Source organism: Calonectris borealis, chromosome 4 (assembly GCF_964195595.1).
Source record: "Calonectris borealis chromosome 4, bCalBor7.hap1.2, whole genome shotgun sequence".
Classification (NCBI taxonomy): Eukaryota; Metazoa; Chordata; class Aves; order Procellariiformes; family Procellariidae; genus Calonectris; species Calonectris borealis.
In genome coordinates this window covers 78,906,443-79,194,800 of record NC_134315.1, presented here as the reverse complement: position 1 = coordinate 79,194,800, position 288,358 = coordinate 78,906,443, and the positions used below count along the sequence as shown (strand labels likewise).

At 39.6% G+C, this 288,358-nt stretch overlaps 4 protein-coding genes across 7 annotated transcripts; all 4 read right to left on the bottom strand.

Annotated features, from left to right (window-relative positions):
* Positions 1-13,083: 13,083 nt before the first annotated feature.
* On the bottom strand, positions 13,084-100,151 carry PRDM5 (PR/SET domain 5). Its single transcript, XM_075150254.1, has 17 exons — positions 99,982-100,151; positions 94,784-94,867; positions 83,723-83,845; positions 75,282-75,465; positions 74,401-74,575; positions 73,112-73,204; positions 72,715-72,836; positions 70,295-70,374; positions 64,351-64,435; positions 62,922-63,079; positions 59,161-59,247; positions 57,596-57,689; positions 51,610-51,770; positions 48,232-48,325; positions 33,360-33,445; positions 19,273-19,377; positions 13,084-13,826 (listed from the first exon to the last, which is right to left on the bottom strand). Exons 1-17 carry the CDS (start codon positions 100,072-100,074, stop codon positions 13,662-13,664), a joined length of 1,989 nt encoding a protein of 662 aa, XP_075006355.1. The 5' UTR covers positions 100,075-100,151; the 3' UTR covers positions 13,084-13,661.
* Positions 100,152-126,592: 26,441 nt separating this feature from the next.
* NDNF (neuron derived neurotrophic factor) lies at positions 126,593-153,917 on the bottom strand. 2 transcript variants are annotated; one of them, XM_075150633.1, is made up of 5 exons: positions 153,615-153,917; positions 151,464-151,622; positions 130,721-130,909; positions 129,576-129,700; positions 126,593-128,647 (listed from the first exon to the last, which is right to left on the bottom strand). In XM_075150633.1, the coding sequence occupies exons 2-5, from the start codon at positions 151,481-151,483 to the stop codon at positions 127,254-127,256; spliced, it is 1,728 nt and encodes a 575-aa protein (XP_075006734.1). In that variant the 5' UTR covers positions 151,484-151,622; positions 153,615-153,917; the 3' UTR covers positions 126,593-127,253. The 2 variants fall into 2 exon arrangements, with proteins under 2 accessions (XP_075006734.1, XP_075006735.1); XM_075150634.1 differs by lacking the exon at positions 153,615-153,917 and having other exon boundaries at positions 151,464-151,709.
* A 17,790-nt stretch (positions 153,918-171,707) lies between these two features.
* On the bottom strand, positions 171,708-256,051 carry TNIP3 (TNFAIP3 interacting protein 3). 3 transcript variants are annotated; one of them, XM_075150252.1, is made up of 21 exons: positions 255,548-256,041; positions 251,850-251,882; positions 248,375-248,554; positions 247,736-247,859; positions 246,079-246,214; positions 245,024-245,164; positions 244,332-244,412; positions 243,542-243,683; positions 241,361-241,441; positions 225,577-225,662; positions 216,032-216,164; positions 203,586-203,672; positions 201,943-202,032; positions 200,736-200,801; positions 199,281-199,412; positions 195,299-195,427; positions 189,652-189,768; positions 186,532-186,657; positions 184,359-184,517; positions 180,912-180,972; positions 171,708-172,532 (listed from the first exon to the last, which is right to left on the bottom strand). In XM_075150252.1, the coding sequence occupies exons 10-21, from the start codon at positions 225,582-225,584 to the stop codon at positions 172,501-172,503; spliced, it is 1,140 nt and encodes a 379-aa protein (XP_075006353.1). In that variant the 5' UTR covers positions 225,585-225,662; positions 241,361-241,441; positions 243,542-243,683; positions 244,332-244,412; positions 245,024-245,164; positions 246,079-246,214; positions 247,736-247,859; positions 248,375-248,554; positions 251,850-251,882; positions 255,548-256,041; the 3' UTR covers positions 171,708-172,500. The 3 variants fall into 3 exon arrangements, with proteins under 3 accessions (XP_075006353.1, XP_075006354.1, XP_075006352.1); XM_075150253.1 differs by lacking the exons at positions 248,375-248,554; positions 251,850-251,882 and having other exon boundaries at positions 255,548-256,051; XM_075150251.1 differs by lacking the exons at positions 248,375-248,554; positions 251,850-251,882 and having other exon boundaries at positions 171,715-172,532; positions 216,032-216,167; positions 255,548-255,732.
* Positions 256,052-257,557: 1,506 nt separating this feature from the next.
* QRFPR (pyroglutamylated RFamide peptide receptor) lies at positions 257,558-277,080 on the bottom strand. Its single transcript, XM_075150632.1, has 6 exons — positions 276,741-277,080; positions 264,530-264,688; positions 263,829-263,890; positions 262,779-263,014; positions 261,115-261,212; positions 257,558-259,209 (listed from the first exon to the last, which is right to left on the bottom strand). Exons 1-6 carry the CDS (start codon positions 277,078-277,080, stop codon positions 258,806-258,808), a joined length of 1,299 nt encoding a protein of 432 aa, XP_075006733.1. The 3' UTR covers positions 257,558-258,805.
* Between the last annotated feature and the right edge of the window lie 11,278 nt (positions 277,081-288,358).

Below are 288,358 nucleotides of genomic sequence, written 5' to 3'. Positions count from 1 at the left end.
AATGCCCCCTGATGCTAGAACACCTCCTCCTTCTAGGAAGCCAGCAACCTATTTCAAATTTCTCTCCAAGAATTCACTTTTCACACATACTTTTTAATTCCTGACTTTGACCCCCTGCTATTTATTTCTCTTTTCTTGTCCTTTGACTGTTATATTTCACAAGATATATGCCAAGATGCTATCTAAATTATTTTGCATTGACCATTTTATTGCCACAACGATACTGTCTGATAGGTCATTTTACATTACCTGAGTTTTTCTGTTCCCAGCTGCACATTATGAACATAACACACATCTGTCTCCTAGTTCTGTAGCAAAATTCAAAACTGCATTGTCTTAAAAACCAGAAACGTAATGAAAATGACAGATAATTTGAGTGACTCAGAAAACCACAGAATGTACATGTAATTTTTTGGATATCTGGGCCTGGATTTCCATTTCTATGCATTATTTACTATATTGTACCTTGCAAGTTTACATACCCTAATCCTCCTGGACATATTCAGCACAGGGAGTGATCCCTCGTCTCCAGCTTTGAAGTAATTTACTACTTCTGCACACACAGCAATATTTTAGATAGAAATTATACGTAGTATTGGCAAAGTGTTATGCCATAGAAGGCTCTGATCTGTTCACCTTATGTCCTTAGAAAAAGTTCCCAAAGCTTTGAATAAATCAGTGGTATTTCATATGCCTTGTCATTATCCTTCAATTCATGGTTTCCTGAGACAGTCAAATTTGAAGAGCAATTGTGTGACAGTAGGGGGATGAGAAATGAGAACAAAATGTAAAAGATCTGGCAGCTATACCAGTCTGACAAACGCGGTTTAAAAACAGAACCTCCCAAAAGAACTTCCCAAACCAGAGGGTAGGTAGAACAATTCTTTTAGTCAAACAATGCACTCAGAAGAAATGCAGCAGATCCCAGAACATGCACTCCTGTTTTTTTTCTCGATAATGCAAATTAGTCCTAAGATCATTACAAAGACCTGTAGTCTTAAAACCTGGATAATATAAATTTACAGTATTTAATACATTCAAAATCCACAAGAGGGCAGAAGCATAGGTAAACTGATGAATGTAAAAAAGACACACACAGAGGCACCAGATAAAAACAAGCTCAAGACCCTGGTGTTCTGAAATATGTGAGAGTTTGGTTTTTGTTTTTTTTTTAATAGGAGAATTCGACCATTTACTAGGGGAAATTAGATTCATGTTTGCATTTAGATTCCTGATTGCATTTACTTAAACATATAACCTTGTCATATGGTGAAAACATGAATCCTATTAACCAGATTCAGACAATTCTTCATTTGTTCTGAAACTGGCCTGCTTTGGTTCCACAGATAATCAAAATGACCACAATTTAGTCATTCATATTTGTTCACTGATTTCAGCTGGAAATTCATTAATCGCTGCCAATGATATAATGACTTTTAAAAACACACAGAGGAAGCCTGCATCCTCAGCTTGTGGTGATATGATCAGTTTGTACAACAGCTAACCCAACTCAAATAGAGCTGCAACTGGAGAGTTTGGTTTCTCACATACAGTATCTCATGCTGTTTGCTGACAGGACAGGACAAAATTGTCCTAACTGACTTGGAAGCCTAAAACCAATCTTCAAAAGACATTGAAGTATTCGGGGCTACAGCCATAAATAGACTTACTCCCAGACATTCTATCATTCAGCAGAACCTACAGTCCCAAATTACATGACAAGATCCATCTGGTAAAACACATGGAAAGTATACCAAAACAAAATGCAAGAGGGAAGTTGGCTCGTGTAATCAGAATAAAGTCAGAATGATTAGGCACTTCGTTTCAAAGCAGGTAAGCACCTGCCTGATTAGGCATTCTCTACTCTAAATCCTGTTCTCTGTAGTGCCCAAGTAAGGACACAATTAGACACGAGAAAAACCTGCCCACTGAAGCCTCTCTACTAACATTATCATTATCTAGAGGATGAAAAATTTGTTTTCAGTTTCCAGTCTTGTCCATTAGAGTAAGGACTCCAATGTAGCTATTTCGGGAATCGAAGCCAGGGGGTCAATATAAATTAGATGCGTAACTCACACTTTGGAGAAGTCTATTCATACACAGGGATGCTTCTGTTGGTCTGTGGACATGGAAGCCATATCCTGTGTTTCATTAACAGGGTGTTCAATGAACCTCATCAATGAAAGGCCTTCTTACTACTGTCAGTTTTTCCTCACAGACGCGAGGCAGAGACAGACTATTCTCAGCCTACTACGCAGAGCAGGTTTTCATCCTTTCCAACATAAAGGTGGACCTGATTTGTCTTGTTTGGTCATTATGTAAAACTGAAGTCATATTTATAACATTCCTTTCCTACTGTGTATACATTTTGATCTGTGTATGTGCATGCATTCATACATATGTAAACTTTTTAACTTAAATATATTGCTTATGCCTATTGTAAACAGTGAACTCCATAACCATACACTTGCAAATGTGTTGACTACAGCAATTTATTTTTCTTACACCAGTATAAATCAACTTCCCAAAGCAAAATTAAGGAAGTATGAGATGAGAACAAGAAAACATTTTCAGTTTTCTCAGACTATATATTGCTAAAATCTACAGCAGCTGTGGATTCACCTAAGTTAAGTTTGAAATGGAATATAGACCGAAAGATTCATCTGTGATCTATTTTGCTTGGTTTCTAGAAAATGTTGTTCTTTCTGTCTGGGTCTTCTCAAAATATGTCATGACGGATACCGAGCGGAAAAAGAGATGGTAAAAACAGTCACTTTATCCAGCCGGATCTGCTTTTAGAAAAAGCAAAGGCAAATGCCACAGCCATTTTGAGCATACAGCAAATATGTAGCTCTAAATTCTTTTAGAGTAAGTGCCTTCATAAGTTGTTTTTATCTTTCTGAAAACACCTTTTGAAGCAAAACATTTAAGTATTTATCCTCTACTGATAGAGAGATGAACTATGGCTAAAATGAACAACATCATTGCGGTCATGACAGTACCCATATCCTGAGCAGACCTTGCTCAACTCTAATTTAGGAAACAGCACAATTAATCATAGGAAACTTGCAATTAAAGAATTGACTACTGACTGGGCTTTTATATTCACAAGGGAAGTTACCAGCAATTATGAAAAAAGTCTGCTAGGAAACATACATGTTAAGCTTTCTTAGGTTTAATAAATGTATTCACCTTACTAATAACTTGATACAATGATCAGCACTATGCTCAGGAGTAACAATTTACAGTCATGACTAAGGACTCCACAATCTGACTATTAATTTTCTGTTTCTGGTAAAATCTTGCCTTGTAACATTTAACTGGAAACTAGTTGTTTTACCGGCTAAGAGCTGTATTTCTGCTTACTGATGGCATTTTAATATTGACGAATGGGACATGGTTGAATGGGAAAATACTGTCTTCTACTGTTAGTCTTTTATAAAGAAATCAAATCATGAGCTAATCCTAAAAGATATACTAATACCTATAATAAAGTCCTTATACTAATATGACTCAGAAAATAGAACCCTGTTTACCGTACATAGCAAGCAATCACATGGCAGGTAGCTAGCAGACTGAAATTTAAGTAGGATGATTCTTTGTAATACTTGTCAATTAAAAAAAAAAATTAGACAACCTCAGCTGAAAGAGTAGATCACTGAAATATACAGAAGAAAGGTACCATTCTGGTACGAAGCAAATGCACTAATTTATACCAGGGAAAAACAACATTTTTTAATTCTCCTTCTGATGGGCCATTAATTCTCTAAGTTTAAAAAGAAACCATTAAACTTGCATACCAATCATAGTAGTTTTTCCATCTGACTGAGAACAGCTAACTCTTAACCAACAGGCAGTCCCTTTGCCATCTCTCCAGTGATTAGCTGAACGATGTTTAGTTTTGTGGTGGCACGGAAGGCCTGCTTTCTACAGACTGATTTTTAGAATCAGGAAAACAAAAACGAAGTCCAAATCATTAATTTCATAGCTTTTTTCCACTCCAATCCTCATTTGAATTCTGAGGCCGTATTCAGACCTTACTTATCTTACTGTAATTGCTAAGCTGATGAAAAGTATCAAAGCAAGGAGAAAAAATCACTGCTTCCAGCCATCCTTGCTGCACAGTAAAGGAGTAGGCAGAAGAATTTACAGAAGCTTTGGTTTGCAGGTCAGTATAGCTGGCCTCATTCATAGCTCTAACAGAGGGCTTGTCCATCTTATGGGCTTTTTCTATATTGAAGAGCTAAGCCTAGCCCTGTCATCCCACACAAATATTTTGGACCTGGGTGAGGAGGTAGTTTACAAAGGGATAACCTCACCTGCTTGGCTTACTGACAACCACCCGCAAGGCAGAAGAAACTTTCCATTGCACTCATTTGAGAAAGACTCTTAGGCCAGGTCACTAAAGCCAACTGCAGGATTTTCTCTCAGACACACCGAGTGAGTTTAGAAAACAAAAGTATATGAAGAGATTTAACAGAAGGTCTTCTTACATAACTCAAGGCTGCTCCAATCGCAAGAAAGGATATGAAAGCTCAGGTCTTGGCACCCTTTGCGCAGAATAACTAGGTAATTCAACAACCTTTTCTTTCTGTAAAAGCAAAACAGTAGAAAATGTCCTCTACATAAGCTGTCAGTATCATCTGACAAGATTTAGTTATCATAAACTAAACTCTGTGCTTAAAACCAGAAGGAAAGGCAGCAAGTAGCCCTGGTTAGAAACAGCAAGCTCCAATAAAAAAACCACAAAACCCATGCATCTTGGTTTTTCTTAAAGATTAGTATACTTTTCATTTAATTCATCCTCCTCTTGCATTTTCTAGATTGAATTTGATTAAATAGATATTTTCAACCTTAGTTTTATGATTCAAAGTTTTTAATAATTCGGGTCTAAGTGATAGAGATAAGAAAACAAAGCAAAAGTGAAATCTGTAATCACAATTTTTTTCTTCCGTGCCTGAAGGGAAGAAAAAATTTCATCTCAGCAGATTCAACCCCCAGTCTACCTACTATGAAACTGAACAAATTGCATACAGATGTAGAAGATAATGTAGAGAAGAATCGTTCTGAGTTTTATTACAGTATAAATGACCTATGTTAAAAAAGTCAGCTTATACCAGAGAAATGGAGTTCCATGTTTTAAAATATTTTGAAAAAAGATGACATTTTGTGAAATAACTTTGGTGCTTCTTGACTTGAGAAATAGATTTATGATTGTCCCGGTTTCGGCTGGAATAGGGTTAAATTTCTTCCTAGTGCTGTGTTTTGGATTTAGTATGAGAAGAATGTTGATAACACACTGATGTTTTCAGTTGTTGCTAAGTGCCCTCCTAGTCCAAGGACAGCTCCTATGCCTACTGACTGAGCTAGGTACACGAGATGGAAGGAAACATAATCAGGACAGGCAGCCCAGCTGGCCAATGGGGTATTCCATACCATGTGACGTCATGCTCAGTATATGAAGGGTAGGCGTGATCCAGGAAGTACCGATCGCTACTTGGTTATCGGTCAGCGCGGGTGGTGAGCAATTGCATTGTGCATCACTCATTTTGTATTTATTATTATTATTTTCCCTTTTCTGTTCTATTAAACTGTCTTTATCTCAACCCATGAGTTTTTCTCACTCTTACCCTTCCGATTCTCGCCCCGTCCCACTGGGGGGGTGGGGCGAGTGAGTGAGCGGCTGCATGGTATTTGGCTGCCTGCCAGATTAAACCACGACAATGATCTACCTTGAATTTGGCAGATAAAGTTTGGTAAAGAATATTTTTAAGTCTGAGGCATGAGACAGAAAATGACCACAATATTAGTACCCAAGAGTTAACCTGGATAATGCTGCAGTGGAGGTGTCTAATCCAGCAGCAACGTTACCTGTTGTAGCACTTTCTCCCAGTTTTGTTTGAAGAGCTGTTAAACTGGAAATGAACTTGTGGATTTAAGGGCTTATAGTCTTTTCCTTGTAGAAGGATAACAAAAAAAAAAAAAAACAATCAAACCCCACAAACCCAAAACAACTTTTATTAGTGGTTCCTTTTTGCTGAATGTCCTTCTCAAAGAAAAACGGAAATGAAAACAACCCCTCTTCAATTATTGTTCAGCAAACAACATGGTTGCTTTGCCATGCAACAAATAGAATGACAAAATTGTGAACCAGTTATTCACAGTTTACTACTTGCTAGATCTACCTGATGCTAGCTGCTGTACAAACACACTGAGAGACACTTTCATTACTTCAGGGATTATATAGCTAAAGGGTATGAACACATGATCCATGATATTTGAAGTATAGCTGTTTAAGTAAACTGTATTGCTCAAGAGCTGAAACACCATAGCTAACCATGCATTTGCTTGTGATGCAAGATGTGTGTGTCTCATGGGAAATTAATCTTACATAGAACAGACATGATGTATTAATAAAAGGCTACAGTTTTGTCTGATTGTTGTTCTAATTTTTTTTTTTAAACAAAAGAAATAAACTTTTGTTTATTTAAACTGGGACGTTTTCTGGTTATTTGTAGCCACATTAAATTCACAGTCCTCAAATACTGGTTTCCCCATCAGGTCCTACTACCCTGCCCAGTAATAACCCAGTAATTATCAAATAATGCTCCTATTATTACTACTACCTTCAGTACAGTAACTAAGCAAAGGCATGTGCAAGTGGCTATATAAGCAGAAGGGAGATATTTTGTCTTTCAGAGCTCAGAGGCTAATCAGGAAGAAAGCAGTGATGACAGAGAAAGAGGAAAACAGAGAGAGAGAGCAGTTTGTCCAACTGGCAGACAGTCAACAAGCAGATCCTGGAATATAACACCCGCATGCATCAGAGTTCCTCAGACACCTTCTACCTGGGCCTCATGCTTGTTCCAGAAAGTGAAAAGGTCTCGGAAGCCATGGGTCTATTAAAATGTCTTCTCAGCTAAGTGTAATTTGTTTTATTTTTAAAGATACAGATTTCTATGCTCTTTTCACTTGCACTCAAATGACTCTATTGACTCAAAGAGCAACTGTTTCCCATCTATGCTCGTATTTTTACAGAACAGAGTTTCTGCTTACCAGGGCATCCTGTCAAGAAAATCCTTAAGAATGTGATCAAATTCCAAAATTTACTTAAATTCCACTGATTTCCAGGAGGACACACAGAATTGGGCTTCAAAGCTCTACAAAACTTTGCTCTCACCTTTTCAGGCTAGACTGTCTTTTATATATCTGACCTATATAACAGTTTATGCATATGTCTGTGAGATGACACTGTTTTAAAAATCCAGGTGGCAACTCTTACTACTTTTCTCTTCATTAAATTGAAGAATAATGCCTAACTCCAGGTTTTCTTTAGGTTAGTTGTCGGCAGGACCTCATGGTCCTTCAGACCAACACCAGGAGGTTTCATTTTCCTCCTTCAGAAACATCCCATCCGAGATTTCAGTTGTATATAGTAGAAAGGTGGTAGGCACCTGAATTATTTACTTGAATTAAAGAGTTTCCAGTTTGTATCTACAATGCACCTCATGTACATTTCTAAGATATACTGCTTAAGTAACTTCTCAAAATCCTATTCCTCTCAGGTCACACAAAGACTGAGAGCAGTGAGAACACTCTCAGGACTCAGCTGAGTTATAACCAATCACTGCATAGTCAGTGCAGAATGACTGCGTTAAGCAAAATTCCAATAAAAGTGGGGAAAGTCCCACTTTAAAACGAACATACTTCTCAATAACACACTTCTTGCCCACTCCTGCAGCACGCTCAAATCAAAGGGATTTTGTTTTTGTTTAAGCTACAAAGCACTTATCCCCACTTTCAAAGCAGGCATCAAAACATATTACCGCATATATTTCTATCAATAAGTGAAACACTAAGTAGCTTTGGTTTTGTTCCTCCATCTTACTATCTAGATTTTTCTGATGTGCTCAGACCCAGTACACGTGCAGTGATGGAGATCCAAGAATATCTTCTTGCCTACCTCAGCTGGAGTCCACAGAGACAAATGGACCATCAAGTCTCTCCTCCACTTGTGACATGGGTGGTTGTTTCCCACTGGTTTCTTTCGTCACTGGAAGGTGATGACAGTTTATATGTCATGCACAGCCTCTGATCACATTCCTGTTGTAACACGAGACGTAGCTGAGGTTAGCAAACTCAAAAGAGGCATGCCACTTGAACATAACAAATAGGGCTCGGTGAAAGTGACACAGCATAGCAGCAAATGCTTTGCAAACGCTGAGTTTGCCAGTATACTGTCTGCCCTTGTTCACGGGATATTACAGATTCAGCACCAGCTTACAAGGGAACAGGGATGGGAGATAAAATAGACTAAAAAAAATAGACAATAACTATTAAATAAAATTAAGACTGGCAGTCCCAGGTTGAAACATTCAACAAATAATTTTCCAGGTGAAGGAAAATGTTAATCAGTGACAACTTTTCAGCTGTTACTGCGCATCCTTAAATTACTCCATCTTCTTGATGTGCCACAGTATATGCAAGAGACAAAAATAAGCTGTCAGAATTCAAACGTGTTCAAGAATACAGCTTTACAGCTGTAACTGCTATCATATTCTGAGCTAACACTAGCATAAAAAACCAAATAGGCAGATTTCAAATCTCACTGTGAAGGGAACCCCTATGCTTTCGTGCAACGAGTATGTAACTGAACTTAAAATGTTTTATTATAACCTGATCATACACTGACAACAGCACACTGAGCTCCTCCACCTCTAAAAATGATGCTTTAGAGGGACTATTATGCTATGTCTTTTAAACTGAAGAAGTAAAATAAACTATGGTCAGAGGTCTTTGAAGGATAACGGTACTGGGACATATTGACACAAATGCAGAGCATTAGAGGTTGCAATTTTAAGACCAGAAACATATTCTTATAACAACATCACAAATTAACTCACAGAACATACAAATTGCTTTGACTACACTATGTCTGTACATTCAAATATAACGACATAAAATGCCCAGCACACATGTTAACTTACACTATTTCCTCCTTTGTCTGATTTCTAATTAGAACTTGCTAGTGTAAATTAAATGATGCATCAAATCCTTCACAATCATGTAAGACAAAACAGAATTATAAATATCCCTTGCACTTGTTATCATATCAATGATTCGTATCAGCTTTTGGCGGTACATCTGATCAGGATGGAAAGCAAAAGGAACAAGAGAGTTTGCCGCTGTTCCTAACATCAGAGATGACGTTCCCTCCAAGAGGGGTTAACTGTAATGGAAAAATAAAAAGAACAAATTGAATGTTATGATCTGCAGAAAATTATACAATGTAGGGGGAAGAAAAAAAAATCACAGCCTTCTAAAATTTAGTGACTACACTTTATTTCAGGAATATCTCTAGCTTTTCATGTTATTCTGCGTGGCACAACTTACCATGGAAAAGTCAGTATTTTAACTAATGATGAATTTTGTCAGTTTGTCATAGTAGAGAGTAAAGCAAAACAAACATACAAACGCACACACTAAAAAATTAACAATTACCTTTAAATCAAGAGGTTTCAATTTCTCATTTCTCCAAATCAGGTGAAGAGAATGCTCTCTATCTTTTCCAAAGGCAATACCAAGTGGGAGACTATCAATGGAAATTTTTACTCAAAGGACAAGGGTTTGTGGGTTTGGTTTTTTCCTTTGCTTTTGTGTTTGTTGGGTTGTTGTTTTTTTTTTTTTAAGAAAGCTATGACCAAATAAAATATATTGCATAATGGTAAGTCTGCATTGCATATAAACTCAATTATACAGTTCACTACCATGAATACAGTAATCTGAATTACATTACCTCCGACTGCGAGAAATTCAAGCACCTCATGGAAAGAACAGGGCAGTTCTTGCCGTGGAAACACCTGCAGCTGCTGAGCCAGATGCGGGCTCTGTAGGAGCTCAGGCAGATCTACAGCCGTTTGAGCCCACAGGGAAAGTTCCTGGAGGACACCACCAAAGAGTCATCACCTGGAGCCAGGCTTCAACCTCCTGCACCTACTTCTTGTGTTTCCCATGAAGGCCTTCACTCGCACACTGATCCTGTCTATCCCTTGTTCTATTGAAGCCATTAACAAGATCAAAGCTTCAGTTAGTTAACTGCTGCTATTGATTACATACAGCATGATTAATCTTAATATGTATATTGCAATTTAGCCAGCAATAATTAAAACCAAGAAAAGTACATTCTCCTCTTCATGTACCGACTTAGCTATTTTTCTCAAATACAGTTATTAATCCTAAACATGTAACACAACTTTACAGCAAAGATCTCTGGCAAAAACCCTATACAAAATATGTAAATATATTAAATTATCCTTTTTTCCCCCCCAAAAAAGGATTTTCTTCTTTGTGTTTTAATAGCATTGTCCCTCAAAAACTACTTAGAAAATCTTCACTTTTGAACTTTTTGTTTGTTTGGTTTGGTTTTTTTGTTCTGCTGTTCTCTGTGCCTTAGTTTGCATTGACCAAATGGAAGAAGGAAAAATATAAAGGAAGAAAAAGATAAAAAATTGTAATCTCAATTTTTCTCTGACTAAAGTCTTGATTTTATTGATGTCAACAAGGCAATCAAACCAACAAACAAGCCACCTTTGCAATGTTGTCTCACCCCAGACATGTCAAAAAAAGTCACCAACCTAATTCTCCTTGCAGATAATTAAGTTGAAACACATCTCAGTATATGGTACTGATTGATTTTGATACCTGAACACTTAAATTATATTAATTTTTATAATAACCTTAGCAATAAGTTAAATTTCTCTGGACCTAGAAATATACTAGTCTGATAAACTCTCTAACAAAAGCTCTCCAAATAAGGAGAGGAAGTATTCTTTACTCAACTTTATAATGCCTGTTTCTACTATATTTTTCTTACACACATACAATATATTTGATTTATACTAACAAATTATTTGTATGGAACTGGCAAAGACTCCAAGTTTCACGTACCTCTCGGGAAACAAAAAGGGCATGAAGAAGACTTAGTATGCTTTTTCACATAGGTGGTTGTCACAAACAAGTGAAATATTCATAATTACACTTCTTCAAAATCTGCAGGAATCCTAAACAAGTTAGAAACAATTAAGTATATGCATTTCAACACGCAAACTGAATGCAATAAAATATTCAAGTGTTACTGAATAATTATAATTCATGAAACATCAACCATGCAGTTTGCCTTCAAAACTAATACTGAAAAAAACTACTAAAATTATAGGAAAATAAGTTCTATATTTAATTAAAATTAAAAAGAGCATAAAAATTATTACATACACCATAGAGGTTACAACATAGCACAAAATTACGTAACACATACATGTAGTGATACACTTTTCTGTCACACACCAGTGTAACACCTAAGTCACTTGTTCCATGCTGAACCGATACATTACAGAACAACATTATATGAAATGGGGTTCTCCATATGCAGGTCTTCTCCAGGATAGTCTTCATATGAATTTACATCAGTGTAACTGCTGTGGCCTATTTTATACATTTACATTGTGGTCCAGACCATATGTCTGTTGCTTTACTATGCTTTATTCTTTTTTCAATTCAGATCAGCCTAGGGGACACTGGATTCCAATTTCAAATCTGCAGATAGAGCTAAAGTTACCCCCTTGCCTGAAGAAACCTTGCAGGTGGCTCATTCAAGCCTAACTACGTAACTTGAGCCAAGGACCTTTGAAATAAATGGGAAGACATCACTTTGAAGTTTTCTATAACGCTGAAAACAGTGACAGTTCCTGCTTCTCCCTAATCAACTTTGTTAGAATTGCCAGCAGTAAGTGACCTGGTTTCGTTAAGAACAGGAACCTGTAAACTCGATTGTACAACTTCCTTGTAAATGGGAAGGACACCTGAAAACTTCTTAGTTCGTTGTCATGGAGCTTCCAAAAGAAAAGAAAGGAGGTTGAAGACAGTCTCATAACAAAACAGGAGGCTTCCTAGAAAAAACTAAGACCCTCTGATATAGACCCTGTAATTATAACTACCCCTATTAGTGGCATGCCTTCTTCAGCTTCTGAGAAAAAACCACAAAGTGCCTTCTGCTTATTTTCTGGAGAAAAGTAATGGCTTTGGAAGAAATTACTATTGGGATTCAGTCTCAAAACTGAACATGTAATGTACAGTTGTCCATGCAGAAGAATGAGATCCAAACTATTAATAGAGAAGGAAAGAAACGTTAATCACTAAATATATCAACATCTTCTATTGCTAGCTATTTCCATCGCTAGCAATACTACTATGGCGATTTTTTTTTTGCTTTTCTGAGTAGAAAATCTACCATGTGATAAACAGATTTGAGTAGAGAGTCTACTGTGAGATAAAGAATTATGCTGTTCATTTCAGCATAATTGTCCCCGTTGCAGTTCAGAAAGAAGCTGAATTCTTTTCCCATGAAAACTAGAAGCAAGATGTCCCAATGCAAATTCATTTTACAAAACACTGACAGGTCCAAAATGAATATGGACAGTTTACTAATGATAGAGCCTTAATATTAACTGCTGATAACTCAGGAATTTCACATGCAATCACCCTCTGAAGTTACAATTTTACTGTCCTTTAGATAAAAATTTCTTGGTCATCTAGCTGTGGTACAAGAGGGCCTGTCGGAACTTTTTTCAAGAGTTTTACTGCGGTAAACAACTCAATCTGATAACATGAAGAATTTGATTGTTAGTAGCAAAGCAGTATTTTTCCCAGTGCTCATTAACAGAATTAAGAACACAAAGGTAGTTGAGTGGGATAAAGAAATCCAGGGCATCTGATTCAGCAGGAGGAAACACTCTGGGACCCAGCTGTTCACCAGAAAATCAAATACATGTTAACTAGGCAACTGTAGCTGCTCAAGCCACTCTGTTAAGATGTCTTTCCACTTGCTTTGCCAGTCACAATGATGAGTATGAATATAGTACTTAAAATAAATTGCCCAAAGTTTTCACTTCAGGCTTGTTTAATGTAACCAGAAGAAATACATCCTCCTCAATGCTCATACAGAACTACTTAATGTGACAGATTTCCACAGTTTCTGTACCCATGCATTTTGGCATCTCAAGAACCAATTCAAGTTAATGAGTTTCATCTAGTAATGAGAAAGCTGTAAATAAAATGAGACAAAATCATGTTACAACAAAATGCAGAATTAAGATCTGAATAAAATACGCCTGGATGCAATCAGCAGTCAATTAGAAAGACAAATTCTGTGTGGTTTCAGATTAAAGAATTTTAATGGAGTCTTGAAGCTTAGATACAGAAATATAGTGCAGACAGCCAAGGATGCAGTTCTAAATGTCCAGGATTTCCAGGTAACGCTACCAATATCTAAGTTTCTAAGGCTGTAATTGAGAAGGTGAAGTTTGCTTAAAGCTTTTTTTTTCTTTTCTTTTTTTTTTTTTTTTTTTAAAATGAGGATAAAATTTTCCCAAAGCTCTTTGATCTTCAACTTTTTATTTTCAAGATATGTTTTACTTCCGGTGAATGTCTTTCTTTGGTTTTTATCCTATTAGTATATTAAAAAAAAATGGGAAAAATAACAAGTGAACACAATACAGTTGTTTCTCCTGACTATGCTTACTAGTCAGGTGAGAAGTCTGGAGTCTGTACATGTACAAATGGAGCACTTTGGAATGTGAGATCCATTCTTCTCACACACGCTGTAATTAGCTGTCAGTTTCACCATGGACATTTTCCATGTGCACTTTGAGGTAGTCATTTCTTGTAAACTTCTTGTGGCAAAGCTGGCATTCTGCCATCGGTCGGTTGGGGTTGTGAGTCAGCTTGTGTCGGATCAGCATTTTCTTCAGGCTGAAGGACAGATCACAAACCTAAGGCAGTGAAGACAAGACAAAGACAAAAGACGTCTTAAAAACTTCAAGCACGTATAATGCTCCTTATGTTACATCACTGAGGCCACAGACACACATACCTGCAATACTTAATAAATGAGCTGGTCTTTGGAAGAATAACTCCTTCAGAGAGCACCTTAAAGATTATTACTCTGTCTGGTATCTTTCAATGTCGTACGTTAACAGTGGTACCACAGGCACATGGGGCTGGGGCGGGGAGGAAAAAGGGAAAAAAGACCCAATCTTCAAAATATGAAAACACTGCGATGTCCCAGTAACATTGTGGGTTTTTTTAAAACCTATTATTCTACCTGGGATGCAGCAAAAATTATGACAAAACATCACAAGCCTCTGTCAATTCACTCTCAAATGAAATATTTCCGTCCTGACCTCCAGAATGACATCTGCAAGTTCCTAAAAAATCAGTTCAAATTGATCAGTTAAAAGGAGGGAGGCGTGAGGAAAAAAAGTGTATCTGAAGACTGCAAGAAAGGTTAATAATTATTATAGAGGAAACCTCATTGTTCCAGTCTTCCTCTGCCTGGCCAAGAAAACAGAAGACATCTGGCAAATGAAGGTGCAATCCTTTGCTATATTATCTGGTGTGCTGCTTCCCTTCCTCCACTGTACTCCAAGCAGTCCAGTTCGTTCTGCCATTTGAATAAATAGATAGAGGGATGAAGGACTCTGTCATGCTAAAACCATCACTTCTTATAAAAATCCCTGTACTGAAGTAAAAATGAAAGGTTAAGAACAAGTTCAGCCAAGAGAAGTTAGAATGAAAAGTTAAGAATCTGTAGGCAAGATATAAAGTCAATTGAAATCATGCAGTTATATTGTCACATTCACCTTCCATCCAGGTACATACTGTATGCATGAATTCCACAGGAAAAAAAAAAAAAAAATAGAAAGCATGTTCCTGATTTGACAAATGAAATAGGCAAGAATCATATAATTAAATAAGAATTAACATCCATAGGCTTGCAGCCTTAGAATCCCAGGGTTATTCCAGACAAAAATGCCTCCCATACAGAGGAAACTCAAGGAACCCAGCACATTCCCTCTTTAGGAAAATGAAGTTTTAAATTCATATTGGTATCAAACTAGTAATGAAAATGCTGAATGATTACTGGCTCCTTTCAAAACCAAGACAGACAAATAGAGCTGACTATCCAAGAAGATAATCTTGACCTGCAGTATACGTATTTTATGCCACTTAAGGCAAAACCATACAATGACCACAAAAAGGGCAACTGCCAGAGGCAAAAATAATTTTTCCCCAGACAAGAACACAGTATGTGCTGTTGCAATGGAACATTTTTGAATTTATGACATGACGTAATACCGAGGACTTTTATACAGCAACTGTAATTCTCCAACTTTTTTCCCTAAATGTATAATTACCTCTTTCAGACCCAAGCAACAGTCACCCTTTTGTTATGCGACAGTGAACGTCACTTACAGCATCCACTGGTCAGGTCTTAATATTGCTTTTGCCAAGTAACATTTTCTACTCCTTTTCCACAGAACACACAAAGTGAGCTCCTAACATTTATCTAATCATAACCATCATGCTTGCTCACAAGTCTCAACATGTTAAAAGTATCATATACTTGTAAACACAACATGTTTCTTGGAAGCCAGGAAGCCTATCAAGGATATACACACATACAAGATATATGTGCATCCTGTGTATCTTACACATGCTTCTTCATTTTTAAAGCAAACAGCTTATAACAGTCTTAAAGTACATTTTTTTCATTTATAATGCTCATGTAACAACCAGTATAACGTGTACTGCTGTTCCTACAAGGCTCTAGCATATTCCACTACCTAACTTCTTCAAAAAGAGCATGGAATGCACAGGATCATTACTTAAAGATATGATACATCTTGTGCTGTACTTATGCATAAAAGTTCTTGGGTTTTTTTAAGAGTTTGCTTCGTATTTCAATTTTATAAGCAAGACTGGCATTTTATAGATTTACAATCATGCTTGCTAATGTGCACTTGAACCCCAATCAATCTCTTCAAAATGATCAAAGTTTTGATCGAGTAGGGAGGATGGAAAAGACTGACATTTGAAAGTAAGTGTAGGGTCAACTAAAGGCAGAGTGGAGGGAAATACTGTACTGGAAAGAAACCAGGACAGGCAGCACCTGACCTTGCTGCCCCCAAAGAATAATCTGTTGTCTTTGAGGCAACTGAAGTTCAATTGGCCTTCCAGTAAAAAACGGGCTGGTCTTCAGAGGACAGAAATCTAATATACTAGGAAAAAAATACGGTTTGTATTTCCATATTTCAGTTATTTTCACTCTCCTATGTGATATATACTGGATTTTTCACCTTAAAATGGGAATATCGAATTTCCAGTACTAGCAGTGGGATGTCAGAGCTTTGAGTCATTAACAGTAAGTTCTGAAAATCTTTTGTTGACTGATAAGACACAGAAATAGCCACATAAACAAACTGTAGCACCTTCATCAAACCAGGTACAAGGATTACTTTTACATGTAGCACAATCCTGTACTGTAATGTCTGTTCCATATGCCTGAGAGAGAGGAGAGTGAGAGAGGAAGAGAAGACATGGCTTTTATCTCTGATACTGGAAGAAAATTCTATTTAAAGCAAAAATGCAGTCTAAAAAAATTGTTAAGTAATAGTTTATTATTGGGTGGGGAGAGGTGTGTTGTCAAGTGAAGCCTATTCTTGAGCCCATAAAATACACATTTTTTTTTCAATAGCTAAAAGTTTACTTTCTTCAGTTCTTTGGCACTGAAGGCAATTCCTGTTTGTAAATGCTAATGGTACTAAGAAACAAAGAAAATTCTGACAGCAAATGTTAATATGTTATTTAGAAGAAAGAGCTGAATAGTTTCTATGACTGCTTCTAGTGCCAGGTAGGAAACAAGACCAAAACCCTCAATCCTCTTAAGATTTTTGTCTTTCAGTGTGGCTTCATGTATGATTACATTTATGAATATGCTAATCATTGAAAAAATAGGCTGTTTTTCACCTTTAAAGGATTCTTAGTAGGTCTGGGCATTGGACTTACGGACTTTTCCGATTACTTCAATGAGTAAGGGCATGCCAATAGTATGCCTTCACCCCTTAAAACATGCAAAGGAAATGAGGAAAAAAAAAAAATCCAGAAAATAGTAGCAAAAACAATTATGAGCATGGGAAGTCATCATGCAAAGTGTTGGAAAGAGAAACAACTTCAGAGAAGTTGACTAAGAAGGAACATGGCATGTGTACAGAAAGCAATGAATGGAATAGCTATTAACCCTTTCTGTTAATGAAAGAGCTAAAAGATAGTTATTGAAATTCCAGTGCAGTAACCTGACACACTCTCCCTTCCCTAAAATCTCTTTCCACAGTTAAGAATTTGTGGAAGTTGTTGCCATAAATTTCCACTCAAGTCATTATAAGAAAAATAATGAGAAGATCTACAGCTATCTTTGGCAGGATAGAAAATTGTAGGTGAAAATATTTGAGTGTAAAAAGCAATCTTTAGTATTGGGGAGCCAACAATAAATATCTCCCATAGGTACATTTTTCTGTAACTGTCCACTAGCGGTTTTCCTGTAACTTCTGCTGAAACATCTGGTAACGTGCAATGTGCGAGACAGCTCTGGAGGAACGGTCTGCTCTGGGTGACATTTAGTATATCCCCAGCATCTGCAGAAGTGGAGTCTAGATGAAATAAGGAGTAACTATCAAAAACAAAACTTTCAACACTCTTTAAGTGTGCATTAAGCATCAGACCATGGTAGGCACCTGGGCAACTGAAGAGTGTATGAATGAATAGTAAAGACAACTGCTGTTTATGTCCAAACCCCGAAAAGTCAGCAATCTCTGTAATGTACAGCTGGCAAAAGACTAGTCCCGAAAAATAATTTTGGTGAAACATGGCAATACTATAAAGTATAAAAAAAATCTCCAGTAAATGAAGGTACATAAAAATTCTCAGAAAAGGACTAGGACTAGACACAGATTACAGCTATTTCTAGAAATACTATGATTTGGGAAAATACAGTTCTATCTAATTAATCAGAAAACTGAAGGAATAGTTGATGCAGGAAAGTGTGTTTTCATACAGCTCCTATTTTCAATTAAAGAAAGAAAAAAGAATAAAATATAACCACCACCCCAAATTGGTCTGAAAAAGCACACTACGAATCCAAGACCAGCGAACCTTGGACCCACAATGTGGGAAAAATTGCATTTACACTATAAGCTAGCCAACAGCCGATAAACAGTATAGCAATCTGAAAGCTGAAAAAGTTATTGACAATGATTTGGAATTAGAAAAATCCTGAAGGTACTATCTAGAGCCAGGCTGAGATTATCCCAAAAGAATACAGCGAATCTCCTGACTTGTAGACATCAGCAAAATATTGTAGCTGAAATTTTTCATTAAATTAATACACTTTATTCTCAATGAAATGTCAGTAGATTATTTATTAATAATAAAATAAAGCCAGCTCAATTAACAGACCCTTGCGACTTTCATGCCAAGTGGTTATTCTAATTTTGCATCTAATTTTAGAAATTTGTGAACAAATTTACAACTGTTCAGACTGAGCCATCTAGGATATAACTGAAAGCTGGTGGTTCCCTTGTGACTAGTTCAGTAAGAGCTAGTATCACAAAACAAAGCATCCACACTAATTCTATACCCTATTCCGATGCCCTTCTCTAAATCCTCAGGCAACAACTTAAATTCTGGCATTTGATAGTTCTAAGAGACATTCTTTTCCAACAGTTTCTGCACATTCAGCTTCCCCACCTACCTTCCAAAAGCTGTGAGATATGTTGTATACATACATGGGGTATGCTGAATAAAAGGTACCTGACAGTGATCTATGAACTGTAATACGATATGCTGCATTTCAGCGCTGCAAGCATACAGAGCATCCATGATTGCTTCATTGAGCAACAACAAAAAAAAAACAACTATGAGCAGATGTTGAAAATATCAAACCAGATTTCACTAAACAGACATTGGAAATTCTGAATTCATATTTGTGTCATTCAACAACATCAGAAGCATTCGGATTCCATGTAATGAATTAAATGCCTTTTCCTGTATAAGCTAATCTCCAACTATTAAACTGTCATACAATTTATAGGGGAATCCAACCAGCATGAATTTGTAACTTGCAACATCCAAATTGCATTAATAGTGGTGAAAATAACTCTTAAGGGATCCAAAACCGTAAAATAAAAAGGTGTGCAACACTCTTGGCAACTGAAGAGGGTACATAAAGTTCCCTGAATGGTCCTTCATTAGTTAGGCAATCAAAGACCATATGAAGCATAACTTTATGTCACAGCCAATAGGTGCAAGGCCATAGTCTCACTGCAATTAAGTCCTGCTGCTGCACTGAAGTCAGGAAGACAAAGGGATAGATCAACTCACATCACACTGAAACGGCTTCTCTCCGGTGTGGGTTCTCATGTGCTCATCTAGGCCTCGCTTTTGACTGAAAGCCTTGTTACACTCTGAACATTGGTACGGCTTTTCCTGTATGAAATGACAACAGTGAGTGAAAGTGAGTGAAAGTGAGTCAACACAGAGCCCAAGTCATTAAAGGAGTGGAATTCCATGCTGGATGGTGCAAGTTTTATACTCTCTCTAAGGGATTACAGTCAGTGAAAACAACAGAAAATGACTTTCAAATGATTAAGTGAAAGCTGGGAAAGCTGTGGCCTGACAGTTTCCACTTCAACACCCACTTATGAATTAATTACCTGTTCCAGTCTTTCAAACCCAGCCATTTTGGGAGTCTGTTTTTTGTAATGTGAAAGGTACAGAAACATAAAATTCCAATGTACTTTCCTTTATCCTCCACAAAAGCTTAAAACATAAAGACAAGTAAGATGTCTATAAAAACCTCAGGTCCGTTAGCACGTTTCCGAGCAAGGGAAGAGGTGAGGGGCAGAATGGGGTACAAGGAAAGCTTGTGGTAGAGAAAAAACTTATTCTGAAAAGTGGCGACAGAAGGTTAATCACGTATTCATTGCAGAATCTCAAAAGAAGTGCAGATGGCAACCAAGCCATCTGTATTTTTATTAGAACTATTGGTTAGCAGCTACTGTAACACATGATGTTATAAAAGTTGCAAGCTCACTGACGTCAAATAAATAATTAGAGATATGTATGGAAAACCACTTATATAAAGATTTTCTTCTTTGAAGTTCTTCCTTAATATAGAAACTTTTAAATAAGGTGTAATTCCTCCTTTATTCCACTAAAGTTACAAAAGAACTGTATGGTAAACAACATTTAAATAAATTAATTAAATGTAAAAGTTAGTATTATGGCACTGCACATTGCCTCACTAAAATTTTGATGCTCTAGAGGCAGCTTTATTTTGAATCAAACAATTACACTTATTTCACTGTCATCCTACTTTTTTCTGGGGTCCCTAATTCTGTATTGCTTAAGTTCTAAAGTTCTAAAAGTATTTTAGGCAACAAAGTAAACATTTTTTACAAATTAAATTGAAAACAAAGACTGAAAATCAATAGGCAATAAAAATGTTAAGTCCATGAATGAACAAATAATAGGCAGTAATCTTAACGGTCTTTTGGGAAATAATGTGGGATCCAAGGATAAGTGAGAAGGAAGAACACAGGTTAGGTGTTGAAGCTACAAAGTGAAGAAATTCTCTGGCTATTGACTTCCTATTCTGAGTATGTAGGGGACAATCAGGTCTCCGTATATTGCTGAATCCTGCCAGATACTCAACATAAACCGTACAAGTAATACAATGGACTATAAATCAGTGTTGTTTGGGGTAAGTCCCAAGCTCTCTCTTCAGGGCAGCTCTTCACAGGTACAGATCTCGGTGCAGGTGAAGATTGGGTTCTTATTTTGCTCTAGTTGCAATGGACTACCCTCTCATAAGATTTCCTAGAAAAGGCACCGTTATAGATAGAAACATTTCAACTTTTAGTGGCAGGAATCCTCTAGCTCACCAAAACCATAAGCTGTGTACATAGGGAAAAGCATTTCTTCAGCAATTTCAATTTCAGATATGAGTAAATCGTGAGATAAATAAAGTACATTTCAGTATGATGCAAGACAAATCTTTCTACTGACACAGGCTGAGTACACGGTGCCCAGCTGCATATAATCAAACTGGCCTAAAGGGAAGCCACTAATGAGCTTTTCTGTGCAAGATTCTCCTTACACATGTTTATCATCTTTGTGTTTTTTCATCATTATCTTAATTTTGTAATTTCCATGATTCTTCAGTATAGAGTAAAACATAACAAATAACCTAAAAAAGACCTGAGCTGATCTTAAAAAAAAACCCACCATCATCTAGACCAAAAACTTCATGTCACAGGGAATTTTGCTAGACTGACTAAAGACTTCATGGAGCAGGTCTGTAATTTTTAAGGAAATGTATGAATAAGCCATATGAAAAGCAGGTTTCTGCAACACTCCCTTAATTGGTTTTGCATTGTGGTTAACATAAACCACATTTTCTGTGAGTTCTCTGAAAACAGCCTTTCTCTATGTAGGTTGTTCCACAAAAAGTGCAAAGTAAAGTATATAAACACCTTTGAAAACATTCATTATTGCAAACAGTACCAGGGGTACTTGCTCCATTTTTATCATCTTGTTCTTCAGGTATCTGAAGAGTTAACTTGATTATGATTATCTTATTCATTTCAGAGTTAAATGGACTTCAGGATTCCATTTCGGGGAAGAGCCGTTATGAACTCTGGGAAGCTGAAGTCACAAACCTGGGCTGTAATATCTTCCCCAAGGTTATGTTTGGCTATTTGTATTACTCTCTATGGCAAAAAAGGGCATATCTAACCATCCCCTTGGCATTTGTATTCAAATTCACATATGTAGTGCATGAAACACATCCAACGCTGTCTTTGATCTAATTTTAGATTCCTTACATCTGTATATTCCAGTGACTTCAGCAGACACAATTCTGATTCACACCAGCCCCTCTCTCCTCTCTCCACTAAGCTAAGCTGCCCTTCATTCACTTTTGTGTCCATTTCAGTAAAATCCGTAGTGTTGTCCAGAGCAAAACTTGGCCCTAAGTTTATCTCCAGAGAAAGACTTTTTTTTCCGGTTTCGAAGAAGACATTATTCTCAGAGACTAATTTCTTCAAAACAAAACATTCTGTGCTTTTCCCTTTCTCTGTCCCCCTTCTTCCCCTCATATCAAATTTCCATTGCACAATACTTGGAGAAGGCAACATTTGTAACATGGAAAAGATGATGTTGGCTTGGCATAACCACCACTGCTCTAAACGTGAACAGAAAAAAAACAGATAAAAACCACAGCAATAAGTCTGAAAGAAAGTTAATGACACCACAAAAGCACAATAGGGACTGACAATGAGATTAGAAGAAAGTTGGACAAATTTAAAACATCAAGCAAAGGGGAAAACCTGCTAACTGTCAACAAAACAGGAGGTCATTGGGAAGATCATATAAGTCTGACTTCAGAGGAGTTAGCAACTGCTAGTACTATAAATCTACCCTCTGTTCAAAAAGCATCTGCCAGGCCATGACTATGGTGGCAGCAAAGCCAAAGGATTACATGTGTTTTCTTTTATTGATGATATAAATGAGGAAGGGAGCAGGGAGAGTGAGAGAAACAGGATGTAGCTGATAGTGCAGTGATTTAATATTACATTTTTAAGTATACCAGGTATAAATAGAAATACGTAGATCAAGATGTATAAACTTCCTGCCTCTAAACAAAAAAAGGCCAAGGAGAGCCCAAATAAAACTTGGTATTCTGTAAGGTGCTTCGCTGTAAGACCGGTATGCTAACTTAGAAGCTCTTGTCTCTGATGATTTTCATTTCGCTACGTTAAAACTGAGAGGAATTCAACATTTTAACCACTATGACAAATAAAACAGTGCCTTCATCTGTCTGTGGATAGCTGAATCATAAATGACTACCTTGGATGCCATGCAAATTGTGCTTTGCATTAGAAAGACATCAGAACATGACAAATTCTCAAGGCCATTTGACGCCACCTTTAACAGATTGATAGAACATGTGTACAGAGTATCCTGCAACCATGGCAGATGGAAATACTTAAATGCAGAATATTTGAACTGCTAACTGGTGCTGTAGTTGACTGTATCTCCCTTAAGAAATATAAATACATTATGTATATTAGCTTAGAACTAGCGCATGTGGTTGTTTCTGTAAACTGGTAAAATTGATTACACAGGTAAAACATGAATGAGTTTGGTAGGAGCATCTCCAAATAACTCTTTAAATCTAAATTTAGAACTATTACATGAGCTCAACAGCAAGAAAAACGTAAGCTAGACACTATTATATCCAAATAAATCATAGCTCAAGATTCAAATAAATGAGAGTTAAGAATAGTTCTAGTAACTCTTTCCAAGGTGGCAGGAGCAAGTTAAAACTGGGCTGAACCCACACTCAGGAGAACTTATTCTTTACTTTTTTTGGTTAAATTAAAATTTGGTTAAATTTACTACAGTGATTGCAGATTTATACTACTCAGAAGGTGAACTTGTTGACTACAGAAATGTTACCTAATAATCCTTTTTAACACTTAGATTTTAATTCACATACAGAGTATACTTAAAATCCCAGAGCTATCCATGATCTAATCTCTCTTATGCTCATTTCTTATATCCTACTGAATTCAGCTGATTTACTTCTGATTTACTTCAGAATTTCACAAATTGCACATTTCTTCTTGTAGATCATGTTCACACATCTAAGCACGCATTAGCATTACTGGCATCTTGGGGTAAGACATACTGACCATGTTAGGTTTCACAAGACTATCAACTTGCTGGATCTGCATTTTCTACATGCTGAAAACTGAACATTCAGAGAAGTTTAGAGAAACAAGGAAAAGTATATCAGATCTTATATTACTTGTAAACATTTAAGTGTAATCTTATATTACATGTAAACACTTACACTTGTGACATGAGTGTGAAAATTGCCAGACATGAATAATGGCGATGATACAGGACAAAAAAAAAAAAAAAAAAAAAAATCTTTTTTCTTCTCTGGAGACATATAAAATTGAGATCTGTATAACAGACAAATCTGGAGACAAACGTGATGTATTTTGGAAAAACGAATAGTAAAGGCCCAGTACATACATGAAGACTCTTGGCAAAACCTGAATAAGGCTGAAAAGGTCTCAACCTAAAGTCCTTCGAAAACAGTGGGTTTAGAACTTTTTTGGGTGAGATTTATTCTCACAACAGGAAATACAGAGCTAAAGAAAAATACCAGTTTGTATTTTTGATAGCAAAATATTTTAAAATACATAGATCATCCTTTAGTTCACCCATTTTTCTTTTTGTTTTTATTTGCTTTCATTATTCTAAACCAAAGAGCTTTCCTTTGCTCCCAAAGAGAAAGTCTTATAAGTCTATATGAGATATAGATACAGTAAACACTGTCTGCTTTCAAACCTTATGTGGAGAATTTGAAAATATCTGTATTACTCTTAATAAATACCATTTGCTGCTACATGTATTTGCATTATCACTTGAACACAGGGTTAGTAAAAAAATTGTTTTGAAAAAATCAGCGAGAATGGAAAAATGTGGCCTAGAATGAACAAACATGACCAGCCAGACAAAATTAAAATATACTTGTCAGGTTTGCAGCTACCAAGAGCTGACCTCTCAGACAGAATCCTGGAAATCCTATAGCTTTGCCAACCTGAAAATGCAGAAAAGACAGTGGTGTAATCTGCTTACAAACCAGGAGGACAGTGACAAATACAGACTTCAGGAAACATTAGCTAAAGGGTACCTTAGGCATTGAGGGAATGAGGTTAAATTTAAGGCACCTGCATATTTCACATAAACCCTTCGCTTTGTGTGTTTTAAACCTTTTCCTAATACCAGTAACACTTTGTTTCAATTATTACTAATTATTAATGTTGATGTGTCCCTCAAACTACACTCAAGAGCTCTTCAGCCAGTTGTACATGGCATGTATCAAAGATGGCGACCAGAACAGGTATCATCCTGTCAAAAACCCCACCTGAATGTGAACTGAAGGTTCAGGGCTACAACAGCCTGAAACGCACGATCTCAGGGGCTTGGAAAAGAGTCCAACCAGAGGCAGCCTAACACAGGGTTCATGATACGTATCCATAAGCAACCCGCAACCTACCTTGCAGCCTCGCTAACAGTGAACTTCTACCAAAAGTTAAGCAGAACAGAGATGAACGAGTAACAGAAGTCCTAGAAAATCGGACGGATCTTTCTGCTTGGTCTAGAAACCCCCCACAGATAGTGTCAGACCATGCTGAGGGCCAGGCCAAGCGAGTCATTCTTTACAAGAAAATCTGTTAGACAGCAGCTGTGGTAATAGACCTTTGAGCCTCAGCAAATTCCAGTGTCAATGCACAGGGTTTTTTTCTACATCTAAGAAGAGTGATGGGTAGTTTCACTATCAATGAAGTGGTGACATGCAATGTATTGCTCAATTCTTTTTAAAAGACCGCTTTCATCTTAATCAAGGGCTGGGACTTGAGGTATAGTGCAGTAAGAAAGACAGTAAGGTGCCTACTGAAACAAGGGTGGCTTATGTAGCTGATGTTTAATTACATTTCAGCCCTAAAAAAAAGACTAAGCTGATTAATGTCAGGAAAAAAACATCAGTGATACTTTCTGCTAGGTCATCACCACTAGCAACACATCCCCCGTTGAGAAGAGAGGCTAAGTCACTTAAGATCACAGATGGTGCGAGTTAATGGAGTCCAGTTCTGTATCTAAGTGTGAAAAATGTGCAAGAACTAACAAGATGCTCTCTTAGTAACTGGAAGGTTTTTGAAAGTTATAGCAAGTGGCTCACCCACAGACAGAGGCCTACTTAAACTATCAGACTTGCATTAAATTATTAAACTAAATTATTAAACTAACGTTGACACAGGAAGACAACGGCTGATGAGAATTTACAACTCTACAGAAGTAGTAGGGATTTGAATCTCATAATGATTAAAACTCAATAAACAATCACTTTACAAGTACACATTTCCTCACTTGAGAAGTAAAATCCTTTAAAAAAATATTTCCAATAACTAGAGCAGGCACAGAAACTTTCCTGTTGAAACAATTGTGAAAGGGTTTTGGCAAATTTAAACAAAAAAGTCACTTTCATTAGAAGTGACTGATGGTTTTGTTAGAAAAGTTCTCAATTAATTCAGTTTTGGTGGTTTTGGAAAAAAAAAAATCTGATATTCTTGCAAAAAAATTTGTAATGTAAATAAAAACATGCATCTTCACTGAGATGCCCGCCAGAAGAAAAAAGGTATATTTCTTCAAAAGCTCTAGTATATGCACTTAGTTGGATTTTACTATACCATTAACTTCCCATTTTCCACAGTAGTTCTGCCTATTTGCCTCCTACAACTGTAACGTTTTTATTTCTTTGTTTTTTTCTGCCCCTAAGATTTAGTGAAGGAGGCTTTATTTAATCAGCCATGATGAAAATTCAATAGATGTTGATCTGCTCTTGGAAAAAGAACAGTATCAATGTAAAAAAAAAATACATTTTCACTCTACGAGGAAAAGAAGATCATCAGTCAACATTACATAAAAAAAGAGTGTGAAAATACAGGTGCAGTGGGATTCAAACCTTCTATATTCTGTATACAAACACAGATTCCACAGGCAAGGAAACCACAGCACTGGCAAAGTCATCATACTCAGACAGATGTTTGGGAATTCACTCATGTCTCCCCAATAGGGAAATATAGAGAAAATCTAATATTGAAAAAAATTCAAAATTCAATCAACACCTCATATTATTTCATTACACACTGTCATGTGCATAGAAGACTATACTTAGTACCCAATGTAATTTTTTTTTTTTTTTTTTTTGTTGGCAATAGCATGGTATGCTGTTTCTAGAACACATGATCTTTTTTTAAACTTTCTCAAGCCCAAATACTTCCTGGGAAACACAGAACAAGTGAAATTATGTCACAATTGCCAAGATTGTTCTTGCTTTTTTTTGTTTTAATTATTATTTTATTTTAATATTCTTCTGGGTCGAAAAAAGAATAGAGGGGATTGTGTAAAGTTACAAATGAGTGCCTTGGAAAGAGTATTTAACTCAGGACCTGGATGAGGACAGTTTTCTTCTTGCACTGTCCCAGCAGCAAGCTGAAACACTGACTTGAAAAGAAAACCTTGACAGGAGACTGCCTAGCTTCCATACTTATCATGACTTATACCTATTCCCATGAGATTCATAAATAAAACTCAAAATTAACTCAAGGTTGGCCAACTCTCGCACATACTGTGTCAGGCCTTGAGTCCTTAGCTTCTAAAGATATCTTTACACTAAAGCCACTTACGTGACTGCAGCCCATGCAGACATATTCATAAAAGTTTCAGACTAATACTCTCAGCCACAAGTAACAAATTAACTGTGAGATTAAGGAATTCACAAGTTGACTTCAAAACCTATCCAATACTCAGGCCACTAGATCACACCAATCCTTGCAATTCTGAGGCTACACTGCTAACAGTATCCAAGCTGCCCAGCTCCAAATGAAGAAGAAAAAATAGGAGACAAAGCTTCCTGAACAGTACTGTGAGTACTTTAGTTTTGTCTCTGTTTAAATGGCCTAGGATCACAGAACAAGTTATAGTGAATTAGTATCATGCTGAGGAGTTTCAAGCTATTTCTGCACAGGTATAATCTTTCTTCACTGGAAATATTACCTCAGAATTGTACAACTTGAGCATTACAGCCAGCAGCCTTCCAACCACCAGAAACCAGACTTTTAAACAAGCTATAAAAATTACATGTATCTGTTATACCTTCAAAGTATTAATATGAAATATTAAAACGAAGTGATGAAAAAGCATTTGCAAATGGCTTCTACTCTTTCTGTTTTCCATCACTGCCATGTATTTAACTGAAACAAACTGTAATAAAATTACCATTTTCAGAAGTAATGAAAACATCAATTTGACATGACAATAACTCTGGGCACCTCTCAATGATCATATTTCCAAACACATATTTCCAGTAACTCTGGGCACCTCTCAATGATCATATTTCCAAACACTAACAATTATATTGCAGTAACATAAAATAATTTTGCTACATGTTTAAGCTCAAACTACGTAATATTATGTCAGGCACTGAATAAAGCCTTAGGAAAGAGATGAAGTTTACTGCACTGTGAAGGTTGGAAGTATGCATGTATTTCCCCAAAGCTGATATGGTCTGTAAATTCATTTCATCAAGAACTTCAATGAGTTCCTCACTTACGTTTTCTTAGGCTGTTATATTTCTTCTTCTCAAGGAAAAAAAAAAAACAAAACAGAAAAAACCACAACCAAAAAACCAAACTATAAACCAAACACATCTACTTTCATAGAAACAAATCAGTACTCCGGTGACATTTTAATATTAGGTGGTTGGTATTTTCTTCTCCTTACATTGTCAGTAGGGGTTTCGGCTTACCTTCAGAGTTTGAGCTGACACCTGTGGCCACCCAGGTTGGACTCAGTTTAGCAGCTGCCAGACCTTAATCAACTTTCTACAATGATTTTTCCAGCAGCCTTCTCTGATCCACAGGATCAGGTTTGGCATTTAATCCCACTGGTAAAATATATCTAGATTTAATTTCTACAATGACATTTTCCTTGTTGAATGTCATATTATTACTTTTAAGCTATTTCACAATTTTTCTGGCCAAAAGACCAGACTCTTTTCACGGTATTTACAAGAACAGCCCTTGAGGAAAGGGGCTATGATTATGTATATTTCCACATTGCTAGGCTTAGCTGATACAAAAATACCTTCTGGATTTATATGTCTTGTTATTTATTCTTTGAATAATTATTTTGCATGCAAGAATAAATTTCAAAATAAAATATGTGTGTAGGAAAGGATAAGAAAAGGAATAGCCAACATCCTTACAATCTTTTGAAAAGACAACACATCGGATGCCTGAAGAGAGAAATTTCAAGTGTGACTTCCTGGCTTTTCCTGTTCTTAGAACTCACAAAAATAAGCATTGGCAAACACACTACATTTTTTATTTCCTAATCTTTAGTTTTGTCTTTGTTTAAATGACATAGGATCACAGAACAAGTTATAGTGAATTAGTATCACGCTGAGGAGTTTCAAGCTATTTCTGCACAGGTATAATCTTTCTTCACTTGAAAAGTTCTTATATAGTACAGTTAGAATACATCTCCGTTAGTGTTTATGTTCAGATCAGGTGTGTGCTTTTGAAGCAAATGTCCCCTATTATTGTGCTTTGGTGCACACTTGCAAAATGTTTTGGACTGCATGACCTGGATTCCTTTTGGAAAAAATTAAACCAGGTGGTTTAATGCATTCCAGGGCGTGCTATTGTGCATTCAGTCCATAAGACCACACTACACATAATCTGCAGTAAAATCCTTGAAACACATACAAGATAAACATCAGGTCCTCAGCACCAACTGTTTCACTTTACATACCTACTACTGCATTGTGCTATTTGTTAACATACACATAGTCTCCGATTTCCAGAATGAAGAATTAGACCATGACTACTCTGAGCACCACAGAGGTGCTACAGTGTGACTGGGTCCATGCACTTCAAAAAAGACTTACACGTGTATAGCTCAGAATTTTAATTCAGCTTATATTGCTCTTGGTTAAAGATCTGAAATACTCAAGGCTGGAAATTCAACTATCGGTACTACATACAAATAAGTTAGGCTATCAACCTCGTAAAGTAAACCATCTTAATATCCATAACTCTTAATCACCTCTACAAAACAGAGTGAAAAGAGAATCTGACTAAATGAGCAAGAGTATTGGAGAATTCCCACCTTCTTCTCCAGCAAGTAGCATGTACCTGCTTGAGAATGAAATGATAGGAAAGAGGAAAAGAGAGAACATCTCAGGCAGTAACAACAGACCTGCTTGGTCTTAAAGTGCACGGCAGAAACTGTCAAGAGTTCTGCATCTCAGACAGTGCACAGATTTCAGCTTTGCTAGCATCCCTGTGTTCAGAGAAACCTCAAGGCAGGTGATCTTCATATTACAAAACTATTCTATAACCTACATACTAAACAGCTGTTTCTCTACTAAAAGGGTTTTTTTTGTTTGTTTCCTGGATAATATTTTTCTAAATTTTTTTTTTCTCAACACATTACTTAATTTAAAATCATGCATAAACAACACCAAACACACAAAGATCAATTATTTAAGTTTTTAATGTCTCTTAATGAGATGCTGAATGTCAACCACTACATTCCGGACAAGCATCAACCTACTACAAACATTAAATAAATCTTCATATTCCTGTCAAGCACACAAGTGCTCTTGTAAATAATGGCCTCTTTTCAATTCACCTCTCAGTATTTTCTCTCTCCCTCTTCCTTCTTATTCCTTCCAAATACCCAAACTCCCTTCACCACTCTGTTCTCTTTCACTTATGTCTGAGTCACACCACTTAAAATACATATTTATTCCCCTATATCTGTACTAATATTTACTCATCTGAACAATTAAATCACAGCTTATTATCCTACAGTACTGCACGGATAATGTTCTGCAGAAGAACAGACTCAGCATAACCACTCCTGACTTTAAAATCTGTGAAAGTTCATAATAAGCTTTGCTTTCTGTTTTATTGTTTTTATTAATACTACTAGTCAACTTTCTTTTCCTCCTAAGACTTTAAAATTTTTAGCTATCCAGTTCTATTTAGATATTGAATAAGGTGTTGAAGTATGAAGAAGACGGAAACTTGGGAGAAGCAAGGTTATAGTAATAGTCTTCAGTTTTCAAAATGAGCTAGTAATGTTAACGTTGTCAATATTGATTCTTATTACCTCAAAGTAAAAAATATTTATTTGGGGGTAAATGAATATATAATGCCATTGATAGACGAACGAGCCTCACTGTGAAGCTTCGGAATAGGAGTAGCATATAAACAGCATGACAGCAAAACAAATCAAAACCCCAAACCAAGGTCTAAGAAAAATCCTGTTGTGCCTGCAACTAGAGTTAATCCTCTACTGTAAAGATTTCCAGTAGTCTGCTTAGCACACTCACAAAAAAGAAAAACTGAAATATGACCTGTTCAGATCTAAATGATCATGACATCTCAAGTACATGGAAATGCTTGTGTCACATTTGGTTCTTTTTTTCTGTATGGATGCTATTTTGACTACATGATACAGCAGAACATTTTCTGAGACATTTTAAATCAAATTCTATTATATTCTTAGTGCAATACAAAGTCTGTCTAATTACAACGTCTACATACATTAAAAAGAAATCTCCACTCTGTAAAATCTGTTTTCCTAACTCTTCCTTTTCCTATTAGCTAAATAACAAGCATTGGTTGAATTGTTCTTCTGTAATTCATAAGCAGTGTTTAAATTATTTTCTTTTTCCTCCTGTTTCAATATTAATGTAAAGCCCTCAGTTTGTCTTTCAGTCCAATCTTATAGAAGCATTTTGGAGGCAACCTGCAAATTTCAAAAGATTTTTTTTTTTTTGCGTACATATAACTGAGGCAAAATATGATGATGTATGGCAATATATATAAGCAACAAGTTACATAGAAGAGGTAGCAGCAAGCAGCCAAACAACAATAAAATAGCAAATTCTCTATTAAGGTGCATAATTATGTTTCAAAGCATAGCTAAGAGCAAGAAACATCCCAAGAAAGTACACTCAGCTAAAGAGCAACTATAAGTTTTCCATTCAGTGCAATTAAAAATCTCTACTTTGAAATGACTTTTTTTTTTAATTGTTAACGTAATATATCTGAGTGCTTTATTATCTGCACTGTGTGGGTAATCACGACTGATGTATACAACTATCAAAAAAACATAGTTATCAAGAAAAAATGCACAGCTTTCCTCCACTGAAGTACTGCATTTTCTAAGACTGTAAGAAACGCAATCCAGTTGTAAATAACTGCTAACAGTTAATTTACAGCTTTTAAGCAATGAAGATAAAGTTCTCTAACCTCACTCACGAGCAACATTTTGAAAGAAATCATCACTTGGTGTAAACCACTATAGTCAACGGAGATACATCATTACAGGCTCTAAAGGCCTATTCGTATTCTTTTTTTTCCTCTATTTTTTTCCTTAAAGGCTGGGGGGTTTGTTGTTTTTACTCAAATTGTGTGACAAATCAGGAAAAAATTAAAATTGGCACTATTTCAGAGCTGGTCTTGTTTACTGCTCCTCCCACTCACAGCCATGTAGAACATATATGGTAACGAAATTTCTCCTGGTGCAAAAACAGTAATATGGGACAGTAACAACAGAAAAGATTTTATAGCACTTCTTAAAGTGATTTAACAGCTGGAAAGAAGGAGAAACAGCTAACAACATGGGACTAGCCTGCTCCCAGTGAACCACCAGGAAGCATTGCATAAACTACTGATAACTTCTAAAGTTTGGGTACATGAGCTAAAACTTTTTCTAGTACCTCCAGTTAATACCCGCAAGACGTAGGTAGAATGGTAGAAAATTAAGCAAACAGTTTTGATCTTATCTTTACTTATTTAGAAAGCTATTCTGTGCGCAGATTTGCATATAGAGACTAATTTAACTATCACCCTCCCTATTTCCTAATAGATAAAGAATTTTCTCGGTTTGGCCTCAAGGCTGCCTTGACTTCTGTAAGCAGTAACAGCTCTCAAGGGATTACTAGTAAAAGCTATAGTTTACTTCTAACTTTTTGTTTGTTTTCTTATGGTGGATGGGGAGGTCAGAGGCAGGTAGTATATGGAATGCTAGACCAGCTTAACTTCACCTGGAGATCTCTCTTTACTACGGGAGTTCACATCTGGCTGTTTGAAGACAGCTCTCCATCTCTTTGCTGGCTGAGTGGGGCCAAGATCTCGCCTTTGTCCCCCAGTAAATATACATACATGACAAGACTTTTCCCTAAAACAGGGAACCTTTGTGCTAAGTGAAACTCAAGGTTCAAAAATAATCTTGGAGACATCTGCAATTTGCCTTTTATTTTGCCTTCAGTTAACTAAAAGTTAAATAAAGTCATTTTGCAGCTTAATATTTGTCATCGGTTAGTAAAGTACAGTAGTCTCTACAAAAGCTCACAGTGACTGGATTTTAAGGAGACAGTAAGAATCAAAGAATCAACACTGGATATTGAAGTTTCAAGAATAGAGAAGCCTTTACAGAATTGTTTACTCCGTAAACAATCAGAAACATTAATTTATATCTATAAATAACCACAAGTTAAAGGAAGAAGTTAGTAGTGCTATTATTTCAACATAGAAGAAATCAAACACATTAAAAATAGAAGGTCAGTAAGGGAGTCATAATTAGAATTTAACAGTTAATGACTTAAATATTTGCCTCTTACTTTTGAGAAGTATAAACTATCTTGGTTAGTATAGCCTAATCTCTACAGAAACAGTAATTATTTACTTTTCACCACACATGATTCACAGACAATCCTCAAGTAACCATAAAAACTAAGCTACACTTACCCTCGTGTGGGTGCGAATATGCATCTTCAATCCATCATTCTTGCTGAAAGCTTTGTCACAGTAAGGACACTGGTAAGGACGCTCACCTGAAACCAAGAAAAGCATTAGAATCTATAAATATCGCCTCAGTATATGAAGGCCTTGCAGCACGGTTATTTGTCAAACATAAGTACTTTTTTTCTGGCCTTTTCTTCACACTTAGTTCAAATAAGAAGAGATCTAAGCATTAGGAAAATCACAAATAAAGGTCCACCTGAGCAGAATGCAGGGCTAGATCAAAATATTACTCTTTGCTACTTGGTTTGTTCTAGCAATATATCACATAGAGAGCCTTGGGGAAAAAAAAAAAAAAGAAAGAAAAAAAATAAAAAGAAAATACCTACTGCCCTTGCCCAAACCACATCCTACAGTGACTTACACATGGTCACTTTTATGGTTAGGCGTTAACTGCTCCCAAATATTTCTTCTGTTTCACATCTGGTCGTTTTTAGAGACCTCTGGGTGCCAGAATCCCAATGAAATATAAAATCTACTCTTTTTTAATGCTGTATCTGAACTAACTGTTAGAAGCTAGTTAATCAAAAGTTTATGCAATTTTTATGTCGCTATTTATGATTGAAATGGAAGCAGAAGGTTCCCTTGCAGCATCCCATATCTTAAAGGTATTTAGTTTAATGCTCCATTAAACTGGTGTCATTTAGCATCGATTTTCCCAAACTCACATTAGTGTAATGTGGATACTGAGCTATTTGGAATCAAAGAGTGAAGAGCTTCTAAGCTAGTTCCATAATTTGGAAGAAGTGATAAATCTTTATAATTCCCCAAGGGCATTTTAATTTTTAACTCTTCAGGCAATGCACTGGAATCTGAGTTGATTGCCTCCTCTTTCTGTACACAACGCTTTAAGAGCAAATACCAGGTTGTTTCTAGTGCAAAAACACAGTTCAACAAATTAAAATACAATAACTATTTTTCTATTAACAAAATGGAATTGTTTCTACACAATCATAATGCTGAAGGTGTAACAAAACTTTATTTGAAAATACAAGTTAAGCAATGCCTGTTCTAAGTCAATGCACAGCTTTCCGCTCACGAAAGAATCTTTGCATGTAGACATTTAACATAGTGCAAATGTCAAACACTTATTAACACCCATACTCAACCCTGGGAAATAAGTAAGATAAACTACATTTTACAGTTAAAAAAAAATCAGACATTTCACTGATATGCCGAAGAACAGAGTGTAAGAGAGTGGCAATAACAGAGATAAGCATTTAAAGCTCCACGGTCCCTAATAACAGGGATATTCATCTTGACTTGGAGAAAGGAAGCCTCATCCCTCTTCTCATCTTTTCTCTGCATGAGGTGTTCCTTCATGATTGCTCAGAGGGAAGATACTGGATGTTTTCCTTCTTGGAAACAAGATGCCAAAGAATGTAATGGAGACAGCTTACAGAAACAGCTCTTCAGAAGGACTGACCGTGAATACAGTACAGCTGATCAGCTGATAATCACTGTTGTGTACAAAATCTCCATACAGCCACAGGTTGTGTAGAGATTTGAGGGCAGCTGAGATTAGATGACTATTTAAGTAAGGGGATGAAAAAAAACCCTATTTAGTAGATAGACTATTCTGTTCTTTTCTGTCTTTTATTACTGTTTAGATAACTCTGTTAATGCCAGCAGCAAAAAACTGTGTAGGCAAAGTACTTGTGAAATACAAATATTTTTCTCTCTTTTATTCTGTCATGTCTCAAAAGCACAATTGTGTGAATTTGGCTTTTTTTTTTTTTTAGGATGACAACAATCACTGTGTTATAGCTGTGTTTTCATTGAACAGCTTGAAATATGATACTCTCTCGCATGACCCTCGATGTCTTTAATCCATGCCTCCGAAATTTAAACACTCCAATAGTTGTCAGTACTCAAATATTTAATTAATTCAGCCGACATTTTTATGTTTTAGGGCTTTTGAATGTAGAAGTTAATGCTTTCAGCAGTTTGTAAGCAGATGAGCGTTGACAGATAGGAGTTGTACCCCTCCTCCCTCTCTCCCCCCATCCCCAAGTCTCTTTAAAGAGAAAGACTTTTGGTTTCAAAGGATGGTTTTGAGTTTGTCTGAAATGGATTAACAGTGTCCTTCAGAAATTAACCATGGAGATCACGGTACTTGATGAGTAAGGCCTTAAGAGCTTTCAGCAGATGCCAGTAGAGGGCAACAGTATGACTTCATATCAACATGTTACACCTGAAAAAGACTGGCTTCGAGCAGCTGTTATGTATTGTAAATTTTCAAAAATCTCTGCTGTTCCAAAAATCAAGTTTACTATGTAACACAGACCGCGAGCTCTGACTTGACATTGATGCTTGGTGACATCCTATTTTTCTAAATTATATAAACAACTTCTCATGCACTTGTGTCATTAATAATTGTCAGTAAAACAACTTAAAAGATGACCCCAAGTAATTTTACTGTTGCTCTTATTTTTTATGTTATTTTCTTTTGCCTAATCTTTGTAGCTTGTATGCCCAATATATATATAAGTGCCCTTGTGCTTACATAAGCGACTGTTCCCCCTATGCATACACATCTTTTAAATGTGTAACTTATCTTCTACCTCAAAGAGTTTTAAGATTTTACAAAATTAACTGTGGGCCACTTAAAACAAATCTGTGCTTGCAACAGTCAAGTTTCTTAGAATAAATGTCTTAGTCTCTCTGTAACCAGTCTAAAGATGAGTTTGTGCCACTGTGTGATAAATATCTGGATATTTATAATTGTTTTTAATAAAAAATAATTTGTATTTCAAAATTATTTGATCTGGAACAAGAGTAAGATTCCCCTCATTTGACATCAGACATGTGAAAATATAATGTTTACTTTTAACTAGCTGTTCTGAATCCCAGTGAAATTAAGGATAAAAGAAAGTTAGGATTAATTGTTCTCTGGAAAGGGACTAATTTTGTTGCCTGTCTGAGAACTGAATGAACTGCCCTTGGTCAATGCATCTTTTTCTCTGTTTACTGTATCAGGAGCCTAGGCAACTAATTCAGATTAGATGTCTGAACTTATGGACAGCAGATTTTGGCAAGATTATTACAATCCTATTTATTAACTTCTCTATCTCCAGTAAAAATTAACTTCCCTCCTTGCTTCAGAACTAGACTAAGCAAACATTATTCACGCTATCAGTCAGTTGCTCATAAGAATGATCCCAGTAACAGACTTGTCAATGACACTTCTGGGGAAACAGGTGTTCCCCAAGAGAAGTCTTACACAGTCTATCCCACTTTACGTCGTCTAAGATAAACAGGAGCAGTGGTTCCTTTCTCTAATACTGCAAATGGCATAAGATGACAACAGAGAAAAAACAGATTTGAAATAACAAACGCTAAATATATTCCTCCCACACATGAAGGTTTGCTGAAGTGCAATGTTTCATACAGAACTATTGCATGTGTCTACAAATGAGAGGGTTTTGTGCTTTGACAAAGTTTAGAATTGTCACTAAGAAAATTTGGAGAGCAAGTGCGATGTGATAAAAGCTCCTGGGAAGGTGACATTATCCGTCAATGCTTTCACATTTGTCTGCAATCAAGCAAAGACCACCAAAAATCAATTATAAGCATTGGAATATTAAACCAAGTTTCAGATCAACTCACGCATAATAAATACTTGGAGATTTCCAGATGTAAAGCTTTTCTGATCAGAAAAGGAATGGATCTGTTACAAGGAGATTAAAAGTAAGAATGACTAAAACGAGCACATGAAATGGTGTTGCAAGTCATGTATCTCTATTTCTCTTGTCCTCACAAAAAGGAGTTACTAAGCATCAAAATGAAAAAAAGCTATTTCCCCTATGACAATCTACAATTTCTTCTTGGATTTACTGCTAGAAGTATGCTCATGAGATATGGTGTTGATGTGTGATAACATCATGCTAAGCGGGGGTGCACCTTAGGTAAAGTTGTTGATGCTGATTAACAATTATGCCATTTGCACTCCGTGTTTTTATATAAATATATTTTTATATATAAATATATATAAAATATAGAAATATCTTTATGTTTGGAGGCAATGATAAATCCTTACCGGGAGTATCATACTGAAGTAAATCAGTGCACCATTTTTTTACTATAGTGCCTTTTCATTGCAGGCAATAGTAGAGTAAGTTTTCAAAGTTATTATTTCACAAAGTGAGGGTGGTTGGTTGGGGTTTTTTTTATTTATACAAATTTGATTTATATAAAAAAATATGGATAATGTGGGGGGAAAAATCTTTTAACTTCCAAATACACTACCAAGCCTTAATCCTAACACTTCACATTTGAAAATATCTGAAAAAAGGCCTGACCTTCTACGTTATTGTTTGCAACTCTGCCATTAAACCACAACCGAGACTATGATTTGCACTTTTCACTAAAACATTTCACCAGGCTTTCAACTTCAGTACAGTATCAAAATCCAGTAGGCATATTAAATACATCTTAATTTGACAGCTTGTCCAGTCAACATGCCCAGAAGTAATGTTGAGAATGCAACAATAACTAAGAACAATTGCTATCATTAAAATAGCAAAACATTCAAGTAAGACAGACATAATAAATGCTATGTTTACCCTTGAGTTACAGCTGATTGTCATGTCCCTGCTGTTCAAGAACAAACTGCTCAACACATTAATGGCACTTCTGTACAAATAACCCCAAATAAATAATCCTTGGATAAATTGCAGTGGATTTAATATAATTCAGAGTCTAGACATTCTACTTCCAGATTTTGTATGAATAAAAACAAAGCTTTTAACGTAATAAAAATAAATTTAACCCTAATACAAGGATTATGAAAAACAATTCCATGATTGAAAACCATATGGGATTTTGATCTGAAAACATGTCATGATAGAATTGATATCTTTTTTTCTCAAGTGTGTACATCTCTAGCTTGAGATCACAATACCTACTGGACCTTAAAGTAGCATAAAAAGTGAAATACCAGACTCTCCCATTCCAGTTCAGCTCAGGCTGGACAGTTTCCTATGAGACATCTGCAATCAAAGGTGCCATAAGGCAGTATTTACGGTGAGTTTAGCACCCAGATTTCCCAAACTCAGATACCCGCTGGGAGCAAAACAATTAAGAAACAAAACCAAATACACATTAGTTCTTCAAGATTTCAGTGGCTACAGCTAGGCATTTAATAAAGACTTTGAGACACAATAATTCAAATTAGTCGCATGTGTTGCTATTTTCACACTGTATTTTGCATTCCCTGTAGTCAATTTAGCCACAAAAAAAGTTCATTACAAAATCAGGCAGAAACCTGATAGAAACACTAACTTTGAGACAATGATTACTTTGAGTGATTACTTTGAGTGAGTCTCAAAGTGATTACTTTGAGACAATGACCTCAAGTAAAATCAAACAAATACGTACTTTACAGGTGACAAATATATTCTCATCAAATGAGACAAATGAAACATGCAACAAAGAAATATTCCTAATCTGAAGGGACTGTAACAGAAGTGTCTGAAGAGATCAGCAAAACAAAAAAGAGAAACAGAGGCACAGAGAAAATGGCCAACAGCATGCAAAAGTATGCACTTGATGAACTATTACATTCAGTTTTGGAAGCAGCCTCATATGCTCTTTCAAAGCATATATGGGCATTACTTCTATTTAATCTTCTTAAATTTAGTCCTATTTACTGTCCCCATTCACATGCGGCTTGCTTGGTCACTTGTATGCAATTCTCAGGTGTGTATGTTAGCCTTCATGCATGAATTCCCTGGCTTTCTGTTTTAATGGGAGCTAAACTGCTGTATTAAGCAATGAAGAATTTGAACTATACAGTGAAATTATCAAGGGTTTTTTTCATACTTTTTAATATGTCTATGCTTGGTCAGTTGGGGTATTCAGCACCACTGGTCTAGATCAACACTCACTAACATCAGAAAAAGACTTACGACAAATTGCTCTGAACATCCAGATCATGTGCAGTGTATGTAACTTAAAAGGAATTGTTTTTGGTTTTCTTTAACAAATTAACAACTAATTATGGCAATGTGGTCCCTCAGAATCTTCCATAGACCATTTACCATCTTCTAAATATAGCTCCTTTTCAAATATTGAACTATGTATTATAAGGATTACAAGATTATTTCTTAAAAATATATATATATCTGAGTGTATTATTTCAAAATGTCAATTTTCAGAACAGTTACGGTAAAGTATAATCCTTTTTAAAGACCTAACTGAAGATTGGTGTAGGGGAGAGGGGAAGAACGGATACTCCACCACTGCCCAACTGTGGTGGAAAGAAGGCAGTTCACCTGGGGAGAAATTTGGAGGCAAGGGGGCCATCTGGATCACACATGCAACACTCCATACCAGGTGATCAACAGGGCAGTCCAGAATGGGAATTGCAAGAGGGCTTTTTTAGTCAGAGATAATCTGGGGTGATGACAGCATTCAACAGCAAGTAAGGATGAGCAAAAGGTTAACGGATGTAACAAAATTATAATCTGTGACATATGCTTTAGAACATTATCTGTTCATATAGAGCACTTGACAGCTTTACACATTTATCCTCAGCTGCTGTTGCTCTGTATATGGTGTTCCCATCAAATTAAAAAGGAAGTTTGTGTCCTTAACTGTACATAATTCAGTTAATGTATTATATAAATATGCACACACAGACAAAGAAACCTAAGATAAACAGAACTGAATTTCTCCCACATGAAAAGAACTTCATTAGGAATTAAAATTAAGTTAAATAGGAACTCAAGGAACCAAGTGATTTCAACAAAACTTAAATTAGAAAATGCCAGAAAACCAGTTATTGAATGAAGATAAAATTTTCAAACTTTAAGAAAATATTCAGTAAATTTCACCACCTTGGTGTTGTACAGCATGTCAAAGAGCCCTTGAGAAGACAAACACTTCTTCAAAATAATAAATTTCCTCTTGTGTAGAGGTGGCAGTTTTCTAGATACTGAGTAGCATTTTCAAAAGCATTTAATACCCTAGGTCTCTTAAGCATTTTTATAATTTTGACCAGAGATTCTAGGAAGGGAAAATAATGGGAGAATAATCAAGAAGCTTGGCCAACTGCACCAGCTAGCTGCTCTCTTTACGACACCTGGACTAGTATTAATCTGGACTCGACAATAAAAACAGTGATCTGGCCCATACAAAATTCTGGCGCGCCTGATTTTCAACCACTAAACACTCAAAATCTAGCACTTTAGAAAGTACAGAAGTACCCACACAGGAGTAGCTTTCTCATGCCAAGAACCAAACAACTTCAGGATTTGAAAGATAAAATACTTGTGGACATCAGCTGAGACAAGACCCAGAAACACCAAATATACATGTAATTCTACACTCATAGTCAGCCAGATAAAGAAAGGGATAGCTGTGACCACTCTGAGGAGAACAGTCCTGTTGCCTGAGAGAAATGGAAAAACAGTACTCAGGTATGGGTCAATTAAAGACATTTCTTACGCATTCTTCATTTTAACCAACATGCAAACTTGGCAGACTCTGAAAAGATTAAATATTTCTGCCTTTTTTTTTTTCTTCATCAATGATTAACAACACTAAGCCTGTGTATTTGTGAATACTTTCTAACCAAGCTCCAATACTTGTGTATTTTCCAGGCACAAAGGAGAACTAGAATTGTTTTTATGTAAGTCAACCAAATGCATTTCTCATTCAATAAAAATGGTCACATATTTAATAAGAAGAAAATTCAAATGCTATTCTTTTCAAAATAAGGGAAAACCAGATTATTTTAACAATTTTTTTTCTATTAATACTCTTTCTTGTAAGTACTTAGCCACGTCTTATTCTTTGAGGCACGGAAGCGGTATTTTCACAGCTGAGAAGGTTTGTTTTCTGCAAAGTTTGGGGTTTATTCAGAGAATTCGGATTACCTGTAGTTAAGCCAAAATGTTTGTCCTATCTGGGCCATAAAAGTTATTATGATATAATTGAGGTTTTAGCTATTTCTAACTAAATGAATTATAAAGACTAGTAAAGGACCCTACAAAATAAGAAGGCTATCTGAATCTCTAAAGTAAAGCATGAAACAACTACCATTATTACTTACTTACAGACTCTCATCAGTGGTATTAAGATTTTAGTCAGAAAAAAAACCCCGACACACTTACTTTAAAAAAAAAAACAGTTTCATTCTTTGCATATATCAGTGGAATTAAGCAATTTGGTTTCCCTATGAACGGCGCATTAACATCTATGACTTCAGTGAACCCAATGGTCAACCAAATCTTTTAAAGTATAGGCATTAATCAATCATTAATTCATTTGATCTAAAGATGTCACTAGCATTCAAATAATCTATCCCTTATAAGAACATTTCTTCATTCATGGAAGCAGACAACAAGAGGCTGACAGCTGCATGAAACTTTACAGGTACTTTTAAAGATTTAACTGTTGTCTGGAGATAAATAGGACAATGATGTATAAACTGAAAGGTTTAGAAATGCAGAATCCTTACCTTTGAGGCCTTCTGCAAGCTCCTTTTTAAATTCGGTAGATAAAAGAGAGATCATTTATAAGTTATTGAATAGAAATAATCTATCTGTAGACATTTGCAAGCTGTTCACTGACTAGATACAGATACATTTTTTCACATACTTCATTGTGATATGAGAGAAGTTCCTTCAAGCTTCCCTTTTATTTTTTTTTTTTTTTAATGTAAGAAAATATAAATTACTTATAAGATAATTTGCCAGAAGATTTGCTAGAATGAGGATCCTGGCTGTACATTATTTCTTATGTACATGAACAAACAGTTGCCTGTTTAGTTATTAAAACTTCGGAGACATATTTTACACAGTAATAAACAAGAGTTATACCGTATTTCAACTCATTACTTCCTTCAACTACTCTGAAGTCTTTTATGATCATAGATGATTGAACTACTGTTAATAACCAAAGATTTTTATTATAGCTCCACAGCTGATATTTTGTTTGGTTATTCAGGAATTTTTACATGAAAGTGCAAAATTTGGACCTAGATTTTTATACAGTTAAATATGATTTTAAATATGCTCAAATGCCTAGTTAATCAAATTGCAGAAATGTGATTACAATGGCAAAGTTAGGACCATAACATCAGGGTCTCAATGCAGAGGGTGAGAGACATCTCAAGAAGGCAATCAGCACCTAAAGTTACAGGGGACAAGTACGATTAAATGTTTTCATGATCTTATAAAAGTCTTTAATTATGGAAATGGAAATTGCAAAGGTAAGCTTAACTGTGTTGACACAAAGGATATGGAAGTCCACAGTCTGAATGCTTTTTGCTGTTTTAATGTAATCTCTTGGTATTATCTTTTATTCACATATATGGAAGCAAATTTACAAAGAACCTTCTCAACTCATGCTTACAAAATAAAGCCGCTTTTCCCACATACCAGAGAATATAACATGTAAGAATGCCACATTAAGTCATGGCTTTTAAATGGTATGGAATAGAAACATTAATATTTTCAGAAAACATTTAGGACAGATGTAGCATCATAGATATCTTACTGGCTTTTTATCAGGACTTTGACTAAATGTGACGGAAAAAGCAAAATAAGGTTACGTTTTAACCCACATTTGCATGTGTAAGCATTTTCTGGAAGACATGTATGGTCATCAGTTGTCCCCCACCAGTCTGTATGTAACGGAGTAGGTAAAAGAGAGCATAGAAAGGACAGATTTACAGTTAAAACACTTCATTCTCTTAACTCAAAAATAAATTAACCTGCAAATATAAACTACCTCACAACAATTTTCATTGTTCCACAACTTGATGTGCTACATCCCAAAGACAGAAGGGATTAAGGTATAAGTAATTAGGAAAGCAATAAATATCAGACAGATAAAAAGCATATGTGTGTGTATATATATATATTACATAGGCACACACAAATACATACACATACAAACAAGACAGCAATTAACATATTTAAATACCTATGTATTATAAGCAACTGCGAAGCTGCACAAACTGCAGCCAGTAACTGTTAACACTGAAAGTTGCTTGAAACTTTAGGGAAGTAATTAACCTCCTGGCCCCCAGTTTTCAAGCCCAAGGAGCGGACCACAGAATTTCTTTTACAATTTATGAACAAGCCAAGGAATTTATATCACAGTCAGAGGATTCTTTTGCTGAATTAACCCCAGCTCCCTCTGACCCTAAGAAGTCATAAACCATCAGGATACAGCAGAGGGAGAATGTGCTATAGTGTTTCAGCTGACCTACAGAGCGCTGTCTCTGTCATGCCAAGGCTGGAAACCCAGATGATGAATTACAGAGCAATATGCTAGGTTCAGATGCAAACATCAACCCCTTCCCTCTATACATGCACATGCAGACATGTTCGCTCACCCCAAACCAGCTCAGTTTCTGCAAAAGGCCAACTACTGTTAGGGCTCATTTACAGAGTCTTACTCTAAGATAAAAGACGGAAGAAAATTGCTTGTCGAGGAAGCATGCATACATCTGTGAGTAACAATATTTAAGAACACATGCTGCATATCAAATAAAAGCCAAAAACCCATTGAGCTTCTCTTTTTGTATATGGATTATTAAGCATATAAAAAATACAATTCCAAAGCAGAACCAGGAAGGTACCCAAGAACCTCAAGTTTTATAAAGAACAGCTTTATAAATTAAAAAAAGAATAAAAATTGATACACAACTCTCTTTTAAAGAACTCTGCCCTGCTTTATTTTGTAAATACAGAACAAAGCCTCTTATTCAAAGTAGCTAATGAAACAAAGTCTAGCTGACCACATGCACACAAAATGGGATAACACCGATGTCTGCACCAGGACCTCAAACATAATCAGCTGTAATCACTAAGACATGAAGGTCTTCGCAATATTTACACTTCTGGTGTACTGCTTAGTTGCAGCAAAAGCTTAGCCCCCCCGCTGAAGGCTTATTCACAAAGATGAATCATCTCTTGAAAACGGACAGTGGCTGGTTTTTTCATTTCTAGCTCACAATGAAAAGTGATACTTTGAAGTCTGACTGAAAAAAAAAAGGAGGGCACAGTTTTGAATTGATTAATTCAAAACCACAGAATTTAATAGATACCAAGAGCATGAAGTATTCAATACTGCAACATTTAGAAACCAAACATCCATCACTGAACAAAATAAGTTTGTGGCCCCACTGTTTGATGAACTGAAAACTTCTTACTGCTCAGAAAATCCCTGCATTTTCACAATGCAGTGAACTTTATTACTAAAAGCCATCAAATGAGTACTCAACTTTTTTTGTACTGTTTGCAGCTGACACCGATTCCCTTCACCAACTACCTTTACTTTCTTTGGAAATGATGCAAGCTATTCCTCAGAAAGCTATGCTTCCTCAGGCCCACTGAACACTGGACAACAATTTCCTCTTGTGATTAGTCTGCATATATTATGATCGTGAGCAACTTGGCTGAAGTCTTCAGGTACAGCACAAGTCAAAACCACCTTTCCAGAAGTACAACATGAATCTAACTATAGCATTTTCTCACCAAACCTCACATAAGGCATTTTGCCATATAACTTGTAGATTTTTTTTTTTTAAACCACAAGTCACAACTTAGCAGCAACTCCCCCTTTTTTTTTTATTCTTTTTCCCACGTTTCATCAGGATGTCAAGAAATGGTCAGGAATCATAATAGAATGACATCAAAAACAATCATGAAAATGTATTTCAGTTGATTCTCACACAATTTTGTGAATCACAAAATTCTCCACCAAAACTGTGATTGATATCACAATAGCAGCTAGACTGGAAGAGGAAAGGATCAGACTTTATTTATCACAGGTCATCATAAATGAATTTAGCAAGGCATTTTTCCTGCATTAGTAACTCTCTTTAAAATGAGTGCTTCTAGCTTTTTAGGTAAAGAAAGAGGCCTTGAAAGTTTCCCTCCTTCTGCAGAGTTATTCTTTCATAAGTTGTTTTCACACTGCGTATTCCCGTAACTCCAATCTGTGTCATATCCTGGCAAGGTGGTTTCTCCCACCGTATTTAATTTACAAACGTACTGGAAATCTTCAGTGTCTTTCTACTTCAAGTAAGTTCAAAATGTCACAGTTTACTGTTTCTCGTATAATAGTGACTACAAATTTTGCAAGGCTCTATAGTCAAGGTTAGAGGTCTCTGGTGTGTGGTTTCATGAAACTCACCTCAGCCTAACTCCTAAATTTAGGAAAGCCTGCTTGAGAGAGCTGAAACATTAAATGTAACTGGTAGCAGTACATGAGTGAAAAGCGTTTTCACTCAGACAGCTATAAAGCATTTTCCCCAAGAGCTTCCCATATCTGCACAATCAACTTGAAAAACTAGGGCCCTTCTACTGTGTGCAAACTGATGTATAACATCGACAGTATACAGAAAACATACCTAATGTTTAAGGAAAGGGCCTGTGAAATAAGAAAAAATAAAAGCACCACACTAGAGTAAAGGCAATAAAGCAGACCTGCCTCCAAAAAACATTGGAATGTGAATCCAGAGATTTTAATGAAGAATTAGGGTAACATTTTGATATTCCTTTAAGCATTTGGGGGGGGAGGAAAGGGGGAATCTATAAAAGTCCTAATTTTCATGAAAATCTAGTAAGCCAAAATATCAGAAAATTCAAGGGTAATGTAGTTCCTCCTCATGGGATGGCAAGGTGAAGGTAAAGAAATATCCATAATTAAAACAGCAAAATAACTTCATGAAAAAAGTTTACACAGATTAGAAATCAAGGCAGTCATATTCCTAGAAGCCTGGACTGATGTGCTGAGTGACTAACAAACAATACTATTGAATTGCTTCCTTTTACATCTGTCTACCTGATTCATTAAAGTACAGCCCAGGTGGATAAGTGGTTGGTCCTTCCAAAAAGGCACGGTCCTCAAGGGTTCTCTAAAACCTCATACCACAGGAGTGATGGAGGTTTTTTTCTTCCTCTCCTCTGCATCTTCAGGAAGTCAAAAAAAAAGAAGAGAAACCCACAGGTTACGGGACAGAAGACTGAAGAGAAAGACAGAACAGGTGAGATTGTGCAGGAAGGACTTTGAAAGGAGTTGATAAGGTGGAACTGTGGAAGAAAGAAAAAGAATAAAAAGGAGGAATGGACAGAACTGCTGCATTGTGATTCTGGGTCTTGCCAGCTTTGACTTTCAGTGTCTTTTGTGTCTATGACTATAAGTATACGTGAACCACCTGAGCAGAATGCATATACAGGCTTATACGTGTATGGTTTTATACAGCTGCTATGAGGGATAAATGTTCCAAACATGGAACTTAGTAAAGAGTAAGAGCTAAAGATAAAAGGCAATTTTAGCCTTTTTTCCTGACTGCAGGACCACGTTAAAAATTCGCTAATGTCTATAGCACTCAAATCCAAAAATCTAATATATCAAAAACTAGTTGTGCTGGTTTTGGCTGGGATAGAGCTAATTTTCTTCATAGTAGCTAGTATGGGGCTGTGTTTTGGATTTATGCCGAAAACAGTGTTGATAACACAGGGATGTTTTCGTTATTGCTGAGCAGCGCTTACACACAGTCAAGGCCTTTTCTGCTTCTCACCCCACCCGCGAGGAGGCTGGGGGTGCACAAGAAGTTGGGAGGGGACACAGCCAGGACAGCTGACCCCAACTGACCAAAGGGACATTCCATACCATACAAGGCTGGGGGAAGAAGAAGGAAGGGGGGGACGTTCGGAGTGATGGCGTTTGTCTCCACAAGTAACCGTTACACATGATGGAGCCCTGCTTTCCTGGCGATGGCTGAACACCTGCCTGCTGATGGGAAGCAGGGAATGAATTCCTTGTTTTGCTTTGCTTGCGTGCACAGCTTTTGCTCTACCTATCAAACTGTCTTTATCTCAACCCACGAGTTTCCTCACTTTTACCCTTCCGATTCTCTCCCCCATCTCACAGGGGGGGAGTGAGTGAGCGACTGTGTGGTGCTTAGCTGCCAGCTGGGGTTAAACCACAACACTAGTAAAACCTGTAATCTTAACAGGTGGTCTTGATAGACTGAAGCAATTAAGACTTTTCCAAACATAGTAGAAAACCAAATGATTAAAAACACCAATTCTGTCATGTCCCTGCAAACCAAATTTGCTTATGCGAAGTGAATGGAATGTCATAGGAAGGCTATTCGTTAACTGATGCTTTGACTGCCAAAGGCAAATCTATACCATTATATGTTGGAAACAAATTATCACAAAGAAACCCCTTTCAGTTGCCTGCCACTTATTTGGATGAAAGCGTAAGTTCACAAAATTAAACCTATCAACATGACAACATGACTAATTTATTTTCAGTGTGTTTACAGAAGCACGTATAGAACATGATAGGGAAACAGTAAGGCAATCTGGGTGGCAATATAAAATAAATTACATAACTCAGACCCAGGAATATTAGGAGATTAGCAGAATAAGTCAGATGTTGCAATGGAAAATAAATTTTGAGTTAAAGCATACTCAAGGTAGAACATTCTAATTTGGGTAACGTGCAGATTGTGATAAGGTCAGAAGTTATATTAATATGAAATCAGAGTTTCAAAACACCTTAGCAGCCACAGAGATGAATGAACTCATATTGTATATACATGTATATAACTATTCATATATATATCTCTCTCTCTCTCACACACACATTCATACATAATTACAGTTGAGAATAGAATCTGGTTTTACATATTAAGCAGGTAAAATGTCTGAAAAAGATGCTGTGTTATGCCTACCTGTAAATTTGCATTTCTGTTTGTAGCTAGACAAATTGTGGACATACTTACAGATACCTTGTTATATATTTAGAAAGTCTTCCCTGTTTATTACAATAAACAACACTGTACCTGTGTGGCTTCGAATATGAACTCTCAGTGTTCCATTGCTTGCAAACTTCTGTCCGCAATATGGGCAAATCTTCTCTTTTTCTCCTGTGTGAGTCTACACGGGATGGGGAAAGACAAGAATGAAAGCTGCAGCATAGCTTTAAAAGAATTGAAACATGGAATATTTTGACCACTATTGTATCCATTATATATTTTATACGATCACATCAGGCATAGATTCTAAGGAATTAGCTATAGGTGTTCTTTCAATTTTCTTCTAAAATTTCTAAACAAATCTCATTATTAATGGCAAAATAAACTGGCTTTTCAGCTCCTAAGTTTACTATTTCCTAAATAGTTACTATTAAAAATGCCCAATTCACCTTTGTGTATTTTCATGATTGCAAGAATAAGACACCTGTTTTTCAGTTTGATATCTGTGAAAGTGGTTTCTCAACCAGCAAACAATAATTTGGTTACCTAATAAAATTAATCTTCACAAATGGGTCTGTTTTTAAAAGCTTTTAATTTCACAGAATTTTATTACATTATGAAGTGTAGTGAAAATAGTTTACCTAACCTAGTATAACTTTTCCTGTGGCAAACTTGAACTGGAGCTTTAAAAGATCTCTATGGAGATTTGTGCATATGATTTCTGACTGCCACATATGAATGGAACTCAGCCATCAGTTCATCTGAAGTATGACATACAACAATCCTTCGAACTGCAAATTCTCAGTGATTTCAGTCAACACAAATTGCATACTGGATCCTATCTAGTTTGTAATAAATGCTGGAATCAGATTGCATTTAGAGAATTGATCACAAGAAGTATATTGTAATTGTCACTAACACGAAATCATGCACTGAGCTTGTCTTTTGAAATCAAGCTTTTAAGGCTAGAATGCCTTGCTGATAGAAGAATTATTTCAAAAATGGAGAAAAAAAATAATCACAAACTCTTCCATCCAACCTGTGTGGTGAACAGCAAGACCACCTTGAAGTAAGTTACATACACAGTTCTCATCATTTTTCACACTGTACTTTCAATGCCTAATTCTGAACTGAAGATTTATCAGCCTATTGAGTAACTTTTCCTTATAACTGTGACTGCTCTTTTAGTGGAGAATTTTGGATTACTTCATTTATAAGTGTTAACTTAATCTAAATGGGATAGGAAAGATAACAAATAAATTATACGTACAGCTGACAATTTGGGTTTCAAGCTTTGCATATGACTCTTCAGATAGGGAAATTAATTCTTATTTTTATGAAAGACATTGAAGTGATATAAAATTTTTCATTACAACATAAAAACCTTATCTCACATAGTACATATTATGCTGCAGCTCAAGGAAGAGTGAATGAGATATCAATTCAATACTGGACTTGCATAGTTTTCATTCCCTGACATTAGGAATACGAACATTAAATCCCTCTTGATTAGGATAGAGTTCTTCAGAAATCACTTATATCTCTAACAGCAACATTGGGAGATAGCAGACAGACAGCTATTAATTCATTCCAAACAACAACAGCAACAACAACAAAAAGGGATTTCCGGGAGCGATACAACTACAAGGCTCACAAACATACAGCTAGTCCTAGTCTGACAGCAGCACAAACCAGTAACAATTACAATTAAGAAGGAATAGGGATAAACGATAAACAGTAGCTGCTTTCCATTAAAATACAAATACATATATGTATATGGCCGTTTTTAACGTGAAATAGTTAAGTCATACTGAATTTTTCAGAAAGGAATCTGAGGAACAGAATTTTAAAAAATTATGCAGAGCTCATCAATGATTCCAGGTAATATTTTTGATTTTTGGATCTTATGATCTATCTTGGCAAGATCCTTCACAAAAAGTTAATCTCAGATCAACATATCAGTATTATAGGCTAGGTGTGTTACTCAAGTGATTAAAACAGTAGATAAGGATGAAACGTAAGGATTGTACGTCTGAAAAACAATCTGTTTTTTTCCAAACCAATCACTTTGTCTAATGAAAGATACTATGCCTTCCTAAAGTCTTGCTCCCCAAGAACATAATCAGAAACAAACTGCAAGTTTATTTTGTATACCCTTTATTTTTGAGTTCCTTAGACCAATATATTCGGGCTTGAAAAACAAATGTTCTTTCATACTCCTTATTCTAAAGTAATATAACAGAAGAGAGGAAGAGTATCCTATAATATAAAGTTCTCTCCCTATTTCAGCAAAACTCAACAGATTTCAGAGGCTGAACAACTGATGAACCAGGTTATTTGAATCTCAATCATCTCATAGTACATGTACTGAAAAGTACCAACAAGGCAACCCCATGTCATTCTAGTTCTTCTAAAGCACAGCTGAAAATCTTCCACTAAGTGTATCTGGGAGAAATACATTTTCATTATACAGTTATGTCACTCAATCACAAGAAACTTTATTTTCCAGCAACCATAATTAGTAAGTAACTTAATGCATATTAAATATGAGACAAGCAACATTTAAAACAGACTGAAGACAGAGACAGACAGCAAATGCATTTACATACATTTAACGGAAGACCAAGACCTTTAAAAGATCACAAAAGAAACCAAAGAGACTTTGTTCCTAGTTGGTTCCATTACTTTTTGCAATCTGTAAACATGTTAAAAATCAAACACTTTAAGGAGGCAGTGCTGTCCACTACATTAGAGAATTCAATAGTCTGCTATCTGCCAATAATTTGATTTAGGCTCCAAAGATGTGTGCTAGTTCCCACACCTGTAAGAGACAGTAGGGTTGGAGAGACATTGAAAGACTCCCTTACATTTTTTCCTCAATTTTAAATATAGATTTGTGTTGTAATGCACAGTACTCACCATAATTATGTGCTGCAAATATTGTACCAAGTAACTCAGTTACACTCACTTTTGTTATTACAATTTTACATGCACATATGAAGTGCATACTACATGGCAAATAATACATGCACTCTCACAATCTGCATTTCATGGCAACACCTGAGCTGATTCTCCTCAGCTGATTTGTTCTTGATTCAATTATTTTCTTCACATTTCTTCCCTGTAACGTAAATCTTACCTCAGGCCAAACTAGTGCGCAAGCTTTCTTCTAAAGTTTACCCCAATTCCATTGTAAAGATCGGTGGAAAGAGGTATGGTAAGAGCAGTGCAGCAAGTCCCATCGGGCTACACACCTGATGCTGGAGTACCTACACTGGATTTATAAGTATGCACCTGCTGCTGATTCTGCATGCCACCAATAATCCCACTATTGTAATAAGCATTTTAGAATGTTAAGCACTGTCACAGATTTCTACTGAAAAGCCAGAAATGCAGAAGCCTTAAGTTTAGTCACAACCTTAAGGGCACAGAAGGAATGAATATGATAGAACTGATTCTACTCACTTTTTTATGACTCTTCAGGACTGAGGGTGTCACAAAAGCTTTGTCACAGAGATCACACTTGTATTTCTTATGTCCATCGTGTACAACTTGAATATGAACATTTAATGTGTCCTTTCTTTTGAAAGTAGCATCACAATGATCACACTTGAAGGTTCTCTCACCTTATAAAGAGAAAAACAAGGTTTAAAGATACCAGATTTTTGTGGAAATACACTAATGTTTATTGTTTCAGAAAAATGAATAAAAGCAACAAGGACAAATGAAAAGCTGGGTCCTGAGAACAGAAAAAAAAGAAATATCACATCAGGTAAAAATGTCATTGGGAAATTAAGAAAGTAGAAAGCAGTCATCACAACAACATAGCCAGAATTGTGATATTACATTCTATAGCCAGAGGTGAAATAGCAACCAGTGGAAATGGCTTCCAGTGAAACAGAGCACAGGTTTTATCAGCACTTCCAGTAATAGACTCTTTTTATGGTATCAAGCAAAAAGATGAAATAGGCTTCATCTTTTGAAACTTAAATGGTAAGACATCTTCCTGAATTTAAAAGAATTCTCAAAACAAGAAATACTTGCTTTGAGTAATCTATCTCATCCACATCAATAGAGGCAAACTCATATGACAAAGATGAAGTGATTTTTAAGTGTTATAGCAGTATTACTGTTCAAACTCAGGTGATTTGGTTGAAGGTTATGGCAGAGGCCACGTTAATATTGCTAATAGTTTTAAAATTCAATGAATTACCTAAGAGAGGGGAAGAGACATTGTATTCTGAAAATCTGCATACATCTCTTGGGTGTGGGGGGGAAGTGATTCTTCAGAGAAATCATTACAATGAACCTTTTCTCTATCATTACTGTGAATGCAGAAAAGAATATTCTCTTCCATTTGTTAACTTCTTGATTAAAATTACAAGTTAAACATCCGCAACATGGCATTCATTCAGAAATCCACAGCCTAAACTGGGAATCAGGTGCCCATATCCCAAAAAGCTTTCCAAGCAGTTACATCACAAAGAAAGATCACCATAATCTAAGGACTATCCTCCATTTCTTATTTTTCAGGACACAGGTCTGATCTGCAGCCTCCTGATCCATATGAATAAGATACAGACTTGTATAAGCACAAGCTACTTTTTCCAGTAGCAATGATGCACATGTAGAGGTACACTTATTTCCTTATTAATGCACATGTAGAGGTACACTTATTTCACTTATTAATGAGCTATAGCTCATTAAAGGATAAAATCATCCCAACCTTGGTCCCAGTGCAAAGGCCAATATGAATGGAAATTGATTTCATTATGTTGCATATTAAAGCCGATTTGATGCTACATGTTGAAGCACCAAAAAACTTTTTCCTTTATTATATATTATACATGTAATACATGCAAGTGAAGCTTATCAATACAGTGGTGCCTGAAGTACTCACAGACATTCCAAAGCCTAGTTAACCTGCTTCTCTCCCTCATAACTCAACCATAACTACCCCCACCCCCCACCCCAAACCTCTCATTCTCTGTTGGTTTGGAAACAAAAGTGGTTTTGTCTTGGGTGACACAAGAAGGTGTTAGAGTGTAAGTTGTCTTATCCTAAAATACTTTCAGTGTAGCTATCCAGAAAAATTTTCAAAGTCAACAGGGATGTAATTTAATATGCTGTTATGTGGATTTTTAACACTGATACTGCTTCTAACTGTTCAGTGAATCACTTCAGTCCTCATCTTGGGAACATGAGACTACCCTGCTAACAAAGTGAAGTCATTACTATTTTTACTAAAGTAACATGCACTTTTCTACTGCTTCAACAAAGGAAAAATATTCAAGTAATTTCTTTTAAAAGTTACTTCTTATAAGAACTTCTAGACTTCACGGATTTTTTTTTTTTTTTAGGTAGTCATTTGTTTCTTTCCGTCTCTTAATAACTTAGCTCCAAGTCTGAAAATAAACTGAAAAAAAGGAAGCAATACCAGACATAATTTGAACAAATTGCCATGTCTTCTGAAGTAAGAAATATTTGTATGATTTCCATAAATTTACATGATATCATTATGGTTTAAGACACAATTCAACATTTGTTGAGTTTCAGAAGGATTTGTCCTTTTTGGTAAAGTTTTGTTTGCAACCTTTCCTATCATTTTCAGTACTGCACTTCTATTATGATTTGAGAAGATAAATGACTTTCAAACAACAACAAAAAATAATAAGGTAGTAAAAGATCAATCAATTTTCAAATAAAAAACCTCCAAAGTCAGGGAATTTCAGAACTAACATACTGTTCAACCATATCTCCTCTGTGTGTACACATTATAATACTCTTCAACTATATATAGTTGCAATGCCAACTATGTATTTAGCCAAGTCCTGGCTTCAGTTTAGCAAAATTTTTCAACATGCAAAGTAATGGGAAGCCTAGAATTGAGTATTTTTTCAAATGTTATCCTGGATGAAGGCAAATAATCAGTGTTTCTCCTCAGCTTCCTTATTTAGCAGAAACCCTATTCTCATTGTAGAAGAGCCATCAGAACACTATCTCCACTCACAGTTGTGTCACTGTGAGTGAACAGTCTGTATGTCTTGTCTTTTTATTTTAAACCATAGACAAAGATACATGAAAACTTAATTTAAAAAAAAAAACAAACACATTAATACACAACTATGGAAGGAGTTTCAGAAGGTTCCTCAACTTTAGGCATAAAGCAAAAGTCTAAATCACTTGCAACAAGATATGAGTACTAAAACTCCCTGAGCAGCTCTGGAAATCCTCTTGTAGAAGACTGCAGAAAAAACAGAGCTATGCAACCTATTTAATGATACCTCATTGTTGTGATAAAGAACAAACAGATTTCATATGGTAAATGTAAGAACATGCCTGTTGCTTAAGAACTATCACTGCCAAAAACCAACTCTTTCTACTGCCTTTGGCAGATAAGAGTAATACTAAAGTTACCAAATAAATTTCTAATATTAATTTATAAGAAGTAAAGAAAGAATTTTCCATGGAAAATACATCCATGTATTTTCAGTCAACAGGTTTGCACTGTGCTAGATCAAGAGGTTTGTTACAAAATAAAATAGCAAAAGATATACATAGATTCTCTTCAGGCCTAGGCACTCTAGATAATGGAAGAAAACAAGAAAGTGTATTATCATTGACTTCAGCTCTTGAAACCACTGAAGGAGGGAAACTTTTTCAGACTACTTGACATGAAACTACGATATCAAGATCTGTAAATGCCTCCAAAGATGGAAACACAGCACTGACACAATATATCCTACAGTGGTTTCCCCCACAGATACACAATATAATGTGAGTGTCTTTCCTGGGACTGGCTTTATCTACTCCACTGATGCACTCTGCTTATGGCAAAACAAGATAATGAAAATCAGGGCTACTTGTGCTTTACTTGAAATGAGCAATCTTTAGTACCCACTTCTGCTGACGCCTGTAGAAACAGCCAATTAGTATTTCTCTTACTAACAAGCATTCTGCATGTAGATTTTTACTCTGGAAAGCAAATATATATAAAGGATGATGTCCTTCTCAACAAATGCCATCCTGTTCACGCACGTCTCCACAATCCTAGACAACTGAATGACCCAAGTGAGAATGCTCAGGGTTACTCATTCTTGTTAGCCAGGTCTCTTAGGGCCTCATGAGCTAGTATTACCCAAGTATGAGCTACCATACACTTATCATGTATCATATATCCTTCCTAAACACTACAGCTGAGAATAAAGGGTTAGCCCCAGCGTTGCCAATGACATAATGAAAACACAGTTACTAAAAGTATTACCAGCAGCATGCCTAAGAGAAAAAGCTTATCTTACTCTCAGAAAACAAGTTATGTTTACACAGCTAGAACCTAGGAGAAAAAAAGAGAGTTTGGATTTTTTTTTTTTATTATTTGTTAGACATATTTGATCTTGAATTTTGAAAGCTATATCCATGATGCCTTTTCCAATTTCAAGACGGGAACACCTGAAAAATGAGTTTATGAAATATAATTTTCTTCCAGTAAATTACATTCGTAAAATAAAATTTAAGTCATTCTACATCATTCTGCAGAGTGCCTGCTTCTAACACAACAAGGGGATACTGAATTTTAAAAAAACATATGATGTAGGCTGAACTTCAATTTTTCCTAGAAGTTTCAAGCTTCACAAACAATTTTTTCTTTCCTATAGCACAGAACAGTAAAGCCAGCTAAATACATCTAGAGATTCTGGTTTGTTTCTCTCCTTTCTTTAGAGAACAGGTATATTTCAGTGCTATGAGAGCGACTATCATCCAGCTGTGGCAGGACAATGCCTATAATTCTGAGTTATTTCAAATATGAGAAACTCATTATCATGGCAGCATAACTTGTCAGTCTCAGAGGTAGGTCATAAAGGGAAGAGTTCTACATTTTTTCACTGGGAACACAAGCTCTTCTCAGACAACAGCAGAGCCCCTTGTTTTAATCACAGCCTTGAACTAAAAACAGTTTATTCTTCAGTTCATCCTAGTAACGACTTTCACTTTTCACTTTGCTATTGGTCTGTCAACACTTCTTTTATAGGAGTACAGACAAGAGAGATGCAGTATGACTATAAAAGCTTTGCTTATATTCTGCTGTATTAAGGCTTCCTTGTTAAGTTGAGCAGTTGTTGGTTTTTTTTCTCCCAAAGTAGGAAAAAAAGGTTTAAAAATCTTCCCTGTGATTAATAAAAATAGCAAATATTAACGGTTTAAGGCTTTGACGCATTTTGGAGACAGTTTTAGCAAAGATTGCAGAAGTTACCACCTTCAAACACCTACTCTGCCCCTCAGCAAGACATGTCTCCTTTTGCACCAAGGAGGACTCACTAGACAATGTCTGTGCTGCTGCAGTTCACTGTCTGATATTTTTAATATTTGCTTAAATAGTGGTGGTTCAGGAACAGCTAAACCTGCCACAAATCACAAGCCTAACTCAAAGACCTCAAATTTCCTGAGCTTCCATCCTCTGGAAAAAAAAAAAAGGTCAAAGTATATGTTTTTAGAGAGACCTTTACCAAGCCTACAATTCTGCATACTGTGAATTACTGCTTTTGGATATCTTGCAAATGCTTGGTTCTTTAGAATACACAAGTTTTTAACTTTTTCCCCCCATCATTTTTAATATTTAACATTGGAAGAAGATTTTACAAAATTCAATGCTTTGTGAAATTGCAGAAGCTTTGGAAGATAATTGTAAAAGAACAAACTAAACACACCAGTCTAATAATTCATCTAACAGAAACACTGTTATACTGGATTAAAAAAAGAAAGGTTTGTAGTTGTTTTAATTATACCAACGTAAATATTCTCCAAATCAAAGTTTCTTCTAAGCTACGAGGATTTTAGACCATGAATATTTTCTAAAATCTAAATTGCTGACATTCACATGGTTGAATGGTAGTTTAGGGCTCTGTAAATATCAAAGACGGAGAAAATTCCACCAAAAACAAATCTTTACACAGTCAGTTAAAAAACAGTACAGAATGCCAAGAACAAGTTACTCATGAGCGAAAATGGCCACAACATTCCTCTGAGCTGCTAGTTCTATGTCAGAGGCAGGAAACATTAGCCTGGACTGGCACAGGAGAGAATCTCAGTTTCAAGCTCTAAACCGGATTACCTACAAAAGCCGAGTAAACCACCAAGTTATCTCTGCTTCCACTTCTCCTTTCTTAAAATGGAGGTGACACTATCACACTTAATGCAGAAAGAAATCTCTTGTCATTAGACCTCAAACCATTGCTAGATTTTCTACAGCATATTTGGATTTGCATTTAAGTGCATTTTAAAGACAAGGTTTGAATTTGGTTCTGAATTTTCTAACTCCCTGGGGTTAGAGTTGAATGTTAAAACTAATTTAACATAGCAAGTTGCATATTGGAACAAGGTGCCATATGTCTGTTTTTCTCAGTCAAATGTGAGAACTGAGGAAGTTCTTCTTCCTCTCTGACTTAGCACTTACTGTTATGGATTAACAGATGTCTTTGTAGAGAGAATGGCGTTCGGAACAAAGCTTTGCATTCCTCACACTGGAATGGTCTCTCTTCAGAATGGGTCTGCAGATGAAAGACAACATGTCAGAGGAAAGGGTCAGGGAAATCAATTAGCTGCCATTACAGTAATTATAGCTAATTTTCTAGACTGGATTCAGGAGGGGATATCATAGCAGTTGGAAACATCAGGGGATGAAGAATTAAAACAATCATTCTGCCATTATCCAGAATCCTGAACGTCAGCATAGCAGCTACCTACTAAATATACCTTCCCAGTCCTCAGAAGTGTTACATGAGGTGTGCATGTAAACAGAATCAAAAACATAGAATAACCAGGAAAAAAACCTACAAGGCTCAGTTGTATTGCTTCATCAGTACTAACACTGGCCTTAAGTACCTACTCATATGAATAAATGCTTTGAAATCAAACACATGTACACAAACCCCTTTTTCTCAGTTAAGTTTGAAGGCAAAACTGATCTGATTATCTTTAGATAGTATCTAAAATTTGGCAAAGAAAATTTCTCAAATCATGAGACTAGTCTCACATATCCTTGTTTCAGCTTCTTGTATTAAAAGTAAAAAAAAAAAAAGAAAAAAACAAAACCAAAAAAACATAGAAGCATCAGTACTGAGATTTTTGTTTCCTGTAGAAAAATTCATTGTAGCTGAGAAACAGCCTCAAAGCCATAAGTAAAATAAAAGGCTAGGCTTGGATGAATCTCTCAAACTGCAGAGTTGCTGAAGCAGGTTTCTTTTCTGGAGCTTAGGAAACATCCAGCTTCATTCTACTTCTGTAAATTTCAAAGTACTTCCCCTGTTTCCTAGCGTTATTGAGTGCTGTCCCACTGTAAATAGTAAATTAATCTGTACAATTTATTATCTACCCAATTTCCTACTATTTTTGCGGAGGAAATGAAAATTTTTAAAGCATCAGTGTCGAAACATTGTATTAGCTCACAAGGACCTTAAGTAGAAGCTGCATGCCAAGAGGAAAAGGGGATGGACAGTAAGTGTTTTACAATATGCACGAAATTAGGTAAATGAGTTAATTTTGTAGACTAAAGGTAAATATTAGCATAGTACATACTTACATAATCTATTTCTCCTATTCATAATACCACATGACATTTACAGCTATCCCTTAAACTACAGAGGAAAAAAAGGGACTGTGGGGAGTCAGCATAATTATTTAGATGTAGACTGAGGGCCTTGAACCTAGATTGTTTTTAACACAAATGTCCTCTTACATACACAACGGTACCAAAACATTAGAGTACTTGCAATGGTATATAGAGGCTTTGGATTCAAAGTCAATTCCTTGACCTCAGCCTATGCCACTTAAAGCAAAAAGGCAACTGGAGCACCATCAAATGTGTGGAATATACCACACGTTGCATAAAATCCGCTGAATGTTTCAGTCCAGCTTCTACAGGTTTACATCACAGTTTGCATTAGTTGACACCCTGCTTTGCAGTTTCAGCAGTCAGGCCAAGGATTGACAGGACATGAAGAGACTGAACTACCTTCTCACCTCAACAGGTGGTTCCTCCAGAACAGGGTTGAGACATATTGACGAGACACTGTGGGGAAGCTCGCAGTGCTGCTGTCTGTGCTGTACCTGTTCTGTGGATAAATAGAAGGGTTCAGTCTCTAGGGCTGTCAATCTGGCACCTTTCACGAGCGCAAAATTCATGTTGTTTATTTAAAAAATGCCCTGTTTTAGAACACTCACCACTTGAGTGATAGTTCTGAAGAGCACAGTGATTTGTACAGAATTCCTTCTTAGCATCTGTTTGACAGTTCTCCTAGTCTTTTGGTCAAAATACAAGTATTCATCTCCGCATCTTAACTTCACTACAAATTAAAAATACCTAACTGGGCATACCCACATGCAACAGTACACAGATCATCTGCCTCTTTTGTGAATGGTCCAGAAACAAGCTAGGTCTATTACAAAAAGCCATGCAAATCTCAATGACCCCAATATCCCCCCAAACGAGTATATTAGTTCTAATAGTATCCTTTCTTGTCCTACTAATAGGTTCCAGATCAGAGATGGCTTCCATTCAGTCAGAGCAGGGGACAGCCATACGATCAAAGCAACTGAGGATGGGCTCTTATGGACTATTTCATGGCAGCCTTTCCCACCATAGCATTTGTGAAGGCTTAAACTCAGCCCAAGGCTACTTATTCCCAATAGAGAAACTGAGGGAATACAGTTGTTTCAATTCATTATGCTCCCCAGGACCAAATAACCCTGGATTAACCATAAACCCTTTAAAATCCTGTGTCTGCTGACCTATTTCTGATCACTGTCACATCCTCATGTTTTATTCTCTGAACTCATCCTCTATACATCGCAACAAAGGAGCAGATGGAACAAAAACTTCGCTTCCTCCTGTATGGAAGTAATCTGCCTTTTATGGCACAGAACATGCACCTTCATCCAATCTAACCTGGATGAAAGGTGACTACTTTTATCTGTAGCACAATCCAATACTACATTTTCCTCTTAATTTCAGATACTATTCTCTTCCCTTGTCACAAAAATGGAACTGTATTCTTCATATGATCACTTAGTCATATAGTCTGAGCTTTTTCAAAAGACATCTGAGCTAGTTCCACATCGCATAACACTTCCCAGTGCTGCCATCTCCAAGCATGTGACAAAGCAAGCTTGCACATGCACCTACACAGAGCAGTGTAGTACTTGTATACAGAAGCAGCACATCAGAGAGGTACCACAGAAAGACTTACAGTTCCTACCTCTCAGATCTGTAGCTATAAGGGTGTATGTAATGAGTGCTAAATCAGGGTTCACATCACAATGCTCCACTGAACAGAGCAGATACACTCTTAGCAACTCTACTGTCTATCTCCCAGTGAAATCCTGGGAAATGTGAGGAACTAATCTCCTTCTGCACCTTTGAAATGACCCAACGTTCACCCACACCTGAAATATGTTTAAAAGCACATGTTGTGGAAGCCATTTTTATTCTGATACTTCCAACACAAAATCAGATTAAATAACCCCCATGAAGGAATCACAGAAACAACAGCAACAACAAGTTTCCATCTAAAACACAAAACAAGAATTCAAAAGCACAAAATGTATATGTATCCTGTTTCTTATTATAAATAAAAAGTATGTAGCTCTACTGTAAAACCCAAAGAGTTTTTTAAAGCGTGTTGCTCTCAAACTTGAAAGCATGTTTTCTGTTAAGTGCTGTTGATTTAAGTGTTTTTAACTACTATACCCATCATTCCTACTGCAGGTTTCTAAGCTCCCTGCTACTAGCACAGTAACTGCAACCCGGAACTCAAAAAAGCACTCTGAAATTATTCTGAGTCCAACTTCTCTTCCTCCAAAAGAAAATGAAACCTAGGAGGACATCTTAAAGGAATACACATCTAACGAATCATTAAAAACCCAAGCTGAAGAAATACATAGAAGTATGATACACAATAAAGGTTTAAATTTCCACTGTTACTGGATCGACATTGCTGTGAACAAGCAAAAAAACTATCGTCCTCTTCCCCTAGTAGTAGTGCAGCCCTCTCAAAATCACGGCACTTAAAACTATTTTGGCATCCCAAACTACCACATGCTTGACTTACACCTTACAATTGGTTTTGTGTATACACATCCCCTCTGTTATCTACTACCTCTCCCTGTTTACATTGTTTACTCAATGGAGAGAGGCATGTCTAAAAAAGCAATTCAGGACATCTATGTCAGTCTCCTGTCTCTCATGCTCATCTCTTCATTTAGCAAGTGAAATTAGAGACCTAAATGTGGATGGATGAATATTCACAGCTGTTTGGGTAAACTTTATGTAAACACAGGAATAAGTTTGTTTCATTATAGGACAGGGTTGATTTACAGCCAGTACTATACGCAAACAGTTTTGGGAAATAAGTACTCCATCATGCTTTAAGGAATTCTGTCAAAATTAGGTACTCACTAAATCTGTCTAAATTTTAGGATTTTTCCCATTAAGTGGAGCGTCTAATCCTTGCTTATGCTAGTGGTGCTGCTGTTTTAAACACAAGATTGGGTCAAAGTGTTTACTCATTCATACTTAATCCTGAAGTCTGTTTTCAGCCCAAACTCCCTACCAGTCATCAACTGCAAATTAACATAAGGAAACATGTAAAAAGTATTCATTTAAGATATAGAAGTATCTTTCCAGATAGTATTTTATACATTTTCCTTAGAATATATCCAATTTGTGAGATTCTGCCCCATTTTCTTAATAAAGTCTGAAACATAAGATACAATCACAGCATATACGGGAGCTAATCTTGTCCTTCAGCAGGCTTCTGCATGCTTTCTGTTTTAGAAAGTCATCGCCATTTCATCCTACGAGAGGTATTATTATTACTCTTACATGATTTATGGCGGAAAGTGCAAGAGATGGTGCAAAGATCCTGTGCCAAATTCCCAGATGGCATATATCATGAGCCAAACTTCGAAAGACTTGTAAGTATGGGTATATCAGTTTCATCAAAAGGGGGAAAGGAAGGGGTAGTATTTAAAAAATGTAAAGGTAAAAAAAAAGAAAAAAAGAGCAAAGGGTTCCAAATACGGGGCACAAAACCAGACAAGTAATTTTTTTTTTTTTTCTTTTTTACAGTCTTGTAATTCTCAAACAGCAGTCATGGATACAGCCTTGCCATTAAAAATGTAACCCCAGGTTAAAAATAATGACAGGCAAAGTAGAAATTAGGCCAAGCAGATTTGAGCTTAAATCAACAGAAGCGGAGCATCCCTCCATGAGCCTATTTTGTAGGTAACATTTCTTCTGATGTTGTTTTAATGTGTGAACACTACCCAGTGCAAATCCAGCATTGTTTGAAAGCATCTGCTGCTAAGTCCAACAATGACTGCAACAGGACTACACTTAGTTTTATCCAAATATGGTATGTAAAAAAAAAAAAAAGGAAGACATTTTAGATCAGTTACATTTTTAACTTGATTACCTAATATTAAAAAAAAAAACAACCAAAAAAACCCCCAGAAAAGTCAAAATGGGGATTTATTTGATGCTTTTAACCAAGCCACTGTGATTTCCTTCTGCTTATTTCACTTTTTATTTTTTACTAGAATTCATTTAGTATTTTGAGATTTTGGATATAACAAAGAACACTAAAAAAATACATTCTCCAATACTTTAATCCCATGTTTATAAGCATGCCAGAGCTTAATGATGAACCACTTAAAAGAAAAAAAAAAAAATCTGCAAATCTGAGGCTGGCAGACCTGTAAACAACAACAGCAGAGTGCTTTACCTTCTTGTGATTCTTGTAAACATTTCTGTGGGCAAATCCCTTTCCACAAAGCTTGCATTTATAAGGTTTATCTTCACTGTGTATTATTTTGTGTGCAGTCACTTGATCAAGTCGTTTGAAGGACTTATTGCAAACCTCGCAGGTGTAGGGGCGTTTTTCTGCAGAAAATGAGTGGGGGACATTTAATCTCCTGTTTATACAGGGGGAGAAGATGAAAGGCAGAGACAGTCATCTCCTCAGAGAGATTTTTGCAATTAAGTCAACCCAATTAAGATTAAACCAATTAGAAAGACATCTAATGCCCTTTATGTTAGACAGTTAAGTCACTTCACAAAAGATGAGCCATGGTGTATCTCAAGAAATTGGCACATTCTTTGCAATAATCATTGCTAAAACTAAATTCTGATTAATTAGCTTAAATCAAAAGAGAATGACTTCAAAGAGGAAAACTCTGTTTCCAGATTACAAATGTGAAAGAGGGCATGACAGTTTAAATGTTTTAAAACTTAATTAACAATATACATATTAGCTTCCAAAACCAAAAGTTCCTATGCAAAAAGCCTTTATGCTTCAACTGGTGACTGCAACTTAACTACATTAATGCTCATCCAAAAGTGTCAAAAGAAAGCTAGGAGCCTCTGAGATATAGATTATGTTACAAGAAATGAGCTTTTGGTGCAGACTGATACCAAGAAAATAGTTCAATTATAAGCCTGTGCAGCTGTAAAAACCTGCATTTTTTAAATGCTAATGTATTTGACAGAACAATGTTTGTGTTTCCATTGTGTTGGGTGATGTTTCTAATCACCGGTGAAAGACATAGAAAAACTAGATTGCAGTGATCAGAAATCCTGGTAGAGCCAGTTTGTGTCATACTGCCAAACCTATGGACAGGCCAATCCCTGCTCACAGTGACCTGTTCTGGCAGACAACAGGCACGATGAAATATTTGTGTGTGGTCTATGAAATGGTGTGAAGTATGACCTGCTTTCCTCTGACTGAAAACTTTATGCACAAGTCCAAAGAACGTTTCCCTTTTTATCACAGATCTCTGTCTGACAACATACCCCAGCACCCATCCTCTTCTCTTCAACATGTAATTTCAACCACCGGTTCTTAACTTCCTCTATAAGCCAAGTAGCAATCTTTTGCCCCATCCCAGATAACTGACATCATCTACCCCAGCTAGCATGAAAAAATAGCTTGACAAAGCAGCAATAGGAAGAAGACTATAGCATTATACTCAGATTTTTGAAAGGCTTAGAAAGGATAGCTTAGATGGTTTCCTTGGAACCTGAGATTTGCTTGAACGGCTCAGGACAACCCAGAATTCATCAAGCCTTCTATAAGAAACTAATTCAGGTAAAATCCAATATACATTAAATACATGTACACATATATATAGGTTTGTGTTATTTTTGTACGTTACCTGAATGAGTTATCATATGGCGTTTCAGCTGGTTAGCCGAAATAAATTTCTTGTCACATTCCTGACACTCAAAGATCTCATGGACCTGCAAAATGAGTGTTTAATGATAAATAAATATGTGTCTCAAACAAGATCAAACATCTTACATACACAGAAATTCTCTAACAGACCGTAACTATTTCTGAGCTAGTAGCTATACTAATACTCATGAACATTCTGTGATTTCCCCCTTGCTAGTCCCTTGGTGAACAACAGTATCTCTCAAAAAATAAATATTCATAATTGCAAACAAAAAATTATCACTAAAACTATATTTAGAAACACAGGTTATGCAAATTTGCAATATTAGATCCATTTTAAAATACCATTATTATGAAAGCATTAGAAAAACATGATGCAGTAGATGCAGAATACCTTTTCAGAACATTTCCTTCTAGTCAGTAAGACATAAGTAAAAATAACTCAGTAACTACTTCATAACTGCTATAAGAATTTTAAAAAACAACTACTATCAAACTGTTTAAAGATTGTTTCTCTTAAAAGCTTTTCGAGGCAAGACAGTGGAGGGGCAGCAGTGTCTCTTAAACTGTAAATGCAGTAAGCATTAGCGGGATTTTCAACATCACAGCACATAATGTCATCAAGGACTAAATGTTGGAAAAACAGAAGAGGCAGTTGAGAGCTGCAACTTCTGATACTCAATTAAAAAAAAAATCCTGTGTTATTTATTGTTCCCCAAAATCTCAACATATACAAAGTTCTCCACCTGTCAAAGATTACCATTCACCTTCAGCTCTGTATTACATTTGCCATCGCCAGCCTCCCCTTAATCTAGTTCCAGTGCAACTGAACATACATTTCAGCTTTTTGGAACTGCAGCCTTAGACAGCAAAACTTCCAGGCAGAGATCACGTTTCGTAAAGCTTTTTTGGAGAACATTATAGACTTTCTGTAGGAGAATCTAGCAGCTAAAAATAACAAATATTAAAGGTTCAACGCAACACTCTAATGAAAAACATTTGTGGACAGCACAATAAAGAAACTCAACTAAGACTTCCACTTCAAACAAACAAACAAACAAACAGAGATTCTCCGTAAGTATTCTGCCTCACCATGTTTTCATGCTGCTACTCACAAACTAACTTTAGAGCAAATTAAATGTTTTAATAAACTAAAAAGTGGTTATGCCATTTCCTACAGTCTCTGCAGACTTGCACACTTTGGACAGTGACACTTAGCGAAATGCTCAGACAGATCAGGTAGTAAGCTCAAATGAAGACCATTCATTCTAAATATTCTGTTTACCCAGCTGCATTTCAGATAAATTTCTCTTATATGCACACACAATCTACTACTCTACCCTTTCCCAAAAGATCTAAATTTTTACTTAGATTGTCAACTCAAGTTTACATAATTCTGCAACCAAGTGCTATCAGAATTCCCCCCAACACAATTATTTGAAATAACTTGTAAGGTATTCTTAAACATAATATTTAATACATCAGAACCCAGACTGTGCTTTAACACTATACAAGTGTCTGATTTCAACTTATGAGCATTGTTTAATAAACAGTCTCATTGAATACATTTGCATCAAAACAGAGACTTCCATGCATGTGCATTAAAAAGCTACCGCTATCAAATATATATTCTATAGCTGATACTCTTTAACCAATGCTTTAGAAAAGAATCAGACACAGACTTGTATGCACATGCATTAAATTGCTGTTGCTATCAAGCATATATTCTATAGCTGGTACTCTTTAATTAGCTCTTTAGAAAAGTGCACAATTACATGGCAAAACAACAGCAATAAAATATAGCAAATATTTTTATGAATAATGATATTCAAAAGGATTTTCATTTTAAGAAAACTTGTCAAGCAACATGCACTATGAGTATACAGGTTGTAATACCACAGACAAGTGCTTGTGCAATGATTTATTCGTATAACAAAATTAGTCCCATTAGGGGACTGTTACAGCTATCAACATAAACCTCTGTTACATTAAAGTCAGAACATACTTACAATTGTTTCATAGGCATTTGAAGAGCTACACCTTCAGATAACAACTTGCTAAGTGCTATACAAAACAGCAAGCATCTGAACAAGATTAATATATACTCAGATAAATATACTCCCTCACTTACCGGACTGACGATCTTAAAATTTTCATTAGTCTGTTGAAAAGCAAAAGGTCATTCAAAGGAGTTTTGGGGGTGAAACTGAGCTAAAATTTTGAAGATATAAGTAATCCATGATCAGCTTTTCCAAAAACTAATTTGAATTTCAATCTACCACTCCAAGAACTGTATGAGACTCTGTCTGTTGGAAGGCAAAATTCAAAAAAGCTTTACTGCCTTACACTCACAGGTGTCCTTAATCTTCTTTCTTAACAGGAGAATTAGCTACTTTACCATTGAAAACACCTGCCTACAAGAGTCAGAAACTCACCCCACAGCTGAACAGCCAGAAAGAGATACACCCCCCCAGTCTACCTACAAGTCCTGAAAGTGTAGCACTATCAATTCCGACTGCATCATCCTGAGAAAAGAAACCAGCAATGCTGGGATTTGTTCGAATTTTTTTTCCCTTTCTACTTACAGAACAGCAGAGCTTCAGTGGAGAGGCCTGGCAGCCTGTGCTATTTACATGTATATGCTCACTTTTAAGTTTAAGCTCCTGTGAGCAATTCAAATCCAAAACATGCGACACCTATATTCAAAGGTACAAAAGGAACCCTTTACCAAGAATCTGCATCAATGAAGACAACACTCCCCTCGCTTGCTTGCTCACTATTATCATCATTGAATGATTGAAATTTGCATTTTACTTAAACTTCAGAACTTAGTATCAGAATATAATTCAGATGGTGTTTCATTTGCTCTGGCAGTAGACATCACAAACCGGCAGAAAGGAAATTTTACAACAAACTTTTCAGTTCTATTACCGAGTCTTCTGTAAGCTCCTATACAGCATTTCCTCAGTCGTGTTTGCCAGGAACTTTTTTTTTATACTACCATATCACTTAGCAGCCCAAATCATGGATTACTATAAATATCAGATAGAAGGATGTCACTTTACAATTGGAGGATAAGACAAAAGAGAACACATGCTATAGACAGAATGGAAAACAAAAACATATCGATCACCACAAAAAGCAGTAATATCAGTGGATCATCATCATAACTGTTGCTAAAGTTTTGTAGGCATCATGCAGGAGGAGGGTATTAAGATAAATAGTTTTGGAAATCAAATATAAAATAAAAAAAATGTAGATCAGACTATTCTGGGTAGGACTGTAATCACTAAGGAAGACAAGATCAGAATCCAAAATGATATCCACACTCTGAATGACGCTCCAAAACACTCAATATTTAGGAAGAAGAAATCAAATGCACAAATGCTACATGACGACCAACAGTTTACATAGCACCACTACAGAAAACATTAATGAATTCCAAATGAATTCAAAATCTGAATAACGAGATTGATGCTGCTGTTAGAAAGCACTGTCATTTTGAGATGTATTAATAGACATATTCTCTGTATTAATAAACTCAGGACAATCATTCCACTATACTTGGCACCACCAAGGGCTCAACTAAGCATCACTGCTCTTCTTGTTTGGGCAGCTGACTTTAAGAAGCATACAGTTGAAAAAGAGAATCTACAGGAAGAAAAAGCTTACAAAAAGAAAAAGTAGTCTGGAAAAACAGATGCATGAAGAAAGGTTGAGATAACTGTGTTTGTACATCCTAGGAATTGCAAATGGAGTTCATAACAACTTTGCAATGTGCTAATTGTTACAAAGAAGACAGTGGTGAGTTTTTCCTGGCATTCTCTCGGATAAGACAAAGAGCAATTAACTCAATTTGCAGTAAAGAAGATTTAAGTAGGACATCAGAAAAAACAAACACTGGACTAATGAACACATTTTTAAAAGTTGATGGCACTAAAGCTGAAAGTCAGAATACAAAGCAACATCTATGGAGGTGGTAGAATTTTCTTTAGTGGAACTTTTCAGGAGACGAGACAGTGCCTATCTAGGATGATTTAGGTAAATGCTTACCCCCCCACTGAAAAATAGAGTGGGCTAGAAAACCTCCTGAGGTCTCTTCCAGCCCTACATTTCCTTGAATTTATTGTGATAAACTAAAAAAAAAAAAACACCCAACAAACAACCCAAGAGGGTAAGACTAAGGGACAGAAGAGGATGACAGCAAAGTTTAATTCTGCATGGCTAAGAAAGGGCTTATCTTTAGACATTTAAGACACAAGCAATCCACAAGACACACAAAGCTAAAAATGGGTTTAAATCAAAGATGACATGAAAGCTGCAGATCTGAATGACCGTGTCTTCAGAGAGTAAACGGATCTTTTAATCTCCCCCATAGCCAACCTATTTAAATTCTTTCTCTGTGTTTGTCAGATTTCTCTCGTTCTGTTCTTTGGGCTTATTTTCTGTTATCTCCTACACTTTACCTTTCTATTCCCTACACTTCCTATTTCTTTACACTGACAGGAAATGGGTGAAAAAACCATCTCTTTTCCTCCCTGTTTCACTATTATTTTCGTACTGTTTTTACTGCCTGTCTAAGTATTTTTGGCAATGTAGGTGATGGATCCTGCCCCACTTCCTACACAAGCAAAGTAATTCAAACAAAGAGAAAGCATGAGCCCTACATGCAATCTCCTTCACTATCTGATGTAGGTATGTGAATCTGAGATATCTATTTTCTGGATGTCTTAAAAGAGGAGCCAATCAAGAAGAGGAAATAAAGAAGTTTTATGTACAAAATCTTCATGGTGATTCTTAAGTAAGCACTCAACTGACCTACTATCAATGCTACTTGAAAAACTTGTTAGTGTGTGTCATAGTGTCTGCACAGAATTACAACTACTGAAACAAACCAAACATTTTAATAAAATGGACACACTAACAATGATATTTTGCATTTTCAGGGCCACCGTAAGGTGCAGTGATGTGTAAAAATTGTAATTACAAGTGGCAAGGCATACCATGATTTGGTCTGAGGAGTAACAAAGTATAGCCCTGTTTGACAAGAAATGCAGGGCATAGTAATACAAGCAAGGAGAAAAACAAATGAAAAAGGAGGGGCCCCACCATTTCCTTTGCAACAGCATATTTTAATTGATATCATCTATATCCTCAATGGATTCAGGTTATAACCAGGGCATTATTAAAGACTTACAGTTAATCTGATAAACAGTACAATGTAGCTTTTTGTAAAAACAGAATCTCCTGGGTTTTAGTGATTTATCAAATTAATCTTGCAGGGACTTCCTTTGGGTATAATGGATTCAGAATCTCATATTCATAGTCCATCTGTATTTCTGTATGAACTCCTTTATTTCCAATAGATGCTTTTCAAACTGTTAACCCCTCCTACTCTGGTTATAAAAGATTACATGTGTAAACAAAAAGACATTAAAAATTTGTTTTTGAGGAAGAAATTTTTTTTACTACTGCATAACTAAATTACAAATAACACCCTTACTGATATGTCACAAAGTAATAAGAAAGACTGATTGTATTTTGTAAAAAAATGAAGGCTCATAAACCTATTTTATGGTCTGTATGTATCCTATCATTACATAACATACTTTTACATTTAGCTTAGTGTTTAAGAATGCTGAAGAACAGCAGGCAACTTTGACTTAATGTTGGAATGCGTAAATTATACAAGTACAAACATCTTTGTATTTGGTAAAAGATGCATTAAAACTTTACGAAGATTTTTGGTTTAATCAATTGTGATTACAAAAATAAATATCCACAATAAAATACATTGGTTTTGTAACCATGAAAGAGATTACCCAAAGGTTTGCATTACAGCAGCTTTCAAGTGACCTAAGCACCACAGTCTCACATCTTAGTGAAGTCAAAGCCTGCTGTGGGTTAGCCTTCATCTTACTGACCTTTCGATGCTCTTGGAGATTTGTTGCTGAGGAACATTTCTTATTGCACACTGAACACATCAGCTTCTTCCTAGAATTTCCTGAAACAGAAACAAAATACCACCAACATCTTTAAAAGGAAGTGCTAAGAAAGAACCTAAATATTTCCACTGAGTCTGTGACTTTTCACAGGTCATTTGACTGACATAAGATTTTTACATTTGTATCCCATCTTCAAAGTGTTCCCTATCAGGAGTTCTCTGTGGGTGTCCAACAAACCAGTTACTGATGGAATGTAAATCAAGAAAACAATAAAGAAAAAACCCTTCAAATAGATGTTATCACACATGACCAACCCAATATGAAGGGCACAATTCACAACTAAGAACAACTCATTTTATAACGGAACAGTTGATTTCTTCCAGAAGTCAATAAAAGAGCTAGTGCAGCAATGACAAAAAAGATCCCAAACTGAAGTCAAAACCACCATTTCCCACTTTTCTTTATTCAGAAAGCACTAAGCATTCTACTATATAAAATTATATATCATTAATTGTCTTTAACTGAACAAGACAGGGAAATTGTGTTAGCACCGGATCATGAATTCAAATCTCGTCTAAAATGTAAATTACAAAACAAGCTACAGATCAGATACCAGATGTATTTTCCTTCCCTTTTCACAGTTGCTTTAGAAAGTGACAGAGCATTTGATCGGGTTTATCTATTATTTACCTTTTGAAATTCATTTTAGTAACCCACAAAGCTATTTTATTACAAGACAAAGTCACCACAAACCTAATTCTTTGTTTATAATTACATGCCCATGCAAGATATTTCCTAGCTTATGTAAAAAATGTTCATATTACATTGAAGACTAAAAAGAATGGACACAAAACAAAAGAGGAGGTAAGTACTGCTTAGTCAAGCACAGAGAAAGTATGGATCATAAACAAATTCATCAGGTGGCTTCCAGCTCAATTTTTCAGACTCTCAGCATCCTACATCTTTCCTGCTCTTGCTGTCCTAAAGAATTCATATTACGTTGATTCTTCTTACTACAATGTACCCTGTCAATCAATTGGCTCAATACTTAAATCTGTAGTATAAAGAAAGTACTGAATTTCACATATGCATTTGCTGCTACAAAACTTACAGTAAGTATTTATATATACTGATATACACATAAATACAGGAATACACTTAGTACTTCAACTCACAAGAGCATTAATAAGACCTTTTCAGAGGAGAGAAGGGTGATGGTGAATATCTGCTCATAGCTTTGCATAACGGGCAACACATGTAACAATCCTTTCTACTTTCCCTTGCCCCCAGGTAACACAAGGCAGGAAGGAATTCTAGAAGTGTCCTTCAACAGTAGTGGTTTATTTTCCTTCCTGCATTGACACCAGTTCTGATTTCTATGACTCCCAAGTGGTAAAATAAAAGCTCTGCTCACTGTGCAGGCAGAGCAAAAATATCCTCCAGGTGTCTGCCCCCAGTCATGTCTGGAGCGATCATTCAAGAGAATTGCAGAATTTGTATACCACTACATAACTGACCATAGCTAAGCCTAAACATAACAATGCTCATGGATGAAAAAAATTCTTACTGATACTGAAAAAAGGAGATAATCTTTTATAAGAATGGTTATGGAAGGGTTTCTGTACGCTGTAAGAGTTTGGCAGAAGAAAGAGGTTTCATATAATGAAAATCTTACAAAGCATCTCAGTGCTGTCATCATCAACTAAAGACTGTTTTCTTTGCACTCTGGTATTCTGCTGTCCCCACACATACTGATCTTCCATTGACATTGAGAAGGGACATGCAGAGAGAGCAGAATGCCAGAACTGAGATCTGCATTGTGGACCTGAGAGCAGTATTTTGCCCTTTCATGAAAACAGAGTGAAGTTTGATTGAAAACTATTGATTCACAGTGCACAGATATAAAAACGCTAGGGCCTAACAGGACTAGTGGATTGTCTGGTCTAGCTTCCTGCACAACAGAGGCTATAGAATTTTATGCAATACCCTCATCAAGCCTAATCGTTTGTGAAGCATGTCTTCCAGAAAGACATCCCATTGTCTTTCCAAAATACCAAAAGATCAAGAACTCACCACTTCCTGTAGCAGTTTGTGCCAGTGGTTGATTTTCCTCACTACTGAAATGTTTTGCTTTATCTAATTATTTGCCTAGTTTAAACTTCCCCAGATTCCTATTACATTTTCTGCGGTAGACTAATGATTCATCTGGTATACAGTAATTTCTCCCTGGGGGAGGAGGAATAGTTACTCTTGCAATTAGTTACTTCTTAATTTTCTTTTTGATACAAATTAATCCATTAAAAAAGAAACCAAAGACAATGTTTACTCTGATTTGCAAATTTAAGGCTAGGAACATGTTAGGGGGTTTTCTTCCAAAGAAACATTAAACTCTTTCTTACCACTGTGAACGTTTTCTTTATGTTTTTTCAGGGCATCCTTACTCTTGAACCTCTTGCCACAGCTATCTGCCTTGCATATGAATCTGGCATCCCCCCTGCATGCCTCCTTGTGCTGTTCATAACTATATGGGATTAAAAAAAAAAAAGAAAAAAAACAACAAACCAACACATAAAGCAGTATCTACAGAAACCAGACACATAGCAAGTACTCTGAGCTTAACGCATGCTGCACTGCAGAGTTCCAAGATCACCTCATGCATTACTTACGGCAAATAGGAATGAAAGCATTTGACTTCTTTCACTGTTAGGATTCACATAAACTAACAAGCTTGAAAGCTAACATGCAAAGGGAGGCCAGCAATGATATGACAGCAGTCCAGTAACTCAGACACAAAACCTCGATTCTGAGCTGAAGGAAGTATTGCAAACAGAGCACTGAAAACTTCTTGAAGAGTCTCCTGGGCTGATATTCTCTGTGCACTGAAGTACACTAAAGAAAAATAAAAAATAAAAAAAAAGTAAGAGGGGAACTTTCTACAACTCACACAGGCTTGCAGTAGCTAAAAACATATATACAGCTCTACAAATCTTTAAGTAGGCGAGAAATCTATTTCATATGTGAAGTCTCCTGGAATTTAGGGGTACTAATCAAATGCATAAACAGCAAGAGTCAGGATCATACTACTGTATCCTCACACAGATTAATCTTATTTTGCATGATGTAAAAATTTACTTAACTAGCTACAGCACAAATCCAACTTCCACTATAGATTAGAAGGAACAAGTCTAAGTTCAAGAGAAAATATTTAGTTGCCTCCTCCAAATATTTCTGTGCTCTATAATTTTTATTTATTTCCATGAAAGAACACAGAGCTCATATAGAGCTGCCAGCTCTAGGAATGTTCACATTATTCAGATGTAAGAAAGACCAATTTATTACAAGAGCAGCCTTAAGTGCATTCTACGCAATATGAGTCTATTTCTTTCCAATACAAGAGAGTTAGATTAAATGTACTATCTATAATCACTTAAGCATCTAATGTACTATCTGTAATTAACTGTATAATAAAAAGTAATATATCTATTTAATTGCAAGCAAAAAATATATAAACAACAAAAGACAAAAAGTTATGTTTTTGTGCAGAAGTATAATTGTAAACTTTAGTGACAAAACTGCATATTTACACTATCAAGAACAGTAAAGATGTGCTCTTAAATCTCACATCTTTCATGTTCCTCTGTTTTTTTTCCATCACCCAAATATTTAATTAAGCAAACATGAAGTACTGTTTTTGCTTTTTTTTTTGTCCTTCTAGATCACCATTTACTTTCTTCTAAATCTTACTTTAATTCTGTAACAACATCCACAGCTTAAAAATAACATCTCCTAAATTACTAAATAGTCCACTGATGGAGACCAAAGGTTTTGCACCAAACAGCAGTTCTGATCTGGTCTACAGTGTATGATTTTAAAACATAAAAAATTAGTGACATTTTTGCGATTTAAATTGAAGTCTCCAACAAATACAAGAAATTAACATTTTAAAAGACTAATACAAAGGATAAGGGTACAAATACATAAGCATAAAAATTAAATCTTAAATTGTGATTAAGCCAAGAGAAATAAATGATTGAATGAAATTCATTTAAATGATCCCTGAAAAAAACACTCCTGTTTCTACTCACTGTCTTTGTAGAGCTTGTTTAACAGGGAATTTCTTCCCACAGTTTCGGCACTTAAATTCCTTTTCTTCACTGGGTTTTTGGTGCAAGGTCTGAAGATGTTCAGCTAGAATCTCCTGGCTGGCAAAACTGGATTCACAGTTTGGGCATGCATGGTCCTCTTTACAGGTGAGGGGATCTGCATGATTGGAGGCAAAAAGAGTACAGGAATAGTTTCCAGGGAATATTTTGGTTACATTAAGAGAGACTCTGCCAGAAACAGATTATGCAAAATGGCATCACAAAATTCACAAAAGACATTGTCTCTCAATGCATTATAGACAGCCTATCTTGAATGCATTACCATCAGCGTTATTGCAAATGGATGCAAAGTATTAAGTTGGGTGTGACTTAGGCTGTCAGCCTAAATTAGTCATCCAGGTTGTCTCTACTTTGATAAAGATGCTGAGAATTCACCAGACAGCTCAGGTCACCTACCTTTTCTTAGACATCTTGCCTTAGGATTGGCTGAACAGCTTCATGAAAAGGTTTATTTCTCTCCCATCTAAGAAAGAGGGAAACTACCCCTCTTAGAGTAAAAACTTAGCTTTCATAAGACTGGTGATGTCAGGTGAAACGAACTCCATCTTTAGTGCAAAAATTAATGATAACTTCTCATGAAATCTAGGCTCACTCATTCACTCAGGAATTCACAGAATAGCTTCTTATTAGGCAAAGAAAAGAACCTCACCTGAAACCCAAATAAAGAGATAAAAATCATACAAGAGCTCAGACTAAATCTGGGGAGCCTTCCAGTTCATCAGTCCTATACAGTTAGTGTTCTCTTTCTTCTTTGTTACTACTTTTCAGCTCTCAAGTTATCCTATTTTTTACATATTGCTCACCTGCTATTTTTTCACCAGCTGGTTGCACTTCTTTATTGTTGCCACTGTCTTCATCTTCCTGGATAACAGTTACTACTTCTTCTTCCTCCTCCTCTTCTTCCATGTCACTGTCCAAGTACCCAATCAGAAGTTCTGTGTCTGCTTCAATATCTTCCACAGCCAGATAGAAAATATTTTCCCCTTCCTGTTGCAAACAGTAAATAGAAGCAATGAATAATTATGTCAGAAAAAGTAAAATCTAGAGAGAAGTATGGGAGAGAATATTAGCCCTCAGCTATGGAAGGGCTGGCTCCATTCCTCAGGGAGCACAATGCTAAAACAGCCTTTCTGAGACTTCTTTCCTAGTGAGGCTGCATGGATAAAGTGCCTTTCTATTGTGATATTCCAGAAACATGCCCCTGCCTCGCCTGTGAGGCTTTTCCAATTTGCACTGTAACCTAGACCAAGGTGAAGGTGGTGCTAAAGTCCTCCTCTTCTGCCACAGTCTGCCTGACAAGAACTTGAAATGAAGAGAGTTCATTTTCAAGAGTTTGAAAATGAAACATTCCAGTATTAGAAAAATTACAAAATTTAAATAACCACCACAGCTTTAGCTCTGTCCCCTGTTGGCTGCATGAATTATATTCCAGCTTTCAGCAGCATGTTTACATACTGTTATTTTCTCTCTCTTTAAGATTCCCAGCCTTCTTCATGAACAGGCTTTCAAGCCTGGTCAGTTATCTTCACTATCAAGTTGGCAGGCACATCTCTAAAACACACTTTAAACCACTAGATCAAAACCTTCTGCTGGTTTAAATCAGTGTAGATACACAGATGCATAGACAGCCAAAGATCCAGCCCAGATTCTGCAGGAGAGGACAAACTACATAATAATAAGCTCCAAAACCTTCTCCACAATGAATAAATAAGCTTCCAAATAGATACATAAGCTAATAACTTTGGTCTTTAACAACATTTATCTAAAGCTACCAAGGTTGGCTGGGGGGCAGTGGGAGGGTGGTTGGAGCTATAGCAAAACCAGCTGTCTCCTAACCTGATATACAGAGCTGCTTTTTTTTGCCATATGTGAACCAACTGCTTTAGGTACTACCTGAAGCACCAAAGGACACTCATTTTTACGCAATGAAGACGTCCAAGTTCTATCATAAATCTTAAAGCTCATCTGATTAACATCCAGAAAAGTTAATTGAAGCTTCTTTACGCTACATGTAGCCATATATTTTGTAACAAGCTTCATAGCACAAGGACAAGATAATGATTTTTAATTTTTGTAATATACTAAGATTAATTTAAACTGTCAACAGGGATGTAGTATTCCTCGAGCTTTAGAACGTCTGTTATACATTACACAAGATATTGTCACACAAGAGTGAAACCTATTTAATTCAATAGACTTGATACAGCTGCTGCTTTCAAGGACGCACCACTTTCTGTCCTTATCTCAACAGCAGCATTTGAAAACAAAACAAATTACGCATCTTTTTCAAGATATATTCTGCAGTCCAGATATCTATCAGCATGCCACCCTAACTTTTGCATACATCTAGAAATTGCTGGTTTTCATATGCCTCTGTCAAGTTGCAGAGACCTTTAATTTACTATAGTCTAAACTCAAAACAAATCATGTACTGAAACTCTTGACATGAGGAAAAGTAAAAGGTCTTTCTACACTGAGTCTCCACTTAGAATAAAACCACTGGGGTAAACCTCCAATATATCACTGTTTAGGACAACCTTATTCTAAAATCAAGACAACCTTATAAATGGAAGCACATACCTATTACTGGCTTGCCGGGGGGGGGGCGGGGGGAAGGAAAAAGCCATGTATTCCAGGCAAAAATGAAGTCCCAAACCTATTCATTAAAGAACCAAATAGCACATCTTTCAATTAGATCATACGTGACACATCTTACACCACACAGTAAATGTGGGAGAACAGCAACTAGAACTAGTTATTCAGGTTAATCTAGACCAGGCACATGAATCCCAACAACCAAGTCCTGCCGCATCCTCATCATCTCTGCACTTCCCTCATGTGCATCTGGGGCTTATTTTGCAGCTTCCCAGACATTTAAGAAAAAATTGTGGTGCTCATAACAAATGCCATATTCCAAATTTTTACCTCATAATATGGCATCTCAGCAAGAAAAAGCACTTAGTGATAGCAAAACTCGGGAAGAGAGGCACTTAGTAATCCATGGAGAGATAAGAATGGTAGATCTTTTTGAACTTAATATCACCACTCTATGCACCAGCTTAGTATTAAGAAAACCTAAAGACAGAAATGAGTTACCTTTAAATTTAAAAAAAAAAGGATTCTGTAACCTTAGTGCTGAAAAGTGTCTAAATTATTTTCACACTCACAGTTGCTTGGTATTGCTGGGGTTCCTGTTGCAAAAATCAAAAATGTAATAGGTATAGTTCAAGGAATCTCATGGAGAAAAACACTTATTTCACTCTTCAGAAACTTCTCATTTTGAATTCTTCAGTAACCAACTACCTGAACAGCACTAGTATGTATTCAACAACAGATAAATGCATATGACCCTGGAATTTAAAAATTCTCCTTTTTTCTACAAAAAATTCAAGAATCGAGCAGATTTCTAGTTCTCCTCTCTGAGCATGCAGGAAGTCAACAACTATGTTCATGTTACTTCCTACATTGCATAACAAATTAATCTTTCCTTTGTAGCACTCAAGCCACTGGTGGGTTTCAGGCAGTCCTGAAAACTATCCCATAACACATAAATTTACAAAGCAGCCTAACACAGTTTGTGCTTGCTTTCCTTGTGTCTTCTCCTCTCACTCTTACCTTTTAGATAGTCCAGTTTTACTACACTTCTTATAGCACTGTCTCTCACATACTAATCTTCCTCTGAAGACATTTACTGTTGCTGCACAGGGGTTTTTTACCTCAAGACCAGCCAGGACATCATTGAATTATGCCACACTAACAAACACACATTTATGAAATATGACTTTAAACCACTCTACCACCTCACAGTAAATATTCTCCTTCACATTAGTTTTTGCTATTCATTATTCTAACTCACTCTTTTCTAAGCTACAGCAGACCGTCTCAGTGTCTGCTTGGTAATGAAAAAATATGTGAATTTAAAGCTCTAGCTGGCTGCAATTCTGTTTATAAAACAGTTCTGATGTTAACAACAGGATCTATTTTGCATAGTAATCTCCAGCAAAGAGTGTTGAATAAAATTACAACTGACAAACAGATAAATTATCCATTCTCGATAAACGAATATTGAAAATATAATACTCTACCAGTCTAAAAACTGAAAAAACAAAACTGTGGTATTTTTGATAGAGGCCATTTCCTTTTGATTATGATAATTACAGTGCATTTTTGCTACATATCAGAAGTCATATTTGTAAGTAAATAGCTAGGAATAGCCCAGGGCAAAAGAGATTACAATTCATACAGTTTCTGTTAATGTGAAAGTTGTAATTCTAAAGCTACTTTAAATATAGTAGAGGATTAACTCATTCAATTACTACTTGAAATAAGTTAGAGAAGCCTCCAGCAATTCAGCTGTGCAAAACACTCAGAAAAGCAACTGGTACACACACAGGTACCCTCCAACCTTTCCGTCCTTCTCTAGCAGCCACACAGTGGTATTACTCACCACACAGCTGTTAAAAATACTGCCTGTGCCTTCCCAGTCAAAGACAATCCGAACACCACAGCTGCCCACCCGGGAGCAGAAGAAAATCTCAGCGCCCAGAACGCTCCCCACACCACCACCAAGAGCTCCCACCAGAACCAGGGTTTTACAAAATACGTAGCATTACAGGGAGAAGGAAAAAAAAAAACCCACAGCACAACAACAAAACACAAACCCACACCCTTCCCCCACCCCACAAAAAAAAAAAACAACCTCCACCAAACTTACTTAAAAAAAAAATCCCATGCCCTCTAAGTTGCTGTTTCCCCACAGGAAGCACTTTGCACAGAGTTTAAACACGATCATTGGGTACAATTAAGCTATGATGAACTAATCACATTTTGCAGTCAACCCAGGATGTGGTTTACTTTATTTGTATACGGGGACATACGCATTCACTTCATCTTCTTTTAAACTGAATACTGACCACTAGGCAGTTAATAGTAAAGTGATTATCAATCACTTTATTTCGGATATGAGATTATAACATTTATCACTACTAGAGTGATGTCATCAGGATTAGAAATGTTCTCAGAGTAGACCAAAAAGCTCCTGTTGGAGTATTTGGAGACTGGAAAGAAAACTAGTGGGAAAGATAACTAGTGGAAATTAGCATTAGTGGGTATAAACAAGGAAATCATTATTTTCCATTCACATATTTGTTAGTTCATACAAAGTCTCCTAGACAATTGCAGAGGGGCAGCTGTGAAGCACACAACCAGTGTTAAGTTCTTAAGTGTTCATATTACAGACTTAGGACAAGCAAGAGAAGCCCTTATTCTACCACTGTGGTTTACTTTATTTTCACATTTTATAGGCTAGTATCATTAATCTTGGTCAAATATTCCCAATGAATCAATTTTAGCTTGTGAGAGTCACTGCTAATGATTCACTTTAAAGAATAAGTAGTAGAACTGAGAGAGAAAAATCAAACGCTTGTTTAAAAATTCAGCCAACCCCACAAAAATCTTCATAAAACACAAATGTCTGGAGAAAATTTACATTCACAAAGGTAATTATAGTGTGCTGGTTAGAACACAAAGTCTCTAACCATCTCTAAATATTCTATTTTCTCATCTTAGCAAATTAGCCCTTTCTATAACTATGCAGACATATTCTACTTTATTATAGAATATGTAATCATTCAGTTGGTTTAGGATAGGAAATTTTTTTGTTTGATTTCATAATCTGTATTATGAAATTAGATTATGTATTCATAATCTAATTCTTCTATTTTTTTTAATTATTTTAGGTACTTGTTCAGCAAGGCAACTTTTTTTTTCCTCAGCCATGTTAACTTGAGTAACAATAATGAAGCTAAAACAACTTTACTGATGTAATTCATAACTTCTTCCTCTTTGTAAAACATCATTTTATCATCTTGGTGGCAAGCAGGCAACTCTCAATTCAAATTAAAGGATATCGCTAGTGGAAACATTCCACCAATGTTTTGCCCACTGATTTCATAAAACCAAGTGCTACTGCACCAAGTGGCCTTAAATCTGCTTATTATTAAAGGCAAAGATTGTGGAATTAAAATACTGAAGGATTTGTGGGCTGTGTTGTTTGGGGTTTTTTTCCCTAAAGGAATAGCAGAGCTTTGGGATTTGCATCTCCATCCACTAAAGTAAGATCAAACCCTGCAAAGAAATATGTGCATATTCAGCTTCTTTCAACACAAGTAGTACCTATTCATGCAATTAAATACTTATACATATCTACACAGCTCCAAGGTCACTCACATAGAATACACAAGTTACTTTGGCAGCTGATTATTGATGGTACTAAAAAAAACTATGAGACAATTTAGTAAATTTTGGGGTTTTTTTGTAAGTTTGCCTTCCCTATACTTTTCATCATTTTGTACACACTGATCATGTTTATTCTATTTTTCCCTGTAATTCTTCCAAATGTTTTTCTGTGGAAGCTTTTATAGGACTAACATTCTTGCCACTCTTTTTTCTTTTTAAACCATCCTTTAACTCCAGTATGATCCTTTAAAAAGGCATGCAAAAAGCACTAAGCACATTCTAAGCAAGGTATAACATCATGCAATACAGCATAACAGTTTCTTTCCATTTCTTTATTTAAATAATCATTTTAATTATCAAAAAAACCACTCGTATGCACTGGATATTCCATTAAAACTTCTGTTCAGAAGTTCAGGTCATTTTACTGAGTGTTTTATTTAAAATATAATAATGAACATTAATTGTTCACACTGCTCCCTCTTGTGAACCTTACTTTGCATTTGCTAACATTGACTGTAAGTTGCTGTCACGCTGCCTAAGCACTGATAACATGCTAATCACTGACTAATGCCTAGGACTCCTCATGTCTGAGTACCTTTCATATTTGGTACTATAAGCAGGATAACAAATCTTTTGATAGATCTTGGTATAACTGAGAGACAAAGACAGAAGGAAAACATACAGAAATAATTGCACAGGCAGTGGTCATACTAAATTAACCACTGACTTGTCATAGATATCAGGAAAAGCATAATAAAGCATTCATTCAGTCAGTGCTGACGAGCTTTTGCTGAATGGATGAATAGTGAACGCACTTTCTTATCCATTACTCAAAATTCAATTGTAGCCTGGATATCAAGACCTCAAGAGGTCTGCACCAAAGACAACAACCTAGAGTACAGGTCCAGAGAAAAAGCAGATGATGAAGCTGTCCACAGTGACCTAAAACAGGAACGGCAACAAGGTCCAAGGAAACAATATCAACAGCAAAATTGCAGTCATGTTCAGCCAGCAATATGTGATGGAATGTCACAGACTGACATTCAGTAAAACCACAGCTTTGGAAAGTAGGAGGCGCAAATCAAGCGAAGGCTGGCAGATAACCAGTTAGGTTTCCTAACACAGTACGCTGCTAATAGTAGCGTTCAACTACTGTGATAATGGAAGAAAAGCCAGGCAGAAGAGGTATGGTAGGAGATACAACAGCAGAATGGAAATCACAGAAAAGCTCACAACTGGGACAGGAACAGGGAGGCCGATACCAGGTCTGCAAGGGAACTGGCAGTAGCAATCTCACTGGGCAGTGCTTGCTTAAGATCCAAATAAGCAAACAGTTCCTCTGGTGAGAAGGAGATTTAAGGAGTTGGCCAGGCCAGCAACACAGAAATTGAAATTACTAGTGTTGAGTGCCACTGGGTACGAATAGAGGTTAAGGGGCAAGGGGGAAAACAGCACTAACGCATCTTTCACAGAACTACATGCTAGGGCTTTACTAGTATTCTTTTCCTACTTAGTAGTTTTAAAATAATTTTTTTTCCTGTTTTATTTCATCAGAAACGAACTCTTATCTTCTTGGCAAGGAAAAATAAAAATTTAAACTATGTTTTAAAATTCTTTTATCAAGGATCTGCAGGCAAATCCTAGAAAAAACTCATCTCATGATGAAAAGCAGAACAATAATTTTAAGAAATGCTGATAAATAATTCTCCTTTTCCTATTTTTTTGCAAATTTGGATTACATCAGCAAATTGCTTGGGTTACCCTGAAACAACATTTTGGAAAGTATACATTTTGAGCAAAAAATTTAACACAGCTATGTAATTCTTACTTATGTGGGACTGGAAATTATTTTACTGTAAAACTGAGCTGTTGAAAAAAAAATATGCAGATAGTTCATTTCTTTCATAATCTCCAAAAGGACAATAGCTGTAACTACAAAAATATCGCTGTCTTTGTTGCATTCTGCAAAGTCACAGAATGCTTCCAAAAATAAGGGATTAAACAGACTAAGACTCTTCAGCTTGAGAAAAGAGCTGTCAAATAAGAGGAAAAAGATATAACAGGGTTCTATAAAATCAAGGATGGCATAGAAAAATGAACATAAAGTAACTATTCACTGTTATACAAGGACTAGGGAATCAAGTGAAATTAAGACGTTTCTAGAAGAAAAACAGAAGCGTGTTTCAACATAATGCGTAATTAAAACAGTGCTGCAAATGACAAACATAAAAATGTAAAAATAAGCTGGATAAATTCAGATCCACGGCCAAGACTAGAAAAAGAAAATTATCTTTTTTTATTAACTTATCCTCAAGCACTGCCTGATCATCCTATCAGATAATTAGATCCTTCAATTCTCTGTTTTCTACTAGAATATTTTAAGTACAATGCTTGCTTTCAAACCTGTCACACTTTAATATTAAATTTTAAACTATAAAACAAATGCATGATTCCGCTTTCCACACACCTAAGCCCATACCCGAGTTCGGCATGAAACGCAACTAAGCCTCTAAATCATTAGTCAGCCAGGTGTATAGTTACCTAGTTATCTTTTTGATTTCCACAATGACAAGAAAACAACTACATTCAGGCAAAAGCTTAACTTGACTGAATAAGGCTGTAGTTAGAAAATTAAACTGTTGTCACAGTAGTGAGTTAACGATTCTGAATTTTTTTTTTTTCTTTCATGTAAACCGTTCACTTTAAGCCAGGAGAAATAGTTCACGTAAGTGATTCAGTGCAATTCCATCACAGTGGATTAATATAAACCTTTCAAAGAATATCAGATTCTAACTAAGGACCTCTTTGGTTCTGCATCCTATCAATCTTATTTATGGTATTATATTTAAGCACAAGCGTTCACTTCTAACAAGAAAGGTAGGAAAGGGAGAGCAGTTTGCTACTTTTCTCAGATCTTGCAATTTTACTGCAAGAGATAAGACCAAAAAGGAGATGAAATTAGTAAATCAATAACAGGAAGCAAATGGTAGGAATCCACCAAATCTACCTGGATGGCTGCCAGGTTCTTCTGTTCCTGTGATGGAGCCTCATGGACAAAACGCAGCCAATTAGAATGGCGTGGATTGCTTGCATCCAGGATATAAAGGACCTCACCTTTACTCCCACGAACCTGAAACATTAAAAAAAAAAAAATCAAGCAAAATTAAAATTTTTTATAAAACACACAAAAACAGGTAAAACACTAAGGCATGCTTGTGCTCAGCACATGAATCTTGCATTCCACGGGTACTCACAGCTGTGGTGCACATTCACGTTTCTCTATAAGCATATTTATTCACCTCAGAATAGGGGGGCAACTCAAATCCAGCAACTGGTGTCAGCTTCCTTTATTGCGCTCCCCCTCTCTTTTCTTAGCCTTTCCTTTAGTAAACAAGTATTATGACTGACTCCTGGGTCTCCCTAATCTGACAGTACGGTCACTGGCACTCATGTTCTTTCCTCTCTCTTTGTTCCTTCAAGTCTCCTTTTTGTTTATGATCTTGCCAGAAACCGATACAACCTGAGAGGTCCTTTCCCATTCCAACCCTATCATTCCTTTTCCAGTTTTCCTTTCTGAGTTCTCTCCTTCATGTGTTCTGATGCCAGCATTTTACTCCTACAGTCTACCTAATTCTTCTTATACCTTCCTGTCTTTTGTCATTCAGTCTGTCTCTCATCACTTTCTCCAAATTAAGGTTGTAAGCTCTCGGGTCTCCAATTTCCTTTTCCCTTCCTCATAACTCACTATTATTGTCCTACCTTCCTTCTCCAACACACTGTCCAAGTGTGGACCATTTTCTTCTGTAACCTATACATGTCCTCTAACTCACTCCTCAATTCACTTTCCAGCATTTCTCTTCTGCTGATACTACAGACAAGGCCAACAGTAACTTTCTTCTGGACAAAAGGGACATTCTCTGATCTTGTGCTATTCCAACCACCATTTGGTTGCTCAACCAACTTCCAACCTGAATTATCAGTTCTGTCTCCATTCCCATCCCACTACTCCATCACTAAATCCTCTTTTTGCTTCTTTATCACCAAATATAACTTTTCTTCTTCATGCAAATTCCAAATTCAGTAGATATGCTTTCATTACTGTTAACTCTTACTACCCCACACAATCCTAAATATCCCAGAAACTTATAAAACACTTACTGAAAACCATATTCCTCATTTCCCTTTCAAGTCTTCTATGGGTTTAGTTTTCTGGTTTTGGGTTGTGTTTTTTTTTTTTCCTTTAGCAAGGGCAAAATCCATCTTGCCCTGGAGATCTATCTTCAGATCAAGGACCAATATAATTGCATTTATTCGTTCCATATATCCTATTTTTGCTCGAACATCTTTTATAGATACCTCTCTAAAGGAAATTTAAATATGTAGCCTCAATGAATAGCAGTCAGTCTTAAACTACGGTTGGCTGAAATTTTATGAGAATAGGAGATTATTTCAGTAAACAAATTAGTATACTATGTAGGTGAAGGGCTGTAAATTATTTAGTAGAGGAAACAAACATGTTCAGGTTTTGTCCACTAAGTGAAGAAGCCACTTTAAAAAAAGAATTGCGCTCACAAAATAAGTCATCTCCGTATCAGGAGCTTTTGGCTATCATTACAGATCCATAGAATTTCTATGACTGTGGCAAAATTCCAGCTTACATTGAAAAAATGAAAATAATAGAAATAGAAATTTAATATTAAGTCATTCTTCCCCCTTGGAACACAAAGACATACTGCTGAAAAAATAGAGCTGCCACTGCCATATAAAAACCGGCTTGTTTTGTTTTAAATAATAGATCACTTGAATCTCCACTGATACAGAAGATAGAGAGCCATGCAAAAAGGTCATACAGCCACACTATTATTCCATGTGATTTATTTATATAATGAACGTATTTTCTTTTTCATCTGTCAACAAGAAGTATCCAGAGCAGGTATTTCCTAAGAGCTAGAGATTTCAGCTATGTAAGATCAAAATTAGATTGTCTTCATGGCTTTGTATTTAAATTGCTCACATTCTTGCTCTATTTCTTTCTAACAGATGCAATATCATATTTCTTCAGTATGACTGCTTAAATTACCTAAACATTTAGGATATCATTAGAAAGAAAAAACTGTATTCCATTATAATAATAGCTGGTGACAGCACATTGTTCTCAGACTAAAACAATGAAACCTACTGTAGTTCTGCAAACAAATAGGTCTTCAAAATTTATTACTGTTCTTCTACAGGAAGACATCATATCTTAAGAAGGACCCATCATGAAAAAGTGCCAATATTTCAAACTTTAAAAGTTGTTTTACTTTCAAATACACAGATGAACCACAGTGAAAAGTGTCAAACCTACATATTTAAATGCACCTGGAAACAATATTATCTAACACTAAGCACTGCAATGGGTTTCCCAGAGAAGTTGTGTAGTCTCCATCCTCAAAGATGTAGATACTCAAAAGCTGTCCTGGGCAGCTGGCACCAGGTGGCCCTACTTGAGCAGGGGGGTTGGACCAGATGACCTCCAGAGGTCCCTTCCAGCCTCAGCCATTCTGTGATTCTGTGACTATCACCTTGGGAAGTAATGCCTGCTCGTAATTGGAACCGTTGTTTTCATTATGAACATGGGCAGAATAAGCACCATAAAAGCAAGCTCTGAATTTACACAAAAATACATGCTAACAGTGTATTCCTGGAAAGCCACCTGCCAAGCAGAAGCACTGCATCGATTATACTGTAACAATCATCCAGTTCTAAATAGGTAATCCACAGAGCAGAACGTCACTTTGAGTGAAAATGGTTAACATTGCACGTTAGCATCTTTGAGTAATTAAAATCAAGCTAATGGCTTTGTGATTTAGCTACCAAAGTATGGGTTACAGAAGGCCACCACGGGCAGTCTCCATCATATCTTTACTTGAGTTGGAAAGAGAAGCAATCAAGATTCTATCATAAAAACCATATGTTACACTATCTACCTTTTCATCCATTATTCTTCTTCATTTGCTTGATCCTTAAATTATATAAGAATAATTTATATTCACTTCAATGATACACGATCATCTCAGTTGTGCTTTCTCAGTCTCTGTCAATCCATAAAGAGATATCAAGCACAGAGCAAAGACTTAACACATAAGGAAACTATGATAAAAGAATACGATAAATCCCTTAAAGATGTGCTATATTTTCTACTGCTTTTTTCACCTCGTAAAGAAACAATGCTGCATCAAATACACACATGTGAGGAAGAAAAGTCAAGAAAAACAGTCAAAACATGTACTTAACACGGACTAGACTGGTGACATTTACAACTCCTTTTCCCACTGGTTGCATGGATAGGTGAGTTTCCTAAATGAACAACCGATCTTTGAGCACCATGGCGTTGAATCCCAAACTTAATCAATATTTCAAACAAACAAAAAGACCAGCTCTTGCTTTGCAAATATATTTCTCAAACTCAAAGCCAGTACAAGCTAATCATGGTAGTAAAATGAAATAAAGAGCTAGACTCTACATTTTCAGTTTAAAATAAGTGCACCTAAATATCATCCATATTGAATTATTAATGAATCGAAATGAAGTTTGGAATATGTCCCAAAGGGTGCTCCCTCCAATAACAGTCCACTAAAGTCCTCAGTCATTCTTCTGCTTTGTAGCATGATCACCAAACAAGAAAATCAGTTTAATTAGAAGATATATTAACAAGTACAAGCTAAAATGCTTACACCTGGGTCTACCTGTAAATCTGTTCTGATATCCAAGGACACAGGATCAGAGATGGCTGTCACTAAGACAGATGTTTCACTGTAGGCCCAACAATTCTGCTAGCCACAGCAACAAGGAATTTTCCCTCCTGCACTCCTCCATCAGTGACACTGGAAAGCATGAGAAATGTACTGTGTAGCTTCAGTATCTCTCCCCCAACCCTGACACTTGCACCAGCTATAACAGCAAGGGAAGAAAATGGGGTGATGGTGCCAAGCTGCTTATGTGCTCCTCAAGAAACTTAAGGATACTGCAATTTACCTCTCTACACCACAGAACTAGGACTCAGCATGTACATTTCTGGAGCACAACAAAAAAACCTCCCCATACTGACTAAGGTTTCTTGGCTTTCTTTATCTCCGAGAACCCTCTTTTACAAATATTCCCACCCATATCCTTACCACTTACTCCATGCGAGACCTGGAGAACTAAACAGGATTCATTCTGCAGCAAAGCTTCCAGCCCGCTCCCAGGGGACTCCTTTCCAATCACCCAACCACTCCAAGAATCTTCAGGACAACCTGCCTACCGCAACTATTGCTGGCAGGAGATTGTTGGAAAACTGAGGATGTCTTTCGGGGACAGGAAAGGAAAAATACTTCTGTGTATCACGAACTAAAGTAGAAAATGCTTTAAGGAAGATTTTCTTAATGTATCTACAAGCAAATTACTGCATTTCCCCCTCACATCTGAACTGTTACAATCTTTTATAGTTATAAGGTACTTAAAATAGAGGCAAAAGATTTTTACAGGACTGAGGTTCCCTGATAATTTTATGAAGTAGTGTCAATTTCACAGTGCTAGTGAACATATCTGTATTTAAAAATTGTGACATTTGAACCTGTTACCTGTCTACATGAATAATTCCATGTTTGAATGTTATTTTCCCAGTTTCTATACAGTTGGTATTATCTGAACTAAGCAAAATCATCCAGTTAGTTTGAGGTGTGATCCCTAAGATCCTCAAGCTACAGTGATTAAACCAGAAAGGATTTTAAAAAACTATTTTAACAGGATCTGAATTCAAGTACAAAAGTATTTCTAATTGATTTTCTAAGGCCACAAACTAAAAATGCTCTTAAGTCATGAGACCACTGCTAAATCATAAAGGATTCAGTCATCTTCATAGATCAACAGAGACCTAGAAAGATTTTATTATATGCCTATGGTTAACATGGAGAATCAGTGAAAGAGCTAGAAATGGACCTCAAAAGCCTAGCCGCCAGTAGATTATGTCATATGATAATGTTTTGTTTTGTTTAAAAACAAGAAACAGGACCTTATGTCTATTTCCTCTAAATAAAGGGGTAAATCCACAAAAGTTGAGGCCGCCTGCTGTAGTTCAATAGAACATCTTGGTCTAGGACCCATTTATTGCTGAGGCCCTTTCGACCACTGAGACCAAGATGTTACAGTTTCTGCAACCAATGGAGAGAACTAGAGAGTTTCTATTACCAGTGAGTGATGTGACCCGACATGCAGTCACCTTTGATTTCCCAGGCTAAATAATTAAGTAGCAATTGGTTTCATATTTAAGTATAGGCAGACTTTGGCATGAGCCTAGAACAAGGCTGATTCAAATTCATGCCTGATAAACCATGGCAAGTATCTTTCCATTTTACTACAACACCCTCAATATTTGGTCACTCACTACAATCAAACATCTAAAATGCATACGCATATCCAAAGCATGCACCAGACACAAGAGCACCTCAAACTGAGGTGTCTAAGAATTATCTTCTTGAGAATCAACACAAAAGGTGTCACTAGACTAATTTAGTCAAATGTCTTCACAGTAATATGAAATACCTGACATTCACTGTTACGACACAGGGGGTTTTACCTCAAGATCAATTAGGACATCATTGAATTATGCCACATTAACAAACACCATGGCTCTATAAAGTATTCAGAAAAAAATCTGCCCCTAATCATTGTATAAACTACCATATGAAACCCTACACAGGCCTAAGTAATGTCTAAGCTGCTTGTAATGCCCATGAACAACATGCACTACTCCATCTGCTAGCCTTTTATGCTGCAATGAAATTATCTCCAGATTTTCAAAATACATCCAAAGTTGTCATGTACGCTACTTCAAAATGCTCATGAGTGCAATTGCAAATGCTCTATCATGCACACCTGGCAAGAGAAGAAGAAAAAAAAAACTTCACTGAAAATAAGCAGATGGTTATCTTCGCTGAAGGCAGTAAACACACTGTCTGCTTTCTGGAAACCATTTTCTAAACATTTATAAATCTAAAAATCTATGTTCATTCAAACAACCTTGTAAAGAAAAGTACTGTTTTCTGCATTGCATTTTTTTGATTAGCTGAAAACATGATTTTTATTGTTAATAGTATAAAACAGCTAGATGCAATACTTCTGCATCCTCAGTTTCAGACCTCCATCACAAAGCTCATTGCAGAGTAGAAACTCACATTTTAACATTGCTGTAGAAAGTATTAAAATAACACTTGCAAAGGAAACCTGAGGCAGCAACTGTTAATTTGCTTACTCACTAAGAAGTATGGGGACGTAGACAGCATGTTACGTTTTTCTTCAGCCAAAATACAGAACAACGGTTTTTCATGCTAATCAAGCTCCTGCTGCTGCATGACATAATCTTGTCAGAGACAGAATGGTTCAGAAACCTCATTCCTAGACTTCTGCTAACATTTTGTGGAGCTTTCACAAGAAGGGTTCCATGTTCTCTGGAAGGATACCCAAATTTCCTTGGGTGAAAGCAGATAGATCACAGATTGTGATCACAGCAAATTGCGTATGATCTATAACAAGTCCAGATTAGAGTACTAGCACCTCAACCTATCAACATGTACTTTCCAACATCTTAAATAAATCACGTTAACTGAAGATGTGAGGCTAACATTCTCAGTCACTTTCAGGAATAGATCCTTCTCATCACCAAAACCAGAAGATCATTAAGGTGCCTGTTCCAAAAGTCACTAAAATTAAAACAAAGTCATACACTTAACATGAATAAAGATGACTAAATCAAGCTTTAAAAGAGTTGATTAATGAAATTTAGCTAAATAAACAAACCAGTAAGAATATTAATAACTACTTTGGACACCTATCTATCCCAGCGGGGATTAATTTAACAAAATTGGAAATCTAGAATGCAAACTTGAAACTGAGATAGGGCATCAATATCTGACTGTTGTGTGTGGCAAAAGTTATTTTAAATGCAACTTGTGTAAAAATGCATCCAGATGCATCTGTCTAAGAAATGAGAAAAACAAAAACATTTCTGAAAATTGAACAAAGATTCACACAAAAATATTAAAAGCAAATAATTTTAAATGTAAATACTATCTGAGGAGTAATGACTGGGAAGGTAGTTTTCATACAGAAAAAATAAAGACTACATTGCTAAGAACTAGATTTCTAATATTACATTCACCTTGAGAGCAAACACAGAATTCTTCAAATTAAGATTTACTTTATCATGAAACTCAGGACACAATCCAACTTAATGCCTTGTATGTAAAAGCCTTCCTATGCCAGAACCACATTTTACAGGCAAGATATCAAAGGAAAAAAAAAAAAAACCACCAAAAAACACACCACCATTAGCTTAAAGTGCTTGACTTCTCATACCTTAATCCTAAACATTAAAGCTCTGATCTAAAGCTGGTTGCAGCCAATAGTAGATTTTCTATTGCCTGCACTAGTTTTCAGGCAGGCTTATTTAACTGAAAACAATTGTCACTACAAAAGTGATGAGAGTTAAGTCGTAGAAACATAAGTTCATTTCATTTTCTCATGTAAACAAACACGAACATTAGCTTCCATCAAAAGACTGATTTCCAGCATGTTTCTTGTTCTTCTCTGTTTTAATATAACAATGAAGAAAACATAATCTTGGCAGATAGACAGAAACCAAACCTGAAATATGTAACATTCAGCATTACACAGCGTACTACGTGCCATCCAATCCTCACCAACATTTCTTTATGGTATGTCACAGTATTTGAAGAAGGACTAAGTCTTTCCAGCTCTCCCTGTTTTAACATTTGCCAAAGTCATCACCAAAAGTATATGCTTGCCACAATCCAATAGTAGTGAAATGAATGCCACTTTCTTGGTTAGGGACAATAAAGAAAAAAAACTGAACAGATATCTTCCCTTTGCAAAGGGACATCTGAGCCTCCAGAGGCAAAAACTTCTGTGAACTTTAATACCTAAAGATTATTCTGTTCTTGCCTCAAAGCACTTGCTCTTCCAGCAAATACACATAATTTAAAATTGCTATGCCAAGGATACTAATACAGACCAACAAAGCAGTATTTAATCAAGGTGTTAGTGGGATGCTAAGAATAAGAACAAAACTCTCAATTCATCACCAGCAACTAGTTGCATACTTAACTAGCACAACACGCAATTCAGTCTGAGAGAGAATTGCATAGGGGTTGGGGGATAATGGGGAGGTGGTTTTTTTGACAAAAAGAAGGAAAAAGCACAAAGCCATTTGGCCATTTTCCTGGCTTTTTATTATTATTCCTAACTATATGGTTACCACAGGTTTGGGTTTTTTCCCTTTCACATCACTTGTAAATAAAACATTTCAGCATGTAGCTCTTTACAAAGATAACAGCAAGATCAAGGATGCTTCCCCCACCCCAATCCTCTGGAATCTGTTGAACGAGCAAGTGTAAACCTTTGATTTCTTCAAAACTATGCAAGTTACAGGCAGACTAATAGCACTCTGCCATATTTAATTTAAACGCAAACTCTAATATCCTCAGAACTTTATTTAACAAAATCACTGGACCCAATAAATTCTTTTGGGTTCCATGTTTTCCCAAAGACCAAAAGAAAACAATGTGTACAATTCTGTCTCAATGTGACGTCTTAAAGATGCCAACTCACAATGCTGGTCTCGGAGAAAAAGGAATAGCTTGATCAAAACAGACCACATCACAGACCACAACTCTACACAACTAGAAATACATGTGGTAAACTTCCTCACAGAAAACTATTCCACAAAATTGAAGCTCAGATCCCAGGCATCACATACCAAGAAAAGAAATGTTCCACTCATGTTCATTTTTACTTGACTTATAAAAAGCCTCTACTACTTAACCTTCTTTTTAAAGGTGTCCCCTCTGAAAACGCATTTTTTTTGACTGCCATCAGACTGTGAGGTCAGGCTTTAGGGTGCCTTCATCCAATAGTCTTCAAATTAATTATTTTTAATATCTTTGGTACAGCTGACTACGCACAAACTTGGCTAGTTACTGTGACTGCCTCCCACAGTCTCTGCAATAAGCACCTACTTGGGCTGTTCCAATTTTTTACTTTCTGCATTCCTGGTCTCTATTTTCAACTTAAGACTACTCTCAGCATGATTTAAATTATATTATAAAGCTCACGTTCAGATCAACTTCAGTAAACATGAACAACTTGGGTTCAAGTATTCAGGAAGTCATAAAATTTGGTATGCAGGAATCTTTTCAAGGCTCTCAAAACTAGGTTACAACAAGATATTATGAAATGGTTTTAGAACAGCTCATAAAAAACTCATTTTCTGATTTGCTGTTGATGGGGTCATATTAGTGTCATCAGTAAATACATGTATTTGCCTTTTATTTTCTGCCTTACAGAAATGGATAAATCTCATTTAATCATCAGCAATAAGGCATCTGGAAAATCATATGGCTTTCCAACAAACTTAAAGACCTTCTGGTTGCTATCCCACCATCCCTTCTGAACACCTTGTTCTAGCTCAAGAATTTTATTGATTTAAAATAACCTCCAGAAACATCATGAAAAGGCAAGTGAGTCAGAGCACATTAACATGTAGTGCATTCAGCAAGCAGTTGTAATAAAAGCACATCATATTGTTTTGTTTTCAGCTGAGAAGAAAGAAGATGAAACCAGTTGCTCTGAGTACATAACCAAAGGAGAGAGGGGAACAAATTGTCCACACCTCCTCTCTGGGAAAGGATATTTTGGGTGCAGCCCTAGATTAAAAAAGAAAGGAAAAAAAAAGAAAGAAAAGGGGAAGGGGGAAAACAAAGGCACAGGGATTCACAGACTTGAGTTAACACTCATCTACGAATATTTTGCCACTCACTGTATTTATATTGAGTTTGGGTTTAATGAGATGGGCCTTTTAGCATTCTCTCACTCATTGTTCCAGTGTGTAGAATCTATGTATAGCTCTGCTAAGACCATATCAATACTATGCTCTCTTTATAAGCCCCTCAGCGACGTTAATGCTAGAGTTTTTTTCAAACATTTATTTTGTAATAAATGCACAGATAGTGCTTTAAGCCAGATGTCAAACATAAGCTTTTTTTGTACAGTGCCACACAACATAAAAATAACAGTCATCCTTCCACCTCTAACCATAGAAAGGTGAAAAAGTAGGAAATGAGTCCCCTTCTCAGTGTAAACCAGGACTAAATATGCATTCAATAAAAACTGCTTGGCTGGGGAAAAAAAAAAGAAAAAAAAAAGGAAAGGAATTCTGCTCAAAGAACTAAAGCAGAAAAGAAAGATTACAAAGACAGAACAGAAGCACCGAAAAGCAGGTGTTTATAACAAGTTGGAAATGTTTTTATTGAGAGTATTTTTCAGTTAGTGTAATCTCAACTGGTAAACTCAAGCAGATTTTTGCTACAGGCAAACACAGCTATGACAGGAACTAAGATGGCTTAAGGACCTAATTACAAGATCTAGTGTATAAACTACTGTTGCTGCCTAATACCTATAAAGAAGTTTAGAAAAGCCCTGAAACTCATTATGCCTTCATCTGCCCACAGCACCAGGTTTTTATTTTGCTAAAGATATCACAACTACACATTGCATTACAAAGTTGCTAAGATTTAAAAACTTAACTTACACAATTGCCAAACCCTAGCACAAGTGTCAGAACAGGAGATGTTTTATATTACAGTTGGAGGAAGCTATGAGCTGACACCCGTTGATCAGCATAAATCAGTATCTCAGTAACTTATAATCATCTTCCCATATTCAAATTACTTTAATTTTTTTTATTTTCACATTTTTCAATAATTTTTCACAATGTTGTTATATATTTATGTTTTGCTTGACTTGATATTTTTCACACTTCATTGATTAGAAACTATCATTTGCTATTTCTTAATCATTTAGAAGTAGTCAGTCCCCCTCCACTCAAAAAGCATATTTTAAAAGCATCAATAAGTACAAAATCTTACTACAGTATCTTTAAGGTGGAGGCAGGGAAGGATTTGTTACAGTAAAAACGCAATTCTGAGAACACTTTTTGCTAGGTGTGATGATGTCACTCTAGACTACTCACTTCCCACATGAGCCTGCAGTCTGTGTTCTCATCCAGTTCCTGCGGCATTCGCTTCTCCCCTGCAAAGGGGCCAAATTTTTCACCCTAAGGAATAATTATAAAAGAAGAAGAATCAGTGGGGGAAAAAAAAAAAGGCAAGTGAATTACCAAACTCTAGCAGAGGTATCATTTTTAGCTTCTAATGGAAAAGGACAGTTTTCCTTTGTCATCCTACTATAGGCCAAGAAAGAGGACATCCTTGACGGTTCAACTTCAAGCTCATTCCCATTCTTTTCATAGCATGAAGAATCTCTTAAAACCATACCTTTCCTCTATATGCTTATTTTTCCCCTTTGGGAAATGTCATTTTTCTTTATTTTAAATAAGGCTGAAATTTACAAGTCAAATTTCTTACATTTCTTATAAGATTTTCAGGAAGCACCTTGCAATAAACATCCAACTAAAATGTAAAGTATTTGGCAAGCACAAAGTTTACATTAGATTTATTTGCAAGATTATTTGCAACACTACTTTTTGAAGTGCCACAAATCAAAACACTGAATAACTGAGGTTTTGATCATACAGAGAGATTCGTTTAAAAATGTAGGGAGTATGCACGTGTGTCTATGAATTAATTCAAGCCTTCATAAACAAAATTAAAATGTTATACCACCTGCTAGTCATAATACATGCTGTGAAAGCATCCATTGATATGTTGTTCTAAAAGTTTTGGGTATCAGTGGTTTTTCCTTCACAGACGTCACACTAGTAGCAGAGTAAATTATTTAAATAGGACTTTCTTCTTATACAGGCCTAACTTCCCCTCCCATGTCCTTATTTGCAGTGTCAAGCCCTACAAACCAGAATGCAGACTGCTATGTTCCTTTAGGCAGTATTCAGATCAAAAAGCTCTATGTACTTTTAAGCATTAGAGATTATAACTATATAATGAAAAGCAACTTTGGTGTTTCTTTAAAAATAGCAGTATTTTGGCTAATAAAAGTATCGATCTTGTCCACATGTCCCTTCCCCCAGGCACATTCCATGATCCCAGAAACAGCCTGCTACATGTTTTCCCTCTTGCTTAGTTTTTACAGACTGTCTACAGGTAGAGTGCAGAGGAAGAAGTGGAATGAAAAATTTCCAGGATCATTCCTCTTAGAAACAAACAACCAAATAAAAAAAATCCTGGTATTTAAAATAAAACCTGAAGCTGTAATAAACAAAGGTAAAGAAAATTGGCATTGCATAACAAGGCAACTGAATTGGGGAGCAATATTTTAAAATGTGCACAATGAAGATTTTGTTAGAAAGAACAGCAAAGCAGAAAGTAAAAAGACAAGAACAGCAGAAAACAACTGGAGCTCAGAGCAGTAATCGAGACACAAATATGGGCAGTGATCACAAAAACTGGCACTATGGGGCTTCATCTCCTTCACTTCTCACTGATGTACATACCACCCTTCATCATTTTGCTAATCAAATGAGGTCAGGGTTCCTCCCCTGCCAGCTTTACAAATCTTGGGCTTTAAAACTCAAACTCAAATTTCCTTCTTTTACCTTCATCAGCAATGAAGGTGAAAATAGGTCAGTTATATGTGTGCAGCCATCAATGTTCTCAGCTTATGCTGAGTGCCACCCCAGCAAAGATACTGTCTAATAGGGACCATGCAGGTATTACATGGGAGGCAATTTGCTTAGATTGTGTTGTTTGCTTAGATTAAGGAGGAAGAAGAGTCAAGATGGAGGCAGAGGAAATCTGCTCTGGAAATGTATGGTCCTGTCTAGCTCAGCAAAGATAAGGTAGGCCCTTTCTGGAGCAGACACTTCCTGCCAGGCTGAACTGGCTTTTCCCATTCACTTAGAAAGCAACAAGTAGTTTTGGTGCAACAAGGAAAATAGCTCACTACAACTGCTGAGCTCTAAGAGAGGTCATAATTATATCTGCAGAATCTCTCATTACTCATAGCAATTATCAAGATGAAAAGAAACTTATTGGACTATAATCTAGATTAGTTCTATAAAAAGAGAAAGAAAAAAACCTCCATAAATTTAAAACAGAAATTATTTGAAGACATAATGAATAAGGAACCTGAAAAAGCTAGTTTCCCATACTTACTTCAGTGGCAGAATAACACTTTTGAAGAGGGCATAAAGAGATTAATTTCTTCCTTAACTACTTTGGAGGCTTCCACAATCCTCACCTCAGTAATACTTTCATCCTTGCAATTCAAAGGATCCCTAGATACCTTATAAAGGACCTACAGAGTTAATTTTACCCATCACTGAAGCGCACATCACCTCTGGGATGAAGCACAGCAACAGCTTAATACTGCACACTGACTCAAAACAAGAAACACCATACATCATTCCTACCTCAGCTACTCCAAACCAGTAAACCTCTACTGCAATATATTTAAGACCTTCTAGAAGCTCAGAACAATAGCAAATGCAAAAGGCAAGATGTCCACCTCTAAATGTAAAGTAAATGTAACATGAACAGTAGGTGATTGAGACTTCTAAGCACTTTTTATAGCTTCTCAAATTTGGAGAGAAACCAGAAATTAGAGACAGCAAAACCTGATGTCTTGGAACACAAAGGTCCATAGGAATAAGTGTAATTATTCATTTAGCCTTTCAGAGCATTTTCTTCATATAATTTTTTTTTTTTATTTATTAGTCCTAGTTAATAAACATGCTGTCATATGCCAATATATATTGATCAAAAACATACTAAGACTTCAACTTCCTCTCTGATTAATAAAGTGAGGTGTACAACACAGGCTAAAGTCAACCATAAAAATGATACAAAATATGAAAGGCACATCATTCAAACATTAAAAAAGCTATTTTCAACAGTCCTTTCAAGAAAACAGAAGTGACTAATCTTCCAGTCGCAGCAAAACAGTGAGAAATGTAGTGGCTCTCTGATGATTAAACCAAGGGCTTTATGATACTAGTACTGTAACCAAAGGCCAGCTGTTGGAGAAAAGAAGTTACAAAAGAATCGCAGTTTTTGTTAAGGTAACAAAACAAAACAAAAATTTTCCACCTTTTATGATTACAGACAAAAGTTTGAAAGCACAGCCTGAAGGCACAAAAGCAGATGGCAGACAAAGGCATTTCAAGATGTATTATTACCAAAACTTTGCTAATAGCAGAATTGTCAGAGGCCTACTTCATGATTACTTAGCGCTTGGAGAGTTAGTACTGGAATTTCTGATTCCAAGATCATCTGAAATATGTTTTACTTTCAGTTAAGACAACTGCAGTTGTGTGATAACAATAGAGAGAGAATGGTGCAGTATTTGCTACTCAGGAACATAAGATCTTACTTCACAATTAGTGTCATACTCAACACCTCCTCCCAATCCCAAAGCTCCGAGGAATTAATTTAACAGCTATTAGCTACTCTGTATCATAGCCATGAAGTGTAGTACTTCCTCATTACTGGACAGGAGAACATGTTAAAAGCACTTCAGATGTGATTTTTCTTTCCATGGAAAAGAGTAACACACAGTGTGGCTATAGCCAACATACCATCTGTGTTATTTACACATCCACCCTTCTCTGAACTGCTGTGGCGACGCACAGTGCTTAGGTCTCCAACCACTTTAAGGAATACCTGTTTCAACCACTGCAACTCAAGTTGCAACCAGAGCAATTCAGGGGCTGGTTCTTCAACCTATCAAAGAGCAAAGTCTGCCTGTCAGACACATGCTTCTGATCAGGGCTTTGCATACCAGAATTGTCTGTGCTACCAGCACAGAGGATTCACTGCCAAACAAAGGACAAGCCTGTAACAAACACTGTCACCAGACACTTCTACTCCTACAACTGCCTCTGCCTTTACCTTCTGCATTCCATGCAATACATGTCACACTTGCAACATTTCAGTTTTGCTAGGGTGTCCTGTATGACGTGCTCACACTGGCAGAGCTGTGCAGGCAGAGCTCTGACAGCATATACTTTGCCTGTATAAAGAGAATTCAAAAGCAATGTGGAGTAATTCAGGCAAGAAAATGCTCTATTTTTCCTAGCATGCAGCTTTAATGCTTCAACTGACAACAGTGTAAAGGAAGGGGACTCAGACCCTGGACTCCAAACTGACATTCAGAATTGATATTGACAGGCAGATGATGATTTCCATGAGTTCACTCTAGAGCTTGCTCTATTTCAGAGTCCAGGGATTAATCTATGCTAGTAGTGTACAACCTTCCTTGCTGTGTGAACTCCCAAAGTTTTCAAATGAAAGTTCAGAACCTCAGTGGAAAAAATTTAAGCCACGTGATATAAAATTGTTCCCCTTCCACCCCCCATTAACACTCAGGGACACCTTAAAAATGAGAGACCCCTACCCCATGGTGTCTAAGCCGTGTTGATAAAACCACTGAAAAATTAGGCAGCCCTCCCAACCAACCCAGAGCCAAAACCAGGACAAAGATGGAAAGCAAACCATACAAAATACATAGAAGTGTTTACTAATGCAGAGTTCATAACTTTAGGTATGCCTTTATCTGTTCAAACAATCCACTTGGATAGTTATAATTGGGATTTCAGGTAATCCAGAGACTTTCAATTCAATTACGAGATGTCAAGGGACGTGACCTAGTTGGGTTATGAGAGACCTGCACTTCAGCTGAATCACATCTGTCACAGGCCCGGCTTTATCATCCCAAAACGATTAATTAAATCATCCATCCCACCGAGATCTAAGAGTAGGGAGGCGACAGGAGCCTGGGACCGACGGGCGGGTACCTCCACCTCAGAGGCGCACCGCGGACTGAAGCCAGGCGATTATCAAGGAGGCAGTCCTGTCCGGAGGAGCTGTGCCCTCAGAACAGTACCAGAAACACAAACAAAGTTAAAAAAAACGGGGAAAACAAAATTCCACAGAGAAAACCCTCCGCCAGCCCCGCACGATAGTCGGCGGCCCAGCCCGCCAGGCCCCCGCGCCCCGTCCCCGCCCCAAGCGGCGGTGGCCCGGGAGGCTCCCTTTTATCGGCGGGCGGGCGGTGCCTCCCCTGAGGAGAGGCAGCCCGGGCGGACGGAAGTGGAGGCAGCGCCGACAAAGCGGGGCTGAGGTGAAGTTTGAGGGCGGCAGCCCGGCCGGCGGCGGCGAGGGGCGGAGGAGCCGCCCCGCTCTCCTGTGATACGTGGCAGCGGCTCCCCGCCGGGCCGGGACAGGCCGTTACCCCTCTCGCCCGGCCATCACCCACCTTTTTGACTCTGCGGGCCGTGTAGAGCCCCATCCCGTCCTGCACTTTTGACGACTTCAGGGCAAACCTATCCGGCACGTACATGCCCAGCATTTTGCACCGACTCGGGCCGCCGCCTGCTACCGGGGAGGAGGATTACCGGGGACTTCCATCCCACCGGGAGACAGAGAGAGAGAGAGACAGACAGACAGACCGGGGGAGGGGGCAGGAAGAGGGGCTGGTTGCGGGGCTTTCCCGGCTCCTGAGGAAGAGGGGAGGAGCCAGGCCGCCGGCGAGGCCCCGGCCGCGGCAGGGCAGCGGCGGGACAGGGCGGGGCGGGGCAGCGGCCGTTGGCGGGCGCGAGGCAGGGCCTGGCTGCCCGCGCTCGGGGGCTTCGCGCCGTCGAGGGGCGCGCGGCTGCTGCGCGCGCCTTTGTTAAATCGCGTCGTGTGAATGTGGTGACAGGAAATACGAGGCCTTGGGGTTTCCAGCACTCCCGCCGCTGAGGCCTCGTCCCAACGACACGCTCCGGCGCAGGACACGGCGCTGGCAGCCTCCCAAGGTGCAGCCATGGGCTAACGCACCAGCGGCGTGCTCCGCAAAGAGGCGTAACAGCACATTCCTCACCCGTAGGTTGGCTTTCATTTCTGGAGCAAATGGCTCTTCATCACCCAGTCACGGCCTCGTGGTACAGCACCGTTCTGATGGTCGGCCTTCGTCAGTGGGTTGGCTTTTCTCTCAGGTTTCTGCAGCAGTGTAACCTAAAGCTAGGTGTGAGAGGAGAGAGGTGAGCAGGCAGCGCTAGGACTCAAATTTGAGAGGCAGAAGGGCTTCACCCTGTCACAAAAATCCAGAGCTGTTGTTTTTAAGAACTGGGACTTTCTCACATACATGCTGAAATACATATCTACTGCTACTTACAGAGATGACTGTTTAAGAGAATAGGGGTATTTTCACCAGAAACAATACCCTTCAACCCCAACAAACACACTTCAATGCTATGTAACACTTTCCATGAGCACTATGTTTTCTCAAACGTCACTCAGACTTTTGTATTGCAGGAATGGGTGAATCCAGATTTAGATTCACTTTTGAAACCATAAAATCCTTCACTTTTGGGGATTGTTTTTGAGGGAAATCAGACGGAATGACAGAAATTTAGCTACCCTAAAGGAACCGAAACATAACACTGTTTTTGTCTAAAGAGTGACATCCTATATATTCTTACAACATACCCAGCAGGGGCATTGTGTTCTGACTAATGCCGCACATGATCTAGTTTGAACAGGGAGAAAGAAGTTATACTTTAGCAGGTTGCTAACATCACACCAGTACTCTTTTTCATAAGACTGCAATATCCAACATTGAACTTTTTCTAGAAAGCTGATTAATTTTGGTTGGGATTTCAGCCCACATTATACATATTGTTGCTGTCTAAATTGAAGTAGTGCTGTAGTTGGAAAAGGGATTTGGTTACACCTGATTATGCAGTTAAAAGCAAGTACGAAGGTATGGGAGGCATGCAGAGGGACAAGGAAAAAACCTGGAAAAAATGCTATATTTATAGAAATACTTTTAAATTGTGCTGCTAATATTAATTATTAGACCACTGGAGTGTAACAACCTCATTCTCTTAGTATTCTTCCAGAGACATTAACAGATGTATAAACAGTAGAAGTTAAGTATTAAAAGCTTCTAGTTTCCACAAAAGTATTAGAAAAATTTTGTATTGGTGTCAGTTGGAAGGAATGAAAAAATGTCCAGAATTTTAGTTACAACATGACAGTGAACAGGTCATCATAAAAGTGTGTGTATTGTTTTGGATCAGTTGGATTTCTGCCAGTCCATAGGCAGACATCTAGGGAAAAATAAAATTAAAAAAAAACAAAACAGGGCTAGCTGAACATGAGACTCCCTTTGACTACTTTCTAGCGTCCTTATATATTGCGCACAATGATGCCATTTTGTTTTTAGTATCTAGAGTCATATGGTAGATACCATAAAGCTTTTAAAAAAAATCTTACAAAGATAATGTATATTCTCGCCAATACACATGTATATACACGTATATATAGTGCTGCATGATATCATTCAATATGAGCAACTGCTCTGGTAAATTAGATGAGGCCCTCACTTTCACAAGAAAAACAAAAGGAAGAGAGAATCCAACGACATGGTTGGAGGAATGACTTTGGGAATGAAAACAATCAGACACACAGGTTTTACACGTAGATTGATAGCCTGGACACTGACTGTTAATTTAGTGAAAAATAAAAAGAATGAAAATGGAGCATCTAGATCTATGTAAGTAAGAATTCAAAAACAAATATATTGAACGGAGAGGAATTAAGTTGTCTGGGCCAACTGCTTCAGTTTTAAGAGTAAGAGCAAAATGTAACTATTCTTTTAATTAAGGTCCATCTCCAAACTTCCATATGCGTAATTGAACATACTTAATATTTTTGTAGACTACTTTCTTGAACGGAGGCCAGTCTATCTTAATATATATCAGATTAAAATGTTGGCATCATTTTCCCTGTCTCTGACCTTTTCCAAAGTCTATGAATATTTTAAAATCATTTTCCACATTATGAAGGCCTCAGTATTTTTCTCTTAAAAAAAAAAAAAAAAAGAACTTGGAGGCCCTTCATTTTGAACCTTAAAAGATCACATTTACCGTCACATAAAAGAAATAGTACAGCATAATTTGCAGTGCATTTACATGTTTTGTTTTTAAGCTCTTGAAGTATGCAAGACTAATTAGTTTCATTTATAAAATTCACCCATTATTATTCCAACATGCACTTACCTGTATCTCATTCAGTTTAAGCAAAATAGGAAAGATGCTATAGCATTGGACAAAACAGATGCCAGTCTCTCCTTTTGTAGTATAATGGGTGTTGTGACATTAATCAGATATTTACAACTGCCTGGCCACCTCTACCAGCATTTTTTTTTTTTTTTTAATTTAAATTAATCAGCCATTGACCATAAGGTCTTATAAATGGGCTTCATGTGCTGTTGGTGTTGATATTTGTCCTTTCTGGTTCATGCAAGGGCCACTGGGGGGAATAAAGTCAGCCTTGTTGAGCATAAAGCTGACAACTGCTACTCGAGCAGACATGTATGTTACAGCTCTGTTCTATTTTGTCCTAGCTGCAGCGGCAAGGAGGGTGAGGTCTGAAAGGTCCAAATGAATCAAATCGACAGAACAAAGATGAAAGACATCACATCATGTATGTTGATCACTAGTCAATGGCAAGAGTGGAGCCCCGTAAGTTTCAACATAACTGTTTTATATTTGGTACATACATAGCATAGGTGCATATAGCCTCCTGTAGTCCTCTGTTTGTCATGAACAAAATTGATGGCAGAATGCACCTATGCCAGCATTGCCTTCAGCTGAGGATCCAGCATATGCCAGTGAAAGGGATTTTCTTGCTGACATAGCTAAGTGATCTCTAAAGTGACCAACTGAACCAGTGAATACACACTTCTGTTACAATCGCTGCAGATACACCAGGGTTTGCTGGCATAGCTGGCAGCAACTTGGGAGCGTGAAGAAGTCAACCATGTGACACAACTACACTGACAGAACTTCTCAGTGCTGACCAAGTCTCAGGCTCATGAACCATGTACCCCTAGCACCCAGGCACAAAGAAGCGCTTCCAGGGCTCCCTCCACACATACAAGCAGCCACCAGATAGCATAGAACAGGGGAATAGCTTTCTACTTTCTTAGTAGAGGCTCTGTTGAACAAAGTACGGGAAAAACTTTGGCAGCCCATTTTCCCTGAGACTGAGAAGTATGCCTCGAGGTGCACCTTCCGAAAGCACGCTTCTTAACAGGTTTTTAGTCTCTGTATCATGATTCACATTGACCCATCGATTTCTTCTCAGAAGGTCACTGCCAAACAAACTGTACAGTATTCTGTACAGTTAAATCATCACCCTTCCCCACGCTTACTGGCTTGCTTTCTTCAAGTTCCCCGCTCTTAAGCAACAGAAACACCTGCCCAGGTAATTGTCTTTACTCTGTTTTCAAGTACTCCTGTCTTGGCACTTGCACTAAAATGGGTGCAATTGAGGGGAGGGTGAGAATCAATTCAGGAATGTGTGTGCTCACAATCAACTTCATTGCCAAAATGCTGTCTAGGTGGCTTAACTGAACTGCCGGGTGGCACTCATGCACTAAAACAATGCCTGAGAAACTGGGTTGTGTGCACAACTGGGACAGAAGATCACATGCAGAAACCACAGTCACCCAGAGAAAACACAAATGACTTGTCTGAGAGTCTTTAGCCCAGATTAATGACAACACTGTCATTATTCAGAGTTGATTTACCACAGCCAGGCTAAGCAGTAGATGTTGTTCCAAAAATAGGAGGAAAGTAGCTTTGATATGTACACAGGATAAAGTTATTAGTTCCTATAATTAAGAATAGACATATTCAACAGGGTCCTGCAAGATTTCAAATATCCATTTTCTCTTTAGCCAGAGTCCTGGAAAATGGACCGTAAAGAGGATCCAGTGTGTAGCAGATTCTGAATATGAAAACACACACAGGTTTTACCTTGTGTTGCAAACTGGAATTAATCCAGAGTATTAAAAAAACCACTGTTGAAATGACAGTATGAAGTTATATGGAAAGAGTGAAAAATATTACTGTTTCATTGTGAAATCTTACAACCCAGATGTGTGAAATCTCAGCCAGTCCTTTCCTCTTCCTGAGGGAACATTGAATTTGTAAGGAAGTGTGAAAGTGGACAAGATTCATGTTTTCAGTTCTACTGCATATAATGCACTTGATTCTAATCATAAACAGCACACTGGCATGTACCTGAGCGTATTCACTGTTTGAGATACATAAAATACATTTCAATTAACACAACTAGGAGGTTTAAAGGTAGACTAAAGGACTTTTTTCAAACTTGGCACCAGTCACTGAACAAGGCTCAAACATAGAGGTTGTTTTCTTCTCTCTTTTATTCAGGGGGTGGGGGGGTTTGGTTTGGGTTTTTGATTCCCCCTTTAAGCTAAAAGTTGTTTGTACCATGCCAGCATAGGGCTTTTGGAAAAGTCTTAGAGGTAAGTTTCATCATTCTTTCCCAGTTGCTACTATAATTTGCAGAGTTTCTGCTTTATCTGCTTCATTACAGTCTTAATTATTTCATGTACACAATTGTAATGTTTTGTTTCCTAGTGTTATTAAGATAACCTCATCACTTTTGTTTTGCATTCTTAACTCACTGCACATACTTCAGTTGCTATTTACAAAATAGCAAAAAATATGGATAGAAATACATGGGGACAGCTGGGTTCCATTTTTATTGGCCTAATTCTTTTAAGAAAAATGCTTTGATAGTTTTAGCATTCATTTCAACTGAACCAGTTGGATGAATTGTTGGGGATCAAAAAAATCTGAAGGATATACCTCAAGTGAAATAATTTATTCTGAAGTAATGTATTAAATAAAAGCCACATTTTGGTGGTAACCTTAACCAAATAACACAGTAGATAAAAATAATGAAGCACAAGTAACAAAGAAAATTATGAGGCATAACATACAATTTGAACTGTTGCAAAGTTAACACAGAGAAATGCTAATTCTTGCAAGTTACATATTCTTAATTCTTTCTTTCATTATCTTACTTCTTAAATAAAGGTTCCTTTAATATTTATATAGTAGGTCCCATACATGTTATTTTGCAAACTACTTCAAACCAACTTAACAGAGGATCCCGTTCATACATCTTGCTTTCCTGTAGTTCTGCTCTCTACTTTCTTAATTGCTTGGTCATGCATTGAGTTAGTTATGCTTAGGTTAATATGGCGCTATAAAGCTTTCTATGGCCTATCCTAGGGCATATCCACAGCCTGCACAATGCCAAGCAGTTGAAAAATCTCACCCCTCCTCTAAGAGCAAACAATGAGCTATAACTCATTTACAATCTAGCACAGAGAAATGGAACATGTTGACCCACTGTTTCTATGTTGCTCCGTAGTTGCTTGTTTAGAACGACACGGAACACTAAGGAGAAACAGAAGGGCATCCAGCAGCCTTCAAATTTGAAGCCTAATGGTGTCGGGAATTATTTACATAACTTCCTTGGAAAGAGAAAGAGGTATTTTCAGAAGAAAGCTCTTATGTAGTCACGGAAGCTGCTGTGTCCCAAATGAAATTCCATGGCAGGAATCCACGTGTGGTGACAGACAAAATAATTACAAGAGTTGCTCGGCTGGAGTTACAATACTTGTTGCAACATCATACCAGAAGCACGGTATGATACTCCCTCCACCCAAGGAACAGTTAATTAAGGGTCATACTTAATAAGTTAACATGTTACATTCTAAGAAACAAAAAGATTTAAGACAAAAATGGTCTTCAAGATTCCAGAAGTAAACGTGCCAGCCACTGAAGTATCCAGCAGCTTAGAAGGAAAATGTGTTCTCCAGAAAAAAGGATGGGTTTTCATAGCTAATCCCTTGTTTAGATGGTGTAGTATCATCCCTAAAGGTTTTCAGGGACTTCACATTTCTTTCCTCCCTCCTCCTGCCCCTCAGGCAGTTGGACTGAAATCAGAGAGGCAAATGTTTTATGCTTTTAAGAGCTCCTTGCATCCTTAAGTATTAGAATATTAGCTTTTGCAGCATCCATAGCAATACCAGAATTTGATTCTGGCAGCTGACAGATCTGAGAAAGGGTGCTGTTCATGATAATGGCTCCCCCTTTCCAGTTTGTCCACGAAACATTTCAGCACTGCAGATTAATCTAGTTTGAAGCTACTGTTTTGAAAACTTCCTTCCTGGATCTACATATCTCCTTTCCAACCCCATCCACTTCCTTTTAACCTGGTAAGATCAGGAACAGCACTTTAAAAACAATCCCTGGCTTACCTGGATTGTACCCCATTTGCAGGACACTTATAATATTGTCAGACTATTTCCTCTTTGTTCATGTATATCTGCACGTTTCCAGTGTGCAAATAACATTTAGCTTTGACCAGGTATGCAAAGGTTTCGGTCAGATATTTCCCCGGAATTTGCCAAGCCCATTTCTCTGACTAGGTACAAGGTCATTAACTTTGTATGGGATCATTGTTCTTTTTTCATTGTAAATGACTTCCCAGACCTTCTACACTGCAGTATCTGGACCAGGATGGTTGCACTGAAGTTTTCAGGAAGCAAAGGTTTCAGCTTGTCTAATGACAAACTGAGGGGGAGATAGGAAGAGGAATAGCATACAGACCTCTCAGGGTTTTTTGTTCTTTTCTCGGTTGTACAAAGTTCAGCCTAAATTTTTTTTTTTTTTGTGACTACTCCATTCCCCAAAGAAACCAACCAATACATATGGGAAAAATCCTCCCCTTCTTTAAAGCCAATAGCAGCAACTATGGTATACAATGCTGACAAGCTGAATATGAAACCATATTGCTTTAGCCTACGCAACATGCCAGCGCATGCAGACACAATGACTCTTCTATTGTTTCTGAAAATAAATCCAAGAAGTGTAATACTCTCAAATGAAAGATTTAGAAACAGAAGCAGCAAATTAACTAGCAGAGCTTAGTAAGAGCTGTGTATGCCTTTAAAGTCTGCCCTGCTTTGGGGACAATGGCACCCTTGCTACTAGTAATCACCAGGCACAGTGACTCTAAGTACCTGGAACAAATTGTGTTGACATGGAGTCAACTTAAACCATATGTTATACTACCAACTAAAAATTCAATCTCTTAGATCTAAGACAATCTACTTTTCCAAACAATTAAATGTGCCTTTTGTAAATATGACAATAAGCCCCATCTACTCAGTGTCTCAGGGTTTTTTTCCAGTTCTAACAGTGTTTGTTTTGTCTGTATTTTCTGGTGATCTGAAAAACTTAAGTTATTCTTTCCCTAATGCACTTTGATTTGCTGAGGAAAATTCCTTTCAGAGCTATTTTTAAGGACTGCTTTCTTTTTTTGTGGCTTGTTGTTTTTTCTACGCTGATTCTTTCGAGCTTTTTGAATTCAGTAAACATTCCAACCTAGAAAATTATTTCCCCACCAAATCTCTCTTCTAATCAATGCACAGTTGGCTTTTTGGTTTTTCTGTAAACCAATACAGACTTCTTGTGTTGCAATACTCAAGGTCATGCAAAGCAGTAAATGGTAAGATTAGTTTTTAATTTATGTCTCTTTCTTTGCTTACATGTACAGAGTAGTTACTGTCAAAGCTTCTTTCTCAGATATTTGAAGTCCTGGAAGTTAGCTCCAGGATTTCAGAATTAAGAATTTTCTCCTTCCCCTTTGAAAATATTAAATACATAAATGCATTTGCATTTCCATTCCCAAGCTGATTGCATGTGAAGTGTTCACTCCTATTGTTTCAGAGGTTTTTAAACTAGTGTTTAAAAAAATTCTTAAGACAAAATTTTAAGTTAATAAGTACCAGATTAAGCTAGTAATTCAGGTTTCATAGTGATGTATTAAGTAATGACCACTTAATTAATCCACATCATACGGACCTAAAAGAAGCACAATATAATTTGACTGTAGTAGATTTTTGCTGCTATCTCACATGACAACTTCATGTAAGCAATATAGGAAAGAAGTCTGAAGAGCTAGTAGAAAACGGTTAAAAATACTGAGTAGCAATAACTCACTCTTAGTATAGCAGGCTCTGCCCTGAGCCCTGTAGTATTTACATTTTGTAATTTAGTATTTACCTGACAAACTGAAGGAGTGATCTGATAAAACAAGTTGCAGTTCAATAGTGAAAAGATCTCACAGCTACAAAATATAAGCAAAAGAGATAGAGAATACAATCGCATAGGTAGCAACTCTTTAGAAAAAGTACTGGAAGCAATAGTGGGTCTTAAGCTGAACTTGAGTCAAAGTTATTTTGCTGGTGTGAAAATATAATATGTACTCTTATTTATACACCCCAGCATGAAAGACTGCAAGATAAAAATCATCTTCAGTATTGGTTCAGCCTCAGCTGGAGAGTTGGATTCATTTTGAGGCATCACATTTCTATAAAAAAGTGGAACAGCAGACAAAGTTCTAGCATGTTTTTGTTAAGAAAAATCACGTCAAGTATATCTAATTTCTTTCTATAGCAGTTACAGGCTTTATAGACGAAGAAGTAAAGTCCAGATGATAGCCATAGACATTGATCAAAAGTCTAGTAGATATGGCCTCAGAAGAAAGATTGAAGACATTCAAGTATTTAGTTCAGAGAACAGAAAACTTCTGGACACGTAATAATAGTCTTCAAATACATTAAAACTACTTTAAAGAAAACTAGAAAAAGCTTTTTTCTTTTAGTGACCACTATGGACATGAAAAGAATGAATAAACAAATCGAAGCAAGTCAGAATTTGGACGCTGAAAATACTTTCTAAATGAGTAAAGTACTTGCACAGATTGCCTAGCGAGGTCACTGGGCTTTCATCAACAGGGGTCTTTGAGAATAGGCTAGGCAAGCATATGAAGTGACACAGGCACAGCCAGTGCTTGGCATAGCCATACACCAGATGATCTCCCGAGCTCCTTCGAGTCCTGTTTCCTGTGATTGTATGAGTTAAAAGTGAGATGCACGAAAAGTGATGGCAGACTTATACATAAAATATCAGTACACAGAGAAAAAAATTGAGGTAACTTTTCGATATCCAACAAGGACCTCAGGCCTCAGCTTTCTACCTTTTCTAATTTGACATTGTTGCTTTTTCTAACCCCTACCCTGTTGTTGGTATCAGTCGGTCAGCTTTAACTGGAAAAAAATATAGAACTCTCCAGCCTTCATAGCTCTGGCAGTTTGCTCAGGTTCAAAGGGCTATTCAACAGGCTGATGTAAGAAAAGCCTGTTGAGGGTTATTACATTCATAGAAGCTGTGTCTAGCTAAGAAAGTCTCCGTGCCTCAAATACATGGAGGCTAGACAAGTACCCAGGGGCAACACCGTGCACACCTGACCCAGTCATATAACTTCTCCTAGACACCTGCTGTTGGACACTGCCATGGAGCGACCTCTGGTATACTCACATGTTATGCTCCGATACAAAAAAACCCAGAAAAACATGAACTTAGGGAATCTTAGAAATTCAGAAATTACAGCACAAAACTCCAAAATATTTATTTTAAAACATTTAGTGTAAGCCATCTCCATTATTTTCTTCGGTGACAGGAACTGACAGAATCACTTTATGCAGTAACAAATGAACTCCTGGGCCACATCCTTACACATTCTAAAAGTGTCTTCCTCAGCTCAGTGATATCCCATTTCAGCTCAAGAGTGACTTCCTAAACTGATCTCACCCACCCTGTTTTTCCTGTCAGCCCCTTCAGGATCAGCTCACCCTTTTTTTCCTTCATTAATGGAAAGTGACTTTCCCTAGGTCTAGCTTCTCCCTGGTGAGCTAGCTCCTTCAATCCTAACCGTTCACATACATGCCCCATTGCATACAGGTTATACCTTCTTAGGCCCCATTTCCCATTAGGCCTTGCATTGAGTTGATCATATGCTCCTTCTGGGAGCAATAAGTCTGAAACTTACCTACTTCCTCTCCTACTTGCAACCTAATCTTGAGAGGGATCTTCATGTAACACGAGCTTTGTCACCAAGCTGATTCCCACTTTGTGCAACTATTTTTATTTGTTGAAAAAACATAGAAATTAGGCTTCCTTTCAGTACCTGCTCTGTGCCTATCATTTAACTCATCATATTTGGCAGTCCAACCACACAATAAATTCTTTATAAAACCTTGAAAGAGCTTTAATGCTGAGAAGTATTTTTCCACCATTCCTGAACAGGACATGGAAGCTGGAACACCGTGTTGGGTTTTCCTGTAGCAGGAAGACAGCTGACTACTGTACTATGAACTTACAGTGGTTTGTTAATATTATTATAGCAGATGGATGGCAACTCTCATTACTGACCTCTACCTTTCATGTGTGCCACATAGTGTTGGATATTCATATTTTCATTTCTCCATGAATCTTTAGCACTCCACTACATAGGGTATCATAAAGCTGCTACACAGAATGTTTTTAAATCCTTGGAGAATGGCTACGTATATGCAAAAGATATTTCTCAGACTGCCAGCTATGGAAAATTCATTCTGGCACTCTGAGCACATTTTCAAAATCTGTCATGTCCTTTGCTCAGAGACTTGTCTCAGGTCACCTTTCACATAATTATTATGCTCTTTGTCCTCACTGTCTTCCTCCCATTCTCAGAAAAACAGCACTTGAGTTACCCTCTTTTCAACAGCATCAATGTCTACAACCTTCTACCTTTCAATATTCTGTCTAGCTGTGTCTGAACCACCAGTGGAGGGCTTAAACCTCCTGATTATCCACACTACATACTTGTTAGTTTCTAATTCAAACCATGCAGGATGAATATTTGAAAATGGCTTTTCTGTTGAATGTTTCCATTGAAAACTCTAATTCTCATTATATTCCATCTGACACCACGGGTACTCAGCAACTGTGTCCTGAACGTTCAGAATTTAAAGTGAGGTCAGCTGAAAATGTAGGATCAGAGATAAACAGAGCTGCAAGTTACCTGTTGGTCTGTGCTGTATAAGTTTGTGGGGTTTGTTTTGTTTTTAAAGCAACACATCCAACCATGTGGCCTATAGTTTTGCAGAATTTCAAATAAAGAGAGAAGGGTCATCTTAAAAAAATGAGATTGTGTATTGGTGACATTTAAAAAACAAATGTCATAACATTCTGAAGAACTGATTTCAATAACAATTGTTCTGATTTATGACCACCACTGAATAGCATAAATTTCTGTAAAACTGTGCCCTCTCATATCCTCTCTTAATCTTTGTAAATAACACTTATTTTTAGATTGCAACTATCTAAAATTTCACTATCCATCAGACAAATAGAAATATTTTTGATGCCATAATGTGCATGTTTGTAGCTACTACACTTCTTGGGGTACTGTATTTTTTGTTAACATTAGTTAACTGAGGTGACATGAAGTAGATACAAGATTGTGAAATGCACTGTTTTGGAAATTGTATGCCAGACTCTAGAGACTGCCTAATTCCACTCCCCCACCCCCTGGATACAGTCACAATATCAAATAAGAAAACTACAAACATAGTACTTCTGTTGTTATTAGAAAGAAAAGTTACACATGATAGTCTTTCACAATACTTAGTAGGATAATTTATTTAACTGTAGGAGTCTTATTTCCAAGTCTGTATTGTACAAGATGTCAGACTAGACTCTAAAAAAATGTCAGAAGCAGCAATCATCAAGTATACAACTCTGGCTCAAATCATTTTTGGATATTGTTGCCAAGGTCTATAAGGAACAACTGTAAAATGACTTATGTACATTAGAAAAACAAGCAAACAATAAAAGAAAAATGAAGAAAACCAATAGCTATTTCAAAGATTAAATTGTGTTATTACAAACATTTTGTGCAGCTTAACCTCGCTTAGTGAAATTACTCAGTTTTGAAAGCACTAGAAGGATTAAAGACAAGAATATCATTGTTCTTTTTATTCCCTTCATTATTTTTATGTTTTCAAAATTGAGACAGAAATAAGAAATATGTTCTTCCTTACAAGCAATGGTAGAATGATTCAAACAAGTTCACTCTTTCAGACAAAGCCTTCTATTTAAACTTTACAAGTCTACTTAGCTTCACAAAGCAGAGATGTCTGGAGACTCTGAAATAATTGGGGGAAAGGGTCTCACACGGCACCCGCTCAGGTATTCACCCACTTTCACTGTTCACCAAGAACAGAAGCTGATACAAAAGCTTGATATAAGCCTGTTAAACCCACACTTTGGGGCAGAAGTTGATTTTGAGAGCAGATTAAAGTCAGCAAGGAGTTCTGTAACTATCTGAAGTTAGAGAAGAGGGACCAACGGAAAAATATATGTATATATGTACAGATTAATCTAATGATTAATAAAAGGACAAGTGTACTTTGAAAAGCACGCTTTTCGAAGAAAAGTAATAGCTATAGGAAGACATTTGAGAGATGTCTGCCACTATGTTGCTTCCTTTCTGAAGTATTCATCCTTGGTTAACAAGACCAACAAATCCTACCGCTCAGTCTAAAGCTGTAGCTGGTTCTGTTTTACCACGTGCGAAGCCTGCCTATATGAATGCTTTCTCTTAGCTCAAGTGAGTACTCCTCTCTGACATTTCAGAGAAAACAATGGCACCCCTCTGGGTCAGGCTGCAGAGAGTTTGGGTTTGATATTGTTTATGGGAAGCTGTTCTATTTATCACACAATAGGGTTTCTGTTTCTCCATCAGTTCTATTGTGTTAAATCACACTGCTTTTTTTAAAGTTACATTTTAAGTTATAGCCTGTCAGGCGCCCTAAAGCATCTAGACACTGGGTGCCCCATAAATTTAAAGTTATTACTGCTCAGTATTGCCGTAAATGAGTTAGTCATCTTTTCTCATAAAGCAGCAAGGGAATGGACTGAAAATACAATGCAGCTGCATCTTATTTAGAAGTGTGTCTTTCAAGAGGTACAAGACATTAACATGCCCTTTCTGAAACTATATGAAAGTCTGCCCAAACTATAATAATTCATCACAGAAAGGCTGAATGAAGCCCTGTCTACACTGGAGAAGTAGCCACAGTTAGCCTTTGTTGTACAACGTGGCCATGGCCGACCTGCACGCTGAACACGCTTCATTGTTTTGTTAATGTGGATGAAAAGTATTAACCTGCGCAGAGTCACAGCATACAACACAACTAACGTGGTTTTGCCTGATCCGTGCCTAAGCGAGGTTATTCTTACAGCATGAAGGGAACCTAAAAGAGAAGTGGGAGAGAAGGAAGCACAGTGGATGCAGAGCACTCAATATGCAGCTGCTACTACAGTCCTGCCTGTCTAACCAGTGGATTTTTTGAACCCACTCAACTGTGGGTGCGTGCACAGGCACACATCTATACACACAGAGCCCCCAGCAAAGAACAACAGAAGCAAAGTCTCCGTTTCCCTTCTCATGCTTTCTTAGAAAGAAACCATCTTTTTTTCTATTTGGAGTTGCTGAATTTTGTGCAATAGTCTTGACACTGCAGTACTTCCATTTAGTTTACAAACTGCCATAAGAGTAACTGGGTTATATACCACGCATTTTAATTCTGATAAAACACCATCAAATAAGAATGGCAGTTGTTCATTTTCATCTCGTGTTTTGCATCTTTACAGACTTGCAGGCAATAGGCACCATTATTTCTAAAGAAATTGTGAAGGTTGGAGAATGTTTATGATAACTAGCATTGAACTATGATAAAAGGCATAGGAAAAAACTAGAACAATCCAAAAGGTTGGGAGCAAAACATTAAATAGACATGGGTGAAGCATTTGTCCATTGCAGGGATTTTAACTCTTAATAGTCTACGCTTAGTTGAACGCAATTAATCTCTAAAGCTCTTCAGTTGGCTTTTGAAAATTTGTTACTAATAGATATCGTTATAACAGATTAAAGTCATATAATAATCCCCTGATTTAAGAACCAGATGGTGATTTGACCTGATAGATCCCATCGATGAAAGCTGTTAGCAAGAAGTGAGAATTAAAAAGGTTTCAGTAAACTAAAAAATAAATCTGAAGTATTTTCTTCATAAGAAATCTACTGCTTTGAGAAGTCTAGGAAGGAACAGCTACTGATTTTGGTATCATGCCACATGACATTTTGTCCCCCCTCTCCAGCTTACAGTACCTGCCTAATGCGACAAAGCAATCAAAAACCCCGCCATGATATAAATTAAGACATTTATCCATTTCAAATGCAATATGACATTGATGAGTGCTACAGCAGCCCAACATCAGTCGGAACTACAGCTGGCTTGGACTAAATTGAAATACAAGTCATTTTTAGTAGACTCTAAGCATACGTTTTTATGACAGATCATTTACTAACAAATTTGTTTCCTCTCTCCCTCTCACTTCCCCCCCATAAAACCAATGACAAGGATGAAGAAAACATCAAATGAGAAAAATTCATATTCAAATGGAGAGAAGGATAGCCGGGAACATGGATTCCCTGCAGGTTTGAGTAACCTGCAAGCTTTCACTTGTTCATTCAGCCATCAAAGAGCATATAACCACAGGCCTTGTCCAAGGGACAGACATTTGGACTGCATTAAGCTTCCAGGGGGTATGTGTGCAAAACTCCAGTATGAAACTGTTATTAAAAAGGCTGCATGTTTGCTATTTCTGTGGTTTGTCAGAAAGGTCATTGTTTAAGATGTTTTCATTTAATGAAAATGTGTCTCTATTCTTATTATTGTTGTTTGATTTTTTCTTTCATGTACGTTCCTCCTCCTCCATATCATTGTTTGTCATCATATTGTGAAGTATCTTGCTGTTCCTCTAGTTGTCATGGAACTGGTTAGACGTTATAGATTTTTATAACTTTTCATTATACTAGTGGTTAATTTACAGGTGGGTACGTTTCCACCGTAACAACTTTCCTGAACTCATTAGGAAGTTTTAGACTGGAGTAGGATAAAAGCAACCATATTCATTGTGCAGAGTAGTGTGGGAGCTGCGTTACTTCAGCAGACAAAGATTTGTTATACCAGGAACTCCTCATCAGATCGCTACCCATCAGATCCTTCCTCTTAATCTGATCTAAGCACCTACACTTGCCTTCACAGAGGAGTTCTACTACAACAGTACCAAACGTGAGCAAAATTATTCATCCCATGCAGAAAATACACCAAATACTGAACCTCCACTCTTCATTATGAATAGATCTGCTGAACTAGCAGAAATAAGCAGCCTAGACAACAAAAAAACCAGCAATTAAGGACTCAAAAGCATAAATTCCAGCTGAGGTACAAGGCAGTCAAAGAGATCTCCCAGTTAACCTTTGCACAGACTGGAGGTGTGGATAACGGTACGTTTTCCCCATTATATGAGAACTCATAAAAACCTGGCTTTTGTATTTTAAGATGGAAAAGAATATTAGAAAAATCATATAAAGCAGCATACAAACAACTTTAAAAAGCTAGCCAGAAAACATTAACAGATGAGTTAGCAGTAGTTAAATATTTATATTGTACATTTCACATTTATCACAACATACCCTTCTTTTTCCAGAAAAATGTCTCTGTTAGGGGCTAGGACAGACAGTATCCAATTTATTTGTTTCTCTTGGTATGTTATCTTCCTTTAAAGAGAGCAACAGAGCCAAGTGGGCCCCTCCGCAGGGGAAAGGATCAGTATCTTCATTTGAGAGCTACTGGGTACACTTAAGGCGGGGAGAAGCAAACAGCAAGGAGACATGAGCATGCACTTCAGGCTCAGGAGATAGCCAAGAGCAGCAGGAGAAGCTAGAAACAAGCCCCAGTGACAATGGAAAAAAAAACTCGCTAGGGACCAGAGTGAACTCGCAGTCTGCTTCAACCCTGAAAGCCACAGAGCTGACTGAAACCAAGACTGGAAGCAAGGACAAAGTTAGCAGCAGGAGATTTGTTTATAAACCCTTCCCCATGTCTAGTCTGTCTTTTCTCTCTTTTGTCTCTGTTGTAAGAGGTTTGTCTGATGTAGGCTTTGTTCAAAGGAAACCTGAGGTTTGAGTTTAAAAGCTCTTTGAGGGAAGATGTCTGGACAGACCTACCTCAAAGCTCTGGTCAGAGATTTTTTTTTTTTTTTAAATGACAGAGGTATTTTGGTGTTTCATTTAATTCTGATGACAAATACTTAGCTACGATGTGCAGCATATAAGTAGTGGCTTTGTCAAGCCGTACCTCTTAGAAAAGTGTGAGTGAGTGACAGCATCACAAGCTACGCACAAGGACACAACTTGAGCTCAGAAACAGCAATGATCTCAGAAGCAATTCCTTCATACTTGGATATAAAGTCAGCATGAGGCTCTGGTAAAAAGGATTTCATAACTTTCCAGTCTTTCTCCACTTCTCCCATACTTCATTCGAACTAGGAGCTGCTGATCAAAACCTCTGGGCAGAGCCCCCTGCAAAGCATGCTATGAATGCTAGACTGAGTTATTATACAACTAGTTGTAATGCCACTTGAGCAAGGCCAGAGGAAAGCGATCAAACATCTCCAAAACACGATGAGAAAAGGGGCTTTGATTCTCAATACCAACAGGGAACCTATGACTGGATCCTGAACAGGATCCAGAAGCAGTTGTAACTTGCTTTAACCTACTGCTCAAACCAAAGCAGCAGGCACTGTGTTTTCTCCATGTCCTTTAGGTCTGCTCCACTGTCTCTGGAGAGGGCATGAGACGAATTACCTGGCACTCAGCAGCCACCAGTTACAGAGGAAACAGAACCACTGTATTGTCTATACACTGTCACACGTCATCTGCCTGCAAACCGTGTTGCACCAGCCATTGTCACTGTGCTGTCCTCCCTGGCAGCTCGAACAAGAGAGGGTGAAAGAACATAAGGAAGCCATTAGAGGTTAGGAGCCGTTGCCCAACATGACTCAAAAAGGGATCTGAGGAAACATAATGGAATCACTCATGAGCAACTGTCCGTCCAGTCAACATCTCCAGGCGGCCTGCAGCTGCTCCTGCTCTCACGATAGACAAAACCAGTTCTCTAGAACAGCACAATATATGCATTAGCTTAGTGTACCTGCCCATTAGTTTTAAACATGTCAAACGTTAAAAACAAAAAACTTAAAACTTTTGGTCTGTGAAAGAATGGCTATGAAGAGACAGTACTTGGGAAAAGAAGAACCAAGAGGAGGAACAATGCCTCGCTATTGAATGACGAAGGGAGAGAGTTGTCTCCAGCTTCTAATTATAACGCTATGCAAAACAACTTAAAGTAAATGTATTTGTGTTTATTTTATATTCAACTTCCCAGTTGTGTGATGGGAAATTGAGGAGAATAAACACAGTAATAATAATGGGGCCAGATTGCAGCTAGCGTATGCATGGGTGTGTGGGAAGAAAAATACCAAGAGTGCCCACAGCCTATGTGCAAGCTCTGCCTACACTCAGCAGGGTCTTCATCCTCGTGTCCTCAAAGAATTAATTAATTCCCCAGGACACAGAGGATGAGTAAGTCCTGATTCCATCAAAGAGTAAAATAAGAACCATGCTTATCTGCCTGAAAGGAAACACCCTCCCACCAACATCATCCCTCCCTGATGATAAGTTATCTGGCTTTGAGATGTAACATCCTTTTTAATAGGCATACTCTTTTGTGTCTATAAACAGCGAGTATTCAAGTAATAACATTTCCACCTGTTATTTTTCAGTTTTCCTCACAGTAGACAGGATCAGTAAGGAAAGTCTTCAGAGGAGGAGAGGATATCTTTTTGAAGTGAATGATAAACATTTGTCTAACAGTTCATCAAAAGGTACCTCAACTCTACACTTTTCAGCAGGCAGAAATCAAATTGTAAATCAGTAGACTTTCTAAAATACACAATGACTGCAAGATCAGAATGCCAACTATACGTTCATTATTCACTCATGCCTATTATGAGATAGATTAGTCCCTTTTGTGTTAAACAGAGAAGATACCTACCATTAAAGAGCAAGTTGTGCTGAAAAGTAATAACTAACTGCATTCAAAAACCTATCAATCAGTGTTATCGGGTCACTTAAACTTGCATTTATAAACATTTCTCTTTAAAAGAAATGGCTTTAAAAAAGAGGGGGGGAGTTTGTCCCACACACTCTGGTATCAGCAGTGGTTGTCCAGGCAAGCTGAGGATTGTACCAGTAATGTGGACTTTAGAGAAGTAATAAAAGCATCTTCCAAGGTAGGCTTTGGAACCATTGAACAGATGAAATGAAGTAAGAACTTGCATCTCTGACGGGATTAATACCACAATTTTATAAACCAGTCTAGGCACTTACTTAGAAGACTAAACCATCTCTGAATTTTATCAGTGGCTATCATAGCCTTTCACAGATTCACTGAAACTCTAAACAGACTCTAAAATCTGTGGACTACCTGAAGACAACAAATAAAAGGCTCGCCTCAATAACATGGAGCTACTGGGAAAGGTTTAACATGGAAATGATGTGAAAAGCCCAGCTTCTCCTCTACATACAGGTTTAAATTACACAGCGAGAAACAGCTGCTGCAGCTCAACAGGAGAATGCAGTATTTGTAAAACAGCAGCTTGAAAAGGCAGGAGGGGTGGGGAAGTCAAGTAGAAATGAGTGTGCTGTAAACATTAACACTTAAAGAAACTGGGGGAAAAAAAGAAAATTAAAATCTTTTACTTTACAAAACATTTAAATCTCAGTTTTTGTTCTATATCCCTCTGTTTCACCTGAAATAGTGTGCAATCCCAAGTGTGGAACAGCACAGGTAAAAAAAAAGGTATGAATTAGGAATTCACTGAGCACCAGACATCAGATCATTTTCTAATCTAGACTCTCTGATCTTTTTCCCCCATCCAAAAATCCCATACTTACTTTAAGAATAAGCAGAATAATTTCTTGTCTGTCATTCTAGAAGCAAAGCAAGCTAAAGCAGTGTTTCCCATTTGTGATTTATTGAAGAAGCACTCCTACTCCCTTCTTACAACCAGATTTCACATGGTCAGTCAGACCCTTCACTACCAGACTTGATAGACTGAGAAAAAGAATTTTGACACAATTAAAATGAGAATTCAGGTCCTTTAGGAAAGTATGCATTATAAGATTAATAGTTAATAACCCTGTCAACATTTATTTAAGCTAAGCCATTGGAGCAGAAATTTACAGTTAGTTCAGCTGCCTGTTGCTACAAAGACACATTTCTCTTAATAAAGAGAAAGGCACATGCCTGCTTATTTCTAGCAGGTGTTATACCACATATTACTAATAACTGAGAGGTTTCACTTGCAACACAAGTCACACAAATAGTGTGTAACCTCTCCTGTCAAATTCTGTATCTGCTATCCCTTACTTGGCATCCAGAGTACCTAGGGCAGGTTTTTCCAAAATGTTCAGTGATGGCTGGACCTTCCTATCATCAAAATTAGTAGGAGTAAGTTTGATGAGAACTAATACCTTCTGGAAAAGCCTCATGTAAAACTAGTCCACACATACCAAACGTGATCTGTTGTAGTGGAAAGATGCATTAGCATCTGCTGAATCTAGGATGTGGTCTTTTTAGATTGCCTATACTGAAACCATTTATAGAAGTACAAGACTGATGTAGTCAACAAAGCAATCCATTGACTTCAAAAGGCTGAAGATTTCGCTTTAGCTGTCTGGAGCAGGAAACTGTTTCCCAGTAATACTTCGAGGCTTTAACAACATCAGAGAAAATGCTCACACCTCTGCCTGGTACAGCAAAAGCTAAGACAAAACTTTATATTTTTAAGAAAATTTACTTCACATTTTTCTATCTTATTTCAAGCACTAAGTACATAACTAGCATTGTAATTAAACAACCAAGCTATACAAATACATGTACACGGATCATACAGATATGTTTAGTTCCTATTTAGATCAAAACAAATTAAGCCTCTGAATACCTGTAGCCTTAAGCAGCCTAGAGCCTACCCTTACTGCCACATAAGAAGAGTCTGAACTACCATCTGAATGCAGCATTAAAATACAGGCATAGCAGGGATGGACAAAACAGGTAATGAGAATCAGCATGTGTATCAACACAGCATTAATACCCCCAAAACCAGCAATTAATTATTTCCTCTGTATCAGCCTTTTAACAGCTTTGCCATTATGTTATCAACACACATTTATGATATGAAGTACTTATTCATTGTTTACTCGGAGAGCAGAGAAAGACTTCCAGAATTCTTTTGTTTGTTTTCTAAAGTAAGAGGTTTAATATAAATTATGATGTTTTATGCATGAAGTTAGCTGGCTCAGGAGACCTAATACAGGTAAGAAGTACATACACTTTTCAGAGAGAAGGAGGAAAAGAAGAGGGAAAATTTTTTTTAATAGGGCCACATTTACAAATCACTCACAAACAACTGGCTGTAATTCCAGTATCACAACAAGAAAAAATAATTCTCCCTGGCAGACATAAAAAACAAAACCAAAGCCCCTACAGATCTGAAAATTCTCCTTTTAGTTAGAAACAAACTTAAAAAGGCAAAGATAGACTGCCTCACCTACCTCTAACAACTTACTCTTATCTTCCCTCCTCCTAAGGCAGGACAGGCATCTTTTATAGTTCATGTTAAAAGGCTTGTTAAAGGAAGCAGGGTCACTTGGCCCCAGTGGTGGGGCTGGTAATGAAGCCCAGCTGCATCCTCCCAGGCTCTGCGGGGCTGAGGGGGAGCCACACGCTCTGGAGAGCAGGCTGACATTTCCCTGTGGGACCGGCTTGCACTTTGTGTAGCCGCTCAAATCAGTGAAAGCGAGGTAAAAGCAGATGGAAAAAGCCATCTTCTTTGGTGTGGTTTTATTTTGTACCCGTATCGCCATAAAAAGTCTATGTAAGAGGGAAGGCCAGCAGAGAAAGGGGTTTTTACAGGGTTTTCCTCAGGTTTCTGTGGCCTCAGTAGGTGGCTTTGCTGATACGCCACAGCCCCATGTTTTTTAACGCGATCATTCTTACTTGCCTCCCAGAAGAGGAAGTGAAATTGCTCTGAGTTTGTTTATTGGGCAAAACTGTGCATCTTATTCTGCTGCACCTTCTAAGCAGATGTGTTTGAATGAAAACTAGCAGCAAGTAACAGGCAAAAAAATAAAAAGTGTGTAATAGGCAAGAAAAAAACATTCACATTCCTCTAGACTCCTTCTAACATCGCTGGAATGCCAGGAGACCTTTTAAGTAATAGCAAACATTATGAAATGGAAGAGGACATAAAAGAAAATGTTAATACCTCGAGAGTACTCCGCTCCTTCCTAACTTTCCGCACTAGGGCAAGAACTTCATGTATACTTTGGCATCCAGAATCTTATAAAATATTTTCTTTGCATATGTCAAGACTTTATCTGTTCATTTTAGCTTGGACCTGCAGGAATGCTTGCAAAATGAAATTGGAAAAGGGAAACAAGAGTGGAAATACACAGTTAAATTCTCCACTTCGTTCCACCATAAGCAATTAGTTTGTGGTTAAGAAGAATATAGATTACTGTTGGTGGAAGAAGAAGCCAAACAACCTCCTTTTCCCAAATAGTAAAATATATTCTTGGCCAAAGAAACAATTTAAATTAGTCTACACACATTATTTGTCAAATGCTGTCAATTCACACGGTCCTTGTACTCTCTAGAGGGCCTCATAGTTTAAAGCCCAAATCCTGAAATGAGATCTGCTTAGGGGAACCCCTGCCCGTACACTGACTTCCAGCCACAGCAGGTCCCTGTGTGGACACAGAGCATCACGTTACAAGACAGGGACCCAGCTGACATTAATTGTACCAGGTAGCTACTAATTAAGTTGACACACAAATTGCCAGACAGACTGCTTTGAGAAGTCCCTAGACCAAAAGCCAGTGTGCAGTGCTTTCAGCGAAGTAACCTTTCCCAGCATAGTTTCTTCGTTTGCTAATTTCATTAATTATGCCAAGAGTGAGTTTGTTTGACTTCTCTGGGAAATGGGCTGGCATTTCTGAAGCAGACAAAAACACTGCGAGGAGACGCCGTACTTTTCAAACATGAATTATGTTCCTGGTGCTGGCCAAGCAAGAAGATAAAATATGCATTCATGCCGAAACTGTGGGTTTGAATTCTTTTATCTGAGACATAAAAAGAAGGTCTCCCTGGAGTAACTCTGACCTGAAGTGCTTGTTGAAAGTAGCCTTAAAACCTGAGAAGGCTCGCTGTCCAGATCAGCAGAACTACATGACAATTGGCATTTGGAACTAAACGCTGCACTCACAAATACAAGGTTTGCTGCTGGTTTTATTAGTAGCAGTATATTTTTTACCAGACGAGATAAAAATGAGCACCACTTGTAGAAAATGGAAGAGACGGCTTCTCTAACTGAGCCAAACAGGGGTGGGAGAATACTGACTTTTCCTAAGGCTCTGTCAAAGACCAACAGCTTACTAGTATATGAGTGACATTTGATGACTGCCAGTCTTTAACCTACGGCAAAAGCTTTTCATAGTGTACACCAGCCTTCAGCCTCATGTTCTCTACTCAGTTCAAGCCAAGTGTAAATGATATGCTTTACTGACATGTGTCTTTACTTCTAAATAACTCTGAAGTCACCGTAATTCGATTAATAGCTGTAGTATTGAGAACCCAAATTACTGGCTGTGCTGTGCAGATCTGGGACAATCTCTGTGTGGTCAGTCAGACCAAAGATGTGTGTATTGCCATAAAGCTTGAGGGCTGATCTCTGCTATCACAAAGGTTTATGAATAGGTTTCCAAGCAGAGAGAGGGAGAGAAAGAAGAGTTCAAAGTTCCTGGTACACAGTTGCTCATCATTGTTTATGTACTGAATTAGATAATTTTCACATCAAATTTAACTGTATTCAAACATGATAATCTCAAAGCTAAATATTCAGAAGACTTTCAGCAATCACAACTATGGCATTTTTTTGCCAAGTGCTAAGGTGAAAACATGTTTGCTGTTCCAAATAAGCATTATCTTTCTCCCTGGTATGTTATCTGTCTTAAAATTGCTACTTAGAACCCCAACAAATATGGCTGTGAGACCCGTACGTTGTTTTTACACTTGGAGTTCTTGAAATAAAGTTGTATGTCTGTGTGTGTAACTGATTGATTTATTCTGCAGTTTTGCTACCATCATAACCTTAACTTGTGTTCTGTAACTCACGGACCGTTTTGTCCTTTGGGCTCCTGAAGCTTACATTGTAAGGCTGCTGCCAGATTTGTCAGTAAGTAAATCTGTAAAATTAGATAAGCTCCACTTTGATTGATGAAGGTGTTGAAGATTATCTTGCTGTGGTATGCAATGGTTCAATGACTCGTCACTCGTTTTGAAACAAACAACAACAAAATAAAAATCTGTAGAGGATTTCTTCTCTGTTACACAGTCTTGCAGTAGATACACCTTAATGAGGCGCTGCCACCAGGGTGGGCCACCGTATACTGCTTTCCTCTAGGCCTGCATGTTCCTCAGCTGCATATTCCAGCATGGCATTTTTTCCCAAAGAGAAACATACCATCAATACGAATGCTGAACTCCATTTAACCTTCCATTTCCAAGCTTATGTTTCTATTTTAATTACCTTTCCAGCCTTGTGCTTAAAAAACCTTTTATATGTAATATATATTTGTATGTGTATTTGATATACCAGCTTTTTTTGACCCTTTATGCCAGGTATCCATCTATTTTATTCTTTAAGAAGTTTTTCATATATGTTTTGATGTGAAACTAGGACTACAGATGTGACAGTGGATTAATAACAGGATCCCAGATCTGTGACTAAGTCAGACCCAATGCAGGGCAGCAGTTCAAAGGTACTGTTGTTCTGTGGCCCGTGTGAAATGAGTCTGTAGATTTGTTTTATTTCTCGGTAGACAGAAAGTTGTAAATTGGTGATGAGGTAAGGCAAAGACACATATAGTTTGAACTGCACTCAGGCTGACTGGCAGCAATGGGGCATGAGGAAAGTTCTTCGGTCGCCCATGCTATGTCTCCTTACGTGGGCTCTGTGCTTCACAAACATAGCCTGGAGCCTTCCCAGTAGATGATACCCATTTTACTTTAATACCCACTTCAGGCACTTCCCACTTAAGGGGGAATATTTGCACTGTATAAAGACTAATGCCCTTGTTTTTACTCCATCCTTCAAAATAAGAACTGTCTCAGATCCACTTGACTCCATTGAGACCTGAATAATAACGGGATGATTAGTGGATGTGATACTAGTACGGTCCCAGTTTCATCCAGAAGAATAAATAGAACTAGTTGTTTGGGAAAAGACGAATTCCAGTGGGAATAAAGACAAATAGTGTGACATTTTTCTTTGAAAATGTAGTGTTCAGAAATAGAAGATGCACGCATCTTGGGGAATTTTTTCATTTTGTGACATACTGCAAACATAAGTGGTTAGCAGGCAGAAAAGCCAAGTGAGCCGGATGAATAACCAAACAGAGAAATCTGGCTAAAGGGAACAAATAGAGCTGGAATGGTGATGAAACATATGTTTTCAAGTAAACATCGTAATAGGCCAATGGAAGGGGTACTGTTCCCCACAAAAATGGCAGCAGTGAACAGAGAAATGCTTAAAAAAATGCAAGCGTTGCCTTTAACTGAAGGATTCAGTAGCTTTTTGGACAGTGAAATCTAGGGAAAGCATCTCCCTGGTAACTGGTGATCTAACACTGGTACCACAGTCCCATTCTTGAGGGATTCCCAGCTGTAGTCATCTACTGCTCACCTACACCCTGGCACGGTAATCTAGCAGGCGTGTGTTACTGAAGCCATTTGCTTTAAGAAATCAGAGAGATGTTTTCAAATGAGGAGAGATCATCTCAGGAGAAATCTAAATTTCAATTATTAGGTTTATTATATAATTACATTAAACACGGCAGGCTGCTTCTGATCAGTCTTCGTATGGTATCTGCCTCTTCCTTGGAGAATCGTCACAGCAAACTCGGCACGTGCAACGGCGTGGGAGCTTGTGCAGCCACGAAACCCTGCTGCCGCCCACCAGCCTGCAAACTGAAACGTGCTGTGGGCAGCAGAAAGGAAAACCTGAAGAGCTCAGCACTACAGGGCCCAGGAAAACTGGAGCTCATCTCTGCAGGGATGGAGAGTTCTTGTCTCCCCCGTGAGCAGCCTAAGAGGAATCTGCTTTCCGCCTTTATGTGGATTTTGGTCCCTTTCCCTCATCTTCAGAGCCCCGCGGGGGCTGCAAGTACTAAAGTCACAGCAGTGAGACGTTTTGTGGCCAGGCACCTAAGGAAGAGACAGAGATTGTGTTTGAATAAGCCCCAACATCCACTGCCCGAGTGCTGTGGACTGATACATACGATGGGACCAAGAAAAAAAGGTCGCAGTTACCTGTCCCGAGGCCCTGACCCGTACTAGAACATTGGGTCGGAGGCAGTGTGTATCCTGCTCTTAGCTGCTTGAAATGGGGCTGGTCTAGTTGCTTCTCAGCTTTATACAAGTTTTTGAGTCAATGAAGGTGACATGGAAAAACAAGTAAGAAAATTTAGAAAAGATGAGATCCAGACATTTAATATTTTAAAGAAATCTACACAATGGAAATAACTGCAATTTAAATGAAAGTACACATTTTCTTCTTAGCACTTTCTTGTCAATGGGAAAAAAAAATCCTCTCAGCCTATTATTACTGCGGTCAAAACCAGCAGCATCCAGAAAGCAACTGTTTTCAATGATAATCTAACAAAAATAACTATTTCTCTAGTGTATAATTTGTTTGAATTGTACAGTCTCTCTAACTCAGACTGCGAGCTCCTTGCGAAGCGCTGGTGGCACTCGCAATCACGATGAAACAGGGTCCATTCTCACCTGGGACAAGTGAAGCTCCTCTGTGCTGTCCTGCTCCTTTAGTGCTTGCATCACTGTGGGCCCAGAGTATGCCACAAAGACCCCTCTTTCAATGGCCTGCGCTCCCTTGCAGATTTTAACTGGCTCAGTAACATCAGTTATTCTACTGGACTTCAGTCACCTTGCCCAGAAAGATGAAGCACAACAAAAGAGAGGCACGTCCTAGCTGAATTCAGTTCAAGTTTCAGCATGCCTCTTCTGTCCCCAAGTCTGTTTGCCCTCTTAGAATGTCAAGAAAAAAGAAACAATATATAATCTAATATTTTTAATTTTATGTACAGGAATATAACGTTATGGCAACTTTGTACATGAAATACATACAGTATTTAAACATGAAAATCAGCTAGGTAAGAATTTACATTAGCAATGAAACTGCTTCATGTGCAGCCCAGTTAATACTTAGTTTAGATCTGTATTTTATTGGGGAGATATTTTAATAGTTTACAATCATAGAAACATAAACATTTAAAACAAGACTCTATAAAATAATTTACAGAAACCCTACCATCTACACTGAGAGAAAGGTCTGTGAGTTTTGTGTGTGAATAACAAGGTGGACGAATGATGTATCTCAGCCTTTTAAGTATAAAATAATTTAGAAGCAGTTCATGCAATATGGAAGCAAAGGAGTGCCAGTTCCTTCGAGGTTTCTTGCTACCTTGGACATCTACTGAGCATCACATGTGGGTCACCGGACACATGATAATACCGTTGCCAGATGCTACCAGAGAGCACCAGCCTCAGTTCCTCCAAACAATTACTTATGTAAACATAAATATACAAGTTGATATCTTTTCTACACAGTACAAATACAGGTCACAACTTCTCAGCTGTGCAAGTAGTCAATCCGTATACTTGGAAGTAGGATAATGTTCACTCCGGAGTTCCACATATTTCTATGTACAGGGGCACTAACAGAACTTCCTTGTTTTCACCAATTTGCCCTGGTATTTCACAGAGTGCCCGCCGTGCCCTATCACATAAACATCCAGCAGGTAGGACTTGCCAGGCTGCAGGCCTCTGATTGTCTCTGTGGTCACTGCTTTCTGGATGTTCTGGCTGTGGAAGTATTTACAGAGAACCTTTTCCGATTTCTTCCTCGTATCTGGACCCAAGCACTGGTTCTGCTCTCTTTTCTTCTGCTCTTCATTGTAATTGTCATCCACTTCCCTTTTGTAGATGCAGAATTTGTTTCTCTCCTGCGTGCCCAGCCACGCCACCGTGACTGAAGAACACGTGCGGAGTTTGTCAAAGGCTTTGATTCGCGTATCTTCAGGAAGAGAAGGAAACGACTGCTTGTTAGGCCTTGTCGTAGCCAGGATCTTCAGCATCGAAGCACCTTTTTTGCTTCCTTTCAGCCTAATGAGGTATTTAGCTTTTGCTTTTCCCCGAAGCTGGAACTGCCGCACACCCTCCACATTTTGAGACAAGAGAAGTTTTCCGTCTCTTCTAACTTGGATCTGAACATCATCCAGGCATGAATGAACGGAGAAGGTGACTTTTTGGTGAGATGAAACGGGAGCAAACCGTAGAAATTTGGCTCCCTTTCTCTTGATGAATACATCTGTAACTTTGCCGTCCTTCAGTTCGACTGTTTTCTGTTTAGCCTCCTCCTTCGTTCTGGCAAAGGTGCCAACGTATGCGGTGCTCATGTTAGTGTTGGTATTTACTGCAAACATGTCAAAGTAGTACTGCGTATCGGGCTTCAGGTCCGACACTGTGAAGATGTTCTTGTTCCCAATACAAACTTTATGCAGGTCAACTCTTGGCTTTGAGGATGTTTGGCGCCCAAACTTTGATGATGATTTTAGGAAACCACGTTCTTTGCCAGAGTTGTTGTCTGAGGGGAAGCCAAAATGGGCAAAGTCAAACGGACTGAAATCCAGACCTGGTTTTGGAGCCATCATGAAGGCATCATCAGAACTGAGCTTGGCTTCAACAGCACAGAGGCTTTTGAAATTGTGTTCTTTATTGATGACTATGCAATACTGAATTGGCTGTTTCAGTAAGGAGGCGGTAGGACTTGGTTTCCACGCCAGCGTCACTGTTGTACGTCCCAGAGAAGTGACATCGATTCTGGGATCGTAAGGTAATTCAGGGTAAGGTTGGTCCGACTCTGGAGTAGTGGTTGCATACACTTTAAAATGTGTATCTTTCTCTGTCGACAGCAGATCTAGTTGGTACAAACCAGATGGGGAACTAGAGGACACAAAGTACTCAACATCATTGCCTTTGTAAGAGAACAGCTCTGTGCCTTCCTCATTAGTAATCTGCTGTTTCTGTTGCTCAAGAGGTTCTGGTTCACCTAGATTACAAGAAAGAAAAATATTTGTACAGACACAATCTGCGAATATGAGAAAATAAAACCCTAACAGACACTTCTACATAAAATACAAAAGTGAGATGAAAACAGAAGGTTTTATCTTCTGAGGAAGATGTAATCAATATTTCTGTCAAATCAGAGAGGGAAATTGGCTTGGCACTCAGGTTAAAACCAAATGCAATAGAAATTGCACCTGACCCGCATTAATGAAGTCTCGTGAATGGTAGCTAATACCTTCCACTAGAGTACTTCAAGCACCCAACTTGGAGATGCCACACGGTTCCCCAGGGGGAACTGACTCCGCTGCCTGTTGCTGGACTTGGGCCCTTAGCTTTGGCCCTCTGAGTCACACTAAAATTTTGTGCCTAAATACAGTGGGGGCCAAAGGCCTGTGTAGGATACAATGTATTGTGTATGACATTTTAGCACTTGTATGAGAGGCTCTGGAAGCCAAAGACCTTTTCTCTCTTGAGTAGCAGTTATGTGCCTATTTCCGAATAAGCCCCATGTCTACAGACAAGTCCCCTCAAAGGGGCGAGCTCAGCCCTGCTGCAATGCCAGCCCTGTCTCTCCAGTTCTTATCTTGTGTACACAGCTCACAGCAAAGCCCCCGTGAAACTGAGTTACTCTGGGCAAACACAGTTTGTTGTGGCAGCACCCAGTGCACTCTGTAACTATAACCTCAGCTTTTACTTTTACTTTTTTACAGCCCTTTTCCTTGTCATGTTGCTACCTGTTGCCAGTTTCCTGCACAACAGCAGGAGGGGGGCTGAAGATCCAAACAGCAGGAGATCATAAAGATGGGCCTGCTGCGAGACTCAGCGTCACACCGAGACTGGTTTCAGGGGCTTCGAATCCAGGAGAAAAGCAGGTCTCTGAGGCGCAAGGGAAGTCGTTGAAGGTTTGTTACCTGAACCTTCTCCACTGGCTTCCTCTGGGAGCTCTTGCACACTCAGTTTCCACTCCAGAGGGGCATCGCATGGTGTCACTGTCACTGCTAAGGGGGTGTTGTCCTCTTCAACCACAAAGAAATACCTAGGGGAAGGTTAACAGACCCATACACCAATAAATCCTGATGGCAGCCAACCGGCAGGGACTGACTTGACATGATCAGCGTTGGTGGGGCAACAGACAAAAGCATTAGTTACAGGCAAGCGTGTGCAGAGGGAATATGGAAAGGCCGATGGGCGACAGCTACGGAGGTGAGGGGAGTCTCCCCACTAACACGGTGTTGCAGAGTTCACACTTTGCTTGTCAAGACATGGCAGAGGGGTTTCTGGCCTCCTGCCCTACCCTCCATCAGCTTCGCTTTCTACCCCTACACTAACTATATACAGTATAAATGGTCATAAAAGAATAAATGAGGGAAACGGGATCTTTCCTAGAATTTAGGGATATGCTCTTCAAAGCAGGACACACATTTTATGCTACGTCCAGGTAAGGGCCCTAGAAGCATGCATAGATACATACGCATTCAGCTGTTCTCCCGCATCCCCCCAGGCACTACACATCATTTATTGTAAAATGTTTCTCACCGATGAAGGCTGAAGGAGGTGTATGATATGAGGAGGAAGGTGGCATGCTGGTCTTCCCTGAACTCTTTGGAGCCTCATGTTCTTCCCCAGTCTAACCTCAGTATTTTCTGACCCATGGGGTCGAGGTTGGGAAGTGGGGAGTTCAAGACAGACTGGCTTATGCTGCTTCTTTAAAGCACAATATGAAATAATGAAGAGAGACAAGTGTGGTGGGGCAAGTCTGTAGTTTCTAATTTCCTTCCCACTCCCTTCGCCTCCAGACATGGTTAGTGGCCCTATTTCAGGGAACTTCTGTGGTCTATGGGAGCTCTGGGCTTATCCCAGAAATCAAATAAATTGGACAGACCCTCAGCCGGGGAGGCCAGATTGGGATGGAAACTCGCATAGTTACTTACTTTACCAGACAGAACACTGGCATTTGTATTTTTCTGGTTTGGATCCAATTTTTATTTCAAAACACCCAACAAATAAAGCTAGTGCTTCAAAGTACAGCTTCCTCACTCGAACCAGACAGAAATACCTTTTAGGGGTGTCTCGGAAGAGGTAGCTGCTAATTTCGGCTCCATCTGGGATGACTGATGAATCATGGAAAAATGCTTTGTCCCGGATCTGCATTTGGAAGAGCTCCTCATCTCTGGTAGGTAACTTCTGGGGCCTGGAGGTGAGCGGCAGCAGCAGCAGCAGCAGCGGGCAGCGCAGCAGGAGCATCCTACAGCAACGACAGAGAGTCCCACCTGAGGAGGGCTGCTCCACATGCAGCAGGAGCTGCCACCAGCTTGTCCCACACTGGTGGGTGAGACCGTGGCGAAGCACCGGTTTATTCGTGACCCGCGGTCACTGCAAATTCGTGTGGCTCTTGTGGGCTGATTTACTGCTGAAACATGGGTATACTTATAACAACGTCTCATGCACTTTATGTTTTGCAGGCACCTTCACTGTACTGCTGTACAAGCACTAGGAATACATATTGTATGGACTAAGCTCGCATCGTCACAGCGCTTAGATAAAGTATGTAAATAAAATTTTTCCATCTTGAACTGTAATTGAAAGCAAGCCCACACACTGGTTGCAGATTGGTATCTCTCACTCTCATTAATAACGAGCAAAAGTCTTCCACATACTTTGGTAGAGCTACAGTTTGATGTTTTGCCATAGCAGAAATAGAGCTCACTGGACATGGGAGCCAGAGTAATCACAGAGCAGATGGAGGGTACATCGACTTCACTATCCGTAGGAGATTCTGGTTGGGCTTCCAACAATCCTTTGAAAAGTAAGCATTTCCAGTGAAATTGTTCTTTATTAAAACAGTGAATTAGGAAAACATGTGATATAAACCCACACATATTCAAAGCACATTGGTATTAGCATGCAATTCAGCAGGGCTTAATCCTCAAGCCTGATGGGAATTGCAAAACACAAAAGCAGAGAATCCCTTACAAATTAGGCATAATAATTCATAATCTCAGCCTTTCATTATTATGTCTACAACTAGGTCAGTAATGACTACCCTAACATATACAGTGGGACAGGCTGGAAATCTCCTTTCAGTACAGTAGATGATCTCATATGTAATGGCTCTGGTATGGGGGGGTGGTAGGGGGGAAACAAAGCCCATTTCTGGTACGAGTATAGCGAGTTTAAATTGCTAACTGATAATATTTTTTTAAATTGGAAAAAAGGAGGTTTAGGCCATTACCTAACCTGTGTTAGCCACTGGCTTTGGGGAGAAGCATGATAAAAAGCTGAGCTGGCAGGAACAGTTTTATCTTCTTGTTACTTGGCTGAATGTGCGGTCATGCACTGCTCCTTGTACTGCACTGTAAGTTAACTATGGCTTTATATCAAACTCTTTCTTTTTACCTTTAAGACCAAATCTGCTGTTGAGGTTGTTTGGTTTTTTTTCCCTTCCACTTGACCTTTTCCTAATATTTGATGTAAAAATAGTAAACATAAAGCTCCTTGAGAAGTGGCATGATGTAGTCTAATCCATAATAAAATTGCTCTTCCCCTTCAAGCACTTCATGAAGATATAAACAGGCACCCCTGAGGGAAGCCCCAGCAGCCTCCTCCTTCCCCCTCCCACGGCTTTACCTTCCAAAAACCCCAAAGGAGCCACAGGAGGCCAGGGCGGTCACGGCGCGGGACCCTCCTCCTCACCCCAGCCCACCCCTTTGGGAGCCCAGGCCCTTTGGGAGCTTTCAGCAAGACCTACTCCCCAGCAGCCCCAAAATCCCCGCATGGCCCTTCCCGCTCTCCTCTCCACAGCAGCAAGCGGCCAGCAGCCTGCCAGCCTCTGCCCCTCTTGTCGTGACCACGTCCCTGCCGAAGCTCACTGCGGGCGCCAGCATCCCGAACGTGGGAATTCGCCGCAGGCAGCACGGGGTCTCGTCCTCTTTTTCACCCCCGAGCTCCTGACAAAATCTTCCCAAATCCCACCTCCCTGCTGCCTCTAGCTTCCCTTCCACCGTGCGCAGGGAGGAGGCTGTGGCATCTGCCTGTCTTGCAGTCCGCCCTGCTCCCGGTACGGCTAAACACAGCTGTCCACATGTAGGACAGCAGGTCTCCTGACACCAGCAATGCCCACGCACGGCTATTTTTGCCCTCATATTGCTTCCTCTGCCTCTTACATCATTGTTATTGAATTGCTCCTTCCAGCAACGGCGCAGGTCATCCCTGCTCAACCCCTGCCCTCCTCTCCACTGTCCCTGGCCCCGTTATCTGTTCCCGCCCCGCTTGCTACTGTTTTCTCCCACTCGTGCTGTCCAGCTCGGTCCCTGTCCTTCATCTCTCTAGTTTCCCACTGAAACTGGTGATGCAAGAGGGAGGAGAAAATATGTAGCAAACCTCGAAGTAACCGTAAGCCACAAGTGATGCGTACTGAAAACTCCCTTGCCAGGATGCAATTTCATCTTCGCGTCCTTTCGCTTGTGCCTTCGCTCACACCAAGGGCTGCTACGCCTTCCTCAGCCTTCTCCCTCCCCGGCCCGCTGCATATTCCTATATTTGCAGCCAGATCCTCATCTTCCTGAGTGGAAAACCACAGGAAAGATGAAAGCGCATGCTTGACGTTCCCCTGGCAGAGTTTCCCCTGTGGTCACGTCCCAGGTGGGCACAGAGATCATGGAGGAGCCCCATGCCCCCACGAGCGAGCAGCAAGCGTGCCGGGGAGCCCTGCGGTGAGCTTGCCGGTCAATGGCCCCGCCGTCTCACAGGGAAGCCCTGCCTGTGCCGAGGCTGCCAAAAGTTATTTTGCAGTTGGAGAAGGCTGCACCCTTATTTATTTGGCGATAACCTGGTGACAGCAACACACAGCCACGGTTCCCCATTTGCAGAGTTTGTCATGCTTCATCTCTGGCACTCATAGGTCTCAAATTGTGCGCTTTGTTATTGTTTGGGATGTTTTAATAACAGGTTACTGCAGTGCTCTGCCCTATGGAAGGGAAAGGAGTAAAGGGCTTTATCTAAGACATGCAATTGCTACTTATAGTTAAATCCTGATTTAGCTTTCCCAGTGTGTGTCAGAATTTATCCCAACCAGGTCCTGACTTAGCTTTTGATGACAACAGACATATTTCCTCGAATTCAGACTGAAGTGTTGATACTTATCAGCAAAGTTAATGACATTTGACCTTTTGGAGCAAAGATCGTAAGTCAAAATACTTGCTGACTTGAGTCACCGAAGTCAGCAGAAACCTCCTCTCACACAAAGCAGGATGAGTTTTGTGTGCTCTAACACGCTGTTTATTGATTTTTCAAGTATTATCATTGGCCAACAGGGAAGAAATTCTTTCCCATTTAATCACAACATTACAGCAGATTATTTGGTTAGGTAAGAAACTCTGACACTTTCTGCAGACAGCATCCTCCACATGAACCCCTTGAAATTGCAATCCTATATATTCCCATAGTCGCTTCCAGTGCAATGTAACCTCTATTAAAATAAACGATTTTTGATTATAGGACTAGCCAGTCTAAGCTTCACTTCTTAAATAATTTCACTAGCTAATGCACTTTAAAAACTCCTGTAGACAGCGTTTCTGTCCCCGTTAACAACCGCGGTGTAGTGACAAGGTACAGATTTGTCTCTTATTTCTTTATCTAATTGTAAAAGCATTTTGGCTTAAAAATAACTACAAAAGACACATTAAGGTTAGTTCTGTGATCCCTGCCCAGCCTGGGCAGGCAGCACCGGCCCATCCCATACATGAAATAGCTTGCAAAGTTGTCAATGGTTACTGAAAAAGAAAAGTTTTATAATCTTTGTTCCTTTACAAGCGAATAGGATTTTGAGTGCTTTCATTTTCACATATCCAACCTCAGAGGCTTAAAATGGTCCCAATTTTCATGCACGACACTTCCAAAAGCGGGACACCTCAACAGCAAAGAGGCATCCAAAACTCACAGTTTTTGGAAACCGTGCTGTCAGTGTTATACCACCCTTTCACACCAGTTAATAAACAGATTTTATTTTTTGCAGTGCTCTCATTATTTGGCAGAGTTCTAAGCTAAAATCTCTGTAGTTTACTCATGCAAAACATCAAGAGGAAAGCAAAAGAAATCATTTATTCATCCCATGTTTCTTTCCGGGCAAGTTCACCGCTGGGCAATGACTTTGACGGCGTCCCTCAGAAAATGCACTTGCTAGATGGGAGCACGTGAATTCATGCTCTCCCACCCAGCCCTCAGAAACTTCCAACAAACGATTTTCTTGTCTCGGTGTGGCGTGCTCCGAGCCAGTTTCATTTTTAGAAGCCAGGTACAAGCTGAGGCCTAAGCACTGCACTCTAAAGCCATACAAATTACGTGAAATATGTTGTGTGATTTTTTATTCTCCAGACTGTGCCACCTCCTAAATGCCTTTTATTCCCTTTTCTACAAGTTCGTCTTGTTTTCTTTTCTTTTAAACTCTAAGTCAATATTTTATTGATATATTCCTGCTGACTGGAGGGATTTGCCTGCTGTTTATCACTAAATTTAAGAGACCGCCAAAATAAACAGTCCTAAGTGAAATAATAAGCACCGTTTTCCTTCTCCAGGATTGCAAAAGTGCCCTCTAATGGCTCATCTTTACCTCTCGCTTTTTCCCCAAACTCTCTCTAAACCGAGCCTTAAACCCGAGCGTGAAGGTAAACCTCTCGCCGCCCCGTCCCCCCGATTGAGGCTGACGCTGGCTGCAGGGTAAGGAGCAGGGGCAGAGCGGCAGGTACGGGACAAAGCTGGCACCCCTGGTCCCCAGGAGGTCACACCCTGGCATGGGGGAAAGGGATCGCTCGCCAGCCCGGCCGTGCCAGGCTGCCGACCTTCCCGGCATTGCTAGAGGGGAGAGAAATCCCACGCAGCAACCACAAGCATGGCACGAAATGAAAGGTGAAAACCCGCCACAGCTGGGAGGGACCAGGATGGCACACGCAGACACCAGCAGCTCTAGACCAGCAACAAGAGCAACACTGAAAAATGTCCTTGAGAAAATATGACTTCCTCGTATATTCTTTCATTTCCAAAAGAAAGGAAAAAAAAGTTTTCTTTCTTCTTTCTTTTCTCTTCCCCACCTCCCTTCTCTTCCCCTCCCGACCCACTCTGGGGAGCCAGGCTGTGAGCAGGGAGCACCCAGGGGTTCCCCATCTCCTCCTAGGTAGGGCTGCTCTCGGCCACCTTCCAATTTTGCCCGCCAGCCACCGGGACGCCGGGGCAGCGGCAGTCGTGGCTGGTGGCCGGGGTTTCCTTTTATTTTCACCTGGAAGGCGGCGGTCCTGTCCCCAGGTGAGCAGCTCCTGGGCTGCACAAACACTCCGGTAGCAACAGCCACACCTCAGAAGAGGTTTACTTAATGAACCTATATGTATTTATCTAAATAGATCAACAGATGAAAAATGAACGCTGTACATTTGCAGTGGGATGTAAGTTATTTTAAACGCCTCAAAATTTACCACCTTGCCAGAAGTTGTTTTTTTTTGTTTCCCTTCAGAAAGTATAAATAAACAAAAGCAGCTGTCTGGCCATTTTATAAGTTTTAGCTATAAGCACATATATGAAAATTATCGTTAAATTGGATCATAGATTTTATGATGATTACAATTCATTCCTATCTTTTTAATGATTTCCACTTGGGTAGTGAGCCTACCCGACCTTTCCAAAATCCCACATACACAAGCCCCCTGCCCAGCCTTTAAGCCCTTTGCGTAACAAACTTCACCTAGACGAAACCTGCAAATATCTAGGTAAGCTGCAATTATGAGCAGAAACGGAGAGGATAACGGGATTTGCAACTGGCTTAGGTTCCGAGTTGGGGGATAAATTAGCCGGAGCTGCGGCAGCACCTTGCAGGCTCTTGCTTCAGGCTGCAGGATCAGTGGGGTGGGCGCATCCTCAACCAAAGCCAGAAACAGGCGGCCGCGGGGGCAGATAAAATCACCCGATTTTCGATTTTGCCTATCAAGCCTACGGTATTTTCTGTCTGCCCTAAGCAAGCCGTTTTTTTCCAGCAAAATACAGCGGTTACGCAGGGTGTACCCCATGAGGTATCAAGAGGCTCCTTGCTTACATCCCGTCACAGAAATCCCACCCAGCAAGCCGAGAATCCATTTTCTTTGGCTGTTTGGGGTCAAAGCAGTTGTGTACTGCTGTTCGGACTTCATTGTGCATTTATTTCACGCACAGACAGGCGCACTCACAGGAAGGCTCAATGTCACCCAATATACCTACGTTCTGTAAAAAGGGAGCAAGAGTATTAAGTTCACGTGCAATGCCAGTACTGTTCACAAGTCATCTTCAATGCCTTGATCTATGGAAATAATTTGCTTTACTTCTCAACTGTCTGCAGGTCACAGAGACCTGTAAAGGATTTACAGTAACAAAACAAACACAAAAAAAAAAGATCTGGGTTTACCTGAAGCAAATGCATCTGGAATAAATAAACCCTAATGTTTAATTACAGAGAGTAGAAAGTGCGTGGCTGTAATTTAGTGAGGATAATTTCAAGGCACTGCCTGCCACAGTGCCTTTGTGTTGCATTTCTTCTCTTTTTATTGTAGGGATGGTTAACTTTTTTCCCTCCTTATGTCCTATTTTTAAACTCTGGTCTGTTGTTTTTTTGTTTTTTTTTTTTTTTACCTTGTTTACATTACCCATGCTGCATCTCATAATAAGTCTGTAGATTTATTGACGTGATTTAAGTCCAGCTTCAGAAATAAAAGGGCACTGTGTGACTTCTTTGACTTATTATAGGAACGCTGCAAGTAAAGAGGCTGTGAGCTTTTCCATTATACCCTTCATTTCCAGAGATATATAACACAAATATATGCACCTCAGAGTTATCACCTCAGCCACAGAGGAGTTTAAAAATGCTTACCAATTCCAACTGTAATACAATTAGTTATTTTTAATGTGCAAACAAGGAAAAATAATGCCTTTGAAATTTTAAGTATTTACTGGGAGCTGCTCGGTTTGTTTGTTTAGGGGGAGACCAGAGGGGAAAAGTGAAGGCCTGCCATTTAATGCTTGCTATTCCCTAAAGGATCTGGAAAACGTTTGGTATGCTTTTCATTTGGATTTGTTGTTGTTTTGTTTTTTTTTTTTTTTTTTTAAAAAAGCAGCTCTCTTGAAAACTTCTTGTCTGGTCCTGCCTCGTGCCTGGGGAAAAGCACGGGCCACGCAGGGCTGCGGGAGCCTCGCCAGCTCGGCCAGCGCAGCTGGAGATGTGTGCCAGCCCAAAGCCTTTCCCTATGGAACGGGGCGGGGGACGAGGAACGCAGCCCCAACAGGGATGCATGCGTTCGGGGCGTATCACCGTCTCCGTGGATTTTAAACAGAAATATTTTTGCGTAGCGCTGCGGCCAGCTTGACATGGCAGCTCCCTCTGGCAGGACCAGCTGTAACTGGGAGCACTTACAGCCCTGTAATCCATGGATTAAAGCTCCCTAAGTACGCCTGGACATGATGGACTGTAATGGTGCCTTTGAAGCATTTAGGGTCCACCGTGTCACTAACCAGTGGACTCACCGACCACCTCTTGCAACTCCAATTCAACCCGTGATTTTCCTTTGCTGGGAATATTGTTTTAGCAAAGCAAATGACGGTAGCATGGGGAAAAAATCCAACTATGTAAAAATAAGAAGGTACATTTCCACCAAATCTTAACGAACAACAGTGGCAACAAACTACAACTTAGGGAGGAGGTTAACTCCGAAGGGGTAACATTGTAAAATGCAGAGCTGTCTCAAATTAGACATGTTGAAAAGCAAACATACTCAGGGAGATATGGTATCAAAAATCAAATTTTGCACGGACTATTTTGTTTCTAAACTGAGCCTTATTTATTTTTCCACTTTTAGTGGAAACAGATTCAACTCTGATTACATCGGAATTGCCATCCTGGAGCTGGTGGTAGCTGGATGCTTCAAAAACCAGTTGAGCCAAGAGATGCCATTTGGGACACTCGAGGAAATGCCTAGTAGTTTTTCTTTTTTTAATCAGAGACCACATACTAGCGCTTCTCTCCTTCACAGCCATCTCGACCCACGCGACTCAGCTGTGAGTGTCAAAACCAAACAAACAGCGAGTCCCCCGCGACCTCTGTTACAATGCTCAGTTGTTCTCTCATACCTCTCCTTGCAAGGGGATGGCAGCGGCACGGGAAGAAGGGATGCGCTGGAGCACTGGGTGGCAGCCAGCTGCTGGCTTGCCCCCCTCTGCCGAACTCCACTTCCCTTGGCCGCTCCGGCACGGGCTGGCCTGTGTCCTTACCATCATACCTGCTCATCCTCCCAAGCCTGTACAAAATCCCCAGGTGGCTGGACGTGGCTCACGGAGGGGGCAAGCATCACGGGATGGGTGACTGGTACCAGCTCTTTCAGAGGCAAATCTCATGTCAGATGCCCAACTTGGAAAAGGGCAATTTTTTCCATAGTCTCAGCAGGGTTGGAGCCCCAGTAGGAGAAATAAGGTAAGGCAGAGAAATCTTCATTTGCACAACTCCAGGCCATTTAAGATAACCAACCCTGAATGCCAGGCAGCTCTACCACAAATCTTTCATCGCAAGATCTGGAGGTGTTTTATAATGGAGAGTAATTATTATCCCCTTGTTACAAGCAATAAAAGTGGGGCAGCGACTTTCCTTGTTCAAGGAAATCCCAATATAATCCCTTCCTTTAATCATAAAACAATAGCTACTTTCCTCGGCCAAGTCATTCTGCCTTCAGCACAGCTCTCTGAGTGTATGTTACTGTCTCTCCATAATGAATTTCAGCAAGGGGATTAGCGGGGAGGAACACATACGAACAATTACAAATTACAACCAACACAAGCGTGTTGGTATTTGGTACGGAGTTTCCCACTGTTTCTCTGGAATACTTCTGAATGACATTATGAGCAACCGCCCTTGCCAAAACCCATGAGGGACAGGGATGACTGAAGCGTCAGGGTATCATAAAGAGCAGGAGCAGAACCGGGGTCCGTGCATCCCGCCGTCGCATCCTCAAACTGCCGGGGCTTACGGCTGGAGGTCAGAAAGACCTTTGGAAAGTGCTAAAACATAAAACCAAAGTCATTAACTGCATTAACCACCGAAGGGGTTAAAGTTGGTTGAGCCATTCCTAGGGCCTGGGGAATACCGCTCGCCTGGCAGCTGCCCACGGCCAGCAACGTGTTTGTTAAAGGGGAGAAAATAAGGGGCTCGCGCAGGGCAGGGCGCTGCAGGAGAGGCAGCGACAGGCAAGGGGCTGCAGGTCACCGGCGCGACTTGCTGGGCAGGAGCAGGGGGAAGGCGAGCTTCCAGCGGCTCCAGCAACAACCGGAGCGCTCACGTTTTGTGGAAAGCTGTGCTGTGAGCACACTGGAATTGCTTATACGCTTCTTCCCTTCTACTTTTTGGTAAATGATTAAAAAAGCGCAAATTGCTGACTACTTTGAAACCCTTTCAAGTGCACAGAGGCCGATTCCCTCAGCTTCCATCAGACACGCAGTTTTCTTCAGCGTCAGGAACACCACCACACATGTACGTAGGATTACAAACCACAGCCAGGCCAAGTACGTTAGTATTCATGCCCACTTCCCTACCTCTACACACAAAGTTTTCCTGCAACAGCTACTCAGAAATTCTCATCTGCAATTTTACCGTATCTTCCTTTTTACTGTCTAGGGTTTCTCAGTGCTTCCAGGCTAACCAGTAACGACCAGTAATGCCTACAATAGCACAGAGTGTAACAGCAGCAGCTCTCCAGAAAGCCCTCTGGCAGCTGGAAGAGCGAAGCAGGACAGCAGCTGCAGTAACAAGCCAGGATGGTGTCCCGCAGTGGTCTGCAGGGGCGGTGTATATCTCGGAGCAAAGACATAGCAATGGGAACTCAAACTGTAGCGGGCATCTGGCACCAAATGCAATTGTAAGGTTGCATCCTAGGTTTTTTCAATCCAGGAACACTCATAGTTAACTAGATATATGGGGCAAGGAGAAAATACAATTTATATGAACAGGGGAAAAAAGTTATTTCTATTTTATTCTGCTCTTTCCTGTATTTTTTTAATCTTATCCCTGTGTTACTTTTAGTTACACTTGAATCATGTAATCTAGATCCTCAGCTGACTTCAAAGAAACTATGACTTTTTCTACCGAATCAAGATCGAGCCCATGTTACTTATGACCACAGTAATACATGTTATGCTGATAGGTGATCCCCCAAAATTTCCAGTTCCTTAATTATCATCAGAATCCAAATTTTTCTGATTGAACTTAACTGTCCAAAATCAGATTCAGTTTTAATATTATCTGCCTTCAGCTTTAAAGGCATGCAAAGGAAATCTTAGGCCCTACAAGTCCTTAATGAACCCTTAAGGTGCTCTCTCATAATGTTTCGTTACGTATCACGGTAATTCGCAGATGCTGCGTTTCATTTTCCCCAGTTGGAAAACGGTTGCTGAAAATAGGTAAACATTTGTCAAGTGTTTGAAAATGGAAAGTACCAAATGTAGTGCTAAAGCCTATTGATATTTACATATTTCTATCAGCGTGCTTAGCATTAGAGCTGGCAGACCTCAGCCAGAGTTACACCAGCAAAGACTTTCCAAGACCCAGCGTGGATATCGTCCCCCACGCTGATCCCCGCCGTCCCTAGAAAGCAGCACGCACGATTTCTTAGTCACACCGTTAGCGCTGGTGACTTCCTCAGAAGCTGTGGTGGCTGAGAGCACAGGATGGCCCATCGCAAGTGAACCAGATCACAGGCAGGATGATCAGCCTCCCCACTTCTCCTGTGTTCAGAAAATCATCTCTTTCGCACGCTCACTTCTATATACTACGTGGGTAGGGACGACCTTTGCACGGCGAGGTGGGGGAGATTCATCTCACCCAGACCCGTGCATGGAGGCTCCGGCCCCCATTTCCTAATCCTCCCGCTAGTCACTGGGACAAATGACAGCAGCGAGCGCGCCCGATGTTCACGAGGGAGCAGGGACCCTTGCAGGAGGACAGTGCCCGTATGGTGCAGGGTGGCTCCCAAGGTCACTCAAGGCTGCTGCAGCTGCTGAGGAGCGGACAAAAGATTCGGGACGAGCGTGGCCAGGCACCAGAGGAGCTACAGACCCACGCAGCCTGCATGCCTGCCCTGAGCCGCTCGGCGGGCACTGCTCACCCAGCACCACTGAAGTCTCCATGGCTAAGGAGCCATGCGATGGAGAAAGAATTCGCCTCCAAAGGGCAAAACAGAACATGCCCAGAGAGACGGTGAAGCACGGCCACGGAGATTGCTGCCACAGGTGGGCCTATGGTCAGAGCTGACACACGTATCCGTCTGAAAAGGTTACAAGACACCGCAAGTCCAACCACAGCCACCAGCCCATCATACCAAAGCAGGACAGGAGCGTGTTTGGGAGCTGCCAGTCTTCAGGGTGGCTTTCTAACACTTTTTGGATTTTCTAAGTGGTGGACTTCTGCATGATCAAGTTGAAAAGTCTTTCCCGAGTGCGAAAAGACGGGCACTCTGAAGGGATGTGCCACGAGAGTTTCAAACCTCAGGGTCAACTGCAGAGCTGTGATAAGGGATCTCAAAAATCAGATTATCAAGAGGGTCGGTTTCAGCTCCACTCTACTGCTGGGCCAGTGTTTATTTGTCCAGGCTGGCAGGCAAAAGGTTAGTTACTGCGAACAAAAGCGGAGGGAACGCATACGGGTGGATAGGTCAGACTGTCATGCGTGAGCGAACATCCAAACAACCCCAAAACCTTCAGGCCTTCTTATGGTAACCATACATCCTCGGTTGACAGAAGGGAAGAGAAGAAGGGAAGAGAAGAAGGGAAGAGAAGAAGGGAAGAGAAGAGGGGAAGAGAAGAGGGGAAGAGAAGAGGGGAAGAGAAGAGGGGAAGAGAAGAGGGGAAGAGAAGAGGGGAAGAGAAGAGGGGAAGAGAAGAGGGGAAGAGAAGAGGGGAAGAGAAGAGGGGAAGAGAAGAGGGGAAGAGAAGAGGGGAAGAGAAGAGGGGAAGAGAAGAGGGGAAGAGAAGAGGGGAAGAGAAGAGGGGAAGAGAAGAGGGGAAGAGAAGAGGGGAAGAGAAGAGGGGAAGAGAAGAGGGGAAGAGAAGGGAATTTGTACATTCAGAGATGGCTGAAAGGCGTGCTAAGGGCACTTTCTTCCCCAAAGAAGAAAGCTGTGGCGTGGGACCCAGCGCTGCCTTCTGGGGCTGTCCCTTCGCCAGCGACTGGAAATGGCTGCAAGATTCTTGGATGAAAGTTACTGCTGAAGGACAAAGTGTCATTTCAACATCACTGTTAATATTGCATTGTAAAAACCAAAAAGCTGTAAATTCAAAGAAGTATCTGCTCTTTGGTGCTTTGTCCCCTCGAGGCATTTCAGCAGGCCCAAGAGGTTTGGGCTGGAGCCGGGCTGGGGGCTCTGCCCGCAAGGACGATGCCCCCGCGTCCCGCTTCGCTCCCCACACGTGCACATTTCACCAAGGGCCACAAGTCCGGGTCCTCACAGTCCCCAGCTGAACAAAACCACGCCGAGCCCATAGTGCCGAGCGGGGACGGCCATGAACCCAGTGAGCAAAAGGTTGAGCCAGAAGCGCGTTTTGGCCTACTGGAAGTACATCTCCCTGACGTATATGAATTTTGCATTTTTGAGTTAAAGCCCTAATTGCCTGGATTTTCTTATAAACACTTTGCAACTGCTTTTTCTTAAATGAGTGGGAATTAGAACGCGCTCCGTAAATTAACATAGCACATTTCTTTCCCTGACCCTGCTGCCCTGCTATCACACACACTTGCAAGAGATGTCTTACACTCTTGCTTTAAAACACCTGCTTAATTCAAATGTTAAATTAAATTAAACTTGTTCACATGATGTGAAAGGGTCTTAAAACCTACTTACTTTTCCTAGTACGACTTTTTTTCAACTATTGCACTGTAACAGGATTATAAAAGTTTTAATTGACTGACATTAAATCTTCCCTGCAAAATTGTAACTTTAATACCCCCTAGGACTGTTAGATTTTTATTCATTATTTCTCATTACTGAAATATCAGTTTGAGAGAGCCCCTAGGGTCTTCCCCAAATAAGGATAAGATCCTATTAGTCCTACAAATCATACTCAAGCAAGTAATTCCTACCCAGGAGTAAAAAACCATGGGGAATTAAATGCAGATTTAGTAGCCAAAGAAAGAGAAAGAACGGGGACTAGAAACCGTTAACGCTGCTCACTGATGTTTTCCTTCGCATCCAGAGACCAGCTGGCAGCTCCAAGACGCTTGGCTTTCCCGCACGATCATCATCCCGATCTGTAAACTGCTTAATTTGCATCAGGTTTCTGGATTTCAAAATGCTGAGACACATTTAGACTGTTTGACTATAAACAAATTAGCGGCAAATCTGCTGCACCTAAACAAAGTAGCAAGAGAGAGAGCGAGCTCACGTCTTCACGATATTTTGGTTGCTTTGTAAAAAACGTCTACCCTGTTTAATAATCCCTGCAAAGAACCTGCGATCCCATCGCACCTCCCGCCTCCCCACCAGCCTCTGCAGCAGGAGCGGCAGCTGGTCTAGCGCTGCTCTATTTTGGTAGTGAGCAAGTTAAAAGTGAGAAAGATGAAAAGCATCATTTTTCTCACACCCTAATAAAGTTTCAACCCCTTTAAAGTTACTTTTCCTTAAATTAAAAAAAAAAAAAAAAAAAAAAAGAAATACGCTCAATTAGGCGAACAATGCTTTTCCCCTGTAAATCACAGGGGAAGTGTCAGCCTCGGTGGTGTGTCACGTTGTGAGCGTGCGAGGGTCACGCTGGAGGGGCACTCATATCCGGACCCGCGGAGGGGGGAATGAAGTAGGAAAGATAAATTATTGCCTTTTGTTTTTCAGATTTCCAGGTGCTCGCAGTAAGTACCCACTGCTTCTTATCTCAGCTGTCACGCAAGCAACAAACATCTCTCCAACTACTGAATTTAATTACTCTAAAACCAGAGAAGTCCCAATTTGGGCCAAAACCCAAACAACCCTGCGTGCTCCTAAGCAATCTGTGAGAAATGCTGAAAATGCTGTGGTTACCTGACCACTCGTCCCTGACTGGGTGGAAGGACACAGCCCACCGAAAGATGCTCAGCGCAGGATTCGCCTTGCATCCCTCTGGTAACTCAGGTATATTTTTGTTTATCGAAGCAGTCATGGACTGGGGGCTGGGTTCTCAGACCACTGGTGTTGCTGATTACTTGAACGGCATTTAAAACCCATCCTGTGAAATGTCCCCCAGAAGATCATCACGTTTTTGGTGAAGTTATAGTATCAGCTATCTCGCACATGAACTGAAAAAGACGACGCTTTGCCTGCTTCCGACTTGTCCCGCGCGACCGACATGCTCCCTGGGGTGCAATCAAAGCCAGCTACGCAGTCACGAGATTTTCGGCTGGCTCCTGTTACAGCTCTGTGTTAACATTTATCTTTCTCCTGTTCAGTGGGTGTCCTTGCATAGCGCAAATTAGAAAATTAATTCTGAAAGAACAAACTTCTTTTTAATATTTACTCTCTCTGTCCCTCTTAATTTATTTCCAGCTTTAAGCACGTTCTCCTGGAGTTATGATTTATTACTCTGACCTATTTCCCGATCTAAGGGCAAATACTTCCTCTCCTAATGACATCTTGTTATGTTTGAAAACTTTAACATCTCCTCAGCCTTCAAAGCTCCTTCCATCCATCCGTAAGCATTAGCTTATTTGAGTCCTTTTCTCAGGCAGAAACTATCCCTGTTTGATCTCTTGAAAGTTTTTGTCATAGAAGTAGCGTATTCTCAGTCATGATGTAAAACAAAGCGTGGGGAACACAGCTTCTGCGCTCTGCCTTTTCTCCAAGGCAATGCTCACTCACTGCACCGCTCGTTATTTAACAGAGCTCAAGCAGTACTTGAGTCCCTTCCCACTGGTCTTACCTAAGATATTCTCTTTCCTTTAACATAATTCTGATTTATTCTCCTTTCACTCCTGCCCGTACACCAAATACAGAGCTCAACAGCATTCGGTATCACACTGGTTTCTCCATAAGCAAGGTAAACATTAGTCTTATGGGCTGTCTGTACACTCTCACACAAGCCTTATATTCCAAGCACGTATTTCTTGATATATAATTAGTCAAGGTTATCATCCTCGATGCTGGGCATTCCCACCAGTATATGCACCCTTTTGTAAGGGTTTGCAAACTTGTTTTCTTACGTGAAGGAGAAGGCCCTTCACTCCTTCAGCCAGGTCTACCCTTCTCCTCTGCATTTTATAATCAAACAGAAAAAGAAAACAAAACCTCCTCCCTTATTTTAACTCTCACGAGTGGTTGAACTGGTAGCCCAAAGCAGCTATATAGTCTTCCACGTTAATAACATCAGCCCCTTTGAATGCACTGAACGAGAAACGTGCAGTTTTCATTAGACTGCCCTTAATGCAGAAAACGTGCACGTTCGGCAAGGTCGAATGGAAACCCGCCATCTCTGGTGTGTCCATCGGTACAAATTAGTAAATCTGCCTCCTGCGAAAGCAAGCCGGGGACTCAAAAGATAAATACCCACTTAGTAAACAAAATAAAACCAGCTCTAGAAAGATGCAAGACCCTGAAGGAGGACTGAAATAGCCCCTTGAAAATAGTGAAGTAATGGGCTTACAGTTTTATTATTCGTATAAAGTTTAGGGACTTCAAAATGAACGCGAAGCCAAACAAGACTTGTTATCCCACTAAAATCTGTGCTGTAACTGAAGCCAGTACCCAGATGTTCCATGGTAAAATCCGCCGCTTCGCTGCATAAAAGCACCACATACCCTGACGTACAGTCCTGGCTTGCCTTTATCCAAACCTACTTAGATTCTGGATTATTTTTCTAGCAATCTTTTAAACTGCCATGGGAAGCATAAAAGGTGGTCTCCTACAAAACCGTTTGGTACCAGCCTGAAATGTAACCCTTTGCAGAAATAAATCAGGATTTCTTTTTAATAAACTGTTTATTACCAGCCTTTTGGAACATAAATTGTAGAAGAAAAAGCAGGGTCTGAGTTTAATAAACATCTCATCTTTATATATATATATTAAGGCAGAAGACCCTGGCATGCTTCAGAGCAAAACGTCCGGCGAACAGGCTCCATCCAGCCCTTTCAAAGCCACGGGATGGGGAGCGGAAGGCCACCGCGCAGCTGGAGGCTCGAAACCATGTTGCGCAGCCAAGGTGAGCCCCCACTCCCCCCACACCATTAACCCACCCACCGCTAGCTTCAGCTCTCAGGGGACTTCCCAGGAAAGGTTTACCCCTTCATTTTCAGGGGACTTCTAAGGTGGACAAACCTAAGGTGGACAAACCTTCTAAGGAGGACAAAGCGGACTTGAAGACGCCATTTCTGCCCCTACACGCAGTTTTGGCGTACGAGCCATGATGCTTCGGGGCAGCCCGGGCTCTCACCGAAGGAGGCCCAGGGCTCCAACGAGCGGGTCATGGCACAAGCAGAGCCACGGCACCGACCCTGCCCGCGCCCACCGCGTCCCCAGCCCAGCTCACAGGAGGAGGAGAGGCACGCTGGAAAAACCACGGCAGATGGGCCGGAGCTGCGTGCCGGGAGCTTTAAACGTCGGATGAACGCCGACTATGTGGTGAAGGCATTCGAGCCGAACAGGGAAGGCAGCACAGGCGTTACGTGATTTTGAACAGCTTGCTTGACAGTTTGCACCATATTGTATTTATAAACATTGGGGAAACCTAAATGCTTTTCCTCGGTGTTTCCGAAGTAGTCATCCACCACAAAACAGGCGCGCAGGGCGATCCTACGCAGTTCTGCCTCACCTCCGTGACAACCTTCTTAAAATTAGAAAAAGGGGCCCGTATTGATCTCTGTGGGATCAGGATCCTACACGGCGCTCAAATTCCCTCTCAAACTGCTCATCTGATGACCAAACCCTGAACTCCCCCAAGGGGGCTGGGGCGTGAGGTAACCCGCCGGCCGATGACGCCAGCGGCACGTCACACGTGTGCCACCGCCTGACAGGTGTGGCTCGCACCAGGGAACAGCCGGCTCCTCTCACAGGCGCCGCGGAGCACAGCGCGTACCTGGGCGGGTGCACGACGCGCATCATGTCACCTCGCTGGCAGGGCTGCGATGACATGCGGCGGCACCCACCCTCCACAGCAGAAAAATCAATGGGTTTTCTGTCTGGGGCCGCGCAGAAATAGGGACAGCGTGATGCACCCACAGTCCTCATCACAGGAATGTGACAAGGCTGAAGGCATTTTTCAGACTTATTTAAAGCTCTTTCAAATTAAGAGGGGCTCGTTATCTGCTGACACAGAAGGTCCACAAAGAACAGGTATTCTCCTCACAACAGGATGAAACACAGCCACGGGACCCCAAGTATATCCACACAGTACCCATATATGATGCACTACTGCACATTTCTGCTTCATCACCTTTTTAATGGTTGAAATAGAACATAAAATCCCTCAGTGTTTTAAAAAGTCCTCTCCTCCTTCAAATATTAACAAGTTTTAAATCCTAGACATTACTCTAAGTACTCACAGAGACTTTTAGTGGTACTAGAAAGCTGACCTCGGCAGCTCTCCTCTCGCAGGTATGCGTTTTGCTATGAGGTAGGAGAGCAGGGCTGGGAGGACAAGGCATTCCTGACAAGAAGCAATCCGAAATGCCATTCCTAAAATAGCTAAGAATCAGCGATTTTTGAAATAGGCTAAACAGAATCACAAAGTTTTTCTCCCTGCTCCCTTACAGCACAGCTAAGGGTGCTGATGATGTCTAACACCCAAGTACTATTTTTACAGAACTATTACTATTTTTGCAGGTTATGGTGAAGCCAGCAGTGCCTTGCCAGGGTCACTAGCATATAAATCATTTGCCACCAACTGCCCAGGGAGGAATTCACCCTCAAATCACTCTCATCTCTTCCAGTTTTACACAGATACAAGTCCACCGGCTTGACCAAGCATGAAATCGGTGCACCTAGGCTAGAAGCCCGTCGTAAGACGGTGCGGGATGGGGTTGCCAATGCAGCCTGACTGTAGGATGCTCCGATGCAGACACGGCACCGCGCTTGTGTCACTGAACATCGCGTGGTATCTGCTCGCAAACAGCCAGCCGGGCCAGGGAGATTTGTGTATTTACGCTGGGGACCTTGCCTCCCCTCTGAGCTCGCCTCCTGCAGCTCAGTCAAGCCACAAGAACAGCAATACTCTTTAAGCGTTTTAATTAAAGATTGTAACTAGATGCTAACCAGATCGTTTGGCGGGGAGGGAAGGTCCAAGGGACGCTACAAGCTTCACAACCCGCCCTCTGAAACCAGCCTTACAGAGACTGCCTTGCTCACATAGGTGCCCGCTGGGGTGGTTTCCAGAGCAGCCCTGGGCAGCATGGCACGGACAAGATCACGCTCATCCCTGGCACCAAGCTAACCAGGAATCAGGGCACGTTACCACTCAAGTGTTAAATACAGCCAGAACAAAAACGCTCAGAGAATCACTGCTTTTCAAAAATCTGCGCTAGCCTTTAACTGTGAAGGTTTAAATATATAAAAGTTATATCTGCAAGTGATTAAACAACTCTTTGTAGCCATTGTCTCTGCGCTCTCGAAATAAAAACACAACCCAAACTGCACGTAGCAAATCTCAGCACTTACATCTCGCAGTTGGGTTCTCCGTCTACTTTTTTTGCTAGCCACTTTTTTTTTTCTGTCTTTCTTCTTTTTACCCCCAAAAACAAAGTGTGATGCTGGCGAAGACGGAGCCGTTGCCTGCCTGGCACCCGCTCAGCGGCAGCGCCGGAGGACGAGCCGGGGCTCCCGGCGGCAGCCCAGGCTGCGGGGCACCGGCCGCCGCGGGCTGAAAGAGGGCAAAAACGGGGACGGGGGACGAAAAAAACAACCTCAAAGGGGAAGGGGGGATCCGAGAGGGCGCCGAGGTCCTACCCGCAGCATCCCGCAAAAGCGGCGGCGGAGCAGTGCCGGGACGAGGGGCTCGGCGCTGCAGCCGGAGGGACCGCGCCGGGGTGGCCGCTCGCTGCGGCGCGTACCCCGCCCCGCTTTGGCCGCCGGGTCCCGCAACCGGATGGGGGACACCGCGCCCCCCACCCGCTCCCCCGCCCCGGTGCCAGTGGCTTACCTTGCGGCGTCCGGTCCTGTCCCCTCCTGTCCCACCCGGGGGAGGCTTTTTTTTTTTAGGGCGGCGGGTGTTTACCTAACCCCCCCGCTCCGGCGGGGACGGGCTGCAACGGGGACTGTGTCACGCACGTCCCTTCGCGCTTTATAGCCCCTTCCCCTCCCCACCCCTCCCCGCGGGGGAAAAAAAAAAAAAGGAGGAAAAACAATAAAAACCAGGGAAAAGGAGCCGGGAGCCCCCCAGGGTACCCGCCGCCGCCCGGGGCGAGGGCACGGCCCCGACTTGGCCTCCCGGTAAGAACCGCGGGGCGGCTGCGCGCCGGCAAAAGTTTGCCAGAGGGGCGCGGAGGGGCGCGGAGCGGCGGCGCCCAGCGCGTCTCGCTGCTGCCGCCGGGGCGGGCGGCCGGGGGTGCCCCGCGGGCGCGGCCGCCCCGCCCCGCCACCGCGCCGCTCCGCGGAGGGGCGGGCCCGCGGGGGAGCCCCGGTCCCGCGGCCCCGGGGAGGGGTGGGGGGGACACCCCCGCCCCCGCCAGAGCCGCGCCGCCCCCGCCTTTGTGCCGCGCTCGCCTGCGCTGCTGCGCTGCGAGAAGCTACTCAACATCCATCTTGGAAGTGTTTTCTCCTGGCTGAAAGTCGGGACGGGGTGACTCGGGGGGGATAGGGAACGCCGCGGGAGAAGGACGGAGGGCAGCGCTCCCGCTTCTCTTTTTCACGCAGCCGCTGCTTGCAGGGGTTTGGGGTTGCGGGAACGCTGCGGAACATCCCAACAGCGATGGAGGCGGGAGAGAGGGCTGGAGAGATGGTCAAGGATGCGTGAGAAATGGGATTCATAAAACCCTCCTGCAATTTAGCAAATGGGTCTCGAAGCTGTGTATGCAACCTCTCACCTTCTCCCTCGTTATGTTTTGATCAGAGGCAGCTTTCAGGTTCGGGGAGCAAGGGAGATTTTTCTTCCTGTTACCTGGGAGCCGCAACAAAAAGGGGGAAAGTATCCTTTGCCATTTAAAACCAAACCCCTCTCTCTTTTTGTTTCTTTTTTAGCACATCAGTCATAAAAACGTCAAGTGCTTCATAAGCATTAAACAAGTTATTACCAAGAGCAGCTGATAGGTAATTTCCCTGAAGGTAATCATTCCTTTCCTACTACTTCAACAGATTTGGGGAGCAAAACCAAAATAAAACCTCCTTTTTTGCAAGACTGCTGAGCAAATCTGACAGCGACGCCTCAGTGGAGGGATGCAAATTGTCATATTCTGTAGGGCGACGATCCGCTTCAGTCTGTGAAGACGCAACCCCCAAAAGAGCTCGTGTCTTCAGGGACACATAGCTGTCCAGACCTCTGCTAATTGCCGTTAGTTACTGCCACTTACCTCCCACTCTCTCAACTCACAGAGTAGCTGGGTCGCTCACTGCAAGCCAGCGAGCACTCTGCCCAAGAGTCTGCTCAAAAATGTAAGTACACCGAAAGAAACCCAGGATTAAGAAAAAAAGCCCCATGGGAGCCCCCATCCAGTTAACCTTCTGTTTTCATGTCCCTATTTTTACATATTTCACAACTATATTTATCGTTTTCAATTAGGTTCAAGAGTAGGAGTTTGGGGAAGGGAGGAAAGACACAGAAGTTTAGAATTAATTTATGCATGTTTAAGGAGAACCTAAAAATACCTGGTATTCGCACACAGCATCCCGACTTCTTCCTTTCTAGAGAATCGTTTGCCTCCAACTGCAACACTTCAGTAAAAAAACAACTCGGTAAACGACACGTGCTCCTCTTCTGCTGCAGAAGACGCAGAGATTCAATCATCCAAAAACAGGCGAATCTGACTAAATAAGAAAGCCAAAATTAGTAAAGAAAAGCCAGTGCAATCTCACTAGTTTTTCCCCAAGCCTTTGGAGCGTGCAGGAGCCAGCAGAGAGGGATATGCTCAGGTGAAGGCAGGCAGCTACCTTTGGGTACGATTCGTGGCACAACAGTATTCTGTAGAGCCTGCAAAAATGGCTGGCTCCGGTTTGAGGTCATTAGAGGTAAAATATTGCTACCCAGCCAAAGAGCTCTTGAGACTGTGCGCTTCACACACAGGCAAACCGATTATTTTTAACCCGAGGACAGTTTTAGTGCTATTGTTCTTAGAGGGTATTACTGTTTGTGATTTCAGGGGAAGCAAGATGACATCCCTGGGATATTATTTACTGAGGTATGTGAATACCGACTCCTTTGCGTATAGGTAACTCTTTTTTTGGATGCTTGCAGTTCCACCTCTATCGCAACTGTAAATCTGTATCATGATTTAAAGCGTAGCACAGAGCAACTCCCAGCCAGAGAACGGTTAAAACACTTTCACAACAAGATTCGCCGTTCTCAAAATTTACAAGGTACAAAAATATTAAACACAGATACGGAAGGCGGATTTGGGATTTAAATGCTGAAAATTACGTGAATGCCTGGGAGGTACTAGGGCAGCCAGTTAAATAGAAACCAAACAATGAAAGCCCAAAATATGGAAAATTCTTGTGGGCAGGTGATTCCTTTTAAATCCATTTAACTGTCCCCAGTACTATCCCAGCACCTAGGAAATTGGTATTTAAATGCTACCCCCTGAATCCAGAGATGATTCATGTTTGTACAGTCTTTACAGGAACAGGTCCCAGGCATGGCAGCACCCAGGGCGAGAAGTCTTTGATTGTAAAATGCTGTTCCTTACACTGATGGGGCAAAACTGAGACACTAAAGGGGAAGAAGATGGGCAAACCTCTAAATGACTTGGCTTTGGGCACTCACCTTCTCCTTCCACCCTCTCAAAGGCTTCCAGAGAACTGAGTTTTACCAGCAAAAATGGGCGCAAGAATGAATTTCAAGAGGTGCACCCTAAATACTGATGACAACCAAATTATTCATTCGCATGCAGTCACAATCTTTGTCTGTAGCTGTGGATCATTTACTCGGTGGCTGAAACTGTTTTGACTTAAGTGAGCAAATAAATATCCAAAATTTAGGACATCTGTAATTGGTTCACAAAGCCGACTGTAAACTGTCTGGGTAACAATTGCACTCTTCACGGTTTCACCATGCTGGGAGACCCTATTAGAGCGGATGGATAGGTGCTACCAGAAAACAAGATGCATGTTATGGATTATGGAGAAAAAGAGGAGGAAATGTTTAATAAGCTATCCAGTGAATAAATCTGAATAATAAATCTTTCCGAAACAAAAATGGAAATGGGCAATTGGATATTCTAGGAGGAGAGAAAGAGGGATAATTCATCATATAAATAATTCATTGCAAATTTTAACACCCATTGCTGCTGTGCATTTGGTATGGAGGACAGATGACACTGTGTGTGCTTGCATGTGTGTGTTTAATTGCGTGTATATGTAATTTTTTTTGCCCAATTATGTGGTTCTCATTGTGATGCAGATCTGAAGATCTGTTATCAGTAATCCATTGATTAACATTTGTTGCCAGGGAAAGGGTATCGTTATTTATTAACCTCAGAAACTGAGATGCTAAATCGGACTTATCAATCAATTATGCCTCATAGGCCATGATGGGTTTTAGTTATGCAGCATCACACAGTGCTCGCGCTCTCAGAAGAGGAATGGGCTGGGCAGCAGGGGCCTCGAGAGGCATCTAGGAAGCGCCTGGCTCGGTAGCTGCTGCTGCCTTCCCCAGCGGAGCAACACATGAATGCCCCGGTGGAGTCTGAGCAGCGACAGCGTGCAGGTAAGTGATAAAACCGAAATCATTTGCTGTAAGCATAGAGATGATGCTCCTACTTTCAGTAGAAACGCTGATGTTGCTTACTGGGTTTTGCCTACCTGAGGCTGAGCCACGGGTTTCATCGGAGTAAGAGGTCAAGTTTTTCTTCTGCCCGTTGGGCAGCAAGCGAGTGCTGCTTGAAGCAGAGTGACCTGCGTGAGAGGTGACGGCCTTTCAGGGCTGGGCAAAGCACGAGCCTGTGAGCACATCTTCCCCCGGTGCGCTGCTGCTTCGCCAAATGCAGCCCGGGCTGGCAGGCAGGCAAGGAGCCGTGCACCCAGCACACTTCCACCGAAAACCCGGAGCTACTGTGACCATCGGCAGGGCGGTTTGAGCATCCTGCAAGCGCTCTGCTGGCTCCCTTCTCGCCTCAATTACGGTTTCTTGTTTTAATAAGAGACGTTTTCTTTACCCTATCTTGAGAAAAATCAAAAGCACATGCAGCAGTTGGCGTGCAGCTTGCGATTTAACTCAGTATTTCTCCTGCATCACGTAAAAGTGCTGATGGGAGAAGGGTAAAACAAGACACCTCAACAGCAGAGCATGGTTAATACAATTTCGCAACACCCTGTTACGTGCCCTCTAGGCTTTACCCAGCTGCGGTGTAAACTAACGCATTGCCGCTGACCCCAAGAAATTACACATTTGGGCTGCCCTTAACTCATTACCTGCCTATTTTATCCAATTATGTTTTATTTATTAAGCTAATCTTTAAAATCTCTTGGTGTTGACTGTTTTACACCTCCAGTGCATTCTTTTTAATCCTACTGTTTTATGAACTGATTAACAAGATTTTTTACTCCAACAGCTCAAAAATAAAACACAAATCTTAAGTATGGTCCAAGTAGCCAGCATTGGCATTTCCCATATCATCACTGGAAAACACCTACTGTTAGACACTACTGTAGCACTTGTTTTATTTTGCCAAATTTGATATAATATTACAAAAGCAGATTAAAGGTGAATGACTTTACTGTGAAATCCCAAATCTGCATGTGAAAAATAATGACAAGCAGAGCTCTCACGCTCCACGCATTATTTCTTAATCATAACTTTATTCTACTGAGAAAAGAAAAATGATGCTATTTTGCAGGATTTAAATAATCTAATCTACTTTCCAGATAAAATTGTTAACAAACCATTGATTTAATCTCAAGTGCCCAATAGACCCCTTAAATTCTGATGCAAAATATCTATTCCTCTAATTAAAACAAATGAATTTAATAAAGGAGAATGGTATGATAATTAAACATATTAAGAAGTATAGTCTACTTTGATCTAGAACACTCACCCTTTAATTCTTATGTGACTAGGTGTTCCCACAGACACAGCCCAGACCTGAATTCTTGTTATATTCCTGTCTTCAAAGAATAATTGTTTTAGACATGTCACTGCAAAGTGTTTATTCAAGTCACCATTTTTGATCACAGTATCACACATTCACACAATGGAGCAACAAATTCTTTCCCTGGCAACAAGAATCAGCTGTTCAAAGATTGCATTTAAAACTAAACACTAACTTTTATTTTTGCATTTAATGCTTCATGTGTCCTAAACTTCAGCTGTACATACAGCTTCTGCATGAATGTGGACAAATAGGACATTCTGCTCATAAAACCTCAGTGCAAAAGTAGTAATTGCAATTTTTAGGGCCAATTTGAGGCCCCCATAAGTACTTACCTGACACAAAAAGATTGCAACTTCTGTGGCAGAAAACTAGAACCAACTTGAAGAACTGATTTGGGGTTTATCTGATGACACCTGACTGAGAAGGATTTGCATTCACAAGGGGAATCTGTAGTGTTCTACTTCCTTCCAGACCACTGAAAAATCCATGGCATCAACCTCCTCCTCGTCGTCCTCTCCTTCCTCCCTCAAGGTGAAGACCAGCGTTCGATATCCTCAGCTCCTATTTCAAGACTGAGACTTCTTCCATTCTGGTTAACCAATGACAAGAAGAAAAAAAAATTACAAACTCTATTCAGCAGAAACACCCAAATCACCCTCATCACAACATTTTTCCCTTTGGACTTTCCTAGAAGATCCCAAGGTGAGTGTAACATGAAGATGCTCAGAATTTTTAGCATTTTTGTACATCTACAGCACATAATGTTGCTGTGCGCAGTAGGCATGGCTCCCTCTTGGTCAAATAGCCCTGAATAAGCATTGATTCATGTCACTGAGTGTATTTAATCAGCAGACACCCATGATTCCTAGGAAATCGGAATATGCAATTTACTTAATAGACGGAAAACACTGAGAAAGAAAGAGCAAAAGGGAAATTGTCGGTCATTGATCAGATGACACCATTGCTGGGAGAATCTGAAATATATCAGAGATAAGATTTGATTCTCTGCAATTACTGATAAGGACCAACGAGGAAAGAAACTCTTAACCTTTCTCCTCTGGGGAGCCCCAGGTTTCAACTTTATCTATTTTCAAAGTCTGCACTAGGGGCTGTAACAATACAAAAAGTGGTTAAATTAAGCAAGGTGCAATGTCTGGCTACTGTAGAACTACAACTAGCTGCCACACAGCACTTAAAGTATACATCCAGCTACATTAACTCACGTATGCTCCTTTTTTCTTATCTGAGTGTACCCAATAGCACCCAGCAGTTAGCAGCGATGTTTTGTATGCTGGCATTCACTTACACAGAGTGGACAAGAGCTCCAGGCAACAAGGGAGTGGGATGGTGAGCTATAAAATGGTTCTTCTAAAGGCATTATTGAAGGGAAGCTGATCCTACATGATTTAGAATAAAAGATCATCTGACTGTTTGTTTTTCCTCTCACAAACCCAGAAATCCCATGGTATGAGGCAGTAGGCCTGCTTCATGTTGTCTGAAACTAGAGGCTGTTTGGTATGAACGCGTTTTTTGGTTGGTGGAGCTTAAAATAAATCTGATAGCAAGTGAGCCAAATTCAGCTTTACCTTATCCCCAGGACATCCCCGGTGCCATCAGGATGGCTACGTTGCGTTACGGAGAAAGAGGTGGGCTGCAATGACTTGACTGTCTCATTAGAGGGTGAAATTAGTGATATCCGTTCATTTTGCTTTCCACGAAGAACGTGGCTTATTACTACCTCACGCTGCATGGAGCAGGGGCCAAATCTCCTCGGTGCTCGTAGCACCCGTGTTGAAGATAAGCATAATGTCCTCGTAGCCAGAGTGTTTACATTGCTCTCTGATGTATTAGTGTAGTTGTTTGATGACATGAATAACAAATGTGCTTCTAAAAATGTGTTTTTAAAAGCTTTTGAGGCACAAATCTGAGAGGTGATGCGCATACCAAAACTAGCACAGTCCTGGTGGCAATGGCGTGTAGCTGACCTCTGAATTCACAGATTATGTCTTTCAGAAAACTTCACAGACTGACACACGCTTAATTCTGCTTTCTTTGCCACACTCCAAAGTTTTATTAGCCGTTTTTTTAGGTAACTAAGTTTAAGGTTGAATACTTTTCCTTCTCACACTCCAATTGCACATTTTTTTCCTCTAAAACATTAAGCAAGTTTTCCGGTGCTTTGATTTTATATGGGTTTAATAGCTAAGGGGTGTAATTATTATAATTAAATATGAGAAGCATACTAAGGGACAGAAAGATTTGAGGGAATGAGTGCTAAAACAGTTCCGCAAAATAAGTCGGCGACAAGAAAATGAAAACATCAATGAAAGCTTCAAGCACTTCAAGCACTTCTAGCCACAAAAATACATTTCCTTTTTCCGCATCTTTAGCGTCAAGCGTTTCCCGTTAAAAGCAAGCGCTTGGGAAGCCAGGCTTGCTCAATTCAACCCTGTTACGTGAAACAATCCAATAAAAACGAGGTCTATGTCCTATTTTCTCAGCTTCTGCAGCAGCCTGCCGGAGCTTTATCCCTCAAACAAGAGCTCCATCTGGTGGACTTTCTCAAAACGTCGAAGCATCCATCCAGCCCTCCCAGGGCCAAATTCAAGTGCCCCAACGACACATGGGAATTTCTGCTATAACCTACTTCAGGGGATTGATTTTGGTCCTCGGGATCAAACCCAGAGTTACAAACCCCTCCAACGAGAATTGATAGGACCGGCTGGCCAGCGTCAGCGCTTTGCCGCAGAGTTGATCTTGTTTTGGTCCACACCCTGGCTGTGCGTTCAAAGGACAACTACCCAAAAGCTCACCCTGCCCGGCTGTTCAGCTCTCGCAGAGGAAAGTCACAAACAGATTTGTGTCAGAGAAAGTCTCTGACTTTCTGTGTTCTGAAAATAACCTATCGAGTTCTCTTAAATGTATTTTCTGATGTCAAGCCTTACAACATCCCTGTGCAACCAGAATCACGGTCTTTACCAATGGAGAAAATGAGACACAGGGAGACGAAAAGCTACTTCAGTTTCCTGGAGAGAGGCACCTAACACCCTCTGAGACATCTCTGCGGGTCCTATTTGGCCACAGCTGCCTGAACTGAAGGGCATAAGCCTCCCATTGCCCAGTACTGTATCTGCAGATGTTTTGGATACCCAGTGGCATCTCAGATGGCACTAGGTGACTGTCTTTAGACAACAAACTGAGCCAGGTGGGACTTGTTTCTGGTTGCATGGCAAACCAGTGACAGGAGCCCTGATCCCTAAGCACTTTCTCCAGCTACTGCACCTGGCTGTATCGATGGGAGACAGGACAGCTCAGGAACTACGAAGTTCCCAATTTTGCACTTTAGGATGTTACCATAGTTTTTAATCCTTTCTTATTAAACACTGGATCCTGTTAAGGATATTTTCTGAGTCTAAGTAGGACATCTATTTCAAAGATCTATAATAGCTTCCTGTCTCAAGCGAATAGATGATAAAGACCAATGCAGAAGATTAAAAGTTAATTGTAATAAATTGCCTTGGCCAGGAAAGCAAAATTTAAAAACACACAAGATCGAAATGATATAGAACACAATTATGCAAAGCTTAAAAACCAACATCTTATATAATAGCAGAAATTTGTCTCTGACTAAAGAATACAGCATGTGGGAACGCACGTAACTTGTTTGCCTTCCGAAGCACTCACTCTGTTGTCTCTGGTAGGAGCCTCCACAAATTGGGCAGGGTAGCAGGACTCATATGGCTATGTGGACAGCTTGCACATAGCCTCAGATGTGTGTGTGTAGTCAACAAGCCCAACTAGTTTGTCTGTTTTTTCATAGTATTCATATGTTGTGAAGAGCAAAAGGCACAACAGGGACACTTTCTATTTACAATTTTCTTGTAGCTAAGCACATCAGAGCTATTCAAAAGAAGTTATTTGCAACTCTTGATAAGCGCAAGGACTGCTTGTTAGAAGATGGGCAATTAACAGAAAATTGCAAGAGGAGAACTGAATGTCTGTGTGTGGTCCTCAGGAATGCCCATGGGAGAGCTTGCCTCAAGACATTAAGAAATCTGTGCAGATGAGCTTACTACCGAAGCCATAAGGGCCAAAGTGGAATTGACGGGATTCATTTATTTAATCTTTCCTCTCATTTTTACAACACCGGTTGGAGGAACACAGGGAGTCAACTAAATCAGAGTGTCAGAGTAGAAAGAGCACCCCGGAACTAAGTGGCTGGAAATACTTTTGGGGTATTACTATTCCAAATGGAATTGTTTGCTTAAAGATAATAATTTTTCTCAGCACCAGCTGTAAGGTTTTTCATACAAGCCAATGAAATATTTTCCAACCCCAGTTTCTTCTCCCACCCCTCCACACAGAACCAGCATTTATTGTCTGTAAACACCACGACCTGCTGTGCCGGAAGGCTCTGAGGAATGTTACTAAGATTGCTGCTTAAAAAAACTCTTACACTGAATACAAGAAACACGCAGGCAAAATTTCACAAGCCCCAAGTTTCTTACTAGAATCTACTTTCTCCTGGGGTCTGTGGGTAGCTCTTCTTTTTTTCTTCCTCTTTTGCTAATGTTTCTGGGGATAATCAGAATCCAAACTTGGAAAAGGAGGTCCCTGTGGCAAACGTGCACTCCTGGGAGAGGAAAGCACTCCATCACACTGTATACAGAGTACCTGCACCGTGCTAACCAGCTAACAGAGAGAGAGAGGGCGAAGTCATGCAATGCCTTCATGTACAACCAACAGTTGATGCTACCCATTGTCCCAAGGACAAGTCCCAAAAAATAAGGACATCCCCTACCTGGTAATATCCCCAGCGTTGCTGAGAGAAAAGGTCTTTCAAGGGTGCAGGGTTGCTTTCTAAGATTTGTGAGTGTTGGCTCAGCAAGGAGAAAGGGAAAGGAAAGAGCATTTTAAAACCAAGCAAAAGCCAAATAGGAAACGTACAGCTTAGAAGCCACTCATTTTCCCCATCACCATCATAATCTTTGAAAGCGGGTTAAGATGCAGCACATTTGTTTTCAAAAGATATTTTACAGCTGTTAAGAAAGAAATGGGATAATAGAGGGCTAAAGAGGGAGACAGCATTAGCACCAGCTACAGCTTAGACACAGCAACGCAATGCCGCTTCAGCAAAGGTCTGGCACTACGCAGCCAAGGCAGCATCCTCAGGTGCTGCTTATTACATCCCACTTTTCCAGAGAAGATAGTGTGGTTTCTCTGTGAAACCATCAGGCTGATGATGACCACGTCCACAAAAATCCCATTGCCGAATCAAGGGAGACCAAGCATCAAAGCACTTCAGCTACGCTAACTTCAGCCTAGCATCAATAACGACTTCTCAATTTATTGTCTAGATTAGCTGCCAGTCCATCAATTCATTTATCTTGCACTAATTTATAACGTTCTCCTGCTTTATTGATAACATTACAGATTTCCTCTGAATTGGCCTGGATGTGGATTACAAATGTTCTACATTTTACGTGTGCATTCCCTCTAGTCAATAAAGCTCCTTCCCAGCATAAAGTCACATAGCAGTTATTTGAAGAATTTTATGATCTCCAAAGCAGAGATCAGTCTGTACAGCAGTGACTATATTTTGCTACCCTTAATCAGACAAAGTTCCCACTGATGAAAACAGACAGGTTGGACTCCATCTTCTGAACACATCCTGATTTTTCTGATAGAATTAAATCTGGCCAGTCAAGAGCAACAAGAAAAGCTTCCAGAAGTACGTCGGGGATAAAAGGAAGACTAGGAAAAATGTGGGCTCCCTCCGGAAGGAAACGGGAGACCTGGTTACCCAGGATATGGAGAAGGCTGAGGTACTCAATGACTTTTTTGCCTCAGACTTCACTAGCAAGTGCTCAAGCCACACTGCCCAAGTCGCAGAAGGCAAAGGCAGGGACTGGGAGAATGAAGAACCGCTCACTGTAGGAGAAGATCAGGTTCGAGACCATCTAAGGAACCTGAAGGTGCACAAGTCCATGGGACCTGATGAGATGCATCTGTGAGTGCTGAGGGAACTGGCAGCTGAAGTTGCTAAGCCACTATCCATCATATTTGAGAAGTCGTGGCAGTCCGGTGAAGTTCCCACTGACTGGAAAAGGGAAAACATAACCCCCATCTTTAAAAAGGGAAAAAAGGAAGACCTGGAGAACTATAGGCCAGTCAGTCTCACCTCTGTGCCTGGCAAGATCAAGGAGCACGTCCTCCTGGAAACTATGCTAAGGCACATGGAAAATAAGGAGGTGATTGGTGACAGCCAACATGGCTTCACTGAGGGCAAATCGTGCCTGACAAATTTGGTGGCCTTCTATGAGAGGGTTACAGCATTGGTGGATAAGAGAAGAGCAACTGACGTCATCTACCTGGACTCGTGCAAAGCATTTGACACTGTCCTGCATGACATCCTTGTTTCTAAATTGGAGAGACATGGATTTGACAGATGGACTTGGTGGATAAGGAATTGGCTGGATGGTCGCACTCAAAGTGGTCAACGGCTCGATGTCCACGTGGAGACCAATGACGAGTAGTGTTCCTCAGGGGCCGGTATTGGGACCGGCGCTGTTTAACATCTTTGAGTGCTGCACCCTCAGCAAGTTTGCCTATGACACCAAGCTGTGTGGTGTGGCTGACACGCTGGAGGGAAGGGATGCCATCCAGAGGGACCTTGACAGGCTTGAGAGGTGGGCCCATGCGAACCTCATAAAGTTCAACGAGGCCAAGTGCAAGGTCCAGCACATAGGTCAGGGCAATCCCAAGCACAAATACAGGCTGGGCGGAGAATGGATTAAGAGCAGCCCTGAGGAGAAGAACTTGGGGGTGTTAGTTGATGAGAAGCTCAACATGACCTGGCAATGTGCGCTTGCAGCCCAGAAAGCCAACCGTATCCTGGGCTGTATCAAAAGAAGCATGACCAGCAGGTCGAGGGAGGTGATTCTCCCCCTCTACTCCGCTCTCATGAGAGCCCACCTGGAGTACTGCGTTCAGCTCTGGGGCCCCCAACATAAGAAGAACATGGACGTGTTGGAGTGAGTCCAGAGGAGGGCCACGAAGACGATCAGAGGGCTGGAGCACCTCTCCTATGAAGACAGGCGGAGAGAGTTGGGGTTGTTCAGCCTGGAGAAGAGAAGGCTCTGGGGAGACCTTGTAGCAGCCTTCCAGTACCTGTAGGGGGTCTACAAGAAAGCTGGAGAGGGACTTCCTGCAAGGGCATGTAGTGATAGGACAAGGGGTAATGGCTTGGAGTTTGATGAGATCAAACTGAAAGAGCGTAGATTTAGATTAGATATTAGGAAGAAATTCTTCACTATGAGGGTGGTGAGGCACCAGGAACAGGTTGCCCAGAGAAGTTGTGGATGCCCCATCCCTGGAAGTGTTCAAGGCCAGGCTGGATGGGGCTTTGAGCAACCTGGTCTAATGGAAGGTGCCTCTGACCATGGCAAGGGGCTTGGAACTAGATGATCTTTAAGGTCCTTTCCAAACCAAATCATTCTGTGATTCTATGATTTATATATACATAAGTGAATGCGCATATATATTACTGACATTTTATGTTCTTATTTTACTGTTCTGCTGACATACAATTTCATCGATGAATGACTACCAAAAATATGAAATATAAAAGCCTCAGTTCCCTAAACAGAGGAATGCACCAGGCTTAATTTTATACATGGGGTTACACTATTTTGTATATCCCCTTGTGATACATCTTCAGAGTGCTGAATAAAGATGGAGCTTTCTTTCACTGAAACACTAGTCAACTGGAAACACTGGAAACCAACCTATCATTTTAATGAGTGTAACCTTATGTAACCCTGCCTCATGTTATATGACCATAATGGAAAAAAAGATTGATCGCTCTTACCCACCTATCTGCCTTTTATGGCCTTATCAGACAGCCTTCTGAAAGACAGCTGTTCCTATACAAAATGAAGACTATGAAACAAAATACTCTTACAGAAACAATACATATATCAGAAAAATGTCTGTATGGTCTGTAGTATAACCACTCAGGCAGAAGTTGATCGCATGCCTAACTCTGCAAGATTCAGATCACGCAGACTGTAGTATCAAGAAAAACATCACACTAATGCCGTAATTATCTGAGTGTCCACAGCGCATAACATACACATCCCATGTTTATTCGTTATGGCTTGCCTCTCTCCCTCAGAAAAAATCTCACCAGCTCTGCAACCTGCGGGACCAGGGATGGAGATCAAACTGGCAGCGTGGCCCTGGGTCGCTGAAGCTGGGTCTCCTAGGGCCAGATCTCACCTGGCTAAAATCCTGTGTGGATTCTCTGATGTCTGATAAGCCCAGAGTTCACACTGAGATTTCCTTGAGCTAAGAGATTCCCCCATCTTCTACCTGCCCACCTCTAGGAAGCTAACATCCTTGAGACCTGCTGGATTTCTATCAAATTTGACTGAAGCTGGCAAATATGACATTTCATAGATGTTACAAACTCACTAGGAAGGCCCGGGAGACACATGCATGCACTCCTAGGTACACGCATGCACGCAGCCAGCACAGCTTCATAAACACTGCTCCGTAGGAAACGAGGCAAAGAGCATGGACCTGTTCTGCCTGGGCCCCTTCCCCTCCGTGCAAGGGTAAGGCAGGGTTGTACCTATGTTTGGGAACTCCTAAAAATAATCCACTCTCTGTAATGAAGAGCTCATGCCTTGCACAACGGAAACCAGCTCTGTGAGGTGACGGAATGGCCCGGGAAGCCTTTGGGGAAGACATTTTTATACTGTACTTTCTCACTACAAAGGAAAGGTGTTTAAATTGCCAAGAGTAGTTTTTCAGGCTTGTGTAAAATTATGTAATTTCAGACAAATCCAGCCTTCCTCTCGGCTGCGAGTACAGCTCTGCTGGAGAGGCACTGACCTTCTCCCTCCTGCTGAAACACCACACGCCGGCGGGTGAAAGAGGCCGAGGAGAGGAAGAGTGTCTGCTGTCCCATCGCCACTCCAGCAACGCTCACGGAGGTGCAGCACAAGCCCTTCTGCAGCCTGCGGGCAGAGAGGAGACGGGGGTTTACCTCTGGAGGCCCCTCATCCCAAAAGGAGAAACAGAAGCAGAACAACAGAACGTTTTTGTGAGTGGGCAGACTGCTTTGGAGCCCAATTAAACTGTTCTAGTAAACTCAAAGTACTCTTATAAAAGACTAAATAAAAATCAATGGAAATGCACTTCTCCCTCACCAGTGTATAAACAGAAAGCCAGCGCTGAGAAAGCAAGCATGGTGGCAGGGAGCGGACTCTGCCAGCCCTGAATACAACATGTCGTTAACACAGGCAAAGCTTCTCAGCCTGGGAAGACTTAAAAATTAGAGCCTGGTGAAGCTTGAGCTCCAGGTTAAAAGGAAATCTTCATTTTCTCTTAGTACAACACTCTCCCCTGGGGACACAGCATACTGACTTTTGTTATGTGGCCAGGTTAAAAGTTTTAGCAATCCTGCTAGATTTCCTTCCTAGAGGAAAGAGCATGTATATTTATATATTTAGCTCTTAACACTCAAATGTTCATAACTGAACACTTATTTTCTATGTGTATAATATAAATATGCAAGTACGCACACGAGCACAAACCTGGATGTGTTCACATGTGCATGAACGTCACCACCTAAACGTACAGTCGTTAGACCACCTGGGAGAACCTGAATTATCTAACACACATTTTTCCTATAGACAAGGAAAACCCGTGCAGTTTAGCAAAGCCAGAATCAGCCTGGCTCTGCAGAGCCCCACCAGGTTTCTGGGGACGTCAGAGGCAGAAAGTCTGCAGAATTTCAGGGACTAATCTGTAGAAGTTTAAAGTAGCCTGAAGAATTTAATGGAGATTTAGATGTCTGCAACTGAAATGTAATATTTTTGAGAATGATTGACCAAGATGAATGGCACCCGCTTAGTAGTCATGAAACATCGTGTCAGTGTTACACCCTACTCGCATACATACATCGAGGTGCAATGCCTATCATTTTCTTCTCAGATGAAGAAAGGCTTACAGTCTTCGTAAGATTAAGCTGTTCTAAAACAAAATGAAATACTGCTCATAAACAGTAGTGATGTTTACATACAGAAACTAAACAAAATTGGGCGGAATAGACTGAATGAATCAGAACAAACAAGAAACTCGCAAGGGATGTTCCTTCCTTATTAATATCCTCCCCCTCCCTGGTACTACTCAGAGGTTTTTTTGTTTGCCTTTCCCACGTCTCTTGTCTGTGCTTTCAGATACAGAGAGCCTCACAACATGCTATAGCTTGAATGTTTGCATTCATCAAAATGAAAACTTCTATTAATAAGAATTCAATTATTTGGAAAACTTTCCTGGCAGTACAGCACCACCTTTCTAAGTTCAGTTCCAATGGGAATTTTACTTTCCATAAACCTCGTTTGGCTCATAAAATACAAATAGATGGTTTGCTGTGACTCCAAAGTAAAGGACTTCAGAGGAATGAGCATGAAAAAGCGGAGCCTGTCACAAGCATCTGTGGAACAGTAGGAAGTTATGGTAAGCTTGTGAATAGTAGCACTGTCTAAGGCTCCCCATGGGAATACTATTAAATTAACAGCACATTCAGATTAATTGCCTTTTTTTTTTTTTCCTGGGGATTTTTTTTTCCAGTTGCCCAACAGGTATCTTGTAATGCAGAATTGTGGTTCACAGAGGTCACCCTGTAACGCAGTGGGTTTGATTCGGTGGTGCGGTTTTCTGGTTTTGCAGCTTTTTCTTAGCTGTGTTTCAAAGTCCCCAGTTATTAATTTATCAGACAGAAATAGAACAGCAGCTACAGCGCTCTGACCCAACCACACCCAAATCCTCAGGGAAGTCAGATGTCTCTTCAGAAGTCACGAACAGTGAGATAACAACATCACACACACGCTTTGAATTTTAATTGTCACTATTCAGGATTAGGAACAATCCCTCTAAGCAACCAATTTTGCTGGCATTAGTGAGCCAGACTCAAGCCTGCTCTTAGCTAACTATAATGCAATTCATGCCTCAAACCGGATTTTAGCGAGTTCCCTTCCCTTCTAGAGCAAGTACATCACTGGAGGCTCCAAGTCCTCTGTTTGGTATCCCCACCCTCACTAACTCTTGACCACAGGGGAATTATAACAGGGAATAAAGTAATCCCTCCCTTGCTACTGCCAATGTAAGAGAGCGTTGTTATACCAATTCATAAGCGATCGGCTTTTCTCCTATATGGTCATAACGTTCCTTCCTAAAAGAAAGCTGAAAATATGGGGAGATTGACTGCCCCTCCAAAGCTGTTGAACTTTGAACTGTCTGAACAGGTCATTTATGCAGAAAGAATTTTATTTGAAATATTCTGCTCTTTGGAGTTGATGACCATGTTTTTCTGGTATCATTGCTAGTCCTTCCATTCAGCACAACTAGGATTGTTTCTGCTGACACTTTATTTCTACAGATTCCATACTGGGTCACGACTAGAAAGGACAGGCTGCAAATTTGGCGTTGTGGGGAAAAAAGGAGAAAGAATAGGAATTACAAAAAGACCAGCTCTTATTTCAATCTTCAGAAAAATGCAGCTCTTTCCCAACTTTTAGCATAGGGAACTAATCTGGCTGGTGCTTTATGCCTAGCCTCAAGTAACAGTTTTAAGTGAGTGCTATATTCAGTCAAAGAAATAGTTTTGTGAATAACTTGCAAAGGACCTATGCGTATGCCAGCTCGACAGGGTAATGCCATTGCCTTAAATGGATTAACTTGAGATTTACACAACTAAGAGCTGAGATACAGGATGCCTGAACACAGGAAAGCACAAAATGAAAACTTCCTCCAAGAAAATTAAAACATCTCCCTCTCTTAACTAAAACAAATAATTAAATGAAAGAAACCAACTTGATGATGAAAATGCCAACAAAGGAGCTTTACCCTTCGTCAAAGCTGTAACTTCTTTCTTAATCAGGTCATGCGATACAAACATTAGCGGCACACATCCTGCTTTCGCTCCACAAGATTTCCCTTCTCCAAATCCTTTCCCTTGGCCATGGGAAGAACCCCAGACCCCCCTTGATCTGATACCTCCCATTAGACCAACAAAGTTGCAGTCTACAGTCTCAGTCTTGCAAGATCTTAACTCCTACAGCCATCAACAGACTCTATCAGGAACCGTGCCCCATCACGTACCCTACCTGCCTGCCCTCGTTGCCCTCAGCTCTGCTCTCGCCACCACCAGCCCATTTCACAGTCGATGGCCAGCATGGACCCTTTGCTCTCGCATAAGCAGCCCTTGAACAGGAAGCACCTGGGTGTTCCCCATTTATAGGGCAGGTGGAAGCGAGGCTGTTCCTGCCATAAGTGAAAACACAGCATTAGCCAGCATCCTGGCTCCTGGTGGGAAAGTGTTTTATTAATCAAAAAAATACTTTCCACCCTGTGGTGTCTTGCAGACCTTTAAACTTGCATCTGCAAAAATCAGATAAATTCTTCTGTCATTCTCACCACAAAGTTAAAATACAGAAACCATTTTTAAAACTTGAGGGTTTTTTTTCTTTTTAAAAAAGAGAGAGACCTTCAACCTGATTAGAAATACTCTGTAAGCTCAGCACAGGGTGGTATGGGCAAGGTAGAATTTCCAGCTCATTAGGGTAAGGCTGCGTTCCCAGTCTATTATACGGGGAAAAATAGGGAGAGCTGGAGCAGCTGAGCTTTGCTTGACCAAAAGGTATCATCATACAACACCAGCTTTTTCTAATTCTATTCTAGACTACAGAAAGGGAGAGGGGGATGAAGACCAGAAATTTGGGGCATCTCATAATCCTGATTACCCCAAAACATGTTGTAATGGAAAGTGAAATGCTGACAGAGCAATGACTGGTAGGAGGTTGGGAGTATGATGTGGAGTTAATGAAGTGCAAGTCTTTGGGTGTGAGAAACCAGAACCGATGGGTACAGTGCATTCTTTCATCCACAGCCTTCACCACGCATTTCTAGTTCTACTATTTATACAATTCATTTCATCTCTGAAGAAAATATTTTTGTTGATGATGTGTTCTTACTATAATTCATGAGATTATATATAACAACCTAACACTTTGCATTGCAGTGGATAACACATTAATCCCTCTTACAGGATTGTAGAATGGCATTCTTTGCCAGTGGATCTAGAAAACAAAGCCCTGATCTTCTCCAAGATATTATTAAAAGACAAAGAATGGTATGCCAGAATTTGAAAGGCCATTGCAAGTAAAGAAAGTTTAAAAATCAATCATGCAGAAAAGTTGGGAAGTGAGGTTACAGGAGAGGTTTGAAGGAAGACAGAAGTGTTTCTGACAGGCAGAAGCTGAAGACTCTGCAATAGCAGTATCATCTTATATAGGACGCAAAAGCCGTGCTCTAGAAGGCAAGCGGAAAGATAAGAAACTGGGAGAGCCTGAGAAAGTGAAGTGTTATGTGGGACATGAATGAGAGATGAAGGTTTATTATTTGGACAAGAAATATAAAAAACTAGTGAATAGATTCAAGGAGGAAAGTATCTAGGATTTTGCTTGTAATCCAGGATTTTGCTTGTGATCTATCAAATCATCCTCAGCTGTGGTATCTAGCTTTCCTATTATATGACAGCATAGGTGTGTATTTGGGGCACCCCATGTGCTTTGCCTACAGCACTATCATGAATCTACTTCCTTTTGTGTCCACAGTTTCTGAGGCAATTAAAACAGCTCCCAGCTTTTACCAGCAATTTCAAAGTAACAATTTTCCCTTCCTAAAACAAATGAAAGCCTGAGACTAAGGAGGGATGCTATTTAGTGATTTATAAAGACAGACAACTTACTTATCACCAATGAAATCTTCATATCGTGCCACACATTATCTATGTATAAGAGTAGAAAGAAGTATCTACAGAAACAGAACGGAATAACCATTGGCATGACTGTCACCAATAGCACTTCAGGTCTTCAGAAGAAAAAGACAATTTTAAAACAACACACATTTTTGACATGGCACAGAGTTTAAAATACCTGGGAAGTAGAACAGTGGTGAATCAAAACAAAAAACTTCAAGCTAGCAAAATGCTCGTGTCACATCTGCTAGCTCCACACAAAAGAAAAAAAAAAAAAAAAAAAAAAAAAAAAGGAAGGACGGGACAAAAATTCCCCAAAGACCCCAAGCTTTTAAGTACCTCATTTGTGTTAGTGACTCCATGAGTTCAAACGTGCTCCTATTTTAATGTTGGATAATTACTGTTACGGTAACCAAAACATCATTTAATGAATCCAGCATATCGTGTTGAAAATAATGTAAAATAATATTGTAAGCAGGTAATTTAACTTGTCCTATGAAGACTTGCTCTCATTCATAGAAATGAAGATTTCTCCACAACATGTTTAGTATATAACACTGCAACCAAAGGGAAAAAGTTCAGTTTAGAAGAAAAGTCTACAGAAACCCATGCCAAAACATATATAAAATGTTTCCCCAGATCTGTTATTTAGTAAAATTTCATGTGTCTATTAGCTGTCATAACTTGTCTTTCAGAATCTGTACAAAACACGCATCAACACGCGTGCTCCTACCAGAAGTAGCAAGGCTTTCCAAGGGCTGATCATGACCAACGCCTGGACCTCCCCCATCATTTTAACACACTGAGTAATTAGCTTCATTATGGGTCAGTTCTCTACCATATACCTAAAAGTTCATCACCTTGTAAGCATTTTTAATATGGCAGTTGAGTCGGTCGCACAGGGATATGAGTCAAGCGCTCCTGATACATCTCGCCTGGTGGGCAGACTGGCCAGCACCGATGCAGGACAAACATGGCCAGGTCACATTGGTCCTTCTGCTGGACAAGTGAAAACATCCCCTTAAACTGCTGAAAAGTTTTGACAGAAAATCACTTTACACTTGTCTTGTTTCCCCAAGCCACCGTGAGAGAGAAAATTGGGGGGTACAAACTGCAGGTGTAGGTCATTACTGCTGATACAGCTTCAAATATTCAAATAAGTGCCTGGTCTGGTACAAAAAGTAAGTTACTCTCTATATATGAATTGCTCCTCTTGCAGTGCGCATAGTAATTCCAATATTCCTAAACCCTGAGCACTTCCTATAAGAAAAGGAAGGAAAAAAGAAAAGGCCTTTCACAAACACATTTACAGCCCTTAATATGAAATTGGTCCACTCACCACTGATACACAAAAATATCAGAGAAAGCTAAATAGAAAGAATCAGATGGAAAATTTGGCAGGTGTTTGGAAAATAAAATGTGTAGCAAAGATTGGGAAATGCCAGAAGGTTCTTTAAAAGGCCAGAGGAAGAACTGGGAGTGCCGATACCCACTTTCGGCAAAGCTCGAGGAAGGAAAAATGCCTGTTATCAGTACTACGGTTGGTTTTATCTAAAATAACTCACCCCCTCAAACTTGTCTGGGTCACTGCAGAAAGCGTATCCTTTGGGGGTGTTTGAGTCTGACAATGCTAATTCAAATAGATGATGGCATCTGCATTTGGGAAACATACATCATTACAAGAAAATCAAGAGGAAAACCAACTGTACAGGCATTTTATATGCATTTTAAAAGATACAAATTCTCTATCATATAATACAAGGAATACCCCACACTTAGCATGATTAGGATCTGTGCGAGTCAAGGTTTACAGTCTTGTGCCCAAGCCAGCCAAACATTAAAAGCCTGTGACTAAACAGAGGAAAAAAAAGATAGCCCTGCAAACTCTATTTTCTTACTGTGAATGGCTCGCGTTGAATCATCTGCTTGGGCCAGATAATGCTTGCACAAGTTGTCAGATAATAAGTTAAGCGCCACAAATGGATGGCGCAAACCTTCGCTGTTAGTTGGGGAAAACAGTGGAAATGAATGAAACGGGGGTTTGTTGCCTCCCACACCAACCACACAGAAGCTCGTCTGTTTTGAGGATTCACGACATCTTTGAGTGTGGGGTGCTCTGCCCACAGCACTGGTCACCTGCTGAGAGCTCGCATTGAATTAGGTTACATTATAATTGGATTTTCCGAAGGCACCACATTAGCATTTTCCATGATCTCACCCTTATTAGCCAAATCACTAATCAGGAGTAGTGCAGTTATATTGTTTGCTAGTTAAACTATCTGCTGCTATGGTGTCTGTAAGCCAGCTCCAAATTCACGCAGAGATAAAAACTCCTATCTCTCTAACAGAGACTCGGGAGTTTATTCTGTAGCTAATGTCGCAGTCACACTATAATTTTTAATAGTTCATGAAAAAGCAATTTCTCTCCAGAGGCCGGTTCGCTCGGTGCTTTGCTCATGTTCTTCCTGAGTCCGTATTATAAGTTAGGAGTATCATTTCTTTGATCAGTGTAGGCAAAAGCAGCATCGCTGTAAAATGTAACAGTAGAAAAATCCTTTCCCATGGACTGTTCCCCATTGTGTCTAAAATCAAATGCTGAACATGTTTAATCCTGTAAGGTTATTATTTTAATGCACAGGCCTTTGTATATTGATGGGAATGCAAATACCTGTTTTAAAAGCAGAAATGTCACATGCAGGCGATCTCCAACTGATGACTCTGTCTTTGCGCAGCTCAAAAAGCTGTTTGTGTGGCAACTTAAACTCATATCAACTACTTCTGAGCTATAAGTAGAGCACACAGGACATCTCATGCAGCCTTATGGTGCAAAAATCTCAGTTTCTTCTTTCAGGTGGGATCCCAGCAGGTCCGGGTACCTGTCTGAAGGGAAACTACAATCTTGCAAGTAGATTATGAGGTAATGTTTGCTGAATATCCATTCACCACAATTTTCTGAAAAAATTTCATGGTTTAAATACAATTTCACTTAAGAAGCCAGGTTTTATTCTCAGGTTAGAGGTTACACAACGATGTTCAGATTCATTACAAGAATCATTTGGAAATAAAAAGCCATTTTCACTGAGAAGTTAAACCCATTAAATATTTCTACTAAAATTCTTCTGATACAAATAAGTACACATAGAAAAAAAAACTATGATTACATTTCTCATGTCATTTTGGAGCCAAAACAAAAGGAGACCTGACCTTGACTCAAAAAGGGGAGTAAGTACCTTCTACCTGGCCTGATATCAGTGGTACCCTGCTTAAAATTACACAAATGTGTTAAAACAGTGAAGCAGATATCCTTTTTACCAAACAATCAAGAAGAGTACAGAATTCAAGATGGTATATCAACAAATCATTCCCTGGAATCAAATAAAAAAGACTATATTTCTCAAACAAAAAAAATATCACAACGCTATTGGGCTTATAAGCTCTTGAATTCAAACCAGATGTGACTGTCTCTGAATCCTCAGCAATAGCTGCATCTTTTCTCATACGGCTTTTTAACAGATTCTCATAGGCAGCACAAACAGCATCTTCAGAACAAAGGGCAATAATGCTTCCCAGCAGAGTTTAACTGGATCCTGAGGATCACTAGCCTGTATGATCTGCTTTTCTATTGTCCTCGCAGGGATTTCACCAGGCATGAATAACATGCACTGAAGAGATAAGGAGCTAGGGGCAAAAAACCCAGAACAAAACAGAATAATGAAGTTGCAAGACTAGCTTGCAGCCTTTGGTCTACACTCCTCCAGGTCATAGGCTGTCAGCGATGGGCTCCCTTCTCCGAGGATGAATCTGGAAAAGTAATCAATACAAATTATTTTGACATTGAGAAATACAACTCGCTTATGATTAACTTCTCTCTATTTTGTAACACAAACACACACCCCCCCGGAGCTAATACTGCACATCATTACAAGCCTGTAATCAATCCAACACAAATGACAGTAAGTGTGAAGAAACAAAAGAGGGTAGGGATATCATACAGTGCACTAGCAGTCTCTCTCTCTCTCGACTTTCATCTAGTCCTGATTGTTGATACAGAGCAAACAGTAGGGTCTAGTAACCTAAAGCCCCCATGTAAAATCTTTCTAGACCTCTAAAAAGAACAGCTGACATTCAGCAGTGTTCATAGGTATACATCAGCATTAGGTGCACCCAAGAGAGTAGGTAAGTATGACAGAGGGAAGAATTAGGTAGTAGTATCTACTGCTAAGTAGGTGTCTGTGGTTCAAAGATATGTTTGATAGCAACTCACTTGAGCTAGGAAAACAAAATAAAATCTAAGAAAGGAAATATACTATTGCCGGTGTAACACATACTTCCTTCCTGAAGTTTCAAAAGATTCTGGAAATGCTGTAACACATCACTAGTAGCACACACACAAGTGCACGCAGTATTTTGCTTACAACAGAAACATCAAGAGTGAAATATTTCCAGCAGGGTTTTGAATTTGCCTAGGAGAATTGCTCTGCAGCTGCTACACAGTAACCGCATCATTCACTTCCAAACCCACAGTGCTGATGATATCCAAATGTATATGAAAGAAAACTTGATCCAAAAGGTCCACATTTGTAGCAAGCAGCAGTACCGTGAATCATTGATTTTGGTGACACCTTTTCCTTGCAGGTAGTATCAGAGCTAAAATTCATGTTATTTGTTCACAAAAGCCAGAAAGAGCAACAATTAGCAGACTGGTTCTTTGTGCAAGGTAGATAAATATAGATATTTGTGTGTTCATTTCATTTCATGCAAATAGCCCCCTATAACAACAAAGACGGTAGAACAAAACTTTTCTAACAAGAACTGTGCTTCCAAGCTTCACATCAAATGTTGGTATTCATATAACTGTAATTTGGAAAAAAAAAAGAGAGAGGACTTGGATATTCAAACACCTCAGGCAAACTATACAGTGGGGATGTCCTTCAATTATTTTTGCTCCTTCCCAGTCCCGAGTCCCACTGGGACACACTGAGGTCACTCGGCTTATGCCAAGATGCTTTTGGCTCCTAAAGTCCTTGCCCAGCTGCTGCAAACCAGCAGATACCACAGCATTGCAGGCATGGTCTGCCAGAGAAGAAAGGCAAATATAATATAACATGTAGTTCCCAAAAATGAAGAGTGTCTCTCACCTAGGACAGCACTAACCATTCAGAAAACCTTCTGGATATTTTGCAGTATGAGCAGGCTTCAGAGCCCAGCACAGAGTACTTACACACTTAAAACACAACAGGCAAAGGAAGGTGGACTCCATATAATGAGGGTAGGTAGCACTTGGCTGCTACTTTAACAAACAAATGGCATGGAATGAATTTTTACATCGCTTCCTTAGATGATCAATGAGGAACTAAGGATATTTCCAGATAGCAGATGGATGCTTCATCAAGTCACCAGGAAAGAGAATGATTAATGAAAACAGCCACCATGTCACCTACCACCAGAAGACCACCATAGACGTCCCCTTTCAGGCAAGTTCCCTTAAATGCCTTGATTCTTCCCTATGTTTCACTCTCAAAGGAAAAAAAAATGCCAGTGTGTGTGAAGCCATTTAAAATCTAATGGGTACTGAATGATAAATCCTGATACGTTGTTTCATAGAAATAAAATTATCAAATCATGCAGCTGTTTAAATTACATATCTGTTCCTCTTCACATGAGGCTTTTCTGCCTGGTACTCTGAAAAACTACAACACATTCTGTGATCTTTAGCTCAAGTTGACTTTTAAAAGCAATTCTTTCAAAAAAGGCAACTTCGAGTTAGAAATTAAAGGTGTGCTAATGGCCTTTTTGTTACATTGCAGTAGCAGAAATTAAGTTTTACCAGTAAAAATCCTGAAAATAATCACATTTCCATTCCCAGTAGGGATGGCAAGCTGCTAATTAAATCTGCCTTGACTAGTTGGGAGCACTGATAATTTCTAATGTAATGTATGCACTGAGGACAGGCTAATACCAAAAATGTTTACGGTGTGGGATTTTTTCCAGGAAAATTAAGATGTCAGTTAATTGACTTTTTTCCTGTCTGGTTTTCATTGAAGACCTCACAAATCCATTTTTCAGTTTTTCATTTTTTCCCCCTTCCCTACAGATGTCATTATTTTCAGTGGAAAACCCCACACTTCTCCCTCCTCTTCTTCCAATTACTTGTAATTATAACAACATTAGCAGCAAAGTAGGTACCTTGAGGGCAAAAATCTGGAAAGCAGCAGAGTATGGAAGGGAACAAGAGATGATATTGTAATGAAAGTAAGCGGACACATCATGCTTCTTCATGTGCTCATCTGGGCATCCTTAGGGCTTTGCAGGTTGATTTCTGCTTTCCCTAGGTGTGCCAAGATGAGGTGGTGACCGGCTGCTCTCGTCCCTCCCACAAGCCTCCAGAGATACCCCTTGAACTGAGAGATAGGTGAAGGGCTATGTTTTGGCTTCCCCCTGTGCTTGGTGTAACTGGATCCAAAACAAAAACGTACAGTTTAGGTCAAAGAAATCCGGTAGTTATATCTGATGTTCTGAAGGGGTAACTGGGATTTCTTAAATATATTTACCGAGAATCTTTCTGCCAAGAAAACAAATACAGTAAGATTAATTTTGGAAGTGAAAAAGGCAATACATGCCAGCAGTTGTGGCATGCAAAAGGGTTCTTGCTCTCAGTAAGCTTTGAGCAATAAACCTCTCTTCCAGAGAATTTTTCATTAAAAACCTGGGTTCAGGGAAAATCTCCAAAATCAATCTTTTTTTCAACTGTCTTTTCAATTTTGATAGTTGGATAAGGAAGGAAGTCAACATTGCTTGCCAAATAAAGTGACATTAAGTACACTTGCTGGAAATCTTTCTGCCTTGCTCCTTAAAAAGAAAAAAAAAAACAAAACAACCCCAAACCGAAAACAAACCAAAACCAAAAAAACCCCCACAATCAAGAACAAAAAGATCGGAAACTGGTTCCAGGAATGCTGAGTGACAGAGCACAGAGAGACTTAGGAGCCAATGTCCCTCCAAAGGCAGCGTTACTGGTCAAACAAGGCTAAGCGGGAAGAATTTAAGCACAGTTTAGGACCAGGCTTTCTGCACAGCAAAGTACCTGTGGAGGGAGCAGCCCAGAGGCGGGCAGGAGGAGTTACTCTCTTGGAAATACATTGCCGGTGCACTGAGACAACATCTCATCTCATCATCTTCCTTAATCTCTACCTGCCTCCCATCGCTTAGCTTTCCACATTGACCTTCTCTCTTTATTATGACCTTTAAGGAAACACCTTTGCTTTTTTGGAAGCCTGACGATTTCCCCTAATCCTGCTTTGCAGACTGGCGGTTGCCCTGTGAGGACTACCTGGGTGGTCCTTCCCTGGCAGCCCACCAGCCCACCTGTGGAGCATGGCTGGACACAAAACATTCCTATCCATCTCTTCACCCTGCCTGCTTTCACCTGGAGTATTTCATGTTTGGGAAAATATGGAGAAGAAATACTTAAGTTCACAGACAAGCTGAACTCTGGTATGAGTTATCTGAGTTTTTAAGCAGTTTAACAAGAGGTGCAACATGAAACTTTCTGGATACAAATGGGAAGAAAATGCTAGTAAAATCAGACCAATAAACCTGAATACAGCCCACACCCTCCTATTTGAAAACCACCTGTTGAATATTTCTGGGTTCAGTTTGGATCCAGTGGTGGCGTGGAGAATTGAACTCTTGATGAGATCGCACCATGAAAGAGCAGGAGGAGAGGAACCGGGTTAAACCCTCACCTTCCTGTGGCCATGCAGACATACAGATGGCAGGCAACTGCATCCTGCAGTGCAGTCTGGCATAAAAGCCACCCCAAACCATGGGCACGCCTTTAGTACCTGTTGCACTGTGAATGTGCAAGGGTGTGGAATACATCAACTCACTAAACACATCATCAAGGACAGAATTTTTGCCCCATCCTTTCTGGAAAATTATATTTTACGTGGTTAGTAATTCTTCACTGTCCCATGCAAGCCCTGGCAGGGCAAAGTTATCTCCATGCCCATCAATGGAGAGGCTGTGTTTTTTAACCTATGAAGCCTACTAAAACCGTTTGTAGGGTCCCAAAGCCAGAGGGGCCCGAATGGTTCCTTGTTAACTTTTAAGTAAACTCCCTAAAGCCAGAGACATGTTTTTAAAAACAAGTTGAGTGGCTTTATGCAGCCAGGGGGATCATCAACTTCTGGTTAAAGGCGGCAATTCAACAATAACTGTGGGCAACTGTGGACAAATAAAAAAAAAAATTGATAAAATAATTTAGATCTTGATTACTGAATCAAAAATACAAAGAAAGGCCAAGTCTCATCCACAGAATCCCTTCTTGGACGCAGAATGTCTACATATAGCCAGTAGTTTTTATTTTACTTATTTAGGCAAACAGAGAAGTTAAAATGTTAAGTAAATGTAATCAAACACACATATCACGATGGCTAGTTGTGTTTGGTCACCTCCACATATTCATACACACACATTCCTACCATCACGTTTCCATGCCCTACATGAACCAAGGCAGGGATAAAATACTCAAGCATGCTGTTGCATCACGCTCTGAACTCTGTGTTCAAGGGCATGCTGGTGTGACTCCATGGCTGAGGACTGGTCTCTCAAGCCACAGCAGCCAGCCTGTGGCAACTCTGGGAATAACTGTCTCTCTCTATAGAGGACCTTCAGCCTTATGTACCACAAGGGCTACAAAACCCTTCTCTTCATCCAGATTCTTAACTGGTCCATAGATACTTAGCTGTAAAACTGAGAAGTGGATCACCAAAACCAACTCCTTATGCTCTTTTCAGTAGGATTAAATCCTTAAACGGCCCCTAGATACTCTAGCTGCAAAATACAGGGAGACGCAGATTACTTCACCAACAAGAACTGTAGGGTAGCTCTGAGGTGTTTTAGTCAAAGAACCGAGGACTGCTCAGCACATCGCTGAACCTCACTTAACTGACAAATTTCTTGGGAAAGAGGGAGCTGATGTAGCCCTGATTAAGTAACAAGTGGTGTTCACTACTCCAAACTCTGAACAGACACATAAGGTTTTTGCTTAAAGTCATACTTCATAGCTGTAATCTTAGCAGCTCCCTTTAGCTTCACTCTCTTCATAAAGCTAAATTGCAAGGATTTCATTTAGATAATCACTATTGTCTTGCTACCATGGAACATCTCTTGTTCATTCTCATTTTGGAAAGAAAGGCTTAATGGAAAAAAGAAGAGAGTTTTTTGAGGTTTTGTTTTTTTTTCTCATTTTGCCCCCCTATTCCTTTCATCCTTCCTGTATTCTGATGAAGTTATTTCCAGGCTAATTAGAAAGGGCTCAAATCAAAAAGCGCCAGACTCAAACCATCACACTGCTGTGAAAGTTCAGTGCTGGGGGCAACATTGCTCCTCAGACTTGTGCGTAAGTGATCTTCTGCCAACTACCAAAACATAGATCTGTGCGGAAAATAACAGCCTGGAGTAGTAGAAACTTTGGAAAAGAGGATCAAATAGGATTGATCAAATTTCTGTAGCAGATTTTTTAAAAAATTTAAAAAATGTTTCAGTGATTATCCTATTTCTGCAGATACAGGCAAAGAGATGTTTCTTACAGAAAATAGAAAGACAAACCAGGCTTCACAGAAGCAGCAGTCCTTTAAGATAGCCTTTTTTGAACATGGGAGAAGCTAAGAAAAGTGGTGCCAGTCAGAAGAAAAGTACAAGAAGCAGAACACATGAGATTACAGCTGGCTACAGAAGGACCTGGAGAACCTAAGTCAAATGCCAAAGCACCTGGGTGCAAATAACTTCCTCCCTCACAAAGGAGGGGAGAGAGGGAGGAAAACGCAAACTAGGTACATCTATTCAAAACTGCAGAAAAAAATAGTAATTCCTCCTTGGTGACAATATGCCTTTGCAGTCCCAATGACATTACAGCAAACTAGTTAGAGTTGGTGTAGAGACTCCCATAGATTTCAGATATCTTTAAAACAGGCTTTTTTTGATGGTATATCATAAAAAATATCAGTTTCCCGATTCATTTCACTTGTGTTCAGCTCTAAAGTTACAACCTGTGACCTGTATTTTGTAATTATTCCTCAAAAAAAATACTCAGTGTCAAAGGAAAATTTGTTCAATTACGGAAAACTTAAGGGTTTTCCCTAGAAACATCTATCTACTGAAATAGCATTCCTAAAGGAAACTGCCTCATGCCTAAAAGTTGCTGCACTGCTGTTTTGTTTTTTCTATAATGAAGCCCTATCTCAGAAGAGATAAGATTTATTGGTCAGTTTATCACCTAATGAGGAAATGAAAGATGAGAAATGAGACTCTGGAATGCTGCTGCACATACTAGCTCATTTAAACCCACCATTGTAATTAGCACTCCTATAAAAAAGAATAAAGAAATTGAAATATCAAGAATACTTTCATCATGTATTCTTGGAGTTTCTGTCTTTGAAACCTTCCACAAAACACTTAAATGCAGATTTAATATAGGTGACTATATATAATACATAAACCCAGGCTAGTGCCTTTTAATTGATAGTAGCAGTTGAACTTCTCTGTGATCAATGGCTAATAAAATAATCTTTGTTTTATCAGCAAAGATAAAAAGAATAAGAGCCCCGAAGATGTTAAAGCAGACATCCTACACAGTGCTATGATGGGACTCTTAATGGGAATTCCTCTTAATGGGGACTGAAGAAAAAAGGGAAGGGAAAAATCTCCAAGTGTCCTACTCACTGCCTCATTGAGAAGGAGGTATTTGGATGTTCTGGACAAAGAACAGTAATAGAAAGACAGAGCACGGATTTAAAAAAAAGTTTTTTCAGGGAGCCAGAAGTCAAGTCATATAACCAAGCAGGGTAAAAGAAGAACTCTCTTTCTTCAGATTCCCTAAATGTGCTGCCCTGGATCACAGCTGCAGTTGGTGGCCGGACTTGTTTCATTCACTGTTATAAACATTCTCCCCGTATTCTCTGGTGCAGTAAATCACTCTGAGTTTAAGTGGGAGGAATTACAAAATTAATCTCCTGTCCTCTCTTGCAGTCACAGCACTACTTTCCCTACAACCACATCAGAACCCTCCAAACAGTCGCCATGTAATTATGGGAAGCTCATCCTCCATTTCGGCAAGCTACGTTCCCACCCTACCCTCTCTTCTCTGCAAATGTGGATGACAATAAATAACAGAATAGTTCCTCTGTAGCCATCTCCTTCTTCTAGATGTTACAAAACAGCTTTTGGTGATGAGTCCCTGCCACCCCATATGGTACCCACTCGCACCATGAAATGGCAGACACATGAAGCACACACGCTCCTGCAGTGCACACCAGCAAACTTTGCTGGTCCCCCTGCAGCACAGGATGATGTATCATTCACCTGAGATGGTATCTTTACAAAAGGGCCACAAGACATGAGAACAGAGCAAAGCACAAAACTTTAGGTGCCATAATTCTCGACCCCTTTTGAGAGGAAAGGGAAGTTTCTGAAGGAGAAGATCTGGAGGGGTGGATTCCCACCCAGAACAACGTCCCTTCTTCCTTGTGCTCTCTGGCACCCATCTTTTAAGTGGTCTGAAACAAGTACTTCCAAACACCCAGGAACGTGGCATGATTTCAAATCCAGGTACAAATATTAGATACTCCTCCTGGTTTCCAAAAGATAGTTTGCACCAACACTTTGGCAACTAATTAACTTTGTTCATTTACATGGTTTTATTTTCAGACCTGGCCCCGTGAACTATCAGAGCAGATCAAGAATAGCAATGGGCACTTTGCCTTTAAGGTGAAACAACATCCTAAAGCCTGTACTTTGTTACCAAGGACTTCTAAAATCTGCCCCAGGTTTGGCACATCATTAAATTTAGTCTTAGCTGGAGCGACAGAAGCTCTAAGGACAACTCTGAGGATATTTTTTCTTTAGGACTATTACTAGGTGTTTAATGAGGCAAATGTGTGATCCTGTAATGTGTAATAGAGACATTTTACGAATTGCAAGGAAGCTGAAAGATGTAATGTAGATGGTATTACATTAGAAACATCACCTGTGTTGCACATACACCAACCTCAGCTCTCTGAGGCAAAGCTGTCATGTAAGCGCTCAACAGATAAATAGGAAAGTTTACTCTACATCCCTCAAAGGCCCCCATTTAAAAAAAGTACATTTAAAATGTGCTCTGTACAGCTGTTGTCTTACCATTTGCCTTGTGCTGCACATCTGGCGGAAACTGGTCAGGAACATACCACTGATAGTCTGGCTGTACAGAACAATAAAACATTATTACAGCAATATGGACTTCATAGTCACTTCAAACAAAAGAATAGTGACATGATAAAAATATAATTGTGCTGTGAAGTTTTTTATTAGTCATACAAAAGTAGTTTACAAAAAAAATCTTATATTTAGCTTTATATTTCCACTGATCGAGCCTTTCAGCTTGCTTCCTTTTTTATGACATGTGGTTTAGATGCTGCACTCATTAGAAGTATTGGCGTAAACCTTTCTAGATCCCACAAATCAAAAGAAACATTAACAAAAACAAATCAGATTTGAAAAGGGCTAAGGAATAAAGTGCACCAGAAGATACTAGCAGGCATCACATTCTCTGTGCTAAAGAACCCCAGAGAAACCCGGTACACATCGACCTGACAGGTGAAGCTGTTCCAGTTTGAATATGTGTAACATCTGTAACATGTTTCAGTGTGACAGGAATAACCCATTTAATAAAGTTCTCTCCCCTCCTCCCTTCCCCACAGGTTAGCATTAGTGTTGCTATAACATTAGCTGTTATCAAATAACTTCTTGAAAACACTGTGGGATGGGAAAAATTCCCATCTTTCTTATAAGAGGAAGTATTGGGAACATTACATCCATGAAAACATAGTTTTGTCCAGGGAAATCCTGGAAGAAATACTGCATTATAATTTATACCACACACCGTGGTAAATGAGTAGCAAATTACCACTAGAGAAAACAATTCTGGACATGACATTTTGGTTGAAGCTGTAGTAAGCTGTCTATCTGGTTTAAGTAGCACATGCAAGCTTGTCAAATTTCAGGTAATTACTGCTTCAAATTAGTTAAACTGGGAAAATAATTCTTGTTTTGCAGAAATTACTCTGACAAAATCCTGAGTAGTCCCAAGGAGACTCTTACAGATTTCAACTTATAGGGAAAAAATTTCATAGACTTCTAAAGTAGTTTTGCCTAAATTAAGATGGCAGGATGAAGCTGCAGATACAGAAAACAGATTTAACTTTTATGTATGCTGTCATTTGTAGTTACATAGCAGTAATCACTCTCACACACTGTCAGGAAAAAAGGAGCTATCCTATTTTCACTTAAATTATACCATCCACAGGAATTATTAACTAATTCTGTGCTTGTGGGCAAACAAAATAGGCTTTGATACAAAGCAAGACTGCTTTGCTTTAAGCATAGGTAGTTTTTCCACTGATTGCTCAAAATACACTTATTTGCATTGCTTTTTTGAGTTTCTATTGAATTTTCTGTTCTCTGATCTAATCTTCTCTTTCATACGTACACTATGCAAACTTGAATGAATTTCAGAAACAAGAGATATTTTCATGTCAGACTAAACAAAATGTTTCTACTAACAATGTAAAAAGGAACGAAAAGGTGCAAGATATAAAAAGAATGAAAAAGCAAAAGCACAGACTAAACACACAAGATTACGTATGTTAACTCACGACACTCATTAAATTCTAACACCTTTCTTCATTGCTAAACAAATTGCTCAGGGAGGTATCAAAAGCTCAGAGCAGCAACACTGCACTCACACAGACAAAGAATTTCAAAGAAAACTCAGAATGAAACTGGGAGTCACAAAGCAACCAGTCAAACTGACCCCGGCGCTCCGGCAGGAATGGCAAAGTTGTAAACCCAGTGATCCCTTGCAGAATTAGAAACCCAGATGATGAAAGTTCAGGGAGAAGAGCCAAAATAATCTGGGACAGTGTCCAAATTACAGTGAAAAACATTCTGCAATACTTCTAACTCTGATAAATAGGCAGATAAGCACACTCCTGAAGCACAGAAATGACTTGTTTGACCACAGCTTTTCTGTTGGATTTCTACAGTCTGAAAGCCTTATGTGTGTTTTGCAAAAATTCAGCTATAATTTCTCAAATAATGAGCATCTTTCCATATGTAACAGCTTTATAGCCAAGAAACAGATATTGTGTATTTAAAATGACATTCGCCATGTTTAAATGCATTCTCACTACATTTGAACAAGCACAGCCCACTTAGATAACCCAAAGCACTTCAAAAATATCACTCTTTGAAGCAGTATTTTTCCTTGAAATAGGTAACTCCCCCTCACATAACCTGCCCTAGTGCAAAGCTATTCTTTATGCTGAGGAAGACAGGACCTTGTTGTGTGCCAGGAAACAAGGCAAATATCCCATTGTGTTAGCCACACTCAGGTATAACTTCCCCTTCTGCTGATTGCCCCCCGCCGCCCAAATACACAGGCTTGCTTGGGAAAATTGCATTCCTAAAGCATTCACAGCCAGAGTGTCTCACCCTCAGTAGAACCTTATTCCTCACATAATCCCGTTTCACAGCAGCGTACCAGAGGGAAGATACCACCGGGTAAAGAAACAGCATCTGAGATTTCGCCATTATAGTTTAATAGCGGCGTTGTGAATCCTGCCGATAGCTTGTCTGCCTGTCCCAGAAGGCGTACAGGGAACCTGGGATTGTGCAGTCTGGCTACAGCGGTATTGCCTAACAGCAGGACAGTTATATTACCTATGAATACAGAAGCCGTAAGTGAAGAAGGAGGAAAGTCATTTTCCAAAGACAGGGCCAGAGAAAGAAATACCCACTGTAAGACATGGAAATAAGGCATGTTAGTCAACAAGCTTTCTTAGACGGAATAGAGGGAAGAGACCAGAATAATACTGACCACAGCTACATTCTCATTTTTGTTACTATCATTTAGGTTGAAAGTCCAGAACTGGGCACCAGAGAGCAGATCCATATTTATGTATTTGGGTAACTATATAGCTAAAAAGGGCTCTGAATGTACGTTGTGGAAGGAAATTAATCTAAGAAATGAGCAAGAGGCCAATCAAACAACCTTTTTTTTTTAATTAGGGAATGACCACCAGTATCATTGAAAACAAATGTATAATAATCCCCTTTCTCTTCTTAGTGGTATTGTAGATAAATAATATTTGCCAAAGTAAATTTAAAATATAGAAGAATATATACTTAAAGTATAACTCATCAACCACTTATTTAAATGGCTGCAATTTTTCCTCTTTGTGCACAGATTTCTGTCGGTTATGCTTTGATTTGCACATGGCAGCACTCTGTGCAATTCAGTACCAAAGACACTGGAACAGCAAGGAAGAAAAGAACACGACTATCAAGAGAAAATGAGCATTTTGGGGCAGATAGTAAGGGAAGAGAGATGAGGAAGGCTGTTCCAGACCTAGGGCTAATTCTAAAACCAGTACAAAATCTTGATCTGGAACTGACAACAAACTGGGAAACAACAGATTTAGTTACTGGTGAGGATGGCACTGTGATAGCACCACATTATTCTCCTATGGTCACCATACTGTGAGAAAATCAGTGCCTTTGTGAAATGGTAGATGGTGGGAACCTTACCGAGTGCTGTTGCTGCCCATGTGCCCTGCGAGACGCTGGATGTACTCGAGGATCCTGATAGTGAAGCACCAACCCACAATTCCCACAATTAACACATGGTGAGAGGAAGAGGGGATGTGGGTAGCTGGGCCTCTCAGACTGTACCGGAAGGTCTTTTGTCTGTCAAAAAATAGGAACAGCAAGAAGAAATGCATTAGTAGCAGAATACAATGACCAACACAACATTCACGTACAAATTCATCAGTAAAAAGCAACGGCAAAGAAATCCTGCTTTCTCAGCATGGCTTGCAATGCTGCTCGTTTAGACCCTTCAGACTGTTCATGATTTAAAAAAATTATTTAAGAAAGCTGACTTGTGCCACACTAGAGTCTTGACACTTTTTATGTGAAAAAAATGTTGGTTTCAAGATATGACAAGCACATTTCTGGCTGTTTTCTACATTCAAGAAACATTTTCATTACACACAGTAGCTTTCAATAGTTTGAAGCAGAACTACATGGACAGGCACTTGCATAACAAGAAAAATAAATAGTTTTGGTAAAGGACTGAAGTCGATGGCTTTGAGATTTGGGTCTGCCTTTTCTTAGGCCCTCTGTGTCCCAGCAGAGTCAACAGGAATTTGCCTAAGGACAGAGCAAGGAGGGGTAAAAGATGAGTCACAACTAAATAATTTGACTTAAGAAAACAAGCTAATAAATATTCTATATGGTTCCTCTCATGTTTAAAATCCTTCACAAGGTCTGTTTAATCAAATCCCAAGGCAGGAAGAGACAAACAAGATGATCTCCAGTGTAAACTGTTGATGCCATGCAGAGACAGTCAAGTTGTACATACACATTACACAGCACTTGTACAGCCCTTCGGTTATGTTGTACACGTGCAGTGCCGTTGGCATTTCTCCTGGTCCAGAGTGGCTAGGGAGGAGTGGAGAAAGCCTTTTAGCCCATTTGTAGTGCCCCTCTTCACTGTCACTGTTGTGAGAGGTTCTCACAGAGTCCATTGACCGGTTGGGGTCGTGCGAGAAATTTAGTCTTTTACAGTCTCTAGACAATGCAAAACTATATAGGAAGAAGGTGTCTTTGAGTACTCCGTCTCCTACAAAAAAATTTCTTTACCTTATTGAAGCACCCAGGAGTGGGCTGGTGGGTGGGGGAAATATACCTGAAAGTTACTGCATGCAATGCTAACGGATTTGTCCAAGGTATTTCTATATGCCTGGGATGCCCTGAGTGGCCAATCATGGCATTCCCTCTGGCACTGCTATTTTTACACTTGCATGAAATGCTTCCAAGTACCCACAAAAGCACTGACAAGTCTGGGGCCTCACTGCAGCAGCGCCCAGCATCGGCCAGGGTGCCCATCCTGCTTTCCACTCCTGCTGAAGCTGATGGGAGTGAGGAGCACTTGACAGCACCTTGCCTCCGATACTATTGCAAGACCCTGCTAGTATCGATGCATGGCTTGGTTGAGAATAAACCAATACTGAAGTTTCTGTTTCGCAACAATGTTGGGGAGGACAGTAAATCATCACAGAACATGTTAGTAATCGGCCATTCTTTTAAAACATTGCACAATTTTGTCAAGACAGGAAACCTCGAAATTTCATCCTTTTTAAAGGGGATTGAGAAAGCTCGGAGTTTTGCATGCCATGATTTTACTATGGCTTCCTGAATGTCTGTGAACAGAATACTGACACTAGGATGTTGCAACAAAAAAATTATTGCAGCAGCTGCTCAGCTAATTTGGATGGAGACAATTTTTTTTCCTTAGTGATATTAACATTACTCTGTAATTCCACTGCAGAGGTCAAGATTCATTACAGAAGCTTTTATTTCAAAAGTTGGTTTGATGTTACAACTCTTATATCAAGTGCCAGTGAAACAATCAACAGTCCTCTGGATTTGTTTTTGGTTCCCCCCACTCCATCTTAAGATATGTTTGAAGAGTTTTTGCAGTAAGTACTCCCTTCATCTACTTAATTTGGAAGTAATCTCTAATCATTTCTCATCTTCTTACTGCATTACTTCAGAATGATTTCATCCCAGGTGGTGACCTCATATAAAATCCAACGTCAATTAATGGAAGCCAGAAAGCCTTCGGTTGTGTGGAAAGTGAGAAAATAAAAATAAAATACACGTGTGCTGGCAATGGTAACTTTCTTTTGACTCATACCTGAGAGTTTAGTTTATTCAGTTGAGACTGTAATCTCTCATTAATTTTCTGCAATGCTTCTTTCTCCTCGTTAAGTCTTTCTCTGTCAGATCTCTCCTTTCTGAAGTCATCTTCATATATTTGTACCTGCAATCATTATGACAGAGTATATGAATTTCAGCAGAGCCACAAAAGAAATTTTCATCCACTTTGTTGTTTGGTTGCTTTTTAAACACTGGCCAAGCAGCGGGGATCCCTCCTCTTTACAATCCTGCAACAAAAAGTTTCCCTCGTCTTTTTTATGACCAAAGTGACAAGCTATGGCTATTCTCCAATGGCACCCGTCAATCAAAGCAGTCCACAGCTTCAGTATTCATAGACCCTTGTAATTTAAAAGGCTGACTGGTGGATATCAGTTTTAAATATTATAAATAAGATAGCAAATACTGAAGACATCCATTTTTTTAAGGGATAAACACTAGTAGGACAAACATTTTACCAACACTTTTTCCAGTTTTATCTTCAATTATGAGTACTTTTAACTACCCCCTGTATCTCAGATGCAAGCAGTTAGCATCCTGGTGGAAATGGGAGGTGCTGGCACAGCACAAAAAACTGACTTCTAGCACGCAGTCTGACAGAACATTATCACCTTATCCAGCCTAATGATGAGCCAGTATCATCAAATAACGTCCTGCCTTTTTATAGCCCACTGAATACTGTTGGCCTTGAGCCTGCTTTGCTTTACACCTTTTCGTAGTTGCCCACAGCTTTACCTTACCCACTGCGCTAGCTGTCTAACCAAGGTGTGGCCCAAAGGACTAATCTGTGCAGAATAAGTGATAGTATTTAGAGCTGTGGTCACATATTAATGACCAGAAGACTTGGACTAGTCAGGACTGTCAAGGAATTTAGACCTTGGCTGGAGCACTGTGGAAAAAAACACCTGTGGGAGGCTATCACGCCCCAGATGTTAGAAACTGTATGTGGAAAAAATAATTGGCCCATGTACCTTTTGTCTGCATCATAGGACTTCTAATTCATCCTCTCAAACTGCAGCCCAAAGAACCTACCCAGCTCAGTGCAGAGGCAGAGGGGAATGTTATGTACACAATTCAAAATGGAAATACAGAAGTTTGACCCTGTTCCTAGAAGATAGGATGCCTTTCAAATACCGAAGGATGCAATGCCGTAGCTCTTCTTGTGTTACCAGGAATCATAGCACTTCATCCCATTAAAAAATATCTGACCACCCCAGGCACAGGCAGCGAGCACGTGGATTCAGAAGCAAAACACAAATCTGTAAATTAATTGGTGTTAAGCTGACTGCCTTAATTCTTTAGCTAACTGGCAGGCATCCACCCGGTAAGAAGCTGGAGGTTGGTGGCACTTCCATTGACAAGTAACAGCAAAAGCTGGACGTTGGAGTGGGAACCATCAGCAGAACTTTCAGAAGTCCTTTCACGCCCTCTTGGTTGGTCACTAAAGCCCGCTGACAGTCTATTTCCAAAGAACTTGCTTGGTGTGGCTCATGCCCTGCCCGTTGTACAGACCCAGTTTTCTTTTTGCTGGCAGCAGCACTATGACTTCACAGGAGGACTAAAGAAATGTTAATACCTCAGGGGAAGAAAGAAGTCAGCACAGGGCTCTATAAATTATTTTCACGACTTGCCTGTTGCAGCTAATTTTTGCAAGGTTTTTTTTTGGACCCAATGGTCCCCCACTAGATATAACCCCCTTCCTGAATAACACTGTGTAAAAGGAACAAAGGCTTTCTGTGTGGCCGCGTGGGGACTCAGCTCCACAGCCTGTGTCTGGAGGAGGCATGCGTGCCTCTGACCCTCCAAAGCAGAGGCAAAGCTGACGCTTGCAGAAATCTAGGTCTCTTGTATCCCTGCCCATCTACATGCTTCTCTCCTCAGTATTTCCTCATTTCTTCTCTCCTGATTCCCCCTCTGCTGTCCTACCTGCCTCCCGCTCCCCAGCTTATGATCTGCTGAAACTGCAAGAGAACTACTTTGTCACAGTTTTGCCATGTATTCTGTTGCCCTGAGAAAGAGGGGGACACCTCCCAAGGAATGAATGCCTTCATCTCTTCTGTCGTGGCCAGGGATGGGCTGATGACAGCCAAGCTCTGGCGAGACTCTGTCACATCGCTGTTTGTCCCAGAGTCCCTCTGCCATATAGTTAGAGCCTTCTGCTCCATTTTGTGCAGAAGGAAGTCTGGACTCATTGTACTGATTTATACAACTAGAAAAAGACATTCATAAAATGGATATCCCATGAGAATTCTGAAAAAAATTGGTTTACTCTATTTTATTGTGTAGAATGAAATAACTCATTACTGTACAATCAAGTGCAGGATTTTATTCTCCAGCATGTGGCAAGCATTACATTAGAGAGCAAAATCTGGCTCTGCTGTCAAACGTGACAGAAACAAGTATTTTATTCCCATTGAATAAAATTCCCGTTCTGATCACATCCATTTGTGTGTCAATAATGTTAACCCTAACACTGTCCAGGATGACAGACCTAAAATGTAAGATTATCTGAGAAGTATCATGTTTTTAAACAGATTCTTTCATATTGAAAGAAAAAGAGTGCACAAAGCACTTGAATTGCTCAGAACAAAGATTGAAAAAAAAAAAAAAATACACTTGTCTGTAGAGATTGGTATGCAGGTTACGGATCCAAATGTTTTGCCTCACACTTCGACAAATTACAATGCCAACAGTCTAGTTTTCCAAGACTGGGATTCTTAGATAATTCACTAAACTTTCAACTCCTAAGAAAAAAAGGAGCAGAAGACACAATCAGTAACTCATGAAGTTTAGCATTCTCTCTGGATGAAATTCAGCCCCTAGCAGAGAGCTGGCAGGATGTCTCCAAGAGTCAGGAGAGCCATTCTGCTGCTTCGAGTCCTACATGAGTCCTTGCTCCAGTCCTTTGCAAGGACTCAGTGTCACTTCATGGACACTGCTGTGACAGCATCTTAAGAAACACCATTTGAATGGGCTACAGCTAAACTGGTTCTTCCTTTCAAAAGCTCTACATAGCAAGTCTGTCAGGCATAGTTCTTGGGAGACAGGGCAAAATTACGCTGTATGAAATCCATCCAGGCTTATTTCCAGCTGTTCTCACCTGCTGTCTGAGAACTTCAAGTTGGGTTCTCATGTCCTCAAGGCTGTTCCTGTCACCCTTCTCTGAAAGAGTCCCAAGAACAGGTGATTGCTGCTTTTTCAACGCATCCAGAAGGGCCTGCAACATCAAACAGCAAAATTATTAAACAGAGATTCACTACATGCAAAAAAACCCCATTCCTTTTATGTGACTAGAATGTTTGCCCTCTAAAGAAACAGGTTAGTGTAAGTCACAGACTTGTGGGGGTTTTCCCTTCACTTGCAGTTGCTTCAATTACATACACTGGATATAAACCCCACAAATAACATACATGCATGACTAGGTCCAAATTTTCAAAGTGCCCACACTACATCCATGAATTTGAGACAGTGTCATTTAGGGGACTATGCTTTTACTTATAAGTATAACCAACATTTACCTATGGAAATCACAGCTGCAAATCTCATTCATAAACACCATTTCCTTGTGGAAGTCAGAATTTGGGAAAACAGAGAGAGGTGTCTAAACTCAGCTGAGGCCAAAAACAAACAAACAAAAAACCAAGAACATAAAAGCAATATTCAAAGATGGCCTAAAAATGTGACTACAGTAAAGTCTGACTGAAGCATTTTTTGCACTGAGAGTACAAATTTCTTCAACAGGAACCGAAGTAAACCCTCCGGTTGAGAGGAAGTTATGTAGTCTCCATAGCTTGTCACTAGAGGGAGTTACGAATACACACACTACACTGATAATGTTCTTACTCTGTTTTCCAGTCAAATTCTGCCATAGTTCTTTGCAGATTTTATTTATTTTCAACAGTATTACACAGCTCTCCCTTAGACTGGGACAACGTTTAAATCTCTCTTACCACTCTCCATCATTAACTACACACTACACTTACATATTTCTTTCTTACTCCAGCACAAATATTCACCATTCAGTACTTTTCAATGTCTCTCACATAAGATATGGACTCAACTAACTTCATCCATTTTAGAAAGTTCAATTTCTGCTAATAATCCTCAGCTCCTCCTTGCTGGCCACACTCCATTCATGCCATAAGGGAAGGAGGGAAGATAATTTGGAGGGGGATGAGGCAAAGGGGGAAGTGGCCAAACAGGACAACCAGTATCTAAAGTAACCCCAAGGATTAGTATTAGTTATCAAAAGGCCAACAAAAAAATTTAAAAAAAATTAGCACTTTCCATGGAGAGCACAGAAGAGAAAAGGGAGGCTTTTTATCTGATGAGCTACTGTCCCTAAGAATTGTGCAGAAAAGAAATTGGTATAATAGTGGCAAAGTTTGTATGCCATGTCAATACATAAATGAGGTTGAACATAAACATGGGAGGATAAAGATACAGATAGCTTACTGATTAATCCTCCTTTTGCCCCTTTAATCTACTGCTAATCCCTTTTAGGCTATGACATTGCAGTGCTCTGCACAAATAGTACAACAAATAATAAAAACAAGTTTCACATTAGCGTTTAGATTGGGCATGGATCGCCAGCAGCAGCAAGAGTCAGTGAAGTTTGACAATATCGCCATACGTACGATACATTCCCTGGCTGACTGCAACCCAGATCCTTTCCCAGGCGTGTGGTTTGTTAAGCGTACTGACGAGGACAAAGACAAGTGAAACGTGCTTTTCTTCTTCCCCCTGCCTAAGCGGGATACATCTTGATCTTGGTGACAACCACACAATCACAAGACTCATTTGGGTGGCAGGGGACCTCTGGAGGTCCAAGCCCCCTGCTGAGAGCTGGGCCAGGGAGGTCAGGTTGCTTAGGGCCTGTCAACTGAGTATTGAGCACCTCCAAGGAGGGTGATTTCACAGCCTCTCCAGGCAACCTCTTCTAATATTTGACCACCCTCAAAAGAAAGTGCTTCAGATGCCCTAATTCAAAGATAACAGAGTGTCCTGCTTCCTTCACAACATGCCATTTTCCCAGTCATCTGCTGCACCCACTTTTTATATGGCTCTGTCTTCTGTTAAAACTCATTCACTAAGACATATCTTGCTGATCATGGCCATCCTGACATTAACAAATGGTAACGTACCTTTACAACTGAAGTATGTATGGTCATAAGCTGTTGACAGTTCACCTAATTCTTGAACAAATGTCACTATATTGACTATTTTTCTTGCAGCTCACTTCCTAGAATCATATCATGATATAGACGTATTAGGTATTTGGGCAGCTCTGCAGGTTTTTTTGTTTATTTGGGGTTTTTTTGAAGAGGTTCTACATCTCAGGATTATGGTGAAAAAAACCAGAAAAATCCACAAAATTCAATCTTCAAAAGGTTAACCGTAGAGAAAAATAAGGTGACGATTTTTTTAAGCTGCATTTGGAAGCAATGCTGTGAGACCCCGTTTTATCACTTCAAATAAAATAACAAACTGTAGCATGAATAAAGCTGAATTGGTTTAGGGTCATACTATCCCAGATAAAAATCTTTGAGGAAGGATTGTAAGAGACATGCTGAGAAGTGCTAGGTATGGGGGCAAAAAAAGTAAAATTTTCTAATGTTGCTATTAGGTCAATAGCAAATTATTGAGAATTATGTTGTTATAGGAATTTGGGTTTCCAAGTATAAAATGGAGACTAAACACTACTAAAGCTAATACTCAAAGATGTAACTGGAATATTTTTCTTTCAAAATTCCCATCACTCTGAACTGACAAAAGGTGGGGCTGTTTTAGAGTCATTTCTGGAAAAAATGAAGATAATATTGTTCCACTGGTTTTAAAAAACAACTGTGAATAAAATTATCATGAGACACTACAAATTAAAAGTACATAAGCTATTTTAAACATGTAACTAAGATTTGTAATTTCAAATTAGCAAATCTGAGAAATGACAAAGAGCTTCTAGGCACCTTTTATAATTGGTCCTGTATGCAATTTTTGCAGATCATTTGACTATTCCTACTTCATTAAAAGTCAAAGTACAAAAAAACCCAACCAATCAAACCACTCCCCTACCCTCCAGAAAATCATATCTCAAGGAAGCTGAAAAAAATTTTATAGGAAAATGCTCGATGGACAGCTAGATGAATAATTTCAAGAAGAAAAATTAAAATGCCTTTAGGGACTGGAGAAAGGATTTGATCCCAACAAAAGCTACCACTTTTGGTAGCTTTTAGATGAAAGTGCAGGGTAAGAGAGACAGTCACACTGAGCTGTATGTTGCAAAAGAAATTAAACTATAAATTATATACATATAACTATAAAATGGTTTGGTTTTTTTTTCACTGTAAAACTGAGTACAAGAAGGAAGGCATTACACAGAAAAGCAAGACTAAAGACGGTATTTCCAATAAGGAGGATAACATAGAGCACTGTGGCAGTGGCAGGATGGCCACCAGCAAGGAAGACATACCAATGAGAAAGAACTCACAGCTCACTGAGTTAAACTGAGCTTAACTTAATGTCGTGTTAAATAACATTCATTCATAAGTACTGAGAACTGAAACCTGAAATTGCAAGACAAGCAGCACAGATGTTTTCTGAATTTTTCAACATCAAAAATGGAACTGTATGACTGAAAAATAACTACCTTGGTTTCCAAAGCTACGAAAAGGGTAAGTGGCCCATGCACCTAGAAACCTCTTAATCTAACCTCAAGAGTGTGGCAGGCTTAGGAGGAAATTTTGAAGAGAGTTGCCTTATAGACATGAGAAATGGGATGAAGTAAAATACTCTTTAACCTGAAGTCTTTCATAAAAAACCCAGATTTTCTTAACAGGCAAAACACATTAGTCTATGTTTAAATAACAACTGAGATGGTGCTGCAGCAAAGTTATGAAATAAATCAGGAATTTGGCTTATACTTGAACTATATGGTGAACAAGGAAACAACCACAGGAAAGCCAACAATCTTGGGATATAGCATTGCAAACTATTATGGCATTGCAACACCACTTTCATGCTGCAGACATCAAAGTACGATCAGATCAGACTCTATATTTTGGGTACTATGGATGACGGGATCAAAGTGGGGTGAAGCCAAAAGTAAAAACATCAATGTACTTAAAGTAAAAAGGTTAATGTACTTAGAAACAACTACTACTACTTAGTAGTATCTTCCATAAACTGAGAACTAAGCAGTTTAAAATGACCGAGATGACAAAACATGCATACTAGCAGGCATAGTTGTCTTTTAAGACCAAAAGAGCTGGGTCGGCTTAGCTAACTGTCCTCTAGTGAAAATACGATTGCTCTCTGTAGCTATATAGAGGGAGGGAGCAAGTGCCCCTGAGAGCAATCATATTTTCATTAGAGGACACTTCTGCTTCACGGAGGGGACAGATCAGCTTCACACAAGGAATGAAGCGGATCTGTTCGACACTGCTACCAGAAGAACAAATGAATGTCATCTGGCCAGAATAAATTCAGCCCAACTGAAATAGATGAAAGCATCTAATGAAAGAAGGGTTACAGTTCCAGAACAGCCTTCTAACAGAGGCACAGTAGAAGGAGCTTAAGTAATTTTAAGGAAAAAGTTGTTTGATTTCAGAGAATTTGTAAGAACTTCAAGTCACTGAACCTGCAATAGCAAAGGACTAGACTTAAAAGGGCACAGAGGTTCCCTTCCAGTCTTATGTGCATTCATGACATGAGATTTGAAGAAAGCAAATACACAGAAAATCAGTAATTACCCATGGGAAAGTGTGTTACATGAAATTGATGTTTCATTTAAAAGTATGGTCTATTTACCCACCTGTCTTAGTTCCAACCACGTCATAAGAAAAGACAGCAAAATAAAACATTGAAGTTATTTCACAAAAAATACCTTGAATGAAAGTTACACTGAGGCTTTGAGCAAGTCCTGTCAATGCATTTCAAAAAGAATTAGAGATCATACACTCTGACAGATTTTTGAATATGGCAACATTACTTTTTTGTCTTGACTTTTGCACATCATGGCTCTTCAGCTTGTGTATCACTTGAAGTTACACAGCAATGGTTACTGCAGTGCATTTCCTCAGGAAGTGTTTGTGGTTCACCATGAAATACAATATTGTTAGAAAACACCCACTGCTTTATGTGATCTTTTGATTAAACAAAGCTACATTTATTACTTTCCCTCAGTTAAAAAAAAAAAATCCCATTAGCTATTTTATGGCAATTTCCTTAATGAGACATATATACATACATACTTATAGGTATGAATATATGCATATATGTATGTATATAAAAATTAAGACAGGAGCATGTCTTGTGAAGAGAAACCATTTTTCTGAAACACAGAATATATATAAAACCACAGTTTTTAAACTGTCTGAATTTTTTTTTAATCACGGTATTTCACTGGATGCAGATGAAAGCACCTTTGTGCCATTTCCCTTTTGTTCTAAGGGGGGAGAATGTAGAAGGAGCTTAGATATGACACATAGAGAGGGTTTCACAGCAGAAGCCAAAGATTCTCTTAACTTTCCTCTTTACAATGCAACCCTATTACCTACCAAGAACAGCATGCACAGGTATTAGCTAAAGTAAGTTCTTGCTTGTTTCCCTAGCTCCCTAACGGTGATCATGAGTTTGCTATCATGAACAGGTTGTTCACTCAGGACTGAAAAGATGGGCATCTGGTAGTGTCGCTGCTTGACAACAGAGACCCTAGAATTAAAGGAAGAGGTCCTTCATAAGGTTCATACCTTATTGAGACGACTTATTTCACACTCATAGTGTTCTTTCTTTCTGATCATTGAGGCATTCTTCTGCTTCAGGAGCTTGTTCTCTTCCTTCATTTCATGGAGAGCTTCACTAAGAACCTTTGTTTCTTTCTGGGACGCAAAAATACAGAGAGATGCTGCTGAAATGCAGATGGAACCATTTTTCAAGAACAATTTTCAGAATATCTGCTGTCTGGCAGATGTTCTGCATTTTTGTTGTCCCAAACACAGCTGGGAAGGAGGGAACAGGAAGGCGGATGGTTAGTAAAACCCAGATATGATAAAGTCTGTTGAAATTGTTTTGACCACTCACCATATGATGAGACAGAGACAACATACCAGACCAAATCACTGCTCTCTACAGTCTGCAGTTGCACAAAGCCATGAGAAAGCTGGCAGGCCAAGCAGATCAGCATCATACAAATATCATCCCAAACCCACATTACTCTTATGTACTCACAGCATAAGGCCAGGGCTAAACGCTGGTGGAGTCCCAGCCATTCCCAGTGTCATACAACATTAAAGACAAAACCAGATCTCAGTATCACATAGTCTGAGGGCTTTTTCCACTACGCAAGAGACTGAGGCAGGTCTCAGCCTGCTCAAGAATTACCAAGCTACCAACCAAGGCTTGAAAATCCCCTGTCTTTGACCCCATCATGGTTGTTGATTTGAGCTTGACCCTTTCTAGCACGTGTGCCTATACTGTTGCCACCCCAGCAAACTACCAGGAAGACGTCCCTACTTGCAACAGGATTTATACGCTAGTCTTTTAAGATGGTATTTTAGGAATTATTAGGACAGATTTGCCAAACTTTAAGTTTGATTCTCTTCTATCGCTTTCAGCGTGGCTATTTTCTATTTACAATGAAGGAAGCTAATATCCAAATCAGACCCTGAAGCAAGTGGCATTGTGTAAGCTTCTCTCCCAGGATAATGCACTCCTGACTAGCCCGCTTTTGCCAGACTGTCTTAGACCAAAGCTGTTTAGACATATGAAACAGAATGGCCCGTTCTAAAAAAAAAAAAAAAAAAAGAAAGTATTTTAAATACTCTTCTGCAGCTGCTTTATGTGATTAAAAAAATGAGATCCAACAATCACACGCACAGGACACCATATAAATGCTTTTTTTTCTGTGCAACAGGCGTATCTCTGTGCAGCCAGTGACTAGGCTGGCTGTTCGGGCTCATGAGAAGTGCATCACCATGTGCTAATTGAGCCACTGAAAAACACCCCTGAGAAACTGTTGCTTACACAGGAGATAACTTTCTTTTCCTTTGTTCTAAGTTAGTTGGAACATTTCATTTTCTCCAAAAACTGGGCAAGATTAGCAGGGTATCTTTGCATTAAGTGTAAGAACTCACCCAGGAGCTAGCTCAAGCTGGCATGTGCATGTATGTTTTAAGATATTAAAGAAAAACAAAACAAAACACTAAAATCCACATAGGCTTTTAGTTATGCTCTTCTCTTCACCTCTGCCATCCTCTTCTCCTAGCTCCTAGCACACATTCTCCTTCTCGGAGGGTGACACCTCTGGGAACATGGCCATTTACAAATAAAGATTTCCAGTTTGTTCAGGTTTTTGAACCATCTGAATTCTTATGTCTTATTCCTTCTTATTCGACACTGAATCTTAGGTGTTATGGCACCTACACTTTCCAGTGACTAGGTTGGTCTTTGATTCCTGTCTACGGGTACATAGTCATGCCCAGAGAGAAGAAAAAAAAAAAATCAAATCTCCGAAACCATCAGTTTTCCTTTGTGGGCCATGGAGGACATGGGGACAGATAAAGTTCACAACATTATCATTCTGTGAGAGCCATACTTCCAGGTGCATTAAAAAAAAAAGAAAAAAGCTCTGTAAGACAGCAGCAGCATGTAATCTGTCTCAGAGTTGTTTGCTGCTGCTGGTTTTCCTAAATGGCTCAGCAGAGCACCCAGAGAACTGCCGCTCTGAGTAAACAAATTTAAAAGGTACTGTCAGGCTGCTGGACTAGGTAAGCAAGTAGAGAACAAATACCTTATTACTTTGCTCTGGCAACTGCCCTGTACTGCCCATCCCAGCTCCATGGCTACAGGGGGGTAAGTAAAACATTTTAAAAAGAAAGGGTTGTTACCTTTCAAGGAAAGAAAAAAAAATATATATATGCACACACACACGTATATATAAAACCAAATGCATGTAAGAAGAATGTTAGTTGCTGCAGGAAAAAAAATAAAGCAAGCTCTAAAAATCTCATCTTGGTAGATCTGTCAGCTTGGGCCTCTTCTGCATCTGCTGAACTTTAAAGCAACAAGCCTGTTCACGTGCTTTCAAGCTGAATATATCTTCATGCATTTTTCTGAATCATCCCCTGGCACTGCTTTTTCTTCATCCTGCCCCATAGGCAGTATAGGATAACTTGAGTTGGCACAGCTGCTACATGGGTGTTACAATCCTTGTTGCTCATTCAAAAATCTCTACTTTTAGCAGCTACCTCTGCAAAGGTGTAGATTTCCTGCATCCCTGCATGACATCCAAAAAGTAAAGAAATTCAGAGTAAATAGAAGACTTACTGGCTGAGTATATAATTTGTAAAGAAATTGCTGATCTAAAGCTGAAGTTCCATGCAGGTTAACCTGTCTCCATAAGAGATTTTTGGATTATATTGTTATTCAGTTCATTGTTCATGTATATAGTAAAAAAATTGGGAGAGTGTACTGCTTATCCTTACCTTTTCAAAAGGTAGCTAGGACTATTTTTCACAGCTAACATATATTAAAAAGCAGGCAGTAAAAACCTTAGTAATATGAACAGGAAGATGGATTGTCTCGCACTGAATCCACACTCAGAGCAAATACAGGCAGTGGTTCAGCAACTACCTAATGACATAGTTTGCTTTAAAACATGTAAATGGTCCTATTGGTTGGAAATCAAGCATGTGCTTAGCTAGGACCACACCGTAATTGATAAGCAAGTAAGATGAATTTTCTGCTTATGAAGATAAAAGCTAAGGGCTTTGCATTTCTTTTCCTGCAGCAGCTAACGTACATCTTATCTGAGCCTGAAAATGATGCGAATGCCACTTGTTTTCAGGTTTGTTTCATGTTATCAAGCAAATAGAGGAGCCTGACTTCAGCTGTCAGAGCACCATCCAGAAACTCTTACAAGAGGTTATGAAGCGTGCGATATCATGAAGCAGAATGAGAATAGGAAGCATCACTCTGGTGCCTGTACATCGGGGCACAAAGTTTTGTGTATACATTGGGTGTATATATGCCAATCATTCAGGTTGGTGGTTTTACTGTGGTGGGAATTCAGCTTAGGGATCTAGCTTTAGATGCGAATGCCTACACAAAAGCCAGTGCCTAAGGAGTCCTGAGACAGGTGCCCAATCACTCCCAGGGTGAGGTGAACACCGCTCTAGAGCAGCTGATCAGCCCAGACGCTTTCAGCCATAATAACTGCATTGACTACATCGTTAATATTTACGGGGAGCTGAGATAGCTAGCACACATATAAAAGCCTATATTGTCAATACCAAAATGTGGGTGCCTGGAGCTGAATTCATTTCTTCAAGTATTTATTGCCAAGCACTTTTTGTAACATCTGCAATGGCGTTCCTATTCCATTTGAAATCACTGTAGCATTTTCGTTCACAAAGAAATTCACCCCAAACTGAACAGCGAGGAAGGAAATCTCTGCAGTATTCATATCAATCTGCTCTTTACTCCCCCACGTACACTAATACCATGCTTTCTGCCAATTTCTGTTGAAATTACTCTCTCTCTCTAGATAGTTCTCTGATCAGATGGAAGATCAGCCACTGCCTTGGGTACAATATTGAAGAGCACTCAACACCACAATCTCATCTCACGGCTGTGCGACAACCCACGCCCTGCCACTCGTGAGAAGAGAAAGAGGAAAGGGAAGACAGCATTCAGCACTGAGCACAAATGAGGTAACAGAGTGCACCCTCCTACCGTTTCCTGCAACGGCCTCTCTCTGCCCAGGGCTCGCAATCTCTCATCTTCTGGATGCTGTCGATGTCTCTCTTCCTCCAGCTCACCGACTCTCCTCTCTGACACATCCAGTTTTGCTTTCATTTCTGCCAGCTGAAAAGCAAGTGATAGACCATGGTGGGCTGACTGGGGATCCTGAAAGGCACAGCACCTTGAAGGTGCTTTCAGATCCTTTCAGCTCTCAGCTGACTGGCGTAAAGGAGTAGATCTGGTTGCGTGTAAAGCCCCCAGCCACTGACTTTCCCCTCCCCACCTCCAAGCTCCGCTGCTCTGTCTGCAGTGGAGACTCTTAATGATCCTAGGCAAATTCTCTGTTGGTGTTAACCCAGTTGAGTCTTGCACTGTTTTTCTGCCAAAGGACAGCTACCATGGGTCTGTCCCTCCAAATGAATTTTCCATTTTAATGTTCTTTTTTTTTTCCCTTTTGCTATTTGGACTCCCTCTGCAGTGGTGCACATCCAAATGATCTAGCCAGAGGCGGCATAAAATGCTCCCATATTAAATAAGGAAGAGCCATTTAAATTCCTCTTCTCTTCGGGGAAAGAAAAAAAAAATTCAAAGAAATGATCCAGATCTCAGTAAAGCTTACTGGAAAATATTAGAGAGAAAATTTTCCTGATAAGCACATGAGGTCATTCTGCAAACTTCCTTTTCATCGAAGGAAACAGGAGATGAGAAGTGTCAGTCAATGAACCAACTTGGGTTTTGGGATACCAGGCAAAATTGTAAGCAGCCAGCTTCACTAGGCAGCTGATTGTAATGGCTGCAGCAAAGATGCCCCACAGCTGCAAGCAAGGAATGAAAACTATGCCAATGGGATCTTGACAAAAAAAGGAAATAAAAAGTATTTATTTACAATTTTTTTTTTTAATGAAGAGCTTTTGTACAGAGCAGTTTCTCAAAATCAAAAAAGTCTTTCTGCTTATAGAAGGCAGCATTCATGGAGGATTTATCTGAGAGCTCCCCCATTACAGGGAGCCCCAGTGAGCTTCCAGGCTTCACAAGCCAGTCACAAGAGATGGGACAAGAACCAACAGATGTGTAATGATGTGGATCAGTGGCTGGGCACACCAGGCACTGCAGGCTAATTTTCAGTTAATTGTGCTTTGAAGTATGAGCAATTTTTATTACCTTGTGGAGAGCATGAAGATCTCTGCTGTCATGTCCACCCTGGTCCCTACTATTTTAGAGATGCCCTGCTTCTCTGGTTATTTTGTCCTACTGAAGATTGTACACCCATTAGCTTCACTTTTATGTGATGAAGCTTTTTTAATTTGTGAGCTGAAGATGAAGTAAACATGATGCCTTTCCCCCCTAAGATATTTACTATAGCTGTGGCTGGTTAGTATTTAAAGCACAGACTAAACTGTCAGTAGGTGGCATACATATTCCAATAAAAGTAGTCAACTTTGTTACCTGTTTTTCATAAAGCTGTTTCATACTTCTAAATTGATGATCCCATTGCTTGTTCACCTCCAGAAGCTGTAATTATCAGGAAGTCACAGTAAATAACCCTTATTTCAACATTGTCAAAAAATAAAAAATAGACTGGCATTCTAATCCTCCAGCTATGAGTGTTCACAACCTCCTCATTATCTGGCCAATTCATTTCAGAAAAAGCAAGTTTAAGGTTTGGCAAGCTTTACGGCCCATCTGCCAGTGCTTTGGTATTTCAGTTAAAAGTACATGAACATTCAGGAAGTAACATTCAGGAAACATGCAAATACACAATAAGCTACAGGTGAATCATTTGCAATGCTGGACAAATCCCAAGCTGCAACTCCTAAATGGCCAACGACTTTCTTGTTAGTTTGCTTTAAGTTCCATAAACATATTTCCAATTAGAAGGTCTCTGACTTCAAACAAGTGAATTGAAGACTCCTATTGACTGCAATTACTACTGGGTACAAACCCCGCTTGCCTTTCTCAGTACCACTAAACTGAGCAAGCAGACGCATACAAGATGGGAAGACTGGCTAACACCACACATATAAGTGGTAGGAGTGAAGTCCGCGTGCGTGCATTTTTATTGGAGAAAGCCAAATAGGTCCAAACTGAAGCATTTTGCTTTGCAGGATATAGGGTCACTCTTTAGGATGCTCAGCAAAAGAACGGCTTCCAGTTTGCTGCTACCTGCAACCAAGACACCACTGGCTACTACTCACAGTGGTTCCCTGACCTTTACGATAGTGATCATTAAGAAAATTTGCCCTTTGTACCATATAAATTTCTGCTCTTCTAGATTCACAGCCACGTTACAATAAGTCACCATTTGTTTTTAGGAACAGTTCTCCAAATATAATTCTGCCTAGCTTGGTAGAGAGAAGTAGGACTATAGCAACTAGTTTAAACATAATTTTAAATGCTTGCACACTTCGGGCTGTGAAGAAATGCGAAGCAGAAAGTGTCCACATAGAAATAGTCTCACAAGAGTGCAGGATGAGATTCCCACAGGAAAAACAGGCCTTGCTGGACCGGCAGGTGAAACCAACTGCAGCATAAACACGGTGTAAGTAACAGTGATAATACATTCAGTGATTTCCTGCCCCAGGCATATTACTGATATTGTAATGTCTGTCTTAGAGGTTATACCTGTAAAGGTTAAGGGTAAATTTAAGATTACCTCTCGTCTCTGTCTTTGCAGTGAGAGGATCTGTTGTTCCAGAGAACTGACTGATACAGTCTTCTTTTTGGTCAGTAGTATGTGCCTTGACTGGAGAAAAGAAATGTTCAAAAATGAATACTTTCAGCATCCTCTCTTCCAGTCAAGAATATCGTATGGAACTCCCACCCACCCCGCCATGTGCATGTAAAGAAACTGAAACAGCAACATTTTCTTACATTGCATTTGTATTTCAGTACCTTTACACCTGCTGACAGCAGATTCTGAAGTGTACATCTGCTTTAACCCTGCTTAGCCTGTGTTTTAATTGAAGCATTATGCAAATGGACACTGAAATAAACAAAATTATGTCTATTTGTACCATCTGAGACAGAACACAAAATAGGATTTTAAATATCTTGCAGATGGTAATACAGACAAGTAGTACAGGCCACAAAAGTCGAGCATAAATTGAAGTGGGCCTAAGTAATTCCCTTCATTTACAAGAACTAGAATAATTAGTAGTATTGCCCCTGGTAATTGCTTGCAGGCCCAAGGCAATAAACTTTAGCACAATGGGTTCAAAACAAGCAATACAGAAAACGAACAGGCCATTTGTAGAAATTAGGAAATCAGTCTACAATTGTTCTATTTTTTAAAGAGTGGAGTTTTGCCCATGCAGGACAACAGCAGCTAAACCCTCATTTTCATAATGACAATGTCGTATATCATAATTTCCAAGAAGTTTTATGGATTGTCATGAAAACAAACATCTGGTCTACTAGATATATATAGAGGTATATATCAAGAGAACCATACTGGAAAAAAAAGATACATGCTCATAAAAATAAAACATACTATGTTCAGATACCTGGTCAGGGATTTGTTTTTTCCCCCTAAATTCTCAACCAATATATAAGAAACTAGAATAAAAGTGTGAGCACTTCTGCCATCTTAAATCTTCTGAAATAAATTTATTTTCTTCAGGTAAAGAAGTTAATGCCAAATACCAATGAAGAAGATCAAAGAATAGTTGTGTTGTGTCTTTTCACAGACAAAAATCCTGACCATATATTTGCCCCATGGCCAGTCCTGCTGAGCTCTAATGCGGAGCCCTTGACTTCCACACCAGAAAACACTTAATCTCTCTTCCTGTAGAAGTTCATCGACATGTTTAACTTAAAGTATGTGAAGCAATTACCCAGCAGTCAATAGAGTTATTCACGTGTTATTTTCAAAATCTGGGCCTTAGGCGTGTATTTAAGAGTCCTATTAAAGTGAATAGGAAAACTCACAGATCTAACAGCTATAGATACACTTGGCATCAACTGGCCCGAATACTGCTCACAGAAGTTGTTGGGTCACTAAAATGAACCACTTTTTAACCTTTGTATAACAACAAATTAAAATGACCAGATACTTTTAGGGGGAAGAAAAAACACCTGCTAGGGAAGGTTTTCTTTCTAAGAATGCCGTATCCAAAAATACTTCTAACATTTCCTTCTACTCTTAAACTGCGTGAATCATTCAGACAAATCTACTGGAAAACAAAAATGAGCCCATAATTGTAAATCTACAAAGTGACACGCATGATACCTGCAACAGCTCCAGTCGTTCCTGTTAATCAGACAGCACTTCAGAGGACAGCCAAAACAGTCACTTACTTCTAGTGGGTCTGCTGGGGCTTCCATGTCACTCACACCTGCCCACGCACATCCAAGACTGCCTTGAGCATTTCTTTCACTACGGATCTTTGGAAGAAGAAGAGCAATGAAACAGGTATTTTACATTGGCTAAAGGAGCAGGATAATTGCATTAAGACCCAGACAATCCACAAGTGCTGCCTGTGGAAGCAGCCGAGGTTCAGAAATAAGTGGTGGGATTTTGATTTTAACCTTTTCCTCCTTCCTGGCCGGGGCTTTCCAGAAGGGTTGAAGCACACTGCCTATGACTAATGTGCCGGGCAAGGCAGTACTCTGCTTAGTGTGCATGTAAATCGCAATCAACTGGCCAGTTCACCCCGAGAGAGGAAGTTGCACGTACAAGGGAAGGAAGGGTATGTTTCTTCAGTAAATAAGAGGACAGGGTTTTCTATCCCTGTTTCCAGTTGTAAAAAAGGACTTACGTAAGTATGACAAGTATTAAGTGACACTATGACAGTGTGAACTATCGTGATAGAAAAATTAGTGAGTTATGCTTATAAAGGAGTAATAGCAAAGTCTGTTAACAGCTATGGGGAAGAACACACCCATACAAACCTCAGGATGTTCAGGGGAAAACCACGATTGGAAAATTGATTTACTTTCCCTGAAGAAAAGCTGCACAAAGATGAAGAATGACGGGTGGTGTTGTTCTTCTCCTAAGGACATTGTATTTGCAGTTCTAGTACTTACCTTATCTAAGCATGGATCTAGCTTCAAGCTACTCCAGTCTTCACTTAAGTACTCAAGGTCCCCAACACTTCAAACTTGTGTCTTAGTTTCCCATTTAGAAAAAGAGGTTAACCTTACCAACTTAAACTCCAGGAAAAATTAACAAACAAAAGGCTTCCACAGACTTCACATACAAAGTCAGGACAAAATAGAACAGTGCAAAGTATTGTCATCTTCAGTCTTGGAATTCTGAATAATGACGGATTTGAGAAGGAAGCATGAAAAAAAATCATTTTTCTTATTGTGGAAAGATCCCTGGGTTTAAGGCTTTTTTAGTAGGGGCAGAGGTTGCTTATTTCCTTTTCAAGGAATGGAATGAAAGCCAATCTGTGAAATTTGACATAAAATAATATAAATCTGTGGGAGTTCTTTCCATTTCCAAAAAAGGATTTAGACAAAGTAAAGTAATCCTGTGAAATGCTGGAATTTAACAGCCACACTCCAGATCTCTGGTCCATAATGTGTGACTAAGCAACTCCTCTTTTGCAAGATACAAAACGCAATTTGGAAGAAAGCTACTATTTTATAATATTTGCATATGAAATATATCCTCCCTACCCTGATGTTCTTTTTATTTTTTCCTGGTTTATGGAGGAGCTGGAAAACTCCTGGGGTATAAAGAGAGAAATTAAAAAACAAATGTTATTTTAATAGACATTTTAGATTCTTGTGCCGGTTTTGGCTGGGATAGAGTTAATTTTCTTCATAGTAGCTAGTGTGGGGCTATGTTTTGGATTTGGGCTGGAAACAGTGTTGATAACACAGGGATGTTTTCGTTGCTGCTGAGCAGGGCTTACACAGAGTCAAGGCCTTTTCTGCCTCTCACCCCACCGCACCAGCGAGGAGGCTGGGGGTGCACAAGAAGCTGGGAGGGGACACAGCTGGGACAGCTGACCCCAACTGACCAAAGGGATATCCCATACCATATGATGTCATGCTCAGCATATAAAGCTGGGGGAAGAAGAAGGAAGGGGGGGACGTTCGGAGTGATGGCATTTTTTTTCCCAAGTAACCATTACGGATAATGGAGCCCTGCTTTCCTGGAGATGGCTGAACACCTGCCTGCCGATGGGAAGTAGTGAATGAATTCCTTGGTTTGCTTTGCTTATGTGCACGGCTTTTGCTTTATTTATTAAACTATCTTTATCTGAACCCACGAGTTTACTCACTTCTACTCTTCTGATTCTCTCCCCCATCCCACTGGGTAGGAGTGAACGAGCGGCTGCGTGGTGCTTTGTTGCCAGCTGGAGTTAAACCACAACAATTCTACATAGGAGTCATCCTATCCATCAAAAAATAAAAGAACTTCATCTGTACCTATACCAAAACTAGTCTTGGAGCATATCCGTCCCAGGTACAGCATTGGTTTAAAGAAGGAAGAACTACTGGCTGATAACACAACAGCAATTTCCACAATTGCATTTCTTGACATTTTTGCATTTCTTGACATTTCTGTAGTGATTAATATATTCTAACAAATACGAGCCAGTAACTGTCAGGCAATGAAACAAAATAAACCTCTGTACCACTAAAGCAAGGTTAAGTGAAACAGGAAGGCCATCCTCCAGGAAACAGATATGCAAGAAGGCCAACTTCTAAAAATTAATAAACATACTGTGCTACCTGAGAGAATGTAGTAATAGTTAAACTGTAAAATCCCCATAGTGGAGAAGGAAGAAGAAGCACCACGCATTTGAAAAATGAGACCGAGTATTATAATTATATAATTATAATTATTAAAAGTTTATGTCAAATCAAAGCTGACACCTAATGACTTCAAAGATCTTTGCAGAAGTAGGCAATAACCCTATTATACACATAGGGAAACAGACCAACTGAATGCTACAGCTCATCCAGATGCTAGTGTCAGATCAGAGAATGATGATGTCTCCTTTCACCCACGGTCCGTCCGTCTGTGTGTCAGCCGCAACTGCAGCATCCATTAGCAGGTTGTCACTACATAATTTTGTGTTCTGACAATACTAAAGTTAGGGCACATGAAGAGTCAAGAGTCAGCTGCTGAAGGAGAGGGTACTGTAACTAGACACAAATGACATGAACAGCAATTATCTATCATCTTCTCACAATGTCCCACTACCTTGCGCTGGCTTGCTACAGTCCTGTAGATTATAAACTCATGAAAACAGAGTCTGTCTCTGTCTATAAAGTACCAGCACTGAGCATCCGATTCACAAAAATACAATCAGAAAACTTCCACGTTGCACATCTGCTCTCGAGGGCAATGACCCTCAAGCATAGACACCTTCCCTTACCCTGGCTCCCATACTCAGCAGTCCCATTCCCGTTCCAGCAGAAGCTAAGCTTTGGGAGAAAGCTTAGGTTGAACAGCTACATTTTACGATCTGGCCTACTAAGGTAAACCAGCCCCAGTTTCTGATTTCCTCACAACAGCACGCCGCGATGTGCTACATGAAGTGCTGAGCAGCCCCTGCAGCAGGGACACAAGAGCAAACCCAGGGCACAGCCCTACTCATGAATCACAGCTCCCACTTGAAAGATATTAGTGCTCAAATTACTTTGAAGAGAGGATGAGGCTAAGACCCTGGAGTGCACACAGTTGTTACCGTTATTTAGTTCAAAACAGTTTCCTGGAAAGCTAGGTAGACATTAGGACACCAAGTCCTTTGTTGTTGATATCTTAATGACCATATTAACGACTACTGAAAGGGAATGATTCTCTCTTGGACTAGAGGATTTGAAGGTGCCATTTATAGGGATTTTAACAAGTTGCAACACTGTTCCTTTCCACTCTGCCCACCGCCCCATGACGCTGTGAGAGAGCTGGGGAGACCTGGGGGAAAAGATGAAGCTCCTGGAAGAGTAGAGGCTAGAACAGCAACAGCATCTCCACCTCTCTCCTTTTCCATGCCAAAATGACCTGCACGTTTGTCCATTTTCACTCTCAGTGAGCCTACCATAGTGACTGAGCAGCGACAGCTGTTGTCCTTTCCCACACTAGGGCTGTGCATAAGAGTTTTGAGTCAAGTTTTGCTGTTTGCTGAAATAGCTGTTGTTTGCATGCAGTTTGGCACTGTCAGTGAATGCAGTTTATACTGGCCTTACGTATTGGGCAAATCTTTCACCTAACATTACCGTCTTGTTTGAAAGACGTACTGCTCCCTGCTAACAATCAATAAGCTCTGAGCTAGGCATGCCTGTGTGGGAGCTCTTAGCTTTGTTCCTGGCCTTCCACCCTACGTATACATGTTAAAAACAGTGCTAAATTTTCTCGCACCATCTTAGCTATTGCTCTTCACTACAAGTATTTTATACAAAATATGACAGAATAGAAATGACATTAAGTACTCTTCAGTGCCTAGCTAGGCAAGCTTAGCATTCATACAGATAACACTGATGCCCCTTCACACAGTGCCTAAAGTCAGATGCCTTTGAAGAGACTTGATAGGAAATACATCTCAAGGGCAACAACATGCTGTTCAAGAACAACGGTGCTGTTCAGTTGTGCGAGCAGCTCGACCTTGTTCCCTCCCTCACAGGCACTTTTCTGTACTGATTGCCATGTAAGAACAGTACGGGTTATTGGAAAGACAAGAGTATGACTGAAATCTATACAAATAGAAGAAATGCCAATGAGCAGGGAACAAAAGCTCAAGCTCTTCAGAGGTGGTGGTAGTCTTCCAGCAAAAACTAGGAGAGGTTGAAGCAAAATTGTTGTCTTTCTCTGTGAAAACAGTTAATGGCACTGAAAAGAAAGACAAGGAGATGACAACATTAATTTTCTTTGGTATTGTGGAGATAAAGACACACGTTTGTTTATCAGTCTATAGCTACACAATGAAGAACAACTTAGTTGTACAACAGCACTTCAGAAATCTGAGATATATAAAAATCCTTGAAAGGAGGACTCTTTTTGACAACTCTCAGACTTCAGAAGTCAAAAAAAGAAAAATATTTTTAAGGCATTTATACTTGGTTTCAAGCTATTGAATCAAATATGCAGTTTTAAATTGCTTGGAGAATTCTAGTTGAAGACCAGACTGTAAATGCAGTCCCAAACCTAAAAAACTTTCAAAAAGCTGTTAAAATTTTCCAGCCTGGAAAACATAACCAGACCAGTTAAAGATTTTGGAGGAAAATTTGTCCTAGTGCTACCCAGTCACAGGAAGCTCAGGAAGCTTCACAGGAAACAAAAATGACAGCTGAAGAGGGTGTCTGCAAAGTATGAACGGGTCTGCACAAAATACCAGGAAAGTAAATTTTGGAGGAAAACACAGACTTAGCAAAGTTGTCCAAAGGCAAGGCAGCGTATGTTTGCTAGGTGTTGCACTGTTTGGTCAATGTCCACAGAAAAACAGAGAAGATACCCAAGGAGAAACCAAGCGTGCCTGTTCTGCACAGTGGGAACGATGTCAGCCGCGCGCTGAGCTGACAGGACGTCCATCAGCGCTAACGAAGGCGAGTGCTCCCCAGGAGCTGCCTGAGCCACTCCTGCAGCCATGGACGGAAATGGCACCTCAGACGTGGGCAGCACCCCTGACTACATACATGCTGCATACCACCATGCAAATTAGCATCGTCTCTAACACTGCAGTAAAGGGCTTGTGGGGAAAATCTAGTCACTCTCTTATCACAGACAGCTAAAAATCAGATTTTACTATGGTGAAATCATATCTACTTTAGCTGCTAACATGCAAAACCAAAACTTGCTAAATGTGATGTAACAGCAGTGACAAACTGGTCAGCAAGTTTTATAAATCCCAATCTAATGCTTGCATGAACCTTAATTTCCCTGAATATTTCATCTCTTCCTCTTTAAATGAACAAGTCAGTCTGTGTCATGGCATTTACTGGTTATGCTAAAAAAGAAAAAAAAAAGGCGAGAAAACAGACTGCAGGGAATAGCCTCCAAGTGGAGAAATACAAACTTGGCAACCTCTTACAGCAAAACTGCCTCTGATTTCCCCATAAACATGTGTAAAACCACATCATAGTCCGCAGTGGACAGAGTCGTGTTACGTTTTATAGCCTCCCTAAAATACACAGACATACAGGCCTTTATCTAGCTGGGGTCCATCACACACTTTAAAGCAAGAGTGTAAGTAACTTACATTCTCTTTTCATCCGTTTCTCATCCCTTACTTCTCCTTCCACTCTGTCTCCAGAAAGTCACTTATTTTGTACCTTCCTTCTATCCATCCCAAACGAGGAAACAAAACGTCATTACTCCTGCTGCTGGTCTGCGACATGTAATTGGAGCATCAACCACCACTGAATATAAACATTTCTTTACATTTTAGCATAGTTCGAGCAAACATGGAAAACAAAGGAGGAAATGGATCAGAGTCTGCTCTCCAGAAGAGCAAGTGAAGTTCAGTAGCTTAAGAGAATGAAGTTAATACAACAAGAGTGATCACTTTCTGCTTTTGGAGAGCTGGTCAGATCTGGCTCCTCCTACAAGAGTGGTTGATAATTTCTCTTCTATGTGTATTATAAAAATGCTTCCTTAATGTCTACGTGAGCCCTTCTGTTCCTTGGCTTCCACTGCTCTCTCTCTATTACAGTGACTGATCAAAACATGATTAAATGTATTAAGAAAATATTATAGTAAGCAAACCTGCACCTGCAAGTTTGGTTAATAGTCTGAAACCTTCCGTAACGTCTGTGAATCATAATTTAAAACATTTAAATTCTCTTAATCAGCATGAATTCTTAGTAAGACCTTTACCCAACTTTCTCCCACTCTTCACACTCCTTTTTTTCTCCCCATTCATACACACATACTTAGCCTATGAAGCATTGTCCTTGGCATTTATGATTTTTGTCCATGCTACAGGCAATGGTGACAGAAGAGAACTGGCCATGTATTTTTCAAAACTCATCAGGCAGCTCTGATCATTATGACAGATGGTACCTGTTTTATCTTTCATTTTTGTTCACAGCTGTCTTGAATTACTTTAAAGACTGGGGTGAAGGGGGAAACATCCTCTTGCATGGCAATCAGTTTGAGCATGCTCAGGGAAGAAAGTTTCAGATACTTTGGAGTGTGGCTGCCAGCAATGCCTGGCAGGGAGCTGGGAGCCAGAAGCTCCTGCAGAGAGACTGCTGTGAGGAGCAGGAATAAGCCAGTCGGCTACCAGGTATTGAAAAAGCTTCCCAGGAAGCAAATGGGACCAGGCAGGATTTGCTGCCCCTCAGAAACTCACCAAATTAACTCACAAGTGGCAGCATACAACCCTGCCTGCAAGGGCAAAGTGGGCTGAACTGCTTAGAAGCCTTTTATTAATTTCTATACTATTTCTATGATATTCTGTAATTTCTATTAGTAGCAGCTTTGAGGCTGGGGGTTTTTTTTCCCTGTTTAAAAATGAGAATTATTTTAGTTTGTATTCTAGGAAGACCTGACCTTTCTGAGTGTAAATGCCTTTTAGTCATCTTTGGGAAGCTTGCAATGGGAGAAAAATCAAAGCCTTGGAGCTGTGGCCAACACTGAATCCTCTCACAAGCATCAGCACCATAAGAAGATAAAAGTTCTCATTTTCAGAGTGCTGGATCTTTATTCTGGGAAAGGCTTCTGTTACAGTATTACAAAATAGGCACTCACAAATTAAGATAATGAAAGCCACTCTGAAAGTCCCGTCTATTCAATAACTAGAGTGAAACCAAGAACCATTAAAATGCTTGACTCAAGTAAAAGTGAATCTTTCCTTGATGGTGACAAAATGGTAAAATCATCTTTTTTTTTTTTTTTTTTCTTCCTAGCCGATCAGGTATCTGCTGTGAGATTGGTTGAGGTTTTTTTGTTTGGTTGGTTTTTTTTTTATTATTTATTGTACTGTTCAGTTGCAGAATTGTAGAAGCTAGATTTACTCTGAGATTACTTGGGTTAAAATTTGGTGGCTTCCGATGAGCCTTCTGTTTGCTTACATTTTGTTTGAGCTTCACTTTTGGCTTTATTCCTGAAGCTGTTATTATGCCAGCAGTGCTTGCTACAATATCCATTGCAACCCCTCTTCACATTCTGGTGCACATGGTGAAATGGTAAAAAAAGAGAGATTTTAGTTGAAGAATAAAATCAACTCTTAAACTAGAAGAAGAATCTACCGCTTCCTGTCTAAATCTGGTCCACGTGCTTCACCCAGAGAAGTGTGCTAGAAAGGGATTTTCCCTTAAGTAAGTGTGTCAGCCTCAACCTTTTGTGCTATTCGGTTAGGCACTCACTCTGACAGAAAAATATGTGCAGATGCAAATGTGTGCCTTAATATGTGGGAACCAGATAAAATTAGAGCAAGATGTGGTTTCAGAGTAAGTAAAATATAACACAGGCTTCTGTTTCAGGATTTTCTTTATCCACTGTTTTCCATCATCGCCAATGAGACTAAGTATAAGGGCATGGCTACTCAAGTACCTAAGCATTTGCACACTCAGGCCTGATGATGAAAATCCCAGTTTCATGGAACAATAATTGGATGATAATTCGTAATTATAGCAAACAGGCTATTTTGAGTTTTACAATATAGTTGTTGCAAGTACAGATAGCCCTTAAATGAAATTTTTTTTTCTCACTTCATACCCAAAACAGTTTAGGTGCTTGAAAGTTTATTGGATTTTTTTTACAAATTGATCCCATAAAATATATTATCTGTCAACTTTACTTTACGTTGACACACCACTAATTATTTTAGTTGCTATTCTTCCCTTCCTATTTGATACTTTTATCTGCCCTCACCTCCCCCAGAAAGCATCCTTCTTGTGTGCAAAACCTTGATGATGCCCTAAAGATACTGAAAACACTTTCCATGAGTACTTTTTAGTAATATTTGTATTTTCATGCATAATATTTAGTCTAGTTTATTCCAGTTAAGTGTAATCAGCTTTATACTTAAATTTGAAAAAGGAAGCTACTTTTTTGTGGTAAAGAAACTGTTTCTTTGATTTCTTATATTAAAAGAGCAAATTGCTTGATCCTTTTGGCCTTCAGTTTCCCTCCTCTATAGAAGACCAAGGAACCCTTTCTTTCCTGAGTCACATTTTGAGAACAGGCATTTTCACAGACTATGGCGTCTGCAGGACTGGAGCTTGCAATCCTTCTCGTTCACGATCACTCCTGCTGCACATCACAGCCATAAGTGATGTTACAGAAGACAGGCAGAATAGATAAGTAGATGTGAATTAGAAATTATCAATTGTTCTAATCAGTAAAAGATTTCATCCTACGTTTTCCTTTTTGGTCAATGGCTCTAGCAAAAGTAAACGCATTTCATTAAACTGAGAAGAGCTTAAATCAGTGTAAAAGAATGATGCTACACTAATGTCTCACCTTTCACTTCAGCTTAACACTTAAAAAAACCCAGATAGTTTGCTCACCTAGACAAACTCCATATAGGGACACAGGCACTCAAGTCCCTTATATTAGACCAATGAACCATATGTGGGTGTCAGGGACCCGAGTACACCAACAGGCTCTAATTGCTGTGACCTGCCTGTAAGGATGCTCTCTCTTATCTCCTCCCTCTTTTCCCTCTCCCAGAGCAGGGAACACAGCATCATGACAAGCTGCAATTAAAGTACTGCAGATAAAGGAATCATAGGCTGAAGGATGTGCTGAGAATTAGTTCATTCTACAGACCTATATTTTCTCTCTCCCAAATATTTGCTTTTAAAACCACAATAATATTGTATATTATCCTGGTGAAAAAGGGAATTGAAAAAGGGAATTTATTTACAGATATTTCCAGATAACAGTCTCAAAAGCGGTTTAAGCTCAGAAGGAAATGCCATTTTGCAACGTGCAATTTATACGCTTCATTCCAGAAAAAGAAGTTACAGAATAAAAATGACTTGCTGGTTCTGCCAAATAACTTCCTGATGAATGACCAACACTATAGGGAAGGGTACGCTTTTGTTTCATTATTAACTTTTCCCTAATTCCTAAATATAGAATTTTCCCCTCATTTTAAGTCTAAATCAGCATTTAATTTCACAAACTGATATTTTCTGTTTGTTTTTTTTTTTAATACTATTTTATAACCTTCATAATTGAAAGTATACTAGATTTGTTAAAAATATTACCTGCTTTTCCAAAACACACAATCCAATACATGTACTCCTAGCATCTTATACTGAGGTTGTTAGAGCTTATCATTACAACTGTCAAGCTGTCACTCACTTGAAGTCCAAGACAATAACCAGCCAAGCGAAAAGCTGTTTGACTTAAAAGTATAAATAAAAAATAGCCAGTATATTTCTAGTGCAGAAATATCATAAACCTTCCTCCTTTAACTTATGAAAACCACACACACACACACATCTTTCACGGGCAAACAAGTGCTATAAATGCAAAAAGCATAAAAGCACTACAGATGAAATACTGCCACGGTATTCTGTGTGAAGTGCTGAAGCACTCCATGTAAACAGTTGAAGTGAGCACACCCTTTCTTTTTCCTCCCCACACCCCCCAAATCCTTTCCTACATCTCCTGTTGGAGGGAGGTTACATGGGGGACCAGGTTTTTCCACAGACGATTTGTGGCTTGCTCTTCTGCCCTGTGATTTCATAGCTCGATGCTACTTGTTTCTTCACCAACTTCTGTTTCACTGTGCTTATTCCTCCCCTGGGGCCGGGATTCCCCGTTCCTCCCTGTGGCTTCTCTCTCTCTGTTTCTAATCCCACTAGTCTGACTCTGGGGCATCTCCTTAGGCTCAGCTCAGTTTCATGGCCCGAGGTCATGAGTAATTTTGGAGATGGCGGTTTACATGTGAAAGGAGCTATGTGTAATTTTGGATTTCATAGAAGAGAGTCATCTCTCTTTACCTCCCCATCAATTTCCTGCATCACGCTTTGGGGCGCAGCCTTCAGAGATTTCCTTCCTCCTCGCCCTGTAGGGAAGTCACACAGGCAGGTAAGTGTGTCACCCCTTGCAGGTGGATGGCATTCATGGCTTCATCACTCCTCTCCTCCACACTTCTTACTCCTCCCTTTCCCAGTTTGCAGAAAACAGGAATTTCCTTTTGTCGTCCTACTGCACAATAAAAAGCAGCTTGCTGTTTCAGAGGAGAGCAGGGAAACTGAGAGGGAAACCTATAACAAGTTTCTGTCATGCTTGTTAACCACTGCTTCACTGCAAGCACAGACAACCATCTTAGCAGGTGCCTTACAATTTTCTCTTTGTAAGAAGTGTGGGTTTGAATCATCATTTTTCTTCTTCTTTCTTCCTATTTATCTAAAAGCCTTTCTGACAATCCCAAAGATCTTTGTCCCCCACACCTCTGCTCATCCTCAGTTAAATCAGAACTACCAAACGCAACAACCTACAGAAACGTCAGTGCTTTTGGGGCATATAGTTTTGTGGATCTGTGTTATCCAAAAGGCACAGCTGGCCACAGAGGGTGGCACTTTGGATAATCAGTGGGTTTAGTTGACCTTTTAAAGCACTAAAAAACATATCTTCTCACTCAGTCTTCCTCATAAGTCTTACTCTTCGCTGGGTAAAAAACTGGCTGGACGGCCGAGCCCAGAGAGTTGTGGTCAACGGAGTTAAACCCAGTTGGCGGCCGGTCACGAGCGGTGTTCCCCAGGGCTCAGTACTGGGGCCGGTCTTGTTCAATATCTTTATCAATGATCTGGACGAGGGGATCGAGTGCTCCCTCAGTCAGTTTGCAGACGACACCAAGCTGGGCGGGAGTGTTGATCTGCTGGAGGGTAGGAAGGCTCTGCAGAGGGACCTGGACAGGCTGGATCGATGGGCTGACGCCAACTGTATGAGGTTCAACAAGGCCAAGTGCCGGGTCCTGCACTTTGGTCACAACAACCCCAGGCAACGCTACAGGCTTGGGGAAGAGTGGCTGGAAAGCTGCCCAGAGGAAAAGGACCTGGGGGTGCTGATTGACAGCCGGCTGAACATGAGCCGGCAGTGTGCTCAGGTGGCCCAGAAGGCCAACGGCATCCTGGCCTGTATTAGGAATAGTGTGGCCAGCAGGACTAGGGAGGTGATCGTGCCCCTGTACTCGGCACTGGTGAGGCCGCACCTCGAATACTGTGTTCAGTTTTGGGCCCCTCACTACAAGAAGGACACTGAGGTGCTGGAGCGTGTCCAGAGAAGGGCAACGAAGCTGAGGAAGGGCCTGGAGCACAAGCCTTATGAGGAGCGGCTGAGGGAACTGGCGTTGTTTAGCCTGGAGAAGAGGAGGCTCAGGGGAGACCTCATCGCGCTCTACAACTACCTGAAAGGAGGTTGGAACGAGGTGGGTGTTGGTCTCTTCTGCCAAGTAACACGCGATAGGACAAGAGGAAATGGCCTCAAGTTGCGCCAAGGGAGGTTTAGATTGGACATTAGGAGAAATTTCTTTACTGAAAGAGTGGTCAGGCCTTGGAACAGGCTGCCCAGGGAAGTGGTGGAGTCACCATCCCTGGAAGTATTTAAAAGACGTGTGGATGAGGCCCTTAGGGACATGGTTTAGTGGACATGGTGAGTTGGGTTGACGGTTGGACACAATGATCTTAGAGGTCTTTTCCAACCTGTATGATTCTATGATTCTATGATAATAGAAAGTGGCTGTATCAGAAAAAAAAAAAATGTAGCAAGTTCATTGCATCATTTCAGAAATCAGAAAGTTTCATGCATTATCAGGTCACCCAGAGAACATCCCCTGAATGTTCTTTCCTGGCACATAAACATTGCAAAAGCAGACTGCATTTACCTTAAGGGAACACAAAGTTCTCTGAAGGTTCGGACTCTCTTGGGCAATAGGTTCGGGGTCCTCGCATGACTGATAAGTGTTATTCTTCTCGATCAGGTTCCTTATCTCAACATCAAGCTCTTCACTTTCACACCTGCTTAGAAAGAAATAGCAACGTTAAACTTTACACCAAAACTTGAAGCACAGAGAAGGTAAATTTGTCATCTGTTTCTTCTGAATGTGACAATGCAGGCAGCAGAGCTAGTCCTGCAGCGAGCTCCTGCTACCTTCCTTCCTGGTACGCAATCAGAGAGCACTAGAGCAGTGTCACACAAATCTCTAAGTGCTTTGTGGTAGAAATTAATTTAAAATATTTAAAAAAGCAGTCTTTATGAATTTTACTACCTTGTGTTTACAAAATTCTAGTCAATCCTTTTGGGGATTATATGAAGACTGTCATGTGCCCTCAACCCCACCCACCCACTCGCATTTTCAAGGATTTTATATTCAATTTTAACAAAAAAGCAATCAAAATTGGTTTTGAACTCCAAAACTAGATGCTCAGTTCAGAAAGTTTTTTGACGGCATATCTTGTTTTCTGTAACACTCCGTAATAGATACCTGACATGCATTTTCAAATTTCTTTTCCTGACAGTTCCTTTTAAAAACATTCATATCTTGTAAAAATTGCTCTGTTATGAACACTAAAAAGGTATTTGTTTGGTGGGAAAATTCTTTTCTTTCAGTCTCTCTGCTAAGGACACACAGGACTTATGTGCACTTAAGGGCTTGCTCCAAATTCACATAACTAACTATCAATTAGGGCTGATTCACTTGATCCACCATAATGGTGGAATGTGACTTTCAGAGAATTGACCGAGGCATAACCAAAACAAACCCCAAAAAGCCCTAGACCCAACCCAAGTTTTCAAGAAATACTCATGTCTTTTGCAAGCTCAGACCTTCATTTCCTAATCAGCTTAAACCAACTCTAAATATAAGTAATGCATGACCAGAAACTGCAAGGCTCAAAAGTATTACCGACCTGTTATAGCAAGATTACTTCTTGATTTAGGCAGAAATACTAAATTCTTCATTTGAACTACCAGAAAAAGTGAAAGTAGTAAGAATTTATCAGTTACACTTATTGCAGTTTAGACAGTCAATCCACAGGGATCGCACTGCAGGTTCTGAGGAAACTCTTGAATGGCAATTGATAAAATTATCCAATAATCAAACCCATTTACCCTAATCATAAGAGTAAATAAGTGTGGAGAATTTTGTGCTGATAGCATAAAATGATTCATTTTATTTGCGGTATTTACAACACAGAAACTATAACAGTAATGTATTTTCATTAAGCATGAATGCAAAATCATTTGCAGAGGTACTACAATAAGATACCAACAGTAACAAGTAAGGACAAGTAAAACTCAAGAGCTTTTTTTTGACTTGCTGCCTAGTAGCTGGACAAGCTGCAATTTCATGGCAGTTTCAGAGCTGCCATGAAGCCTGCCTGCACTAAAAAAAAAAAAGTTTCATGGCAGAAACAAGATATTTGGATGTGTTTTGAGAGTTAGACCTATGGCATAGGGAAATAGGACTTTTACACAGGGAACCAAGACCAGGATTTTTTAGCTCTGGAAGGTCCTGAAGCACTAGAACACATCACATGATTTTTCTTCTCTGCAGAAAGATATTTCTTCATTCTAACCTTTTGCCCTTTTTTTTTTTTTTTTTTTTTTTAAGGAAAACCAATATAGCAACTAGTGCAAGCTCAAAGAAACAGAGTACCCAACTGAGGACAGTATTATCTTTTGTTAGACCACTTTAACTGGCCATAACTCCCTTTCAAAACCACGATGATTAAGAGCAAGATGTTCTCGATGCACATTTTCATGAACCTCACGGCGGTGCAGCAGGCTGCAGCTGCTCTGAACACTTGTGGCAGTTTTCAAAGCCTCAGCTGTGCGTGGGTGGCAGGTGAGCCCCAGCAGATCATGTGGGCACCGTGTGGCAGCTCGTGAAGAAAACTACATTAGGAAAACAACAAAACTTGCAAAAGAAATCCAACCCTTTTCTGTCTCACTAAATATTGCAAAATCCTGCATAGACCAGCGCGAATGGCACTTTTTTTTTTTTAAGCAATTCTGTGCTAAGGTTCCCGGACAATAAATTCTCAGGGAGCAGAATGACGAAGCACTCTGCTTATAGCCTTCATTTTTAATCAGCTATATAATGCAAGCTTTGCAACGTAAGGAGCAACACCCCTTTTCTCTCAAATGCACTTCCCTGGAAAACAGCATCTTCAGCTCATTTGGACTCCCTGACCCAGTCTGAGACTGCTTTGCATAACAGAATTGGATATACGCTGTGCAGAGCACTCAGTGCTTTTGAGGATGCTCGGAAGAATTGAAAAGCCACAGCATGGAATCAGTCGCTCATGGTGCAGTTTTAGGAAAAGTGCATGAAACTCTATTTACATAGTAAGGGAGAAATTATTGTTGCAGCCTCCTCAGAGTCCCTAGAAATGTGGAAAAAAGAAGGGAGAGGTTAAGTAAAGTGAGGAGAAACGTTACTGAACAGTACTGAGGGATTTAGGACAGAGCTGCTAAAACCACAGGCCAATATTTTCAGACTGAGCTTTCAAAACGTCAGGTTTTTTATCTGTGCTTCGGCAACCAACCAAAGGTAGGCTAGTTGTCCTCCTCTTTCCTTGCTCCACACACCTCCTGTGTGAGATCAGTAGAGCAACCAGCTTACAGCTTAGCTGAGAGAAAAAAACACTGGCCCTATGAGTGGCTTCTGGCAAAGAGTATTTTGCTCATTGCCCAGGGTTGCAGTCACACATCCTGCTCCAGCTGCAGCAAAGCCAGCCAAAGAGTTTAACTCCTCTACAACCCCAGCCACTTTCCACCTTCACTACCTCTCTAATGCAAATTACCATTCCCAACCACCAGCACAACCCACTCACCCAGCTTGGGCAAAGTAGTCAAGGTTTATTCAACACTTTTAAGTCAACTAAAGCAGCTTAGACTAAAACAACTGTTCAAAATAAAGGAGCAATGTCTAGGTGCAGTCCTGAGGACAGTGAAAGATAGGCAGCGATCTCTGGCAGGAGTGCAGCACCAAGTATTTAGGCAGGCTGCACTCATCTCTGCTGCTGGTTCAGCCACAGTGAGAGGAGATGTGTGACCACAGCCTCCCGAGACCAGAGCGTGAATCAAGCTGGGAAATACCCCATAAAGATGGTGGGTTGGCTTTAAATATTTCTTTTCAGCCAGGAAGCGTTCATTCCTCTGCTCTGCTCCCTGCAATTTGTCTGATGCTGTGGCTGTAAATGATGCTCACCTGTGGCTGCTCCCACCCTGCCTCTCTCCATTCTCCTTTCTGGGTTTAGGAGTACCTGGGCAAGAACAGGTAAAAGAAAGGAAACTGCAAAAGAGACAAATCCCTACACATTGATTGCTGCTCTGTAATATCCATGTATTTTGACATCATCACGGAAGTCGGAAAATTACATCATTGACTGGATTTCTCAGTGCATTTGGTTTTCCCTCAGTTTTTAGACTAAGGTCTTCTGACCAGAAACTATTACTCCATTTATCTGTATTTTAATATTAGCCACTTTGATAATTGGAAGGATATATTTATTGTCATGTAAAACATTAATCATATCTGGTGTATAGATCCATTTTACAGTCCGGACTTTCAGAGCACACAGATGATCTGAGTGCTTGAATACCTCTTCAAGATACTGGTGATTAGGAGCTACCCCAGAAGAAGAGAGAGTTCTTGATGATTACCCGAGCTTCCCCTGGTGAACTCTAGAGGACACACAGCATTTAGCTTCTGCAGAGAGCAATTTTTTCAAAATTACTTTTGGTTTTGTGAAGTTTACAAGTATGTTTGTGCACCGTTAATACACTTACTGTTCTATGCTGTTGCCAACATTTTCCAAAATTAGGTATTTTGGTTTTCAATCATTAAATTATGCAAATAGGCACTCTGTTAGGAAAAAAAATCAGAAAAATCCATTCAAATTTGGGACATATAGTTTCTTACGTTTTGTAAAATCAATCATCAGAGAACATTAAAAGCATTTTCATGTTGTCATATGGGACAAAGCATATCCCTTCTATGTGCAAAAGCTTTCTAAAGTATAAGAACACAACTCATCCTACTTACATAGCATGCTATGATTAATGCAGAAGCCAATAAAAGATTAGAACATTAACTCCTCTTTGTAAACTTCGTGTTAGTCGCTGAATTTCCTTTTTTGGGAAAATTAATACATTTCACATGGAAGAGAACCTACAGATGTAATAAAGAAAGCTGGTCTCCCAGCGTAAGTTTTAGCAGCTTGCAGGAAAAGGCGAGCGCCCAACCTTACTCATAATTTCCATGTCATATCTGAAAAGTAGTAGCCAATATTCTTCTAGCCATATCCTCCAAGAATAAGAAATCAGGTCTGTTCTCTTTGGTTTGCAAGTTGCCATATCCATGCAGGATTTCACCGCTAGAGACTAACTGTGCACCACATTGAAGATATTTTCATTTCTCCCACATATTCACCTAGCTGCCTTTAAAATGGTTTTCACTTTTTGCTCTATGGTACATCTTTGCGCCAATTCAATTTCTAGGCTCTATCGGCTTTTTGTAATTAACTATTTATAAATGGTTGCATACTTTTTACAGCAATTCAGTTTTTCAGCTGGGAGCCAGAACAAATATTGTGCCCAGCACATGCTTTGTACGTGAACAGGACTGAAATTCCTACGCAGATCAATTCCACCGAGCTAAATAAACCATGCTGGTCTGTTTGTCCTCACAGGGTTAGGCAATGAAGTGCTGGTTGTACACACACAGGGAATTTTATTAAATTATACATGTAACTGAGCCAGAGCAAAATCCGTATTTGGCCCAAAACCATCACTAAAGCCAGAATATGACGGCACCAGAAAGGAAGTGAGAGATGTGGACACCAGTGGCTTCTAATAGCGTCAAGGGCACTCCTTGCAGTCCATCTTTTCCTGGTCAGGAGAAGCAGCAGAAGACAGAACAAGTCCCACTAATACACACTTCCATAACCGAGCAGCAACCAGTTCAGCTCCTGATGGCCTGCCCCATGCTCTTTTGATGAGCCACACGCTTTGGGCTTGTAGCAGCATAGATTGATGGCCAAGAAATATATGTTTATCAAATAGCCAGGTCCAAGCCCCATGCAGAGTCCCAGATCTGCAGCTGGTACCATTTGTGTGCTCTTGGCTTTCCCCGGTTTTCACCGGAAACTGGCATTATTGCTTACTAATAGCAGTTATGTCGCAACAGTGGACACACCTACAACATGTTCCAAGACATTTACTGCAAAATATTAATACCGAAGGCATATAACTCTATTTGAGATAATAATTTCAAGGTTGGCGTGCTGGGGTCATTCTCCTGTGATTGGTGAAAGCACAAATACACACCATAAACAATTGTGAAAAAAGGTTTTAAGCCAGGATTTACAGCCAGACGCCAACACCACGGAGTCATATTTTGACGGGAAATGAATTCCAGAGTCTAGGGGTTAAACACATGCTTCGGCCCCTTGGGTGGGCATTTGGGATGTAGGATTCTTGCTAAGCCTAAGGAGCAGATCCACGGAAAGAAATAAATTTCTGCATTTGAATTATGAAGGATGAACTGGTTCAGATAAATTTAAAAAACGTGGCAAATTTCAAACCGTTTCAGCTAATATTTCCCCTATTTATGATAACACACTCCATTTCAGAAAAAAACCTTTAGAACATGGGAGAGAATGAGACCTGGATTACAGAATATTTAACTTAACTTGTACTAGAAATAGACTTGAAATAGGAATAAAATTAGGCATATAATTCTTCAAATTGACAGTTTATCCGTAGAACTAGCCTATTCTTTTATGTTCCATATGATTTTACAGGATTTGTGCTCCCTTTTAATTCAGTTTTGTAAAATTCTTAGATTTTTTTTTTTTTCATGTAAATACATTGGGATTTTTATATTAAAATCTTATCCAGTTAAGACTACATGACAAAGAATTTCCGGCCCAACAAGTAACGGGAAGAACAAAATTTTGCCAAGAAAACAAAAAGACTTTTGTTACAGAAAAAACATTTTGCAGCCTCATGAGCTCTTACAAGTTTAGTAGATTTTGAGCTGATAGAAAATAGTTACAATGTGGTGCAGCTCCCTAAAGATCAGTGGTGCTATTCCAGCACTCAACACCCAGTGAGCGGATCTCTGCTCAGAATTTAGGCTTGGGAATTTGAGCCAGATCTCTTGAAATTGAGTTCCACTCGTTCTATGTTCCACCTCACATGTACCACTTATGAAAAACAGTTTATTGGGCATAAAGTGTACTGCACTGGTACAAACACAAAAAGAATACCTGCCTTTGACAATTATGAGGATATACTTAAAGTTTAAAAAAAAAAAGGCAACACATTATTTCAAATTATTTCCAACTTAATTTTTTTATCTCAAGTTTCTCCAAAAAAAATTCACCCAGTATTTCAAAAGCATAGCTGGAAAGCCAGCCACCAGCAGCAGCTGAGATCCACCTTGCAGAAGAACTGCATTGTCTTTGGTGTGAGATGTCCCAGATGTTGCGAAAAAAGTGCTGGCACTGTTGCTTGGGAGGTAAGTGTGAGATTAGAAATAATCTCAATTCAGTCCCAAGAAGAGAGCTCCAAAAGGCAAAGTGTATGATAGGGGTTAAAACATGTACGTACTGTGACTATAGCAGAGAAACCACTTAAACTTTCGCTCAAATCTGATGTAGCCAAAACATCTGCCTATCACCCCATAAACGTCCCTACACTTCTGTTCCCTTTACGACAAAGGAATGGAGCTTTTAAGACACGTTTAATAGCCAGCAGCTGTTTGGCTGTCAAATGCCACATCTGGAGAAGCTGTGTGCTGTTAATGTGAACAGAAACAATTATTCTTTAATAGTTTTGCTTAATTTTAAGAATTACACAAATCACAACAACAAAAGAGGTGCATGTTCTTAATGGAAACACATCTGGTTTCTCTGAAAATAAGCCAAAAAAAAAAAAACAACACACAAAACCACACCACCAAAAAGGGCCTAGCGATTAATTGAAGCTGCACCTATAATCTGTCCCATCTCAGTGAAGAGAGAAGTAAAGCTACTAATATACAGGCACTTAAGTGTCTCCCAGACTTTGACTATTTCCCTCAACAAATATGCAACATGCAAGACGACGACGACGACTAGCTGGTTTGCGTTAAATGGCATGTTACGTATAACACGGAGCTGCTCCCCTCCGTGCCTGAAGGTTCCTGTCCTTTGGGACTCGTTTCAATGCTGCCGCCTCACTTCTGCACCCTACACAGCCTGTACATCAGGAAAATAACATCATCCTCCTTTCACTTGGATCTTCTGCTGAATTATACTACCAAGACCACAAGTGAATATTTTCCTGATGGACAGCATATGGGCTGAGTTCAAACCTCAGGAAAGCCAATTAAATTATTTTCACCAACTTTCTCGGGCTTTAAATGAGCCACGAGCAAGTTACAGATGACTGTCCCTCTGGAGAAGCAGTAAACAGAGCACTGTCACCCAGACTCATCACCCAGGACTCACGGAGCTGCGTGTGGATCACTAGTGGAAACAGAATTGAAATTTTGCCATGAAAATCAATCAAATGGAAAGCTTGGCCAAGCAGAATTACCAAGTAGCGTGTGCTTTCTAAGCAGATGAATTCCCCCAGTAAAATGTACACATGCAGAAAGCTGGTGGGAGATGGCAGGAAAGTGTTGAAAGAACTGAAAACTAGGAGTTAAAACACAAAAAGGGAGACAAATCTAGATGTTTTCAAGTGCTTGCTCTTTTTCTAGGAAGACCAATAGCTAGAAAACCTTGCACCCCTTTCAGGACACTCTCCTAGCCTCAGTAGGCACCTTTTTGAAATGGTCTCCCTCCCACAGCCCTTTCTGGACTGGCTGCTTTGCCCCACAGATACAGCTTAACTGGCTGCTCACTCTACATATACAGCTTGAGCACCACGAGTCTATTCAGATCTTACGTATACTCATTTCTGTGGAAAGCTGTAATTCTGGTGGAATTACATAGTTGACATTTTTAACTGGTACTTTACACCACTATTCTTTCTTTTCCCAAATCAGGCATCACCACAAACAGAACAAGACCTATGCAACTTTTGCCTCCTAGTTCAGCCTTGGCCAGGATGTGGATGTGTCACCAACACCTTACTGACCTGGGCTCACAGCTGGGCTGCACCCTTGGAGGAAAACAAGTCCATGATTCATTTGGGTCAGTGTCTCCCACACAGACCTGAGATATTTTCAGTGATCTACTAACAGCGCAAGCAGAATAAACAGATGAACACCATTTAGAAATGTAGCCAGAAATTTTAACATACAGTAGCTGACAGAGGACAACCAGCCCTGTTAAGTCAAGCCAACTTCTTGCCTGTGGTAGCTGTTAGGCAGCCAAGCGGAGAGGCAGAGGAAGCTTGCTGCACGGCTGTCTGCGTCACAGGTCCAGGGCTTGAACTGCCAGCGACTGGCATACGATTTCACCAGGGATGCCATCGCCAGATGGGAACCTGGCGCCTCCCTGCCTTCACAGAGACAGGTTGGAGTCAAACTGCGCTGGCAGCAGCTCACAATGTCTTGAATAAATGGGAAACCCCAGTCCGCAAGGGATTTCAAATCCAGTTATTTTACAATAAACTAACCTGGAAAAAAATGCTTCTTACAGGAAGAAAGAAGGGTAGGGTATTATTTCTTAAGCTTCCCCAAACAATCTACAGTTACCTTAAAACAATTTTTCTTTTTATCTCTCTCTCAAATCCACACACTATACTTAATACTTTTTAAAGCTACCTTTTAATCATTCTCAGCTGCCTCAAATTTTGTTTTTTTTGGCCAGAGATTGTCTTGCTGAATACAGCAGTATTCACTGAAGTACTCAGCACTATTAATTTTCTTAAAGCTCCTTATTACTCACTGACAGTCTTAGCAAGGCGTTGCCGTCATCACGGCCTCAGAGTCTGCAGCCATAATGTGACCTCTTTATCTCTATATCCTACAGTACAACCTCTTTTACTGCCATTATCAGTAGAACTAATATTAGTTCACCAGGAAGCAGGTGCCCAAAGAGTTTGTGAAATCTCCATACTTGGAGATGTTTGAAACTCACCAAGGCAAGTCCTGAGTAACATGACCTAACTAGCCCTGCTTTGAGCAGGAGGTCAGTCCACATGACTTCCAGAGGTCCCTTCCAACCTACACTATTCTCTATGATTTTGCTTTTCTCAGTACAGAATATTTCCATGTTTCACTCATTTAAATAGAACTGATATAGATTTCCACAGGACAGATTAAAGCAGGAAAAAAAAAAATATTAACCTGGGTCTCTGGAAGATAAATTGATTGACATATGCAGGAAACACTCAACTATGTATTTCCAATAATGTAATGTAAATTACTTTTTAAAAAATAAAAATAAAAGAAGTTTCTCCACGTAAAATTAAGATAGTTAATACCTTTCCATCTCAACACTCTGATGGGGACACAATGCTAGATGATCCTCTGCATCTTTATTCTTCCTTTTGAGCTGCTCACAGTGAATCTATTAGAAACAAGGAGGGAAAAAAAGCAGACTTTAAGGGGAAATAAAAAGATTAACAATGTAGGAAGAAAAATTTAAGTACACGATTACAATGACAAGAGATAACCATGTCTTGCCCGCATTTCTGTTTTCCTCTTCCTATACCATAAATGGCTGACCAGCAAGCCAGGAATCTACTTCCTCCTTCTCAGCATCATCCTCTCTTAAGTCCACCACTCTGTCAGGGACAGTTTTGCAAGGATAGGAGCAATAACAGTCTATGGCTCCGGTGGCAAGAATCTACCCAAGGAGCAAAGCTGTCAGAAGTCGCAGAAACACTGGAAGTGTTGCAAAAAGGCTTTTATTATTCATCCTAAAAGAATCAACTACCTTAAATACTCTAGAGTTCAAGCACGTCCTCATATTGACCAGAAAATTCAGATGCTTCATGGAAGCGTCCAGTAAAACTACTGCTCCAAATTTAAGAGAATTTGAGTAATGAGTCTGATCTAGATCACTTGGAGAGAAAAGAAAAGGAGCCGTGTGTGAATTATTGTGCACGAGTGCATTGTTCCAGAACTAGACAAGCTCCTAACAAGCTTCCCTCTGGTCAGAGCCAGCTACTGTTCAGCACTGCATTTCCAAAGAGAAAGGAGAGAAGACAAAAAGCATATGTCCCAGAGAAAAGGACACGCATCAGGGTAACAGTAAGTTTTTTTTAATTTTATGAGGTACCACCACCTCTCCATCACAAGTGGGAGAACAGATGGTACAAAGAGTGAGCCAATGCCACCCCATCCAGAGGAGTCATTCTGCTCTTGTGCTGCAGGCTGGTAACAGCCCTGGGTATGTTTCTTCAGGCTATGTGGGACATCCCTAGTTCATCAGAAAAGGAGCCCAGAAGTCTTATTCTTCTCTTTAAATCAAAATGACAAACAATAGCATTATGATAGTTGCTGGAATTAGAAAACTGGCAGGTTTCATGACACCTATCACAAGGACAGCCATGTGACCACTGAAATAAAGTGGGGAGCCATCAAGAGCAAAACCTGCTATTTATAAGCAAGTAAGTTTTCAATTACAAGTCACTCTCTTTATTGGTAACATCAACTTAACGTGAAACCACAGCTGAACATTTTATAGAAACCACGTTGCTTCATCTATGTGCAGAGCAGAAATTTAAAATTAAAGGTTGCCAGGAGAAGATCTGAGGTGTTTGGTATCCCTCCCCCCCTTAATTCCCATTCCTGCAGGCATTTCACACATTTTAAGTGCATCTGGTAATCACTAATTACAAGGATCCTATTAAGAAAAAATGTCAATTCAGTTTCATGTGAAACTTGATTCTAGCTTGTCTAGTTTTATGAGTGTCTGTTTAATCATAACAAAAACATGTTGAAGTATGGAAAGCTGTATTTGTTTGATTTCAATGGGAGCTCCAGACACTGGGTACTAATGAGAATTAAGCCTTTATTTTGGAGCACCTAAACTTGGCTTTTAGGTGACTAACTTGAAAATATAAAATTTGAAAAACATTGACCTAGAATGAACACTCCCTACCGTCACCGAAACAACAAAAAATAAAATGAAATGACTACATGAAATCTGACCATACTTGTCTGAATTAAAAAAAAAAAACCTACAGAATTCAGACTGCTATTCCATCTCTAATTCATCCCACTGGACTTAGACTTTTCAGCAGCCTCAGATGCATTTGCCAAGTTACGCACAGTATTGCAGCCCATGTGCTGAAAAACAGGCCACATTAAAGGGATACAGGTTAGATGTTATTGAAAAGAAGATACCTATGTTGGTAAAATTCATGCAAGAAGCTAAGAAAGTTCTGAAAAACTGAAAAGAAAAAGAGCAGTGAAGAACATAGAAAAATATATTTATTTATTAGACATGTCACTTCCTGCTTCTGCAGTGACAGGATGGTGAGCCAGAATCGGGGGCCCGCAGGAAAAGGGTGCTGCAAACTCCCTGCTAGGGAGTGCTCTGGGATCGCATGGTGGGTGCTCTGGGTTTTCCGTGGCCCTGCTCTGCCAAGCACGGAAAGGAGCTGCTAAAGCCGACAATTCCCAAATCACTGCATGGCCCAGCTGCACACCCAGCCAGCATAAACAAGCAGTTCTCCAGAAGTCTTATAGCTAACATCTGCTGGGGTGGGGGGTGTCCCCTCCCCTGCAGCTCAACAAGGTCCATTGTATGTATCTCCTGACTCTTAGTCATATGCAGATTTTGCAGCGTGACTCTCAGTGTTGGGCACCTTGATTTAATGCATATCTACACAAGCCAGCCCAGCTATCAGAAGACATTTCATTATTGCAGCATGGAAGTACATCCACCCTCTTCTATCCAGTCCAAGATATGGGAAAAAGCAGTAAAAAGTTATCTGCAGGGATAGCTGGCATGATCCACCCAGCTGAGCATGGTCAGGCTAGTGCCAGCTAAGCAGCATTGCCACCTGCTTTGATTTGCCTCCACTCTTTCCCAAACTATTGATGCACAAGGGACTGTTGATGCAGAGTAACGGCTTTGCCTTTCATTTCTTATAGGTTTTTTGGTAAAGCGTGTCAATTCTGAAAGGCTTTCTCTTTTTTTTATAAGGTTTTTTTTTGTTTTTTAAAAATCATTTTTTATCCTTCACAACAAAAAATTTACAGCAATGAGTCTGACCTGTGTTGGCAGCAGCAGTTGTGCTAAATCTAAATCTACAGTTATGAATCTGAACGAAAGAGATGCAACTAGGTTATTGTACCATGTGCAAGTGTGTGTTATTAAAACAACCATAAGTTTTTACAACTATAAGATGCAACTTAATGCTGTAGGTTTTTATTAGATCCGACAAATTGAAGCCAAGATGGATAAAATTCAACTACTTCAAGGAATTAAGGCTCTGTAGAAAATAGGGGGTTATAATGGTCATGTAAACGATTGCTCAGAATTACATAAATTTTCTGCTTTCTGTCAAGGCTTTTAAGAACAGGAACACCCTGAAGTAAAACAGGATCAGTTCTGCTCACAGATTTAAGGGGTTTCGCAATAATTGAAAATGTTTGGTAGAAGGGGTGCAAAATTTCCTTGGTGCTCACCCACAAAATTTATCAGTGCTCCAAGCCCTAAGTACTTACTAGATACACCTGAATAGGCCAAAAAAGCACTTTTGGCTGGAGAATTAATTTGCATTGGAAACAAATAAGTTTTCCACATATGAAAAACACGTTTGGAGAGAAAAAAAAACATTGGTCAAGAATGACAAGACAACTCAATAATTCTAAAAAAATCTTAACTATAAAAATGATCACAGCCGGACAGGCACTCATCACACTGGAGTTTCAAAATGTTATTCAAAATGCATTTCACAAACATCTGTATTTTAAATGTTAAATCCTGCACTGCTCTTGCCCCATTCTCTTTTTCTTTCTCCAAGTCTAATTCTAGCTTAAGAGCATCCTATTTGCCCAAACCTTTGCTCATTTTCCCCAAACCCACTCTGTAATTCACTTGTTCTTCAGTTGTACAAAAGCAATATTTTGTGGGAATGCAATATAAAATGAATGTCAGAAACGAGCCAGCCTAAAAGAGGCAGAGAAGGGAAAGGAGATTTTTGGTTTGTTTTGTTTTTCCTGCCTAGATCAGCTCAATGATTCAATTTTACAGACCACCACCATAAACGGCCATATTGTCACAGTGGAGGGAGCAGAAAACAAAGAGTATGCCAAATAAATGGAAGTACATACTAGCAAATTATACATAAGGAATAAACCCATTAACAAGTTACCCTTTCAGTGATACCCATTTTTCTATTGTGAAAGATCCAGGGCCTGTCACAGACAGGCCGAGTAAACTTACCTCATGTAAGTATTACCCATCTTGCAAAATAGCTCCGAAACAAAATGGAACAAATATAACCATAAATGCTGTTGATAAACAAGCCAGCAGCTTATACATTATCTGTGTGTGGCTGTTGTGTAGGAGGAGTGGGAGGGAGAAATGGATTATTACTGTAAATGTGATCAAAATGGAAGAACAACCAAAGAAATAAAAAAGCATTTGATGAAAGAGATCCTAAGCAGCACTCACTGAAGCTGATCTGAAACAGGACTGAAGCCTTCAAGATTTTTTTTGCTCTGAAGAAGTCAAACATATAATATTTCTGTGATCTCCTCCTACCTAGATATTCCCAGGTTTGGTACTCATAATGGCACTAGTATGCAGTGCAGCCAGCCTTGAACCAGCCATTGCATTACATGTCTCTCTGCTTTTGCATCCAATGCTTGTAACTGAAAATGCAGCTTCAGTCATGTAAAAACAGCACGAGAAAAAGCCACAGACAAACACAGCAAGATCTGCTAGTTCTCTCCTCCCCCGTTATTTCCTGATAAAGTGCTGAAACTTCAATATTAGACAGTTTCTAACCAAAATTTAAAATCTGAAGCTTGATTTTTGCAAAAATAAAGAGTAGTTAGGTTCCTCAGTTCTGTCTTGCCCAATTTGGTTCAGATAAAATGAAACTGGTACCTGCCCTGTGTGATGCAGGAAGATTTAATGCCAAATACTTAAAACTGATCTCACCATTAAGTACAAGAACTTAATTCACAGATGCCCTCCCACGAAGCTGTGATATCCACAACTTGATAAGCAGCCTATTTACGTTTCTTGAGGTAATCTCAAACTATGCAGCAACTGAAGTAAATTAAACCCCAAAAAAACAAAAAACCCTTGAAATGGGCCAGACCAAGGAATGAGCCAATTAAAGACTGAACACACTACTTCTACCCAGAACTGAACACCTGGCTTTCGGCACGGAGCAGATGGGACTCCGGAGAGGCTCTGCACTGCCGGTTCTTTGGCTCCGGTCCAGGAAAGGAAAATGTGCAGCGTAATCTCTGCATTTGCTTTGTCGTACTGGATGTAGCAGGGTGACTTTGCACAGATAGACAGTGCCTGCTGTATAGCTCTTTGGTCCTACAAGTGCTGGTCCTCCACCGCTGGGTGTGTGAAAATGCTTCCATTGACACACACAAACTAGTTTAAGTGGTGGGTACAAAACACGGTTTTGAACTACATGACCTTGCTTAAAATCAATATATCACTTTTTTCTTAAATTAAAACGGAAAGAAAACCAGTTTTCAGGCATATTTCTCTCTGGAAGTCAGTCCATTTAACAATTTCTAAACATCTTTGGATTGAAGATCTTGAGAACTACATCTAGAAGTGAGACAATTATTCCCCAATGAGTATAAATCCCTTCTTCAAGTAGAAATGAGTGGCACAAATGCTTGGGTGACAGAGACTTCTGCATTTGAGCTTACCATGTCAGTCACTCCACACGGGCATCTGCACAGGTGAGTTTAAAGCATACAAGCTAGTTTGAAAGGCTACGAAACATAAGTTCAGTGCCAAAAACAGTCATGACTACACTTCCAACGTGCAAAAGGGTCACGTAAGAAGTGACCAGAGGAAGTCATAAATATCATCAAGCCATTAAAGCTACACACAGCATACCTCAAAATACCCTCAGTACTTCTCTGGATTCCTGTAGTCACCCTCTTTCTCCCATCATTGAAGGCCATAAAAACAAACAAACAAACAAACGAAAATACTAACCTCTAATTATTATAAGATTATGAGTTCGGGAGTTGGGAGGATTTAAGCTTTTCTGTTTTGGGGAGGTTTACAACATGTTAAGAAGTTGCTAGAAGATGTATGATGACAACCAAAGATGTCACCTGAAGAAAATCCCAACATTTTTCTGTGTTTTGAAACAAATTTTAACTTTCAAGTTATTTGAGCCCCTCTGATATATAAATGCAGTCACTGATTTTCAGATACTGCACATAAACTCATTTTTAATGTTTAGAAGAGATCTTTTCTTCACTGGAAAATGTTCAGTTTGACTGAAGCTAATTAGTGTACACAGGTCTGGGGGCAAAGTCAATGATACTTTGAACATACCTATTGTACACAATTTCTGTGAAAGCAAATTGTTGTTAATAGAATACAAATTAGTTCCAAAAAAGTATAAAATATGTTGATAAAATAAAACTCTCAACAATAAATATCTTTAATTTGTTTAAAATTCATTTATCAAGCAATCACAGATCCGTTGAATATACAGAAATCTACCAAGTACACAGATCTTCAGAAAAACACTTGCAAACTAGGTATATTTCATGGAATAGCACTGCATGAGCCTTTCCAATATATATATTTTCTCATGCTCTGTATCCCACTTTAATTAGCACGACAAATTATTTGGAGGTGGGCAAGATGGGAAGGAAGTACTTAGGTATTTGTGAAATGTCAGCTTTAAATTATGCAGTAAAAAATGGTTCTTTATTATTATTCATTACCAAAGTATGGACAGGAGGCTTTCTAAGAGATAAAATATAGAAGTGAAAAGGAAAAATGCTGCAGGATAAAAGCAAGATTAATAACTATGATATTCATTGATAGTGCCCAAGATGGTTTTTCTGAACAATTTTTAATGAAGATCTCACTACAGTGAAACTGTGATGTTGTGATAGGAAAGAGAAATGATGGAACTTTCTTGTACAATCCAAGCCGAGAGAGAAAAGATTTAGGATCTATCAACTCCAATGACTTTGGAATCGAGTCTCTGCAGTATAAAGAGATAGCACAGTAACAGAAAGGAGATCCCTCCAAGTACAGGGTCCACATGGCTGGGAAGGATGCTGTGAGAAAAGAATTCAAGATATAGGCAGACCTACCTACAAAAATTTGTGCAACTACAAGAACAGAAGTTTAACAGTGAGAAGGTAAGAACGATCTGATTTAGATGAGGAATGCAGCTCTGTTTTACTTAAATTTCATGCTCTGCAGCCAAGCTTCAAAATCCCAGGACAAAAAAGAGAAAGAAGAGCCCAGAGAAAGGTAGGAACAATCTAACAAGCCAGCTGCAAAAAAACCTTGGCATTGCTTGGCTGGCAGGAACACCAGTCCTAAGCAACTCAGAAATGCACGTTGCTTTCCATATTTTCTAGTGCGCCCACGCTTCTGGAAACACGGTACCACTGCTGCTAGAAATTAGGACTCTGCCAGCAGCATATCGTGGTGTACTAAGGATCCAGAAGCAAGTCAAGGGAAGATGACCCTTTAGGAAATTCTTTCTCCAGGCTTCTAAATGGCTTGCTGTGAGCATTTTGTAATCCTCACAGGTGTACTGACAACTTTTGCTACATTTTGAGAGCAGGGAGGTAGAGCAGTCTGGAGTTCCTATAGCTGCCCTAGCACAACGGGTATGCGTGCCCTCTGGCAGCAAACAACACTGGTTCTGAAAACAGAAGCGTTGCTTCTCACTACGATGGATAGAAGTACTGCAGCTTTACGTTTTTAACAAAGTAGTAATTAAAACAAGGAGGGGAAAAACCACACGCATGTTTGTTTTCTTCTCCGTCTACACAAACTTCATCTCACTAGTCCTCATAGCTCACCTCATTGATTCTTATTAATCCGAAACATACCACTTGAAATTTATAACACTATGGCTCCTTGCTCAAGGTTGGAATGCATCAAATCTTCTTCTGAGACACAGCATTAATGCCAATTTACAGCAAGAAGGCAAGCAAAATACCACCCAGCCCAGAGTCCTAGCCCACCCTCAAATGCTATGTGGATTATAGAAGACAATTTGTAGCAGATATGGATAAAGGGTCCATCTCCTAATGAGAAACCCAGCTAAGGGAATTCTGTGCCTGCTCCAGTCAGTCAGTAGCACAGGGAACATCCCAAACTCTACAGAACAGGTAAAGCTTCCAAAGGTCTCAGCAGAAGCGTTACCCAAGGAAGGAATGTGGGTCAAACCAAGTACAGGTGTACTGAATCTTTGTATCACTAGATTTACCCCAAAATAACTGTTTGACATAGCCTTAATGCTCTTTACGGCAATAATCTTTCACTGTTTCTGTACCTTTCATTGTCCAGCTTTGCGCAAAAAAAGAAAGTAAAAGAACTCTGCTATAGCTATTCTATATAAAAATTATGAAGAAATTAAAAAGTCATTTAGAAAAGAAAAACTTTTAAAATAGGTTTTGGATTTGAGGTCTCTTTGGTAGATGACAAGGGAAAAGAGGCACATGACTTCATTTTGAGACTATGCAGAGACCCACTGATACGAGCTTCAAACTAACGCAGAAGTTACTCACCATATTTAGGGAAGGTGTTCGTCTCTGTGCTGCCAGGTTAGGACGTTCCAGTCTCAATAAAGGCTCTAAGTGGTTTGGAGGCAAATATATATCTATATATCTATATATATCACGCTTATCTCAAGGTTTAACCTACACCCCAGGCTTAGGGAAACCCCTTTCTTAAAGTCATTCTAACATTGAGAGCATATTCATACCTCTCAAACAAACACAGCCCACACAGATCTACTTGAAAGCACAGCTTGTAAGAGACCACAGAGGATTCCCTCTCGTTCTTCAGGTTACCATGGAACAGTGACACAATGGTACGCCCACGCACCAGCAAAAGCTGCTCTGTGGGAAAAGCGGTGGTCTAGCATGGTGGAAAAGTTGCATCAACTCAAAAGGTATTGAACACAAATATTAATCTAGAAGTAGAATAATTTACTGTAAGGAGTAGATAGGTCAGGGACTCATTTCTAGGAATGCATTTTAATTAGAATTTATTCTAAAGGTTTCCCTACAGAATCAACGCTCAGTTCAACCAGCTACAGCCTCCTCATCAAAAGTGACATTCAGCTCTGCCCCCAACCAGAAACACTACATTATCATATCTGATTTTCTCTGAGGAAGAGGGCGTATAGAGGTGGAGACTACACAAACATCTTCCCTTCACCCGGACAAGAAATGATGCAACATTTTCAAGAGTATACTATTCATTTCAGGCTATAGTCCACTAAGCACAGGAGCTGATTAATCAAGTTTCACAGATGACAAAAATTAACATTGTCACGCTGTTACCTATGAGTGAAAGATTAATGATAGGTATGTTCAGAAAAAGGTTCATCTTTAAGCCCGATTCTTTGTATCAGTTTCGGTTTTGATGACAACAAAACCTGCGCCGTTTTGCACCAAGGAGTAGAAACCATTCTGACATTTTTAGGAGACTCCTGTTGTCTTCTGGGTTGGAAATACTAGTGATCTAACTGCCCTGAGAGCATTTTCATCCTCCTAGCAGAAATATCACAGCTGCTCAGTAGAGCAGGGTGGATCTTTTTCTGTCAAACCATTTGCACTCCACTTCTCACATGCACACAGACAGTAATCATTTGCAAATTCATGTTTAATTCACTGCAGTTTTGTTGAAACAGAACTATTCTAGAGGCATTTGCAATTATAGCAGAGGAAACAACAGGCCAGGGTCAGGATGTGGGAGACCAAGGTTCAAGTCTTTCCTCTGTCTTTCCCTGAGGGGAGCTTAACTGTGTTTGTACCTCCTGGATAAACGTTTTAACTGCTGGAGTTGCAGGGTGATTTCTCTGGTCTTTTGCAATAATGGTCTTCCACTACATATGAAATATTTACTGTTACTTTGTTGGAGAAAATGTTAATGACTTTAGTTTGATGGTTCAGAGGTTTACCAACAGAGTTCAGATTCACTGTCTGCCTGGTTAAAATGAAAAAAAAAAAACCCACACCCAACGGCACCAACATCTTCCACTTCTCAGATCAGCGTCCTATTCACTCAGCTCCACATCAGTCACTTTTTCTTACTCTGATCTCTAGTTTAGTTTTATATAAGCATTTATAAAAAGCAGAACAGCCTCCACAGGGGAGGTTTGAAAGCAACCCACCAGCAAAAGCTCAGTAGCAAACTGCTAGAGCACTTGTCTCAGGACGCGAGTGGCACCTACTCAAATCCTTCCAAGCAGCAGAAGAAATCAAAGCCAAGAGATACACCTCTGAGGGGAAATGCTTTTTCCACTGGATTACTGAGTAACAAGGGAATAGCATTACTTCTTCCTCAGCAGTGCATTCACACAAAGTATGGTGAATTTAGCCCTATGTGTTTTTGGCTTTCACTGCACTCAAACACAGCTTTCGACTTTGGACTGACCAACATGCTTAATTTCTATGGGACTGGAAATAGTTCGGGGGGTTGTTGTCATTTTGTCATCATCTGTCAGCTCAGAAACAATGACGGAGCTAAATTAAACTTTCCATGTGTGCTGTTCCTGGGTTTAATATCCGTCACCTGTTCAACTGCACCACTGTGGTTTCTGCCAGGGAAGCCAGGAATAATCAGATTTCTCCTCATCCAGGCCCAGGCGAAGCCAGGACTGTTAGGCCTTTAAGGTCAGGTGCTTTCTTATCTGAAAGGCTGCATACCATCCCATGAGTTAAGAGAAGTAACCAAAGATGCCGATTTATTCTGGGAAGCACTCCCTGAACAAAATGCAAAATGCTTACAAACATTTTAACTGGAGTCATTCTGAGCCGCACACATTTACTGTCATGCTGGGCTACTTCTAGTGCCTCTCAACAACCACACCTGAAGCATGCACAGGGAGGGATGTGCTGTTCTGTCCACTGCAGCAACAGCTGCCTTCTGCAGATACTAATAGGGAACAGCATCCTTGCTGCTTCCAGAGAAGAGGAGATGAAAACGTGGGCTCTTCCTTTCCTGTTAACACCAGCTTAACAGCCACCTTGACTCAAACAACTATATTGTTTCATTTTTAACTCCTGTAAATGTTAGTGATATGAAAGTAATGACATTTTCATCACAGCAAAGCAGGCACAAAGAATTGTTTTGTGGAGGCAGAGAAAAGTAGTCAATGGAAAAATTGAAGGGGGAATCCTTTCTCTTAACCTCCAGTGGAAAATTGTGGGGGTACAGCAGAAATCACATATGCATCTTTTTACCTGACTTCCCCACTCCCCCCATTCAGAAGAGGAAAACCCCTTTGGCTACACCATACATAACTGAATAATAAAAATTTCATTGTTTCTTATGCATACCCAAGCCACTTATCTAGAGAAAGACCAGATTGGATGGCTGCCATTCAAATTATTTTATTGTCCACTGAAGAACTGTTTGTTTAGGGGCTTTCCACAGGGGAAAAATAAGGAAATGAGTTAGAGAAAATTTAATATAATGCAAAGACAGCAGCTTAAAGAACCAGATCCTAGGTGACTTGTGAAGGGCTTAATTGCCATGTAAGTATTATTCAGGAGAGAAAAGACCACTATAAGGAAGAAAGGAGACTGGAAAAAAAAACCATTTCGAAAGTGCTCAAAACAGTTTGGGACTCCAGTATTCTGGAAAGGAAGCTGAAGACAGATTTGCTGTCCAGGAAGTTTCTGAGATTTACTTTTAAGTTTATACTTCGATACCACACTTAGGGCATTAGGAATTCATTCTGCTGAAACAAGGCAGCCTGCTGTTCTCGACACGAGCGTTACTCGCTGGCGGTCTACAGCCGTCCTCCTCTTTTTTGGTGCATGAATGAGAACTGCTCCCAAGCACCTACATTTTTGTCAAGCTAAAATACTCTCTTCTGCTTCACTCAGAAATAGATTGGCCACTAGCCTCTTTTTTATTTATATATTTCTTAAACAGGTTCACATGCCCCAGATCAAGAAGTAGCAATATGAGACAGTCAGTCCCAGCTGCCATGTTTTTAAGGTAAACTAAACATTTAAAAGTGAGGGTACCTCTTACCCAGACTTCATACAGAATTGAAATACATTTCTGTGCTCACAGAAGTGACTTTCCCGGGGAGGAAGATACTGCTACCCAGTTCTACCCTAAATTTTAGTGAACCACTTTGATTTTAGTTTAGACTCAAACATTTTTTGCCTGAGATGTATGAAAAGTCAAGGCACTTCTCACCCATTTTGTTCCTGCTCACTGTGTGGCTTACTGGTTAACCATGAATGAAAGACCACCCACAAATTCTGCCTTCCTTACAGAAAAATTGGAAATGCCACAGATCCTTTATGAGGTCTTAGATGGCGATTCAATCAATTCTTTATTATTACTCAAATATATTCTTATGCTATTTCACTGGATTTTCTTGAAGGCGTTCATGAAGTTGATACGATAGCAAGTATGAAAACAGGCTTTACAAAAGCCCAGCAGCAGGTTCCAGCAGAACATCACTTCCATCACATTTGTCAATTCCACAAACTTCAAGCATGCAGCTTAGCATCAAGGAAGTTTGACTACAAACCTTTTTTCTGGCCAATAAGGACACCTTGTCCTCCAGCTGGTTGCCATTTGTTTCTACCACTACTTTTTTTACTGAAATATTGCAGTGTTTAAATTCTGGTCCAAACTAGAATATCTAATTTTAGGCAATGTCTGAATCCTCCATGAAAGGGATTTCTCTTTCTGCATAAGCTTCAGAAAGATTTCTTTCCTATCCATACATAGTTTAACCTGCTTGCCAATTAACAAGAGAGAAAAGTCAACCCTGAAGCCATACTAAGTTTCCTACTCTATACGTCAGTGAAATTTTAAAGCAACATCTAGTGGTTTGACAGAAACGTGACCTTTACCTCATGGAGACAGGGTTTTTTTGGATGAGGCAAACCATTTTCACCCAGATTCAGGGACTGCTGAAAACTGCAAGTTGCAGACACTTTTTTGCCTTTGCTATTTCTTGCCTGAGCTACAAAAGTAAGATCAGGCACAGAGCCTGCAGGACTTACATACCTTATACCACTACAAAATAGTACAGAGAATTTTCTCAAGAAGATGATCTACCACAAAACTAAGTTCCTAGTCTCTGATTTTCTTCTCAGCAGCAAGGGAGTGCAGTGAGTTACTATGTTCACCTGGAACAGTGGATACCTCCACAGAAAGGGCCAAGGATAGACTGCAAGATGTACAAAGCTAAGTTCAACATCACGGAAAGAATGACGGATTACCACAAACCCCATTGCTGCCCACCCTAAGTGTAAGGCGCACACTCCTGATGCTAACCTGCCTTTCTAAGATAGACTGTACAAAAACGTCTGTTTCAAAATATGTCAAAAAACTTTACAAAAACTAGCCACTCTCTTCACTACGTTTGTTTGTCCCTCTGTATAGAGCTCCGTGGAATTCAAGCACAGCAGAGGTTTTGGTCATGTTAACTAAAGCACCATTGGAAGTTGATGATCATGGTAAGGAAACATTAGAATGATACTGAACAAGGTAATACACAATAATATAAAACAGTATTGTACAGAAAAGCCCCTCCCTTGAACAGTAAGCTTAGCCTGCCTTTGTCAGCTATCACCACTATTATAGGTTGTAAATTGCCTACTGAGCACAGGAGCTACAAGAGTCTGGGTTAAAAATTAAAGGAAAAAGGAAGTAAGGCCTGATGTACCCAGTGAGAGCCAGTGTTTGCCATCCGCACAGATGGCTGAACAGAGGAAGATGCCTTCACCTGGGTTTGCACCTGACCAAGGGCAAACGGGAAGTGAAGGTATCTCGCAGGAGGTATCCTGGTTGTTGGTGGACAGGAAGAAAGGCACTGTGGAGGAGAGGAAGGTGGTGAGGGGTGACACGTCTACTACATTTCAGATGAGAATTGTACTCTTTCTCAGCTTCTCTGGAGGATCTGATGATCTTTTCACAACCACTAATATTCATCATAACACTGAAGCAGAAGCTCCCCTCCCTCCCCCCCCCCAAAAAAGGCATATGAATCTAATTTTCCCTTTTCATGAAATAAGAATAATATCTGCTTACAACTTTGCTATATGGTTGTGCAAGACATACAAGTGTATGGTAAAGCTAACAACCACATTAGAGAGAGAGCTCTCTTGTTATAAGCCAAATCCAAATGTTTCTAATGCAGTTCTCCATCACATAAGCACGCAGACACACACACAAAAAAATCTATAAAGGCAAACGTTCCTGTATATCGTCCTATAAGAAAACTGCCTTAGAGCTGTTTCCTGTTACCAAAAGAAAGGACTATAAAAATGAAGGAACTCCTGATCTTAGGCTGCTATTTCCACCTCATATGACCTTAATTTTATGGAAATTACACCCTTGTGTTATTCAGTTTTTACTCATAAAACATAGACAGAGGCAGTGTATAGGCATTGGGGAACAATCACGAAAAATGTAAAAATTCTTTGAACAGTAAAGAAAAACATTATTAAAATGATTAATTTTTATAAATGATGTAAGGAAAAGCCATTTACTGTAGTAGAGATCCTTCTTTTCTTCTTTCTTTTCTTTTTTTCCTTAAAAAGAAAAAAAAAGAGAAAAAAAGAAGAAAAAAAAGGAAAAAAAAAAGAAAAAAGAGACAAGTGCCTGGAGCACTAGGATGCTGTAGCAAACATCCTTTTACTTCCCTTATGTACTTTTCCAGTAATTACAACCTAGAAAAAAGATTATTTTATAAAGTAGGGATATATATCTACCTATTAATTATAACCTTACTCTAAACTTCTACAACACCTCCCTGTGCATCCTACTTTTAAGGAAGCCTTAAACCACAGCAGAGAGCCAGTGAGTCTGATAAATATCCCATTACTACCTGTAAGTCTTTCAAATGTTTGTAAGCATTTGAGTTTAGTTCAACCTAATCTCCTAAAAAAGCTTATTCAGCATTTGCAAACTGAAGATGGACGTTGAAAAGCAATTGAATACATATGTGAGGATTATTCAAACAAGACGTTCTACCACAGAAGAAAAATAGTAATGGTCATAGAAATGAAACGAAAATATTTGACTATTAGCAGTTCACAGCCTAACCAAAGTGTCAAGGTGACCTTAACTGTCTATGTAGAGATCTGATTACATAAATGGGGTGCTATTTTCAAAATTTCTACAGGATGTATGGAATCTTTTCCCTTTTCAGAAGTGACAAAAGCACTCCAGTCCAAATTTTCCAAACCAGTCAGACTCCACGCTATGCACCTAAACACCATATGGAACTCTCAAGAGCGCACTCAACTGGTCAGCTCCCAGTAGCCATGTTTTATCCAGGCTTGAGTCCGAGTCAGACCACAGATGCAGATTCCCAACCCGACTCCTGTAAACAGCCAATTTGGGCCACCATGCTGCCAGTTCACACAAACGTCTCAGTTCTGCAGGCCTCTGGACCCCGGAGACACAGATAAATCGCTCCACCCAAACCTGAGTCTGAGTCTTTAGCACTTAAATACCTTTGAAGAGAGGTAAATCCAAAAGCATTTTGGGGGTTGAGGGACAGAGCTGTCTTTGTCCTCCCATTCATCAGCACAGACACTCCTCACGCTGTTAGGAAATGACTGCCTCCTGATGTCACCGGTTCAGAGCAAGGCCCCTTAAAAGCATTCTTCCTAAGGAAATCCCCTCACCTTCAGTTAAGAGTATTTTTTTCAATGTTCTTAAAGCATTAGTCAAAGGCTATGGGAAATTGTACATCTTTGTGGCTTTTATTAACTTATTTCCTTTACAGCAATATGCTCACCAGTAGTGAGACTCTCTTTAAACTCGAGTGTTACTGTGGGGCCTTCAGCAACCTCATAGTCCTTTTCAATGCTCAATAGCCACCATATCTCAATATATAACCACCACCTTCCATATCTTAATATTGAAGACATTGATACAATTTGCTTTTAAATGGTGCCTTTTGTGGGTTTGGGGTTTTTTTTGCATTCCTAGACAGCCTAGAGTAAAATTGGAATTGCTGAGTTCTGTTTAAATGACAGATAAAACTAGAAAGGGACAAGGAAAAGAAAAATTGCCGGGAGGACTTTTAGAGTCCAAAAGCAGCTGAGAACAAGTTGTCTCACCTAGTGCTGAGTACGGAGGTAGCTGTCACCAGCAGAATGGCGGAGTCTGGATTACAGCCTCTAGAAGTTCTCAGGTAAACTCTGAAAATAAGGAAGGAAATCCAGAGCTGAAAGGGGGAGCAAAGTAAGTGTTCAGAGAATACACCTGGATTGTCTGCGTATCTCTGCGGACGCGAGATGGCAGGACCAAAGGCTACTGCAAATTGAAACTTCCATCTCCTGTGTGCACACACAGAGATTTGAAACATGATCAAAACTCCAGCATGACAGAGAGTTGCAGCAGTTACTCCAGATAAAAGAAAGTGATAGATGATGGTTTCAGAAGACTGCATCTTAAAGCAACAGGGGCTAAACCAACGGTAATATAGATATGAGGATAGTCAGATTTATAATGAAAGAATAAAATTCAAAGGAATCTTCCATGCCCAAAAGAAACATTTTTAAAGCAATGCAATTATGAATCCATAATGAACACACACACACAAAAAGAAAAAAAAAAAAGGCCAAACCAAACTGAGCTTCTTGCTGAACAGATCTTAATATTCATTACTGGGAACACACAAACTATTGTGGTTTGGGGTTGGTTTTTGTTTGATTGTTTTTTTTATCCAGAACTTCAGAGATACGTAACTGCTGAATAATATTTTCAGTTTGAGATTGGTTTTGATCTATTAAACTTCTAAGCGGCTTACTTCTTACTGGAATTGCCATTAATTCCCAATTTAATAGACAAAACCAGCAACAACATTGCTTACTTACCCTACAACTCCCCCAAAACCTACTCTGTTTTAAACTACAACCTACGCAATGGAACAGGATTATATTTTAGCAATAATACAATTTTATAGTTGGAATCCCCTTCAGTTTGAAGCAAACAGCAGCAGTGACTCATTATAAGGCACTCAAAAAAGGGGATTTCCTACTGAAGTAAAACACCAATGAACATTACAGAAAACAAAAATCAGCTAAGATGACAGCAAAGAGGAGCCCAAGGATCCACTAGGGAGGCAATACGATTACGGCATAAAAGTAATGGCTTTTATTTCAGCTAGAGATGCATGATCCAAACTGGATTTGTTATTCTAAAACCGAAACTAGAAGACATGTTGAAATGTGAGCCTTCGCTCTGACACCCAGCTGAGCCAACGCAAGGCTACTTTCATCAGTCAGTACAGTTTTGTAGTTGTCGCTTCATCCTAGATTCTGGCAGAGACAGAACCGACAGTATGCATCACCTACAATATTGTATCTGACACAGAACTAGGCTTCGGTTTAACTATTGCAAAAGAAAATAGAGAAACACGTTATCGAGCAGCAAGCCATCACCCAATACCTGGGCTCATTCCATGAGTCAGAGCGGAGCAGTCTACTGCTTTCAGTAAAATTGAAGGTCATTTTTGTAATTACTGTTTCTAGTAAAGATAAACTCCCACGCACAGTGCAAGCAGGAGGATGGTTACAAACTACGCAGGATGTTTCATCTGTAGGCTGTACAAACGGGGGACGCCTTCTGCCTTGAATACAAACGCCAGCAATTAGGATTTTTAGTAACCGGGTGAGTGCCCTGTGCGTGAGGTTCTCAGAGAGCACTGGTGCACCAGTATGTTCGCAGTGGCTTCATGTTCTTGGGGTGAAGATCAGCAGGCAGAAGATAAAACCAGGGCTTGTTCTGCCACTGAACCACAGTGCTACCTCACCAAATCACACCTGTCTCCTTCCCTCCAGGAGGCATAAGAAATTTGCACCGCTTAATGTTCCTACAGCACTCGGTCCTCCAAGAAAAGACATTACTGCTGACTGAGTATAGTTGTATTTAGGTACCATCTTTGTACTGAGTTTAGCTACATAATTTCTACTTCTTCACTACAGAGAGATGGGAACAGGAGGTATTACCAGAAAGTCAAACTGTCTTCTGCCCCTGCCATCTACCTGCACTGTTAGCACAAAACCAAAACACCATGAAATTGAGCAACAGTTCAAATATCTCACTTTCAAATGCTAGGCATAGAAAGCAAGAAGTAAGCAGGCAGTGCGAATACACATTAATTAAAAGGAAAGCAATATGAGGGGTATCAAACAGCTTCATTTCTCCACAGCAGCAGTAGAAGAACTGGCCAACACTTCCAGCAACTTGTTTGTAAAATCTTAATGATTATATAAATTAGAAGAGGTCAAACTCACCCTTTGTAAAACTGTTATTCTTTCATAGCAGAGTTTTGTGGATGGCTTTTTAATAGAACGGGTCCTCTGGATTGACCTCTAGAATCAGGTATTAGATACCTCTTTTTTCTTTTCTCAGGCTCAGGTGGCCCAGTGCTTGTATCTAGAGAAAAGACATGGAAACAAAGAAAACTATCAATGGAATCAAGGGCATCAATTAAAGGACTAATCACACAACCCCATAGAAGCAAAGATTCTTGGGGTGGCTAAGGAAGGGAGAGGGATAATGCCAGAGGCACAAAGCATGCAAGGGAAGGAAAGGCTGTGTGTTTAGACAAAGGGGGAAAAAAAAAAAAATCAGTACAGCTGTGCTATGCTGGAAGAGAATCTACAGTATTTTCTTGAAGTCTCTGATTCTTCCTTCTCAGTCAGTAAACGACCAAGCTAAATTTACATTCATTATATTTGTACACAGGCAGATAAAATATTCTGCTGGACAAGAAAGAAACAGTAAATCTTTTTCAAATCTCTTTTCAGTCTTCTTTTGCAATCTCTCTTCTTCCAGCAATTAATCTTGCTACATCTCCCCCACTATAGTCTCCTCACCTGTAGGCCCAGCAATATAGCTGGTTGAAAATTTTCTAAAAACTGGTCTGTTTGAAAATGGTAATTCATTAAAACAACAACTCTTCTGCAGAAACATACTAATTACAACAGAAGTTTCATTGGGTGCAGAATTAATTTTCAGGTGAAAATGAAAAGGGAACAAATATTGGGCCAAAGGGAAGGAGTAGGACATATAACCACTGACCTCAAATCAATCAGTATGTATATGCTTCCGGCACTCTAGCTCAGGCTGCACTGAAGACAAATCTAAGTTATCCTCAAAGCACTGCAAGAAAAGAAAGTTCATTATGAAAGACATGACTTTCACAGAAAATGTTAGCATTTATTAAGGAGATAATATGTAAAAATAATCTCAGTGAGACCATTTCGTGTAGGCCTTGAATGAATTACATCACTATGTTTTTTCCTGGTATTAACTATGAGCCAGATACTGAGTTTTACGTCAGCCAACTCAAATGCGTTCTACATAATGAAGCTAAGTCTTGTTATGCCAAAGGAGAGGCCAACACATTGTGAAGAAAAAAAAAAAAATACCACAAAACTTAGTACCAAATTACCCAGAAATAACAGCAGAGAGCAGAAAAATGCGGTCTATATACAAGAAAAGCAAATGAAGCAGAAATTTGGAAGGCATGTTCAGTGAAACCACAGTATTTCTCTTATTATTTTATTACCAAAATTAATCTTATTCTTTACTAACAGTTATTTTTGATTTTAAAGAAGGGCTTATAATAGGTATTTTCTTGTTGTATGCAGGTATGCCACATGCACACAGGACTCTGCTATTTCTGGGGTGCAACAGACTTGGCTCAGCAAAACATTCATTTTCTCAAATACTAGCCTGCAAAACAAATAACAACTGGTTTTACCACTCACCTTGTTCCCTCCGCTGCCCAGGTTTGCCTCATCAACTGTGCGCACTTGGATTTGGAGTACCTTTGGGAATGGTCTTCTCCAGCCCTCTTTTCCTACTCTGCATCTGTCTTTCATCTACAGCGTGGTCCTGAACCCACCGAACTGAGAGGTAAAGTTCACTATTACCCTCACTGGAGCAGAAACAAGCATCTAACCATTATTTTTCATATCACTCACATGCCCTGCAGAGGAATAGGGCAACTTTCGACCTACGGCCTTCTTACAGATTTAAGACTACTGCTAGTCCTCAAAATCCTCTAACTAGTACCTGAGGAAACTCAAATCCATTTCTGGACTGTAGGAGTAAACATGAACTTTTTGATCTAAGTAATATTACATAATGAGGAAAATGGAGAAATCACTTTGATGATGTTTAAGGATGTCTTGAGGAGGTAGCATCAGACTTTAAACTGAACTGGTTAAAAAATAAAAAAGCAACATGCAAATATTTCAGCTTTGTTTTCATCCAAAGGCAAGTTTGTATGGCTGTCTCCTTCCAGCATTCTAATTAAAAAGGTATAAAATTAGACTTTATGCTGGAGTTAGAGCATAAATTATTCCAGGAGACAACAGTAGAGAATATCAACAATGGAATCAGTTAAGATTAGGACAAATAGCCTAACGGTTTTTGCTTGCAATATATAAAGAAATGGAATTTCTATAGCAATGAAAATCCTAAGAATTGCTAGATTTCTGCTTATCTGATTTGATTAACTACTTATTCAAATAATTTGCTTTATCAGTTCTGAAATCTCAATTTTAAACCTGAAGATTTGGCTCATAAAGTAGTAATTCCAGAAACTGCATTGAAGGAAAATCCAACAGTCACCATAAAATCAGACAACAAAAGTGTCATCTTTCAGTTCTCTGCTGTCCTTAGTTGCCAAATAGCATCTTTAGTGTTGTGTATTTCATCCTGCCTACTAACTACAAGTTACAAAGACAATCCTGAAAAACTATAGACAGGTACAGAAATTTAACCATATCCCATGTGGAGTATTTGGGCAACTTTTTACCCAACAAGCCTTTCAGTTTATTTCTTCCTCAAAAATGAGTTATAGACGATTCTGTGAAACATCCCACAAGGTGTCACTAGAGATGCATCAGCCAAAATCCTCCTCAAACACTCTCCCCTATCGTTGCTTCCCCTTCCTATGAAGCATGTTAAAACATGGGAAAAAAAAAAAAGAAAAAAAAAAGAGTTAATGTCTGAGCAGAAGCGTGCTTGTGCAGTGCTATCCTTTAAGTTGTGGCCTATTAAGCAGCTAAACAATAATTTGAACAGTGAATGAACCAAGTACATGCAGATCAGTGGGAAATGCAAGTCAACTTTAGGCATCAACTTCTGATGAACTAGCTCAAAAAATTTGCGATAGGTTTTACGTTTTACATCGTGGGAGTCAGCAGAAGATGTGCTGTCCCCCTTTTCAGACTCCTAATACAGAAAGAGGAGCGAAACCAATCATCAGCTCTGCCTCAGTTCCACGCTAATACCAGAAAGGATGTTTTGTCTCATTTTATTTTATTTTCATCATTCATAGTTTTGTACCCATCTTTTACCAAGCACACTATTGCTGAAAGCCACACAGATGTTTTGCAAATATCTGTTATCGTCAGATATAAGAGCGTGCTAGTATCCTCGTTTACAGTTATCGCTTAAGGCTCTTTCTGTTGAACACTGTATGAACAAAGTATGAATTCAAAACTACTATGTTGGATAAAAAAATTGTTCCCCCTTCTACCTCCCCCCATATTTCCCTTTCTCAGACAGTGATCTTAAGCAATGTGTATTTCATCCTGTCTACTGAGATGTTTAAGCTGACAAAATCAGAAAAGTGTAGGCTTTCAACTTCAGTATCCTCCAAAATACATCATGGCTATAGAAGCCTTGTTAGGACTATCACAGAAAATATCATAGAAACCCCAAAGATGAAAATAAGGACATCCTTTAAGAAAGTCCTTGTCACATGCAGTTCTCACTGGGAACCGAAATAAGAGACCCAGTCTTTATTAGCACTATCAGAGAGAAAGAGCTGTGTAACCAATGCGTTTCAAAGCACCCATCGCACAAAGGAAAGAAAAAAAAAAACACCAGCACCTCTCTCCATGTTTCTTCCTAATACTAATTCTAGGGAGAAGGGAGCTCTATCAAATCCTTACCAAATCGTATCATCAAATATATGCTTTCAAAAGCCTGTAGGATAACAAATCTCTTAGGAGTAAGGTGAGTGGAAGAGCAAGCCCAAGACAGCTTTTCATGTGCAGCAACGGTGCCATCTACAGCCCAAGCGACGCTGCAGCACAACCGCACAGAGTTGCAGTAGGCAAAGAGATATTTCAGACGTTTTTGCCACAAAACTGCTCTTCAAAATTCAAGTCTGACTGAGGATGCAGCTTTAACATGATATTTAGTAGGATATATTTTTATACTTTACCCATGGAGATGCTATATATTTTCTAGCTATTTGTTCTCAGATTGCATGGTCTTTAAGACCCTTCAGCTATGGACCAAACCTAGTAATAGCTAAGTCAGGAGCTTAACAGATGTGCCTATGGAAACAATATGTTAGAGGCAAGAAGTAAGAAGTAGAACATCATTACGTTTCTGTTGTCACACACACACAAGACTACATAGAGCGTATTTTACAGACTCCCAGAAGAAAGTTACTGGACCTTTTTGTAAGCCATAGTTCAGCTGTCATCTGTACAATCAAGATGGACATCCACACTTGTTATTTGAAGCAAGAAAAATCAACTCTCCCGGTGCAGCTGGGGCATCATTGAGAAGCCTTACTTCCTAGGAATTAGAAATATGTAAAGTCAAAGAAGTAGAATGTGTAAATAGAAATATGTTAACAAGTAGCATTAGAAATAGAATGTCAATAGAAATTATAATACAAAGTCAAATTCAGAAATAACAATATATACTACACGCAAGCTACCTGGAAGAGAGCATTAATAAGCACCTGGAAGCTTGAGCTGATGGAAGTTACATTTTCTTCACGTACTCAGTGGGCCAGATGAAAAGGCAGAAAACATCTCGTTTACGCCAACGATGTCAAGTGGAGCTGATCTATTTTACCATAGGGGCTTTAACAACTCTACCAGTGCTGCCCGGCTTGGCCCACATCACGCATCGCTGCACATCTCTCCATGCTGCCCATCTCATCACCTTCACGGTCATCACAGCTGCACCCAGGCCTGATGCCAAGTGTCTGCCTGACAGCTCTTAGCAGATCTCCAGCTCCCCTAATACATGCAAACCTTTTGTTCGATAAGTGCAGGTGTCTCAATAATTGCAAGTTTTCTTACCATATGCAAGCCAAATGTAACCAGTACAGTGGGCAAGGTCTTCCCAAGGGTGCAGACAGCCTGAAATAAGGACTGGAAATGCAGTTCATACATCTGATAGTCAGCCTTGATGGAATACAAATTCTAAAACACAGGACTGTTTCACTTCTTCATCAAAATTCATTGCCTGGTTATTCTAATCTGTGTAAAAGAGATAAGGCGGTCACAGGGAACTCAAGGAATTGCTTCAGGGAAAGCAATGGGGGAAAAAAAAAAGGACAGAGACTAAGTGAAAAAGTAAAACAAACTGATGAGGCGAGAAAAAGAAAAGGAGCAAGGCAAAAGGCAGAAGTCAAATCTTGACTTTCCACTAAACGAAGTTGATTCTTAGGAAAGAGTGATCTTAAGCAATAGGTAACCGCAGAGTTCAGTGACTCTATGAAAGCACAAGGTTCCCGGGGATGTCACTGGAATATCAAAAAGCAGAGTACAGAAAGTAGCCCTCATACAAATTGAGACCTATAATACAGCCTCTTTACTGAGTGAATCCAACACACTCCAGCTAGCAGCTTTCTCACCCGTCACAGCAGAATCTGGACATAGGGAAAGACATCTAAAATGAAGAGTAGGCAATTCATAAGCTTGTTAAAGCTGATTTGTAGAGCAGATTTTTCATAGTACAGCAGTTTAATTCGTTCTTGTTTTGTTTTTTAATTTATTACCCCAATTCTATGTTATCTACTCAGACATTTCATTATAGGTACAGGTTTCCATGCAAAGAGACTGCCTCTATCTAGATCCCAACTCGATATATATTCATTAGGACACTTACCACAGTTACACCCCCTCCTCCACCTATCTTGAAATCAAATTTGCTCCACAGCAGAAAACATATAAGCTCCAACCTGACCAATAACTTTCCCAGTATTCATACTGCTAGCCTTTCATCGCACCTCTGTTGAATGCTTTACTTCAGACTGTGCTGCAAATAGTAGTCATTCAGGTTTGTTCTATACTGAGTTTCTGTTATTCGTAAACTCTACTTCTTGCTCTGAAATCAGCAGGAATTTTGGTCCTGACTTTGTCCACCAGCAGGGGCTTAGCTGTCTGGGTATTGGTAAGCAGAGGCTAAGTTTGCAAATCGTCTTTTTGTAAAAATTTAAGAAGCCTTCAGGCCCCTTTTTCACTCTCTCAAACTTGACCTCTGAAGCAAACACTTCTTATTTATGATAACCACTGCAATGAGGATTTAAATCAGTAAGTTCTTGGAGGTATGAGCAAAGTAAAAAATACCTTCAGTATTCGTAATATAAAGAGCTTCACTGCTGTATGACCAAGACCAACTTTGCTAGATGGACTCACAGATTCAGGGAGTCCATCAGGAAGAGTCCCGAACGAGTACAGCCTAAAAAGGTAATTAAGATGCAAAGTTATGTTAAAAAAAATTTAAAAATCTATTGACCTTTTTCTTTCACAAATAGATTTATTTTTCCTAAAATAGTTGTATTGTAAATATTCACTATTTGTGAATAGTGAATACTATTCACAAATTATTACTACAGTAACTTCATCAGCAAATATCTGCCTGCAAAAAGACTGGCTTGCACAACATTAAAAAAAAGGCCACTCAAACTCTTTTCCCCCCTCCAGTGGGATGGATGCCTAAGTCAATGCACTTCCACTTTATTTGTTCAGTCAAGAATTCATTCTTCAGCGCTGAAAAATACAGTTCAATCTTGTAGAATTTTTGCTTGAACAAACTGTTGAAGCAGAAAGTTAAATTAAAATAGCGCACACATGATACTGCTGGAAAACTACATCTGATCCACTCACAGTTATATATACATACATTAGAATATTTATCAAGGTGGCATAAACACAAGTAGCAAGGACACCTATTTCAGATGGGAAAATGAAATGGATTTACAAATCAGCTACAAGTGCACTGAAAAAGCCTGAAATCCTTCTCATGTATTTCCAAGACATAACAACAGAATTGTGGACACCTTGCTTTAAATTTTAAATTATTTAATTAAGGCTTTGCTCGGGGGCAGGGGGTAAAGATGGTCTAAATAAGAAATTGAATGTGATTAAAGCTGTAAGTTTAAGATGTAGGAAAAATCATCTCAAGTCTGAAAACCACAATTTCCAGTTTATAAAGAGGCATGGAAGTACACATTTACACTCACACATTGTGAATTCTGTACAAGGAGAAAGTTAAGCATCCAAAGGCACTTGTATTCCGGCAAACAAGGCAAACAAAGATATAGCTGTCAGGAAAGACTAATATTTATTCCTACAATTTAATCATGTATGTTTGTAAAAGATTAGAGACAGAGGAGAGAAGGACCACGAGCAAGGGAACAGTAAACTTGCTTGACGAGAGAGACTCCCAAGCAAACTTGGTGTGATTAATTTCAAAAAAATGAGTGCTGCCATTGGAAAGAGCAAACAAAATCTAGAAAGCTATGAAGAGATTTCAACCAGAAACTTAAAAAAAGTTTTCCTATAAGAAAGGAGTGCTGATCTAAAAAAGTCTTTCAATGTAAACAAAATATTATGTCATTTTAGGATAGAGTCCCTGTCGTAAACTGACCACATTCCACAAACAGCAACTGAACTCAGTGAGCTACAATGCTTACATATATTCCCAAGCAAACCTCTCAGAGGCACCATACAAGATCGTATCAGAAAATGACGACACAGTATTTTAAATGATTGCTTCATGCTAACTTTGTATTTAACTTTAATTTTCATTGTTACCTTCATACAAAGAGAAATATACACAAATTCACAACAGTAAAAAATTCCAAGATATGCCATTTTCAAAGTCATGTAATAATTTCCTAGTAACAACTAGGAAAAAAACATCACACCCACAAGAACTGCTTGAACAGTGATAGTACAAACAGCTAGATTTATAAATGTAAAAGAAAGAAAAATCATGAACAGAACTAGATATCAAAGTAAATTTATGGGAGGCTAACTTGGATTATACCAAACAAACAAAAAAAAAAAAATCAAAGAAAACATGGTAAAGTCACTGTCCAATGGGACGAGAAAGGTTATAGGCCAGTGTGATATGTAGCTGCAGGGATTTATTTTGGATGCAAAAGGGAAAAGTTGTGGTCAGTGTGTGTAAGAAATAGGTTAAGGCTTTCTGAATGAACAAGATTTTTGAAATCAAGAAAGACACAGGTTTCAGCAGTTTATCTTAATTACATGTTTCTATCCAGGTGCTTAATAAAAGGACATCTGTAAAAAAATCTGGCTATGCTCTGTGAGACAAGGTATCTTCTGTTAGCAATGGAAGAAATGGATGGACTGACACTGTGACACAGGAATTTAAGCCTGAAAGTGATAACTCTATAGATCTGCAATTATATAAGAATGAGTACGTGAAGACTGAAAAAATGCAGAGAGGCAGATGAATGATTTCCTCCTTTTGAAAGAGGGAAAGGACTTATACTGGCACCTGGACTTTTTACATTCTTACCTGAATCTGGGCACCTTTGCAAATGAGAGCAGACTAGAGAAAAACAAAGAATTAAAGTTCTGCTGAGTACCTCCAAGCCTCCCCCTCACCCCCAACACAGACACATACAGAATGCTTCTACTGTCTAGCTACATAGGGCTGCTTCAAAAAACACACAAATACTTGTATACATTACTGAAGCTCTGAAGTTGTTTCTTTTGATATGGCTCAAAATACCTTTTTTTTTTTTTTTTTTAAAGTGGGAACATTTCAAGTTGAGGTTTTCCCATTTTTCACCAGCAAGTGACATAAATAGATGATGTTTGGGGCAAAGGTTTTAAGATTATTTTTCCAAAGAATGAGAAATAAGCAGACATTTCTGCTTTGAGAAAAAAAAAAAATAGAAAATGTAAGGAAATAAGAGCTTTCCGTAGAAAGCTTTGTATTCCACAGGAGACTGATTTGTCAACAAAATTCAAGTAACATTTTTCAGGCAGCAGACATCTTTCAAGTCTTGGTTTGAGCTTTAAGCACCCTACAGGGCACAGACGCAATTTCTAGAAGTTCGTTTGTATCTCTACTAAATTTCTAGAAGCCTCTTATGAATGTATATGTTACGTGCAAATATCCTTAAAGCTTCTCAAAAACAATCCTGGCTTGCAGAACAGCACTTTTGCAGCAAAACAGATGGTGTCTCAGCTTGACTTGCAGGACAGTTAGTCTTTCTTTCTAGGAATGAAAGGACAGAGGTTTTACTGCTGTTGATTGACCGTGTTTTGTTGTACTGATGTGGCTGAAAAGTTGGGGGGGGTTAAACTCTCATAATAAAACAGTATGTGACTCTGGAGGAGAGTGGCCTACTAAAATCTTAATTTATTCCTCCAGATGTTCCTATTACAGGGTTACAGATCGGTTGCTGAATCCCAGGTAAGCACGTATTTCACCATTAGTTCTGCTCAATCTGAGGAAACACACCAATCTTCACCTACATTTGCATCAGGTCAAGCAGTGCCTTAAACACTAATTTACTCCACTGTGACTTTTTTTTTTCCCAAATGCAAGCATTATAAATATTTAAGTATCACTTTTTAAAACAGACATATTCATGCCTCTATAAAATGAAGTCTGGATGAGGCAGTTCTAATCACTGAGCTGCTTACAGACAAGTCCGTAAGACAAAAACTGCCACTTTTGGCAAGACAGAGCAAAACCCAGAAATCCCAGAACAGGAAACAATATCCATGCAAGCAGTAATAATCAGAAGCTGGAAAAGATAGTATCACATCCTAATAGCAGCATTGGAGATAGTAATTGAAATCAGAATCTATTACAGGATCAGAGAAAATCTGCATAACCTTTGAGCAGGACTTTACATCTTGACAGTTTTGAGGAACTAGAGCCACTTACAATAAACTATTAACTAAATATTAATAGCATGGATTGGATTCTTTCTCATCTCAAATCACCAGAAATTTTTAAAATAACTTCATAATCTATCAACTTCACTGGAGCTTCAACAGAGGAAGCTAACAATGGCTTGAATTTCCAGCAAGACTCTGGAAGCCAGTTTTGAGGTGTCAAAGCAGGACTTTCAGTAGAGACAGAAATAAAAGAAACTGTTATGTGAATGTTTCTGAAGGAATGTATACAATCTAACCCCCTGTTGTGCTTCTGCATTAAATCCCTGTTTCTCAGAAAGATACAAGCTTTAGAACGCTGCTGTTAACCAGAATTCATCTACAACATAAATGAGAACCTGCTTTGAAAACCTTAAAACAAACATGAGATGTTATCTGCTAACCAGGATGCAGAGAGATATGATTCTAATCCTCCTCTTCCTGTTGTTTCAGGAAAACCTCCTCCTGTTCTCACCAGGTAAGTCTGACGCAATTGGACTGTGCTCCCAATGCTCGCTCTTCTCCTCGCCCTGGCAGAGCTCCTGCTCCACTCGACTGCTTCCACTCGGAGGAGCACCAAAAGGGCAGCTTTCACTCTTCCCAGCCTTTTGCCCTGTACATTTAGATGCTGTGCCATTCCCAAAACTGCTTTCTAAATAGTTTCTAAACTTTCCCAACTTTTGTAACACTCAGATCATCCCTAATCTATATAAAAATATAGCTTGCCATGATTATCGTCCTATCCCATCTCTCTAAGTCACCAGCTCTACTAAATCCTTTCATCTACTTACTCCTTTTTTTTTTCTCCCCTCTTCTGGGCAATAATAATCTAGTCCTCACCTTCAACGCTCTTTGCGTATTTCTCTCATCTCTCAGGTGTCCCTTCCCCTCTACTGGATCACTTGTTTTAATAGCTTCTACCATACTCAAAGACTCTGCAAGCAGCATATACAACTGCTATACATTAGCTAATCATGTAATCAGCATACAGACAGGACTAACACATTGCCAATCTGAGAATTTATATACTTACTCCCTTGATGTAGGCACATCACACAACTCTGCTGGCTTGGCAATCACGAGACACATGGAGCAAGGCTGCCTCCCATTATTCCTTGGAACAGGCTGATATTCAGTATTTTTTAATTGCTACGTTCTAACTCTCCAAAAAATCTTTCCCCTCATGCCTCAATTTGAACTTTTCTCATCTCCATGAGTTGCCTTTACTATCTTAGAAAAAACAAAAAAATTTTAATTGTTTTATTATGTGACTTTACGACATGTACTCTCAGCTCAACAACTTTTTCAGCAAAGCTAAGCAAAGGACTGCATCTCTGCTTCATAACCAACCCTTGGACAACTGAACCCTGGACAAGGGTTTACAGACTACTTATGTGTGCTTTTCAACAGCCCATCTCTGCTTTGCTCACATCATCAGCCTTCAAGCATTTGTCCACCTTTCCCTCCAACATCTCCCTTATATTTAGGGCATGTTCCCTTCTAATCCTTACCACCAACCATTCCCTCCAAACAGATCATTTCTCGTGGGTATTCTACCAGAGCAAACTAGCTTCAGCAAGAGACAGGTTTTTTCTTCTTGACTGAGAACCAGCACTTGCAGATTTACAGTTGATCTACAAACATTTTTACATAAACTCATTTTGCGAAGACTAGGCAGTACTCCTCAAAATGCTAACCATAACCCAAGGTCTTAAACAGCTAACTGAACATCTTTGGAGCTTGTTTTTTATTGAGAATTTGGCTGAGGATGTTCTAAGCACACACTGCCAGGTTGAGACACACCATCTTCTCTGCTATTATTTGTTATACTTGTTTAGGGAACAATCAAAGCCTACTTGAAAACAGAATGAAACTATGAAACTTCAAATGGACATCTCCTGTTTGCACCTACCCCCTCACTCAGTACCACAAATGTCTTATGAAAACATTGTCAATGCTACAGGGGAACTGCAAGTTCTCTGTTTAGCTGTTCATCGTCTTCAGATTATTTAATGCCTGCATAGCATTGTGTTAGCCCATAGTATCATCAAGTCTCCTCAACAAAAGCATAGTTCCCTGTCTATTTATCACAAAGTATTACAGCCCAGTACCTATTTCTAAAGCTTAAAACAATACCCACAAATGAATCCATCTGATGTCCTCTGAAACCAATCCCTCCCCAAAACAATAAAAGAATTCTGCCAGGAAGAAATCTCACTTAATATTTATGCCTTTTTTTTTTTCCCTCCCAAAGAATGGGAGTTCTGTAGCAGACGCACTGTTACAGACAGTTACTGAGAGGGTTCACTCCCTTCTACTCACTGTTCTCCTTGTTTATACTCTCTGATTTCAGTTGAGCAAGACCACACATCTGACACTTTTTCCTGGTCCGTTGAAATTTCTAGAGTCTCTGCTCAGTTGAATGTGTCTCTTCGGGCTCCTGTCTTCATCCACATGCCAGTTCCTGGCATCATCTCATCGTAACTTTAAGGCTTAGCCCCTTACAGCTGAGAATAAAATAAGAATAAAATAAGTTTCTCTTTAATTTCATCGAAGTCAAAGAAATTATAAGTGATTTGTAACTAAGATATTAGAAAGAAACTTTTCTGAGGAAGCCTTGCTCCTCAAAGAAAGCAACAGTTTTGATAAATATTCTCAGTTTGGGGAAATAAGCATGGTTTTCTTTTCTGTTCTCTGGTAAAATCACTAGCCAGAAATTTTTCTGATCAGATTCACCATGCAATTCTGTTAATATAAGATGGGAATAAGCAGGCAAGCTGGGAGGACAGCAGGGCTGTTCTTTCCACAGCAGTGCTAGCTTTCACTGGTTTGAAGTATTCAATTACAGCCACACACTCAGAAACACGTGGTATGAGCCATTGCAAGAGACAGGCTACTAGCCTGGACTGACAATTGACCCAATTCAATAGAACAATTTGTTTTGTAGTTAAATCAAAGGTGAAGCTCTGGCATATTTTAAAAAAAAAAAAAAAGGCGCAAAATACTGGTTCTGCTTCAGTCAATAAAGGGTTTTCTATTCCCTACAGCTAGGATTTCTCACAAGATTATCTGGCTCAGTGAAAACTATTGTGTCAAAAATGCACAGGTAATACAGTTACTGTGAAGGACAGTATGGGAACTGTCTTTAGCAGTTTGGTTTATATTTAATCTAACTGTAGCCACATATATCTGTGCTGAAACATTTAGCACTTCTCTCCTACCAAGAGACTGGAAGTGTTTTTCCCCTCTCTCACCTTATTCTCTGAAGTCCTCTAAATCACATCACTCAGGATTACAGTAGCAACTGGCACCTGTAACAGGACTGGAATTTAATCACTAAAAAAGCACATATAAGCTTATATGAATCTTTAAACAAAGAGAGACTCAAAGAATGAAGTTTATAGCAGATGCTCCCAGTGCAAAACAGCACCAGCAATGCTAAAAAGGAATTTTAATGAAAAAATTAATACCATACTACAACAGTTACTCGTTGACATAACATTTTATGACACAATAGAAAAAACAGATAAGACAAAACAAAAACATAAAATACTTGGAAGTTTTTGCTAAATACTTGTTAAAACCCGTCATTGAAATTAGCAGTGCAAATAAATCAAAAGCTTAAAATAAATTGTTTTTCAATTACAGAACCTGTCAAAACACATAGTTCTCATCATCAGTCAAACTTTACACCAACTGAGGAAAACTAGGATAATAACCCACCGTTAGCCCCTATTCTCCAGGGCAGAAACCTTTCAGTAAAAAAACCCTGTCTACAAAGATGAAAGACAAGCTAAGACAGAAATGGTCTTCAAAGGAAGTCAAAGTTCTAACTGCAAGCAAAAATTGTTGCTGTTGCTTACAGCATTATTCAAAGGTAATGCACAGGGCCATGTCTGCATCACTGTCTAAAGCCAACCTGACCTCACTCATGTTGTTTTACCCAGACATAGCTCTCCAAAATTTTTATTTTATCTAATACATATGCTTATGTAAATTGGAGTGCTCTTAATTCCTGGCTGTCAGGACAAGTCAGGAATCTTCCCCTGTCATTGCATGGAAGTATATCATATACAATACAAATAATATATATGTAAATAAAGAGTATGTCACACACCAGCATCAGAATGCCTTACCCAAAGGAAATTTGTAAACATTACAGAAGGATCAGATTACTTCCAATTTATACAAGGATAATTTAGACTAAGTTTTCATTTACAATAAAGTGTAAAGTAGCAATGTAAAAGAATCTTAACATTTACTGCCAAGGGGGCACCAAGGTCCCTTAGGTTAGGCAAGGGATGACAGAAGAGAGCACCAACATTTCACCGACTATTACAGGATCCAACCTAACCTCAGCTGGAGTTGCAAATTATGTATTTCAAAGCCTCATTTATGGGATCAGATCACAGTATACCATTCTAGATCACACTTTTCCCCCAGTCCCACACTTGTAAGCATCCTTTTACAATTTTTCAGTTTGACCCACTGAGAGCAAAAATGTTTGGAATTTATATGGATTTCAACCCCGTAATTTACTGTGAAGCGTAAAAATAACACAACACTGGCCCTGTTCTTAGACAGTAATTAATCCACTTTGAAGATGATGGAGAGAGAGAAAAAATTGTGCATGTCTTCAGAGAGGTGTCTGGTCAAAAGGCCGTGATAGTCAATTGAAAGTCTTCTGTAGAGTCCAAACAGGCTCTGGATCTGGCCCTTACATCCCTCCAGAAAATGGCAACACCACACTTTCAACCCGTAAGTCACATATCCAAGCATGACTAAGTTAAACTCAGCGTCCGCTCTATAGACCACACCTCCAGCATCTGCACTTTTTCAACTTCTACATTTTTCAGCAGAACAATGCAGTTTACATAGCAGTACACTGGCATTTAAATTTGTACCCAATAATTAACCTGTAAAAACAGTACATTAATTATGCATGCATTGTTAATTTCTAATATGCTTCCTGTTAACAAAATCTGAACATGCATGCAATGTTTAAATCTTAATTTCTTCAGAGCCAAATTCTGGCTGGCTCTTTCATATACTTTTTTTCCAAAATAGAATTGCATCTGAGTCTGCATTTTTCCTGAGCTCCGATCTGAAGCTCCTCTGTCCTCAGAGCTGCAGAGAGCAGATCTTACAATGTTAGACCCATCTCAGATTTCCAAGTTGTCCAGAAAAAGCGTGCATTCTCTCCACAGTTCCTGTCTTCTGGCATTCAGCTGTGTATGGTCCAGCAGCGTGCCAGCATCCAGACACAGAATAAACAGAGCAAGCAATACTTGTTCAATTTACCTAAAGCAGAGGGCAAATAAGCCCTAACTTAGCTTGGGAAGAAAAATGTTTGGGTTTTTTTTTCCCCTGGAAATCATACAATAATACTGTTTTTCAACATTTTACTCCTCAACCTTATAAAATATATTACATTTTCTCAACCATTATCCCAATGTTATAATAATCCACAAAATATTTTTCCCCTCATTTCAGCATGCAAAGTAGAAAACTATTTTAAATGGCTTATTCAAGTTATCATATAAAGAGAATGCTTTTTCTATTCTCAAAACCTTTGTGATGCTACTGTCCATTTCCTAATGCAGAATGCACAGTAAGCTCAGAGCTGAATAAGGCTAGGTGCCTTTTCAAATTCTTTTTTGAAGCTGGCTGATCGCAGAACTTGACTTCAATGTTGCCATCACTGAATGCCTCCCTCCTGGCTTCGTCCGAGTCAATGGGATCTCTTTGAGAAACACTTGCCTTTTGCCGCCTCATAGTAATCCCCGAGTTCCCAAGTTGCCTGGTTGGTGATGCGTTTTCTTTAACAATGCAGAAGCAGATGGCAGACAAAAAATTTTTCTTGAAGTTTTCATTCATGAAAGCATACACAATAGGGTTACAAATAGAATTGAAGAATCCTATAATCTGAACGATTGCAAAGATCATTTTGACTGTCACATCATCATACTCCTTTTCAAAATTACCTGGAAAGGAAAAAGGAAATATGCTGTAAGCACAGAATGGCACAAATGCCTACTACTTAGCCTATTTATATCCAGCCTGGCATTAGAAGCTTTTGTTTAAAATCAACAAAAGAACTCGCCGGAGGTTCTTAATAACAACAGGGTTTCATCAGCAAGGAAAGACCAAAATCTACCACATAACCCTGCTTTGTGTATATGTAAATAAGGACAGACTCATTCAAAAAAGGCAATTTAAGAGCCAAAAAACTTGCCTAGTGGCCAAGCAACAGAAAACTTCTAGCCTGCTAAGTATAGACCTTGTTTATTCAAGTTGTTCTTCTGGCTCTGCGTTTCATGTCCATATCAAACATGTAAGTACTTTAACAGGAATCCCTGTCTTCACACTGACCATACATAGCTTCTTTCTCTGTGCTGACACAGATCAGCTCATGGAGGTAAAAATGCATCTTTTTGGTCACATCTCTCACTCTTTCAGCACTAAGATCAGAGGACTGAATTCCTTGAATACAAATACTCAGTGACCAAACTTTGGATAAGCACTACAAAAGTTTATATGGCAAGTAAAATAAAGGCCTTGTAGCACCTGAAATAATTCCTGAAATTAGCAATGAAAAAAGAGCAAACAGTTCATAGAGTGTTATGGGCAACCTTAACATGGGACAACCCAGAAAATTTTAATAGTTACAGCTTCTGCACTTCTGATTCTGCCCAGGCATAAACATCATTTGGTTCAGCTGACTGGCTGCAGGACTACCGATTTATCTGCTACATACAACCTTATTTGTGACAGAAGACAAAGAAACAGCTGCTGCCTTTGGTAGAGTACAACTACTGAAAACTTCCTCTTGTTCCTACACATAGCCTGCTGCATCGTCCCATGTGCTATCCCAGTACCCATGCAGGAGATGGGAGATGAACAGTGCAAGACCCCAGAGAACAGGGCAAATAGCAAAAAAGCAAAGATAACAAGCATTGAGGGCATTTCCAAGCTAGTATCCAGTCCAGAACACTGAAAAAGTTCAAATGGATTCATTGGGTATTATCACTATGACCTCCAGTATTTATATTTCCAATACGTCTCTCTCGTTAAAACAAGGGCAAGTGAAGGGATAAATATTTCATAGCAGTTTAACTCAAAGCAGTATGACAACTTAAGTGGATGCAAATAGAAGTCTTCACACACTAAATTAAAATTAAATTTGAATTTAAAAGTTACTTGTTCAAGAAGTTTTATACTTGGAAATAACTTTTACCTTCCAGCCAGGTACTTTTGACCTTTCAGCAAATGCGGGTAGCATGACAGACATAGAAAGAAAAGAATCTACAGAGATATGCTCACCATCCTAATAGTCAAGTCTGCTTTTTCTTGAGTCTTGCAAGGCCTAGCAAACCTCCTTTTCAGGACTGGATTATGTGCTGTACAAATTGAGAAGCAAGGACAATCTCCTTTCTAAAGAGCTTACATTCTAAAAGAGCTGGTAGAGAGTTTGGGTTCCCTCCCACCCACCCTGCAAAAAAGTTCAGTAGGGTTTACAGCAAGACACAAAGATTATCTTTTTTTTTTTTTAATCACACAGCAGGGAAGAAGAGATCTGGCTGACACAGATATAAGGTATCTCCCAAACACTACATCTGATAAGAGGTTTTTTGAGATCTACTCTTTTTCTGTGAGCGCTGCAGATCTGTCTATCACTTGTAGACTTCAGAGTAATTCACCTGTTGTTGGCTATGTATCCCTATTACAAGACAGTGATGCAGGATTTATAAGCACAACATTAACCTTTGCTAGCAGAAGGTATTCTAGAGCTGAATGCTGCAGCAGCACTAGCTTTTCACAACCTGTAGTTCCATTACCAAAAAAAAACTAAGAAAGGCTTTATTGTATAACACATGGCAGATACTCACTGTATTCTATCATCATGTGAATCACATGGAAAGGGGCCCAACAGACTGCAAAGAGAAACACCACTGTCACCATCATAACAATTGCTCGCTTCTTCTTCCTGAAATTGCATCAAGACATTCCATACTGAATCACTAAGAATTGACTGGTAGTTAGATGTGTCTCTTCAAGTTAGATCTGTAAATGTGTTGCAGATGCTAATAAAACCCGGAAGAATGCTCAGAAGTACACAATTCCCTTTGAAATAAAAAATGCAGCATCATATAAATGTAGTACATCAATTAACACCTTTTATTTCTCTCTTTTGGGAAAGCAATGCACTTTGCAGCTGCAGCAAGCAATGACATTAGCATATCTTGCAAGGCATTTTCACTCTATTCAAGCAGATGCAATTCCAATAGCAAGAGATGGGGTGGAAAAAACCACATGAAACTCCATTAAAAGCTCAAAAAAACCAAGAGCCCCTTCCTAGATCTGGGAGCACTGACCATACCTGCAGAACCTGATTACACAGATAATTTGACGGAGTAAGTGAAACTTCACCTGCAACATTCTGGTAAGTGAAGTGCTGGAGTAAGAGCAAGAAACACACTCCTTGCCTCCACTATAATACCTCACAAACTCAAGGTATACATGAATTTATTGTCATCCCCAAATTGACATATAATTCATATAACTACATTTATAAATCCCAAGATGAATCTCTCACTTGAGCTAAAGAAGCAGCACTTCAACTAGTAGCAGTTACAGGATCTTCTCCCCACTGTGTGAAAATAAGCTGAGGAGTAGCCCTAAGATTACGTGTCACCTTAAGTCCTGTGAGATTGCACCCTCTTTCAGTTTTGACTTACAAGGGTCCACTTCCTTAGGCACTTTGTTAGACAAATATCTAAGGAATCATTTATCTTTAAGCTGCTTGTCAGTATTCTTCTTACAGTCGATAACTTAAGGTGATACTCTCCTCAACGAGCAGAACTGTTAGAGGTTTCTAGCACATCAGGCAACAGATCAATTTGCCAAATGAAAGGAAAAAACATTAAGCAATATTAAGGGTAGTCCATATTTAGTGCTAAATAGCAAAGTTGATAATTATTGATTTTCATAACTTTTCAGATAGAGCATTACCATCTGGATAGTCTCACACAAACACATCTGAGAACATGCAAAACTCTTTGGAAGCTATATCAAGTTAAACTGTACCAAAGTAGTTTTTAAATTAATTCTGATTTTTTCCCATATGCCAATTTAACTTATAATAGGATCACAAGGCAGTGTTCACAGTCTCAGAATTATATAAAAAACTATCCATATAACATACGGAAATAATGTAGCAGCATTTTCGCCAAGTCATCTTCTAACTCATGGCCTACATCTTTTAAAAACAAGCATTTCACAATGTATAGTATGAGATTTATTGAAAGGGCTTGACTTCCAAGGTGTGGCTACACTATACTTTGAAGAAAATTATCTGTTTAGATTGCCTTAAATTGGGTATCTAAGTGTTAAATAACTAGCGAGCTTTAAAAATCTGGTCTATGCTTGTAGACTTCCCAACGGATAAGGAAAGACAGATTTTTTTTTTTTTGCACTGGTTTTCAAGAACTGTCAGGGGAAAAAAAAGAGCTTTCTAGAAGTCAAAGTTCCAACTGTATTTTGCATTACAAACCTTGATATTTTAGACATTTCACTCCCATGAATGGTTTGAAGAACTGAAGCATCTCCCACTCGTTTCTTAATCCAGAGTTCATAGCCAATTTTAGTGTACAAAAAGAGCATCAACATCAGTGGAAGAAGGAAGAGTATAACAAGAATAAAAGTCGTATATATCTTCTGATAAATCGGACTGGCCCATTCTTCCAAGCAACAAACATAAACTTTTTCATACAGAAAGTCATATTTAACCTGTAACAAGTGTAAAGGAGATGAGTCACTACAGTGTTTACCCCAAGTGTAAAAACCAAGCACACTCAAATATTCCTTGCTCTTAATACAACAACCAAAATTCAACAGAGACTTTTCAAAGTGACAAAATTCTTCCAAGCACTTTTCCACATCAAGTGTTGAATTGATCCAAGTTGACAAAGAGACATCAGGGAATGCTCTGATTTGCACTGCTCCTCAAAACTTTTTTTTTTTTAAATGAGGATTTTCAAAGGAGACCTTGGCTACACGTTTTGCAAGTAAAGATGGGTGTATAGAAAAGTCACATATTAGTCACTTAAAAAAAAAAGAACAGATTTGTTAACATTCAGACTCACAAGCAGCAGATTCTGACAAGCCTTTTTTTTTCCTCCAAAAGTTTACAGTAACTCCTTAAACTATAATGGGCAGCTAATTACATTTTAAACTACACACAGTTCTTCCAAATCTCAGGGAACCCTGTGTCATCCTGAAATAGTAATCTAAGCCCTACAATTGCTGTGTGCCAGTGTACCAATAAACCAAAAGGAAGTCACAGTGGAAGTCATAGATGTAATCACTGCTCTTTGACATAACTGGGGAGGGTAGACATGACTAGCCCCTGCTGGTAGTCCTTCTTCCAGTGCATGCAAGTCCTAATCCTTAGCCTTTCTCATGCTGGCACGCAAAACAAAAGCTCCACTTCTCTTATCCCACCCTCATTTCTTAGGAGTTTATTCAATTTCATTGCTAAAAGTACAAAAAGATCCAGCAAGGACCGAGTTTAAAATGTAAATCCCCATTTCACCTAACATACCTCAAGCCGTTGCACATGCCACATAGGTGACCCAACAATAACTGCCAGCAACCAGACTATGCCTGTAAACAAATAGATTTTTTAATACTTTGTACAACAAGCAGCATAAGTTTTGGTATGAACAGTTTAACAGCTTCATCCTTAAAAAGTCAGGCAAAGTAGACAATTTAAATAAAGAACAAAGTTTTCTATGAGGCATACATTAGTCAACATTCACATCAATAACAGCATGCTCTTTTGTTATCAGTTTTCTTTCTGTCAAAGTACCTTCACTCAAGCGTAAAGGCAACTTAATTTGTCTGAGCAGCATTATGTATGTTCTCTTTGTGTTACAATGGAAGGACCATTTACAGCTGTGACATTGCTTTAGTAGTGCTTGGACATTTTGAACGTTTCTTAAAAAGGAAAAAAAAAAAAAAAAAAAAAAGGAAAGAAAAGGCTGCCAAAGGCTTATCAGAGTCTTGGTTAAGTAAATCTTTGACTTCAGATTCTAAGTTTCTTGTCGGGTTTTTGGCTAGTAATTACTATACATATAGGCACTATCCTTGACCTATTTTATAAACGTTACCAGATTTATCATTAACTCTACCTCTGAATCCCTGGTCTTATCAGTACCTTCTGTTCTGCCATGCCATCTACACCAGCTACACTGAAGATTATTTCTCTATACACACGATTACTGGAGATGCCTAAAATCTTACCAAGCATCGTGAAAGCTCTTTTATTGGTGTACTGCCATTTCATTTTTAGTGGATGCACAATTCCCTGGTGTCTTTCCACAGCAATGCAGGTCATTGTAAGAATCTCAGTTACAATAGCAGTGGATTGAACAAATGGTACCATCTTGCAAGCGAAGGCACCTGCAATAGTCAGAAAGTAAGGCATGCAACTGTTGCAGTTCATGAAAAAGCTATTAATACTAGACTTCATTAGTAAAGTGCTACTAATGCAAAAAGAACAGACTAATATTCTTAGATTTATTTTAACAGCTAAACTGATAAGTCACCTATTTAAGCTATTTGTCAAATGCAGCTTTCAACAGTCGTTCCTCTGTCATACACACTACATCTGCAAAACCAAGGCTTCTAAGGACATATTCGCTTGCTCTGTATCAGTCAGACTTATTCCTATTTCACTTTTGACCAAGTCTTCCATCATCTGTTTTCAAATGTGCCAAGTTACAGGGATATTTATGATCTTTTTATCTTGGCAGATTACTCTCCAGTTTTATGAAGGTCTTAGTGTTACCTGTTTAAAAGTTTACCTTTTCTGCTGTTGCAAATACATTCCCTCTGCTCATTTAAATACCACTCTCTTTGTACACTTTGGCACTTAATGCATCATTCTGCCAAGCGATATATATATAGGAGTTCTCTAAGAGGCGTAACATAAGAGGAGAAATTCAACCTCTTCATCATCTTTCCATTCTCCAAGTCTCCCTCTTTCCTGATTAACACATTGTGTTAACGACACTGTCCAAATTAAATGCAATTTCCTGCCTGCATTTTCACAGTTGTATAGGTTCCCACTGTGAGTATTTATGCACAGCTAGCACAGATCTTCAGATTTCATTGCTGCTATAGCTTCCCAAAATTACATATTCAATTCCTAACATACTAGTCATTCTCCATTATTCTCCTCAAGTCCCAACCATCTTAGAAACTGTGGTGCAAATTATTCTCTCAAAAATCTTATGTTAATGTCTTCCCCAACCTACTTCTCATTTACTCATTTTCTGACCCTGAGATAATTTTGTATGCCCGCATTCTCACAGTTCCCTCACATTCTTACAGTTCAGTATCAGCTATTCACTTCAGCAACAGCTGGGGTTATTTCCCTTACTTGATCATTAATTATACTTTACCCAGATATAACCCATAAACTCAAAATAGCCAAAGGAATATCTGATCCAATTGTAAGTCAAGCTTTAAGATGCTACAGACACCTTAAGCAATGAAAGCTTAGAAAACAAAAAGAAAACAAACAGGAAACTATCAAAACTTAATCCTGCCCTCCATGAAGGGAACAAGGAACAGGCAAACTTCTGTCTATTTGGCCAGGCTAAAAGCCACTGTGGCTTACCAGAAGGAACCGGTTTGCTACTGATCTTATCAATTCTAGCTGCCCACAAAATCACTTTTTCTGTGGCTCCAAAAAGGGAATGGGAGGGCAAGGGGCAAAGGAAGTAAATCAAGTACCTTTCAAGTACATACTCAACACCAGCAACACCATGAATGTGCATGCAGATCTGGCTTAAAACAGAATAAAAATACACCGTGCAGCCCAATTTCAAGCTACTTGAATGAAATCTTAGCATGGTCAGTAGGAACTGCAGGGAAGAAGATGTACTGGGCTGCATGTCTGTTTCTCATCTAGAATGTATTTTGCCAGGGTGCCAGAAAGAGCAAAACAAGACATCTTGACATCTGGCGTCAACTGCAATTTACACAATAAAATTCCCCCCACTTCTTCCTTGGGTTCAGTAAGCACAAAGTAAACCCCCATGAAACACGTGGGTCCAAAACTGAACACAGTATTCTGGACACTAAACACAACCTTGCATGTGAGGCTTGATTTAACAGGCTAGGTAGGCTAGATCTAAGTTTTCCAAAACACAGATGATGCATCTCTTCTTCCTGCCCTTAAATTGACTGAATGCTGTAATCAGTGAACAAGGGAAGTGTGGGAAAGGGGGCCTGGAATCCTGGCTCGCCAACCTCGAGAAGAAAACCTTACCATTAGGACCCCCACCTTCAGGAACTCCCTCTGAAATGGACCATCTCACAAGAATACTTACAGATTTTCACAGCCAGGGGGAAAAAACAAACAAACAAACAAACAAACAACAATACTTGCAAACTTGCATACTCATTATTAGGGAAACAGGTACTGAAGTCTAGTCCTTGATCCAATAATGCATGCACATTTCACTTAATATTTAACCCATTTGTGTAAAGGAAGCTTCACCTGCAGCAAGAAGAAACTGATGCAACCCCATTCTCAAGTGCCTGTTAGGTTAAAGTCCCTTCTGGAAAAACTGAGGAAAAAAAGCCAATTTTTACTATAAGCAAGACATGTTAAGTTTTGCGGAAAAAAAAACCCAAAAACCAAATTATGCTACTACATCATAGTTCAGACAGTGAAATTAATATAAGACTGGGACAGGCAAAAAACAGCTGTGTGAAACACTGATACATTAAAAACACGTCAAGCTAGTTTTCACATGTTTGCGTTCAGACTTATCACAGAGTAACAGAAAATTTTAAAGGAATATACTAGTTTATGCCTTTTTTCTAATCAAGCTTATAAAAATGTAGCTGTTTAGAACATGGTTTGAAGAGAATATGGTTCAACAGCTAGTATTATTCAAGTCTTCTTTCCATTCACTAACATGGCTGCTAGATATTTTAGTTATTTTTATCGGGTACTATGTCCTTGTCATGATACCCTTACCTATAATAAATCAACATTGGATTAAGAATACAACGAAGTTCCATACCTCCCAAACAATCTGAAAATAAGAATGGATTTGCTTTTTATCTTTATGATAAAGGCATTGAACAGCTTTACTTTGTTCCTTATTTCTTTTTAAACAACATACTGTTCAAAACATAATTTCAGATCCTATCTAAAGAGGACAATTAGTGAAAGAGTAACCTACAAAAGTAAAGAACAAAAGCCCACTTAAGATAAGTGAGTTTCAGTCAAGATTATTTAAATCTCACTCCTTATAGTGTTTTTGGAGTCATTAAGCTAATCAGCATTTGCATAAAGGAAGCACTTGCCGAAGAAAGAAGTCACTTCATTTTAATGGCAGAAGGAAGGGAACGTGAAGTGTTTCCTGGCTCTATACACACTGAAAGAATGCTGAAAAAGCAGATAGGGTTTAAGACAGATTTTTAGAAACAAAGTTTAAAAGTTGCCCTGAGACATACCAGTCATCAACATAAACCTACAGCACCCCAAATTGTAATAAACAGATCAGAAGAGGCAAGTAGCCTGTGAGATGGAAGAAAACAAGTAGAGATATTTGTCTTTCAAAGATGAGAAACAGAATTAAGAAGCAGGGAAGTATGCACTCTTCTGCAAACCTATGAAGAAAAATTAGATAAGAAAGGACGAGATCTACTTGCTTCAAATAAGTCTTACTGATACATCAATTGGAACAGTACATTCACTGTCTAGAGGTAACTAGGCAGGTAGGTAACAGAGGTAACAGATAACAATACTGTCCTCCTGCACTTCAGTTACACTGCAACTTCCATCCAAAAACTTCACAATACTGAGTAAATGACAACCATATAATAAATTACATTAGAAATAGTGATTAATTAAGGGAAAAAACTTAATACATGCATACATTTAAAGTATCCTCTTTCTTACTTATCAAAAAGTAGTCTCCTACCTTGTAAAAGAACTACCTCTAATTAAACAGACACCTCACATTTTAATAATTAACTGGAAAGATGCAACCATTTTCTAGAAAAATAACTATGAAGTGCAGATTCCAAACAACATTAAAATTTATATAAACCAATATTTCTTAGCTGCTGATTTAAATCATTAATTACTAAAGCCACCTTCACTGTCAAGTGAAAGAATTTAAGAGAAGCTCAATCATTCACTTTTTTTCCCCAAGCTGATTATCTGGTTCTGTTATTACCAATTCTTTATCTTAAACCCCTACAGCCTTTAAATCATTGAAAAAAAAAAAAACCCAAAATCATTATTTGCCTTTTCTTTCAATGATGAGAAGTGCAATAAAAGCAAGAAAAAAAGCAGGCAAAAAAAGCAGGCAGAATATACACTTAGAGCAAGATGTGGCAGCTAAAGCCCACCTGACACAGCAGCCTCACATCCTTGCGCTCCCAGTCCTAGTCACCCACTCTCAGAAGATAAAGCAGTCTACATGGACTACTCTGCTTCCCGATGTATCACTGTTAATTGACCCAAATTAGTTTTCTCTCAGGCTTCACAATGATAGATCACCTAGTTGTCGTAGTTTAACCCCCAACTAAGCACCACGCAGCCGCTCGCTCACTCCCCCCTGGTGGGATGGGGGAGAGAATAAGAAGAGTAAAAGTGAGAAAACTCATGGGTTGAGATAAAGACAGTTTAATAGGGAAAGCAAAAGCCGCGCACGCAAGCAAAGCAAAACAAGGAATTCATTCATACTTCCCATCAGCAGGCAGGTGTTCAGCCATCTCCAGGAAAGCAGGGCTCCAACATGCACAATGGTTACTTGGGAAGACGAACGTCCCCCCTTCCTTCTTCTTTCCCCAGATTTATATGCCGAGCATGATGTCATATGGTATGGAAAACCCCATTGGCCAGCTGTCCTGGCTGTGCCCCCTCCCAGCTTCTTGTGCACCTGGCAGAGCATGGGAAGCTGAAAAGTCCTTGACTAGCGTAAACGCTACTTAGCAACAACTAAGACATCAGTGTGTTACCAACATCGTTCTCATACTAAATCCAAAACACAGCACTATAACAGCTACTAGGAAGAAAATTAACTCCATCCCAGCCGAGACCAGGACACTGGTAAATACAATACACAGGATTAAAAAGTGAGAGTGACTTCAAAACAGCAATTCCTCTTCTGGATGCCTCCTTATGTGCATCCCATCCTTGAGTTAACCAGCCACTTTCAGAACAAAGGGGCATTCCCCTTGCCCCTAAATCAGAATCAGGACATAACGATAAAAATCCAGGATTAATGCAACCACTGACTTACTCTTGAAAGCAATGTTTAGTTTGATTCATATGAAAAGTCTGGCTAGATCCTCACTTAAACTGAAGTTTAAATTCTTGAGCCTGACTCCAAAATTTGTGTGGACACCAGCTACCTGAGGTCATTAACGAACATTAAATGAGCCAAACTCTAGACAGATGGAGCCTGGGGAAAAAGGATGCTACTTTATGCTTCCAAATGCAAAACACACAGCTAGACTTATTCCAGGTCTTTGAGACGCCTGGGACATTTTTATACTATAATGCACAAAATACACCTATGTAATGCTTCCAAATGCAGAGATAAACACAGCTCCAGCACATTAAGCATTCTGATATGATCCCAGCACTGAAGTCTTCTTGTGCTAAAACTAGGCACTGGGAAAACTGCAGTCTGTTTCTCAGATTCTGGTTCACAGTTGGTTTTGTTTTGGCTGAATATTTCAGAACATAATTTTGCTTCAGTTCTTTTGCAATCTATGAAGTAGTTTTAGGCATCTGATATGCCTAATATGCCTAAATCAGAAAGAATCCAATTAATATTTTTCAAAGACTTTCTAAAGACTGTTTAAAAAATATTTTTTTTCTTAGAAAGACTTGCTGAAAAAGTATCTCCTTTTTTGACTGCTCATTTTCCACCTACATCCCCCCAGTACAGAAACGTGTGACTTTTGAATATTTTAAATAATAATAATACTTTACCTAATATCTTAAATATGTATCAAATTGTTGTAACTTTGTACAAGGAAAGGCTTTCAGCAAACACTTCCAATAGATTGTTAGTGAAGACAGCACAGCAGCATTTAATACTGACCATTTCCAATTGGGAAAGAAAATCATTTGCAGAGGAATACTGGGAATGACAATAACTAATTGCCTCTCTTTTTCAAGAAGCTAAGAGGTTCCCAAAAGTATTCCTTAGGCACTGCTGAAAACTGCATAGATTATTCAAGCAATGATTAGTTTTCCCCAATGATAACACATTCAGAAGACTGCAAATATAAATGGTATTCCCTTAAACAATTCCTCATGCCTTATCAGGTATTGTGCCTGTAACTGATTTAGCCATTTCATCACCCATTTAAAAGATCAGTTTTTCTTTTATTAGGGTAACAAAGGCAAAATCCTAAAACCATTCTCAGATAAAAGTTAAATTGTTCCTTCCTCTGCTCTGTTAAAATGCTGTTGACCAAGCCCTTGCTAAAATCTCTATCACAGCATGTGAACCAGTTCTCTCCAGCTTACTTGATGCAAGCAAAGTAAGTTTTATTATATTTTGTAACTTCAGGACAGAAAACAAGTCAGTCATCATCATACAGATAATATCCTTAAGGGTCTTTCATACTTGGGCAATGCATTGTTTTATATCGATTCTTGGGTATACAGGCATTTTGCATCCTTAGTAGTTTACCATCGTGATGCACAAGTCTCTCACATAGAGGATAAAGAACATTATACATACGTCTGCCCAGAAAAAGGCATGAGTGTAGCACTTGATGGTAGACCTGTGGTACTTTAAGTCTGTTTATGGTCAGCTACAGCAGCTGAGATAAAATGGTATGGCATGAGCCCATGCAATTAGACCATGCACCTCGAATAGCCTATAGTTTATTTACTGATGCAAGATGGAGTCCACACCATTCCCTCTATCCTGCAATTTGAAAGTGTGGACCGCACACCTTGGCCTAGCTGACCAAGGTATTCCACACTGTTTACCCTCCTTCCCCCTTCCCTCCAAGGGTCACATGCAACTTCTCTGCCTGTGGGTTTACAAAGACACTGAAATGGGCACCACATTCTTCAGGCAAACTTGGATCAGCAGCTTATTTCAAAATGCAGCCATTGGTGAGTAAAAACAAATACGAACATGCAAAGATGCAGGATAGCTGTGCAGCACAGCACTGCTGCTAGAACACAAAACTACTGCAGTAAACTACTGTCTGCAATTGTGGTACAAACAACAAGTAGTACAGGTGGGTACTTTTGGCAGGGATAGAGGTTAAAGATCCAGTTTTTTTCTGAAGAGAGAAAGGGGACTCACTAGCAGGGACAAAACAGGACATGGCAAACAGGACTGTTCACTCAATGCAAGGCAGAGATTGCCAGGTATTTTTACTACGGAAAAGGACATAACCCACCACCTCACAGGAAACACTAACCAATCTATCCACATCCTAAAACTTGCTTTATTTCTTTGCCCAATTAATGCAACAGCAAATATTTCACATCAGTCATAGTGTTTAATATTTACACTAATTAATGACATGCACAACTTGCAGTAAGAAATTCCCTATACTGAACATGTGAGTAGAATAAGTTTCCTTTTGTCAGCATTGTTTTGCTGCTTTTAAGCAAAACACCCTGCCAATATATTACATATAAAAAAAAACTCCTAAGCCTGTTATTTCCTTTATTAAGGCATTCACTGTATAAGCCTTTCTCGAACCATCTTCATAAAGGATTTTATTCCTGTCCCTACTCATAAGCAAATACCACAAAATACACAATAGCAGGGCACAGAGAATGAAGGATAAGGCAAGATTTCACCATTACAGATAGAATCACACTGCTCTTACAGAAGCGGATCAATCCTGAAACATAACTTCTCACACTGCAGGAGGCAAATGTGTCCCTGACCTGATTTACAGCAAGTCTAGACAACTTACATTGGAAACTTTAAAAAAAAGCTTTAAAACTGGAGATTCAAATAACTGGATGTCCCACATCCAGCTTTACGGTCTAGTATTAACTAGAGAGTATTTGGAAACTCTTCCAGAAGCAAGTCAGAGTGAAGAAGTTTCCAATGTCTCGCTGAAGAACAGAAATGAGATTTTACAGAGGTATCCAAGAATATCAGACACAAAAGGCCCAGGCATTTTCATTGCTAAGATTTAATTTTAATCCCTCAGTAAGGAATGTTTGTGCATTCTCACACAGGAAAGTTGTAAGTAAGGTAACACACTGCTTGATACAAGATGTTTGGTAAAGAACAGAAAGCACTCTAAATACTCAACTGGGTATAAGACACCACTTGGTTTTCAACCAAGCCTTTAGAGAAGAGGAAACTGCCATGTCAAGGAGCACCAGGTATGACAGCAATGTACAGAAGACCCACCCCTCTCCTGAATGGCAGCTGGAGGCCAGTGCCTCAGATGACTCACTACTATCTAAGTGACAGGAAAAGCCACCCTCTGACACCTGTCTTGAGAATACATATTGTAACTGAGAAGTTGCAAAATTCACGAAAAAGATGTAGCATAGTGCTACGTCTACCATCACCGGATGTTTTGCCAGGGCTATTATATTACACAACATTGAAAGTAATTCTCCAGCCGCTCCAGGCAGTTCCATAAAGATATTGCTGTTACTCAGCTAACTAAGCAGTGTCAGAAAAAAAGTCTCTTGTAATATTTGGCCCAGAGACAAAAGCCCAAATTTATCTTTAACAGTGCTGCCATCAGTTTGACAATGAGATCACTTACTACTGCCTCCTACCTATGACCACATGAGAGCAGATCCTCAACTGCTTCAGTCTGCACTGTCTACCTTTGCTGTGTGCATCAATTTACCCCTTACTCAATTTCCCATTTTATCTTCCTTTTACCAATAAATATGTTCCCAATGACCATTTATGCCAAAGCCACAATTTTAATTTTCTTCCACATTAGAGAGAGATTAGCTTGCAGGATTTTTATTAAAAGTTCCCCTAGAAATCACAGCCATTTTAGTTGCAAAGTATAAATTCAGAAATCAAATCACATACTGTCACTATTACAGTCTCACACAGCTCTACAGATTCTTAAGAGATCAGAGAATCAAAAGTGAGACCAATACACCCATTTTTGGCCAATATGGTGCTGCTCCCAGTTGCTGCCTATGTAGAACTAGCAAGTCTGTGTTAATGCTGCATAATCACCAGGCAAAGTGAGGCACACATTCAGTTTCTTGAAACTGCAGTTGCTAAATTGTAGGTGAAGTTAAGATGTGTTAATGAATATACTGCGGAAAAAGTCATGCCAGTGCTTTAGTTTTTCCCCTCTTTGTCAGAACTGAATTAAGTTCTGGTGAATATAATGTAGTGAACATGAGGAATCTTCAGTTTCTAAAGAATTCTGACAAACACTATCTATTAGAGCCACTTTACCATCCACAATTTGTATTACTGTACATCAGCAGCTATTAACATTTTCCTTGGAGTCCTATTGTAAACTATGCACACCTGGAACCCTTTGGGGTGAAAGTGTTTCACCCTTCACTTTAGAAGGACCAAAACGGTAGTCAGTCCTTTATGACAGCATCGCATAACGTCTTAAAAGATAACAGCTACTCTGAAACTGTGGCTGTTCTCATGTTTGTATGTTCTGCCTCGACAGTCTAGAGTGTTTGCAGTTTTCCCCTCACCTCTCCCATTCTACTGTGGGTTTCAGAAGGGGAAAAGAAGAGAAACACACACAAACACACACACATATGAGCATGGAAATAAAAAACCACTTCCAAATAAAAGACAAGTACAAAACATACTCATGTCTCAGTTCACATCACCTAGTACAGATGCTTGTTTTAGTGTTGCAAGTGCAGCTACATCGAGATACAGTGACTAGATGCTCAGAAACCCAAAGATATTTCTAGCATCAAGTGTCTCAGGATGCACCACTTTTTCCAGCAGGGATGTAATACATAATCAAATCACCTTTTTCTTAACAGAGTTGGAGCTTGCACTACTCAGAGATGTTGCATTAAGGTGGATGAGAATAAACTTTTTCAGACTACAAAATGAAAGACAAAAGGAAAATTAAACCAGTAAAGCTAGCAAGGAAAAGACTCCTCCCAGACTGGCAGGCTCTGATTTGCAGAATAACTGTAATCACCACTCATGCTTCACAGCGTAAGCCTCATGAGTCAGATACCTTTGGGATACCATCAGTTCACATCATTTGTTTTACTGAATTTTACTTCACACACACACACACTCCTCTCCCACCCCCTGCAACAGTGAAGGGTAACACCCATCAATTACATTACTTATTATGTCCTCCCAATACTGTGTTAGTTAAAGCTAATTATCTCACCAGGACCATAAAGGCTGCTATCAAAGGGAACTATGGATCCCCTTGTACTGAAGATGCTCTAGCGCAGCAAAGAGGGTAGACAAAAAGTACAGTAAAACCCACAGAACAGTATACTTTAAAGTATCCAACTACTGAGTATCTGAAGGTATTTGTTGCAACCTTTTACACTCACTACTTCTAGATTTTTGTCAAGCACCCTCAGTAACAGAAGGTAACTGGAAACATACATACTTTCCCCATACTGTTCCACATGCCTGTGCCATATTTGCTGTAATTCACCTCAGGTGGAGGCTTCATCCCACCCAACTTCTGGTTGATTCTGGTCAGATGTATGGTCAAGCTGACAGATCAGGAGTGAGAAGAATCACACCTCTTGTCTTTAGGGAAAGCTGCTCAATTCAGTTCTCTCCCCTTTATGTGAGATCTCTTGATGCCACCAGTAACTTTCTGCTGTATTCTTCTTTGAGCAAAGAGAACTGGAACTACAATAGTCAAAAGGAAGGCACAGCAGTATAGCTTATTTACACATCCTTATTAGTTTTGGGGTTCAACATCTGTACTGTCTTAAAACAGTGGTTAACTCCCCCAAAGACAGCTTGTAAGAAAATAAAACAGTTGTCCTTACGGTCAGTAACCCCTGGAGTTTTGTATCCATCACTTCCCCCAGAAAGTTCCTGTTTTTCAGACAAAAGTAAAGCCCACTTCACACTGGGTTAGGTATCCAAATGCTTTTCAAGTCTCCTCTGACCTGTCAGTCCCCACCTTGCATTCTAGTCCATGGGATGTACTAGAATGAAATCTCTGTGTTCTGAAGGTAACCTTCACTGTCTCCCAACAACAGAAGCACAGGAAGCCTTGGAAATTGACACACAACTGTGTCACTTTATGAACATTCTTTCTGTTCATCTTGAAATATTCTGAAAAATGTTTCAATTTGTGATGGTACAAGATGTTGCCTGCTACTTGCTGTAAAACCACCCCTTTTATTTTTCCACCAATGATTGTCAAACACTGTTTTAAGACCAAGAAAAGGAAGATAAATACTATTTGCAGTGTTACTTCAACTTTGTCTTTTTGTTACTTTACTACTTTGGAACTGGAATGCATAAAAAAGAAAAAAATAGTAATTCTTTCTAAGCATCAGGGAGGCCTTGCCCAAAGGTCCTTCATATCAATGCAAATACAACATAATTCCCAAGGTATAAGCATATCTTGGAAATAATGCACCATTTCAACATAAATTCTGCATGTTCTCTCACTCCCCTATTTCTCCAAGGACACATTCTTTTTCCTCATAAAAGGTTAAGGTCTGACTCCGAGTGGACTGCTGTCAGAGGAACTTAAGGTGAATAAAGACTGATATTTCACTTGCCAGACAGATTTCATTACTTAGAGAGAAAAAAAGAGAAAGTACCGCAAGACTACCTCATCAGCACCACACAACATACAGTTTCTCACACACATACTGCAACTTTTAACGAATACAAGCATGAAAGCGCACTATGTTTAACTGAGGGAGTGGTGTAGCCATTAACCCTGCAGAAAAGCAGCTGACGGCAGGCTGAGGTTACTGAACGACACACCTGGAGATAACGCCCCAGTCCTGAGAAAAAAGACCACGAACGCCTTAACGCGACCAGCGGCTCCAGGGAGAGCGGAGGTCTCAAGTTTTCACCGAAGAGTTTAAGCCCTGTGCGAGCACGAACTGCTCCGCAGGGGTGCGCGGGAAAAACGCTGCCCTCACGGAGGACAGCAGCCCCCTCGCGGCGGGGCGGCCGCGCCCCTCCTCCTCAGCCGAGGACCTGCCCCAACGGCCGAGGCTGCCCGGGGCTCACCGCGAGAACAGCCCACATCCCTCGGGGTCCCTCACAGAAGGCGGGAAGGAGAGGGGTCCCTCACAGAAGGCGGGAAGGAGAGGGGTCCCTCACAGGAGGCGGGAAGGAGAGGGGTCCCTCACAGGAGGCGGGAAGGAGAGGGCTCTCAGCAGCGGCTACAAGCCCCTGGCTACAAGCACTGCCCCACCGCTGCGCCTCATCGTCTGCCCACCACCACCACCTCCTTGCAGCGGCCGCCGAGACCGTAACGGCCCGGGACTGCCCGCCCCGGCACCCACCGCCGAGCCAGTTGGAGGAGATGTTCTGTAGCATAGTGAAGGGGACGCAGAAGAAGGCGATGAGGAGGTCGCTGAGCGCCAGGGAGCAGATGAAGATGTTGGTGACGGTCCTCATGGCTTTACTGCGGGTCACCACGTAGAGCACCAGGCAGTTGCCGAAGAGCGCCAGGGCGAAGATGAGCACACAGATGAGGACGAAGGCCACCTTCGTGCGCCCCGGCAGCTCTGGGATGTACACCAGCGGCTGCAGCCCGTAGAGGGCGATGAACTGCTCCCGCGTCACGTTGTTGTCCCGCAGGAGCTGCGCGAACTGCTCCGGGGTGATGTTCAGGGACCGCATGGCGCCGTCCTCCCCGCTCCCTCCTCAGCCCCCTCAGCGCCGCCGCCCGCGCCCCGCCATCGCCGGACCGCCGCCCCTCCGGCACTCTGCCGGGGCGAGGGGCGAAGCAGCCGGCTCCAGACGGGACCCGGCGCGGGGAGGACAGCGGAGAAGCGGAGGCAGGGGCGCGCAGAGCCGAGAGCAGCCTTTGGGGGACGGGGCGGCGGCCGCGCGACCAGCTCCGCCCGGCGGCAAACTTCGAGGCGGCGGCGCCGCCCGCAGCCTCCGCCGACTGCCGTAGCCAGCTGGCTCCGGGGTGGGGGGGCGGCAGCCAATCAGCGCGCAGCGCGGGTCCGCCCCGGCCCCGCCGTTGTGGAGCGGGACGGCCGTTAAACGGCTTTCTGCCCCCGGGGTCCCAACGGCGCGTGCTGCTCCGCGCCTGAGGGAGCGCGCGGCGCCCCTCACAGCCCTGCCCCGCCATCCCCTCCGGCACCCTGCGGCAGCTGACCGTCATTCACGGCGGGTGCCTCCTCAGCGGAGGCTCGAAATACCCAAGGTGGGAGCTGAAACTACCAAGCCAACCGCTCGTCACGTTTGGATCAGGCTGAGAGGGAAAATAAAGGAGATTGTGTAGTAGGTACATGGCCTTTTGCGTGAGGGGAGACTCATGCCACCCACAGCGGGTCACGCTGCTGCTGGTCCATGCCCAGCCCAAACGAGGCAGCTGGGGGATTTTATCTGCCCTTCCAGCCCCTCCCCGCGCCAACACCGCTGCAGGCCCTTGCGTGATGATAAGCCAAAGCTCAAACAGAAAGTAATTTTCCAAACTTTTGTCCATTGAGCGCACTGAGATCCCAGGAGGCTCCTGAAGATTCCTTTTCCAGGCAGACGTTCACCAGCAGCATAACCACTCTTGCTGGAGGAGACTTGACAGAATCCCATCCCACTCAACCTAGCTGGCTAGGTAAGTTTACGTAGGCTACTAAGGTGCACTTAGTTAACTGGCTGCAACAGTAGTCGAGAAAATGCCACTGCAGTTTAAATGTGAATAATAATGGCAGCTAAGGTCTAACAGAGAGGTAAAGTTGAAAATATACATTGATTTGTCTTCCACCCTGTTTTAAATTGCCCAGTACGGCTAGCACAGGTATACCCCCTTTGTACCATATGATAATACATTTAATAACAACAACTTGTTTTTAATCAGTCATATAATAAATTATCAAAAAGGATCCAGAGAAGACAGTAATATGGAAAACTGTTCTGGCAACACTTCCCCCTCAGTGTTAGATGTTTCATACGGAAACATCCTCACCTGGGAGAATGCTGCAAAAAAGTCTAGCAAAAGCTGTCTATTTATTAGGTATTACATTGCTGGCTTGCCAAGGAAAATCGGAGTGGGAAGAGTTCACCACCAAGTCGTTCTCAGCAAAATGAATGTTCTCAACAAGAGCAAAAATATTTTGTGTCATCTTTGAAAGAACATATTTGTGTTAAGTAGAAATCAATGGAGAGAAGTTCCCGTGCCTGTGCTGTTATGTATGTATTCCAATCCACACAAGTCAGTCCTCCAAATGTTGACAATCCTCTTTTAAGATATAGCTCCATGACAAAGAATTAAGATTCTCTTTATTATCGCACCGTGAAAGGGCCCTGTCACCCTTCCTTGGTGCAGTATGGCCCTGTGTTTTCCTCTTGAGACCAATGTAATCAGGCTCCCTCTCTGACAGGCTTTCTAAGCCTTGTTCTGGAAGGCAAATGCTCATCAGACTGACTTAGTTCCCGACATTCAGACAGCCCCTTTTACCTTCTCTTAGGCCTGCCTTGTTGGCTAGAACAGCTCGCTCTTTTAGTCCTATAATGATCCTGCTGAGCTTATGCTCCACAGTGCAGACAGACTTCTTTTGGGTTCAATTTTCCCAGCACCTTCCCTTGGACTATACACTAACTACCCCAAGTGTAGCATAAAGCTACACTTACCCTGTTCATACACCCTTTCCTATACCTCTTTTCCTTTTCCCTCTTCTCCCCCCACATTGTGTTAATAACAGAAACCTCATTTAGAAGCTCTTCTATTAACAAACAAACCAGACACATTTCAGCAGATTTCATTCCTGTTATAAAGAAGGGCCAAACGTGGAGAAGGCCAGTCTTTGTCATCATGGACTGCAGTGCTGTGTTATTCCTTGCAAACGCATCCAAATGTATCAGGAACTTAACAAACAAACGAGAATAAGCTCTCACCTAAATACTGCAAGCAATCAGGGTTTATGGTTAACATGGACATTCATTTTGCATCTACCCTTATTTTATTACTATGATTACTCATTACAAATCATCAAACAGCATTAAAAATGAAAAACGTCTGAACGGTTAATCTACATACTATATACAAATCTTGAAGCTGTAGGCTATGAAAGTGTGCCATTACATCTCCTGCAGATTTAGCTGGGTTTTGTGTGCAAAGAAAGGCATGATGCAGGTGATTTTAACATTTGTCTTGAATATTTACCCACATGGAGAAGATAAATGTAGGATTTACAGAAACTTTCATTCTCTATGAGCATTATCGATCCTCTTGGCTGAAGCAATAACAGCATGGACCAGCATACAAGTAATACAGCAAATCACTAGTAATGGTATTACCCAGCTCCTTGACCTGAATAAAATTATATTTGGAGTAAAAAGGGTTGAGTTACAAAAGGTGACGTCATCTAAATCTGCTGAAATTACTGAAATGACTTCTCTGCTTCCCTGGGCTACAAATGATTGGTAGGTAGGGAAAAGTGTTGCTTACTTTTCAGGGCAGGCAACTAGTGTTCTGTCCTGTCCTGGACCCCGTAGCCGGTGTGCCAGCTCCTGCTGCTTCCTGCAGTCCTCAAAGCAAAGCCACATGGGGCTGCTCTGACTCTCCCTGCTGTCATTCAGCTCTTCAGTAAAATGACCTGTCGTGTAAACTTCTTTTCTCTAGAACCTGAAAGAGAGGGTGTGCATGTGTAAGAAGGCAGTCCTGCCTTGGTTCTTAACAAAAGAGATGTAAAATAGCCTTTTGAAACAATCGGGTTTCTTTTTCCTTAATTGACTTTCATACTTTGTAGATTTGAGCAACGTCACTGCTGGCTTGCTTGCCAAAATATATATATACACACACATATCTTGTATTCACCTGCATGACTTTTTTTCAGTTTTTAATGATGATTTTCCATATCTTTTATCATCTACCTCCAAATCCACTTATGTTTCCACTGAAGTCTATGGAGTTTTGACATTTACGTCAATGGGACATAGGTCATGAATACTTAACAAATTAATCTCTGTTCTAAATTTGAGAAGTTGTAGTGTGCTGTAAAATAAAGACTATTATTATCCTGTACACACCTTTATAGATAATAATAAATTACAAGGGACTTTTCTGTTCCTCTGATTATTTATGAAACTGATGTGTTTACAAATATAAAGCAGGGTTTGAAAAAAACAAAATATTCTAACAAATAATTAACTATACAGAAACAGTGCATTTTTCATTATTCTTAACTGAAAAAATTAAGCCTCCTAGTAATTAAATGGCTAGAAATATTTTACCTCTGTATCTAGAATCCCAGTGAAACAACCTTGCATCTTGGACACAGACCAAGTCTTGGGTTTGCCAGTAATTTTACTTTGACTCCAAAGAAATTATATATTCTTTTGTCACAAACCTACAAACTGGTAAGCATGAAAAGTGGTGAAATATGAGTTGTACCAGATTGCACTCTGTCAAAAACACTCATATCTTCATGCCACCATATGCTTTTTTTTTTTTTGCCTAGATGATTCATCAGTATGACACTTTCTTCTCATTCAAAAAGGACAGTGAATTTTCTGCAGACTGAAAAATACTGCCAGTCAGTTTGTGCACAGGTGGTAACCCTTTCTCTTACAAAGCTAAAAGAAGCAATGATTACACTCTGTTTCCGTTTTAATAGCAAGCAATAAGATCCGTTTATGGCTGCTGTGAAAAAAAACCAACAACAAAGAATGTGCATACATAGTTTTGCATAAGTTTTGTAAACTGAGCTTGAAGTTTGTAAAAACTGTGAACAGCACACGTCTTGAACATTGAGAAAGCAAATACTTATTGTGTAATCCTAAAACAGAAATTTTAAAACAAACTTTTTTTCCTTCCAAATCTCTACTCACATTGTCTAGTTCAGGCAAAATAAATAGATGACAAAATTACTAACAGAAAGAATCCCTTTCCTCCACCTCTTTCACTCCCTTGACATTTCAAAAGACTTTGGAAGAGATAATTTCTTTCAGATTCATGTTATAGCCTTTTAAACAGCCACTGCAACTAATGATTAGTAAACCTTACTAGCCTTGGATCCTTTGGTAGATACTTTGGGGATGCACTCACCTCTAATCCATATGAGTACCACAGCTTTGGGGATCATTCTTCAAAGGAATGGAACAGCTTACCATCACCATTAGGTAATTTTAGGTTAAGTCAAAAATAAAGTAGCTATTAAAATTGTCAAAGCGGCCTCTGAAACATAAATTTAGTTAGAGCATTTGCTGTTTATTGAGAACATATGTTTGAGGAGAGCACTAAGGCTAAATCCCCATTTTAGGTTTACATGCTTTTATACATTTAGACAAACAAACCGTAAATTCTCTTAGGTAAGGGAAAACTTGACACTAATTGCACTAGAATATTAGTCGGTAACTAAGGATACAGCTCAAGGTTGGTCTTATCAGTGTATACCTATTTCTGCCTATTGTCTCATCTTCTTCATGCATGCTTTACTTGCCATCACTTGTGATGACAGGCAGCTTCCACAAAACAATATTTATTCAGAAAAGCATCAATATCTAAAATATTGCACACAGTTGCAAAGTATGTTGGAGTGGTTGAACACAAAATAAATTACATTAACTTAGTGTGTGGGCTAACTCCAAAATGTTTTCTCATACTGTGTGACTCTGCTGATAAACACTGCTGGCTGAAAGTCTTTATTGTTGTGGAGCCTTATGTCTCCATGGTTGGGTTCATGTACACCTCTAGATTTAGTGATCCCCACTTAGTTTTATAACCCAGGCCCATCTGTCAGTGATACTAATGTACAGTGCGTACACGGGTGTGTGAGAGAGACAAAGCTTACAGCCCCATACAGCTTGCTAGTCATATTTGATACAGCGATTAAACGAGAACTACTACATGCATGAGCCTCTTTGTTTAAGCTAGGGAAGCCCGATCTCACTAGGCCTGTCTTTGAAGAAGCACCATAGATCCACCCGTGTCTGTCACAGTGGTGTGCTACACAGCCCGTGTCTCCAGAATGCAGGGTCCTCAGTCAGGCAGCTGCTGCACGTCTGGCACAACTCCCCTTCGTACCCTGCTAAGGACTGCAGATACACCAACAATTCACCCTGGAACCATGCAACTGTAACAACATGCACCTTAAAGAATTAACATGGAGACTAACTTTATGTCGTATGGAAAAAGTAGCAACCCACCCCAGTGCAGGTTCTTATTCACCCAAACCAAGACTTTGTTGCTAAGGCTGTTTTGACATTATTTGATTTAAGTTTCTATCCTCTGCACTGTATCCCAGCCCCTCAAATTGCACAGCTGGCACAGAAATCGGTTCATTGAGCAAGAGCCTTTTAAAATCACCTTGAGAAATTGATCCCTTCCCTCAAAAGAACACATTTCTAATAGGTCCTGATGCATGTGATACTTACCTCCATTTACTTTTTACCCCATTTTCTGACAGCCTTCCCTCAGGCTCCTTCCTGGGTTTTCTTCCTACCGCAAATGAAGACTTTTCTAACAAAGTATGTGCTGGACTAGGACTTATTCTTTCAGACAGTTCGATTTCTCCTGCCATTTGTCATCCAGAAATGTTTAGTGTGGAACTTGTGGAATCAAAAATAAGCTGCAGCAAGTAGAATGCTCATAGGAAAGAGTTTAAATGTATTTGTTTTCTTCTACTCGCCTTCCTTTCCTCCCCTATTCTCTCTTGTCATGCAAATGAAGCAAAAAAAAGAAGACAGTCAACAGCTCCACAACTTAAAAAAATAGATATACTATCTAACTTATGTCGTGATTTAACCTGGCAGGCAGCCAAATACCACACAGCCGCTCGCTCAGTCCCCCATGCCCCAGTGGGATGGGGAGAGAATCGGAAGGGTAACAGTGAGGAAAACTTGTGGGTTGAGATAAAGACAGTTTAATAGAACAGAAAAGGGAAAATAATAATAATAATGATAATGATAGAATATACAAAATGAGTGATGCACAATGCAATTGCTCACCACCCACACTGATAACCAAGTAGCGATTGCTACTTCCTGGAACACGCCTACCATTCATATACTGAGCATGATGTCACATGGTATGGAATACCCATTGGCCAGCTGGGCTAGCTCTCCTGGCTATGCTCCCTCCCAGTGCTTGTTTTGGTTTTTGTTTTGTTTTGTTTTGTTTAGCTGAATGTCCTTGACTAGCAGGGTACTTAGCAACAACTGAAAACATCAGTGTGTTATCAACATTCTTCTCATACTAAATCCAAAACACAGCACTAGGAAGAAATTTAACTCTATCCCAGACGAAACCAGGACAACTTGTTCGTTTTTTTTTATTTGAAGAGTGGGTTTAATCTAAAAAATTAAGTAGTAATTATGTACATATGTGCAAGTATCATTCATATACATGCCAAAATGCTAAGCCGTATATTGATTAGGTTTTTAAGTTCCTTCCACGTGCTTGTGCTGAGAAGCAGTTCATCCATCCTCATTTCTCTAAATCTTTTCTCTTTCCAGTAACAATTCCAATTGGTATTCTCTTTTATTCACATACACAGAAAACCAGCTACTTTTTGCCACCAGTTATCAACTGCCACAGTTCCCCCCAATGTGAAATTAAATTTCCTCACCTTCTGATTCAATTTCAAGTCTAAACCCTGCCCCAGTCCCATTCATTAGAAATAGTCACAAATTCCTCAACAAACAGTTTTCACCATGGCCAGCCACAAATCTATTTCTGTTGTCCTCCGATCAGTTGTAATGAACATCGGAAAACAACGGGGACAGCACCATGATGCAAATATCCTCGCTCCTTGTAGCGCTCATGTCCTTTTCATTTCTTTCAATGATTTCCAGATGACTTATATCCAAAAATCAGTTCTAAACTTCATGTAAACCTTATTTACAATTACAGTGAAAGGATTCCAATAGTAAATATTTTCTTTCATCTAAAATCTTTCAGCTAGCTGTCTGGTCAGCCCCAAATATATCAGAAATCCTGAATACCTCTTGCTTCTTCTTTCACTTTAAGTCATCATTTTTGTACTATTTTTTAAAACTTTGGCTGACTGTCACACAAAGCCTTATCTAATTGTAAAAGACCTATTACCTTGCACAACATTTAGCTGTTAGCCCTCTATTCAGCTTGCACTGGAATGAATTCTCCTTTTAGGAGTAGATAGGGTAATTTCCACATTTTCATTCAAGAAATAAAATATAAAAGTTATTTCATTTCCTGATAGTCCAATTCTCATTTTCTTTCTTTCTTTCTATTGATACTAGTATTCAGCTTTGTCATTTGCAAAAGATTGTATTAAATGTTTGTACTACAGTATCTTCTCTCTTTTCCTTCTCAAGTGAAGAGCCATTTATCACAAAACAATAGATTCAGTCATAGATGCCAAGTAAAAACTGAGGGAATCTTTGGATCTAAGCCTCTCCAGGGAAATGCAGAATATGGTGTTACAGGGATTGACAAGGGAAGCTGCACCATTTTGGAAGAAAGTGCTTATAAGAACTCTCATTAACTTTTTTAATTTAAGTTACAGTCATGATTTGATGTATTGAATATTATTAAAATACTTTGATATGAGGATTATCATACTGTAATGCTCTCAATAATTTTAAATGTTTCTATTTATAAGCATTAATTTGATGTTGTCAAGTAGAGATTTAAGCTGTTTGACCTATAATGACTATCTGACAAAATTTCAGTCACTCATTTTCAAGTATCAAATACACCTCAGGGAAAGTTCTTTCCTAAAGAATATAATGCTGCAGTTCTATATGTCAAGTATTCAGTTATATAAATTACCCTAAATTATTTCTGAAAGAGAAATTTATGTTAGAAAATGTACTTTAAAAAGTGAAATGAGCTCCTTAAACTTCTGTAAGCAAGATACTAAGATCCTACCTTCTTGCCAAGTGAAAACTTACTGATTCACCAATTGCCTTTTGAAAAGCTTATTGAAAACTAGGTCCATTTTCTTGCGCTTTGCATTTGTATCAGGTATCACTAGGTCATTACTAAAAGCTATAAACCAAAAGGTAATAAACACAGTTTGATAATAGACATGAAGGAGAAAGAGTTCATAAAAACTCTAAACCATGCCTGAAGTCAGAGTCGCAAACACAACCTCCAAAGCCTCACCATGGTGCATCACTGATCAGGCACGTACACTGATTTTCCTTAACAGGCAGCTGCCAATATGTTGGACAGAAGCTTGAGTTGCCCGAGTGCTTTGTGAAGGATTACAAGTAGCATATGGAGCTACTGATGATTCACTGTCTGGCTCTGTCTTTAAGAAACAAACTCAATCCCAAAATAATAAGTTCTAAAACCCTGTTAATAGACAAATTAGCATGGGCTAATGACCCATTGATCATACAGGCAACTGCTATGTTGAGAAGATTCAGTGCTAATATAAGCATCGATATCAGTCATGGTATGGCGACCTTACTGGCACTGACCTCAGTCTTAACATCAAAGCTAACGCTCAGTTAAGTGAAGCATCAAAAAGGCTGATATTTCATTATCACCTTATCTTGTTCTCCTCATTATTACCAAACACTGTTGTAGTTTTGGTACCGACCCTGACATCAAACAGCATTCAGCTTGTAAGAGCTCAATTGTGTCTCAGTTGGTAATGTTCTGGGGGTCAAAACTTTCAGTCACCTCACAGTGGAAAACAAGTCAGCTTCTGAACTAGCCAAGATTAACCTCACCACTAATGAAAGTCTATTAGACCCATAGGAATACTCTGTGGAAGTTGCAGGGCACGCCAAATTAACTCCAACTGCATTAAAAAAAGATAGCAGCCACCTCGTTTCAAGTTCAAATACTTGCATTTTCATGCCAGTCCTGCCTCCCTGCTGTTTGAGCTATGCAAGAAATTCAAGTCCATCAAAAGTCTTCCACAGTTCTGAGTCCTCAAAACTACACATACACCAGCTTGAGAGGAAACCTTACTTGGGTTGCTCCAGATACACATGGCCAAGTGCCAGCCTTTGAAATTGAAAAATACAGAGCAATTGTCTTTCTTGTTGGGTCACCTCAGGTTATCAAAGAGGAGCTCAGGGGCATAATTTTAAAAAGCCAAACAAAGGTCAAGGTGGCCCTCTAGCCTGCCTTACACACTTTGATTATTTCTCTTGCTACTGCAGCAACCGTGAACTCCAGGCACTGGACGTTTCAGAAAAGGCACAGGGAGAAAACTGAAGACCTGTCCTCTGTCAGCTCCAGTGAGAGTGCTGACTTAAGACTCAAAATCTACCTTCTCTTCCATATAATACATCAGTTCTCCTTTGCAGCAGAAACCCTACTACCAGCAATGGGCAAGGAAAAAATATTAACATATGTATTTTCTCTCCCTCAGCGCTTCACCCTGCTCCTGTTAAGTATCAGCAGAGCTGATGGAAGCAATACTAAACACAGTTCATAGAGCTCAGCCTACAGAAATCACCTCATACTGGACACCAGAAAACAAATACTGGAAATTGCCATCCGTAAGTAGCCCCTCCAATGAATCTGCCCTCTCTGGGGGAATCATTTGGCAACAGCCAACTGCAAACAGAAATGTTTCCATTGTTTCATCTGGAAGAGAGTGGAACAAGACTCTACTCCCCCTAATTCAATAATTTCCAGAGAGGGAAGAGAGTCTGTCCATTCTGGATACATGAGGACTCAATGGATGATAAGGCACCTCAGATGCAAGGTAACACTTCCATTACTTCTCACTTAAAAGCTCAAGCCAACAGCTTCTGTCTTCCAGGCACCCAGCTCACCAAAAGAGCTTGAGATCTGCAGCAGGGTTCAATAGTTGGCTGATTATTCTGCCTTTTGTACTCTGATTGCCATGTCATACTGACAGTGGACTGTAGTAAACATGCCACCCATGCCCATCCACGAGTAGGCAACAATTTTGTTACTCCTAGAAGGAGTTCAGCACAGTTCACTTGTCACAGGTCATTGCAACGATCCATATTTTGCTTTAGGACAGTGGGTTTCATGCTTTATAGCTGCTACATCTTGCAGAATGGCTTTTGCTTTCTGAAAAGATACTGGAAAAAAAAGTAGTTATTATATGTTCCGACATTTTACAAGCTTTAAAGGCTGGATATTCCATACTCTGGAGCAAAGCAATTGAATGACTCCCTTTTTACTCTTGTCTTGCAAAAACACTTAAAAATCATAACTCCTGTTGGACCAAATGCCAAACAGTAACAGTTGAATAGAAGATGCCGTATTTACTTCTATTTGATGAATTTTTCTATATAAGATGAGTATTTGCAACCCTTTAAAAATCTTTTTACAAGTTACAAAGGATTTACAAAGGAAAAAATAACCACTTCAAATGCAAGACAGTGTTGCTGAGAAATTACTTGGGAAAAAAGCTGATGAATAGAATAAGAAACCTTGGCAAGATAGACTGCAGCAGAAATAACCAAGGGAGATCAACATAAAAGTATTAACATAATTTGGTATTGCTTGGCCCAATAGTTCCCTTCCACAAAAGAGCTTTCAGAGCAAATCCACAGATAGAGTGAGATGAAGGCTGCCCACCTAGTGATAAAATATTTCTATCCTTTTTGATGAAATTAGAATTAGACTCACAGGCTTTTTTTCATATAAGAGTCTTCCTACCGTGATTAAGCTGCACTTTCTCTGAGAAGGTAATTAAAACAATCACACTTCTATGAAAACCATGGACTAGATTTTCAAAAACCATCTGATGACTTAACAAGTACTAGTCTCAGTGAAAGGCAGTGTACACCACCACTTACAAAAATCTCGGGAAATGGCTAATCCTACCCTTTTTGATCTGGGTGTTTGCTACTTTGCCATGATTTGAATAAGCTGGATTGGTCCCTCTAAACTCCAGAAGGATTTATTACATCAAAACACGTTCTATCCCCTAGATGTTTGGTCTGATTTGCAGCAGTTTTCTAATTTAAAGATGATCACAATATTTCAGAAAGAAGGAAGAAATCAGTTTATGAAATCCCCTGTACA

Excerpts from the sequence above, each read along its gene's own strand:
- PRDM5 (XM_075150254.1), bottom strand. The coding sequence starts at position 100,074 with ATGCTGGGCATGTACGTGCCGGATAGGTTTGCCCTGAAGTCGTCAAAA. Across the intron at positions 51,771-57,595 it reads ACATCTGTTAATCCATAACA|GTGAGAGAACCTTCAAGTGT; the intron begins GTAAGTGCTAAG and ends TCTCTTTATAAG. Across the intron at positions 33,446-48,231 it reads TCATATTCGAAGCCACACAG|GTGAGCGTCCTTACCAGTGT; the intron begins GTACAGTGTTGT and ends TCTTGGTTTCAG.
- NDNF (XM_075150633.1), bottom strand. The coding sequence starts at position 151,483 with ATGCTGTGTGCGAATACCAG. Across the intron at positions 129,701-130,720 it reads TTCCGAGACACCCCTAAAAG|GTATTTCTTTGTGGTTGAAG; the intron begins GTATTTCTGTCT and ends ACCTTCCCCTAG. Across the intron at positions 128,648-129,575 it reads AGCCAGTGGAGAAGGTTCAG|GTGAACCAGAACCTCTTGAG; the intron begins GTAACAAACCTT and ends CTTGTAATCTAG.
- TNIP3 (XM_075150251.1), bottom strand. Across the intron at positions 199,413-200,735 it reads AACAGCTTTATGAAAAACAG|CTGGCAGAAATGAAAGCAAA; the intron begins GTAACAAAGTTG and ends CTTGCTTTTCAG. Across the intron at positions 172,533-180,911 it reads TGTGCAGCACAAGGCAAATG|ATTCATCCTCGGAGAAGGGA; the intron begins GTAAGACAACAG and ends TTACTTTTCCAG.
- QRFPR (XM_075150632.1), bottom strand. The coding sequence starts at position 277,080 with ATGCGGTCCCTGAACATCACCCCGGAGCAGTTCGCGCAGCTCCTGCGG. Across the intron at positions 263,891-264,529 it reads AAGAGCTTTCACGATGCTTG|GCATAGTCTGGTTGCTGGCA; the intron begins GTAAGATTTTAG and ends ATTTGTTTACAG. Across the intron at positions 259,210-261,114 it reads TCACATGATGATAGAATACA|GTAATTTTGAAAAGGAGTAT; the intron begins GTGAGTATCTGC and ends TTTCCTTTCCAG.